Source organism: Nyctereutes procyonoides, unplaced genomic scaffold, assembly GCF_905146905.1.
Source record: "Nyctereutes procyonoides isolate TBG_1078 unplaced genomic scaffold, NYPRO_anot_genome, whole genome shotgun sequence".
Lineage (NCBI taxonomy): Eukaryota > Metazoa > Chordata > Mammalia > Carnivora > Canidae > Nyctereutes > Nyctereutes procyonoides.
The window spans coordinates 26,023,083-26,311,440 of NW_026575139.1; the positions used below are offsets into that span (position 1 = coordinate 26,023,083).

Consider the following 288,358-nt stretch of genomic DNA (forward strand, 5'->3'; position numbering starts at 1 on the left):
TCTTACCCGCAGTCCACCCCAAGGTATGCTATGGGTAGAGGGGTAACAAAATCCTTTCTTCTTTTGCATGAGGAATTGACCTTGAGTTACTACATAATTAAAACTATTGTAGTTCTGGGGAAAAAGGGGATAACAATGGCAGGAAGAGTATGTCACCCCTGGGGCTGACATAGTCCGTTAAGCATCTGCCTTAGGCTCAGGTCATGATCTCGGGGTTCTGGTCCCACATTGGGCTCCCTGCTCAGTGGGGAGTCTGCTTCTCCCTCTCCTGTACGTGCTCTCTCTTTCCTGCTGTCTCTCAAATAAATGAAATCTTAAAAAAGGGGGGGGGTATGTTACCCCTTGTCCTAAGAATTAGGACTCCACTGAGATGCCTGGCTGGCTCAGTCAGTATAGTGTGCAACTTTTGATCTCAGGGGTTGTGAGTTTGAGCCCCATGTTGGGTGTAGAGACTACTTAAAAATAAATCCTAAAAAAAAAAAAAGAATTAGGACTCCAACAAACTTGGTTTGAGGTTCCTCCATCTCTCCCCTTTAGAGGGTGTGGCATTCAAGGCACAGAAGAGCCAGCCCCTGTAGGAGAATCAATGTTGGCCAAGATTATGAGGTCCCTGTGCTAAAAGGCCCCTGTAGTAGGTCAGATCACATCCTCCATGGGTTCTACAAGTCACTTAATGAAGAAAGTATATTCTCAGTAAATATGGCAACAGATTTAGTTAGCTAATTGGATTTTCCTCTGGATAAATCATTTTAATTCAAAAACCAATTGTCCTTGGGGTCTCTCCTTCGTTTTTGGTGTATATCCTTTGTCTTCATGCCAATTCAGATTCTTCCTTTTTCTCAAACTTTTTTCCAACTTTGTTTCTAGAAATATTCTGATCTTAAAACCTGTCTTGTGGCTCTGCACTCCCAAATGATGTAATGAGTCAAGTCATCATACTTGCTGGTACTCATGTATGTTGTCATTTTACTTTTAACCAGATCCTAAGCTATTGGTAGGCAAGGATCCCCCACCACCACATACACATACAGAGCACACAAAGGAATCCCTCCCCAGAGGAGATGGTTGGGCTACAGAAGACTCTGGTACTTACCTAGTGATACCAGAATCCAACCTCATTATTCTTGCTTCTCAACCCTGCTTGAGGACAGTCTTCATTCTCATTAAGAACATCATTATCAGGATGCCTGTGTGGCTCAGCAGTTGAGCGTCTGCCTTTGGCCCAGGGTGTGATCCTGGAGTCCCGGGATTGAGAGCCACATTGGACTCCCTACGTGGAGCCTGCTTCTCCCTCTGCCTGTCTCTCATGAATAAATAAAAATAAAACAAAATCTGAAAAAAAAAAAAAAAGGCAAAAACCCACCATTGTCAATGCCCCTAAAAATCAGAAACCCCTCCCAGCTGATGAGGACAACTCCTATTTCTGTGGTAGACTCTAGTGACACTGCCTATAAGATTTGTAAAAGCAAATGATGCCCGTGAATCCCAAGGAGGGAATGAACACCTTTCCTCTTCTTGGTGTTCTTAGCCAATATACCCAGTAATGTATCTCTTACATGTTCCTTTTGAAGACAATAGCCAACTTTGGTTTTCCTGCCACAATCTTTTTTTTTTTTTTTTAAGATTTTATTTATTTGAGAAAGAGAGAGAACACAAGTGGGGGCGGGGGGGGGAGTAGAGGAAGAGGGAAAGGCAGATTCCCCACTGAACAGGGAGCTTGAGCAGGGCTTAATCCCAGGACCCTGAGACCAGCACCTGATCTGAAGGCAGATGCTTAACTGACTCAGCCACCCAGGTGCCCTGCCACCATCTTATTTCTGATCAATAATTCCCAATATTTTATGTGCTATTCAGTGTTTAGAAACAAAAGGTTTTGGAGAGTTTTAGGCAAGTGACAGGGCTATCAATAAAACAAGTGTTGCTTTTTTTCACTGATGTGACCTACATAATTTGTTTTTGTTGCTTTTTTAAGTAAGCTCTACACCCAACATGGGGCTTGAACTCACAATCCCATCAAGGGTTGCATGCTCTACAGCCAGACGTTGTTGAAGATATTTTTGTGATTTTTTTTTAAACTACCCCCCCCGCCCCGCTTTTTGTATATGTAATGATGAAACACACTCTGATGGTTGAACAAGGAAGTAGAAAGAAAGACCTTACTTTCTGAGTGGAGGATCTCCTCCTTTGTGGAAAAGTAGATCAAGACTGTTATCAAAAGTTGGTCTGTGTTATTGCACCTGACTTTAGGATCCAAAAAGAACTTTTTTTTGCCACGTTGTGCCTTTCCTTCTGGAATTGTAAGTTGAGAACACAATGCGAGTACCTGTTTACACTGTGATGTGGATACTGTTACAGAGAACACACCAGAGCCTTTCTCCCTGTTAAGCAAATCATGCTCCTGTGAATGTATGTGGAGAAACCCCTGTAGTTTTACCTGCTGATGCTGTCTTGTTGGAGAATAAGTTTTGCATTTTTTTCCTCCCCCACCAAAAATAAGGGGGTTGCATGCTCTATTAACTGAGCCAGCCAGGTACCCACATCATAACTTTGAAAGATAATCCTCCAGTACATAAGATATCTGCATTGTACAGCATACATGTAAATTCTTGTTTTGACAGCTTCAGCATCAATTTTAGATGTTTTCCAGAAAAAAATGGTTTCAGAAACTAAGTATTAAGAATAGTTGTTTCGAGACTTGCAATTTACCGCCTTCCAGTATGAGCGAATAACAGAAACAATGCATTTGCGTTTACTGGTTCCTGATAACAGTTCAAGAGTTCTCACAGTTACACATTATAATACTTCCATGTAAGAAAATTAGCACAGCTGGATTCATGCGGTCTTTATTAATTTGACAAATACAAGAAAATCTGCAATCATCTATCAAAATTATATCTTACCAAGAATTTGAAAGGTATTTAAAAAAGATGGATTCACAGTCTGTCTGAATCATGTACAAAGCAGTGTCTGTAGAAGCAAAAGCCAGACGACGGACATGTAAATTATCCCACTGAAACCTCTAGCCAGTACCTCCAATCACACCATAAATAGACAATCCTGTGCTCACTACTCTCTACAGTTGATTTTGAAGCTGTCCTTTTAGAATTATTTTCAAAGGAAAACTGCCTCCTGGGAAGGCTTTCCTGCTACACACCCTGGGCTGAAGTGCCAACACCACGTTCCGGGACCCAGAGTGGACCCAGCTACTTCCTCAGGGCAATGTTGCAGCTGTCCAAGACCCCGGAAAACAGAGAAATGGTTCATTTCAGCACTCTCCTGATTTTTAATATGTGCATCTGAGGTTTTTCCTACCAGAGAGGACTATTCATAGGATGCCATCCGGAGGATTTGGGAGATGTGATGAAGCCTTGTTAGGAACACTCTGCTCAGCCATTGCACCGAGGGCCATGAAGAGCTGAAACCATGGTTTTTAATCTCCTGTTTGGGAGATTTAGAGAAGAAGATCACAAGGATCACTTCTGGGCTCAAACTCATGATTATCATGTTGTTTCATCCCAAGGGCAAGACCAAATGTCCAGTTTTCAAGTACCCCCATCCCCACCCTGATCAGAGTCAGCTTTGTGGATACCCCAGAGGTGAGGTTCTAGAACAGCAGGTCAGATTGTTACAGACTATCCAAAAGCACAGAGAGAAAAAGTACTTTACAGAAAGGAGTGGTTTCCGGAAGAATCAAGTCACCTTTATGACATCAAAGGGTAACCATGAAAAGGGGTTACTGACAAGTACCTGATATTTTAGAGAAGTTAAAGATGCATCTATCAGTAAACAGGAAACTATAGCTGCATTCTGAGTATATGCCTTACTCCTCTTTGCATCTTTAGACTCCAGCACCATGCCAGGAACACGGAAGACACTGAATAAATCTTTTCATAGTGGTTTCTGAGCTCTTTTTCTTCCAGGGCTAGATCATGAATGGGTGAATATGCAAGGCCAGGCCCTGAGGTTCAGGACTAGAGACTTCCTTGAGATGCTGACCCTGGGAGATCTTATGTGGGAGTTTTTGTCCCATATTCTACAAATTATGATCAAGACTACTTATATAAAGTTTTTTGAGGCCAAGAAAGGGGGAAGCAACTAAATTTATGGTATCAACATCGGTTAGGCAAGGAGAGTTTTTAAAAATCAAGAGACTTTAAAAACTGGGGATCCAGGACTTTAAAAGTGAAGACTCTCTCTCTAGTTGCTTCTGTAGTAAAATCAATAAATCATTCATTTATGATTGTTTTCTTCCAAGTTGCTTAGAAAGCTTTTTTCGCAAGAAATTTAATCATTTACAGTGAGATCTGTGATCCTAGGACCACACACTAACCTAAGTGAGAATCAAAAACAGGAAAAGCAAGCTCTTCCTCTTTGGAAAAAAGGTCCACAGATCTTCCAAATATGGTTGGTATGCCCACAAGCTGGTTTGTAGCAGCCTTCTGTATATAAACACTCTGTATTCTGGAAGCCAGTCAGACCCAAACATTAGTGGCCACTTTCTTCATCCTCTTCATTAAACAGGTTGCCTGGGCTCAGCCTGCTTTGTTTGGCCTGGCCCCATAGCCACCCCTGCTGTGTGTGAGGGCACATCCTCAGGGGACTTGCTATGGTTTTTCCTGATGACTATTTTTCATGGTGGAAGACTAGCATTATTGGTATTTCAGAAAAACTGTTTTATTGAACCTAAGAAGAAAGTTCCAAGGCAAAGTTCTGCATCTGAGGTTGGTGACTTCAAGAAGTAGGAAGAGTTCTCTCTATGCTGAGATGTGGTTGCATCTTGTAGAAAGTGAGTTTTATTGCAGTCTTTCTAGGTGGACAGTGATACAAAGGATGGACATAGTCACACTCAACACCATAGATCCTCTTCCGGGATGAACCTTTTGTGAAAGATATGGTACTTTGGGGACTTTGCACAAATAAACTACTATAGATCAGGACTCCCTCAAAACTGCCTCATATCGGGATCCCTGGGTGGCGCAGCGGTTTGGCGCCTGCTTTTGGCCCAGGGCGCGATCCTGGAGACCCAGGATCGAATCCCACATCAGGCTCCCGGTGCATGGAGCCTGCTTCTCCCTCTGCCTGTGTCTCTGCCTCTCTCTCTCTGTGTGTGTGTGTGACTATCATAAATAAATAAAAAAAAAATTAAAAAAAAAACTGCCTCATATCACAAACATGTACAGATGGCTTTGTTGTAGTTGCTGATTCATGTGTCTTTCTAGAAGATAATACCCATATTGTTACATATCTGAGGAAAAAGACTCTTGGAAAGGGGCTGAACAAAGAGATGAGAGAACCTATTGTTTTATGCACCATTCTTTCTGTGCATAGCACTTGTTTTTTTTTTTCCTGCAGTTCTCAACTGCCTAATATGAGCCAGTTTTGCTTATGCTCTGGTTATTAACAGCACACTGCTGCTCAAGTTAGTTTAAGAAATATTCTGTGACAGAAAACAGATATTCTACACTCCAAGGAGAAGTGCAAACCAGATCACACGACAGGTTGGAGAGAAAGCAGGAACAAAAAGAAAAGTTGGCCTTTCTTCAGCCACAAAGGAAGACTAAGTTTCTCACAAATGCTTACAGTCTGATCACCACGGCTAAGGTGTAGTGGTAGGAGTATCAGTGGCAGAAGCTGTCAGTGGTAGAAGGGTTATGCCCAGCAAAGCTTTGCTTAGAGGAGTCATGTGCCCATGGGCTAATGGCTCTGTTTATGCCCTTAGTTGAGCTGTGCTTGGCCTCAACCCAACTGCCGGTTCAAAGGTCTACAGAAATGAAACGTAAGGCAGAAGAGAAAGCACAGAACACCCACTGTGAGGTTCCTGAGGAATAAACTGTCCCTCCTCCTTAACATCTGCCCACGGGACATGAGCTCATATTGTCCTACTGGCTGTTAGAGGCCCCTTCTTTCTCTTCTTGGTAGCTGGCTCTCCTCCTGACCCTAGGTCCTCCCATGCAAGGCTCACCGAGTAAAATCATGGCTTTCTCTAAACTCCAACTTTGTACTGATACAACTGACTTTATAAACCACCAGCATTTTGGCTATTGGTTCAAATTCTGACCCATGGTGAGAGACAATGGGTTGTAGAAAAAAAAAAAAAAAAGAAAAAAGAAAAACCAGGACAGAAAGTGCTTCACCAGCCATTTTACTCTTCTTTAATTCCACTGTCTTTGGGCACACATTGTATTTGCTACTGAAGAAATTATGACAGCGAGGCTGACAGCACTGATTTATAACACGTTCTTTGCACCACACAAAGAGTAAAATCCTAGAATAACTGTATCATCTGCTACCACAACAGAGCTGTCTCATTTACTGTGTAAGAGAATGCTTATGGGGGAGTCAGGGAGAGATGGGAACGATGGAAGCATCCAGGGGCAAGTGACCCTACAAGTATGTGTAAAAATAAAGAATTTGGTGGAAAATCCAGAATGCACCTAAGGCTGATAGGAAACCGTTTGGGTATCATTCCACTCTTTCCAGAAATTACTGAATTTAGAACCTGAGGCTAAGACTTTTAGGATAAAGCAAGCCTCAAGATCAGTTCATACTGGCCGTGGGAAAACATGGCAACCGTTGATAGTACTGAATTTCAGTTCTTGAAAATGAAACTTTTCAAAATCAACCTACACATCTGACTTGACTCAAAGTGGAAAAAAAAAGTCTTATTTAAAAATGGTAAGTCTGCAGCAAAAAAGATCTGAAAGTGAAAGTTGGAGCCCCTTTTCAAAAACCTTTTCATTTTGCCGCTGGTGCCCGCTTTCCTTACAGTACCTCCTGAAAAATTTCAGAATTCAATACATGTTAATTAGGTTGATCTTCAACATGTAGTTTAAGATGAGGAGTCTTGTTTGGTTTAAACCACGCCATTTAATTTCTTGGTAATGGTAGTCCTGAGAGTCTGCAATGTTGGTAAAATCCACCTGTGACCAAGGGTTACACGGCTGGCGGGAGCACAGCAACTTCGTGGTCCGTCCCTCTTCCTTAGCCTTGTCCCTCAAATCTGGTAGTTTTTGCACCGAGGGACTCAGTCCATCACAATGGCGTATGTTCAAACCAGTTTCTGTAGATACCTCCCTTCTAGTGCCCAATGGTACAGGTGGTCAGGAAGACTTGGAAGGAAGCTGCAAAAAGTCCAGCTGGGAATCTTGCCTTTGTTAGATGTGGACACAGGAAAATCATCTTTGTCCTCCCCAGATTTTATTATAGTCAAAGGAGAAAAATCCATGGGATTCTAATTGCAAATATGCTAAATATAAAATTGATGGAATGCTAATTGGTCCATAAAGGGCTGTACAAGATAATCTGTGGCAAAGTAGAAAACAAGCCCAAAAGTGATGGAGATCGGAAGAGCTGGCAATGCTTTCTTGAAAATGGCAAGGAGTAATAATGTAAGGCACAAACCCTGTGGAGTAGAGGGGAAAAGACATAAACTCAGACAAAATTATGGAAGTATTTCATGCAAAAACAACCCAATCACAAGTCCTGGTCTTAATTTAGTTCACTGAATACTATCCTTTAAGGTTAAATTTTGGGACTTTTTTTTTTTTTTAATTTGGAAACATTTCTTTTCCTTTGCAGCATTAGAGTTCATTATTTACAAGTTGTTGATACTTCACCCCCTAATTCTAGATAAGAAATATAATCCAAAAATAAGTAAAACTATTTTAACTTAAATAATACTGAAATTTCTATCTATCTAAAATATTGATTGGCTACTGTGAGTTTAGTTTGGCTGGCTAAAATCCCAGAGGTGAAGAGCAACTTCTATGTTATATGGGGGCAAAGAGATGCTCACTGAATAAACCAGTATAAGTTTATGAAGTATATACAGGTTTCTCTATCTGAAAGTAGAGCATTCCTACAAAGCCTTTTGTAAGCCAAAATGACATAAAGTGAAGCATATCCCCATTTTCTCAAAGTTTGAATTACGCCACTTCACTTTTACGGAAGACCTTCATTAGTATGGGAATGCTTTTTCTGTAAAAGTAAAAATCCTCCTTGGGACGATTTAGTGGTTAAGCTTAGTGGTTAAGCATCTGCCTTTGACTCGGCCTGATCCCGGGGTTGGGGATCAAGTCCCACATCAGGCTCCTGCAGAGAGCCTGCTTCTTCCTCTGCCTGTGTCTCTGCTTCTCTCTCTGTCTCTCATGAATAAATAAATAAAATCTTAAAAAAAAAAATCCTCCTTGGATTTCTTTTGGTTAGTAAAAAAAAAAAACAAAACAAAAACAAAAACAAAAAAACAGTTAAGTGGTATAATATGAACTTTCAGAAAGTAGAGGAATACCTGTAAACCCAGCAGTCATATAATATAGTCCATTTTTTTAACCCTAGCTACTGAGACAAGGTCTGAAAACTGAGCATCAGTTCAGGTTTATCCAGAATAAGTTATTTTCTTCTTGAAAGATACAACACATCCAGACAACTAACCTCAAAAGAAAGATAAATTACATGAAATTTCTAGACGGTTTTATTATCATGATAAACCACAGATGTCATCATAAATGTTTAAGTAAAGGCTCTCATCTAATTTCACTCACATACACCTTTAGCAAAAATACCAATAAGAAATATCTCCTACTTATCGTTTTGAAAGCTTCAGGGTTTATGCTGTGACACTAAAGCAAGATCTACATGGCATCATGCATTGTGTTAGCTTTTCTTGCCTCATACCTGCTGCCCAACAAGCACTGTTTGCTGCAGGTTGTGGCATTAAAGGAAAAATAACCATGAGACTTACGGACTACGTAAGGATCCAAGTACCCCTTGAAGACTGATAACACAGCCTATTTCCTACATAGCTATACTGCTAGGCTTGAAACAGCAGTTCCTAACCTGAGATGCCTATCAGAACTTTCCAGGGAACTTTAAAAACAACAAGAACACAAAATTAAAACTGTATATATCTCAGGGCAGGGGCCCCTGGCTGGCTCTGTCCGAGGAGCATGCAACTCTTCATCTCAGGGTTGTGAGTTCAAGCCCCACAATGTGTATAGAGATTTCTTAAATAAATCAAACTTAAAAAAAAAAATCTCAGGACAGGGATGCATAGTTCTTAAAGCCCCCAGGTGATTTTGATTTTAATGGGGGGGGCCAGGTGGTGACCTATTCAAGTAAGGTTCAATTATTATTAATTATTTTTAAAGTTCTCCAGGTGACTGGCACACTCAGCCCAGCTGGGGTTAAAATGGACCACCTTCAAGGAGCAGCATAATCAGAGTTCTGAGATGAGGAGTCCTGACATGTTTTTATTAGTGTATACTTACAATTAATATGGCTACAAAACAGGCTATGGTTGTGTTCCAGTCTCCACTGGCTGTTGCAGAAGCTTTACCAACCAGAACACTGTAGAAAATGAAATCTCCTAATCCAAGTTTTACTCCCCCTAAAAAAGAATAATTATGAAATTTGTCACTCTTTCCGATCAATTTAAAAACGTCACTGCTGCAAATAAAAAAAAAAAAAAGAAAAAAGCCACTGCTGTATTGCATCCTAATACTGAACGAGAAAGCAGTAAATGACATATAAAATTCACTTCAGCTAAGTTTTCTTTTTTGGTTCCCTCCAACATGAGTTTCAGATTCTACATGGCTAACTCTGGGGTCTTTGATAGTAGATGCTGTTGTTATATACAAAAAGAATAATAAATAACAACGGTCCTCTACTGACCACCTCCTTTACACATGGCACTTGCTCTCATAAATCCTCACAAGAACCTCTATGAGATAGGTGTAATTTACTTCATAAAATTCACCCACTGTACAGTTGAATTATTGTAAAAAATTTATAGAGTTGTCCAACCATCACCACAATCCACCACTACTTTCATCACCCTAGGGCTTACACAGCCACTGATTTGTTTTCTAGCTCTATATGACTTTTCTAGACATTTCACAGAAATGGACTTATATAGTATGTAGTCTCTGTGACTCACTTCTTTCATGTAACATATTTTTGAGGTTTATCCATGATATTACATGTATCTATACTGTTTCTTTTTACTGATGAAATAGTTTTCCATTGTATGGATATACTATATTTTATCAGTTGATGGACATGTGGCTTGTTTTCATTTTGGGGCTATGAACATCATGCTGAGACCAAGGGTACACATCTTTGTGTGTTTTCATTTCTATTGGGTAGATTCCTACCCAATTCCAAATGGAATTGCTGCATTATGTGATAAGCTTACCTTTAGTTTTTAAGAAACTGCCAAATTGTTTTCCATACTGGCTCTACCAGTCTACATGTATTGCTGGTGGCTCATGAGCATTCTGGTTTCTTCACACCCCTCACCAACACCTGGTACTGCTACAGTTTTTTTGATTATAGACATTCTAATGAATGATGTTGAATAGCTCTTCACACGCTTATTAGCTCTTATATTTCTCCTGTGGTTTCCCTATTTTTTATTTGGGTTATCTTTTTTTTTTTAATTTTATTTAAATGTGAACCAGAAATGCTTATTACAGAAATTTGGTCAAAGTTCCCATCGAATGGCCCCTGCTGAAGTAGGACTGGGGCCCTCTCTCCAAGGCTGGGCATATTTGAATTATCTTCTATTACTGAGTTGTGAGCATTCTTTACATATCCTCAACACAAGTTCTTCAACAGGACTTGAAATATGACTTGTAAGTATTGTCTCAGTCTGTGTCTTCTCTTCCTTAAAAGAATCTTTTCTAAAAAAAATTTTAGGGCAGCCTGGGTGGCTCAGCGGTTTAGCACCATCTTCAGCCCAGGGTGTGATCCTGGAGACGCAGGATCGAGTCCCACATTGGGCTCCCGGCATGGAGCCTGCTTCTCCCTCTGCCTGTGTCTCTGCCTCTCTCTCTCTGTTTCTCATTAACAAATAAAATCTTTAAAAAAAAGTTTTTTAAATTGTGGTAAAATACATTTTTTTTTAGAGGCACACTACAATAGTTAATTTTATTTGTTCAAGGCTCATATTGCAAGCATTGAACCAAGCATGGGCTTTGATTCTGTGAGCCCAGATTCACATATTTAGGAAGATAAAAGCAAACTGTGATCCATGTATATGGATGAAAAACTAAAGGCTCACAGTTAATCACAACATGGTTTTAAATTTCTACAGCCTAGAAGCCAGAAGTCACAGATCTTTTAGGTCTTTCTGGATGTCCCACAAGGTATCTGCACTTTTCTTGAGCTGGGCAACCTCATCATCCTTCAGCTTCTGATTGATCACACTGGTTAAGCCCCGAGCATTCAGGATACACGGAAGACTCAGGAAGACTTCGTTCTCAATACCATACATGCCCTTCACCATTGTTGACACTGGATGAATCCTGGAGAGATTTTTCAACATGGATTCAATAAGATCAACCACACTTAATCCAATAGCCCAGTTGGTATATCCTTTTAGCTTGACTCGTAAGCACTTTCAACCACCATTTTATGCACTTCCTTCCAATTTTCACTGTCGTTGTCTGTTCCCATTTCTGGATTCAGTTCCTGAAGGGAAACACCTGCCACATTCACTCCACTCTACACAGCCACACTTGAGTCGCCATGTTCTCCCAAAATCCATCCATGGCAGCTGCTGGGATGAATGCCAAGTTTTTCAGCCATAAGACAGTGAAATCTAGCAGAATCCAGATTACACCCACTTCCAATCACACGGTGCTTAGGTAGTCCACTTAGTTTCCAGGTGACATATGTAAGAATATCCACTGGGTTGGAAACCACAATTATGATACAATCAGGACTGTACTTGACTATCTGAGGAATAATGAAGACATTAACATTCCTTTGCACCAGATTGAGGCAGCTCTCTCCCTCCTGCTGGTGGACTCCTGCAGTCACCACCACAATCTTAGAATTGCCAGTCACAGAGTAATCTTTATCTGCCACAATTTTAGGTGTCTGTTGAAATAAGCTCCCATGCTGTAGATCCATCATTTCCCCTTTGAGTTTATCTTCTAAAACATCCATAAGGGCAAGTTCATCAGCCAGAGACGTTCTCAGAATGCTGATGGCACATGCCATACCAACTTGTCCAACACCCACTACAGTGATCTTATTGTTTGGGATCGCAGCCTCTTCTTCTGCAACTGGTGCAGTTTTTCCTTAAGAGTTGCCATTGTGCCCCGAGACCAGCGGCTGTAAGGGTCACACGAAGGAGACCAAAATACACAATTCAATGGCATTGAGTAAACTCACATTATTGTGCTACCATCATCATCCTCCATTCACAGAACTCTTTACATCTTGTAAAACTTGCAAAAGCTCTGTACCCATTAAACACAAACTCCTCCTTTTCTCCCTCTAGTCTCTGGCAACCATCATTCTATTTTCTGTCTCTGAATTTGACTACTCTAAGTACCTCACATAAGTGGAATCATACAGTATTTGTTTTTTTGTTTTTTGTGACTGGCTTATTTCACTTAACAGAATGTCTTCAAGTTCATCCATGTTATAGCATCTGTTACAATTTCTTTCCTTGGGGCACCCAGATGTCTCAGGTGGTTAAGCATCTGCCTTTGACTCATGGTTCCTGGGATCAAGTCCAAAGGTGAGCTCCCTGCTCAGCGGGGAATCTGCTTCTCCCTCTTTCTCTATCCCTCCCCACTGCTCTCTCAAAAAAAAAAAAAAAAAAAAAGAAAAGAAAAGAAAAACTTAAAAAGCTTTCTTCCTTCCTTTTTAAGGCTGAATAATATTCCATTGCATGTATACACGTTTTATTTATATGCTCATTCATCAGTGGACACTTCGGTTGCTTCCACCTCATGGCAACTGTGGATAATGCTATGGAACTGGGTGTACAAATATATCTTCTCTTAATGGTATCTTTTGAAGTGCAAAAGTTTTTAATTTTGGTGAAGTCCAATCTATCAGTTTTTTCTTCTCTGCATCAGTGTTCTATTGAAGAACTCTGCCCAATGCAAGGTCATAAAGTTTCTCTTATGTTTTCTTCTAGAAGTTTTAGTTTTATAATCTACATTTCAGTTTATATTCATTTTGAGTTCATTTTTTTGTTGTATTTTTTTTTATTTTATGCTTCTTAAAAAAAATTATTTATTCATTCATGAGAGACAGAGAGAGAGGCAGAGACATAGGCAGAGGGAGAAGCAGGCTCCACACAGGGAGTCCAATGTGGGACTCGATCCTAGGTCTCCAGGATCAGGCCCTGGGCTGAAGAAGGCGCTAAACCGCTGAGTCACCCGGGCTGCCCCTTGAGTTCATTTTTGATTGTGTGTGTGATGGATGGGTAGGGTGAGGCAGGGGTTTCCATTCATTCTTTTGCATCTGGATATCTAATTGTCCCAGCATCAATTGTTGAAAAGATTATATCCTTTTCCTGTTGAATGACTTTAGCACCTTTGTAAAAAATACTATAAATGTAAAGGTTTACTTTTAGATTCACAATTCTGTTTCATTGATTATTATTTTTTTAAAAGATTTTATTTATTTATTCATGAGAGCCAGAGAGAGAGAGAGAGAGAGAGAGAGAGAGAGAGAGAGAGGCAGAAACACAGGCAGGAGGAGAAGCAGGCTCCATGCAGGGAGCCTGATGTGGGACTCGATCCCAGGTCTCCAGGATCAGGCTCTGGGCTGAAGGTGGCGCTAAACCCCTGAGCAACCCAAGCTGCCCTGTTTCATTGATTTATATGCCTGTCCTTGTGCCTGAATTGATTACTATGCCTTTACAGTAAGTTTTGATGTCAAATAGTGTAAGTCCACCAACTTTTTCTTCTTTCAAAATTGTTTTGGATGTTGAAAATTCTTTACATTTCCATCAGCTTGTAGACATTGACAAGCTGATTCTAAAACTTGCAAGAAAGGCAAATGCCCTAGGTTTTCTGTTATCAAACATTTTTCCCTTTAAATTTTTTTCAAAACAATATATAATTAAGTAAAGGCTAAACAATGGATTCAGAAGATATGCCTTAAACTTTGGAGTCCATTACTAATCCATAAAACTTTACAACTGGCTTTTACCTTTCTGTTAAGTAACTATTTCCAATTGAAGTTTGATCCTGGTCTCAAAGTTTTGTTGTCTGGGTTAGAGAAACTACTTCCAGGAGACAGAGGTGGAGGACCCTGAGATGTTTGGTCTATTTCACACGTGGGTGAGAAAGAAGCAAAGTTCTGATTAATATATTACTGAGAAACCAGTGTTGTTCTTGAGTTGTGGGAGTCAAGTGAAGTCTTCCTTAGTGGAAAAGATAAACATATGACCCCTGAAGTCTAAAGCTATGAATTACAGGGTCAGCCACCCTTTAACTTGCTAACATTCCCAGACTGATAAATACACTCACCAGTTTTATGTGTACAGAATAGGCCAGTTCTACTATTTAAGTACTTGTGTGATCCAGAGCAAGTTGATTAATTTCTTTAATCCTCAAATCCTCCAGCTCTAAGATGGGGATTACAAGCCATTTCAAGAGTTGTTATCAAGAGTTTAAAAACAACACACAGGGATCCCTGGGTGGCGCAGCAGTTTGGCGCCTGCCTTTGGCCCAGGGAGCGATCCTGGAGACCCGGGATTGAATCCCACGTCGGGCTCCCGGTGCATGGAGCCTGCTTCTCCCTCTGCCTATGTCTCTGCCTCTCTCTCTCTCTCTCTCTCTCTCTGTGTGACTATCATAAATAAATAAAAATTTAAAACACACACACACACACAAATTTTGGCATGTATAAAGGCTAAACAAACAACCTTAGAAAGACTGATCTCAAATGTTAAGTACTATAAGAAACTAAAACTAAATTCTTCAGAAAAAAAATGTTATAGAAACGAAAATTTTAAGATAATGCAAGAGAAAAAATTTGCCTTTATCTGGCAAAGTAAAAACTAAGCTTGTATCTAGAATATATAAAAAACTATTTCAATTCAATAATAAAGAGACAAATTAAAAATGTTCAAAGGATCTCAATAAAGTTCTCCAAAGAAAATATAAAGATGGCCAATAAACACACACAAAAAATACACATCATCATCAACCTTTAGGGAAATGCAAATGAAAACCATAATAAGATACTACTTTCTACCCACTAGAATGATTATAATAAAAAAGACAGACAATAAGCATTGCTGAGGATGTGGAAAAATGGAAGAATTCACACACTGATGGCAGGAATGTAAAACAGTACTGCTGCTTTGGAAAACAGTCTGGCAGTACTTCAAAAGTTAAACAGAGTAATCATATGATCTAGCAATTCCATTCCTGGGTATACACCAAAGAGAAATAGAAACATGTCCACGCAAAAACTTGTACATGAATACTGAGAGCAACATTATGCATAACAGCCCAAAATGGAAACAACCTAGATGTCTGTTAACTGATGAATGGATAATAAATGTGGTATATACATGAAATATAATACTATTTGGCTATAAAAAATGGAAATAACATATATTACAACATAGATGAACTTTGAAAACATTACCCTAACTGAAAGAAATCCGTACAAAGGACCATATATTGTAGGATTCCATTTATATGAAATGTCCAGGATAGGCAATAATATAATTGTTTAAAAAAAAAAAAAGTCTAATTGTTGAATTTGGGGGCTAATGAGTTCGGGGTTTCTTTCTGAGGTGATGAAAATGTTCTAAAACTCATTGTGGTTGCACAGCTCTGTGAATATAATAAAAATCACTACATTATGTACTTTAAATGGGGGGATGGGAGAGATTGAAGAACTGGACAACTAAGGAATGTGGGCTTTTCGAGGGGTAATTAGACTATTCTAAAATAAACTGTGGTGATAATTGAACAGTTCTGTTAATATAACGCTACCAAAAAATAAAAATCAAGCTTAAAATTATGGCCTGACTTTTTTTTTTTTTTTTTCATTCAAAGGCTTATGTTAAGGGGGATGCCTGGCTGGCTCAGTAGGAAGAGTGCACAACTCTTGATCTTGGGGTCATGAGTTCAAGACCCACACTGGGTATAGAGATGACTTAAATACATAAATGTTTAAAATGGTTATGTTTAATAGCAATGTTATGGCAAATGCTATAGTTCTACTTCACAGAATTCATTTTAATGGAGAAAAAAGAGTAGGTATATTTTATTAGCAAAATTAGAGCAAGGAGACAAGTAACCATCAAAAAATTTTTTTTTTTGCATTTACTGAAGTCTCAAGCTTTATTCACCTATAATCAGAAGAACCTGAATCATAATAAAGACCTAAGAAATAATCACATTGCTCAGGAATTTTCCTTTAAATAGCTCCTTTTGATTTATTCAATCAAAATGTGCCATAACCAAATAACTAAAACAACAGCAATGGAAATTGCTTAAGTTACTCAAAATGAATGAACAGTATTCTACCTACTGGAAAGTGCTAACACTAAGATTGCCTGCTAGTACTTTACTGCTATTTGCTAATGATAGTCTAGGCCTTCTATCGTGTTGTGTTGTTTTTATTAACTCTGAAAAATAATTTCAAGTAACATGGTGTTCCTTTAATATTGTAAGGAGCATCTGCTGGTCTACCAAACATAAGACGTAGTACAGACAATAAATGATAGTGAATATTTACTTTAATTGTAAGAGTTCTCTAGCAACCTCTAGCAGTGTAATATATGCCTAGCTTAAACATAACATAAAAATATTTCCTATTATCTTTGTAATAAATATAAAGCTATTAAAACCTGTCTGAGGGGTACCTGGCTCAGTTGGTGGAGCATGGGACTTTTGGTCTTGGGACTATGATTTTGAGCCCCACGTTGGGTGGAGATAAAATCTTTTTGTTGTTGTTGTTGTTGTTTTTGGAGATAAAATCTTGTAAAAAAAAAAAAAAAAGAGAGAGAGAAAAGAAAAAGAGGGGAGTGGGCTTCTGGGTGGCTTTTAAGTATCTGACTTTTGGTTTTGGCTCAGGTCATGACTTCAGGGTCATGAGATCAAGCCCCACCATCAGGCTCTGCACTCAGTGAGGCGTCTGCTTGAGATTCTGTTTCTCCCTTTCCCTCCACCCTGCCCTTCCTCTCACAAGCTCTCTCTCAAATAAATCCTATTAAAAAACAAAAAATAAAAAACAAAAAAACACTGCTGAGGGGGTGCCCAAGTGGCTCAGTCAGTTAAGCATCCAACTCTTGGTTTTGGCTCAGGTCATGAACTCAGGGTCCTGGGATCCAGCCCCATATCTGCTCCAGTCAACAGGGAGTTTGCTTGAAGATTCTCTCTCTTTCCCTCTGTCCCTCCGCTGCTCATGTTCTCTCAGTCTCACTCACTCACTCAATCAAATAAAATCTTTAAAAAACTGCCTGAAATGTATCATCTTATCTCCTTGCTACTAAAATCTTACATTTGAAGATAATAGTAAAATTTATCTTTCATTTCTCTTGAGGTTACAGAAAAGAATCCCTAGGAGTCAAACTTCTCCCGAAAACAACAGGCTAATTTCATTATGTTGATAAATTTTAAGTCTACTGATTGCTAGTACACTTAGGATTTGACTGCTACAAGCATGATATTTGAGGGAAGTATATATTGAAAGTCACTAAAAGGAAGACCAACTGCCTTCATAGTGAATATTTTACATTTCTAATTTAAAATCCTTCAGTTTTCTGATTAGATGCTGATTTTTAAAAGGCTACTTTGGAAGATAATATGTGTCTTTTACAAATCAAATTCTAGTGTAAACTAAGACTTGTTTATAAGTAACCATAAGTCTGGTTTAAAACACTAATGTAATCAGGGGTGCCTGGCTTGCTCAGTTGGTAGAACATGGGACCCCTAATCTCAGAGTCCTACGTTACTAGAGCCCCACATTGGGTGTAGAGCTTACTTAAAAAAAAATAATAATGCAATCAAAGATGGTTATGTTCCTGGATGCTGAGATGATGAAAGTATGTCAATTATTAGTTTATATTGGTCCCAGAAAAAAAAAATCATTCTGAGGTTAGGAGGGACAATATCTGAGTTTTCCTTTAAAATAAAAGGTGTGTGTGCATGTAAGAGATGAAGAGCACACGAAGCAATGATCAGGAGAGAGCACTCAAGTCACAAGGGCCGTCATGAAAGAGTCATATTGCTATGCTCAACAGCTACTTCTTTCTTTCTTTCCTTCTCTCCTCCCTATGCTCAACAGCTATATTCATTCTGTTTCCTTTCCTTTCCTTTCCTTTCCTTTCCTTTCCCTCCCTCCCTCCCTCCCTCCCTCCCTCCCTCCCTCCCTCCCTCCCTCCCTCCCTTCCTTCCTTCCTTCCTTCCTTCCTTCCAAGATTCAATTTATTTGAGAGAGAAAGCAAGAGAGAGAACATGAGGGGGGGTGGAGGGGCAGAGAGAGAGGAAGGAGCAGACTTCCTGCTGAGTAGGGAGTCTGACGTGGGGCTTGATCCCAGGACTCTGGGATCATGACCTAAGCCGAAGGCAGATGTTTAACTGACTGAGTCACCCAGGTGCCCCTATATTACTTCTTTCTTTTGGCTATAAGCACCTTTGAGAAAAGAGAGGAACAGAAGAGGCAACCTAATTACAGTGGTAACTTTGCAGGCAGAGAATATACCAGCAAAGACAAGCTCAAGCCTGGCTGTGAGATGAGGTAACTATATCTAGTTTCCCTGGAGTGTGAAAGTCGCAGATTGTAGCTGGCTCTAATATCTGGAAAACTCAGCCAAGCACTAAAGTCAAGGATATGCCCACGTTCTGAACCAGTTAAAAGAGTAAGGCTGAGCTATAAGAAATGTTCCGCTGAAGCTGAAGGATAGTGTCAAGATCATAATAATTAGTGATCAGTAAATATAAAGAAGCTAAGAAATTTAGATGTTTCTTTAAAACTACTCAATTATTTTCACTATAATTTTTTTTTAAGATTTTATTTATTTATTCATGAGAGACACAGAGAGGCAGAGACACAGGCAGAGGGAGAAGCAGGCTCCATGCAGGAAGCCTGATGTGGGACTCAATCTCATGCCCTGAGCCACAGGCAGACAGTCAACCGCTGAGCCACCCAGACGCCCCTCACTATGTTTTAAACCAGAGCTTCACTTTTGTGAGGAGGAAAAAAAAATAATTTAGTTGGAAAATGTGTTAATCTCTTAATAAATCACATCTTTAAGACTAACTGAAGAAATGACTAAGCCCTAACCAAGGGGCTCTACTGGCTGATAATGCTCCCAAGAAGCTCTAAGTGCTAACCTAAATCTAAGTGCCAACATGTCTTAGACACTGAAAAATGCTTGCACTTCTCCCCATAACCTAAATCTCTTTTTCTTTAAAATTCATAAAATGCAGTGCTTTCCAGCAAAGAAAATAATGATGTACAAGGCTGAAACATTCAAATCCACAGGTCTCTCTGCACAGCAGAGAGGAAATTGCAGTCATGAAGTCTTACTGCAATAATAATTTCAAAAAAATATTTTACCTTATAAAACAAATGCCAAAGTTCAGGCTATGAAGGGCTATTTCCCAAAATCTGAGGGGCATAATTTGGCTCACTTATAAAATGAACTATGAGAAAAGCAACAACTCTTAGTATTTCCCACTAAAAGCTACACTCTTATTCAAAATTAGACCATAACACTCTCCATTTTATTTTTGAAGAGTTTGGTAATGCAGTACCTAAAGGAACCCATGACTTTTCAACACAGAGAAATGCACATACTTTCTTCTGGGTCCTCACTGGCAAGGATGTTGCTGGAAAGCTCCTGCACAGCAGCTCGCGTCTCAGTTGTAGAATGATGAGGCCCGAGGCGACTGTCCCTCTGGGCTTCCCACTCTTCACTGAAGCCACCATCATCACTCTCTGTCACAGGGTCTTGGGTCTCACTTTCGGTGCCTTCAAGAGAAAGTGAAAATTACAGCTCTGTAACATTTAGAAAAATTTCTTAATACCTTTAAGAAAACTACATGGAAGTGGTAACTACCCAACTGTCACATAACTAGGTTAGTTCGCTCTCAAATCACAGATCATAAGCTATTAAAGTAGCCTTAAAGTTACTTGTCCAATAAACATTTCCCTCCTTGTTTCCTGAGGGCAGAGACCTGATTTGAATAGTTTCCACCTCTCATGCACATGACTCTGGAGGTTCATTATGGTCAATCCAAGCCAAGCGTGGTAATCTCATTCCTCTTCCTAACGAAAGCTCTAAGGCTGAGGCTGGTACTAGCCAATGTGTGGTGAGGTAAAGTCTGCTCTGAATCTGGGGTAAATTTTTCTCACCCTTTGACAGAGACTCAAGGAAGAAATAAATAGCCCCTTTTTAACTCTGGATGGTGTCTTATCTGGATATGATGCCTGAAACTACAGTTGTCATCTTTTGACATTGGAAGCAGCAGGCTGAAGACCAAGCCTATATTTAAGGATGGTAGAGCAGAAAGATGGAAAGAACCTGGGCCCCTGATGACATCACAGGATCATAAAACTGACCAACTCTACAAATGCCTATACATCAGGACTTCTGGTCACATGAGAGAACATAATTCTTCTTTGTTTAAAGCAACTAAGTTGGATTTTCTGATGTTGGCAGCTCAAAGCCTAACTGATGGCACCTGTGTTTTTAGTGACTAAGATAAAAAAAGAGACCATTATTGGAAGGTGAGGTAAAAAAAGGAGAAGGAGGTGAATTTTTTTACGGCCTAGTCATTTTCTTATGACTATCAATCAGACTGAAAATTGTGAGTATGAGAGTCCCGAGAAACTTCCACACATCAAAGATAATTAAAATACAAAAGTAAAGTTGATAAATTTTTTTCTCCTTCATTATTACATTTAATAAAAGTAAAATATGTTCACAGAAATGGATTTACCATGCAAAGTAAAGCTTGCACACTTCAGGCCTCTCACTTACATGGAGTTTTTCAGGGAGGCCACAGCAATTCTGTATTTGTAATTTGTATTCTTTTCCTTAACCAAGTCCTCTACAAATCCTGAATCTTCCATGGTTTGGAGTTTACAAAAATCACGTAAGCATAAGATTTATAAATAAAAACAGCGGTCCCTACTCTGTCCCAACCCTTGTCGCTCCTACTTGTGAATCTTTCAGCCACCCCATTTGGAGCCCTGTGTCTTTCTGTTCCAATCTGACTTCTAGCTCTTCCAACACAGTGGTTTTCAGATATTGGGTAGCACCTCCCTTCTGAGGGGTATTTGGAAATATCTAGGATGGAGGGCTTTCTGACTACTGCAACACCTTGAAGCCACTATTAGCATTTAATGAGGGGCTAGAAATGCTAAATATCCTGCAATGAGGGGAAGCTCCACACAATGAAGTACATACAGCCCACCCAAATACCACAGCACTCCCACTGACGAACTTTGAAGTTTACCCAGATCCTTCAAACTTCAAGGCCCTTCCCTGTTGTTTCCTCTTCTGGAAAGTTTTTCTACTCATCAACTTGTCATCACCTATTATCATTTCCTCAGGGAAGCCTTCCTGACCTTCCAGAGTAAATGAAATTCCTCTACTATCAACTTTCACAGCAACCATACTTGTCCTTTGGAGTGCTTCTCTCAACTGTATGAATTATTTGTGGAATTAATGTTGAACATTTGTGTTTGTCCAAACAGGTTATCAGCTCCAAAGGGATAGGATATTCTGTTCAGTGCTGCATTCCCAGTGCCTCGTAAAATACCGGGCACACAGGTGCTCAATCAGTATTTGTCAAAAGAATAAAACCTTTTTCTCTCATACATATATATTCACAGGCAACTCAATCTTTTGTCTTTAACTTATTATTATTATTTTTTTTTTTTTGTCTTTAACTTAACACAGGTTACCACAATAGCCAGACTGGTAGCAAGTGCTTCTAATATATTTTTCTTTCTTCTCCACCAGGTCTCCTACTGGTCCCTTGCTCCTTTCAGAACTCCCAGTTGAAAGTGTCCTCTTTGCTGTTAATGCAAATTCTAAGTCAGTGGATTCTGTGGCTCTTTAAACTTTCCTTTTCTCAGCAGATGGTAACCCAACTAAGGCCCTTTTTCCTTCTCTTGTCAATCTTTGTTCCACCTGTTTCTCAGCTTCCTCATAAGGTTAGCTCTTTGTTTTTTTTTTTTTTTTAAAGTTTTTTTCTTGACTACTTTTAGTGTGCCATTATTCCAATTCTTTCTAACACTCCTAACTTATATCCACCTTAATGTCTTCTGTGTATCCACAAGGGCCTTTCGATCTCTCCGCCTAGATCATTAGTTTTATCCTCCCCTCCAGAAAGTCATGTGCACCTGGAATATTTTGTCTTCTTGGGACAAACATGATCACATCTCAAGTAAAATTATATTTAAGTTACTCTGGCCACATCAGACAAAAAAAGCTCTCATTTTTATACATCTCAAGAGCAAGGCTAGCTTTTCTTTTTTAAATTATAGCCTCAACTTGAACCTTCCCATACTGATATTAATGGTATTTTAAGGCAGAAATTCTTTACGTAGGGTCCCTTGGCTGAATGGTTGGGTTTAGAGCACCGGAACTCCTTAAATATTTATCTGTATTTAGTGGGTATTACCACAGCTTTCAGGAGATTCTCAAGAGTCCATGACCAAAGACAGAGGTTAAAACATCATTGCTTCATAGCCGTTAGCCAATATAACAGGACAATGACCCGGAAAAACCAGGAAATTACCAAATGAAAGACACCTACTTTGTGCATTATAATTGGAGTTTTTGGATACCTTCCTTTGGGCTTCTGGATCTCCTTCTGCCATATTCACCAACCACACCATTGTTGCTGTTGAAAAAGACAAGTCTAGTTAAGAACTTGAAACACAGAAAGGACATGAATAGAAAACAGGCCATTATCTTTCTACAAAAATCAGCAATCTTCTTAATATTGCCTTAAGAATTCTTAACAAGGGCATCTGGGTGGCTCAGTTGGTTAAGCATCTGCCTTTGGCTCAGGTCATGATTCCAAGGTCTGGATTGAGCCCACATGGGGCTCCCTGCTCAGTGGGGAGCCTGTTTCTCCCTTTTCCCCTGTTCTCCCCCACTGCTTGTGCTCTCACTCTCTAATAAATAAATATTCTTTAAAAAAAAAGGTCCTTAACAATCAGAAGTAAATGCATATTATTTTATGTTTTTAAAAGATTTTATTTATTTATTCATGAGAGACACAGAGAGAGAGAGCGAGGCAGAGACACAGGCAGAGGGAGAAGCAGGCTCCATGCAGAAGCCCGATGTGGGACTCGATCCCGGGACTCCAGGATCACACCCTGGACCGAAGGCAGGTGCTAAACCGCTGAGCCACCCAGGGATCCCCAGAAGTAAATGCCTATTAAATAATACAAAAGGTTTCCTTTGATTTTGGCAGATTAAAGTAAAAATTCTGAAACCGAGTATTTACTCTAGCTGTCAAACTACAGCTGCTGCTGTAAAATTATATGAATTTCATCATTTCCAGTGCCTGAAAAGTAACCAGAGGGAAAACTGTTCAGGCCAACAAGACCCTACTGAAAAAACAGCTGGACTACTTGAATGATATTCTAAAATAATGTGAAATCATTGATGAAAATTACTTATTGACTAAGAGAACAAACCAGGACTCAAAAAAGCATCACATGATCATTATGATTCTTTTTTTTTCTTTTTTAAAAAGATATTATTTATTTATTCATGAGAGAGAGAGAGAGCCAGAGACATAGAGGGAGAAGCAGGCTCCACGAAGGAAGCCTGATGTGGGACTCTATCTTGAGAGCCCAGGATCACACTGAGCCGAAGGCAGGCCTAAACTACTGAGCCACCCAGGCGTCCTGATCATTATGATTCTAAGGATGCTTGACCTCTGGGATTTTCAGTAATGCTAAACTATGCGATATACAGGGAATAAAAAAAGCTTAAAAGCAATAAACATAAAAGGGATAGTCAATTAGCCTATTCTATGTCCCTTCCACATTAAGTACAAATATATCTATATAGATGTAAGTATATAACACATGCAACTCTCACATTTTAGTTAAAGGATAACATGAATATATTAAAATGGTGCTTCTCATATATAATAGGTGGAATGAAAAATGGGATAGCCCCTATTGAAGGGGAATTTAGTAACATCTAACAAAACTACATGTGTCATTACTCAGCCATAAACAAAGAATGAAATCAGGGCTCCTGGGTAGCTCAGTTGGTTGGGCATCTGACTCTTGATTTCAGCTCAGGTCATGATCTCAGGGTCATGGGATCAAACCACACATTGGGCTCTGTACTCAGTGTGCTGTCTACTTGTCGTCTCCCCCACTCTCCCCACAGCTAGCTCATTCTATCTCTAAGTAAAATCTTAAAAAAAAAAAAAGACTGAAATCTTGCCGTTTGCAACATGGATGGACCTAGATGTTTATGTTATTATGCTAAAACAAATGAATAAACAAAACAAATGAAGAGAAGCAAATTCATAAAGAGAATGGGTAGTTGCCAGAGGGGAGGGGAGATGATGGGCAAAATAGATGGAGGGGATTAAGAGCTACAAACTTCCAGTTACAAAATAAGTAAGTCACCATGAGTGTAAAGTACAACATAGGGAATATAGTCAATAATATTATAATAACTTCAGAAGGTGACAGGTGGTAACTATGCTTACTATGGTGCACATTTCATAATGTATTTAAACGTCAAATCACTATGTTGTACATCTGAAAATACTGTAAGACTGTATGTGAACTATACTTCAATTAAAAAAAAAAAACCTATGCATTAACCCTTTGACTCAAGAATACCATTTTTTGGGAAATTATTCCAAAATTACACCAAGGATAATATAAAAATACATACAAACATGTGCATATAGGGTTTCAGCAGGAACCAAGTGCTAGCAAAAACCTGAGTCTAATCTATGGTCACAATAAACAATTTTAAACAAGATACTTGGCATCTATGTATTTTTGGCTTGTTTTCACTGATTTTATAATTATACCCATGTTTCTGAATACTCATACTTCTTGAGTAACTTATAAAAGAAACATGCAACTGAAAAGACTGAAAATTCTACAACAGCCACATTTACTCAATCACCATGGCTTCATAATTTTGAGGTTAAACAAGTTTCACTATAGGATAACCCAACTAACTGATCAAAGTCAACATAATCCAGGCAAGTGATACACTGTTAAAATTCAAACCTGAAGAAGAAAAACAAGGGCAACTGCCATGTGAAAGGCTTATAGATTTCTGTAGATCTGATAGCAATGAAGGTAGCAAGTACTTCTTTGATTTCCTTTATGCAAGTATGGAAAAAGAGAGCTACAAATTCTTTTGTTTCAATACTTAATACTAGCATGGAAATTAGGTTTCAGCAAACTTTTTCTGTAAAGAGGCAAATAATAAACGTTTTGGGACTGTGGGTCACATCTGGCCTGTCACATACTCTTCTTTGTGCTAAAATGGTAGAAACCACTCTTGGCTAACAGGCTGTAGGCCAGATTTGGCTACAGGCAGTAATTTGCTAACCACTCATAAATTACCAGTAATCGAATATAGACCTGTTGGATATTACTAAAATAGTACCTAAAAGCCCACTTCTCAATCTTTTAAGTCAACAAACATCTTAGATCAATAGAAAAATATGCAATTTAAAAAATTAACATAATCTAAACTCCCCAAACTGATATTAAATCAAAGAAAAGCTATAGGGGCACCTGAGTGGCTCAGTCAGTTGAATGTCCGACTCTTGATTTCAGCTCAGGTTCTGATCTCTGGGTCATGACCTCAAACTCTACATCAGACTCTGAGCTGGGTGTGGAGCCTGCTTAAGATTCTCCCTTTGCCCTTTCCCCAGGCCCCCCACCCCCCCCACCCCCTACCCCATGCATGAACTCCCTTTAAAAAGAATATATATATGTAGGGCAGCCCTGGTGGCACAGCGGTTTGGCGCCGCCTGCAGCCTGGGGTGTGATCCTGGAGACCCAGGATCGAGTCCCACATGGGGCTCTGTGCGTGGAGCCTGCTTCTCCCTCTGTCTGTGTCTCTGCCCCTTTCTGTGTCTATGAATAAAAAAATAAAATCTTTAAAAAAAATAAAAAAATAAAAAGTATATATGTAAAGTATACATATATAAAGTGCATGTGTATGCATATATATACTATATATATGTATAATATATATATATTCTTTCTCTCTCTCTCTCTCTCTATATATATATATATATATGTATATATAACTTTATAGAAAATAGACTACCTCAAGGAATTGTTAGCCTCAATTTTTGATAAGCTACCTGAATTTTTTTTTAATTTTTTATTTATTTATTTATTTATGATAGTCATACAGAGAGAGAGAGAGAGGCAGAGACATAGGCAGAGGGAGAAGCAGGCTCCATGCACCGGGAGCCTGACGTGGGATTCGATCCCGGGTCTCCAGGATCGCGCTCTGGGCCAAAGGCAGGCGCCAAACTGCTGCGCCACCCAGAGATCCCAGCTACCTGAATTTTTGGTAGACCTCCTCTATTAGTGACTATCAGGGGAGAATGATTTGAGTTCAAAATCTAGGTGTACATTTTCTCAGCGAACGATGGAAATAGAAAACAAAAATGCATACATTTCCTGAGGAAAAGTATGACCCTTTTGCAAACCAAATATCCTTAACTGGGGAAGAGCATACAAATGCAAAAAAGGATTGCATTTTTAAAGACCAAATAGTCAATATTTAAAACTTTCCATATTTGTGTTTATTTCTGCATCAGGAAAAAAGTACTGATTAATAATACTGCTCCTTTCTTACATTCTGCTTAAAAAAAAAAAAAAGCCCTCTCAAACTCAGTGATTTATGAAATCCTCACTACAGATTTAGTATTTCATGAGAACAGATACTTTCTGGAACTTGTCTTATCTACACAAGACGTAAAGGTTTATGCTTTTATTTTCCCATAAATGTTGAATTATTGCTAAAATACCTCAGAATATCAAATATTATGCAGACTTGAGTTTTAAAATAGATATATGAATATTTTTAAACAACAGAATAAATGCTTATTTACAATATAAAATCAATATACATGTTTAATGTGGCAGACGGAAAAACTATTCCTAATTTTTCAGCCCTCCTGTACCCACATGCCTGCCATGGTGTCACTGTGAATGGAATGCAGTCTTCCTTCTCTTGGGGGGGGGGGAGGGGGGAGGGCCTCAGCTATGTGGTTTGCTTCAACCAATGGCAAGTGGCAGAGGTGACAGCATGCTAATATCAGGCCTAGGCCTTAAAAGGTCATGCTGCCACTGTCTTGCTCCTCTACCCAATAAAAACATGTTTTCAGCTAGCCCACTAGTGGAAGAATGGAATACATGCAACAGAGCTACCACAGCCAAGTCAGAGCAGCTAAGTCAAATGACCTGCAGACATGGGGGGGTGGGAGGGAGAATGATAAATGATTATTATTTTTAAGGCAGAGTTTTTTGTTTTTGTTTTTTTAAGATTTTATTTATTTATTCATGAGAGAGACAGACTGAAAGAAGAGGCAGAGACACAGGCAGAGGGAGAAGCAGGCTCCATGCAGGGAACCTGATGCGGGACTCGATCCCGGGACTCCAGGATCACACCCCAGGCCAAAGGTAGGCGCTAAACCTCTGAGCCACCCAGGGATCCCCAAGGCACTGAGTTTTAAGATAGTATGTTATACTACATTACTGTAACAACAGCTAACAGTAGACATAACAGTAAAACAATATAAAATTATGAAAACACAAAAAAAAATTTAAAACAGCATGGAGTGGGGATCCCTGGGTGGCGCAGCGGTTTGGCGCCTGCCTTTGGCTCAGGGCGCGATCCTGGAGACCCGGGATCGAGTCCCACGTCGGGCTCCTGGTGCATGGAGCCTGCTTCTCCCTCTGCCTGTGTCTCTGCCTCTCTCTCTCTCTCTCTCTCTCTCTCTCTCTGTGACTATCATAAATAAATTAAAAATTATATTAAAACAGCATGGAGTATACTTCTTCCTTTCCCTCTGCCGCCCATTTGTGCACTCTCTCAAATAAATAAGATAAAAAATCTTTTAAAAACTTAAAAATTGGGCAGCCCGGGTGGCTCAGCGGTTTAGCACCACCTTCAGCCCAGTGCCTGATCCTGAAGACCCGGGATCGAGTCCCAGGTCAGGCTCCTTTCATGGAGCCTGCTTCTCCCTCTGCCTGTGTCTCCGCCTCTCTCTCTCCCTGTCTCTCATGAATAAATAAAATCTTTAAAAAATAAAATTAAAAATTAAAAAACCCCATAAAGTACTATTAAAACTCTACAAGTGAAGAAAAGTAAAAAGAAAAATATAAAAGTTACTTTAATCTCTAAATCCCACTTCCTGAGGGTAAACACTATTAGCCTTTTGTCAGTCTTTTAAATATATCAGGATTGTATATACATAGACAACCATACATAGCTCCCTTCCTCCCAAAGGATACTGCGTTATGGCTTTAAATCTTGCTTTCTTGTTTTTTTAAAGATTTTATTTATTTATTTGAGAGACATAGAGCACACAAGTGGGGAGGGTGCAGAGGAGGAGGGGCAGACTCCCTGTTGAGGAGAGCCCAACGTCGGACTTGATCCCAGGACAATGAGATTATGACCTGAGCCAAAGGCAGATGCTTAACTGACTGAGCCACCCAAGAACCTATAAGTCTTGCTTTCTGTATTTAGTATATAACTTTTAACATTAAAAAAACACTTGGACATATACAGATGTCAGTCTGTATACCTCAGTCTACCTCAGTCTTTCTAAAGGTTGTACAATTATCTATTTTAGGGATTCCTGGGTGGCGCAGCGGTTTGGCGCCTGCCTTTGGCCCAGGGCGCGATCCTGGAGACCCGGGATCGAATCCCACATCGGGCTCCCGGTGCATGGAGCCTGCTTCTCCCTTTGCCTGTGTTTCTGCCTCTCTCTCTCTCTCTCTCTGTGACTATCATAAATAAATAAAAATTTAAAAAAAAATTATCTATTTTATGAATGTACCATAAGTATTTGAAAGTGTTCTCTTTGATGGACACTTAAGTTACTTCCAACCGGCATTCACTATAAAAATTTGGTGGAACATTCTATATGCACAAATATAAAATAGTTGATTTTAAGGAATTTTTTTTTTTTTAAATTTATGATAGTCACACAGAGAGAGAGAGAGGCAGAGACACAGGCAGAGGGAGAAGCAGGCTCCATGCACCGGGAGCCCGATGTAGGATTCGATCCCGGGTCTCCAGGATCGCGCCCTGGGCCAAAGGCAGGCGCCAAACTGCTGCGCCACCCAGGGATCCCCAAAATAGTTGATTTTAATTTCCAGGAATAAAACATAAGCAGCTCACACCCAAATGTTAAGAGGAAAACACTGATGTTCAAAACTTCACCTGCTCTTTTCTGCCAAAAAACACAGGAAGCACATGATAATAAATTTGTACTGGAATAAAAAGAGTAAAAAAAGATCACTGCATTCCAGACAATGGGTTTTCTAACACTTGACCACATTTCTCCGGGTACAAGCTAGTCTTCACCTCTCCACTTCCCCTGAATGACTGGGTTTATAAGATTAAGGGCAACTAACACATGCTCCCAACTTTTCGTCTCTCTTTCACTATGTCTCATTACCTTCTGCTTTTCTGTCTTCTTTTTCCTTCCTCCCAAATCTTCCCAGTTCTCATCAAATTCTTCCTCAACTCTTAGAGCAACTTCCACCTGCTTTGTTGATAACCTTGCTCCATTAATCATTCCTTCTTGCTGGTCTCTTCAAAGGCATTCTACACTGGCTCCTTCCCCTCAACCTTAGAAACACAATTATATCTTCTATCTCCTGGAAACAACTTTCCTCAGGCCCACTCTCCTCTTAGGTCACTGCTGCTCTGCCTGTGAGACAGAGGAGTCTCTGCAGTAGTAGGTGATGTTTTTATTGTATCTCTCCTCCTTTACCTTCTTCTCCTGGCCACACTGTAACTTCCACTGCCAGCAAAAGCAAAACACAGACACACTTTTCTCCCTTTGGAGCACTGCTTCTGGCCCTACCATTCTACTGAAGCTGCTCTCTTAAATGTCACTGAAGATGTCCAAGGCATCATTAGTCCTTATCTTTGGCTTTAAGAGCATTTGGTTTTCTCCTTCTTAAAACTCTGCTTTTCTAGTAACCCAACAGAAAAAAAAACACCCCCCCAATGTCTACAAAGATATATCAAACTGATAAGAGGGCTAACTGCTTGGTAAGGTATTAAGATTGGAGATGACAGTTATAGTGAAATTTAGCTTTATCTACAATATTTAAGTTTCTCCAGCATAATACATTAATGTATTACTTGTACAATTAAAAATTTTTAAATATGGAAATGAATATCATACCTAGTCACAAAACAAGAAATTAAAGTATATAGCTGGGGATCCCTGGTGGCTCAGCAGTTTAGCACCTGCCTTCGGCCCAGGGCATGATCCTGGAGTCCCAGGATCAAGTCCCCCATCGGGCTCCCTGCCTGGAGCCTGCTTCTCCCTCTGCCTGTGTCTCTGCCTCTCTCTCTCTCTCTCTCTCTCTCTCTCTCTCTCTCTCTCTGTGTGTCTCTCATGAATAAATAAATAAAATCTTAAAAAAAAAACATATATATATGTATATATACATATATATAGCTAAGAAAAACACAAGAAAAGTCCAAATAATCACTAATAGCTATTAGTTAATAAGCCAAGATCAAAATAAAACAAGAGGGCAGCCCAGGTGGCTCAGCAGTTCAGCGCCGCCTTCAGCCCAGGGTGTGACCCTGTAGATTCAGGATCGAGTCCCATGTCAGGCTCCCTGCGAGGAGCCTGCTTCTCCCTCTGCTTGTGTCTCTGCCTCTCCTTCTCTCTGTGTCTCTCATGAATAAATAAATACAAGAGATTATTTTTTGCCTATTAGTTTCATACACACATAATAATGAAGGTGTAAGGAAACTGATACCTTCACACTACTAAAGGAAATATAAATTGGTGTAGCCTTTTTATGGGGGAATTTGGAGCCAGCCACCAAAATTTAAAGGCATACATGCTTTGACTTAGCAATTCCATTTTTAAGAATATATCTTACAAAAATGTTCACAAAGATGATCTCTGTAAGCAATGTTTGTGACAGAAATGGAAATAGTCTAAAGGACACCCTTTTCTGAGTATCCATACAGAGAATACTGTACAGCCACTTCCCAAACTGACATGGAAAACATGTCTTGATACTGTTAAGTGAAAAATCCTGGCTATCCCAATTTTCTTCTCTTCCCTTTACTGATGTCTCTTCATTTTCTCACTCTCTAAACACAGGAGTTGACAAAGTTCTCTCAACATCCTCTTCTCATTCACTTTTGTTTGAACCATTCATCCATTTCCAAAGTTTCAACTACCACTGCTACACTTTCAATCTTGCACTTTTGATCAACCTTTTCCCCAAGCAGTAGTACTTTACTTTGAAACTTATGCTGGGAATTTCTACCTGTTTCACAGGTCCCACCAACTATAAATAACACATGGGCCACAGACAAAACTAAATGTTCTTCAAATAAGAAAAACATCTCCTTCATTCACCTTTCCTTCAGGCTTAAAACTTCTCTCCATCAGTTGCTAAAAACTCTGATTCTACCTCCAAAGCCTCTTGTCATTCAGTTCTCTTTCCTGATCTGTCATCAACAATACTACAATTCAGACCCTCATTATTTCCCAGCAAGATCACAGCAGTATCTGCTTAGTTATGCTTTCCACTACTTCAGTTCTCATCACCCACAATTCATCTTGCACAATGCTGCAAGCCTACGGAGCCACAGCTCTGATCACATTATTTTTATGCTCAAGAACTTTTGTGATTCCCCAGTGATCACTGAATAGCATACATATATCTTTTTTTTTTTTTAAGATTTTCTTTATTTATTCATGAGAGAGACACACACACAGAGGCAGAGACATAGGCAGAGGGAGAAGCAGGTCCCATGCAGGGAGTTCGATGTGGGACTTAATCCAGCATCTCGAGATCACACCCTGAGCCAGAGGCAGATGCGCAACTGCTGAGCCACCCAGGGATCCCAGCATACAGATATCTAAACCAGCCACTCGAAGCTATCCTTGCCCTAGTCTGCCTTTTTAAACTCATCCTCCTAATACTCTCCCCCATTTTTACTCCATGTCCTGGTCAATCTAAATGCCTAAAGTTTGATAAAGATGCCCCATACTTATGTCTCAAAGCCATTCTTTGTGACAAGCCCACTTACAGAATCAACTATCCCATCTGTGTTTGCTGAAATCCCACCATCCTTAAAAGGTTCAATACAAATGCTATCTCATCCACAAAGCTGTTCCCTGATTCCCCAGCCAGGTTTTCCTTCTTCTTAACTCTCCTTACACTTTGATTGTGCCTCCTCTGAATCTGGTTAACAAGAATGCCTTGGATGTGGCTTATTTATACATTTGTCTTATCTCACCTCTAAACTGTAAGGAAAGGAGCTCTGAGGAAGGCAAAGTATCTTACACATCTTTATGTCCCCCATAGTGCTCGGTGGCGGATTAGGTCAATGCCCAAATGCATCTGTACTGAATGATCGAGAAGGACACCAAAATAACAACAAAAAAGCGGCAAACGCATTGTGAAGGAATAGTACAATTCTTTCAGTGAGTTAGAGCAAGATTCCTCTGTGTTAAGTGCTCAATAACTCTTTGACTACTAAGATTTTAAATAGGAGTAATGGCTCTCCACTCTCTAAATATTTCTTCCATTTCTACACCTACTGAAAACTCTCTTGAACTAGCATCAGTTGGAAGACAATAGTTTGTAAGCAAACAGGGGTGTGGAGAAGTTCTCTTAATACTATGCATTTAAGATGAGAAAAAGAATCACGATAATGATCATAATTACATGTGTTTGAGTTCCTATAAGTTCTAAGTGGGTACTAATTTAACATCATTCCAAAATACTTACAGGAGTAAATGAGAGCTGGAAAAAGAGTTTCATTCCTCTCCTGTGCTGTTTCAACCAGCATACGAAGTGGGCCTTTTGGACACAAAACAGCCACTAAATCTAGAAAGAGAAAAAAAATATCTGGAAAAGTATATTGAGTAAACTTACAAATGAGTGTGTTAGGGAAGAATTAACCAAGGGAAAAAGTGTTAATAATGTCTTGTTTACAATAGCAAGATATTGAATGAATATGAAATAAACAGCAGGTAAACTGGTGGGGGGAAAAACAACCTAAACAAAATAAACAAAACCACACAGAAGATCCATGTGAATTTCATTTGGGTTTTGCCTATTTTATGTTTACAATGGATCATGATGAAGTTCCAGTAATGTCTTTCCAGTTTGAAGAAAAGAGGCAGAGATAATGACAGGAGCAGTTGTCAATTTCCAACAGGCAGAAACAAAGACAAGTTATTTCTGAACAAATCATTCTATGAGCCACAGATGGAAACTTAGAATGAGAGGAATTTAATACAGAGGATTACTGAATTTTTCAAAATATGAACAGCAGAGTAACAGAGACTGATTCCCTCTCCTTTTTAAAAACTGTATGTAGTACTTAGGGATACTTGAGTTAAAGGACAGTAAATTTAAAACAAAATAATAAATCTTTTTGGATGAAAAAATTTAGTATTTCTTTGGTTCTCCTGTCAAATGCACTTCACATAACCAGGTCTTAGAATACATGTGGTGAAAAGTGGCTTATTTTACGGAAACAGCAACTCAGAGCAGAAACAACTTGCCTAAAATTATTCTTGATTTTACCACCATCTCTTTCCATCAACTGTAATCTTTCTCACATTTTCTGTGCCATAAAAATTCAGAATACAGAAAATTTCAAACATTTAAAAATATTGAAACAGGTGTAGCTAAATTTGTGAAGATTTCACAACTTGTATTGACATCATTCAGACGCATTTAAAAAAAAAAAACAAAACCCAAAAACCTCACACTTGCAAGTGGTCATGTCTCCTTGAATACTACAACTACTACTACTAATATAATAAAACACAAAGAATTCTCTGCTATCATTGCTTCCACTTTGATTTGTTTTGGATGAGAAAAGGGAGATTTGCTGTGCTCTGAAATAAGATTTTCAACCTATTTGAAGCTGCACGTCCCAGAACTCTTTTGGTTTAACACCATGCTGCCGATTATAGAATTGCTAAGTGATAAATTCCTTCATTTTTAGAGCAACTAAAGTGAATTGTTTTGTTTAAAAAATTTCAGAACCTGTGTGACATATTAAAAAAATCTTCAGACCTTGTAAAAATGGAGTTCAGAATTACTACTCTAAATGGTGGATATAAAAGTCTCTTTGGGACACCTGGGTGGCTCAGTGGTTGAGTGCCTGCCTTTGGCTCAGGTCGTGATCCCAGGGTCCTGGGATCGAGTCCTGCATCAGCCTCTCTGCAGGGAGCCTACACCTCCCTCTGCCTGTGTCTCTGCCTGTCTCTCATGAATAAATAAAGTCTTTAAAAAACAAAAACAAAAAGTCTCTTCCTTTAAAGGAACTCAAAGGTCTGTAGAAATAATCATTTGTATCATGTATGAAAGCAAGAGTATTGATGGAAGAAATACTGAAGTAGAAAGAATACTAGACATGGGATTCAGATTCTAATCAAACAGTGTAAGCTTAGGGAAATACTTTACCTCTCTAAACTTCAGGTTTATTAGCAGTAAAACGGGAATTACTGCCTTAATTACAGGATTATATATTTTTTAAAATAACGGTTAACATTTATACTGTTCTAAATGAATTATACGTATTTTTTCATTTATCTTCACAATAACTAAGACTTAAGGGATGAACATTGTGTCTAGAGTCACACACCAATAAATTATAGGAGAGGAGCCTGGATTTGAACCAAAGGCTGCCTCCAGAACTGGCACTCTGCTTTTGTTTTTGGGGGAAAAAAAAAAAAAAGAACCAGACTCTATTGTAATTCACCCCTAATATTCGATGACAGAAATATGCCACGTTCCATTTAATTAAATTTTAACTTGAGTACGTCACAATGGTGCTCTGTGAGGTCTGTAGCCTGAGGCTGGTAGGAATGGTGAAAGTCCCATTGAAACTCTTGTTCAAGAGCCTGGCATCATATATTTTTACAGGTGAGATGGTCACTATTAACAATGTCTGGAAGTCCATGATGGATAAAATGAGGCCTGTACTGTGGCTTCAGTATGTGAGACATGTGTAACCTTGACATACACTTTTTGAGTATCTGTGAGGCCGGAGACTCTGTTATTTTCCTCAAAGAGGAAAAATCTTGGATAAGTAATTGCTGTTGCTATCATTGGTGAAACCAGATGACTACACTATGGTGATGTCCCAATAATCTGTAAAAATGCAGAGGGAGTCAACTGTTGGCTAGAATAAGATGACTGGCTAAAGTTTATCTAATTTTGCTGACTCCTCGATCCCACTCTTTGATCAAGGATGTCTGAATTAGGGCAGCCCCGGTGGCTCAGCAGTTTAGCGCTGCCTGCAGCCCAGGGTGTGATCCTGGAGACCCTGGATCGAGTCCTACGTCAGGCTCCCTGAATGAAGCCTGCTTCTCCCTCTGCCTGTGTCTCTGCCTCTCTCTCTCCTCTCTGTGTATTCTCATGAATAAATAAATAAAATCTTAAAAAAAAAGGATGTCTGGATTGAGGCATGAAAAGATGGAGCTCTTCAGTAAGCTTCATCACACATAATTCTGATGCTGTCCACACAGTGTACTAACTCCCACTGCTGTTCATTCATTTGATCCCAAAGGGCTCCCCAGGTAGCCCCAGGTCTGAGAGAGGGGTGAGGTCCTCTAGTACGTTGTCAACTAGCAAGGGAGTGAGGACAGAAGAGGCCACCTTTCTAGAAGGCCCCGACTTAGCTCTGTCCTGTAGCAGGAACAGCATTTCTGTCTTAGCAGGGAGGTCCCGGTAACTGTCCTGAATTTGTAGAATCCTGCCTCCATGACCCACAAAAGGATGTGGAGCTTCACAGGCTCAGGGCCTGTGAGAACCTGTTTCCTGGAGAGCTATATATGCACTCTTCAACTGCCTCTCTAGCAGTGTACAGCATGGGACTGAGGAGGGCAGTTTCTCATACCAGAATCCATGGGCAACCTCTGATCCTCATGGGCGGTCCAGGGATTTCAGGTGTGAGAGGAAGTTGCTATAGCTTCTACAGTGAATGATTCTCTGGAGGCAGGGAGAGGGGACATTAAAGGAAATGACTTCTATCACAATTTGGACAGATTCTAGATCCTTTTATTACAGAGGGCCCCAATTCAAGATTGGTGAATGTTTAACAGTATAAATAGGCTTACATAAAATTGTAAATGAGGAAATGTTGCCTCCAGATCCCAAAAAGGCCTAAAAGATACTGGGGTTGTTTTAACATTGTGGGTGTAGGGAGATTCCATTGCTATTGCTATTTCTTGTCAGTGTCAGAGATACAGAAGACCAATTTTCAGGAATTCAAGTGAAGTGGCAAAGCCTTGTACTATGTACAGGCAAATGCCCACCCTCTTTTTTTTTTTTGAGCTCCTGTGTGAATATTTTTATGTCTTCAATGAATATGTCAAATTAATCTTTTCAGAGGATAATATCAACAATGTGATGTTATACTTATGCCCCTGGAGAAAGTTGGATGTGGTTAAGATCTAGCCAACAAAAATTGTACACAATGGTAGAGCTGCATAAGAATTCCATGAGTAGCCATGTAAAGATATAGTGTGTCCCTCTGACGGTGAGGGCAAACTGTAGCTGCTGAAAAAGGCACTGAATAGAACATATTAGTAAAACGTCTGACTGCAGAGTATTTACCAGCTACTGATTGGATGGAGGCCAGAACTAGCCAGATTAAAGCTATGTAGTAATAGATGAGTATTCTGCAAACCATCAAGTACTACATAACCTAAGATCTTTATGAAAAGTGCAGAGAATACTTGACTTCTATAGTTCTAGGACTGATTGCTCAAATATGAGAATAGAACTAATTTAATTCTATTATTTCCACGGACTTTTTCTTCATCAGTAAAATGGCGATGATGAGGATTCTTACTACAGGTCACCTGACATTTCAATAAGCATTTGAATAGGGATAAAATTATAATATAGAGGCTACATACTGACCTCTAAAATTGGATCTCTTTTTGGCTTTCATACAGGGTGATAGCCACAGAGTACACATCTATACAGCTGCTTTTCTCATTCAAGACAAGGGTACACTATGTTCGGAACCCATGTGACACAAGTTGTTAATGAATTTGAATTTCACACTACCCAAAAAAAGTTTTATTTTTAAAAGAATAAATCTACCCAAGTTGCCTTATAAAAAGTAGGTAACCTAATTTTTATTTTAAAAACTAATGAGCAGGGATCCCTGGGTGGCGCAGCGGTTTGGCGCTTGCCTTTGGCCCAGGGCGCGATCCTGGAGACCCGGGATCGAATCCCACGTCAGGCTCCCGGTGCGTGGAACCTGCTTCTCCCTCTGCCTATGTCTCTGCCTCTCTCTCTCTCACTGTGTGACTATCATAAATAAATAAAAATTAAAAAAACAAAAACAAAAACAAAAAAAAACTAATGAGCAGGCAGCCCGGGTGGCTCAGCGGTTTAGCGCTGCCTTCAGCCCAGGGTGTGATCCTGGAGACCCAGGATCGAGTCCTAGGTTGAGCTTCCTGCATGGAGCCTACTCCTCCCTCTGCCTGTGTCTCTGCCTCCCTGTCTCTGTGTGTGTGTGTCTCTCCTGAATGAATGAATGAATGAATGAATGAATGAATGAATTAAAAAAAAAACTAATGAGCATTTTATGTGTGTAGAGAAGCACTCTGCTAGTGCTTTTCAACATAGGTTCTGAACTATTCCAGCTCTGGAAGCACTGTGTCTGTTTTCAAAATGAGGAAACCGAAGCTCAAAGACTCTGACACATTTTCTTAGCATCACAAAGATGGCGTGGTGGACGCAGGTTTAAATCTAAGTTTTCTGACCAGAAGTCCATGGATCCTTCCACTAATTCATCACTGGCTTAAATTGGGGGCAGTAGAAAAGATCTTTAAAGAATTTAACCTCAAAAAAATGGAAATCTTTATATGAAAAAGACACTATAGCTAATTAATTATTTACTGAAGAGCTATGGGACGTAACTGTTATCACTTTCCTAAGTCAAGATAACTGGAAAAGGAAGGGAAACACACCAGTGAGGTACTTCTGTGATGAACAAAATGTCAGTCTTGAGTTTTACCATATACTGAAATCACAGCCAAGATGAGCCACGCTGTCCATTCTGGAAGGTACTTGATAAATACCAGGGCCATGAGGGCACTGATCATAATGAGATATGCCTGCTGGAGTCGCAGCGGCCCTTTCCAGTGAATTGCAATCATTCCCACCACACCAAAATTCCAGATCAGGAGCGCAACAGTAATGTAGTCCATGGCAACATTGTAGGTTTTAAACACTTCCCTGAAAAAAATTAAAAATAAATCTAAAAATATTTTTGTACAGTAATTTTCATCAAAATGTTGTTTAATGGTTCCTTCAAATTATTCATATCCTAACTTCATTTTTTTTACCATATCTTATATCAAACTGTGCTGTTATTTAACAGTTTTCTTTAAATTAATTCACTTTTTTCCCTCAAGTTGAGCTTACTTTAACAGAAAACTCAGTGTCATTCATATAAATGGGAAACCGGTATCATAGGTCATAGCTGTAAAAATAAGTACAAAAACTAAAAAAAGGCTATATACCATTGAAAATGCCACAATGAAAAGGAACCCTAGGGATGTCTGGGTGGGTCAGCAGTGGAGCGTCTGCCTTCAGCTCAGGGTGTGATCCGGGAATGCCTGGATCTATTTCCACATCGGGTTCCCTGCATGGAACCTACTTCTCCCTTTGTCTATGTCTCTGCCTCTCTCTCTGTCTCTCATGAATGAATAAATCAAATCTTAAAAAAGAAAAGAAAAGAAACCCTAGTTTAAAAATATCTGAAATTAGAAAAATAAATATGCACAATAAATTTTATAGTTGGACATATGTTATTTTCATAAAATGAAATTTAGTGCAGCCATTAAAAAATATAATGCTAACCAGTCTTTTTTTTTTTTTTTTTGTAAAGACTTTATTTATTTATTCATGAGAGACAGAGAGAGAGGTAGAGACACAGGCAGAGGGAGAAGCAGGCTCCACGCAGGGAGCCTGATGTGGGACTCGATCCCAGGATTCCAGGATCACACCCTGGGCCAAAGGCAAGCATTAAACTGCTGAGCCACCCAGGGATCCCAATACTAACCAGTTTTAAATATACCAACTACAAACTATATGTGGTAACAATTATAATTTAAGAGTATTTCATCAACAGAGTACATGGCTTTAAGTGACAGTTATATAGCTCAAAAGGAGTTAATTTCTGAAAAACAGACCAAATATTTCACCACTTACCCCAAGTAAATGAATGAGAAAAAGAACAGCAACAATAGAGATGAGATAATAAGCCAGGCATGAATGACCTAGAAAAGAAAGCATTTCAATATAATTAACAGATCTCATAACCTTAAAAAAAGGTAAATGTCTTACTTCAAAAGCAATATATTATTTCTGCACATGTTATGCTTTTCAAATGGCAAAACTCAAAGTGACTTTGGGATCAGTACATACTTATATTGGAACTCTTTGGTACTGAGCTACTCAGAATAGAAAATAGAAAATTAAAAAAAGAAAAAGAAAAAGAAAAAGAAAGGAAGGAAGGAAAGAAGAAAGAAAGGAAGGAAGGAAGGGAGAAAATAGAAAATTCATGGGGTGCCTGGATGGCTCAGTGGTTGAGCATCTTGTCTGTGGCTTAGGTTGTGATCCCAGGGTCCTGGGATCAAGTCCCACATCAAGCTCCCTGCATAGAGCCTGCTTCTCCCTTGGCCTGTGTGTCTCTGCCTCTCTCTGGGTCTCTCATGAATAAATAAATAGAATGAAAGAATGAAAGAATGAAAGAATGAAAGAATGAAAGAAAGAAAGAAAGAAAGAAAGAAAGAAAGAAAGAAAGAAAGAAAGAAAGAAAGAAAAAATTCAGCAAGACATATATAGAACCTTGTTCCTTTCAAAATATGTGAAATTTAAAAAATAATGCTTCCTAAAATTATCAACAAAGCCAATAGTCAACATTTAAACTTTTAGGGAAGCAGTATTTTCAATGGAAATTTTTGTGGTATTTCTGAAATAAAAATATACTGAATAAAATAAAATTCAATGAAACTGAAAATCAGATATTCCATTAAGTAACTTATGTATACATACATTAACTGCATTTTTAAAAATAGGCCTTTTAAGTTATATAGCCATTTGATAAAATAACATTCCAAATCTAGAGTTTCAGTAAGAATTATAATGCTTTCTATGTTTACATGGCTCATTAATAAGTAATAATATTACAAATTCTTTGGAACATTTACAAGTCAGTCTAACCTTATGCAGAATTCATAGACTATGTAAACATTAGTCACTATTAGTTGCGTACGGCTTATGAATATGAGAGAATCAGATCTGACTTTTGTAATCTTTTACACAAGATGAACTTTTTTTATTTTTATTTATTTTTAAAGATTATTTATTTATTCATGAGAGACACACAGAGAGAGAGGCAGAGACACAGGCAGAGGGAGAAGCAGGCTCCGTGCAGGGAGCCCGATGTGGGACTCGATCCCGGGTCTGCAGGATCACGCCCTGGACTGAAGGCGGCACTCAAACAGCTGAGCCACGGGGGCTGCCCAAGATGGACATTTTAAATGGTAATTTTATGTAATGAATGTATTTGGGAAAATACTATACAACTCAGGGAGCCTGGGTTTGTTTGTTTTGTTTTGTTTTTTAAGATTTTTACTTATTTATTCATGAGAGAGAGAGAGAGACAGACAGACAGACACAGACAGGCAGAGGGAGAAGCAGGCTCCATGCAGGGAGCCTGACATGGGACTCGATCACAGGTCTCCAGGATCACGCCCTGGGCTGAAGGCAGTGCTAAACCGCTGAGCCACAGGGGCTGCCCGAGCCTGGGGTTTTTAAGAACAGAACAGAGAAACACAAAGAATTGTCAAGTAATTTCTAACCAAAACTGAAATTATCTTGAGGTGGATACACCCATTATATGCTTTAATCTTTCAATGAAGTTTACTGTTTAATAACAGAAGGAGTTATTTAACCAACTTTCCCAAACACTATCTCTCTCTTTTTTTAAGATTTTATTTATCTATTCATGAGACACACAGAGAGAGGCAGACAGAGCCAGAAGCAGACGGAGAAGCAGGCCCCTGCTGAGAGCCCTGTGCAGAACTGGATCCCAGGATTACTACTCAAGCAGAAGGCAGATGCTCAACCACTGAGCCGTCAGGTGCCCCTCCAAAACATCATCTTTTTTTTAATTTATTTATTTATGATAGTCACAGAGAGAGAGAGAGAGAGGCAGAGACACAGGCAGAGGGAGAAGCAGGCTCCATGCACCGGGAGCCCGACGTGGGATTCGATCCTGGGTCTCCAGGATCGCGCCCTGGGCCAAAGGCAAGCGCCAAACTGCTGCGCCACTCAGGGATCCTCAAAACATCATCTCTTAACCAGAATATTGTCTTCATTAATAACAACAAAAAATCTACACCCACTTCCCAGATTTAGTTGTTCCAATAATCAGGCTCTAAGCTATGAAAATCTAGTCATGATTAAAATATATATTTTCTCTTGTTTTGATCACCTAAGGTGATCTGTAATTATTTCTTTGAAAGAAAACATTTCTTAAAATTCTCGCTGTGTCTTGTTCTTTATAACAACTTCATAAAATGGTACAATTTGGGAAAGGGTTAAAAGAATGGTTTTACATTGAAGTTGATAATCTTTGGACATCTGAATATTCTAAATTGACTGTCTATATACAACCAACTTAATTTCTGGTGTTCTTCCACAAAAACCTCCCCTGATAATTTATTATAAAAATTTTCAAGAGGCACCAGGGTGGTTCAGTTGGTTAAATGTCTGCCTTCAGCTCAGATCGTGATCTAAGGGTCTTGGGATCAAGCCTGCATCTCCTTTTCCATCTGTCTTCCCTCCCCACTCGTGCTTTCTCTGTCAAGTAAAATCTTAAAATATATATATATATATATATTTTTCCCAAACACATAGCAAAATTTAAAGAATTTTATAGGTAATACCTATCTAACACCTACCATTCACATATTGCTATACTTGCTTTGTAGCATTTTTAACCACCTATTAGTCCTTTTTAATACATATCAAAGTAAATTGAAGACATCTGTACATCTCCCTCTCAAAATATTCAAATTTAGCAAAATATTCTAAAGGGAGCCCTTACTCTATTTTATCTGCAGAAAATCCAATAAAGCTTAAGCAGAAAGGAACCTTTCCGCATGCATCTCATCCCATAGTGCTCAAAGTCTCAGCTTCAGAGATAATCCAACTTACAAAACTAAAAAGTATATAAAATATTACAAAACAGAAAAGCTTTAAAAAGTGGGAGATGTACGTTGGTACTCTGTATTCATTTTAAGAAAGCACTTTTCTGAATACAAGAGTAATATATGTGTATAACACTGAGAAGATTAAAAAAAAAAACACTGAGAAGATACAGAAACACTAAAGGAAAGAAACCATTCCCACTGACCAGTGACAACCAGTCATTATTGTTTTTTTTTTTTTATTTTTTATTATTATTTTTTTAATTTTTTTTTTCAGGCATGTTTTCTGTCTGCATGTATAAAGACCTTTTAACAACATTGTATCAAGTAATATACAGTTTAGCATTCTGTTTTTTAAGACTTTTTTATTATAGACACATTCTCATGCCACCAAATATTTTTTGAAAATTATTTTTAAATGACTCAATTATAATATTCTACATATATGGATGAATCCACAATTTAACCTGTTTTTATTTATTTAACCTTTTTTATTCCATATTTCTTATAGAATTTATGGTTTTCCACTTTATACCAATTATAATTAATGCTAAGATAAAAATCCTAGCATGCAAATATTTTTCTGCATTTCAGATTCTTTCAGATATATTGTGGAAGCAAAATATGAAGTCAAAAGGTATGGACTTTTTCTAATTACTATTGATATACATTGGCTTAGGGACCAACACACTCAAAAATGTATTAATCTTTACCAAGTCAATACATGAAATGCTATTTTAATGTTTCTGTTTTTACCACTGAGGAAACATATATACAAATCTCTCTCTCTCCTGGTCATATTTCTTTTATAATTCCTCTGGCTTGCGTTTTTAAAAATTTATTAGGATGTTCATTTTTTTTTAAGATTTTTTAAAAGTAGTCTACACATCCAATGTGGGGCTGAAACTTATAACTCCGAGATCAAGAGCTGCATGATCTAATGTTCATATTCATAATGTTCATGTTTATAATTTTCTGGATGATTTGTAAATGCTCTTCATATTGTAAAGATATTAGCCCTCTGTCTGTAATAATAGTTTCTGGTCACTGATGTTATTATTTTCTGAATTATTACCTGAATTCAAGCCTCTTCTCATGATGACTAAATAGCATTTCCCCTTTTTCTAGAACATCACGTGGTAAAACAGGCTTTTTTCTCATCTTGCAAAAATCCCTAGTTCAGCTTTCCTGTGCTAAAGGCTCTGAAAGAAAAGAGCCCTGCTTCAGTACAGAACAGCAAGCATCTCCTCTAAACTCTGAACTATCCAGGCCAGAAATCATGTGGGCTTAATAAGTTATATTGTTTCAACTATAACAGTGATATGTAATAATTAACTGTCTTTACAGTTCCTACCTTTTTAAAGTCTGTTTGGTCTTTGAGCTTATCGTGCTTCTCATAGACATTGCACAACCAACCACTGACATAACGAATGCTCCCTCTGGGTTTATTTCCAAACAGGTCCTGGCAAGTTTCTGAATTTCTGACTCAAAAGCTCCTTTTATTGTATACTAGGAATCAAAGTAAACGACTTGTTCCTATAGGATTGGCTGTGCCTGCTAAGACTTGAACTTAACATAAAACAAAACAACAAAAAAACTAACACGAATCAACAAATAACTGTGGAAATATAGCTGAAAAGAAGACCCTTTTTAGACTGTCTAAAATGAGATCTAACTAGGGGTGCTTACATGGCTCAGTCTGTTAAACGGCTGCTTTCAGCTCAGCTCAGGTCATGATCCATGGGTCCTGGGAAGGAGCCCTAAACCCCACTTCATCAGGTTTCCCTGCTTAGCAGGGGATCTGCTTCTCCCTCTGCCCTTTCCTCTGCTCATGCCCTCTCTCTCAAATTAAAAACATCTTTAAAAATAAAATGAGGGGATCCCTGGGTGGCTCAGCGGTTTAGCGCCTGCCTTTGGTCCAGGGCGCGATCCTGGAGTCCCAGGATCGAGTCCTGGGTCGGGCTCCCGGCATGGAGCCTGCTTCTCCCTCCTCCTGTTGTTTTTGCCTATCTCTCTCTCTTTCTCTCTCTCTCTCTCTCTCTCTCCCTCATGAATAAATAAATAAATAAATCTTAAAAAAATAAAAAATAATAAAATGAGATGTAACCAGAAGATGCACAAAAGACCAAAAACATATCAAGGCAGGTTCAAGGTGCCATGGAGTAAAAACATCTACCCTGTCTCTACTGCCGAACACAACCATAAAACCTGGATAGAATACATGCAGCTGCTAGCTGAGGACTCGGACAAGGGAACAGAGTCAGGTGGGCTGGGGAATTAGAAGTGAGTTTACCACTCTTTCCCCTCCATCAGAACTCAATGCAACCCCGAGTGGGCATGGGTGAGAGCTCTAGGAGAAGCCTAGGTCTGGATAAGGAACAGAAAAGAGGTCTCCTAACATCAAAAGAGAACACAAAAATCTCACTTTTTGGTTTTTTCCTTTCAACATTCTCTCACATTCAGCTCTGAAACCATCCTGTGGGGGTGGCAATAGGGGTTGCAGGAGCCTAAAACTTCAGAGGGAGGGGAAGTTTCCTAGCTGGAGGAGCTGTAGTTCTCAGAAAGCAGGGCAGATGGCACTTGCTTTATTTCTCTCTCTGTCCTACCACTTCTTGGCCCTGTCGGTAAAATAAAACTCAGCTTTCTGGCTAGAGGAATGGAATGGGGATGTCGAAAGGAATCAAAGTACCAGGGAGATCACAGAAAGAAGAAACTGAAGAAAGCAAACTTTTAAAACTGGGATGAACTTATGGGCCCATCTTATGGCGTGTAGGTATGGGTATGACCCTAAACAGGATACAGACTCCCCATAAAATGTGAAGAACAAAAGTAGCATACAATCTAGGTAAGACACAATGTGAGTCCAATAAAGCAGAGAAACAGAACTAGCAAGTAAACATGTATATGCAGAAAAAGTAATTGTCATGAGGATATTTAAATAGGGGAAGGAAAATGCTTTGCAGCATGGGTCTTTACATCATTTGCTCTCTGGTTTTCTAAGTATTGATGACTATTTCCCATCATCATATACATCTTTGTCTTCAATCTTTTCCACTTGCTAATGTCAGACTGTAGATGGTCATCATTTAGGTTAACACTTCCACCCACTCAAATGTTCAAGAAGCAAGGTTAAATTGTGTATAATTTTCAAGTTCAAGAACACTGGAAAGGTATTTGATCTTACTAGTAATTAACCAAATACAAATTAAGGCATTTTGTTTCCCCTATAAAAATTAGCACAGAATTTTTAAAAATCAATGCTGGTAAAGGTAGGATAAGACAGTCTCATTCACTACTAGTGTTAAGTACAAACTGATACCATCATTTTGAAAAAAGGAATTTTGCACACCATCATAATTAAAAATATGTAGATAGGGGTGCTCGAGTCGCTCAGTTAGTTAAGCATCTGCTTTTGGCTCAGGTCATAATCCCATGCCCCTTGCTTAGCAGGGGGTCCGCTTCTCCCTCTCCCTCTATCCCTGCCCCGACTAGTGCTCTCTCGTGCTCTTTCTCAAATAAAAAAATAAAATTTAGAAAATGTAGATAATTTGCCCCATAAATTATGTGTCTAGGCTTTTACCCTAAGGAAATAATTTGAAAAACTGAAAAAGCTCCATAAAGACATTGTTTTTTAGAATAGTAAAAAAACATGGAAATGACTTAAATGTCCAACATCAGGGAAATTAGGGTAAGTAAATTACAATACACCCCTTGAGTCAAATGTAGCCTTTAGACATATTTTCTGAGAATTCACAATATTGAAAAATGCTTATGCCAAAATAAAAGTTAAGAAAGGACACATACTGATTACACATTTTAACCACGTTACAGCATATATAGAAATAAATACTAGAAGGAAATAAAGTAGATTTCAATATTTGGAAAGTTATCATTTATTTCTTTTATTTGAGAAAGACCAGTCTCATGATTTATATTACTTTGTGATTTTTCTAAGGCATGAATCTGAAATATGTCCCAGGTGGCTAAAATTCAGGAGTAAAACCCTTAGCTTGAGGGTGACCTAGGGGAGTAGAGGCTGTCTTTCCTGCATAATCTCCCTGCCCTTACTTCCCAAGGAAAGATCTAGTGCTACTGCAGGAGATGATATAGTGAGGGAATGGATGGCTACCAATGTAGAAGTGGGAATATAACCAGTCACCAATGAATTTAACACCAGTGTCTGAAGAAGGCTCTACTGGTCTGCACTCAAGAAAAGTCTGGATTTTTTTAAGTTATATTACTTTATAGGGACAGTTATATCCTATAGTACTATTTGTAAATGAGGGAATTCACAGAGGTCTTAGGATATATCCTGGAATGTCCTAAGTATACTGCAAATCAAAATGTTAAAACCGGGCAGCCTGGGTGGCTCAGTGGTTTAGCGCCTGCCTTCAGCCTAGGGCGTGATCCTGGAGACCCAGGATCGAGTCCCATGTCAGGCTCCCTGCATGGAACCTGCTTTGCTTCTCCCTCTGCCTGTGTCTCTGCCTCTCTCGCTGTGTTTCTCTCATGAATAAATAAAATGTTGTGTTAAAAAAAAAAAAGTTAAAACCATTTAGAGTGTGATAGGATACAAAAACATTTTCAATTATGTCTTTTTGTATTTTTTAAATGTTCTACAATAAGGGGGGGGAACAAAAACAAAAAAAAAGGGGGGGGGACTAAAAATTAAATCAGTTCTAAAATATAAGGCCCTTTTCTCTACTAGAACAATTAAAGTATGTGACAGGAAAACCCAATCACACAAAGAACATGATAGAAAACAAATCTCCATGTCTCATGCTCACCTTATAGCACCTGTATTTATACAGAACCACCAGGAGAATAGTCATAACAACGATGACGCTGATCATGATAGCAGCATTCAGAATTGAGTGCAGGGCTCTCTGCCCCACGGTCTCAGTATCTTCCGTGAAGGGGGTATAGATTCTATAATAAAACAAAATACAAAAGCCCAAAATAAGTATTAATGGATATCTCAAACCACATTCCTCTCCAACACCAATTTTGTTTCCTTGATTCAACTGGTATCTTATAAATGACTTTTACCCATCTCAGCAATCTAGCCAAGAATTGTGGAAGCAAATCTGCCATACTCTAAGTGCTTCAAAGTAAAAGGAGAGGTCTAAAATGTAGAGGTGGATTTTTGTGAGCCAGACACTGGCTCCATCTAGTGGATGTTTCAAATTGAAATAATTACTCCTCAAATGTTCTTTGTCCACATTAGCGATTTGTTTAAAGAACTGGATTCTACTACATAAACTACTTGTGCTACAAGTCCTTGTCAAAGGAAAGTGGCTTATGTAATGGCTTACAATTATTTTTTTTATCTACAGGGTGACAGCAACTGGAGTTGTTTTGATACAACATCACATATCCATTTTCCCCTTGGTTTCTCATTCACATAAACATACTTTCATTCCAGGTTTCAATGTTCCCAGCTAAAAGAGTTGATTTCTGACTCCCTTACAGTTAGATGTGGCTGAGACAAAGTACGGCCAATGAGTTAAAAGCGGATGTGTTGTGTGGAACTTCTAAGAAAGGCGTTAAATCTGCTGAGAGATGTGTCTTATGTCTTTTTCTCCCCCACTCCACTCCTTCATGCTTCCTGTTGTCTGAATTAAAGCCTGGGGCTCCAGTACCGATAAGGAACTTTGAATAACCTAAAGGATAGAAGCCAAAGAAAAAGAAAGGAGCCTGAGTCTTTGATGAATGTGAAGTCACACTACCAATGTGTACTGATCACCCTGTACTGCTCTGTGGGAAAGAGATAAAATATGTACACCATTTAAACCATTTGTTTTGATTTCCTATAATAGGGTCAGGAAACTTCCCGTTAAGGATTAGAGAATACATATTTTAAGTTTTGTGGGTCTGTTGCAACCAATGAATCCTGCCATTGTAGTATGAAGGCAGCCATAGGCAATACATAAATTAATGAACCTTATTATGTTCCACTAAAACTTTATTTACAAAAATAGGTGGTGGCAGGCATATCTGTCCTATGGGCTATGGCTTGCTAAACCTGTTCTATACTATATAGCCAAAACTAACTAACTTATACAGATGATATTTCCAGTCTCTTTTGACTGCTGTCTCCAACTCTTGCCCCTTATTCATTGTCTTAGCCTTTCTCCCAAAAGGTTAAAAGCTTGGCTTTTAGAATCCCACACAGTTTGGTAATTCAAATTCCAAAATCCACTTAAAACTTTGAGCCCTAGAGGGGCCCTATAGAGACCTAGAGACAGAACTAAATGAATCTGAATCAAAGCATTTTTCTCGAAGGTAAAGGGCTTATACTAATAGTACCAATCTACACAACAAACTCAAGAGTCTAGAGAATGCCAGCTTGCATTAATTCTTCATCCTTTCGTTTAGACATTTTTTTTAACTGAGTAGTTATTATATAACCAGCTGTGGGAACAATCTGCCCTCATAGGCTTTATGATATATAAGGAAATCAGGCATTAAATAATGTAAATAAGTTATATATTTGCATATTGTGACAAGTGAAAAACAAGAGGTTGCTATAAGAAAGACTACCTGAAAGTACCTAATTCTGTTATGAGGTTCAGGGAAATTACGTTTGAGGACTTAACATTTAAGCAAAGATGAGAAGGATGATAGGAATTCATCCATCAAAGTCAGAAAAGGAAAGAACATTCCAGCAGAACAATAGGACCCAATGGCCCGGAGATGGAGAAGATTAACATTCAACTCTTAACTGCTCAATTTCAAATAAATTCAGCCCTATGAGATATAATTCCGTAACTCTTATTTTCTCTACTTAAAGCATCAATAAATAACTCCTTATTCTGTCAACTGCTCTGTCAGAGAGGATGAACTCTCTAGCCTTCGTGCCCCTTCAAAGCAGAGGCCTCCAAGGTGATGATGACACACACACTACAAAGAAAAGTCATACTAGCCTTGAGAATAAAAAAACACTTATACATACAGCTGTCCATCCTTCCGGGTATAGAAGCTGACTGATTTGATGGTAGCCACGACCACCACCATACAGAGAGTCACGGGGACAAAAAGCATGATCACATGTTTGGCGCCGTATTTCAATGTCAGCTCTTCGTCTTCTTCATCATCTTGTTCCACCACCTGGTGTGAGCTACCCTGGGGTCGTCCGTTAGATAATGGCTCAGGGTTGCCACGCCGCCGCCTTTCACTGCTGTGCTGTTCTCTACTGTCATTCTAAAAGCAAAAGAGAAACTTTTTTTCAAGTCAGACTCAGTAGAATCAAGGTATTCTACAAAAAACAAAAAAATGGAACAATTAGACCTGAGATTAAGAAAAGACCCATCATTACTGGAGTTCTAAAAACTCGAGGCAAGAAAGAATTCACAAGAGGTGTGCAGTTTAGAAGTCTGGATGAATGGAGGCTCTTCAGTAAAGGAATCCAGGTCCTCCCTCTCAGCTGGCTCCTGGTTTACCTCATTCTCCCCCTCTGTTCTCAATATAATACAATTGTACTCATCCTCTGACAATTGGCTTAAAACTGACATGTATTACATGAGACCATATTTGCTACATCTGCCAGCAGAGTAATCTCACCATTTTCAAAATTATTTTTTTTCTTTTTCAAATTATGAACTGTTTTCTACCTTTGGTTTCATATCAGTTATACAAGGAACTATTTCACCTTCATAATTTTTAAGTAGGTTCTAGGATCCAATGTGGGATCTCAAAGTCATGGGATCAAAAGTCACATACTCTACCAACTCAGCCAGCCAGGTGCTACTCACCTTCATTATTAATAAGACTTAAAATTGGGGTGGCTCAGCCGGTTGAACGTCTGCTTTGGCTCAAGTCATGATATTGGGGTCCTAGAATTGAGCCCAGCAGGGAGTCTCCTTCTCCCTCTTTTATATATTTTAAAAGATTTAAAATCCTTGTAGTAATACATAAAGGATCTATTATTTCTTACAACTGCATGTAAATCTACAATTATCTCAAAAAGTTATTCAAAAGATTTTTAAAAATCTTTACAGAGAGAAATTAGGTCTTAAACAATTCTGATGCCCCTCCAAGTGAGAGGCATCACCACCTTGCCCTGTATAGTGAGGGAACAATAAATATTTGATGAATGATGGCATGAAACTAGAACTTTTCTTACAGTCTATAGTTTCCTCAGTCTCTTTTTTTTTTTTTAATTTTTATTTATTCATGATAGTCACAGAGAGAGAGGCAGAGACACAGGCAGAGGGAGAAGCAGGCTCCATGCACCAGGAGCCCAACGTGGGATTCCCACCCAGGGATCCCTTTTCCTCAGTCTCTTAACCCAAACACCAATTTTATCCTTATCCTGAGTTTTCCCTTTCTTACTCTTCAAGTTCAATTTCCTTTTTGGTATTACTGTTCATATCTAAAACTCAACTTTTTGTAAAGAGGATTGTGAATCTCAAGAGCATTAATAATAACAGTAAAAATAACAGCTTACAGGAGGAAAAGAACAGCACTCCTCCTCCTACATAAGTATAGGAGATGAAAGCAGACTGTCATTGTTGCTTGTAAAATGTAATCAGCCTGGTTAAGAACAGGTTCTCTTAGATCATGTGAGAACATGTAACTCTTTTACCTCATTTTTGACTATCGAGTTTGTTACTATTATTCATTAAAAATATATTACACTCCTAATAATTGCTTAAAATTATTACAATGTACTGGAGACTGTGATATGTGCTTTACATTAAATTCTCACAGCCACCCCATTATCACTACTTTTTAGGTAGGGAAATGGCCACAGCTAGGAAGCATTACAGAGAGGGTTTAAACCCAGGCATGCTCGACTACAGAAACCAAGCTTTAACCACCTCTCAATGTGCTGTTCACAAGACAACAGAGGAACTCTGCAGACTCGGTGTGGGCTCAGTTGTCTTCTACTTTACTTTGAAGATATTCATCCCATAAATAATTATGAATTCAATATTCCAGGTACTGTGCTATGGCAATACTGAAATTAAAAAGATCTAGATGTTGTTCTTAAGGAGATCATAAGTTAGCTTTAATACAGGCTAAATATTATATCAGAGACATGAATAAAGTGCTGCAGAACTGATCATTCCGTGTGGTCCAGAAAGGCAGCATTAAGATTCCTAAGCAGAAGAGTGGAAGGTTAATGGGCTCCAAGTGGAGACATGACAGTGGCACAGAGGTATGAAATTAAAAAGCAAGGCCTACTCAGAAAATCAGTGAGTACTCCTAGGCTGGCTGGAGAACACCGTTTGTCAGGGTTGGTGGCAGGAAAAGGTTAGGAACAGGTATAAAAAATTTCATTTGCCATGCCCAAGGACTTTAGACTTTGTCCTGTAGGCAATAAAAAGTCATAAATTGTTAAGACTGAAGTAGTGACACATTAGATTGTTTCATTTTAAAGAAACCTGACTGCGTGGCAATGAAAAATAGGAGATATATGAGAAAGATATTTCAAAAGAACAGACAGGGCTTTGGGGCAAATTACATGTGAATGGTTAGAAAGGAGTCAAGGATGACTGGAGGTTTCTGGAATAAAGGATTGACTGGAAAGGTGATGATGGCATTAATAGAGCAGGGAACACAAGATGAGCAGGCAGGAGAAGAGGAGAGCTATTTTAAAAATAGGGAGATAGGTGAGTGTGAGGTACCTGCAACCAGGCAGCAAAGTTCAAGGGTAGAGTTGGGGGGAGCCATTAGTCTCTACAGTTACGGAAATGAATGAAATTTCAGGGAGAGAGTATAGATGGAAAGCAGAACAGTGCGGACTTGTTGGTCATTATGTAATGTAACACCTGTGAAAAGAAAAACAGAGTGGATGATTACCAAGGAGAGAAGTGAATAACCCCTAAGCTTCAGCAGCAGGTGATAGAAAAACCAGCCAAAGAGATTAAGAGAAAAATAAGGGAGAGGGAAGAAATCCCAGGAATCAGTACATCACAGCAGCCAAAGGAGGTTTACATTTCAGAGGTGTCACTGACAGGCAGTATGAGAGCTGAAAAGCCCCTGAATTTAGCTATGGGAAGTTGGCCAATATTTTTGCAAAAGTAAAACAGTTAAGAGGGATCATAAATTATAATAAACTGGAGGATGAATGGAAACAGAAGTTAAAAGCAATCATTCTTTGAAGCAAAAAGAAGAAAAGATGTGACAACAAAAAGGATTCACATTTGAAAACATTTTAGGGACATTAGACTTTAGCATACTCATCAGGTCAAAGAACAAGTAAAACTAGCAGAAGAGATTGAGGATGCAAGACAGGGAGATAACTCATGGAACAGAGCAGGTGATAAATGGAGGTGAACAGGAAAGAAGAGTTGGCTTTACAAAGGAAGTGGTGCCCTCTACCTCAGTCTGGAGTTCGGGAGTAGCTCTTTGACCTCACAGAGAAAATATTTATGAAGAGTTAAACCTTATGAGGAATGAAAAGGAAACTATTACAAAGCACAAAAAGAAAAAAAACAACAACAAAGCACAAAAGGTAGAAATGTATACACCACTCAATAAGATAATCTTTGCTGAACACAAGTCATTGGAGTGACCAAAGTCCAGCTGGAAGACAATGTAGGCTCTGGAGGATAGGGACACAGTGTGAAGGGGCTGGAAAGCAGAGAGTTGAGGCAATTCATATTTCTATTTTCTTTGAGGGAGGTGACTAAGTCACGTGCTAAGAATGTTTTGTGACTAATGTTTAGCAATACAATTATGAACTTAAGGCGTTGATTACTGTGCAATATAAACCAAAATACAATAATAGCTCTCTTTATATAGTATTTGATAATTTACTAAGCATGCTCACATTATTTCTTTTTAAGATTTTATTTATTTATTCATGAGAGACACACAGAGAGAAAGGCAGAGACATAGGCAGAGGGAGAAGCAGGCTCCATGCAAGGAGCCCAATGTGGGACTTGATTCCGGAACCCTGGGATCACACCCTGAGCCAAAGGCAGACGCTCAACCGCTGAGCCACCCAGGCGTCGTCCCATCATTTATTCTTTTCATATATTCAGAGGTTTTGGTAAATGAACATTAAAACAATTTGTCCAAAATCTCAAGGCCAGAAAATAGCAGAGGCAGGAATCAAATTCGTGTCTCTTGCTTCGAAATCTATGTTCCTTCTATGGTACCACAGTTGTCCTATTAGGCTACATGAACAGTTTAATTGGATAAGTCTGGCATGAAAGAAGCAATCATAATAGGTTCATTCATAGTACTCAACTGGATGTTCTGGTTTATAATGAACATTAACTAACCCCACCCTGCCCCACCCTTGAAGCTGATATGGGATGCTAGAGCACTTGTGTAGTGTATCCTTTCTCTTTACAGCACTTTGGATACTATTTTTAAAATCGACTATATGTTTTAATTTCTTTAAAATACAATTTATTTAAACAGGTAAAATTTTCACATGGTTCTAAAGTCAAAGAATATAAGGAATAAAATTTTTAAAATCTCTCACGGAACTCTCTTAATTGTCTAATGCCCCAGGTTACCACTGTCATTGTTCTCTGTGGTTTCCTGATGTATATACAAGCAAATTACAAAAACATATTCTCATTCCCCCCTTTTACACAAATGGTAGCACAACAAATACACTCTCCTGCACTTTGCTTTCTTTGCTTAACTATGTATCTTAGAGGTTTTTTTTACACATCAGTACAGAAAGTACATTCTGTACTTATTCTTTGAAAAAAAAGTTTAAACCAGCTACATAACCAGTGGATGAATGTATCATAATTATGCCAATCCCCTAAAGATGGATATTTAACTTGCTTCCAGCTTTTCTTTTGTTTTTTATTAAAGTCTTTTTTTTTAATTTTTATTTATTTATGATAGTCACACACACAGAGAGAGAGGCAGAGACATAGGCAGAGGGAGAAGCAGGCTCCATGCACCGGGAGCCCGATGTGGGATCCGATCCCGGGTCTCCAGGATCGCGCCCTGGGCCAAAGGCAGGTGCTAAACCGCTGCGCCACCCAGGGATCCCATAGGGGTAGAATTTAGTGATTCATCAGCTATATATCACATCCAGTGCTCATTACATCAAGTGCCTTATTTTTCCTTCCCTTCCTCTACGGGCATCTGTTTTGTTAAATTCCACATATGAGGGGAGAGAGATAATAAATAAGATGTGGGATAATACTAAAACAGGGTGATGTGATTTAAAAAAAAAAAAAAAAAAAACAACTTGGGATGGGACTACTTTTAGATAACATAGCCAGAGAGTATCTTTCTGAGGAAGTGACATTTGAACTGAGACCAAAAGGATGAAAAGATGAGAAAGGGCTATTGTAGAGTAAGGGATCAATTCATCAGGTCAGGGGTGTCCAAACCCTGCACATTCCAAATAAAGATTTGGCTGGTTCCTAGAGATAACCTCTAAGCCCTTGAAGAATGTTTTTATTTACATGAGGCTCTGGGCCACACTGCTAACAATGTGATCTATGAAGGTCTTGGGCCACAAAGTATCTGCTTGACTTTGAGAGGGGCCAGAGAACTATGGTCAGTCATGTCTACAGGATCAGCCCCTAATAAAACTCCTGGACACCAAAGCTCAAATAAGTGTCCTGGTCAGCAATACTCTGTGTATGATGTCACATACTGTTCCTGGGAGAATTGAGCACAGTTCTACAACTCCACTAGCACAAAAAAACTGGAAGCTCTTGCCTGGTATCTCTTGGACTCTGCCCTACAATGCGTTTAACTGCTAATTTTAATTTGTATTCTTTCTCTGTAATAAACTATAACCAGTGAACATAACAGCTTTTCTGAGTTTTGTGAGTCCTTCTAGCTATTCACTTAATATAAGCATGATCCTAGAGAGCCCCAAATATACTTGTACACTGAAAATGACAAAATATGTGCTAAGAGAAATTAAAGAACAAAAGCAGATAGACAAGACTATATCAAACTTTAAAACCTCTTTGTATCAAAGAAACAATCAACAGAGTAAAAAGGAAATCACACAGTAGGAGAAAATATCTGCAAATCATGTATCTGATAAGGGGTAAATATCCAGAATACATAAAGAACTCTTACAGCTCAATAACAAAAAACAAATAATCTGATTTTAAAATGGGCAAAGGACTTAAATAGATATTTTTCCAAAGGACATATACAAAAGACCAATAAGCATATGAAAAGATGTTCAAGATCACTAATCATTAGAGAATAAAAATCAAAATGACAGTAAGATACCATGTTATACCCATTAGGATGGCTACTATCAAAAAAATAAAAGTGGGGCACCTGGGTGGCTCAGTTGATTGTCTGCCTTTGGCTCAGTTAGTGATCCCAGGGTCCTGGGATCAAGTCCTGAACTGGGCTCCCTGTGGGGGAAGACTGCTTCTCTCTCTGCCTATGTCTCTGCCTTTCTGTGTCTCTCACAAATAAAATATTTTTAAAAATTAAAAAAAATAAAAATAAAAAGGATTAGTGAGGATGCAAAGAAACTGAAACCCTTGTGCACTACTGGTGGGAATGTAAAATGGTGTGGCTATTATAGACAAAAGATTAAAAACAATTATCAAATGATCCAATTAGATGACACCCAAAAAAGAGCCACAAAAGAAAAAACTGATAGAGACTTCCATCAATATCTAAACTGACCTATTCCCACTTCTCAAAAAAAATACTGTTAAGAAAATAAAAAGACAAGACATAAACTGGGAGAAAATATTTGTAAAGCATATATATTATAGAGGACTTATCCACAATATATAAAGAACTCTCAAAATTCACTAAGAAAACAAAGTACTCAATTTAAAAATTGGGAAAGAGTTTGGAACAGACAATTCACCAAAGATATCAGTAAGCACATGAAAAGATACTTAACATCATTATTCAAAAAAATGTAAATTAAAACCACAAAGAGATATTACTACATACCCTCTCAAATGGCTAGAAAAGTAAAAAGACTGCACCAAGTGTATCAAGAAGCATAAGAGGGATCCCTGGGTGGCGCAGCGGTTTGGCGCCTGCCTTTGGCCCAGGGCGCGATCCTGGAGACCCGGGATCGAATCCCACGTCAGGCTCCCGGTGCATGGAGCCTGCTTCTTCCTCTGCCTATGTCCCTGCCTCTCTTTCTCTCTCTGTGACTATCATAAATAAAAAAAAAAAAAAAAAAAAAATTAAAAAAAAAAAAAAGCATAAGAACTAGAACTCTTATACAATGCAGGTACAGCAATCTACAAATTTGGAAAATTTTTTGGCAGTATCTTAAAAAGTTAAATATACCTCTATTCAATTGGATCATATTCTACTCTTAGGTATTTGCTCAAAATAAACGAAAGCATATGTATTCATGAATGTCCATAACAGCCTTACTGGTAACAACTTCAAACTGGAAACAACATGAGTACCCATGAACAAGTAAATGGATAAAAAACTGTAGTATATCCATATAATGGAATACAACTCAGCAGTAAAAAAGAATAAACTATTGATACATGCTATGCCACTGGTGAAATCTCAAAATAATTTGACTAAATGAAAGAAGCCAAAGAGTATACACTATATGATTTCAATTGTACAAAAGTCTAGGAAATGAAAACTAGACGATGGCGATAAAAACTTTATCAGTAGTTGCCTAGGGATGAGCAGTAGCTGCAGAGAGGCAAAAGAGACAAACTGCAAAGAAATGTGAGGAAGCTTGGGGAGTGATTAAGCTCATTATCTTGACTGCTGTGGTGGTTTTAAGGGTATATATACAAATATCAAAATGTATCAAATTGTATACTTTAAGTATAGGTGGTTTACTGAATGCCAATTATACTTCAATTAAAAAAAAGTGTCTTTGCTCAAAAGGGCTGTATAGGTGCTCTGAAACTATTAGCTGACACTAGAACTACCAAGAGATTTCCAAAATGGAAAATCCTGGCAGCTAAATATTAGTATGATGACTTAGCATTATTTTTAAAGCTAATTTTTTAAAAAAACTTTTTTTATTATGGAAAAAGTTAAGACAAATACCGTCAGAAGCGTAAAATGAAGTCCCATGTGCACTTTACTCATAGCTTCAATTACTATCAGCTCGGGGCTAATCTTATTCCACTTACTTTCCCATACACCTTGCCCCCTCTAGTATTATTCTGAGGCAAATTCGGACATATCATTTCCTTCCTAAATATTTTAGCATATACCTCTAAAGATTAAGAATATAAGGGGCTTCTGTGTATGTAGCTTGCTGGGTCATTACTGGCTTAAAAAAAAAAAAAAAAGACGGGGATCCCTGGGTGGTTCAGCGGTTTAGCGCCTGCCTTTGGCCCAGGGCATGATCCTGGGGTCCCGGGATCGAGTCCCATGTCAGGTTCCCGGCATGGAGCCTGCTTCTCCCTCCTCCTGTGTCTCTGCCTCTCTCTCTCTATATATATATATATGTCTCTCATAAATAATAAATAAATAAGTTTAAAAAAAAGACTACTTTTTGGAGACGTTTTAGGTTCACAGCAAAACTGAGCACAAGGAGAGTTCACTTATACCCTTCCCCCACATAGCTGCCACTACCCCCACCCCCACTGCTATCACCATCCTACACCAGACTGGTACACTTCTACAATCAAGTCTATATTTACATGCCATTATCACCCAAAGTCCATAGTTTATGTTAGGGTTCATTCTTGATGTTACACATTCCATGGGTTTTGAAAAATGTATAATAACATGTATCCATCATAGTACCATATGGAATAGTTCCCACTGTCCTAAAATTCCTCTGAATTCTGCCTATTTATCTCTCCCTTCCCTATTACAACTCTGGGCAACCACTGATCTTTTTACTGCCTCCATAGTTTTTGCCTTTAAAAGCTATTTTTAAGGTTTAGAAAAAAAAGTGCTGTAGCCATTATAAATGATTTCATTTCAGTGGCAGAAGGAAGGATTACTCACTATATAAATGTTGTAAGTGTCAGGGAGGGTGGAGTCCTATGGGAAGTGGTTAAGTATGTGGGAAGTCAGTTCCTATGAAACCAGATTCCCCAGGACTCCTACACCACTAAGTCAGAGGCTTCGTTTTAATTCTTTCTCCTTCTCCTTAAAAAAAATTTTTTTTAGATTTCATTTATTTATTAGAGACACACACACAGGCAGAGGGAGAAGCAGTCTCCACGCAGGGAGCCCGACGTGGGACTCGATCCTGGGCTGAAGGCGGCGCTAAATCGCTAAGCCACCAGGGCTGCCCCCTTCTCCTTACTTTAAAACATGATGCAAACACAAGTCCAGCCACCAAAAGCAGGACCTCAAGCAAAGGAGAATATTTCTCAAGCAGCAAAAATTGTGGAGATGTTTTAAATACAGTGTAGTACTTGTTGTTTTTAAATCTTATTTTCTGCTTACCTTTTTTTAGTCTTATTTTTATAATTAAAAGATTATAAACAAAATAAACATTTTTTAGAAGTTTTAAGAAGTGTCACAAACTTTTGTTTCGAACATGGTGTCCTCCCTAATCCTCGCCCCACAAAAGGAACATGGTGAGCAATCTTAAGTATTTTTAGATTTAATTTTGTTTTTTTTTAAGTAAGCTCTACACCCAATGTAGGACTTAAACTCACAACACAGAGTTCAAGAGGCACATGCTCTACTGACTGAAGCAGCCAAGCACCCATACTTCTAGATTTTTTTAAAGCCATGTTCTATAATTTGATTATGCTTAATAATACATCAGATAATACCTTTCTATGCCAGTAATATTAAACCTCAATCTTAACTACTATAATAGCAGCACAGTAATGACACTGATGATAATAACTGCTAAGATTTATTGACCCATGTATGTGCTAGACACTATGCTAAGCACTTCAGGTGAGTAATAAACTTTGAGTTCATTAATATTATAAACTTCATTTAACAGATAAAGAAACTAAAGCTTCAAGGCCAGATAATTTGCCAAAATCAGAGAGCTAAGAAGGTCTACAGCAGCAATTCTAATTCAGAGTTTGTCAAATCCTATTAACCATTACCTTATAGTACTGACTAGATAAACCATAAGTAACCTAAGATTGAAATGATCTCAAAATTCTCATTGTTACACATAATATTTCATCAAATATGTCTGTCTACATTTTTTGGCATTCTTGTGGTAATATTTTTATAGGATAAAATTCTAAAAGTGGAAATCCTAAGTCAAAGGTACATGCATTTTTAGACTTAATTGCCAAATTATTTCCAAAAGGCCTGTGTATCTGCAGACTTGACAACTTGCCTCCAAATAAAAAGAAATTAAACTCCCATGAGCAGCACATGTCAATGCCTATTTCCCCCGACCTTTGGTAGCAATGTTTTTTTTCTTAAGATTTTATTTTTTAGAAATAATCACTATACCCAATGTGGGGCTTAAACTTACAACCCAGAGATCCAGAGTCACAGGTTGTACTGACTGAGCCACTTGCAATGGGTTTTAATCCTTGCTCACTGGTAGGTAAAAACAAAACCTTTTCATTTCTGTTTCTTATTATTAGGAAGGCTGATCAACTAGTCTTTTCATATATTTATTGACATTTATATTTCTTCTTCCTCTTCCTTATATATTGCTCATATCTTTTGGCAATGCTGTTACTGGGTTGTTTATGTTCCTTTTGACTTTGTAAGAATTCTTTGTATCTTAAGATATACCTGTCAGTATGCATTATAAAGCCTGTGCCAGTTTATTTTTTTACTTTATTCATGGTTGTTTATTGCCACACTTAAGTTTATAATTTTATATTACTGAATATGAATGTAATGATTTTGAGGAAAATAACTTATTATACCCCAAAACCTAATGATTTTTCAACATAATTACACAGTTACAATGAATGTTCACAAATATCATGTCCTGCTTTCTTAATCTAATATTACTACTTCATGTTTACACTTCCATGTAATAACTGTCACCATGCCTAAAAAGTTACAACACATTTCAGTATGCTGATATGCTGTCTGCATATTATTTATTTACTTAAAATGAATATTTATTTATAACAAAAAGCAACAATCCTATAAGACTATCCTATTAGATACTGTTTGGATTTCTACATTTAGAAATGTGAAGCTCCTGAGCCTGTACTATATGAAAAACTAGAAGAGAAGCTTAACTGAAGAACTGGCAACTTATGTGGAACACTTGAAAATATTTATTAATCATAGGCAACATGTTTCCAACAACACACAGAATTCCATCCAGCACCTGGCCAAGTTCATGATTGGCCAAGCTTCAGGATTCCCTGAAGTTAGAGCTTTAACCCGTTACTCTAACAGAAAGGAAGGCTGTCATTTCCCTGAAGAGCTGATACAACTTTTAAAGAAAACATTTAATATTTATGGGGTTGTTGTGTTATGCTTGAACTTAGGGTGTTTTTTGCTGGTTTGTTTTTAACAAACTCTTAAGATCTGTCCCCAGGATTTCTGACCACTCTCATGCAGAACCAAGCATTTTCCTCTGGAAGTCATGGAGACTGTTTTCTTTCTCCTTACTTCACTTTGACATACCTAGGAAATCAGATTCATTACTATAAATACTATAATAACACTCTCAAAGGCTTAGTGGGCCCGATTCAGTTTAAATTTAGATCACTCCTTTCATTTATTTTCTCAAGGTCCCAAGTACTTAAACACTAAACAGCTTATAGATCTGTCCACTGTTTAATTTTATAGAATTTCTCACACTTAAAAAAAGTGACCCATTATCATTTAATAAAGTTAGTTCTGCCAGTCTATGGTTTGCTAACAATTTAATAAAGTTCTTTGCATTTAATGTTTTAAATTAAAAAAAAACAATGCAGATAACCTTCATTTATAATGACTAAACATATATATATATATATATATATATTTTTTTTTTTTTTAAACTGGGGCTTTTTTCCCCCTATGTGAGGTTTGAACTCACAACTCTGAGATCAAGACCTGAAGAGTCTTGGAGGCTCTTGGAAAGAGTTGGAGGCTTAACTGAATGAGCCACCCACACACCCCAAGACCAAACATACTTTAATGCTATAAATTTAGCAGTTGAAGGTAATGGACTTAACACAAGTTTTCTTCAGCAATTGCTTTATATAGAGAATCATTATTGATCTCTCAATGGATTACTACTTTAAAGCTTCTTTTTTAGTTATAAAAATGGCTTATTTTTTTCCTATTATAAGTCAAAAAGGCTGCTGACAATTTCTTTATGGTCTAGGAAATTTGGGTCAGAATAATATGAATAAAAATATTGAATAGTCAACTTATAAATCTAATCATTTTTCACTAAGGTCACTTTCACTTTATTTCTTTACTCAAATATACTGGTTCCCAAAACCTAGACCAAAAGTATTGATAAGATCTGAGAATGGGTCAGAAATGCAAATTCTGTGGCCCCACCTCAGACTAACAGAATCAGTAACTTTGGGTTTGGGGAGCCAGAGAATTTCTATTAACAGCTCTTTAAGGGGATTCCAATGTACACGAGGTTTGAAAAATCACTGCTCTAATACACATTTTTAAAAAGTTAATTAACAATATAAACAAATCTTAAGTCTTACTTTTTAAAAAATCTATTTTTTGTGTCTTAGAAAAGGTCTCAGCTAATCTACATAAAAGGTGTAAGTCTCCACAAAATCAAAATATAAATTTTCACTATTCTGAAGTTTATATTTTCAATTTCCTCTAGTTTTAGTATATTACTATCATGTCAGCTGAAATGGAGACTGACTTCTGGCAAATAAAAACAAGTCAAGGGAAAAGAGCTGTACCCATCAAAATTTTGCACCGGAAAAATAAAACCTTACAAACTCTTTTTAATAGGTACAGTAAACCTAAAGATTATGACAGATCACAAACTACAGAAAAAGGAGCAAATAATGTTCTTGTTAGAGCCACTTTAATATCCAACCTATATAATACATTTAGGAAATCACAAACTTCAATTATTTCACAATCTGTAAGCTTTGGCTTTTGTCAGAAATAGTTAAGTCATTACCTCCTAGTCTCCAGTCCCTATAGACATAGCCAACCAACAGCAAAAACAAACATGAAGTCCAAGTTAGCTTCTAGTTAGAGGTGGTGAGGGTAAACTAATGGAAAGAAGTAAAATTTCTGACTGAATGCCATCTCTAAGGAAGCAGGCACACTTTCTTGAGGGGAAAAATAAAAATGAATTCTCCACCTAGTTCTTGTGACATACTGAACTAATGTTTGACAGCTGTTCTACATAAAAACTGGAGCTCTGCCCACAGTGTGATAGTAGTACACGGCAGCAAGAATCGTGATAAAAGATGACGGAGAAGTGTGTCCAGAGAACATGAAGCCCAGAGAACCCTCTCACACAAAAGCTGAAGTCCTTAAGCAATGAGTAAGATTCACTTCAGATTTTTATTTGCAGACACAAAACTTAAAAATATTCTTTCTTTTAACCCCCTGCACCAAGCCCCTTTGTTCTGCTTGTATGACTTGTATGGAATTGGTTTAAAGATACTGAGTGATCCATAAACTCCAAAGGCAGCTCAGAAACATGAATAAAGTTCTGCCTTTAGGGATTTTACAACCTAGGTGAGGTCAACAAGCATGAAATAGTAAACATTTCTGAAGTGAAAAGGTAAGAATGATGCAACTCCTCTTATCTGTTATCAGTAGGAATTAAGATGCTTTATATGCATTAATTTTGTAGATAATTAAAGCTTAAAGGTTAAGTCCAAAAACTTCTTGTTGAGTAAAATTTTCTAAACTGCACTTTAAATATGTCAGTTATTTAAAGTGGAGACAGACAACATACCTCAAGGATATAATATAAACTCCAATGATCAATATAGGCCCTTTCAAAGACCCCAAGCTATCATGCCTGTTTGATTTCTTTTACATAAGTTACTCTAATTCTCCTACTACTCTTAGTCACTCATCATGGAGAACCTTGAATGCTTCGCCCCTTTCCACTGACATTCCCCCAAAAAGCCTATTGTCCTTTTGCAACCTTTCTTCACATTAAAAAAATTTCTTTTAAAAATAGTTTTCTTGGGCAGCCCGGGTAGCTCAACAGGTTTAGCACCACCTTCAGCCCAGGGTGTGATCCTGGAGACCTGGGATCGAGTCCCACACCAGGCTCCCTGCACTGAGCCTGCCTCTCCCTCTGCCTGTGTGCCTCTCTCTCTCTCTCTCTCTGTCTCTCATGAATAAATAAATAAAATCTTAAAAAAAAAAAAAGTTTTCTTTTAAGGAATGCTTGGGTGGCACAGTTGGTTAACCACCTGTGTCTTGGTTTTGGCTCGGGTCGTGATCTCAGGGTCGTGGGATCAAGCCCCCACATTGGGCTCCACATTTAGTGGAGAGTCTGCTTAATATTCTCTCCCTCCACCCCTCCACTCACCGTGCTGTTTCTCTGTAAAATAAATAAATAAATCTGGGGAAAAAAGACTCCTCTGCCCCTTCACCCATTCACTCTCTCTAAAATAAATAAATAAATCCTTAAAAAAATAACAAAAATTTAAAAATAAAGTTTTTTTTTTAATTAAGAGATAACTATACTAAAGAACATCTGGAAAAAATAAAAGGGAAAAATCGCCATCACCGTTATTCTCCTTGTTTTCTTTTTCTTTTTTTTTAAGATTTTATTTATTTATATTTATTATTCATGACAGAAACAGAGAGAGAGGCAGAGACACAGGCAGAGGGAGAAGCAGGCTCCATGCACGAAGCCCGATGTGGGACTCGATCCCAGGTCTCCAGGATCAGGCCCTGGGCTGAACGCGGCGCTAAACCGCTGAGCCACCCGGGCTGCCCTTGTTTTATTTTTCTGATACAGATGTAAAACAATGAATGGAACAGCTAAATATTAGTTGGACTATACTGCAGTGTCATGCATATTAGTTTAGTTCAGTCTTCCTTTATAAGAGATGGAAAAGCTTTTTCATATTCAGGGCTGCTCGTATATATAATACTATGTATTTTTCTTAATCTATTTCTAATTGAAAAAATACAAATAAATTTCACTTTTAAAAGGAAAGAATAATTCGCCAACTTAAAACATTTCAACTATGCACCATAAACAAACTGAAGCTACAGTCCTGGAAAAAATATCTGAAAAGCACATAGCCAACATGAGATTAGCATCAAAATATACATTCCAACAAAATCACTAAGAAAAAGACAACCAAGGGCTGCCTGGTTGGCTCAGCGGTTGAGCAACTGCCTTTGGCTCAGGATGTGATCCCGCGGTCCTGGGATCAAGTCCCACATGGGGCTCCCTGCATGGAGCCTGCTTCTCCCTCTGCCTATGTCTCTGCTTCGTGCCCCCTGTGCCCCGTGTCTCTCATGAATAATAAAATCTTTTAAAAAAATTTTTTAAATAAAATCTTTAAAAAAAAAAGCATAAGGAAAAAGTTTCCACCTTATTAGAATTTAGGGAAATACAATTAAAACAACATGCGGGGTCGTTTCAAACTCACCCAACTGACACACACTAACACAATACCAAAAATTGGTCAGGATGTTAAAAAAAGGAAAACTGCTGTATGCTCTTGATATATAACCACTTTGGAAAGCATACTGGTAATCTCTAATATAGTTTAAGATCCATAGATCCAGGGGATCTCTGGGTGGCTCAGCGGTTTACCCCTGCCTTTGGCCCAGGGTGTGATCCTGGAGACCCAGGATCGAGTCCCACGTCGGGCTCCCTGCATGGAGCCTGCGTCTCCCTCTGCCTGTGTCTCTGCCTCCGTGTGTGTGTATGTCTCTCTCATGAATAAATAAATAAAATCTTTAAAAAAAAAAAAAAAAGATCCATAGATCCATATACCCAATCACAGCAATTATCATTGAGAAACGCACACACGGGCAGAAGGATTAATGAATCAGAATGTTACTGCAACACTGTTGGTTACTATGAAAAACTGGAAACTACTAAATATTTATAACCAAAGATACATTTTTATATATTTACAAAATAGAAAATGAAAAATAGAGCTATATGCATTTATATACATAAATTCTAAAATCATGTCTCTTCTGCAACACATACCCATACATTTAAAAAATGTGGGGATTTTCTTCTGCAACTTTCACATACAAACACATATACTTCACAAACACTTTCAAAACATGCAGAATGAAAAAAAAAACATGCAGAATGATATATTAAATATTATTTATGTTCATATACTATACTACTATTCTGGGAAAAAAAGAATGTGGGAGAGGTGCTTCAATTTTATCTGTAATTTCTTTTTGTTATATAACTAGGCCATCTGTCCAAATTAATTGCAAAATCTTGTTTTGTTAGGATTTTGCTTCCTGTCGGTTCAATATGTAACAGAAACAGAAAAAGCTTAGTGAAAATACTCCTCAAAAACAACAAAGCATACACAGCAAATAAGATGTTGTGTGGTAGGTACATCGGTGCTTATTACATACTTCCTATATATGCCTTAAATTATTTCACCAAAATTTTTTTTTGAGAAATAAATATTTGGGTTAAAAAAAAAAAAACATTATTTTTCAGCTCTCTGACTAATCTCATCAAACTTAAATTCCCTGTATTGTGAATGTGATAGTAGGCTACCAAAGGAAAACATCTCTGGGCTAAGGAAGCCCATCATGTATCTGCTAAGGATGGAAGAAGAATGAAGTCATGGGCAACATTTCACTTCCGGAAAGAGAAAATGTTTTAAATGTTAAATATTCTCTTTGAACATGAACAATGTATCATTGCAATAATACTTGAAGTTACACAACAAAGTCATATAATTGATTTAGACTGGTTTAATCAGATCCAAAATAATTTCAATTTCATTATACTTCTGATAGGGTAATCAACTTGATCCTATTTTCTCAGGACTGTCCTAGTTTTAAACTGAAAGTCTTGTGTTCTAGGGACCTCTTAGTCTCAGGCATACCAGGACAGCTAGCAACACTAACTCCTGGTCACAACAAAACTGCTGAATTTATCTAGTAAATCATTTTAATTGTACAGATGGGAAAAATGAGGTACTAAGAATTAAATGACTGAAACCAACTAACACATAGCTGTTTCAAATTACAACTAGATCAAAGTTAGTTCTTTCTTTTTTTTTTTTTAAAGGATATTATTTCTTTATTGTTGAGGAACCCAGAGAGAGGCGGGCTCCGTCCGTGCTGGGAGCCCGACGTGGCTTTCAATCCCGGAGTCCAGGAGTCCAGAGTCAGGCCGTGGGTCGAGGCAGACCCGGTCACCGCTTAACCACCCAGGCACCCCGAGTAAAGAAGTTCTTCGCCAGATACAGACACAACCGAAAGCGAGCACCTTGCTGGGTGATCACAAGGACAACACGGGGAGCGCGCAAAGGCCCCAAAGATAACTCGTAACAACGAGAAGGATCGAGGAACGATGCGCGAGCCCTCCGACGCGCACGCAGCTAGAAGCAAGGTCTGATCTTAGCCACCGGAATTACCAGGGGAAAGCGCGAACGCAGTCCCCCACTACCACAAATTATGCAGTCGAGTTTCCCACATTTGGGGAAATCGCAGGGGTCAGCACATCCGGAGTGCAATGGATAAGCCTCGCCCTGGGAAAACCACCTTCGTGATCATGGTATCTCCCCTGCCAGGTATAAGTTAGTTCTTTCTTTTGAAGGACCTATTTATGTGTCACTCAGCCACAACCCCTAAATGCGAATCATCCGTATTCTTGAACAGTTTTCAATTCTGGTTAGCCTCATTTGTTTTTCCCAAACTCAAATGATTGCCGCATAATGGAATACTCCTGACTTTGAGGAAGATACTGAGTAGAGGAAAAGAATAGAAAGTCCACTTCTTTATATTGATACTGGTTAAATTCTGTAGGAAAGTTACTCTTTCCAGTTTCAAAAATATTTTTAAATGAATGTTCATTTATTTTTGTAATATTTAATGTAAACAGCCTGTTGTATACTCTAGAGTATATATTCATAGATAAGCACCTTATTAGAGAACTTTAATTCAAAGGAGGGGAAGACCGAAGGAAAATCTGCTCTCTTATGATGAATGTTCCCAAAACATAACATTTGTGACAGTACCTTTCAGAGTCCAACACACTGACAACATTCAATATCTTAGTTTCCTTTCTTGAACAGTGTGGAAAGAAACTTTCCACATCTCTCAATTTCCTTGACTTCTCAACTAGCCACTGAGCAAATAAAGAAGAAATAAGCCTGATAAGGAGTTTTTATGCCTGCAGAGGCTTGTCTTCATGTGCTTGTATTTAATAAAACCCAGTATCCAAGAGGAGAAATAAAAGAGCTGCTTTCAATTAATCCATGAAAACAGTCATCTACATTCAATTTAAATTTGGACTTACCCTCATTTTTTCATAACCAAAGCATATACACAATGGCTTCTTTATAGCTAAAAACCTTAACAATGAGATTCTTTTCCTTTTTCTTTGTATTTTTTTTAAAGTACACTGGTGCAAAATGAATATACAGACTTAGTATTTTCTTTCCCCCGAATTTTTTCATACAATATCTCCTTTCAGTATTATGTAACATTTCTCCTGGGTAAGAGACATTGGAACAAAGAAAGAACATTAGAGGAAGTTTGAAATTAGAAAGCACATTTCATGTTCCAGGTCTGTCATTTAATTTTCTATGTGATCCTGGACAAGCATTTAAACTATTAAAAGGGAACAAGGGCACCTGCCTGGGTGGCTAGTTGGTTAAGTGTCTGACTCTTGATTTCAGCTCAGGTCATGATTTCAGGGTCCTGAGATTAAGCCCTGCCTCAGGGCTCCACATTCAGCAGAGAGCTGACTGGAGGATTCTCTCCTCCTCCCTCCACCCTGCCCCCTGCTCTCTCTCCACCTCCCCCAATTAAATAAGTAAATCTTAAAATAAAACAGGAATAATACCTATCCCATGGTAACTGGGAAGTAGGAGAATGTATATAGAAGATCTTTTAAGTTGTAGAAGACACTTTTGAGAAGATAAATAAAAGATAATCTTATTCGATATCACATTATCAATGGCTAGGTTAAAATTAAATAAATCAGGCCTGATTTTCTAGGCAGTGATGCCCTATAAGATCTGGAAGGTACCACAGAGAACATTAGCACTAAGACTTACTAAAACTACATGAGTACATTCAGTTATCAATAAAAATCCTGTGTCAATTGTACTTCCTCTGTACAATTATTTACAGAGGAAATATTCAATTTATTTCAATTTATCAGTCACTAAGGTATAAAGGGGGGGGCAAACAAAAAAAAATACCATGAAAGCCCCACAAAACCTGAGTGTGAGGCATATAAGCAATTCTGCATCAACAATGGAGAACTCACTATGTGCCAAGCAGTGTTCTTGGAACTGAGGAAAACAGGTTTCCACAGTAGAAGGAGGCAGGTAAACACATCAAGTCAGTAGCATGCCAGAAATACTGATAAGTGCTAATGTAAAAGTAAAGCAGAGTCAGAGTATAAGGGCTGGCAGGGAAGGAAAGGGGAATTGAGGAAGGCAAGGCCTCGCTGATGAGGTGACCTAAATAAATCAAGTGAAGGGAGCCATATGAGAAGACTGGGAGAATAATCCAGGACCCAGAGACAGAACAGAGAAATCAGTGAGGGAGGAAGACAGAGATGGCACAGGAGGATAAGGTTAAAATAAGACCTCAGACCAGATTTTATTCTGAGATGAGAGACCTTTGGGAGGTTTGGGACAGATAGGTGACATACACCTGTGTTTTTTTTGTTGCTGTTGTTTTCAAAATTTGTTAGTTGTGGAATCTTTTGTTCAAATGGATCCACAGAAGATCAATATGTAAAAAGATTAATAGGAGCTGCTCTAGTTAAGGAAGGGGTACCCAGAGACTAAGTCAAAGCTACCCCCACTTTCCCTCTAAGTAACAGTTTAAAAATGATTACAAAGTCTGTAGTATCCAAACTACCAAAGAACTTCATAATTTGGCCTCATCCTAACTTTTCAAAAAGATATTCCCAGGAAATAGCAAAAACAGAGCAAATCAAGCTGTTGTTACAAGTCTGCTGCCACAAAAATCAGTCTTTGTAACACCCATTATCCACCAAGTACCCAGGCAACAGCTCCTCATCTCTGCCTTCCCCCAAACACCCCTCAGGTTACATACTACCCTTTTCATCTTATGTTTCCTTTCAGGGCTTCCCCTGATAATCATTTTAACTTGATTTCACTTGATTAAAAATGGTCTGGCAGTACAATGTGATCTGCTTCTGATGACATATCTCTGGATACAGCCTCCCTGTTTATATTCTAGGAAATTCTTCCTTCACTAGCGTTATTTCTTCTATCAGTGATGACATCCCAGTTTGCTCTAGTCTAATCTCATCCATCCATCAAAGCCTACTTTGTGAAGCCTTCCTCCTCACATTCTGACCCTTAATTGGAATTTTAAATATTAGTGTGAAGGGACCTTCCAGGCCATCTAGTTGGTGCTCTAGTTCACTGCTCATTCCATAGACTAACCCTCTGCAGATTTGGTTGGTAGTCTTCCAGCCTTTGTGACTGACAGCTGTTTGTGACAAGATAACACTATACCATAAGGCAGTCCACACCCTTTCAGATGCACAGTAAATTGTGAGACAATTCTTTTTTTTTTTTTTTAATTGACCAAGAACCTACTTCCTTCTACCAGTGGTTTTGCCCTCTGGTTCTAATAAAGGAAAGTTTGACCCCACCCCATCCAACCGGGTCGGATCCCTTACAGTCCCTAGCAGGCTGCGTAGCTTACAGTTGGCCTTGTGTTCCCCACAATTCTGGCTCCACGTCTAAAAATCCTACCCATTTCCCAGCCAACTATCTCACAGGCCACCTGTGGAGTCTACATTCAATCTGTAAGGATTAGCTAACAGAGTCAAGGGTAGATTTGATGTCTGTGTCTCAGGCCACTGGTTGGTTACACGCCTTTCTTGATTCTCTCCCTTGAATTCTCTTAGGACTTCTATTCTTAGCCTTGCACTCATCACTGTGCGTTCATTCCGTCAATGAGCATTTACTGGGCACTGTCAGGAACCATGAAGGATAGTGAAAAAATAAAAGTAAATAAAATGTACTCAGCCCATGGACAAGTAAGAGCAAGATAGGTAAAATAATAGCTGGGGAAGCTGGAGAAGGCTTAAATGGAGGAGGTGATATCTGAGGCAGGGAGGAACTGTATCAACACCCATGTCTCACGCAGTCTTGTGTCCCCAGCATTAAGTGGCACAATGCTTTGGCATCAGTTGAAGTTCAGCAAATAGGTAAAGTTGGAAAAGTAAAGAAAGCCTGCTCAGTCCCCTCAGTCTCCACTAAAGATGAGGGAAGATGATCACTGAATCCAGAGTTTGGCAAGGGCAGTTTTAGAGGCTGACACTGTACCTGGCTACGTACAGTATTGCTCAAGTGGTTGTCTTCGGACATCTGTGCATTCTGGAAGTAGGACAGGGGTGCAGGTAACTCTGTCATTGGAGCAACCGTATAGAAATACTTTTTCACAGAAAACAAAGCCTCTTGGGGTTCTGAAAGGGGAAAAAGAAAACAATCCTTTGTGCATTACAATTATACTCTTATTTTTAAACACTTTCATAAATTATATTCAGCAAAAACAAACCTTTCTTTCATGTGTTCTCCTCCAGGCCAAGTTTTCTAAGGACCTCGCAGGCAGCTGTCACTTGCAGGCTCCCAGATTAGGTCTGAAATAGGATTTTACCAGGTCATCCAGAGTAAATCTATTCACACCATTCAAATACTTAGAATATTTTTATAATTGTAATTTGTAAACCAGAAATGTATTAAACTACCATCAACTACAAATGACAAACTTTTGTCAGCTCAAGATATCTCTTTGGTAATGAGGAGATCTACTTGAGAAACCAAATATTTTCAATCACAAAAAATATCTAATGATTTTAGATTTAGAGCCAAGAGAGCTAAGTATTAAAGAATGTTCTCATCAACATTCCTTTTTCTATGCTGACTAATCCAACCCAACCATTCCATCTCCATAAAATTGTTTAGTGCCTTTAAATTTCGCAAAATTCTATTATCTCATTTTACCCTGCCACCATGCCCCAAGCCAAGGTAAACAGGTAACATAACCTATTTCACAAAAGCAGAAGGGGACCTAAGTTCACGGACTTGCTTAAAATCACACAATTGGGCAGACTGGGACAAAAAGCCCAGATTCCTAAATCCCAGCCTTAGGTCTCTCCTTTGCATCCAGGCACAGCCTTATTTACACACATCATTTGGTCTCCTAGAGTTCACTCAGTGTAGGGGGGTGGGGGAGTGCACATTCCCATTTGCCTGTCTGCTTTAATTTCCATCAGCCAATTCTTTTCGATTTCAGCTTTGTTTTTTGAAATTAGTTTTAGAATTTAGTGATTCATCAGCTGCATATAATACCCAGTGCTCATTACATCAAGTGCCCTCCTTAATGCCCATCACTCAGTAATCCCCTCCCCCCACCTCCCCTCCAGCAACGCCCGGTTTCCTAGACTTGCCTTCCCATGGTTTGCCTCCCCATCAATTTTCATCTTTTTTTTAATCTTTCCTTCCCTTCCCCTATGTTCATCTGTTTGTTTCTTAAATTCCACATAAGTGAAATCATAGTATTTGTCTTTCTGTGACTGACTTATTTCACTTAGCACAGTATCTTCTAGTTCCATTCAATTTCCCTTTTCATAGAAAGTCCTCAGAAATACAGAAGGAAAGAAATCTGTTCGTATATCTAAGCAGTATTCTCATTCATACATAGTGACTAAAAAACAATACCACGTACACACTCACATGAAAGTATTTTGTCAAAGTTCTGTTTCATTTTCACTTTCAACTTCAGGATCCTTGACCCTCTAAATACTCTACTTTTTATATTTAGTGATTTTTCAACAAAAACACAGAAAGCAGATTTAAAAAAAAAAAGGAAAGTAATTTTTTCCTCTAGTATTGAATTCAAATTAACCCCTAATTACCTATATCTAGACCATTCAAACCATGACAAATTTTTAATCAAGACATGCTTCCCTTCTGCCCTACATACTTTTATATACTATGCCAACCTTTCTCCTCCCTTCCAGCTTCAGCCCATGGTTAGCTGACATGGGATCAAGGGATTGCAAATTATTACTAAGACATAAGTAAGTTTGTTTTAAAAATAAAGTGAATTAAAAATAAATAAATAAAAATAAAGTGAATTAAAAATACAAATAGAGACAACACTTTTATGAGGATCATTTGAAGGGGTTACGTGGGGGAACTTCTGGAGGTATTGGTAATGTTCTGTTTCTTGGTCTGGGTGCTAGTTACACTGGAATTTTCCGTCTGTGAAAACACACTGAATTATACCCCTATGATCTGTGGACACTGCTACATACTTCAATTAAAAACTTCAGAGATTTTTGTGGAAGTAAACCTATATTTATGGTTATTCACACCATTAGTCCTGACTTTTAAAATGAATAAAATTAAGACTGGACAGCATGTATGTTAACTTACCCAAAAGAAAGGTGGAATGCCAATAGAAGAGATACATCTTCTAAGTACAGTAAGTATTCAGCACAAATGTTCTGACCTATGCTTCTAAGATTTTTAAAAGCTGATTATCTAATTGAAATTTTAACATTAATGTAGCATTAATAATCAGCAAACAGAGCACATAATCCCTTCTTTTCCAGAAAAACATTTAGTACAGTACTTACTACCTCAGCTAAACCAGAAATGCCATAGGATGGCAAATAGAAAAGGCTGCAGTTGGCTACTTATACTGGCTGCCCTAAAGATTATATCATATCAGTTGAAGGACACCTCTATTACAAAAAAATCGTCAGAAATGTCATTAATAGGGACGCCTGGATGGCTCAGCAGTTAGGTGTCTGACTTTGCTCAGATTGTGATCCTGGAGTCCCAGGATCGAGTCCCACATCGGGCTCCCTGCATGAAGCCAGCTTCTCCCTCTGCCTATGTCTGTCTGTCTCTCTTTGTGTGTCTCTCATGAATAAATAAAATCTTAAAAAAAAGTCACTGATATTCTTAAATGATTCCTTCAGAAACAAAATAACAAGACAGCATTAGCCAAATGAAATAGGCAAAGAGCAGGAAAGGGCCGTGCAGGCAAAAATAAATAAAAGTAGTAAATAAAGTATACTACATTTACAGATAAAATAAGAGAAGAAAAGTGATTGTCCATTTACTCAATAGGAGTTTATTGGATGTCTATATCAAAACTCAGAGACAGTCACTGAAAGGATTTACCTAATTATTTTCACTTCACCCACCCTACATATGAAAACAATGAAGCACACAGGAGTTTACTAACGTGCCCAAGGTCACATCCAGTAAGCAATGGAGCAAAGTAAAGGCTCACATAGTATGCACTATGTTGCCTCTGTGTAAAACTCCATCCCTGCTCTTTGGACATTTACAATGAGTTATATACTGAGCTAGGGGGAAAAAGTATATAGACAGAGAGAGAGACCTGATTCTTATCACTACTAAAACTGCTGCTTAGAAGTAAATACAATCTTTGAAAAAGCAGTACATGTGATCTTAAACTTCAATGATCGATCTAACTAAAATAAAAACTGAAGTGTCAAAAGCATTCTCAATATATAATCCTAGTACTTATTCAAAAAAATAAGTTGTAATGAGAATCTAGTCATTTTATCTTTGAATCTAGTCATTTTAATGTAAGTAGTTTCCATTATTAAGCCTTATGCTTATAGAATCTGTTCAGCTATTACAAGAAACCACACAAACTGGTTATCATACTGGAGCTTTCTCAATCTTATGAGAAACATCAATAATGCAGTAGTCACTTTAGAATATCCCAACAGTATTTTTAAAGGCACAACCTGTATTTACATGTGAAAACTAAGGGTCACGAAAGGTGAAAGAATTTGGTACTGCTTGATTATGAGGCAAATAACACCAGGCCAATTCCAGAATCTGATGCCCAGGCCAGGTCTTTTCCAGTTGAATTAGAGAAAACTTATGCTTCCACTGATGCTTTGAAGACCATAATGCTCCAGGGTGACCCTCCCTGGCAGAGCTGCTCTTTACATGGAGCTCAGTAGGAAGCAGAAGCAAGCAACAGGGGCTAAGTCTTTAGTCAGGCCTGATGAACAAACAAACATTGTTGGTACAAAGAAAGGCACAGGCAAAGCCTGATTTGATTCTGGTCCAGTAACAGCTGAAAACAATTGATGACTGCATGAAGGAGGCCAGAAGTCTCCCTGTCCAGGCAGCATGGCAAAGGACACTAGTTGATTTTATAACATTCTTAGCATTCTTGCCCTGAGAACAAAAAAAGATAGCTGTTGGGAAGTGAGGATCTTGTGACCTGGATTGCACAGGGAGTAAGGTTGGAAGCAGATTTTGTGGTTTTCTCTCTTTGGCCACCTGCTAAAGATTTTCTAAGATTGACAGAGCATAACACTCTAATTCACTGCCATCCATTTCCTTTTTCTCAAGACACTTGCTCAATCAGATAAAAGGAAATAGAAATCCTTCTCTGATGGATGACTACAGTTGCTATTATACACAAAGAAACTTAAAAAACCCAGGAAAAGGGCAGCCCGGGTGGCTCAGAAGTTTAGCGCCGCCTTCAGCCCAGGGAGTGACCCTGGAGACTCAGGATGGAGTCCCATGTCAGGGTCCCTGCATGGAGCCTGCTTCTCCCTCTGCCTGTGTCTTGGTCTCTTCTCTCTCTCTCTCTCTCTCTCCTCTCTCTCTCTCGGATAAATAAAATCTTAAAAAAAACAAAAAACAGGAAAACACAAATAATTTCAAAGCTTAGATTGATGAAGGGAAATCTATCTAATAGAAAAACCTACCCATCAGCACTTCAAAAAGTATCAAGGAACAAAGCTTAGGATTCCAAAATAAGTTTATTAAAAATCCCATTTAAGGAAGCATCAACAGAAATGGACACACCATCCCTAAACCTCAAAATCTTACAACATGGTTACTGAATTACAGATACTATTTTTTTTCCACTGTCAGAGATAAATGTAAACAAAACTTGTATTCCACAAAAACAAACAAGTTTTATGAGACTTTTTATCATGATCTTCTCCAGCACAAAGAGCTGGTGCTTTAATGACTCTACCCACTTGAGTAGTTTCTTCTTCACTTAGAAAACCATCAAGGGTAGCCCTGGTTGGTTCAGTGGTTTAGCGCCCAGCCCAGGGTGTAATCCTGGAGACCCGGGATCGAGTCCCACGTCGGGCTCTCTCCATGAGGCCTGCTTCTCCCACTGCCTGTGTCCCTGCGCCTCCCTCTCTCTCTCATGAATAAATAAAATCTTAAGAAAAAAAAAACATCAAAAGTGAAAAAGAAAGGTGTGTGGGGGGGTACACCTGAGTAATTCAGTGTGTTGAGCAGCTAATTCTTGATTTTGGCTTAGGTCAAGATCTCAGGGTCTTAGGGCCCTCAGACTCAGGGCTCCATGCTCAGCAGGGAACCTGCTTGAAAATTCTCTCTCCCTCTCCCCCCCACCACATGTTCATGTGGCTCGCTTTCTAAAATAAATAAATCTTTTATTTTAATGGGATATATTAAAAAAAAAAAAAAGAAAACCACCAGAAGTATTTTTTAATATCTCTGTACTGTGACGCTAAGAAGTTTTTAAGTACCAAATGGGCTTGTGATTTATTGTTTTTCCATGAAAGTTTTTTTTTTTTTTTTTTTTGCAGAGAGAGAGAGAGAGAGGCAGAGACATAGGCAGAGGAAGAAGCAGGCTCCATGCACCGGGAGCCCGATGTGGGATTTGATCCCGGGTCTCCAGGATCGCGCCCTGGGCCAAAGGCAGGCACTAAACCACTGTGCCACCCAGGGATCCCTCCATGAAAGTATTTAATTAGCTTTGGTGTTAACCTTGACAGCTTCCTTCTGTATAGGCAACCTAAGTTCTGACTGTATGGATGGGCTGGGAGAGCCTCTATTTCAGTTTTAAAAGTTCACATCCAACAATAAATGTAACCAATCTCCAAACTGCATTAATAATTAAAAATAATTTGAAATTAACTAAAAATTTCAAGAATATATGCTAGAAAGACTCCTCTGAATTTTAAGAGACTGGGGAGCAAATAATTTCCTCAGCCTTACAAGAGGCTTTGTGAAGGTGGCAGACTCTAAAAAGAGCAAGGAGAGTGATACAGTTATTTGATTTTTTTTTTCTTCCTTCCATCCCACTCTACTTCTGTGAGCCATCTGTGGCAGATTAGATTATTATTCAGCAAATATTCCCTCCCTCCCCCAGCATCCCTGAGGGAGAAATATACTTTTCCATTCCAGTGATGCTCGGCTTGGCTCAGAGACCTGCTTTTGGCTTCAAGGTGGGTGCAGCCTACTAGCCACAATCATCTGACTTGCTTTGGTCAAAAAGATCTTAGCAGATGTGGCACAAGCAGACACCTGAACTGTGCTTCTGCAGTTGGACTTATCTTCTTTTATTTCTGCTGTTGCCTTAAGAAAAGCCTACCATGGGTAGCCACTGGCCCTTCAGCCTGGGCCCCAGAATAAAACATGCAAAGCAGAACTGCCCTGGCTGATCCATAGTCCTACACCTCCAAGCAAAGCCTTAAGAACAAATATTCTGAGGCACGGAGTTTGGGGAGGTCTGTTATATAGTTATTGTAATTGTTTTTAAATAATGGTTACCTGGGTTCAGAACAATGAAAATGAAGGAAGACTGACAAATCTAGCTTTATCTAAAACCCTTAGAAGTGTGTTTAGAATTCATATTTTTCTCAGATTTTATAAAGGTAATATGATACAAATACTCTGTGTTTTATAATGCTCTCTCAAGGTCTTAGAACCACAAAATCAAACACATTGATAAATATATAGTGAAACATATAAGCAGTCTTAAATTACATTAATAGGTTCAGTTTTAAATTCTTCTGTCAAATGAATTACAAAATGCCTTTTGTTTTTTTCAGGGGCTTTTAGATTTCATAATTATAGAAATGGTCCTGTATTATCAATATTTGTAGTAATTATAAAGAGTCTTTTCGGGATCCCTGGGTGGCGCAGCGGTTTGGCGCCTGCCTTTGGCCCAGGGCGCGATCCTGGAGACCCAGGATCGAATCCCACGTCGGGCTCCCTATGCATGGAGCCTGCTTCTCCCTCTGCCTGTGTCTCTGCCTCTCTTTCTCATTCTGTGTGACTATCATAAATAATAATAAAAAAAAAAAAAAAAAACTTTAAAAAAAAAAAAATAAAAATAAAGAGTCTTTTCCCCAATAAAACTTTACTTTGAATAACTCTACATAGAAGGTATGATTACTCCTAGTTTGCCTCAAACTTCTGTGGAAATGGCTTTAATACAACTAATCTTTAATGAAAACATGACTACTAACATCTAATTAATTTGTATATCCAGCAATGGCTGCTTTCCCTCTGCTTTAGATCAGTTTAAGCAACTGTACAAAGCACTGTGAAAACCAAACACTAACACCTTTAACCAACCAACACTTACTGGGTTTCTTCTACCAAACCAAACATGGTGATAGGTGCTGGGGATGCTACTAGCAGATAATACTTGTTTACTTAAGGAGTTTACTATCTAGAGGAGGAATCAGACAAGTATATTTTTATATTAATTGCATGTTGAAATAAAAATGTTTTAGATGTAAGGCGCCGACGTGGCTAAGTGGGTTGAGCATCAGAATCTTGATTTTGATCCAGGTCATAATCTCGGGTCATGGGATCACACCGAGTTGGGTTCCACGCTTTCCACGCTTGGTAAGGAGTCTGCATATCCCTCTCCCTCTGCTCCTCCCCTTGCTTGGCACTCTCGCATGCTCTCTCTCAAATAAATCTTTAAAAAAAATATTTTAGGGCAGCCTCAGTGGCTCAGTGGTTTAGTGCCTTCGAGTCCCAGGTCGGGTTCCCAGCATGGAGCCTGCTTCTCCCTCTGCCTGTGTCTCTGCCTCTCCTTCTGTGTGTGTGTGTGTGTCTCTCATGAATAAATAAAATCTTGAAAAAAAGAACATGTTTTAAAAAATATTTTAGATGTACTGGGTTACATAAAATATTCAATTTAATTTTATCTATTTCCTACCTTTATAAAATGTTTATTAAAAAAGTTTTAAATTAACATTTGTAGCTCACATAGTTTCCTACCAGATCATGCTGCTTGCTCTAAATCTTCAGCTCTTTCTGAAAATCCCTGAGAGCCTTTTCCTTCCCGAAGCTTCCCTCTCTTCCTTAGCCTTTGTGACACTGCACTATGGAGGTTCTCCTCCCAACACTCATCCTCCTCAGCTGGTTCCTCTCACCCTTCTTCCACTCCTTCACTATAAGTCGTATGCCTGGGCCTTCTTGTCCCCTTCCTTTCCTTAGGCATCTCCTCCACTGCTCCAACATTAGCTAGTAAGTCTATTTAAAGTCTATTACAGTTCCAGGTCTGTCCATGGGACATCTTCGACCTACGGGCACTTCAAAAGTGATACTCCCAACCCACTTCCTCATTCTCCTCTCTAGACTAGTTCTTCACTCCTAACTTCCTTATTTCTGCAATTGTCTCTCCCATTCTTCAAACTTAAAGCCTCCTAGTCAATTCTATTTATTCCTTGCTTCTCAATTGGCTGTCATGTCCTGTTAATGTTTTTCCTTATTTACTTATTTATTTATTTATGACAGAGAGAGAAAATATGAGCAGGTAGGGGAAAGGGCAGAGAGAGAGGAACAAGCAGACTCCCTGCTGAGCAGGGAGCCAGATTTTTTTTTGGAGGTGGGGGGGAGCTCATGACCTGAGCCAAAAGCAGAAGCTTAACCAACTGAGCCACTCAGGCACCCCATTTTTCCTCCTAAGCCTCTGCCATCACCAAACTCTCATCTTATCTCACCAGAATTATGCAAAAGTCATCTCATTCTCTTATCCATCCTAGCCCCAACTATCAGATTAATGTGCCTAAAGTTCTGACCACAACAGTGCCACTCTTAACATACCTTCCAAGTCTGCCTAGTATCTATCACATGAAGGAGAGGCAGAATTAGAGGTCTTTGAAAGGTTTTTCAGAATATAATGTTAAAAAAGTCTCCCCTATAATCTGCAATAATATTAGTGGGAAAGCAGGAGCAGAGAGAGCCTGGATCTGAAAGAGGAAGAGGTCCACAGAAGCTATGGTAACTGACAAATGCTGTATTTTCCTGCTAGGGTGGTTCTCAGAGATCAACTTCAATCCTCTAGTTCCCTCTAAATGGAAATTCATTTAGCAGTCTAGGTCTAGTTGCAGCCATTAACTTAAAATTCAGCAATAAATCACATCCCTTCAGAAGTACACCCAGAGCTGCGTTAACGGTCTATCCAAGGAGCAGCAGCAGCAGAATGGAAAACCAACTGATAGATGCCATTTCTATGATCTATTGGGGGTGGGGTAGGGGAAGGAATCCATGCATGCACTCAATAAACATTATCCTTTTCTCACTGTTAAGGGTTTATTAAATGGTGGTGGAGCGAGTCTTAAGTTGGTGAAGTCTGCACATGAATTAAGGAGAACTGAAATAGGCATTTTGCAGGTGACTGAAATTAGTCAAATGCAACAAGCTCCAATCCACTCTCTTGCTTTATTTTCCTTCATTAACAGTTATTTTTAATTCAGAGTGGGCCCCTGTTTGTAATATACCCTCTGATTATAACGCCCCACCCACTTCAACTCAAGGGGTGAAAACCTTTCCACCCAAAGATAACTCAAATAACAAGATTTCCTAACCAGATGTGACTTCTGCCTGCCTCAAACCTCAGGAAATGTTACGAGCTTTACAATGTGCTCAGTTATATTAAAGTCATTATATATGCCATAGTTTTTTGCACCCTATTCTTACCTCCCAGAGCAAACCCTGAATACTATATTCATCTTGCCCAAAGCAGGCAAGCAATGCTTTTAAAATTATTAAATTAGTCTCCTACAGTAGAAGCAAATTATTTATTCGAAGGAAACAAACAAACAAACAAAAAAAAACAACCTGAGCGGGAAGAAAACGCAAACACCCAAGGCACATGCAAAGCCCCGAACAACATCGTGCCTCGCGACGGTCCCAACCGAGGCAAAAAGCATCAGACCCTGTTGTCCACCTCGAACGTGAGACGTAAGGAATTTTTCTCTGAGTGCCACTCACTTCCCGGACAAGGGCACACTCGGGGCATGAGGCGCGGAGCTTCACCAGTTGCTCAACCAGACCGGGGCAAGGCGCTTCCTCTTTCTCCTGCTCCGCTCCGCTCCGCTCCACTCCGCTCCACTCCACTCAAGACCGTCAATCCCGGCCCAGCTGAGGACCCGGGCACCTGCGTCCTGAAACGTCTTCGGGAAACCAGCCCTTCCGGAGGGGAATCTCTCTTCGACCCGACCGCGCGCTGCGCCCGGAGCTGGAGAAACGGGCCGTCCCTCCGCGTTCCCCACCAGGGGTTCCTCGGTCCCCGCCCGGCCGCGCCCCGCTCCTCATCCTCGAGGACACCCGGCTGCGCCGCCCGGGAGGCGACAAAGAGCCGGCCCAGCCCGCCACCGCCCGTGTCCGCACCAGGCGAGGGGCGCCTTCCCCTCTCCCCAAACTCCCCACCACGCACCTACTCTTCACTTGCCGCCACCACCGGGCGCTCGCAGGGGAGGCTCCTTCCCGAGCAGCCGCTGTTTTGTTTCCGATGTGAAATCGCGGCCTCTGGAGCGGCCCGGCCCAGGCCCCGCCCCAAAAGCTTCGCTGCTGTCGTCATTTCCGGCTCTGGCGCCGTTGGCGGCCGGCCGGGGAAGGGGCGGGTCCCACCGGCGTAGGGGGCGGGACCCGGGGGAAGAGGGTGGGGCTTCCGGTGGCGCGGCGGAGCGGGGGGCTAACGCTGCGCTCCGGGCGACCCCGGGGACCTGGAGGAGCCCGCCCAGAGTGCTGAGTGCGGGTCCCAGATGGTCTGGGATTCGACACTGCAGAGCTGAGCACCGAGGGTTCTACGTCAGCGGGGCCCAGCGTGTGCTCCTCCGCCCTCCAAGTGATGACATCTTAAATCTTAACGTTTATCTCTTAGGACCTATTTGTAGGGCTTCTCAGTGCGAATCCGCTGCATCACTGGTGATACAGATGACTAATGAAAATCGTAAATACCTGTGCCCTGCATACACTACCCAAATGAATCAAAACTTCTGGTGGGTGGGGGAAACCCGAGAAACTGCGTTTTAAACGAACGCAGCCCGGGATTCTTAGGCTTCAAGTTTAAGATCCAGTCTTAGATGGTAAACTTCCAGAGAGCATAAAATGTGTCTTATTTTTGAAAGCCCAAAACCAGGGCACCTGGTACACAGTGAATTGCTCAACGGCCACTTAATTCCCGCATCTGCCCGTTTTCCGTCCAAATTGCGGTGAAGACAGCACCAACACCTAACTTAAGTAGCATAGCATACTCATCTGAAAGCTAAAAGTAAACTGAATACAATCATGTAAAACCAAAGATGGAGAATGGAGAAATGCTCAAATTCACAGGTAACAGAAAACTGACAATGAAATCAATGAGGAGTGGCATCTGGCCAAATGATAGCTTTTGTTTCTTTTAAATTCCTCCCCCAAGATAGCCCTTTATATTCCTGGAGCATCAGTCCCTCAGTCCCTCCCTCCTCTCCCCATCCAATACATGAACAGATTTAAATAGGTTTTACACCCAACTTCATTTTAAGAACCGCAGCAGGTTTTTCCATTAACAGGGAACAGATAAGTTGGGTGGATAAAAATGTTGGCAGCTCCCCTCCCCAAAGATATTGAAGTCATTTCCTCCTCCCTCCTTAAATTTCACAAGGATAAGGATTTTGCCTATTTGTTCATTTATATATTGCAAGTGCTGAGAACAGTGTCCAGCACATAAAACCGTTCAATACACTTGTCAAACAAGCGTAGGCTAAACCCCATCTATTTGTGAACTGGTTCAATTTCTTTGAATGCAATCTGGTAATATGAGTAGAAAGTCTTAAAATAGTGGTAAACTAGGGGATTGGGTGGCTCTGTTGGTTAAACTTCTGCCTTTGGCTCAGGACATGATCCCAGGGTCCTGGAATGGAGCCCCACATTGGACTCTCTGCTCAGTGGGAAACCTGCTTCTTCCTCCACCTGCCATTCCCCATGCTTGTACCCATGTGCTCGCTTGCTCGCTCTCTCTCAAAAAAAAAAAAAAAAAAAAAAAAGAATTGCTGGTAAACTTTTTTTTAGGCACAATCTCAATACAAAATATTTGTGCAGATATTCATGAAGTTTAATACCAAAAATTGGAAAGCTAAACATCCTACAATAAATTTTGGTTCATCCATTTCACAGAATGTCATTAAATTGTTTATGAAGGTTATGTGTAACAGAAACATTGTTAAATGAAAAAAATAGACAAAGATTTATGCATATGTATAAACACCACTATGTCAAATCACATTCTTGCAAAAAATAACCCAAAAGGTGATTTTTATTTTTTTTAATTTTTATTTATTTAGGATAGTCACAGAGAGAGAGAGAGAGAGGCAGAGACACAGGCAGAGGGAGAAGCTGGCTCCATGCACCGGGAGCCCGACGTGGGACTCGATCCCGGGTCTCCAGGATCACGCCCTGGGCCAAAGGCAGGCGCCAAACCGCTGCGCCACCCAGGGATCCCAAAAGGTGATTTTTAAAAAGTGATTAAGGGCAGTCCAGGAGGTGGCTCAGGTGGTTTAGCGCTGCCTTCAGCCTGGGTTGTGATCCTGGAGACACAGGACCGAGGGCCACGCCGGGCTCCCTGTATGGAGCCTGCTTCTCCTGCCTGTGTCTCTGCCTCTCTCTCCCTGTGTCTCTCATGAATAAATAAATAAAATCTTAAAAAAAAATAAAAATAAAAAGTGATTTAAAAGAAAGCAACCAGTGACTCGGACTACAGATAACTTTTTCCACCAGTTTTTGCTATTTTTTCATCTTCTTAGAAATACATCTTTGAAAAAAAAAAAATACATCTTTGGGAATCCCTGGGTGGCTCAGTGGTTTAGCAGCTGCCTTTGGCCCAGGGCCTGATCCTGGAGTCCTAGGATCGAGTCCCACATCGGGCTCCCTGCGTGGAGCCTACTTCTCCCTCTGCCTGTGTAATGAATAAAATCTTAAAGAAAAAGAAAAAAAGGAAAAAAAGAAAAGAAACACATCTTTGGGATATCTGGCTGCCTCAGTCTGTGGGCCTGAAACTCTTGATCTTAGGGTTGTGAGTTTGAGTCCCATGTTGGGTGTAGAGATTACTTAAGTAATTTTTTAAAAGATTTTATTAGGGCAGCCCCTGTGGTGCAGCGGTTTAGCACCGCCTGCAGCCTGGGTGTGTGATCCTGGAGACCCGGGATAGAGTCCCACGTCGGGCTCCCTGCATGGAGCCTGCTTCTCCCTCTACCTGTGTCCCTGCCTCTCTCTCTGTGTCTCTATGAATAAATAAATAAATAAATAATATATTTTTAAAAGATTTTATTTATTTTGGGGGGAGGGGTAGAGGGAATCTCAAGCAGACTCTGGGTTGAGCACAGAACCCAAAGTAAGGGATCCATCTCAGGACCCTGAGATCATGCATGACCTGAGCTGAAGTCAAGTCAAATGCTTTACCAACTGAGCGCCACTCAGGAACCCAGTAAATAAATCTTTAAAATCTTTTTTTTTTAATTAAAAGAAATACAAACAAATATACAAGATTTGTTGATGAAGAGCCAGCAAAGACATTGGGAAAGACATAAAAGTAGGGCAGGGCAAAAGTGATATCCTAGATACCAAATAGCAAATGTCCATGGTGTTAAGAGATAGGGTGGAACCTCTCACAAGGTCACAGTCTCTTCAGGTCATCACCGGTCATCAGTGGAATGGTGATAAAAAATATTTGAGACTTGAGGCCTTTGGAAGGCACATGCAATTATAAGCTACTCTTTGTGGAATCTCAATAGTGTAGTGGATAGGAGATAGGATCCAAGATTAAGTTTTCGTGTTAACACTTAGTCCAGACTGAAGAATGAAGATCACGAAATACTTGAGCAAGGCTCAAGAAACTGCAAAATATAGTTAGAAACCAGAGCCTGTGGAGTTGGGGAGGTCTTCTATATAGGATGGATAGAGTCATCTATCATTAACTACAGAAAGCAAAGGTTTAAGATGCATGTCACCATAAACTGGAAAGCTAGAACTGGAGAATGTGCCTAATGACTTTTTTAAAGTTAAGGTTTTGTTAAACTTGAGACTTAATTGCTGAGTAAGGGGAGGAAAATCAAAGGATTCTCACTCATTCTGCTAATAGTTTTTCCACAACTACTATATAGCACTGAAGGTTCAAAAACAAAAGCTGGAATGTGTGTGGAAAAGAACTGGAGTTCAGTAGAAGAACGAGAAATATAGCACCAAGGGTTCAAAGTATCTGCAGTGGTACATTTATTATTTTCCCAAAAGCGTTTGGAACTTGGGACCGAGAATGGAAATACAAAACCAATTTGGCTTTGGTGCCAAAAACCAATACTAAGTGGTAAAAGATGAAGCAAATGAGAAATCCAAAGTGTCGGACTGGTTAGAACCACTTGGGTGAGAGAGGCTGTCGGAGACTAAGAGTAGAACAGCCACTGGTCACTAGTACATAAAGTCAAGACCTGGTCAAGCAGAGAACCAAGGCCAGTTATTTACACCACTTATTCTTTTTATTTTATTTTATTATTTTATTTTATTTTTTATTCATGGAAGAGAGGGGCAGAGACATAGGCAGAGGAAGAAGCAGGCTCCCTGTGGGGAGCATGATGTGGGACTCGATCCCAGGACCCCAGAATCAGGACCTGAGCCAAAGGCAGATACTCAACCACTGAGCTACCCAGGCATCCCTAATACCACTTATTCTAAGGCTATCCAACTCAACACTTCCCACATTAAGGCAGTTTGCCTTTTTCTTTTCCATGTCCAACGTGGGGCTTGAACTCATGACCCCTGAGACCAAGAGGCACAAGCTCTAACATCTGAGCCAGCCAGGTGCCCTGCCTTTATGAAATTTTAATTTCCTCTGTAATAAAGAACTTGGGCCCCCCTCTTTATTTTACTTTAGAGAGAGAGAGAGAGAGAGAGAGAGAGAGAGAGGCAGGCAGAGACACAGGCAAAGGGAGAAGCTGACTCCATGCAGGGAGCCCGACGTGGGACTCTATCCCAGGTCTCCAGGATCACGCCCTGGGCTGAAGATGGCGCTAAACCACTGAGCCAACGAGGCTGCCCCTGGGCCCCTCTTTTTAAAAAATATGCCTCTGGACACCTGGGTAGCTCAAGGGTTGAGCATCTGCCTTCAGCCCAGGGTGTGATCCTGGAGTCCTGGGATTGAATCCTACATCGGGCTCCCTGAATGGAGCTTGCTTCTCTCTCTGCCTATGTCTCTGCCGCTCTCTGTGTGTCTCTCTCATGAATAAACCAAATCAAAATAAAAAAAAATTTAACTACTTTTTTTTTTTTATTCATGATAGTCACAGAGAGAGAGAGAGAGAGAGAGAGAGAGAGAGAGAGAGAGAGGCAGAGACACAGGCAGAGGGAGAAGCAGGCTCCACGCACCGGGAGCCCGATGTGGGATTCGATCCCGGGTCTCCAGGATCGCGCCCTGGGCCAAAGGCAGGCGCCAAACCGCTGTGCCACCCAGGGATCCCAAAATAAAAAATTTTTGAACTTAAATTTAAAAATTTAAGAAACTAAAAATAAATAAATAAAAATAAATAAATAAATATATATATATGCATGCCTCAGGCACCTCAGTGGCTCGCACGTCTGCCTTTGGCTCAGGCCGTGATCCTGGGATCCAAGTCCCACACTGGGCTCCCCACAGGAAGCCTGCTTCTCCCTCTGCCTCTGTCTCTGTGTCTCTCATGAATAAATAAAATCTTTTTTTAAAATGTGCCTCAATAAAACACTTAAAAATGAAACTTTAATTTAAAAAAAATGAAACTTTAATAGCTTTTCACCAATAATAACAATCCAGTCTCTTCCCTAGGGAGTATTTACTAGTATTTTTTTGACAGGAAACGAACCTTCAGTTTTTGGATTCTACAATGTGAAGTGTTCATTAGATGTTCCTTTTGTTACAAAAAAAAAGAATTGTTATATTTTTAAATTCACACCTAGTAATTTTTGCTTCAACAAAGATTTGCTAAAAATGCTTCGTGTAGGGTAATTTTATTAAGAAACACTTCCCTCTCCCTTGGATCGATAACATTTAGACCAGATCTATCCAATAAAGCTTTCTGAAATCATAATAATGTTTAAGTAATCTATATATCCAACATGGGACTTGAACTTACAACCCCTGTGATGAAGAGTTGCCATGTTCAACCAACTGAGCCAGCCAGGCGCCCCAATCATAATTATGTTCTATAATCTGCAGTGTCCAAACAGTATTGCTAGCCACTGACTATATATGGGCATAGAACACCTGAAATACATTGCAAAAAAAACCTATTTTTTACTAAGAGGACTTCCAAACATTTGAAATATGCTAGTGTGACTGAAGAAATGAGTTTCAAAATTATTTAACTTTAACAAACTTAAAACCTTGGATAGCACAGATTCAGACCATGAATTAGAATCTAACATATAGGCCTCTAGACATCCATCTGTCAGGAACACTGTAGCAGTGTTGCTTTGGGTAGATAATGTGACCTCTAAGTTCCTAGCTCACATATTACTGGCTCTACTGAAAATCTTCCTACTGTCCCTGTTCTCTTGACAATGAAGTGAGCTAATCAAGTATGACAGTTGGTATACTACTTTATATGTCTTAGTATTCCTCTCATTATTCCTTCTCCATCATTAGACTATCAGCTACTAGAGGCATCTTGTCTTACGTCTATCACTCTACCTACCATTTAACACGAATGCCATGTATCAAGCATGCTTCAATGGCTAAGTAAATGTCATACACAAAAAACCAGAGGGACTACCTATAACAATTCAGCTACCACTCTGGGAATGAGAATCTAGGTCATAAATCCAACTACTATGGAATGTGGCACAGTAGGCAGACGTGGGATTGTCATTTAATGCAAACAATATGGCTTGAAAAGAATTTTTATTTACTTCTGCTTATAGAAATTCTCTTTCATTCCTGGGCTAATTTTAGACTACTATTCCTAATTTGGCCTTCATATAAGACAAGTAATAAAATAGAAGGCAAAGATTCTGTCAAATAAAGATGAAAATGTAAGCACTCGTGCAAATAAATTATTTCAGTAATTCAACCTAATTATATTTCAAAAAATCTACATAAAAAATTATAAGCTTACTTTGGTCAATACTATGAATTATAGTAATTGTTCCAGTATTTGAAATATATATACATATGTGTGTGAATTTCCCAATTTTCTTCCTGACACCTACACTGTTTCTTTGCATTTTGGGGATTCTTTGTCATACATTTTGTATCCATGGCATTCAGAGATCAATTTCACCATCTTTTGCAGAGCAATACTATTTACCAATTTCAGATTAAGAGAAGACTAAAATATGACCTGAAGTCTGTAACCATTATGACATAAAACCTTTCAGCAATTTTTTGGATTATAAGTGGAAACATTTATAGAGCTGCAAAACAAACGCTATTTTCGCTGTAGTGTCTTCTTTTTTCATCAGAAAAAGCTGAGTAAAGCCTCATATACACACTATTAGCATTACAACTTTTTTTTTACTTCCTATGTAAAAAGAAAGCATAAGTGTTCAGTTCAGTTTGACTCATAAGCTGTTTCTCTATTTGTCCATTATATCTAGCATTTCTACCTGATTAGTACCTGAAACAGCACTCCACAAAATCATCATTTGCTTCCACTACATACAGAAGCGCTATGGTAAAAATCAGAATAAGCAAAAATAGAGTTCTCTAAAGAGAAAGTGCTCTGGGACTGGCTGGGAATAAAGCCTAGAATATTAGACTTGTTCTCAGGCACGTTTTTTTTGGAAGACTACTTTATGTTGATGAACATAGACAATGTGCATCTATTTGTCTCAAAAAATGTTCTTCTCTTTATAATCTACTTAAAAGGAAAATTAAGCTGCACTAGTGTAATCTGTGATGATAAAATACTACTACAGGTTCCCCCTGCTTTTCAGAAGTCAAGTTACTCCACTTTTTTTTTTTTAAGATTTTATTTATTTACTCATGAGAGATGGGGGGGGGGGGGCAGAGACACAGGAAGAGGCAGAAGCAGGCACCATGCAGGGAGCCCGATGTGGGACTTGATCCCGGGTCTCCAGGATCATGACCTAGGCCAAAGGCAGATGCTCAACCGCTAAGCCACCAATGCGTCCCAAGTTACCCCACTTTTATGAAAAACCTACAGTAGCACCTGGTTTTGCTAATCAAAAGAAATCTGAAGAGGATTTTCACTTTTACAAAATAAAGATGAACTACAGTGAAAATAGTAGTCAGCATTTGTTTTGCAGCAAGCCCTTATAGAAGCAGCACACAGCCTGAGCATCAAGAGTGGTGCCAGCAAGCCCCTTACCAAGGGACTGCATCTCAGCATCAAGCCACCACAGTTTTGAACTATGTCTGTGAGCATCTGTGCTTTATTTCCATTTATTTTGTGCATATGTTAGCAAGATGTGTTCTAAGGTATCAGGTAAGTCTGAGAGAGGTTATTTTTCAGAGAATACTCAAAAATTTCCATATAAATTAATGGTTATTGTTGCTTGGCTAAATTTATGCCATTTCAGCTTTCAAACTGTTTCACAGGGACACTTGACTTCTAGGATAGCAAAGAAATCCTGTACTGAGTATGTACTGATACTCAAAACTGTAGTCCTTGGATCATTTAGCATTGGCATCACTTGGAAGCTGGTAAGAAATGCAAAATTTCCGGCACCACCGTATCCCTACTATCTATCTACATTTTAACAAGATCCCCCAGGTGATTCAGGTACACATTAAAGTTTAAGAAAAACCACTTCAAACAATTTATCTTTCCTCCTGTAAACAAATGTACATATTTAAAATTATTTATAGATTAAACGAGGATAAAGCATCTTCATTTTCTGACTGCCAGATCAAGAATGATCCTCAGGGAGCACTTGTGGCTCAATCGGTTAAATATCTGACTTCTGATTTCGGCTCAAGTCCTGATCTCAGGGTGCTGGGATCAAGACACAAGCTCAGCAGAGAGTCTGCTCCTCCCTCTCACTCTGCCCCTCCCTCAGCCCATTCTCGCTCTCAAATATGTTTTTTAAAAAAAGGAATGATTATCAAGAATTTCATATAATTTAACAATCTGAAGGGGCAATATAGATTAAGATTTCCAAACTGAAATTAATCTATGGGCAAACGGTAAAGACAACCCAGAAAGCACAAGCAATTTATTGGTAATATTCTTATGTGTATTCTCCCAGACATTAGAATATGCCAGTTTATACATGTCCAGTTCTTTATATGCAAATCTGAAAAACTAGAAACTGAAAACCTTAAAAGTTTATAAGCTTGGTAGCAAAACCAGTCTCAAGCTGATATGAAACTATTATAAATGGTCTTTAACTCAGGGATTGTTATCATTCCTATTCTGCTGCAGAAATGTTAATGTATGAATTTATTAGGATCTGGACACATATCTCACTGGAAGTGTGAAGCAATAAATGGTATGTGCCCTCAAGACTTTCAGATAAGGGCCTTTTAAGATAAATACAGTGAAAGAGCTCAGACGAAAGCAAGGGTAATTAAATCAACCTGAATAAACCTTCATGCTAATGCTGGCTAAGTAAAAATATAATATGATGCCTTAGAAGCAGCAATTCAATAAGATAGAAATAATAAACTGAAAAATGTGTGAAGCTCGGCAGGGCGGGGGAGGGGGTTGTCAATCTGAGAAAAGGCTAGTTAAGGAATTTATAGATGGCAAGGAGCATGAACTTTCTGAAATTCTCCTTTCAGAGACCAGAACTTAAAAATGATATAAAAATCAAGTCCATCAAAAATTCAGCCCATATTTTCAAGTTATGTTTCTAGTATGCACTGCAAAATTACAACATGATGCCATTTATTTAACAAGATTCTGAAAGAATGGGTCCCCAAGATCAAATATATACAGTTTTAATATTGGAAATATTTACATAATGGAACCACCTCATGGTCCAGTGTTAAGAACAGTGTTTCAAATTCCTTTTAAGATGTAAAAAAAAAAATCTCGTAACTCAAGCTCAGTTATGCTTTTTAACAATCTGCCCCTCCCCCCCAAACTTAATAATCTTTCTTTTAAATACTCAGACATGGGAATAACTGCACCTAATTTGTGTTAAGAACTGTTTAAACCCTGTTACATTTTCAGATAATTTTGCTCCCTGGTGAAGTTCTTTCTGTTCTACAATAAAGAAAGCCCCATGTATGTCTCTAAAAAGACATCAGTATATTTTTAAACATTGATGAGCAGAGGTAAAAAAGGTTTGTGCGTGCATATATACGCAGGAGATATAATCCCTTTAAAAACAAAAGTGCAAACAAAAAATTAGTGGTAACTGCCTTAAATGATTTACTATATTCTTAAAAATAAGATGTAAAATTTGCAAATTGCCATTCTAAATTCCTATTCTATTTTTTCAACTTTCCTAGTCTGTATTGCCTAAGTTTACCTTTTGTTTTTAAAAACGATTTTTTTCATTTATGCTTCTCAGATTAAGGTTTTTTTAAAAAAAAACAAAGGAGTACACCAAAATAAAGCTAGGAACCAAGTAGTGCAAAAATGCATCATATAAAGTTCCCTGGAATCTAAGGATCTGTCTCAGTTCTAAACAATGAAATTAAGGGGAAAACCATTATGATTCACACTCCCTTAAAAAAGAGAGGCTGTAGCGGTCAGCTATCAACAGGAAAGCCCCATTCCATTCACCAGTCTATTGCTTGTCACAAGAGAATACCATGCTCTGGGAGACTAATAACCTAATTATCCCAGACATTTGGATTGGCACAACACCATGTTTCCTTTACGATTCTACTCTTCAATAAGGAAATGTTTAAGGGAACTCTCCACAGAAAATTAGGGAAAAGACATTTATACATACATTCACACAAACACATTCATACAGAGAAATAGTAGGAATGGATTGTCTGCTAATCCTAGCACTCTAATTTTAAATTCCATGCCTTCAGGAGGGCTTCCCATTTTTGATCAAGGGGTAGAAAGGGTTAATAGGTATGATGGGAATTCTTTCAATTAAAATCATTCATGTAGGTTCCTATACAGTACAGTTCAACATTAAGTGCAATTCTGCAAAAGAATTGGGGAGTCATTTTAATATTTACAAGAAATAAATCAGCAGAACAAGATTATATCAGATAGGCTGTGTACAGTAGCTGCGGCTTATAAAACATACCAGTAATTTGTACCTGGTGAGTATAAAGAGAACCAAGGTAGGATTCAGATGTCTTTACAACCAAGGAAGTACACAGGGCATCAACAAATTAGAGGACAAAAAAATTCACATTTTCTACATTTAAAAAAAAATTACAGATCTCACAAATGTCTTTGAAGACAAAGAAAAAGCCAAGTCCTCTGAAGGGTGGGAAAGAAGGAGGAATCTCAAACAGAACTCTAAATGTAAAAAGAGTTTTACTTCACAAGACCAATTTTCTTGGCTTCTGTTTCATATATCAATAATCTCCACATTTTGACTATAAAAACTTCTGCTTCTTCATCAAGTACCTAGAAAAGAAAAAGAAAATTTCAAAAAACAGTAACACATGTAAGATAAGCAATCATCAGCATCACCCAAAAGTGACTTGTATTTTAAAAGGCTTTTATTTATTTTTATTTTATTTTTTTTAAATATTTTTTTTAATTTATGATAGTCACGAGAGAGAGAGAGAGAGAGAGAGAGAGAGAGAGAGAGAGAGGGAGGCAGAGACACAGGCAGAGGGAGAAGCAGGCTCCATGCACCAGGAGCCCGATGTGGGATTCGATCCCGGGTCTCCAGGATCACGCCCTGGGCCAAAGGCAGGCGCTAAACTGCTGCGCCACCCAGGGATCCCTATTTTTATTTTTTTAAAAGATTGTATTAATTCATGAGTGACACACACAGAGAGAGGCAGAGACATAGGCAGAAACCAGGGTCCTGAGATTTCGGGATCACGCCCTGAGCTGAAAACAGAAGCTCAAACACTGGGCCACTCAGGCATCCCTTATAAAAGGCTTTTTACATTGACAAGCATTTATTTTCAATAAAATGACTTGAAAGAAATCTAGTGTGATGTATTTAGTATATATAAATTACCCAAAAAGTGGAGGGGGATGCATTCAGCAAAATTCCATGGCTTACTAAATACTGGCACAATACTTTTTTTACCCAACTTTTATTCTTTTACTTATTACTTTTAGTTTTAAAAATAAGATATTTATACATGTATCAGGAAACTATTTCCTAAAGAAAGCACAATTATAAAAAACAGTAATTTAAGCAGAACTAGTTACACAACTGCCGTAATTTAATAGTATCTTTTCTATTCCCAAAACAGCTTTAAAATTGTAATACTTATTCAAGTATTATATATGTGACATTGGATTAAATATTAAATGAGAATATATGCAAAACATTTAATACAGTATCTGGGATAGAATAAACAGAGTACGTGAACACTATCACCAAAAAGGACACAAGACTACTAAATAAATTACCGGTCTTTTCCCCTTGGCAACTTGATAAACCAAATTATCTTCCTACCCACTTCACCTTCCATGAGTTGGGTACATTATATTGTCCCCCACTATTCCTGCCCTCACCTTACATGCAGACTTGGGCCTCTACACCAGGGTTACAGTGAGGTAAAATGAAACAGCATGCTTCCTTCTACAGGAGGCAGCTATGGATAAGCTCCAGGATATCACTGCCATGATGAAATGTGGCCTAATGTTGCCAGGGCTCTGGAGCAGCGATTTAGTTTAGGAGTTAAGAAAACCTGATCTCTATCCAGACTACTTGGGTTTAAATCCCACCTTACTAGTTATGTGCTCTTGACTGAATCACTTAGCCACAATGAACCTCAGTTTTCTCATATGGAGGAAATACTAACAAATGGTACTGTTCTATTATGGGAAATAAAAGAGTTAATAGGTACAAAGTGTTTTGAAGAGTGTCTGGTACCTAAGTGATCAGTAAATACCTAAGCAAAACCTGAAAATCTGTTGTTTTTGGGGTTTTTTTGAGAAATTTCCCTACATTCCTCAACAATGACAAATAATTAAAGAACTTTTATTTCTTTTATGAGCCAGAGTTTAAAAGAACTATGTGCTACAACACCAATTTGAAAATTGTACCTTGGAAATAATATAGATCTAGGCATAAAGTATAACCAAAGTTAATTAATGTAAAATGAGGAAAGGTACAGTTTGAAAAAGTCAGATTTTTTTTAAAGAAAAGTCAGATTTTTAACAAGATCAAAATACTACTTAAGCTAAAAATTCAATCTCATTTATTCAAGAAATATTTAGAGTAAGCTGTTGACAAAACTAGCCAGTTGAGTGGCTTCCTCCCACTCTGATGAACAATGAGCTAGAAAATTAAAACATAAGTAACCAACAAAGAGCCTAACTATACTCCAAATGTCAATATTTCAACACATCAACATGGATTAACTGACACGACATCTTCAGTGACAGAAACTGCAACTCTGCCAAGGCCAAACATTCGAACACTGCTTAAAAAAAAAATTCCTAAATTCCAGCCCAAATATAAAAAACCCTCTCTCAACTCCAAGGATAATTTAAAGAGACTGGGAAGGTCAGAGAAGTTCAAATTCTATCTGGGATCTATTCACATTTCATCTTTCATATGAGGATCAGCATTATGAAGTCAACAAACTTTTTCACAAATACTTTATCAGAATTTCTAAACAGAAAAAAAAAAAAAGAATTTCTAAACAGCTTCTGCATCAGGCTGGCTGGGCAGCAGAAAACTTATGTTACCTGACTTTAGACATCATATAGTGCCTGGACATAAAATATCTATCTGGACCTAGAGCTTCCTTTGGTTGGGCACCCCACTACACCCCTTTCCCTGACAACTCTGAGGCTGGAAATTTAAGCTCTCACAGGCACTTGTCATCTTCTAACATGCTTGCTGTTTTCTTCCTCCCAGACTGATCTTCCCTCTGCCCTTTAGATTCATTACTCTTTATATATATTTTTTTAATTTTTATTTATTTATGATAGTCGAGAGAGAGAGAGAGAGGCAGAGACACAGGCAGAGGGAGAAGCAGGCTCCATGCACCGGGAGCCCGACGTGGGATTCGATCCCGGGTCTCCAGGATCGCACCCTGGGCCAAAGGCAGGCGCCAAACCTCTGCGCCACCCAGGGATCCCTCATTACTCTTTATACTAACCACTCTCAACTTCTTTGTTTTTTCATGTATTTACTTTAACTAAAAACTTGTTGTGTCCCTGAAAGCCCCTTAGCCACTCCTCAGCTTTCTCAGAAAGTTCCTTACTTTCAAAGTCTTACTCTCACAGGAGAGGGGGAGCTGCTGAATCCTCGTTTCTCTTTATAAACATACCCTCCACTGAGGTTCATGAGATCTCACTATACTACCTTCCGCTCAAACAGAGGCTATTATGCCACAATAGATAAGCACGCTGGCTGTTTCCCTATTTCTCTCCAATTCCTGTCCCAACATACAGAAGTTTCAATTTCTTGTCTATGACCCAGGTAGAAAGTTCACTTATAATCTAAATAATGACATCAGTTCTATCCCAGAAACCTTCTCCCATGGCCATATATGTACCTCACCATCATCTGGACCAAACTACCATTTGTATTCTTAAATATTCTACTCTCTCACTGTAACCACTCTTTAAAACACACCTACCACAGCTTTACCAGAACAACCAGCACCCTGATTCACATAACCCGCCAGCCTTATTCCAATGTTACTTCCTTCTCTTCCAAGCTTTGAGTTCATAGTCCATTCAACCACTCTCACCTCCACTGTCAATTCTTTTCCTCCTTTCCTCACAAGATCACAATATTAGAGAAATGCAACCACTGACTCAACTCTAATACACAAATTAAATGCAAGTGGGGATTTGATGTTTATTGATGACCAGTGGATACCTGTCCAAGTGACAAAGTTATACAAGTCTTATCAAGTCTCAGTTTAGATGGTAATTCGTGTGACACTTTTCCTAACTGCCCTTTATACTGTCAGATGCTCCATCTCTGCCCCTACATCTTTTTTACATATCTCCATGAATGCAAGTCTGGATACTATTATAGTATAGTATTGTAGTAGATCTGCCTCTCTGCTACTTCTTTAAGAGCAGATGTTCCACCTTTTTATGCTTTTGCACCTTGTTCAACCCAATATGCACTTATTATTTTCTCAATGTATGGACAGATTCAGGATTTATATTTATATATATAAACACCAAAGGTGGAGGAGAGGAAAGTGTTAGTGTTGTCTAAGGACATCTGGATGTGAGTGCTTTTAACCTCTTTAATGCAGTGCTCACTTCACAGCACATATACTAACTCCTTTTAATTAGGGCTTCTAAAAAGAATGATTCTAGAACCAAGATTCTAGAGGTAAAAAAATTAACCAAATACAGAGAAATTTACAGATATTAATTAGAATATTAATAACAGTTAATTTCTGACTTACCATGGCAACGTCATCTAAAATGCTCTGAGGTGAACTATGAGCCATAACCTAAAAGAAACAAATACTTGTCATTTGGAAAATAAATGAAAAATTAGCAATATAGTGAAAAAACTTTAAAGTACCCTCAAACTAACAGAGGAATTTTTTGTGGCTGAAGAAACTTTCTATAAATTTCTTAATTCCCAGAATCACACTCTCAATAGTTTACCATGACAACCTGGGATTTTAATCACTATACAGTGTTCTAGCTCAAATCCAGAGTTACAAATTCCAATGCTAAAATAATTTTCAGTAGAAAGGGCAGCCTAAATTTACAATTCCTACTGTTAAAAGAAATAGTGGTAGAAAAATAAGCATTTTCTTAAACCGCAATGAGTTACTCTTTTAGAGACATACAATGTTTCTACTATAATAACTATCTCATTAAAAATAAAACTTTGCCTTCAGGAAACAATGGATGTGGTATACCTTAGTGGGTAAGAGCACAGATGTGGCTCCCACAGATTGTTGGGAGGTTTAAAGAACATAAAATTTACAAAATGCGTGTTATCACAGTACCTGCCCAGAACAAAGCCTGGCACACAGCAAATTAACCAATAAAAATGATTGTGCTATGAAGGAAACTATTTTTGTTCCTGTTCCACAAGATGGATGACTGACAAATTGGTGAGACAAGCTATTAACTGTCTCCACAAAAACTCCCTTAAATGGACTTCAGCAGCATTCTAACCATTAAGACAAGGAGGTGGCAAGGCATTCTCAGGAGTAGGGAGAGAGCAAAACTGGCAGCATTCAGCAAATCTGTCCTCCTTGACCCCCCGAAATGAAAGCATATGATGTAGAGGTATTAAATAGAGTGGAGGGCTTAAGTAGCCATGAAATATCTTAACTGAAATTAACTATCATAGACTTGGCTTTGTAAGATTTTTTATTTTAGAGTATCTAATATTTTAAAGTATAATACAAATGTTGGGGATGGAGTAAAAGACTAACCTTAGAACAAACAAAATCAACTAATGTAGCTTCTTCTTCACCTATGTATTCTATAATTTTCTTATTAATCCATGGTCTAATCCGTCGTTCCATCAATATCTGCAAAATAAAGCACAGTTATTAAAGAACTTTTAATTATTTTTACTAGAAAGTCTACAGTCTCATGATTTTTAAAACTAAATACAGTATGCTCTCAGTCACAATAACTAACACAGGTATGTATTAAGATACAATTACTTGCTTCTAATTGATGAAGACTTCAAATACTACCAAGAATTACCCCAATCATTTACCTGAATCCCATAGCAGGTCAAGATGCCAGCCACATTATCATCTCTACCTGTCATTATTAATACAATTATCTGAGCTTGTATGCTATATTCAAAACCACTTCAAAAAATGATGAAATATAATTTGCTACTCACAGAATCCACAATAGACCAATCCAGAGGATAAGCAAAGAGCTCAGGTTTGGCCGTAGGGATTTTCTCAATGAGACTCTTAATGTGTTTTCGCTTTTCTTCAGTGTTTACAGTGCCTTTGGCAGCATTTTTATCATCTTCACCATAATCCAAGGGAACTAGTTTCCTTTTTCGGGGTACGTCATCACTGTCTTCATCCTCAAATTTGTTAAAGACACTATCTACGGGGAGTTTCTTTCTCTTCACAGAATTAGGTTGACCAGGACTATTGGAAGCACCTATAGTAAAAATACTGTATTAGCACGATGACTTAATTTTCAAATGTTAATACATTTTACAACCCACCATCCCTCAAGAGCAGTGCATAATATACTTCCACAAATCTCAGAGAAAGATCCCAACTGTAGAAAATAACTCACTACTCACAAGTGCTAGAAAATTTAACTTTTCACTTCTTCTCAGAACTTGAGGCAGCTGCAGATATAGGAGCACTAGTAGAACTATGAAAACAATCGTGAGCTAGAAAGGCATTTTTGAGTATTTTTCTATCTACCTACCAAGCAGCACATAAGTATTTTTTCCTTAAGGCAAAATCTAAGTATATATTGGGTGGGGGTGGAAGGATAAAGGAAAGGAGGAGAAAATGCTAACGTACCCAGTTTAAGACTTAGTCCTATTTTTGGCCTATGCTCCTCAGGTTGCTGTTGATCTGGTGAATTTTCATGAGGAATGATAATACCACATGGAGACTCATCCCCAGGAGTATTGGGGGTTGCATTGCCACTGGCAGAGGAAACAGATGGGGCAGAACTGATGGGCCTCAGAGTTGGTTTAAGACAGGGCTTTTGCTCTGGCTCTTCTTCCTCTTCCATGGGTTCCTCTCGCTTTTCTTCTTTTTCTTGCTTTTCTTCTTCTTCTTCCTCTGATTCGGGTTCTTGCTTTATTTGTGGTTGTCTACGCCTTTCAGCCTCCTGTTCCATCTAAAATCAAAAATTAATGTGACTAACAGGCCACAACAACGTCCAACTCAACCAGCTGTTTTACATCATCTTTCAGAAAAATCTGCATTTTTCACTAAGAATAATGAAACACTGCCTCCTTCTATAATCGGAAAGTCTGTAGAATATATTATGTACACTGAAAATGCTATTTTCTTGTATTCTTAATATTTACATATAAAACTATACTCTTCAGATGTAACAAATGCAAATACATAACAGGTGGCTTATTTAAAAGGAAAAGGTATGTTTTTATATTCTTATTGAAGAAATTATAACCAAGTTTTATTTTATTTTTAAGATTTGTTTGAGGGCCGCCTGGGTAGCTCAGCAGTTGGGAGTCTGCCTTCGTTCGGCTCAGGGCATGATCCCAGGTCTGGGGAGAGTCCCACATTGGTCTCCCTGCGAGGAGCCTGCTTCTCTATGTCTCTGCCTCTATGTGTCTCTCATGAATAAATAAAATCTTTTTTTTTTTTTTAATTTTTTTTAGGTAACAGAAAGACTCAGGGTGGCAGCAAGAGAACTCAAACTCCAAAAGTCATGAAATATCAGAGTACATTATAGGAAGGACAGGTTTCTAGAAAAGTTTTTATTAGATGACAGTCATTTAACTTAGGTTAATATTTCACAGACATAAATAAGACGTGGGACAAATCAACTAATACAGATGATTTACATAATAAAATAAAATACTAATATCCTCCACCCAAACAGCAAGATACATGGAGCATAAACTGCATTTCCCTTATGAGAAAATGTTGTGGATATTACAGTAACTCACCCTCTGGAGCTCTGCATCTGGATCTGGGTGCCCTTCAGCCAGAAGGCGCTGCCGGATTTCCTCTAGCTCTTCTTTCTCTCTCTTCCTATCCCGTTCATCTGCTTCCATTTCCTTTTCCCTATCACGCAACCTTTTCTGAAGAGCACTTCCTCTGCAAATGCAAATCGTAACAGGCCTTGATACTAAGATCAACTATTATACCTAATGTCTCCAAAGGTACCTTCTTTAAATACTAAAAGCTGCATGTTAAGAGAATGAAAAATGCCTTACTGCTCTGTATCTAGCAGAACACCCAAGACCATGTGCTCTCTACACATTGTTTAATAAGGAAGCATTGTCTTGTCATTTATCACAATGCTTCATTCTCAAGTCATTCTAAATAAGTGTCTAAAACAAGGAGAAAAGTAATTTTCAGATGAAAGAAGGCTCTCATTTTGTACTCATTTCACACAGAAAGCCCAACATACAATTTGTGTTTTCTTGGGTGCCAAGTTGTAAAAAATTACAATGAGTAGTAATACCATGAAGAACGGTCTTCTATCTTCAATTCTTTCCCTTATACAAAGTCCTTAAAGCAGCGCAGAATCAACAGAAAGCAGAGATTCTCTCTAGCTAGCAGTATATCACATCTCAGAATTCTGAAATTATATACTGCCACTGACTTTATGATTGAAAAATTTTGCTGACTTTTTTTAAAATTTTTTATAAAATCAAATCCTCGGCGTGCTTTTGAAGTTGCTGACTCTAATGTTTTAATTATGTGAGGTACAGTGTACTAAAATTGTATTAAATGCCTTCACTACATTCCCTGGATCATGTCAGAAACATGAAGTTAAAAAGAAAAATCAGGGCAGCCCCGGTGGCTCAGCGGTTTAGCGCTGCCTTCAGCCTAGGGCGTCATCCTGGAGACCCAGGATCGAGTCCCACGTCAGGGTACCTGCATGGAGCCTGTTTCTCCCTCTGCCTCTGTCTCTCCCTCTCTCTCTCCCTCTCTCTGTGTCTCTCATGAATAAATAAAATTTTAAAAAAATTTAAAAAAAAAGAAAAAGAAAAATATTGTCTATATGCTCAGAGAAATTATAGTTTTGAATACCGAAAGAATAGGGCCAACAACCTTACCATATTCCTACAGTGCTAGAATGAGTAGTTTAGAAATGCCATGGGAACAAAGACATGAGGGAAGGCAGGCTTTACAACCCTCACTTCAGGGCAGCCCAGGTGGCTTAGCGGTTTAGCGCCACCTTCAGCCCAGGGCGTGATCCTGGAGACCCGGGATCGAGTTCTGCATAGGGCTCCCTGCATGGAGCCTGCTTCTCTCCCTCTCCCGGTGTCTCTCCCTCTCTCTCTGTCATGAATAAATAAAATCTTTTTTTAAAAAAAATTACACCTATATAAAACACATGAAAAAAAATCAATCTGTTTTAATACTATTGTATGGACCAACACCGCACAGAAGATAGAATATTGATCACTTTCCAACAATTCTCCCCCACACTCCCAAAAATAGCATAACAAACATGGAGGTGATTACAAGGTAGAATATGAAGATTTTCTTTCTTATTACACTGAACTCACACCCTCTGGTAGGAAAAATCCAGCTAATAAAAATATGAGCTCATAAAGCAAGGCTTCTTTTACCTGTAATATTTGGGATCATCTCTATCATCATCATAATCTTCTAAGAATTCTTTTAGTCTTTTAGCTTCTTTTGCCTTTGAGAAAATGAAAGACAAAGTGTGCAAAATTAACATAAAAATCATGTAGTCTATCTCCTTTCTTGGAAAGTTTTCTTATCCATTCCACTTGAACTTTGTAATTATCATGAACTGAGTATATTAAATTTAAATAGCATTAGATATATTTTATCTTCTAATTTTAAAACAAGTCAGATTTAGGACTGCTCTACACACAAAAAAAAACCCCACATTGTATTTCTTCTCTGGATATATCAAAGAACAGTAAGGATTTTGGTAGACTGGAATTTTCTGAAGATTACATGAAATATATAAAAATTAAATTATCTAGGGAGGCCTGGGTGGCTTAGCTAGCTGGTGTCCTGACTCTTGCTTTCGGCTCAGGTGATCTCAGTCATGAGATCAAACCTCACTGGGCATGGACCTTGCTTGAGATTCTCTCTTTCTTCCTTTGCTCCTCTCTCCCTCAAATTAAATGTCTATAATACTAAGAGTTCATACATTTTAATTATAATGTTACTTCTAACTAGTCAATGGACAAGAATTTGATCAGATTTTTATCTGAAAAATCGCTTATCTGTAACCTAGAATATTACCATTTCTCTTCTTCTTTCTTCTTCTCTTTCAGCCTCTTTCTCATATTCCCGGGTTTTCTTCCGTTCTCTAATTTCCCAATTCTTAAGGCGCTAAAAAAGTAATTATCAAAGCTTTACAAATGCATGCAAAGGACTCTAAAATTTTTGACTAACCTACTGAGTAGCAAGCTCTTTAAGAATAAAAGTGCTTCTCAGGGCATCTGGTAGGCTGAGTCAGTTAAATGCTGGACTGTTAGTTCGGCTCAGGGTTGTGAGACTGAGCCCTGAATGTCAGGCACCATGTTCAGTATGGAGTCTGCTGAGATTTTCTTTCTCTCCTTCCCACTCTGCACACGTGGGTGCGTGCTCTCTCTCTCAGAGAAATAAAATTAAAAAAAGAGTAAAATCATTTCCTCAATTTACCTCTTGGTAAGCAGCTTCTTTCTCTCGGAGTTTTCTTTCAAGTTTTCTTCGTTCATAAGCATCTTCTTCATCCTCTTCTCGGTCCCGTTTCTTGTCTTTCTCTCTCTCTCGTTCCCGTTCCCTTTCTCGCTCTCGCTCTCTCTCTCGTTCTCTTTCTCGTTCTCGTTCTCTCTCTCTCTCTCTTTCTCTCTCCCGTTCCCTTTCACGATCTCTGCTCTTTTCTCTATATAAACAAAAAGATTTTAAAAGTTCATCAGACTGTTTTCCTTTAAAAACCAAGGGAGAGGGGATCTCTGGGTGGCTCAGCGGTTTAGCGCCTGCCTTTGGCCCAGGGCACAATCCTGAAGTCCCGGGATCAAGTCCCGCGTCGGGCTCTCTGCATGGAGCCTGCTTCTCCCTCCTCCTGTGTCTGCCTCTCTCTGCCTCTCTATCATAAATAAATAAATCTTTAAAAAAAATTAAAAATAAAAATAAAAACCAAGGGAGGACAGCCCAGGTGGCTCAGCGGTTTGGCACCACCTTCAGTCCAGGGTGTGATCCTGGAAACCCGGGATCGAGTCCCACGTCAGGCTCCCTACATGGAGTCTGCTTCTCCCTCTGCCTGTGTCTCTGCCTCTCTCTCTGTCTCTGTGTCTCTCATGAATAAATAAAATCTTTAAAAAGGGGGGGTGGGAGTAAAGGGGATCCCTGGGTGGCTCAGCAGTTTGGCTCCTGCCTTCAGCCCAGGGCATAATCCTGGAGTCCTGGGATCAGGTCCCACATCAGGCTCCCTGCATGGAGCCTGCTTCTCCCTCTGCCTGTGTCTCTGCCTCTCTTTCTGTCTCTCTCATGGGTAGATAGATGGAATCTTTAAAAACAAAAAGGGCAGGGGGGAAGGGCACCTGGGTGACTCAGCAATTGAGCATCTGCCTTCGGCTCAAGTCATGATCCCAGGGTCCTAGAATCAAGTTTTGCATCAGGCTCTCCAGAGGGAGCCTGCTTCTCCCTCTCCCTATGTCTCTATGTCTGTGTATCTCTCATGAATAAATAAAATCTTCCAAAAAATTAAAAAAAAAAAAAAAACAGAAGGGAAAGGAGAGTAACATATATTACAAAATACACAAACTCACAGGCCAGAATTTACCATTTGATTTCTGCAGAATTGTAAACTCCACTATATTTTTCAGGGTGACCCAAATATAATTCTAGTCCCAAATTCTGAACTGCACTCTAAATTCAATGTTTTTATTTTTTATTTATTTTTTTATTTTTATTATTTATTTATGATAGTCATACAGAGAGAGAGAGAGAGAGGCAGAGACATAGGCAGAGGGAGAAGCAGGCTCCATGCACCGGGAGCCTGACGTAGGATTCAATCCCGGGTCTCCAGGATCGCGCCCTGGGCCAAAGGCAGGCGCCAAACCGCTGCGCCACCCGGGATCCCCCTAAATTCAATGTTAATGCTTGTCGGTATCTCGGAAAACAAACAAACCTGGATAGAAGAAATATGAGGGACTAATAAACATGTTAAAAGACAGCCTACTTCACTAGTCATCAAGGAATAAAAGGTGTTGGTAAAAGTATGGAGAAAAGAGCATTTTGGTATGTTGCATGGATAAATTAGAACTATACTGACCGGCAAAGTTCTCAAATATTTAATTCAGACTACTAAAACCAAACTGCAGAATACATGTAGCATGCCATGAATCTAATCAAATACAGACATATTTATTTGTATGTATATAAAATATACTATTTATGGATTAATATCTGTAGTATAAGTATACATACATACTTTTGACATTTATACATTCAATTAATTGTATATATGGCAAATTCTGAATAATTGTTACTCAAGAGGATAATGATTATTTCAGGAGCAGAAGGAAGGGAAGGATTGATTAGTTAATACATTAATTAATCCAGTAAAGATTAACGACAATGGATTTCTAGTTCCAACAACTGGTGGACTAAAAATGGACCTTCCTTCAGCTACAATCAGGTAAAAATTTGCAACACAGAAATGTATTTATCTGAAAACCAGCTTGGGGAAAAAAGGTGAGCTTTTCTTCTTTCCCCACTTCCTTTATTCATTTTTGCTTTACTTATTACTAAAGAATTTGAGATGATTCATCAAACATTCAATATAATTAAGAAAAAACTTAAAAACAAGGTAAAATTACTAGGAGTCCTAAACTGAGAGCTAGGAGGTGAGTTGTGGCCAATCAGTAAGCTGTAAGACCAAGTAAAGACGACGGGCTAAACGCAGTGGCGCTAGAGAGGATTTCCAAGGACGCAGGCCATCTTGGTGGGTAAATAGTAAAGATGCCCACCAACTCAGGAAGACAAGAGGGAATCATGTCTCCCAAACACTAGGTGGACAGTAGTTGTGCTCTGGGTCTGTGTATAAACTAGCTTCAAACAGATATTAACCCTGAAGTTGAGAACTGATAGTTGAGCCAATGTTTACATGTATGAGACAGCAAATCAGGCATGCTCTACGGCTTAAGTTTTTCTTTTAGCACACAAATATAAATGGTGTGGAGAGTGCCAACCTGCAGTTCTACCAAAGTGATGAGCACACAGTAACTTCCACCAAGCCTTACCTTGATCGACTCCGATCCTTATTCCGATCTGAGCTCCTTTCCCGGTCCCGGTCCCGGTCTCTCTCTCGGTCCCGGTCCCGGTCTCTTTCTTTGGTCCGGTCACGATCCCTATCCCGTTCTCGTTCCCGCTCCCGTTCCTTCTCTTTTTCTCGTTCACGTTCTCTTTCCCTTTCTCGTTCCCGTTCTCGCCTTTCTCGTTCCCTTTCACGCTCCCTCTCTCTTTCTCTCCGTTCTTTCTCAATTTCCTGTCTTTCTTTCTCCTTTTTGCCTTTCTCTTCTTCCAGTTTCTAGAAACCAATAAAAGTGCTTTTAGAGTTAATTCTGTAGCTCCAGTATTCAGATATTTCCCGGCGCAATGCCCAATACGGGGAACAAAAACAACCAAACCACTGGTACTTTAATATTAAGTACTTGTGGTTTTACTTGACAAATTAAACTGAAGCAATCACAAGACTAAATAGATTGCGTGCAAACCCATATACTCTACACAGACCAGGAATCTCCAATCTTGGATGCTGGGAGATTGTGTCAAGTGTGGCTGGTCACTCAATGATTATGCAATAAATAAAGGATATGAGCAATGTGTTGATTAGTAATAATTTCTAGAAATACAATCACTTGGCTAAAATGTAATTCCCCTCATTATGAATTTCTGTAAATCAGTGTGGTTACTGATTTACTACTGATACTAAATGTAACCCCAGACTTCCCATTACCTCCTGGTTATTTACTACTTGAACATTTTAAAGGGGATGTGGGAGTGGAGAGTCGGGTCACTGCAATACAACTACAAAATCTTCTACCCTCTGGTTTGCCCACCCTCCAAAAGGTAGGCTGAATTCAGCCAACATTTGCCCTATTATCTAAATGGAAACATTTACTCCCACCATTACAAGATGGACAGTCAACCAAATACAAAAAGTTTGAAATCACTCACTTCAAGCAAAAATGTACATAACAGTAATATTCTCATTTCACTTAATTTTAAAAGCAACATATTTATGCCCATTATGCCTATAAGACAATAAAAATATATCAACAGTGATAAATTCATCCTTGGAAGGAATGATTGCATATGAACTTACAGATGCTGTGCTAGGACATGGATCGCCAACACTGGATTAACCTTGCCTACAAGCTATGTTTCTGGGAGGAAGAGCAAGTACATGGTTCACAAATAAACCAGATAACAAAGTCAGACCAAGTTTGTACCCTGACAAGATTACCAGTGTACCACACGGTTTCTACACAAACTCAGGGAAAAAAAAAAACAAAAAAAACAAAAAAACAAAAAACAAAACCAAAAAAACAAAACAAAACAAAAAGCCCAAACAGGAAAAACAAAACAAAAAGAAAATACATTTATCCCTTTGGTTCCATGTTTAGTGTCACCAAAATGAAATTTAAACTGCGACAATAAAATGTGCATTTTTTTTGTCTTTTCTCAGTCATGTAAAGCATTTAAAACAACTTTAAAAAGCATTCTTACCTGTTATACTTTTTCTCTTGCTCATGGATCAGAGAACTGATAGAGGATTATGAAAGAAAAGCTAATGCATGAGAAATCAATATATTCAGCTGCTGTGCCAGTCTATATCAAAGGAGAATGTAGGCAAAGCCAATACTGAATACACTGAGGTTACAAAGAAAAAGAGAAAAGAAACGATAGCAAGAGGACAGAAAGTGAAAGCTTTTTAAAGGGGCAAATTCTACTTTCTGAAACAGTTCTAATGGACTATAAAAATTTGTATTGTAAATGAGGCTAGACCACATAAAACTTACCTCAGTGTCATACACTTATAAAGAAATATTTATTTCTGAGATAACAGATACTTACAGATTTATTTTAGCAGTTCCAATAATTTGTAGAATTTAACATTTTACTTTTGCTTATTCATTGTACTATTTCTTAGTAGTGTATACTTCCACTTATGTAAATAATAATTTGTTTCAGAACTAATTTCAAAAGTTTTGTTCTAAGTAAATGAACAAGTGAGTGAATCTGGTCCACTAAATGCATTTCTAGAAGACTATATGCGTTAAGTAGATGCACACATATGTACATATATATATTTTAAGATAAAGACTAAAGAAAGAGAAAATGAAGTGAGTCTAAAAAGATTTATGAAAATAATGAAATAATGAAGAGGAAAGGACAGGAAAAAAAAATCATAAATCTTACCTTATTCTCTCTTCAGACTCGTCCGTGCTGTAAATGGACGCCCCCTGCCACGCTGATACCCTGACAGTCCGTGGTTATTTAATAAACTCATACCAAAACATGCAAAGGTTCACTGAGCTCATTTTTTGTTACTGGAGTTTCAAATGTTCCCTTTACCATACCACCCAACAAAAAGAACTGTTTTTCATCTTTTTAAAGTACATTTTGGAAATTCAAAACATTTCCCCCCCATAGTGAAGTCTAAGGCAGTCAAATGCCTGACAGCTTCTCACACTCTGAAGCAAATATATATCTTTTGAATTAATTTTTTAAAAACACAATTTTCTTACCAAGTACGTGACAGGGTTTAACAAATAACAAGGGGGTAAACCACACACACAACTGTATACCATTTTCAAGCTTACTCAGACCCTGAATTTGAGTACAGAACCTGACCAAAAATATTCCTCGAAAATGACTTCCCACAGACTACCTTTTAAACTCAATTAATTTGGGAAAATTACATTTGTGCTTTTAGACATACTTAATTTCTGAAAAAGCACTGTGTATGTGAGCTAGGGCTGGGCATCTGGATAATAAGTGTTCAGCAGCACTGATTCAATGGCATTGTCAACGTGGGATTTTGAAAGCAGTAAGAAAAAATAAGATTATATAAAAGAAAAAACACTTAACATTTCACTGAGTTAAAGATCACTCAGTCTTTAGAGTAAGAACCAGTAACATCTTATTATCTCTAATGTCAAAATACATTTCATGCAGTGTTTCCATTTTACCGTCCATAAGCATCACCTTCAACACCAGCGAACATTCACAGATGCACTGTCATTGAGAGAAGCTTTCAATAGGCAAAACTCGTGAGTGGGATTTACTATGCATAAATACCCATTTCCAAGCCAGTTACCCCTTTGCATATTTTTCTGAGGGGGCATCCATAAATATAATAAAAAACAGAAGCTCATACTTACATCCTATTCCTTGTTACTTTCCAAGCTGAGAGTTTCATCTTGCATTAGTCACCATATGATCTCTATCATAATGGTGGGGGTCAATGAATAGATTAGCTTTATGGGAATTTACAGTTCTTCCATGCATCTAAAATTTGGTAAGTCTGGTAACCACTGACCTACTTTTTAAAATCTCCCCCTCTCAACTTAAATCTACACAAATATAAATCTTAAATTTTAATCTCAGCTCAAAAGAAAAGGTTTTCCTAAGATCAAGTTAAATAACTGCCCACAGAAATACACTACAGTGTAGGTTTATCCTGCTGCCCCACTGAATCTAATTTAAATCTGACCTTGATGTTTATGTTAAAATCTAAAAATAAAATTATCTTTTATTCATATTAAAGTGAGATGACTGCAGAGTAGTCAGTAACTGAAAAAACTAAGAACAGTATGTCCAGGACCACTTTAATATGGTATTGGTTCTTCTGTTTCTTTGTCCCTATCTAAATATTAATTAACCTATAAAAAGCATTTAAAATTATATTCTAATGTAAGGTTGATTTTTTTTTTTTTGTCTGTTTGCTTTGGGTTCTGTAAAAAGTCTAGATTGGTATCAAGTAAAAAAACAAGAATACTACCTTGTGTGTGTCTCTGAATTTGCTGATCTCTCGGGATATCAGATCTCTTTTGTCTTCTTCCATTTCTATAGCATTTATATCCTCCTAAAAAAAAGATGGGGGGGGACAGGAAAGAATGCATTAAAGATCAATCTACATCAACACAAAGACATTAAATTAAAATTAGATATTCTGAACCATTTTACAAAAAAGATAGAAATAAATTAAACAAGTTATAGTAGCAAATCTAGTGATCTAATTAGTGAGAAATCAGATGAACAAAAATCACAAGTCTGGCCATTAGCATCAGTTATTGTCAATGCCTATAATGTAAACGAACCTTAGTGATGAGTGGGTAAGGGATCAGTGGGGCCACTGGAAATCTGCGGAAAATCTGCGGAAAAATCCACAAAGATTAAAAAAAGAGCAAGAGTTTATATTATTCTGCACAACAATTTACTGTATGCTTATAGTGTAAGCAATGAAAGATTTCTGTGACATTTTCTTGATTTTAAATTACTTAATAAAAAAGATTTCACTTACTCCCTTTAACAATCCTTCTGTCACCCACCACCTCCTTACCCTCCAACTCTCCCAGGCAATGGAATAAGGAAAGTCTCACACTAGCAGGGCTTTTTCCTTCATCCCCTAGAAACAATCATACCAATAACATTTGCCCATAATTCCTGCCACTGAGTAGGATCTCTTTGATCCTCTGCTCCCAACCCAAACCAAATATTCTAGTTATTTTCTCCTTTCTCATGAATGTTGGAGAGGAAGAATGACTCTCAAACCCCAATTATCCTATACCTGACAGACTACAAATTCCCATTCCCAACGACTGGCATTTCACTAGACAAGTTTTTATGACCACATGAAGAAGAAAAGTAGTAAGCCAAGCAATAAAAATGTATTTGGCCACAAAGCAAATTGAAGATGTCCTAATAAGACACTCAAATTCAAAATAAAATGAATCTTAACTACCCCTTGATATTAAAAACCACAGTCTATGTTTTACGGTACTTTTTCCAGGGCATATACAATCCATGAACACAATATACTTCCAATATTTTTAAAGAATATTCCCCACAATTTCTCTAAATTTATCCAAAAGAAATGACTGTAAAAAACAAAAAAAAAAAAAAAAACCCAAATATTTTGTGCCACCTGGATAGCACAGTGGGTTAAGTATCTGACTCTTAGTTTCACCTCAGGTCATGATATCAGGGCTGTGAAATCAAGACCCTGGTCATACTCCAAGCTCAGTGTATAAAAACTACATGAGATTTTCTCTCGCTCTCCCCTCCCCCTTCCACTCATACTCTCCCTCTCAAATAAATAAATCTTTCAAAAAAATGTTTTCTTCTTCTAACCTGGACTCCCTACTATTCAGTTAACTTAGTCTGGCAAAGAGTGGTAAAAAATATAATACACTGGGGAGGAGTGTTTCATCTTGTCCTACTCTTTCACAGTCCTCCAGTGAGAGGTTCAACTGCATTAATGTCCACAGAGGGAAAGGAGATGCACTATGAAAGAAAAGGTGGTTAAGAATTAAAGAATGGGTAAATATCTTCAGTGAAGGATATCTGGTGTTCTGCTTGGAGCAGGAATAGAACAAGATCAGGAAGTAAGGCAAAATAAAGCCAGACCCCTTGTGGTAAAAAAAAAAAACAAAAACAAAAAACTCTGTTCCTTAATATCAGCATCTACTTCATCAGTCAAGTGTTTGTTCCTCAGGTAATATGAATCCACAGATAAACACAAGCACCCATGCCAGTGCACTTCAAACATCTGGAACAAACATTTTGGTGAAAAAAATGAGTTACTTGGTAAAACATGGTCAAATTAGGCTTAACAGTACATTGTTATAAATTCTAGTCATTTTCCCCTACAAAGTTGCAATCCAATGAAAGCATAAGAGTGACACCATAAAAAGTAACCCATAGAAATGACTGTTGTCAGAAATCAGTAACACATACGTCCTCCTTCTTTTCCTTCTTCTTCTTCCTAGGGTGAGAGTCAGATTCTTGTGAGGGGGCATTAAGCTCACTGGAATATTCTCGTATTAAAACTTCAATGGCCCCTTTGATCATCTGATCTCTTCTCTTTGTTTCTTCATCCAAGGCTTCTTCATCATCATTAGTGACAGTTTCTGGCCTTGCATTCTTTAGACAAACAAACAAACAAACAAACAAGTTCAGGGGAGTGAAGGGGGAAAAAAAAATCAAGAAAATGAAAATCAATCTAAAATAAGTTAGTACACAAAACAAACATGTTTTCCCCAAAACAACTCCATAGTCCTATTATGCAGTTTCGGTTTTGTTAACTTCCACAAAACTAAACTTCATTTACTGATTTTTCTTATATATTGATACTTTATCATTTTCTTTTCCCATTTTCCTTTAATAGCTAATATTCTGACCCCCAACCAGTAACGGGGAGATTAAACTACGGTAACTAACATACTACATGACATATCCACAAAGCTTTCGTTTTTTTAGCCTGTTTTCCTCAAATACTTCCATAAACTAATGATGTTTACTGAATAAACCAACTCATAGTTGAATATTTAATTATGTGAAAAAAAAGCAAAATACAATTGTACGTACACTATGATAGGCACCATTTAAAATAAAGCATATGTAGCTTAAACAAATGAAAAAACACAACGCAGCTATATGCAAAAAAAAGGCATTAAAAAAAAAAAAACCCAAGGCAAGCATCAGATATGCCAGAGGCTGAAAAAAATGGTATCTTTTAGCCCTCTACTTTCTATAATGTTGGAATACACTTATAAAAACCATATACACTGAGGAACCAACTGTAAACACTGTACAAGTCTTTCTCCCACAAATCACACTTATGTTACAAAAAATAAAAATGCAAAATTCAGTTTGTAATGCTTCTCACAAATAAGTATCTGTAGGACTTTACTTTTTAAAGACTCAACTAATTCTATCATTGTGAAAAAAATTACTGACTTCTAATATACTACTATTCTTCTTCCTTTTATCTTAAATTTATTTTAAGGCCCCTGGTTAAGGAATTAATCCAGTTCCAACTACACAATTTAGAAAATGACCTCAAAACTCTGGATAATTTCGTTACTCTAAACCAGTCTTTTCTTTTTCTTTTTTTTTTTAATTTTTATTTATTTATGATAGTCACAGAGAGAGAGAGAGAGAGAGAGAGAGAGGCACAGAGACATAGGCAGAGGGAGAAGCAGGCTCCATGCACCGGGAGCCCGACGTGGGATTCGATCCCGGGTCTCCAGGATCGCGCCCCGGGCCAAAGGCAGGCGCCAAACCGCTGCGCCACCCAGGGATCCCCTAAACCAGTCTTTTCTTAAAACTGGAAAAGTATGACACGCAGCAAGATAGAGATGTATACAAAAACTTTTGCCTTTTTTTTTTTTAATTTATTTATGATAGTCATCACAGAGAGAGAGAGAGAGGCAGAGACAAAGGCAGAGGGAGAAGCAGGCTCCATGCACGGGGAGCCCGACGTGGGATTCGATCCCGGGTCTCCAGGATCGCGCCCTGGGCCAAAGGCAGGCGCCAAACCGCTGCGCCACCCAGGGATCCCTACAAAAACTTTTGTAATTTAAAACTACACACACACATCTTAAAGTGTTTATCAATTACTTGGTAAACATATGCCATGTGCATTTTCAGATACAATTAAGAACAATGCTCTTCTCCATAAATACTAGGTCTTAGTCACAATACATACCACTACTCGAGGTATATTTCATATACTGTGGCTCCTGAATAGAACTTAGCAGTGACTTCGTATTTCATAATTTCACAATTCAGAAAGCTACCTCCAATGGATACTAATTCCTCAGGCATTTGTTTCTTAATATTTTTTAATTAAAAACAATTTTCTTTTTAAAATAATCTTTACATCCAAATTGGGGCTCAAACTCACAATCTTGACATCAAGAGCTTCGTACTCGGGACGCCTGAGTGGCTCAGTGGTTGAGCATCTGCCTTCGACTTGGGGCACAATCCCAGTCCTGGGATCGAGTCCCGCTTCAGGTTCCCTGTGAGAATCCTGCTTCTCCTTCTGCCTGTGTCTCTGCCTCTCCCTGTGTATCTCTCAAGAATAAGTAAATAAAATCTTTAATTAAAAAAAAAAAAAAGCTGCATACTCCACTGACTATAACCCAGCCAGGCACCTCTGGCTTGACAAATTCTTAAGAGCCTATTGTGTGCAAAATACTATATGCTAGATGGCAAAAATATTGGAAAGAAAAAGAAAGAACTTTGTCCCTAAGCATTTAACAAAAATGGCAAGCACTTCTGCTACAGACAGCTTTAGTCAAGTCATAACGTATGGTATTATAAAACTAACTACACTCTGAGTTCCTCACTTTCTCAAACCTGCCTTGCCATCCAAATATTTTCAAGTAGGTTAAACGCTGGGTGTGGAGCCCAAAGCAGGGCCTGAACTCTCATCCCTGAGATCAAAAATCAGACACTGAGCAACCCAGGCACCCTTTTATCCAATCTTCTTCTGCCAACTTTTTAACTTGGTATCTTCAATAAAGACAAGAAGTTTACCCACGGACTATAAATAACAGTTTAAATTATTTACCAAAAACAATGTAAACTGTAAACGAGGTGATGCGTTTTTACCTTAAATCAATAATATATGGCAATAAGGCCTTGGTGCAGTTTTCACTAAAATCCCTTCAGCAATACTCTGCTTCTCCACAGGTATTTATTTTATTTTATTTATTTTATTTATCTTATTTTATTTTAAAGATTGTATTTATTTATTCATGAGAGACACAAAGAGAGAGAGAAGCAGAGACACAGGCAGAGGGAGAAGCAGGCTCCATGCAGGGAGCCCTATGTGGGACTCAATCCCAGGACTTAATCCTGGGACTCCAGGATCACGCCCTGGGCTGAAGGCAGGCATCAAACCACTGAGCCACCCAGGGATCGCCGTCTCCACAGGTTTGTTCGTTCGTTCGTTCATTCATTCATTCTGCAGGTTTTATTTTTTTTTATTTTTATTTTTTAAAGATTTTATTTATTTATTCATAGAGACAGAGAGAGGGAGAGGCAGAGACACAGGCAGAGGAAGAAGCAGGCATCATACAGAGAGCCTGACGTGGGACTCGATCCAGGGTCTCCAGGATCACGCCCTGGTCTGCAGGCGGCGCTAAACCGCTGCGCCACTGGGTCTGCCCTATTCTGCAGGTTTTAAATGAAAGAATTAATCTGCCATGGGATACCTTGGTGGCTCAGTGATTGAGCATCTCGTTTCTGTCTTTGGTTCAGGGCATGATCCCAGAGTCCCGGGATTGAGTCCCTGCAGGGAGCCTGCTTCTCCCTCTGCCTATGTCTCTGGCTCTCTTTGTGAGTCTCTCATAAATTAATTAATTTAAAAAAATAATAATCTGCCAGTAACTTGCCACTGAAACTGTAGATCCTGAGACACACATGGGCCATTTCAACTCAAACCCTCAGCTACTGATAACTATAAATTCTTTATTATGAAAATAGACTTTGAGAGTATGAAGTCTGTCTTTAGCATATCCCCTACATGCTGAATTCCTATCCATGAATCCTCTGTATCTCCATGCTTTCCTAGCATAAAGATAGAAGTGGGGTTTTATATATATATATATTATATATATATATATATATATATCTGAAGGCCTAGTCCTTTAAAAATACTCATAAGCCTCCCAATTCCCGACACCACCTCTTAAATCAAATTTAAGTATTAGTATATCTGGTCTTACCTAAATTAGAAATAAAGCATTTGGAATGAATGAATGAATTCATAATACCTTAATATCTATTGCCCCTTGAGCTATAGAGAAAATGTACATTTTTAAAAGGAGAGGTTATCAGGGATGCCTGGTGGCTCGGTGGTTGAGATGCTGCCTTCAGCTAAGGGCGAGATCCTGGAGTCCCAGGATCCAGTCCCACATCAGGCTCCCTGCATGCAGTCTGCTTCTCCCTCTGCCTATATCTCTGCCTGCCTCTCTCTCTGTCTCTCATGAATAAATAAAATCTTACAAAAAAAAAAAAAAGGAAAGGTTATTAGCACATCTCTCTTCTCTTTCTCTTTTGAGAAAACCAAAAATAGTAAGATATATCACGGAAGGAAAAGTTTGTGTTTCTTTTTTAGTCAAAGAGAACTACACAACTACTTGTGTTCTGTCTTCCGGCTGGCAGTCATGAAAATGCCTGACTCAAGAACCATAGGAGCTCCCCGATGTCTCATGCTCACATCATCCATCTGAGGTCACTATTTTCTAGACTTCATCCAACAGTCAACAATCAAGAAAGAACAATACCCTCTCATATTTTATCTGAAAAAATTATGACAAATCTGGCATTTACTCTACAATAGTTATATTTGCTTAAGTTATTTGAAACAACTTTTTTTATCTGAGTTGCTTAACTTTTTCTTCATACCAATACTGTTAAGTAAAATGGACATTCCAAGAGACTATGCCATGTCTTCAAGTATCTCTGGTTACCATGACAAGTATACCCAGAAGTCATGCCTGTTAATGTTTTAAATTTCATCTTCTCTGGGGATGCCTGGGTGGCTCAGTGGTTGAGCGTCTGCCTTCGGCTCAGGGCGTGATCCCAGGGTTCCTAGATCAAATCCTTCATCAGGTTCCCTGCATGGAGCCTACTTCTCCTGTCTCTGCCTCTCTGTCTCTCATGAAAAAATAAATAAAATCTTTTTAAAAAAATTCATCTTCTCTGAAGAAATAACTGTTCTGTTTTTACTGAAGGTAGCTCCAATTCCACTCTTCGCAATATAAACAGATTTAAGTTGTTCCTCTCACTTACAGTGATTACAAATTAAATCAAAGCCACACAACTGTGCATTTCCTTATTTACAAATATAATGAAGTCACTTACTTCATATGCAGAGTTCACTATTTGCAAATGCTACAAATTAAAGCACTTTACCAGCCAATACACAGGGAAAAAAAGACTCCCAGGGAATTATATAAAAACTGTGATGCCATTAATTCTATTCAGTTCCCTGCTTTATTTATTTTAAGATTTTAAAATTTATTTATTTATGAGAGACAGAGAGAGAGAGAGAGAGAGAGAGACGCAGGCTCCATCCAGGGAGCCCGATGTGGGACTTGATCCCGAGACTCCAGGATCACACCCTGGGCCGAAGGCATGTGCTCAATCGCTGAGCCACCCAGGCATCCCCAAGCTTTATTTTAATTAAGAATTCAGTTATCACCGTAAGGAAAATCTGAAAAATCTTATTTCAGACAGTTGGTTTTCTGATGTGACAAACAACACTGTTCATTTGAAATATAATTTATACTACAGAGTAACTGCATTTTATTATTTCTTTATATAGCCAGGTAAAAACAGTAAGATTACCAGGTGAGCAAGGTAACAGAAACTGTTGCTCAATAAAGGAACACTCCATTTTTGCTATGGGCAAGATACTGTCCTAGATTCTATGCAGGTACAAGAGGAAGAGATAATCTGTGAACTTATTGCTCTTTCTACCTTATAATGAGAGACATGGAAATAAACAGAGTAAAGGGGTGTGAGAGACAGATACCAACAATTTATGGTGCAGACGGACCTAATAGCAGTAAAAAAAACCGGGAACAGAGGTGGGAAGAGAGGAATCAATTCTGCCTAAGAGAAATAGAGGGTAGGATTGATGAAGGCTATATGAATCGAAAAGCATTGTAATTAGAGCTATATGGACAAAATTGCATCAGGGAGCTTGGATGGGCAAGAAGGACATAAGATGTTTGGAAGGGATACATGATGGACTCATGAAGAACAGATGAGAGAAATCTACAGTAGACTGAACAAGCCTTTGAATGCCATGCTGTGAATATGGGCTTTACTGTTAAGAAATTCAAAACCAGGGATGCCTGGGCGGCTCAGCAGCTGGGCATCTGCCTTCAGCTCAGGGCATGATCCCAGGATCCGGGATCGAGTCCCACATTGGGCTCCTTGCAGGAAGCCTGCTTCTCTCTCTGCCTATGTCTCTGACACACTCTCTCTCTCCATGTCTCTCATGAATAAATAAAATCTTAAAAGAAAAAAAAAAGGAAAGAAATTCAAAACCATTAAGGATGTGTGAGCAGAGGATTGACAGAATTCTATTTGTTTAGAAACATAGGCAGTGCTAGAATAGTCAGATGAGAGGAAACAAAATGCAGAGAATCAGTTAAAATATTATTAAAAGTACAAGAAAATGCACAAGTGAAAAAAGCTATTTATAAAAACTTAGGGACGCCTGGGTAGCTCAGCTGTTGAGCATCTGCCTTCCACTCATGCATGATCCCGGAAGTTCCGGGACCAAGTCCCACATCAGGCTCCCTGTGAGGAGCCTGCCTCTTGGTCTCTCTGTGTCTCTCTTGAGTATATAAAATCTAAAAAAATAATAAATTTATAGAATACTTAGAACTCAACCCTTTATTTATGAAAAGAAAATAAATTCACATATTCCAATTAAAAACTATATTCATCCATATAGAGAAAAATGGAAGAATATGCAACAAAAATGTCTATAGTGGCTCCTAATGACAATGGGATTACAGATAGTACTCAATTTCTTTATAGTTTGCTTTATGAGTTTTTTACAAAGAATATACAACATTTTTGTAAAGGAGGGAGGGGTAATACCAAGAAAGCCATTTCTATTTTGAATGATAATGAAAGCCTGAAAAGGGCAAAAAGGGATTTTTTCATTTTTGTAGAGACAAGAAGGTAACCATGAACCTACTTTAAATCCATTCAAGTTTAAGTGCCAAAAGGAAATAGGAAACATACCCAGGTTTTAGCTACCCGTTTTGCTGAAAAGGAGTAATGTATGATAAATACATTACAAGACAACATATAAAAACTTTCTTTACTTTAGCTACACTTAATATGGCCACCAACCTGAAGAAAGTAACAAGGCTTATTTTCATTTATTTCAGAACCTGTGTACTTTTGGGGCACCTGGTTGGCTCAGTGGGTGAGAGTCTGCCTTTGGCTCGGGTCATGATCACAGAGTCCTGGGATCAAGTCCCGCATCGGGCTCCCCGCAGGGAGCCTGCTTCCCCCTCTACCTGTCTCTGCTTCTCTCTCTCTCATGAATAAATAAATAAAATCTTTAAAAAAGGAATCTGTGGGTATTTGTTTTTTGTTTTTTTAAAGTACATTCCACATCAAGCATGGAGCCTCAACACGGGGCTTTAACTCACAATTCTCAGCTCAAGACCTGAGTTGAGATCAAGAGACTGGATGTTCTTTTTTTTTTTTTTGAGACTGGATGTTCAACTGACTAAGGCACCCAGGTGTCCAAGAACCTGTGTACTTCTAAAAGAGAGGACCAAAAAAAAAAAAAAAAAAAAAAAGACACACACAAAAATAAATAAATAAAAATAAAAGAGAGGACAACTCATTAAAAACGTGTAGTCTGAAATATTTTTTGCTTTATTTACAAAACTGCCTTAAATGAATTAGCTCTGTTTTGAATAGACTTATACCAGTGTTCTCCCTGGTAAGTTAACCTTGTCCAGTCTCTCTCACTACCTTCATCCCAACCTGGAACAAACAAATCAACAGTCATCCACCTACTATGGGGAGATAAAAGACTTAAAATAACTATAAACTATAAAAATACCCTCATGCACTTTAGCCACAAGCACATATCATGACGATGATCTTGTGAAGCCCCATACAGATTCACTTGTAAGTATTTACACTGAAAGTTAAGTTGGCCTAGAAAAGAACACTATAAAAACATACCCCATTAGAAGCTTTCTTCTTTGCTTTCCACTCATCCAGTTGTGCCTTTGTCTTCGCGTCAACTTTAACAAGTAGCTTCTTTTCTCCTATCTGCAGGTCATGCAACAATCTGAGTGCACGGAGAGTAGACTCAGGTTCCTTATACTCACAGAAGCCAAAGGCTAGAAATGGATATAAAGAATTAGTGAAATATCAATTCAGCTGGGGGGGGGGATGGGTAACTGAGTGACAAGCATTAAGGTGGGCATGTGATGTGATGAGCACTGAGTGTTATATGCAACTGAGGAATTACTGAAAACTATATCCGAAATTAATAATGTACTATATATATGCTAGAAATTGAATTTAAATTAAAAAAAAAGTTGTGAAAACAAAATATTTATCAAAAATTAAAATCACTAGAGACCAAATGTTATAATACTAGGGTTATTCATGCTATCACTCTTCCTTTCCTTCAATTACCCTTGATGATTTTACTTTTAGCACCTTCAAACTACCAAAAGAAAAGAGAACAAAAATGGGAAGGAAGGAAAAAATCTAATTGGGCAAATTGCTACTTATTGGAAATGCTGATAAAATATTTAGTAGAACCAGCAAGTCATTGAGTCTTTTAATTATTTCCTGAATTCATTCCATCCAGACTTCCTAACAGCTACAAAGAAGTGACAACAGGTTCCTTGAACCTATTACAAGCACTTAAAATCTTTTTAAGATTTTATTTATTTATTCATGAAGGACAGAGAGAGAGACAGACACAGAGGCCGAGGGAGAAGCAGGCCCCATGCAGGGAGCCTGACATGGGACTCGATCCCAGGTTTCCAGGATCACACCCTGTGCTGAAGACGGCGCTAAACTGCTGAGCCACCCAGGTTGACCATTTTTCCTTTTTTTTTTTTTCATTTTTCTTTTTTTTAATAGCAGCTGCTTCTCCTGTTTTCCTGTTTTTGTTTTATAAATATTAATTTATTTATTTTAGAGACAGAGACAGAAAGATAGAGAGCGAGCAGTGAATCTCAAGCAGACTCCCTGCTCAACAAGGAGCCCAACATGGAAATCAAGTCAGACGCCTTACCAACTCAACCACCCAGGGACCCCAAAGCACTTTCCAATTCTGAGAAATTAAACTACAAAAGTACTGACCTATTATCTGAGTTATATGTTTGATTTTTTTGTATCTGTTTAATTTTAATAACTAGTCACACCATTATTACTATGATTTAAATCAGAGATACTGGGATGCCTGGGTGGCTCAGCAGCTGAGCATCTGCCTTCAGCTTGGGCTCAGGGCGGGCAGCGATCAAGTCCCGCATGGGCTCTCCGCAGGGAGCCTACTTCTCCCTCTGCCTATGTCTCTGCCTATCTCTCATGAATAAATATATTTTTAAAAAATCAGAGACATTAAGATATACATTTTAAAGGAGTAATCTAAAAATTCAAAATAAATGAATCCAAATGTGTATCCAAATACATATAGTTAAGGACACAACCACACAGAGAGAAACTATTCTGAGTGATTTTAAAATAGCAAATCTGACTATAGGTTTAAGTGTGATGTATCTTAAGGACAGAAACCTGTTACTAAAAAAGAAAAATTTCTATAATCATATTGCTGATGATAGTGTTGGTGTTATTAAGTATTAAACTGTTGTATTTGATGAAGCAAGCCAGTAATTATTTGTCTATCATACCAATGTCCTTGAAACTCAGGATTCTCAGTATGGGAAAAAAAGAAAAGATATATGACAGAAAAGGTTAAATAAAAACCTTTATGTCCTGAATGTAAACTAATGTGTACTGGAAAAACACAAAAGCAAAGAATAAACAAGTGAGTTTTTTTTTTTTTTTAAGTAGGTTTTAAAAAATATTTAAGTAATCTCTATACCCAACATGGGGTATCATGAGGCTTGAACTCACAGCCCCAAGATCAAGAAAGAGTTGCATGCTCCTCTAACTGAGCCAGCCTGCCCTCCCAAGACTAAACAAACAAGTCTTATAAGGAGTATAACTAATTCCCAGACTGTGATTTCTTTTTTTAAGATTTTATTTATTTATGAGGGGGGGGGGGCAGAGGGAGGAGCGGGCTCTCTACAGGGAGCCTGATGTGGGATTCAATCCCAGGACCCCAGGATCACAACCTGAGCCAAAGGGAGACGCTCAATCACTGAGCCACCCAGGCACTCCACCAGACTACAATTTTTAAAGCAATTTCCCACTAAAAGGAACCAGAGTTCTTTAAAGAAACGGCTGATCCTAATTATGGGACAGAAAAACTTCTAGATAAGCTTAGATTCCAAATCCCAGATAATATTCCAGACAACAAGGTAACTATCAAAGGGAGTTAGGCTTTTGTCAAACCATTGGAAAGCTTGGAATTGCTTACAAATAATAAAAGGAGGAAATGGATAGAGTACAGGATAAGCACAACTGGCCATGGTTTGATAAATGTTAAGGCTAGATGATGAGAATGTGGGAGTTCGTCATACCATTATAATTTTATAATATGTGCATGAACTTTCCGATAATACTGTTTAAAGAATGTACATCAAACAGGTACTTTTACAACAAGTATGAAAAATAAGTTTGTTTCTAAGACTAACAGGTCATCTCACCACCTGGTCTGCTTTCTTCCTAAATCCTAATTGTTGAATGTTGATCATATATTACTGCTCTGAGGAAAAAAAAAAAAAATGACTTTTCAAAATAATATTGTAAAAAAAAAAAAAAGTCTGAGTAATTTTTCCTCTCCTACCTTTCCTGTTAATACTTTCCCACTTTCTAATCTCAACTATCAGCTAAATCTTCCCAACTGCCTCTAATCCTTTTCCAATAAGAAGGAAGACAGAATGTTGACAGAATATTCCCATGGTTCAGGGCAATGAGAGCAAAACATGCAACATGTAATTAATGCACACAGGTTAAAATGATCTCACAAAGAAAAAACTACCTACCTTGAAGTTTCCCAGATGCACCTTGTACTCTCTTCCAGCTCAAAACCAAGCCACATTTCTTAAAAACAAAACAAAGAAAAATGATCATTATCATTTAAAAAAAAATCAACTAATCAGTAATAAAAGTAAAAGCTCAATAATATTTCCACCAGAAGAATATAAAAAACAAAAACAAAATCATATCAGGTATTAAATTTCTTAAAATTCCATCCATTCCCACATATCCATTACATGAAAGAAATAGATAATACAGTTAAAAGAAAAATATAAATTCTAACAAATTCTTATTTACAGGAAAATTGACTACCTTTTAGATTTTATTTATTTTAGGAGGAGGAGAGCACACAAGAGTGGGGAATCCCAAGCAGACTCCATGCTGATGAGTGTGGAGCCTAACTCAGGGCTCGATTTCATGATCCTGAGATTACAACCTGAGCCAAAAGCAAGAGTCAGATGCTCATCAACTGAGCCACTCAAGCACCCTTTCACTACCTTTTAATAAATTAGAAATTTTACAGCATTTTTATCCAACCCAAAATATATACATAAAAACAAAATTGCCAATATTATATTTAAAATAAACTATAATAAATTCAAGTAAATACTATGAATCCAGAAAGATTATGTTTTAAAACACACATATATTTTAAAGAACTTTTTCAAAGATTTTTTTTTTTTAAGATTTTATTTATTTGAGAGAGAGAGAGAGGCAGAGACACAGGCAGAGGTAGAAGCAGGCTCCATGCAGGGAGCCCGACACCGGACTCGACCCCCGTCTCCAGGATCACACCCTAGGCCGAGGGTGGCGCCAAACCGCTGAGCCACCAGGGCTGCCCTCAAAGATTTTTTTTTAAAGTAATCTCTACACCCAATATGGGGCTTGAACTCACAACTCTGAGATCAAGAGTCAGTCGCATGCTCTACTAGCTAAGCCAGCCAGGTACCCCAATATTATAAAGGACTTTTTAAAGATTTTATTTATTTGAGAGAGAGACACAGAAATAACAAGAGAGAGCATGAACAAGGAGAGGGAGAAGCAGGCATCTCGCTGAGCAGGGAACCCAATGCAGGACTCAATCCCAGGACCCTGATATTATAACTTGAGCCATCCGGGCACCCCATAAAGGACTTTTAGTAACAGGAAAACGCTTGATAGGGAATGCAAAAATAACATGGGACATGAAATTACAGACATATAATAAGACTTTAACTATGTAAAGAAAAAAAAGTCCATAAAACAATGAAAAAGATTAATGGGGCAGGTTGTCTGAAGAGTAAAACATTACATTTTGTTTACATTCAAAGTTTTTAAATATATATATATATATATATATATATATATATATATATATATTTAAGATTTATTTACTTAGGGGCACCTGAGAGGCTCAGTTGGTTAAGTGTCTGCATTTGTTCAGGTCATGATCTCAGGGTTCCGGGATCAAGCCCTGCATCCGGCTTCCTGCTCATCAGGGAGTCTGCTTTGCACTCTCCCTCTGCCCTTCCCCTACATGTTCTCATGCTAACAAATAAATAAAATCTTAAAAAGATTTATTTGATAGCACATGAGGCCAAGCAAGGAGAGAGGCATGGGGAGAGGGAGACAGTCTCAAGTAGACTCAACTGAGCAGGGAGCCTGACACAGGGCTTGATCGCAAAACCCTGAGATTATGACCTGAGCCAAAATCAAGAGTCAGACACTTAGCCAACTCTGCCACTGAGACATCCCAAACATTATTTCTAATTATTAAAAACTAGGTTAAAAAAAAGTTATTTGTGGAAAATGGTAAATGAAGATTGCCTGTCAAAGCTCAGAGAACACATGAATTTTTCACATCTCCCTTCAGAGAAACCAGTAAAATGATTATCAAGGAATAGAAAAGATATAAACCCCTGAGGTCAGACACTGTATGAAAAAATAGCAGTAGAATTAAAATTTTGAAAAGAAAAAGGGCAAATAGAAAGATGGGAACTCATTCAAGTAGATGAAAAAAAAAGCTGTAACTTCAAGTGTCTACAAATGAAAATATTGTTAAGAATTAGGCTAATCGAAAAAAAATAAAAATAAATAAAAATAAAAAAATAAAAATAAAAGAATTAGACTAACTGATTCTACAAAGTCAGTGATCTAGGCTGGAGGTAAAAGGTATGCACAGTGGAGAATGCGGTGCATGGGGAGCATGAGGCTGGATAAAAACATGTGCTTGCAAGGTGCCTGGGTGGTTCAGTCAGTTAAGGACCGGGTCTTCAGCTCAGGTCATGATCTCAGGGTCCTGGGATCAAGCCCCACATCAGGCTTCATGCTCAGCATGGAATCTGCTTCTCCCCTGCTCCTATTCCTCGTGTTCTCTCATTCAAATAAATAAAATCTTTTTTTTTAAGATTTTATTTATTTATTCATGATGGGGAGGGGGGCGCAGAGACGCAGACAGAGGGAGGAGCAGGCTCCATGCAGGGAGTCTGACCTGGGACTCCAGGATCACACCCTGGGCGGAAGGCAGGTGCTTCAACCACTGAGCCACCCAGGCCGCCCTAAAATCTTTAAAAAAAAAAAAAAAAAAAAAAACAGGTGCTTGCCTCACAATATGAATACGGAATAATCAAAGCCTCAGCCTTTTTTTTTTTTAAGATTTTATTTATTTATTCATGAGAGGCACAGAGAGAGAGAGAGAGAGAGAGAGAGAGAGAGAGAGAGAGAGAGAGAGAGAGCAGAGACATAGGCTCTTCTGCAGGGAGCAGGCTCCATGCAGGGAGCCCTGAGCCTAACGAAGGCAGATGCTTAACCCCTGAGCCACCCAAGAGACCCAAAGGCTCAGAGTTCTTCAGGCAACTACTTTTCTCTCCATCCCCAGAGAATATAACCTGCAGTCTTTACAAACAACTACACTATCCCCATCCTCAAGGAAGACAGAATAAAGCTAAGGTCTGAAGAAAGAGAACAGGCTTGATACAGAGCACCAGATAGATACAAAAGATCAGCATGGGATACAGAAAGGGTAACAAGAGAAGAAAGTAAGGTAGACAATACACTTTAATTTAGTTCTTCACCCTCAATCACATATAGGCCACCATATACTCACTAGGCATGAAACGAAGTTTGCTAGAGAAACAAATCAGCTCCAAAGAAAACTCCATATACTAACATTCAAAACTTCTAGCTGCTGGGTTGATTACCCCACAATGATGCTCAACATTTTACAAACCCAGCTTAGGCATACAAAAAGACTTCTTTTTATTTTTTTAAGATTTTTTTTTCTTCAAGATTTTATTTATTTATTCATGAGAGACACAGAGAGAAAGGCAGAAACATAGGCAGAGGGAGAAGCAGGTTCCTTGCAAGCAGCCTGATGTGGGACTCGATCTCAGGACCCCAGGATCATGACCTAAGCCAAAGGCAGACAATTACTGAGCCACCAGGCATCCCTAAGATTTTACTTTTTAAATTAATCTCTATATCCAAAATGGAGTTTGAACTCACAACCTCAAATCAAGAGTCACATGCTCCACTGACCCAGTCAGCTAGGTACCCCTAAAAAACTTTTAATCCCTAACTCTTAAATATAAAGATAATCAAGGATCACTAGATATTTAAGGAATGCCTTAAAAGAAAAATGAAAGAGAGAAATTCAGGAATGAAACTTAAAAACAAAACACTCTGCTGTATATGTAAGTCAAAAATAGGTTTCAAAAGAGGTTTTTGGGGCACCTGGGTGGCTCAGTCGCTTAAGTGGCTTTTGATTTCAACTCAGGTCTTTATCACGGGATCATAGGTTCAGGCTCTATGTTGAGCTCCAAACTGGGCATGGAGCCTACTTAATAGAAAGAGTGGGCAGCCCGTTGGCTCAGCGGATTAGCACCGCCTTCAGCCCAGGGCATGATCCTGGAAACCCGGGATTAAGTCCCACGTCGGCTCCCTGCATGGAGTCTGCTTCTCCCTCTGCCTGTGTCTCTGCCTCTGTCTCTCATGAATAAATAAATAAGATCTTTAAAAGAGAGAGAGAGAGAGAGAGAGAGAGAGAGAGAGAGATTCCAAAATAGGATATATATATATAAAATCTCCACACGCCAGCACAAAAATATTCACAGCATCATTATTCATAATAACCAAAAAGTGGAAATAACTCCATTGTCTCTTAAGTTATGAATGGATAAACAAAAAATGATATATCCATTAAATAGAATATTTATTCATAAAAAGAAACAAAATACTGTCATAAGCTACAATACAGATGAAGCCCAAAAATACTAGATTAAAAAAGACAAAACATGAAAGTGATATATATTCTATGATTCTGCTTATTATGTATAATGCCCAGAATAGGCAAATCTACATGGACAGAAGGCAGGATAGTTAGTGGTTGCCATATGCTGGGGAGGGAAGAGAACGAGAAATGATTTACTGAGTAGAGGGTTTCTACTTGGGGTGATGAAAATGTTCCAAAATTAAGACAGTGGTGATGTTTGTGCAACTTTCTGAATATACTAAAAACCACTGGATTATGCTTTATAAAAGGGTGAATTTTACGGTCTATGAATAATATCACAGTAAAGAGCTTTTTAAAAATGCCCTCCATTTGAGGGAAAAAATTGGCATTATCTTGTAAAAGTGAAGATAAACCTGTCCTAAAACTCTGAAATTCCACTTCTAAGAGAATTACATGAAGAAATTCTTTCACGTTCACTGAGGAAAACAGGATATTACCAATAATAACACAGTAAAACATATTATCAAGAATACAAACAATCCATATGACTATCATTAGAAAACTGACGATTCAGGGACAGCTGAGTGGCTCAGCAGTTGAGCGCCTGCCTTCAGCTCAGGACGTGATCCCAGAGTTCTGAGATCGAGTCCCATATCGGGCTCTTGCATTATGCCTGCTTCTCTCCTCCCTCTGCCTGTGTCTCTGCCTCTCTCTGTCTCTCATGAATAAATAAATAAAATCTTAAAAAAAAAAAAAGAAAGAAAGAAAGAAAGAAAGTTGACAATTCATGGTACATTTCTACAATGCAATGATATATAGAAGTGGTAAATAAACTAGAGTTATATATATATGTTGGGTGAAAAAAGCAAGTTATGAAGAAGTACAGAATTAAAACTTGTGAATTATAAATTTTTATGAATACATAAACATGTAATTAAAGTAAAAACCACGCACAGGAATGATAAACACCAAATTTAGGATAGTGGATTACCTCTGGTTAGACTATTCATTCAAGATTTTGCAGAATGAAATTTTTAAAATAAAAAGGAGAAAATAATTAGAAATCCCTTTTCTGCCTTTTCATACATTTGAAATCCAAAACAATAAAATTAAAATGAGAACAGTTTAACTTACAGCAAGGAGCTGTCTTATAAGCATGTCGGAGGCTTTCTCAGAAATGTTGCCAACAAAAACTGTTGTAGTGGGACCACAATTTTCATCATTTTCTTTAGCCTTTAAGCCTGGGTGATCCTTTCTTGCTCCCAAATGCTTTCCAACCATGGACACAGTGGGTACTAAAACCTAGAGTGAAGAAAAGCATAAAATTTGAGCTGGCTATTACGTTTCCTATCATATTTAATGTAACTTTATTCTAAAAACAATTTTAAAGTAGAAAATATATAGCATATTACTATTAAAGGTTCTACATACTTAATCTAAAGCTTCTATCACATTTTTCATTAATGCAAATTCATTCATGACAAGTAAAAATCCACTACTGGATTACCTTTCTCTTTTTAGAAAGATTTATTTGAGAGAGAACAGGGGCAGAGGGGGAGAGAGAATCTCAAGCAGACTCCCATGGAGCCTGATGTGGAGCTAATGAGCCCTGATATCTAGTAACCCTGACATCATAACCTGAGCCAAAATCAAAAGTCAGACATTTTTAACCAACTGAGCTACCCAGGCACCCCAGATGACCCTTCTTTGGAAAATAATTTGGAATAGCAAATAAAGATAAATTGGATAGAGAATTTTTTAAATTTTAAGACAAAATTTAAAATATCCAAAACATCATAAGTCATTTAAAATTATCAAATAGGGCAGCCCTGGTGGCTCAGTGGTTTAGCGCCATCTTCAGCCCAGGGCGTGATCCTGGAGACCTGGGATCAAGTCCCAGGTCAGGCTCCCTGCATGGAGGCTGCTTCTCCCTCTGCCTGTGTCTGCCTCTCTCTCTCTCTCTCTGTCTCTCACGAATAAATAAAATCTTTTTAAAAATTAAATAAATAAATAAAATAAAATTATCAAATATATCCAGGAGTTTCTTCAAAATTTTACTCTATACTAACATAACAGCAAGTTTCAGGGCACTTGGGTGGCTTAATCAGTTGGGTGTCAGACTCTTGATTTCAGCTCAGGTTATGACCTCAAGGTTGTGGGACAGAGCCCCACAAAAGACTCTACCCTCAGGAGGGAGTCTGCTTCTCTACCTCAATCTCACTCTGCCCCCAAAACCACGTTTCTTTCCAAAAGAAATAAATCCAAAAATAAATTTTTTAAATAAAAGTAAATGTCAATCATCACCACTAATCCTCTGATAGAGTATTTGAATACTCTCATAACACTCTCCAACATTTAAATTTTACTATGCAGTTAATTGCATTTTTTAATTTTCCCTTTCTAACTTTCAACTTCCCAGAGGAAGGAACAGTCTTACTCATTTTTATATCTGGAATTGAATTTAGCAAAACATCCAGAGCAGGCATGGAATAAATAATGGTGAACTGAGGGAACTGCTCCAAACCCCAAGTCCCACCTTTTCCTAGGCTGAAATGCAAGAGGTTAAAAGTACCTATCATGTGCAGGTTTTACAAAACAGCCAAACAATGGGTATCCAATGCAAGAAAAATTAGACACCCTCTTGGTCTGAAAAAAACATATCTTCTTAGAGGTCTGCCTCATAGCAGACTCCTGTTTGCCCACAGAATTACCATCTTTTTATTATGAATAACTCCCCCCTCCCCCTCCCTTTTCAAAATCCACAGCTAAAATAACAGTTAAAAGTAATGGGATCTACCCTCTATCGTAGTTGAATTCCAAATGAAGCCTGATACTCTACCACGTAACTCAAAGAAAAATTCTGGTTAAACAGTTAAGAGGAAGAGAAGGTTATTATTTATTCATGTGTTACAGCATATTAGCATTATGAACTAAGATGCTTAGAGTGTACAAAAGCTTTGATGAATGTGAAGAATTAAGACTTAAAAAGACTGAATAATGAAACATTTTAAAAGAATAAAGGCTTCAAGAAAACTTTTTTTTAACCTCTGGTTACAGATATCATACCAGAGGACAGAGAAAAAAGTTTGGAAGGCACTAAAAATTATGCAGGTGAAACTAAAGAATGGAAATATATTGAGTACAAATTTCATTTCAAAATTTAAATTGTTACTAGGATCACTTCTATAGTTTTTTTTCCTATGAGGTGATTAAATGTATCAGATCATTCTATCTCCTATGATCAAGACAAGAAGAAGGAGTGATGAAAGAACCAATCTAAAATAACAAGTGTATGAAAAGTCTAGAGAATTTGAGGTGAATCATAAAACCATTTATTTGGGGTGCCTATTTTAAGGGCAATTGCATACTATGCATAGCTGAGTGAAAATGATACTCAAATAAGTAGTATGGTATACATGGATGCTATCACTCTCAATTCTTTTGAACACTTAATTTATCTAAGTTAATCAAGTGTTTTTTAGCTTTAAAGGCAATAGCCCTACTATATCTCCTAATTCCTCCTTAAAATTATACTTACAGTTGGAGCAGGAGCCATAATGCTCATTGGTACAGGAATCATTGGGGTCCCTAAGAAAAAAGCATAATAAATCTTATGAATATAAGCATATAAGACTATATTCTATATCAATTACATGGCACGCAAATAGGTATCTTCACTCACAGTCAATTTAAGTAGAAATGTATGAGTAATGAAAATGAGATATTGATGAATGCCTTTATTTTCAAAAGCAATATGGCACAGGTCTATTAAAACTTACACGACACCAAAAACTACTCTAAAAGACTACCACCACAACATGCTTTTGTATCAGGAGTTTAAAAATCTGGATAGTTACTGATTCATGTTCATCTGATTCGGGACATCCTGAAAGCCAGTAACATACACAAATACAGATCCACTTATGAGTAAACAATGGTATTAACAAATCTTTTTTTTTTAAGATTTTGTTTATTTATTCATAGAGACATGCACAGAGAGAGAGAGAGAGAGAGAAGCAGAGACACAAGCAGAGAGAAGCAGGCTCCATACAGGAAGCCTGATGTGGGACTTGATCCCAGGTCTCCAGGATCACATCCCAGGCTGCAGGCGGTGCTAAACCGCTGTGCCACCAGGGCTGCCCCTATTAACAAACCTTTAAAGGTTACAAAAAAAAGTTATCAAATGAAAAATTAATCTGGAAACCTAAAAAGAATCTTGTTATTGCTAGTTCTTTAAGAAAAACAAAAAACAAGCAATATCACCAGTAATCTCAGTATCAAAGAAAATCTCTAAGATCATCTGCTGCACTAAGAAAGAAGAGTCAATGGGCATCTTAGTGATATGTGCATTTTTGTTTCCAACCACATTGCTTGCCAATCAATAACTACTATAGGGTATTCTTGTGCATATAACTAATGAAAAAAATCTTTGCAAATGACGTATCAGATAAAGGGCTAGTATCCAAGATCTATAAAGAACTTATTAAACTCAACAGCAAAGAAACAAATCCAATCATGAAATGGGCAAAAGACATGAACAGAAATCTCAGAGGAAGACATAGACATGGCCAACAAGCACATGAGAAAATGCTCCGCATCACTTGCCATCAGAGAAATACAAATCAAAACCACAATGAGATACCACCTCACACCAGTGAGAATGGGGAAAATTAACAAGGCAGGAAACCACAAATGTTGGAGAGGATGCGGAGAAAAGGGAACCCTCTTGCACTGTTGGTGGGAATGTGAACTGGTGCAGCCACTCTGGAAAACTGTGTGGAGGTTCCTCAAAGAGTTAAAAATAGACCTGCCCTACGACCCAGCAATTGCACGGCTGGGGATTTACCCCAAAGATACAGATGCAACGAAATGCCGGGACACCTGCACCCCGATGTTTCTAGCAGCAATGTCCACAATAGCTAAACTGTGGAAGGAGCCTCAATGTCCATCGAAAGATGGATAAAGATGTGGTTTATGTATACAATGGAATATTACTCAGCCATTAGAAACGAATACCCACCATTTGCTTCGACGTGGATGGAACTGGAGGGTATTATGCTGAGTGAAATAAGTCAATCAGAGAAGCACAAACATTGTATGGTCTCATTCATTTGGGGAATATAAATAATAGTGAAAGGGAATAGAGGGGAAGGGAGAAGAAATGGGTAGGAAATATCAGAAAGGGAGACAGAACATGAAGACTCCTAACTCTGGGAAACGAACTAGGGGTGGTGGAAGGGGAGGAGGGTAGGGGGTGGGGGTGACTGGTTGGTGGGCACTGAGGGGAGCACTTGACGGGATGAGAACTGGGTGTTATTCTGTATGTTGGCAAATTGAACACCAATAAAAAATAAATTTATTTAAAAAAATCTTACCATCTGAGCACTAAGAAAAAGAATGCAATAAGGGCAAAAACTAATGAAAGACTTTTACTTTTCTACTATAAATTTTAAAACGCTTCTAAACATATCTCAAAGAAGTTCTGAAATCATTCTTTGGTTCAAATTTAACATTAATTTATGAGAATTCTCCAACTAAGACTGGTAATAAAGTCTTAAACATTTAACACTATCCATTTATTTTCTAACCTAAATTGTTTTTTGAATGAGAAAAATCAAGATTCCTATCATTAAGTCAACAGAACACTGCACAAAATAGAAAAAAAGACAGAGATGCCTGGCTGGGTTAGTTGGAGAAGCATGTAACGTTTTATCTCAGGATCACGAGTTCAAGCCCCACGTCAGGTGTAGAGATTACTTATGTAAGTAAATATGCACGTAAACTTTTTAAAAAGGAAAGAAAAAGACAGAGTTCAACTCTTGGTTCTATTACATCTAGTTATGCAAACTTTTTTTTTTTTTTATGATAGTCACAGAGAGAGAGAGAGAGAGAGAGAGAGGCAGAGACACAGGTGGAGGGAGAAGCAGGCTCCATGCACCGGGAGCCCGATATGGGATTCAATCCCGGGTCTCCAGGATCGCGCCCTGGGCCAAAGGCAGGCACCAAACCGCTGCACCACCCAGGGATCCCTAGTTATGCAAACTTGAACAAGCTAAGCTGTTCAAGCTGCAGTTTCCTCGATTCTCATGAGTTAATTTCTTTGGAGCACCAATGAGACAGATCATTTATGTGTAGCAGTTGAATACAGTACATGCTCAAAACTATAATTCATCAATCTGTATATCTAAGTTTTTCACTTTTAAGTTTCAAAGCAAAAAAAGTCCTCCCCCTTTATCAACTGTAAACTACATGGCACCTTTCCCATAGGTGAATTTTCTATTAAAGAAAAGTTCAGAAAAAGACGTAGTGGGGTAAGAAATGTTTTTTTGAGGTTTTTTTTTTTTTTGGGGGGGGGTAGGGGGTTAAGTAAGCTCTACAACCAACATGGGACTCAAATTCACAACCCTGAGATCAAGAGTCCCATGCTCTGAGCCAGCCAGGCATCCCATTTTTTTTTCCTTTTTAACAGTTACTAAATGTTTAATAGTTATGTTTCCTACCTCAACTTACTAATATCCTGCAATACAGAATTCACAATTCACAATGAAAAATGTATTGTTACTCATTACAAAGACCTACACATGCTAAAGTGAAAAGAAGCAAAGTACACAAAACGTGAACAGTGTAGTATTAGTTGAGTTTTTAAAAACATAGAAGTAGGAAAAGGGTAAACATAAGCAAACACACCAGGATATGCAAAGTGTTTGTCTCTGGAGAGTTACAAACTAGAAGCTGATACAAAAAGCTGTTAGCGGAAGGAAATTCTCAGGAATGTGAAAGAGGGGATGGACTTCCTTCTGTTCTATGCATATTACTTTTTAGAGAAATTTTACGGTTGTTTTTCCAAATTGATTTTCTAATTTAATATAGAATGTGACCATTACATTTAGAGTTCAATTAATCACACTAATAGGCAAGACAAGAAAATTACACATGAACATGGGTATTATGGTCTTGAATTACCACCCTAGTTTAGCGTACTATTTCATTATTTACCTTTTAAAGTATTGATGCTACACAAACAATGTAGAATGAGGTGTAACCAAACTCTGATTTATCATACAAATATATTTCCCTAAACAGAAATGACAGTATATGCTGTTATACAGAATCAGAATTAGCACATTACCATTCTGAATAAATGCCCACATTACTATGGCATTGACCAGTCAAAAAGAAAAACTGATGAGACGCCTGGGTAGCTCATCAGTTGAGCGTCTGCCTTCAGCTCAGGTCCTGATCAGGTCGGGGGACCAAGTCCCACATCTGGCTCCCTGTGAGGAGCCTGCTTCTCTGTCTTTCTATGTCTCTGCCTCTTTCTGTATCTCTCATGAATGAATGAATGAATAAATACACACACACACACACACACACACACACACACACATATATATTTAAAAAACTGACAATCTGGTTTTGAGGTCTCCTGACCCATCTTAAAAAATTATGCAGGGAGTAGTCTTATCAGACATAGGTATCATTTATCTTCTACTTCTGTTTTAATAATTTGGCATAATGTTCATCACAAAATGTCAAATTTAGTGTTTTCTCTTCAAAATTCAAAGGAATTTAAAATCTTTTCTATAAAACCAATTTATTAGGAAGGAAATTTAAGGTACTGATTTTTCTGTCACTTTTCCTGATTCTAAAAGATTAAGCTTCATTCCCAATCCCTTAAACTTCTTCACAAAGGAATAAAACGTAAACTATTCTTCCCTATAAAACTATAACACAACAGTTTTGTTTTTAGGAAGGATCATGGTTACTAGTAAAGGCCATCAAAAACATATCTTATGAGACCAAATTGATTAACAAAATCAGGATATATGAACCTCCCAAAAATTGATGCCAAAACAAAAGTGGCTCTCAGGACACCATCCTTCTTATATTATTAATCTGTTAGATGGTTGACAACTAACTTTATTCAGTTTTCTGTTAACATTATTCTCTCAATCCCCCTATTCAGCAGGAATTCCTTTATACATTATAGAACTCAATTACTGACTAAAATTCAGTAAGTGTTCTATGAAATAATAAACTGGTTTAGATTTAAATTTAAATATGTATTTCATTTTTATTTTTAGATTGACTCTCTTTCTTTTCAGGGTTCTGGTATCATGACCTAAGCTGAAGGCAGATGCTTAATGGAACTGAGCCCAGGAGCCCCTAAATACGTATTTCAAATTATATTCCTGGAAAGAGGTAGTAATAAATACACATCCATGATTACCTAGGACAGCTTAAAACAAGTTGCTACAAGCATAAATGTCCTAAAAATTTGTACAAATATTGCATTCTATTCCATAATGTGTATAAGTACTTGTTCTAACTTTCAGAACAATGATTTACCCCCAAATTCCTGAAGTGCTAAATGATATTCCAAAAACACTGCCATGTTTATCTGTGGCTTTAGCACCGCTATATACTTGATCTAGAAGTTAGGAGGCCCCCAAAGCTGAGCCTCTAGAATATACATGTTATGAATCAACAACCTTGGGGCACCTGGCTAGCTCAGTGGCTGAGCATCTGCCTTGAGCTCGGGGTGTGATCCCAGGTCCCCTGCAGGGAACCTCCTTCTCCCTCTATGTCTCTGCCTCTCTGTGTCTCTCATGAATAAATAAATAAAATCTTAAAAAAAAAAAACTATATGGAAGAATAAAGAAATGGATGAGCCTATTTCATTTCCCTCCACATTTCATTTGATATGAAAAGTACTGTCATAGAATAAGACATCACATTTAAAGAAAAATGCTAACAAACATATTTACTACTAACACACAGTCACATACATTATCACTTTCCTAAAGTTTATACTATAATAACAAAAGTATAGGCTAAAAAAAACAACAGTATCCAAAAACTTACCTGGAGGTACAGGTGGAGGAAAACCAGGAAATTGTGGGGGTGGGATCCCTGGTGGGAGTGCTGGGATTCCCATGGGAGGGCGATTCAAATGAGGGGGAAAGACATTCTTACTGCAGCGGTCTAAAGAAAAAAATCATGACAAATCATTTTATTTGAAAACTTTGCAATTTGATATGCCTGGTTTGTTGGCCTTCATTTTTAGAGTATCTGCAAAATTCTAAAGTTTTCTTACCCAAAGGAGTTGGCAAAGACCCTCTTTTCTCTGTCTGTCCATTGAGAATTTTTAAAACTTAGATCTTTTCTAAAATAAGTTCCCAAAATGTACACGATCTAAATTCAGGATAGACTCCTACAATCATATGGGAATACATATAAAGGAAGAAAAAAATTTTGAGGTTCAGTTAATATCCAAAAATTAAATACCAAACATCAATGAATCTTTTTAACCCAAACTCAGAATCCAGGCAGATTACCTAAGTTTTTTTTCTTTAAATGTTCTGATGCATTCATTTTTCTACATACATCAGCACCCTGAAAACTAAATGTACCAAGTTACACAATATTTGTTGACTCAATGTTGGCCAGTTCCTCAAGGACAAATAAATGTCTCTGAACCATAAACCTGAGAGGGAAGAAACCTCCTGACATCAGGTCACATACTAACTACTCAGATATAAAGAAAACATACAATTTGTGACAATGAGAAAATATGTAACTTTTATTAAACTTAAAAGTCAACTTCCTAACCATTCTTGAATGAAATTCAATGAATGAAATTCAAGAATCAGAACTTAGCATTTGATTTCTTTGAATATTAGAATATACTGCACTGTTTAAATGGTTTGATATTACTTAAAAGAAAGTTAATTTTGTCCTTTAGTTAAATGAATATAAGTATTTAAGACTCCCCAAGCACCAAATTTTGTATTTTCATCAACAAACTTGAATGTCCAGAACTGTTAGAAAAAGTATAAAAATTCTATTAGTATATCCTAGGAGGATTCCATGCACCAATTCAAAGAAGCAGCCAAAATAAGTGATCTCATACCACTAATGGCACTAAATAGCAGTGATTTGATCAACAGGAGATATGTCTGTCGGGCACTAGGAAAAATTCCCCCTACACTCTGTAACTGAAGGAGTCTACAGTTGTTTGAAGCTTTTAAAAAGAATCTGTCTCTATTTTTGGTCTATTTCATACATTGATTTACTCACCCTTCAGAAGAGAGAAGATAAAAAGTGCATGTCTTCCACTTCCTCGCCCCCTAATCCCAACAGTTTGGTATATATCGTTGTATTCTTCTAAATACCTTTCTATACACAAACTAACATAATTATTTGTGTTTTTCTGCAAACAATATAATCATACTATACTGTTAGGTACATTTCTCCCTCATTATCATTAACATCTCATCAGTTCATATAGTTCTATTCCAACCTTTATAATACGGTAAACTACTACAATACAAGCATATAATAATTATTCATTCAACATGGATGGTTGGATCCACATTTTACCTCTAATAATACTGAACATTCTTGGACATATAAATCTATGCACCTGTGCAAGTAACTCTCTTATGCAGATTAGTACTATATGTATCTACACTTTACCTCCGAATCCTCCTCCAAAACTAGTGTACAAATCCACATCCCCACCACCAATATATGGGTATGCCCTTTGCTCAGATCTTCACCATTGTTAGAGTAAATCAGTGTTTAAATTATAACAATCTGATAACTAAAAAATACTCCCATTTTAATGTACATTTCCTTAATCTCTCTTGAATATTTTTACCTGTTTATCAGACATTTCTTTAAAACAGTCTTAGAAAAATATGTCCTTCAGGCTCACAGCTGTTCTTCCTCAGTATTCTTTTGACTTAATAAGTTAGGATAATATTCTATAAAATCTTAACTTCAATTTCAGAAAACACAGTACACTTAAAATATTTAGAAAGTTTTTTTTTTAATTTTTATTTATTTATGATAGGCACACAGTGAGAGAGAGAGAGGCAGAGACACAGGCAGAGGGAAAAGCAGGCTCTATGCACCGGGAGCCCGACGTGGGATTCAATCCCGGGTCTCCAGGATCGCGCCCTGGGCCAAAGGCAGGCGCCAAACCACTGCGCTACCCAGGGATCCCTAGAAAGTCTTTTTATAAAAAATATTTAGAAAGTTTTACAAACAAAATAGATTCCTAAAATTCCATATACTTAGAAAATAAGATATTAGAAATGCCTTAAAATATTTAGTATCAGTATAAATTAAAAAGGGAATTTTTAAGTAATCTTTTTGTAATACTTTTTCCCCAAAAACAAAAAACAAAAATTCTATATAAAGGGGGTGAGTGTATCTCCTTTTAAAAGAGGGCAAAAAAAAAAAGAGGGCTACTATCCTACTTCCACAAACTCTTCTATTATCATTATTCTTTATCATTATTCTATCTTAGCACTTTCTTAAGAGGGCAGTTGAAATTAATACCTGTCAAATAAATTAATCAATGAATGAATCAGAAAACCAATTTATTAGGACGCTCCCATGTACCAAATACTATGCCAGTAATGAAGCAGTGCCTAGCTTCACAATGTTTACAAAGACTGGAGCATAAAATTCATCTCTAGAATATTTATTGTCAAGTACTAGCTATAACTATTACTTTTTAGAAACCTAGGTTCTTGGTGTTTATATTATATCTCATAGCTTTTAAATGTATAATTTCTTCTGTACAAATTATTTTTTTAAAATTTTTTATTTATTTATGATAGTCACACAGAGAGGGAGAGAGAGGCAGAGACACAGGCAGATGGAGAAGCAGGCTCCATGCACCAGGAGCCCGACGTGGGATTTGATCCCGGGTCTCCAGGATCGCGCCCTAGGCCAAAGGCAGGCACCAAACTGCTGCGCCACCCAGGGATCCCCTTCTTTTTAAATTTTTTATTTATCTTCTGTACAAATTAACCAGATTGTTTTAGTGTATGCCAACGTATCCATTCCATTCACTTCTAATTTTTCTATGTTCTACATCTCTTTCATTTAGAACTGTTCAAAACTTGTTCATAAGTGAACTTCAAAGGTGTCTGATAATTTTATCTTAATTAAGGTAATAGTTCCTCCTATGGTCAGAAAACTACAATTCTGGTGATCACTGGTAAATAATATAAAAAATCACTTCAAAAAATAAATAAAAATCACTTTAAACATCCTAAAATAGGAGTACCAACCACTTTTTTCAAAATGAACTTTTATGTTTTGACATGTGAAGATGAGAATAAACTTTTATAACCATAAAACAAAGCTTATCAGTTCTTACCTACAGTTGATAAATTGTAACACTCTCATCACAAATTATAGAGATTCAAAGTTGGCAGGTTCTTTGCAGAATAAAGTAGGGAAGAGAATTAGGGAGTTCTTTAGTTAAATATGGTAGGCCTCACCAAGAAGGTAGGTAAATTGACCTCCAAAGGGACCAAGGCAGAAGCCTTGTATCTGGAGGCAACAGCCTTCCAAAAAAAAGGAAACAAATGCAAAGAGCCTGAGTTGGGCATGGAGTTCTTGTGGGAGGAAAGCAAGGCCAACAGCTGGAGCAGAGTACTTGAGGAAAGTCAAAGATAAATGCCAAGTATTACTTGAGGGGGGGGGTTCAGAGAATGTAGTACTTTGTAGGCCACTGTAAAGGTTTTGATCTTTGCTCTGCATGAGATGGAAAACATTAGAAAGGCTTCTGACCTGACTTATATTTTAACAGTGTCACTGGCCACTGTAGAACTGGAGACTGGAGAACAAGGGGAGATACAGGAGACTACTGCAATAATGAGACAAGAGAGGGTTGCCTGGAATAGGTGGCAGTGGTTAAAGTGTTAGATTCAGGGAATCCCTGGGTGGCTCAGCGGTTTGGCGCCTGCCTTCGGCCCAGGGCGTGATCCTGGAGTCCCGGGATCGAGTCCCACATCGGGCTCCCTGCATGGAGCCTGCTTCTCCCTCTGCCTGTGTCTCTGCCTCTCTCTCTCTATCTCTCATGAGTAAATTAAAAAAAAAAAAAAAAAAAAACAAGTGTTAGATTCAGGATGTAGTACTTTGAAGGTAGCCAATTTCTGCTAAGGGAGTGTGGAGTTTAATAAAGATGCAATAATTATTTTATTTGCACTGAGATGATTTAAGTAACATTTAAAAAATACTTGTATTTTTTACTTTTTTCATTTTCACTTTGGAGTGCTTCACTTTTAAAAGGTTCAAAGCATTTTTACCTGCTAGGTATGAAACCTTATGGCCCAAAGTAACAAAAACAAGCAACTATGATGCAAGTATTATCTCTAGTGTTGCAATGGTCATACAGGTTTATTATACATTTGTCAAAATTCACTGAAATTAAAATCGGTGTATTTTATTGCATACAAATTTTATCTCAATAAATCTAGTCCCCATCAAAAAAAAAAAACCTTTTTAAAAAAAAGAAAACTTTTTTTAAATTAATTATTTATTTATTTATGATAGTCACACAGAGAGAGAGAGAGAGAGAGAGAGAGAGAGAGAGAGAGAGAGAGAGAGAGGCAGAGACACAGGCACAGGGAGAAGCAAGCTCCATGCACCGGGAGCCCGATGTGGGACTCGATCCCGGGTCTCCAGGATTGCACCCTGGGCCAAAGGCAGGCGCCAAACCGCTGCACCACCCAGGGATCCCAAAAAAAAGAAAACTTTTAAATAAGATTTCTCTTTAGCACTCATAATATGCATGCTTTTTTTTTTCACTTTTTCCTCTTTACACTTTTAAATCACTGCTTTTTTCCTACACCATTAACTGCTTACAACCACTGCAGATTTATCCCAAGAGAAAACGAATGATTTCACCAGGAATAGATATACTGGCTAACCCCATCAGGGCACTGTATGTCAAATTTCTGAATGCTAAGAGGCAAATGAACCAACAGATTCTTCTTAGTAAACATTTATACAACTCATTCATTCATTCAACAAGTATCTAGCTCCAATTTTGTGTCAGGTTCTTTTCTAAGTATTATTTTTAATAACTCTGAAGGAGCAAATTTTAAGTTATATAGTTACACAGCCAGCCCAGTGGCTCTCCAGTGAATATAAATGATCATAACTATAGAATGCATTGTCCCCTGCTCTGCTTATAACCTGCAAGGCACAATGAACTGACAACCTGCCCCAGCCTAAGCAAAGCCAGCCCTTCAAAATATCATTTCTCAAACTGAATTTCTACAGAAGGGAAGTGTTCAGTAACTATTCCTAAGAAAAAGTATTCCATGTCCAAAGAATGGGAAATGCTTGATTAACAGAGTTTCTTTTACAGGAAAACTTTTCAGAGGTATGAAAATACTCGTCTCCAAAAAGGGAGCTCATCATTTTCTGAGATTTCCACTTAGCTGTTTTCTCATTTTCGATGATTAAAAAGCAATGCTTGGGCAGCCCCGGTAGCACAGCAGTTTAGCACTGCCTGCACCCCAGGGTGTGATCCTGGAGACCTGGGATCAAGTCCCATGGCGGGCTCCCTGCATGGGGCCTGCTTCTCCCTCTGCCTGTGTCTCTGCCTCTCTCTCTCTCTCTCTCTATCTCTCTTACTCATGAATAAATAAATAAAATCTTAAAAAAAAAAAAGCCATGCTATCTAGAGAAAAATTAGTGGTAGTCTGGAGTGACTTGAAAACAAGAAAGAAAATCCTTTTTGGGCAAAGTCACATAACTCTGAACATTTACTAAAAATCATCAAATTGCACATTACAATGAGCCTGTTTCCTGCGTTAATTGCACCTTAATAAAGTTGCTTTTTTAAAAAAGCACTACTTGGGCAGCCTGGGTGGCTCAGCGGTTTAGGGCCACCTTCAGCCCAGGACGTGATCCTGGAGACCTGGGATCCAGTTCCGCATCGGGCTCCCTGCACGGAGCCTGCTTCTCCCTCTGCCTGTGTTTCTGCCTCTCTGTCTCTCATGAGTAAATAAAAAAATCTTAAATAAATAAAAATAAAAATAGTACTACCAATTCAGGACAATTTCAGGCTAAATCCAGTTAAGACCTGAGGATTAGACAATACTGCATCAATATTAATTTCCTGATTTTGTTCAATATACTGTTGTTAAATATGGAAATGTCTTTATTCTAGGAAATAGACAATAAAGTGTTTAAGGGTTAAGGGACATCTGCAGCTTACTAGCAAAACATTTCAGAAGAAAACTATGAAGAAATAGAGAAGATAAAGCAAATTTGTCAAATGTTACCATTTGGGGACCCTTGGTGAAAGGCATTTGAGAATTCTTTCTACTATTTCTGTAACTTGTTTAAAGTTTGACTCATGCCAAGTAAGTGTTAAAAGTAGTATTAAGAGGTGCCTGGGTGGCTCAGTCAGTTAAGCATCATCTGCCTTCTACTAGGGTCATGATCCCATTAGGTTGCCTGCCCAGCCTGCTTCTCTCTCCTGCCCCACTCATGCTCTCTAGCCATCTCTTATCTCTGTCTGCCTCTCTCTCAAATAAATAAAATCTTTTTTTAAAGGCAGTATCAATTCTGGTGGTGTAAATATTATCTTCTTTTTCTTCTCTTAACGTTTCAAAAGTAAAAAAAAGGGGGGGGCAAGAAAAAAACTATTCACCAACTTTAAGGGGGAAATCAGTTGATATCCTTTTAGAAATGGCAGTGGTAGCTGTCAGAAAAGACTACCAAGATTAAACAAAATACACAGAATGTTTTTGTAAGACAATGACTACTTTTGCTTCCAAAGGTACAAAATAGTTTAAATCATACGTAAACAAGAAAAGTACATAGCTAATTTATGACCCAAAAAGTTACTCGAAAATCCCAAACTTGTATTAGGTCTGAAGTGTTACCAATGTTAAAACAAACTCATTTTATTTTAAAAACATATTTAAAACCTTACAAAAGTGGAATAAAAAGATACCAAACCACAAAATAAAAAGTACTTAGCCCGAACTGTCATTAATATATGGTACCTATGCAAGACTAGGGCAATAAAAACATCTTCTTCCTAAAAGTGTTTCTGAACCATACCAAAATAAATAGATAAATAAGGGGAAAACCCTACTTTGGGGATCCAAGATGCAAATTTGGTAACCTCAAGAAAATCATTTTTTTTTAAAGTTGGCTACCCATCCAGCGTGGAACCCAAAGCAGCGCTTGAACTCATGACCCTGAGATCAAGACCTGAGCTGAGATCAAGAGTTGGACGCTCAGGGCACCTGAGTGGTTCAGTCGTTGTGTAGTTAAACATTTGACTCTTGATTTTGGCTCAGGTCATGATCTCAGTGCCCAGAGGTTGAGGCCCACGTCGGACTCCCTGCTCAACAGGAAGTCTGCTTGAGGTTTTTTTTTTTCTCTCTCTCAAATAAATTAATCAAAAAAAAGAAAAGCCCAACACATAACTGAGCTGCCCAGGTGCCCCAAAAAGATGAATTATTTAACAAAAATATTAACATTTTAATTTACTTCTGTTTACAAAAAGTCTTTAACATACATTATCTCACCAAATCTCTCAAATTACCTATTGCAGATATATTAATCTCCTTTTATAGATGAAGAAGCCAACTTCTCCAAGGGAACACAATATGTGGGTGGGGACTCCAAGGTCCTCATTATCCTAAAATTACCAAACCAAAGGCTGTTTTCACTGTTATCACAATAACATACCAAGAAGAAACTTAAGAGTTAACTTTTTTTATTATTATTATTTATAGAAGTCTATTCACAATACACTGAATGAAACGTTAAGACTCCGGATTAGGCTCTTGCGCTTCACATTCTTAAATAACAAACAATATCAACGTGGACTAAACCCTACGTTACTTAGACATTGCACTAAGGATTTTACATGTTTTTCAAAGCCCGCAATCACGATAACCTATAAAGTGGATACTATTACAATCCTCAATTTACAGATGAAGAAAACCAAGACTCCAAGAAAAGTTAAATTAATTACAATAGTACACTATCTGCTTAAATCACGAGAAACCGATGACCCACACTGAATTATCTTTCAAGGCCTATGAATGTTTTTGGAAATCTTTTGAAAAATTAAAGTTCCCAACACAATATATAAAAATTGCTTATACTCTACTGCCAACCACCTAATCCACCGTACTTCAGACTACGGCAGTCTGGGACAAGAGAAGTCCAATCTCTCGACTCTCCTTTTGGTCTGCTCCACTCTGCCCAGTGGAGGAAAATGGCTTTTCCATAGCAATATAAATCCACATTACATAACTTCATAATAATCTTCATACTCCTAGATCTACTTCGAAAAACGTTATTTATGAAGCACTGAAGACCGAAGAAGAGTAAGAAAGAAAGAACACATTTTAATGGGGAGGTTGGTCACCGCCTAGAATGAATGGGGGGGAGGGGGATAGTTTACTGCAACCTCCAATGGAGTAAGGGGGGGGGGGGAAGGACCACACAGTATTCATCACAATCTCAAAAGAATGGTGGGGGAGGGGGCTTTAAAAAAAAAGAAAGAAAGAAAAAGGTGGGCATTAGTTGAATTCGGGGTTGGGAGTGGGGGAGTCCCCTCGGTGGCGAGCTCTGGATGACCCAAGGGGAGGGAAAGAAATTCGGTAAACAGGCTGGGTGCTCGGTGCTCGCCGGCCTGTACGCAGAGCCCGGGGCAAGAGCGTCCTAGGCCCGAAAAATCGACGGCAGCACCTCCGCCGAGCTCGGGTTAGAAAGGGGCCTTCCTCTGCGAAGGACTCCCAAGGGGCCGGACGATCATCGCGGGGCAAACGTGGGAGCCCAGAAGGGGCCGAGGCGATGCGCTCGGCGTGGCGGACCGCGGAAGGGAAAGGGAAAGTGGGCGACAAGGCAAGGGAGAACAGCTCTGGCCTCCACGGGCCCCTGCTGGGCCCACCTGCATTTCCGAGGCCTTAGGAGAACTGCAGAAACCCAAGCCTCGTGCCCGTCCCCTCCCCCACCCCAACCTCCCTTCACCCCCAATCCCACCCGGGGCCCTCTCGCAGCCTCCCTGGCTTCCCTCCCTCCCGCACCCGAGGTACCCCGTTCTCCCCCGGGTCCCGCACGCATTCAGGGGCGTGAACTCACCCTCCGCTGAGGAAACGGTACGATCTTCGCGGTCTTCGAGGCTCCAGGTTACGAGCGGGCGCCACCGGCTCGAGGTCTCTGCGCGCCGCTCGCCGGGAGACGAGTCCCGAAGCGCCTCCACGCACAGGCCGCAAACACAGCCGCGCTGCGCGGGGAGCTTCTGGAGGTCTTCCTCTTGCCCGGCGTGCACTGCGGCCGCGGAGCGTAAAGAGGAGAATCATAGAGAAGGACGCGTATAGATAGTCTTCTCTTCTTTGGGTCTGAATCACCGCGCAGCCGCGAAGAACCATAGAGAAGGAGCGCCTGCTGGGGACTAGAGAGGCTCGAGCTGTAAATGACGACCCACCCGGCCATGTTTGATTGGAGCTGATTGAATCTTATGACTAAGAGACGCCATCTTGAGGTCAAGGTTCCGCTGCGCGCGGCGCGGGGTCTGTTAGGGCAACTCCTCGCTTTTTGTAGTTTGGTGTCCCGGGGCTTACAGCCCTGTTTTGTGGCTCAGTGAGGTTCGGTGGACTGCAAACCGGGCCTCACCCAGCACGTCGGCGGAAACGCCGCCTGCTGATCTTTCCTGGAAAACAGCTAAATAACTGGCGAAGGGCGTGGTGGTTCCAAGTGCAGGCGCGCACCCCTTGTGCGAGCTAGGCCAAAGAGGGGGCCCGGCATCCTCCAGAGACCTGAAACGGCCTGTAGAAAGTTTTAACGCGACTTGTCATGTAGAGGTGCTGGAAAGAACGTCACTTAGTGGATCGACGGAAATAACACTAGATCCATGCACATAAAGCAACAATCATGAATGATTCTCTAACTGATGAACGTCATGGTCAATATCTTTTTTTTTTTTTAATAGGGAAACCTGGGTGGCTCAGTGGTTGAGCGTCTGCCTTTGTTTTGTGTGTGTGTGTTTTTAAAGATTTTATTTGTTCATCAGAGGGAGAAGCGGGCTCCATGCAGGGAGCCCGACGTGGGACTCGATCCTGGGTCTCCAGGGTCAAGCCCTGGGCCCAGGCCCAAGGCAGGCGCTCAACCGCTGAGCCACCCAGGCATCCCAGAGTGTCCACCTTTGGCTCAGGGTGTGATCCTGGAGTCCTGGGGTCAGGTCCCCCACATTGGGCTCCCTGCAGGGGACCTGCTTCTCCCTCTGCCTTTGTCTTTGCCTCTCATGAATAAATAAAATATTGCTAAAAATATCTTTTTTATAGGCCTTTGTTAACTCTTGCCTTTTTTTAATTTTTTTTAATTTTTTTATTGGAGTTCAATTTGCCAACATAGCACCCAGTGCTCATCCTGCCAAGTGCCCCCCTCATTGCCCATCACCCAGTCACCCCAACCCCCCCCCCACCTCCCCTTCCACTACCCCTTGTTCGTTTCCCAGAGTTAGGTGTCTCTCATGTTTTGTCACCCTCACTGATATTTTCTCTCCTTTCCCTTCTATTCCCTTTCACTATCATTTATATTCCCCAAATGAATAAGACCATATAATGTTTGTCCTTTCTCCAATTGACTTATTTCACTCAGCATAATACCCTCCAGTTCCATCCACATTGAAGCAAATGGTGGGTATTTGTCGTTTCTAAAGGCTGTAACTCTTGCTTCTCAAAAGGCTTGTCATTTACTCAATGTAAAGCTGTTGTTTCCCGGGTGCCTGGTGCTGAGCTAAATGCTGGGAGTATGCAAGTAAATGCAAGTGAGAGTTTACCCTCCTTTGGAAAGAGCTGCAAGCACGGTGGAACAGATGACAAACTGAGGACTGTGTATAAAATTAAAACATACATACTGCCTTTCCTTACCTGCTTTCCTTTTGAATTTTACTCTATAGTACTTATCACCACTTAGTGTATTGTGCATTTTTCTTGTTTATGATTTGTCTTTCCCTACCCTACTAGAATGTAAGGAGTGCAGGGATTGTCTTTTTTGTTCGCTGCCAGATCCCAGTGTCTAGGCCTGGTACATAGCAAATGTTCAATAAATATTTGTTTCTGTTTGGTGTGTTTTTGTGTGTGTGTTTTTTAAAGATTTTGTTTATTTGAGAGAGAGCAAGTAAAAGAAAGAAAACATGAGCAGGGGGAGGGGTAAAGGGAGAGGGAGAAATAGTCTCCCCGCTGAGCAGGGTGCTCCATCCCTGGACCCTTGGATCATGACCTGAGCAGAAGAAGGCAGACGCCCAACCAACGGAGCCATCCAGGCGTGCCCCTCAATAAATATTTGTTGAATGAAAGAAATTGTGTATATGAGTACCAGCATAATATAAAATACAGTGGGAGACCCATGGGAAAGACAATAAAATCATTTGTAAAATGTACATCCATCTGTATTTCTATTCACTAGGTTTTCTTACCATTAAGTAGGGCAAATAATATTTATTCCCCAGAGCTATTGCAAGAATTAAAGTAACTAATGCGTGTGAAAGTACTTTGTTCAATAAAGCGTTAGTCAAACTCTAGTTACAGGGACGCCTGGGTGGCTGGCTCAGCGGTTGAGCATCTGCCCCACGCTCAGGGTGTGATCCCGGGTTCCTTGCAGGGAACCTGCTTCTCCCTCTGCCTGTGTCTCTGCCTCTCTGTCTCTGTCTCTGTGTCTCTCATGAATAAGTAAGTCTAAAAAAAAAACTAGTTACATTTTGCAAACAAAAAGATTCTGCTTTTTTTTTTTTTTTTTTTTTTACAGTTACAGGCTTGAGGGGCACCTGAGTGGCTCAGCGGGTTGAGTGTCTGCCTTCCAAGATGGTCATGGTCTCAGGGTCCTGGGATCAAGCCTCATATAGGGCTCCCTGCTCAGCAGGGAGTTGGCTCCCCCCTCCCTCTGCTCCTCCCCCCTGCTTGTTCTCTCTCTCTCTCCAGATAATAAATAAATGAAACCTTTTAAAAAAAAAAAAACAATTACAGGCTTGAACAGAAATCCTTTCAAGTTACTCTGTATCCCCTTGTTTTGTTAGAAACATTGTATATAGGGCAGCCTGGGTGGCTCAGGGGTTTAGTGCCCCTGCCTTTAGCCCAGGGCCTGATCCTGGAGTGCCTGGATCAAGTCCCTGCACGAAGCCTGCTTCTCCCTCTGCCTGTGTCTCTGCCTCTCTCTCTCTCTCTCTCTCTCTCTCTCTCTCTCTCTCTCTCTGTGTCTGTCATGAATACATAAATAAAATATTAAAAAAAACATTGTATATAAATTCATGTATTACTTGTATAATAAAACCTTAGAGAAAAAAAAAAAAACCTTAGAGAGCTCTCTCAAGTAAGTTTGCTAACTTTTTGGTAGTAGACATTTGTTGCTTGCATTGACAGGGCATCCATTTCCCTACCTTCAGTAATGGCACTCTGAATTTCATAAAAGTAACCATCCTTCCACTACTCTAGAACTTTGTAGTGCGGATATAAAGTCCCAACCAGAGCCAGGCCCTTTAGGACAGAGGTATAAAGTCATAATTCAATCACAGCCTGGGAATTGAGTATTTATGTTGTACCAAGCACTACTTAAGCATCTTGCAAATATCAGCAAATTTAAACCTCACAACAACCCACCAAAGTAGGAATTATTGTGGCACAAATGAAGAAACTAAGGCTTAGAATGGTTAAATATGTTGCCCAGGGGCAACTGGGTGGCTCGTGGTTGAGCGTCAGTCAGCCTTTGGCGCAGGATGTGATCCCCCGGGAGTCCTGGGATTGAGTCCTGAATCAGGCTCCCTGCAAGGAGCCTACTTCTCCATCTGCCTATGTTTCTATGTCTCTCATGAATAAATAAATAAATAAATAAAATCTTTTTTTAAATGCAAAAAAGAAAAAAAAAGAAGGATTATTTATTTGGAGGAGGAGGAGTAGGAGAGGACAAAGAAAAGAGTGAAGCTCCAGTGGACTCCCTGCTGAGCAAAGAGCTTGCTCGAGATGGGGCTTCATTTCACAACTTGGAAACCATGACCTGCATGGAAATCACGAGTCAGACACTCAACTGACTGATCCACTCAGGTGCCCCTAGAGTTATTCAATTTTCTTTTCTTTTCTTTTTTTCTTTTCTTTTCTTTTCTTTTCTTTTCTTTTTTCAAAGATTGTATTTATTTGAGAGAGATAGAGAAAGAATAGCACAAGGGGGGAGGGGCAGAGGGAGAGGGAGAAGCCGACTCCCTGATAAACAGGGAGTCAGATGTGGGGCTCTATTCCAGGACACTGAGATCATGACCTGAGCCAAAAGCAGACACTTAACCTACTGAGCCACCTAGGTGCTCCAGATTTATTCGATTTTCATTCATGGATGGGGCTAGGGTTTTTTGGTACATTAAATCAGTATGTAGAAATCTACCTAATTTTAAAGACTGGGCTACCTCATTTTTTTTTTTAAGTTTATTTCTTTTTTCAGTAATCTCATACCCAACATGTAACTCAAACTCACAACCCAGAGATCAGGAGTCGCACACTCCTCCCACCAAGCCAGCCAGGTAACTTTTCAGGAGCAAGTAACGGAGGACCAACTCAAACTGGCTTAGACAGTAAGGAAATGTTTTGGCTCATCTAGCAGAGAGACTAGATAGGCTCCCTTTCAGGATTGGGTGATCCAGAGGCTCACTAATTTTATCAAGAGCAGGGTTCTTTCTGGGTTGCCTGGGTGACTCAGTCATTTGAGCGTGTGACTTTGGCTCAGGGTCCTGGGAATGGCCCATGTCAGGGCCCATACTCAGCGGAAAAACTGCTTCCACGCTTCTGCTTATCCCTCTCCCTCTGCCTCTCCGTCTGCTTAAGTGTAAGCACTTTTTCTTTCTTTCTCTCCCAAATATATAAATGAAATATTTAAAAAAAAAAAAAAAAAAGAGGGGATCCCTGGGTGGCGCAGCGGTTTAGCGCCTCCCTTTGGCCCGGGGTGCGATCCTGGAGACCTGGGATCAAATCTCACGTCGGGCTCCCGGTGCATGGAGACTGCTTCTCCCTCTGCCTGTGTCTCTGCCTCTCTCTCTCTCTCTCTCTGTGACTATCATAAATAAATAAAAATTTAAAAAAATAATTTAAAAAATAAAAAAATAAAAAAAATAATGCTTTTTTCCTATCTCCTTGCTCTACTATCTACAATATGGGCCTTCTTTTTTTTGGTAAGTTTTTTTATTTCTTTTTTTTAAGATTTATTTATTTATTTATGATAGACACAGAGAAAGAGAGAGGTAGAGACACAGGAGGAGGGAGAAGCAGGCTCTAATGCCAGGAGCCTGACGTGGGACTCGATCCCGGGTCTCCAGGATTGAGTCCTGGGCCAAAGGCAGGCGCTAAACTGCTGAGCCACCCAGGGATCCCTTTATTTTTATGTCTTTAGTAATCTCTGTACTCAATGTGGAGCTTAAGCACACAATCCCAAGATCAAGAGTTACACACTCTTCCACCTGACCCAGCCAGGCACCTCAATGTGGGCCTCGTTCTCAGGCCAGCTCCCCCCAAGCTCATAGGATGGCTACATGGAGCCCACATGCTTTTGATTCAGAAGAGAAACTAAGTGGATTTCAGAAGCTCTCCCAGAAGATCAAGGAGGAACTTTCCACAAGCTCCAGGAATCTGAACTGAATGACATCCTAAACTAAGTTTCTTCTTGCTTGAAAGAATCATTGACAAGATAGATGCAATTACTCTTGGAAAATCAGTCCTGTCCCTTGAGCTAAGAGTCAAGTCAGCTTTCCCTGAAACCCAAGGTCTGTGCCAGGTAAAGGTGATATTTAAACAAAATTAAAATTCTATTAGAAAAGAGGAAGAGAGATATAGAAACTGAGAAGCCAGCCATAGTCCACTATATAGTTTAATAATTTCCTTATTTATGGACATTTGTTTCCATTTTTGACATTTTTAATTTTAATTTTAATTTTTTAAAAGATTTTATTTATTTATGAGAGACACACAGAGAGGCAGAGACATAGGCATAGGGAGAAGCAGGCTCCATGCAAGGAGCCTGATGTGGGATTTGATCCCAGATCCTGGGATTATGCCCTGAGCGAAAGGCATTCAACCACTGAGCCATCCCAGGAAGGTCCTTTTCTTACATTTATGTCTTAAAATGTTGGTTTTCCACATGCCTTCTTCTCCTTACTCTAAGTGATTCCACAGCTGACTCATTTACTCTTAGAGCTTCAAGAACTATCTATTCCCAGATCTATACCTATAGCCTAGATAACTTTAGTTCCCTTCTGTTATTGGCCAGCTACCTACGAACTACATGCATTGGGATATTCCCCGGGAACGTCAAACCCAACATGGGCAAAACTACACCTATTATTGTCACCTTTGTTTTTATTTAAGTAAAAATCACATAAAACTCACCATTTTAAATATTTTTAAAATGTACAATTCCGTGGCTCTCAGTATATTCACAGTATTATGCAACAATCACCACTATCCAGGGCATTTTCATCATCCCAGATGGAAATTTCATACACATTGGGGAGTCACTCTTTATGACCCACTGGCAACCACTGATCAGCTTTTGTCTTCATAGATTTGCCTATTCTGGGCACTTCCTATAAACGGAATCACAGAACATGTGGCCTTTGGTGTCTGGTTCTTTCATTCAGCATGTTTTCAAGGCTCATCCATTTTATACCACATGACAGTATTTTATTCCTTTTTAGGCTGAATAATATGCTGTTGTATGAATATGCTACATTTTATTTATCCATTCATCAATAGATGGACCTTTGGGTTGTATCTACCATGAATAATGGGACTATGTTCATTTGTGTACACGTTTTTAAAAGATTTTATTTATTTATTTATTTATTTATTTATTTATTTATTTATTTGAGAGAGAGAGAGAGAGCACACATGAGAGAGAGCAGGAGCTGGGAGGTGGGGCAGGGAGGAACAGAGGGTGAGGGAGAAGCAGATTCCTCCCTATTCAGGGAGCCCCACGAGGGACTTGATCTCAGGACCCTGGAACCATGACCTGAGCTGAAGGCAAATGCTTAACCACCTGAGCCACCCAGGCACCCCAATGTACAAGTTTTTTGTTAGAACATGTTCTCAATTCTCTTTGCTATACCACTAGAAATAGAAGTGTGTGATCATATGGTAGTTCTATGTTTAACTTTTAAAGGAAATGCCAAACCGTTTTCTATAGCAGCTGTACCATTTTACATTCCCACCAGCAAAGTTTGAGGATTCTATTTGTCTGCATCATTACCAACACTTGTTATTCTTTGGGGTTTTTGTTTGTTTTTTGTTTTTTTACTACCTTTCCTCGTGGGTGTGAAGTATCTCATCAGGGTTTTAATTAGCTAAGGATTTTGAGTATCTTTTCATGTGTTTTTTTGGCCATTTGCATATCTCCTTTGGAGAAATATCTATTTAAATACTTTTCAATAAATAAATAAATAAATAAATAAATAAACAAACAAATAAATAAATAAATACTTTTCCTGGGGCACCTGGGTGGCTCAGTGGTTGAGAGTCTGCCTTTTGCTCAGGTTGTGATCCTGGGGTCCTGGAATTGATTCTGCATCAGGCTCCATGTAGGGAGCCTGCTTTTCCCTCTGCCTGTCTCTGCCTCTCTCTGTGTCTCTCATGAATAAACAAATAAAATCTTTTAAAAAAATTATTTTCCCATTTTTAATTGGATTATTTTACTTTTTATTATGCCTTAAGAATTATTTATATATTCTGAATATTACCCCTGATCAGATATATGATTTGCAAATATTTTTTGCTGTTCTGTGGATTGCTTTTTCTCTATATATATAGTGTCTAGATTCACAGAAGTTCTTAATTTCAGTGAAGTTCAATCTACCTATTTTTTTCTTTGCTTGTGCTTTTGGTGTCACATTTAAGAAACTGCTAAAAAAAAAAAGAGAGAGAGAGAGAGAGAGACAGAGACAGAGAAACTGTTGCCTAATCTAAGGATTCTTAGACTCTTCAGGCCACTATAACAAATATACCCAAACACAGGGTTGCTTATACACAGCAGAAATTTAATCCTCACAGTTCTGAAGCCTGAAAGCCCGATATCAGGGGGCTAACATGATCAGGTGAGGCTCCTCTTCTAGGTCACAGACTTATTGTATTCTCATACAGCAGAAAGAGCTGAGAGGTATGTGAGATCTCTTTTATAAAAGACTAATCCCATTCACCAGAGGGCCTCCCCATAACCTAATCATCCCTCAAAGACCCCCACCTAATAATATCATCAACTTCAGGGGTTGGAATCTCAACATATGAGATTTGGAGGGACGTAAATACTCAGACCTTACCACAGGGCCATGAGGATTTATATCTATACTTTCTATAAAAGTTTTATACCGTTAGCTTTTCTAGGTCTTGGATTGATTGAATTGATTTTGTATTGTTGCAACAGAGGGGTCCAAATTCAATCTTTTACATGTAAATATCCAGGTAACCCTGTACCAATTATTGAAAAGACTATTCTTGCTTTCATTGAATAGTCTTGGAACTCTTGTCAAAAATCAATTGTCCAGGAATCCCTGGGTGTCTCAGTGGTTTAGTGCCTGCCTTCTGACTGGGGCCTGATCCTGGAGACCCAGTGTCCAGTCCCGCATCGGGTTGCCTGCATGGAGTTGGCTTCTCCCTCTGTCTGTGTCTCTACTTCTCTCTGTGTGTCTCTCATGGATAAATAAATAAAATCTTTTAAAATAAATCAATTGTCATAAACGGAAGGGTTTAATTTTTTTTTTTTTTTTAGGTTCGAGAGTGCATTAATGGGGAGCGCTCCCTGGGCGAGGTTCCATGACTCGGAGAGGTGGCCTGAGTCAGGGAAGTCGCTGGATGGGTTTAATTATGGACTCTCAATTCTATTCCATTAATCTATATTTCTTTTTTTTTTCAATTTTTATTTATTTATCATAGTCAGAGAGAGAGAGAGAGAGAGAGAGAGAGAGAGAGAGAGAGAGAGGCAGAGACATAGGCAGAGGGAGAAGCAGGCTCCATGCACCGGGAGCCCAACGTGGAATTCGATCCCGGGTCTCCAGGATCGCGCCCTGGGCCAAAGGCAGGCGCCAAACCGCTGCGCCACCCAGGGATCCCCATTAATTTATATTTCTATCCTTACACCAGTGCCACATTGTTTTCATCACTATAGCTTTGTAATAAGTTTATTTTTTTAAGATTTTATTTATTTATTCATGAGAGACACAGCGAGAGGCAGAGACACAAGCAGAGGGAGAAGCAGGCTCCTGGCAAGGAGCCCGATGTGGGACTTGATCCCACATCCCGGGATCACAACCTGAGCTGAAGGCAGTTGCTCAACCACTGAGACACCCAGGCATCCTTGTAATAAGTTCTTTTAAAAAAAAATTAGAAAATTTTATTTTATTAAAAGGTTTTATTTATTCATGAGACACACACAGAAAGAGAGAGAGAGAGGCATAGACAGAGGCAGAAGCCGGCTCCATGCAGGAGCCTGATATGAGACTTGATCCCAGGTCTCCAGGATCACACGTGGGCTTGAAGGCGGCGCTAAACTGCTCAGCCACTCGGGCTGCCCAAGATTTTATTTGTCATGAGAGACACACACACACAGAGAGACAGAGACACAGGCAGAGGAAGAAGCAGGATCCATGCAGGAAGCCTAATGTGGGACTCGATCCCAGGATCCCAGGATCATGCCCTGAGCCAAAAGCAGACGCTTAACTGCTGAGCCACCCAGGCGTTCCTGTAATAAGTTTTAAAATCAGGAATATGGGATGCCTGGGTGGCTTAGCAGTTGAGTGTCTGCCTTCGACTCAGGGCATGATCCTGGAGTTCCGGTATCGAGTCCCACATCGGGTTCCCTCCATGGAGCCTACTTCTCCCTTTGCCTCTCTTTATGTGTCTCTCATGAATAAACAAACAAACAAATAATCTTAAAATAAAATAAAATCAGAAATGTGTGTCCTTCAAATTGTTTTCCTCAAAACTGTTTCAAGATTGCTATTCAGGGTCCCTTGCAATTCCACATGAATTTTAGGATCAACTAACTGTCTATTTCTACACAGACACAAAACATAGTTAGGGGGGCACCCAGGTGGCTCAGTTGGTTGAGTGTTTGACTCTTGATTTTGGCTCAAGTCATGATCTCAGGATCATGAGCTCCAGCCCCACATTGGGCTATCCAGTCAGCAAGGAGTCTGAGATTATCTCTCCCCCTCCCTCTCTGCCTCTGCCCCTACCCCTATTTGTGTGCATGCACTCTCTCTCTTTCTCTCTCTCAAATACATAAATAGACAAATCTTTTAAAAAAGCAGCTGGAGGGCAGCCCGGGTGGCTCAGGGGTTTAGCGTCTCCTTCAACCCAGGGCCTGATCCTGGAGACCCAGGATCCAGTCCCACTTCAGGCTCCCTGCATGGAGCCTGCTTCTCCCTCTGCCTGTGTTTCTGTTTCTGTCTCTCTCTCTCATGAATAAATAAATAAAATCTTTAAAATTTTTTTTAAATAATAAATTTCTCTCAATTATGGCTGCATGCAGGGAGCCTGACATGGGGCTCCATTCCGGGACTCCAGGATCACGCTAAAGGTGGGGGCCAAACTGCTGAGCCACCAGGGCTGCCCTCATTTGTCTTTTTAAATTTATTTGAATAACGGAGCACCTGGGAGGCTCAGTGGTTGAGCATCTGCCTTTGGCTTAGGGCATGATCCTGGGATCCTGGGGTCCTGGGATCGAGTCCCACATCAGGCTCCCTGCATGGAGCCTGCCTCTCCCTCTGCCTGTGTTTCTGCCTCTCTCATGAATAAATAAACAAAATCTTTTAGAAAAGGGCAGCTCAGGTGGCTCAGCTGTTTAGCGCCACCTTCAGCCCAGGGTGTGAGCCTGGAGACTCGGGATCGAGTCCCACGTAGGGCTCCCTGCATGGAGTCTGCTTCTTTCTCTGCCTGTGTCTCTGCCTCTCTCTTTCTCTGTGTCTCATGAATAAATAAATAAAATCTTTTTAAAATTTAAAAAAAAAGAATAAATTTCTCTCAATAATGTTTTGTAGTTTTCAGCATATGAGTCTTGCATCTCCTTGGTTAACTTTATTCCTAAGTAGTTTATTCTTTTTGATGCTATTGGAAATGGAATTTTTTTTCTTCTGAAACCACAAAACTCCTAGAAGAGAGTATAGGTGGTAAGCTCCTTGACATCAGTCTTAGTGATGATTTTTTGAGGGTTTGACAACAAAAGCAAAGTCAGCAAAAGCAAAAATAAACAAGTGGGACTATATCAAAGTAAAAAGTTTTTGCACAGCTGAGGAAACCATCAACAAAATGAAAGAGCAACCTACTGAATAGGAGAAAATATTTGCAAATCATATATTTGGTAAGGGGTTAGTATCCAAAACTTATACAACTCAGGACACCAGCTGGATCAGTTGGTTAAGCGTCTGCCTTTGGCTCAGGTCATGAGATCCTGGGTTGGAGGTCCATGTAGGGCTCCCTGCTCAGCAGGAGGTTTTCTTCTCCCTCTCCCTCTCTCTCTGTGATCTCTTTCACTCTCTCTCAATAAAATCTTTTTTAAAAAAAGAACTCATACATGGGATGCCTGGGTGGTGCAGCGGTTTAGTGCCTGCCTTCCCCCAAGGGCATGATCCTGGAGTCCCAGGATCCAGTCCCACATCCGGCTCCCTGCATGGAGCCTGCTTCTCCCTCTGCCTGTGTCTCTGCCTCTCTCTCTCTCTCTGTGTCTCTCATGAATAAATAAATGAAATCTTTAAAAATAATAAAAATAAAATTAAAATTTAAAAAATTAAAAAGAACTCATACAACCCAGAAAAATAGAGTATTATTTTCATACAGTTGGCCAACAAGTACATAAAAGGTATTCAACATTACTAATAATTAGGGAAATGCAAATTAAAACTGAAATGAGATGTCATCTCATACCTGTCAGAATGGCTAGTATCAAAAAGACAAGAAATAACAAGTGGTGGTAAGGATGTGGAAAAAAGGGAGCCCTCTTGCACTGTTGCTTGGAAATGTAAATTGGTATAGCCATTATGGAAAACAGTATGGAGGCTCCCCCTAAAATTAAAAATAGAACTACCAATGGGCCTGGGTGGCTCAGTTGCTAAACATCTGACTCTTGATTTTGGGTCAGGTCATAATCTCAGGGTCATGAGATAGAGCCCTGTGTCGGGCTCCATGCTTAGCACAGAGTTTGCTTGAGGTTCTCTTTCTTTCCCTCTGCCTGTCCCCTCATTCATGCTCTTTAAATCAATCAATCAATCAATCAATCAATCAATCTACCATATGATCCAGTAATTTCACTTCTGGATATTTATCTGAAGAAAATGAAAAAAAAAAAACTAACTTGAAAAGGATATATGTACCCCCATGTTCACTGTAGCATTATTTACAATAGTCAAGATATGGAAACAACCTACATGTCCCTTAGTAGATCAACGGATAAAGAAAGGGTGGTATAGGGATCCCTGGGTGGTGCAGTGGTTTGGCGCCTGCCTTTGGCCCCGGGCAGGATCCTGGACACCCAGGATCGAATCCCATGTTGGGCTCTCTGCATGGAGCCTGCTTCTCCCTCTGCCTGTGTCTCTGCCTCTTTGTCTCTCTCTGTGTGACTATCATGAATAAATAAATAAAATCTTTTAAAAAAATTAAAAAAAAGAAAGGGTGGTATATATACACAATGGAATAATATTTACCTATAAACAATGAAATCTTGCCATTAGCAACAACGTGGTTGGACCATGAAGGCATTATGCAAAGGGAATTTAAAAAGACCGTATAGTCTCACTTTTAGGTGGAATAAAAAAAAAAAAACTCTACAAAACTGATAGACAGGGATCCCTGGGTGGCTCAGCGGTTTAGCGCCTGCCTTTGGCCCAGGATGCGATCCTGGAGTCCCGGGATCGAGTCCCACGTCGGGCTCCCGGCATGGAGCCTGCCTCTCCCTCCTCCTGTGTCTCTGCCTCTCTCTCTCTCTCTCTATGTCTATCATAAATAAATAAAATCTTAAAAAAACTGATAGATAAAGAGAAGAGATTGGTGGTTGCCTAAGGTGAAGGGGAGGAGGTGAAATGGGTGAAGTCAAAAAGTACAAATTTCCAGTTATAAATTAAATATCATGAGGATATAATGTACTACATAATGACTACAGTTAATGTTATACATTTGAAAGTTGCTAAGAGAGTAAATCTTAAAAATTTTCCTTATGAGAAAGAAAGTTTTGTAACTATGTATGGTGACAGATATTAACTAGACATATTGTAGTGATCATTTCACTAGTATACACAAATATACAAGCACCTGATGTAAATATAATGTTACATGACGATTTTATCTCCATAAAATAAAATAAGATGGAAAGTGTTCCCTACTCTTCTGTTTTCTAAAAGAAATTGTATTATTTTTTTCAATAAATGTTTAATAGAATTCACCAGCAAAGCCATCTGTGCTTGGAATTGTCTTTCTTAAAAAAATTTAAAAAATTAAAAAATAAAAAGAATTGTCTTTCCTAGAAGTTTTTTTTTAATTTTTTAAAAAAGATTTTATTTATTTATACATGAGAGATGCACAGAAAGAGAGGCAGAGACATAGGCAGAGGGAGAAGCAGGCTCCATGCAGGAAGCCCAATGTGGGGCTCCATCCCAGGACTCCAGGATCACGCCATGAGCCAAAGGCAGATGCTCAACCACTAAGCCACCCAGGTGCTCCCTCTTAGGTTTTAGTTATTTATTTTTTTAAAAGACTCCGTGAGAGTCTTTTTCTTTTTTCTTTCTTTCTTTCTTTTTTTTTTTTTTTTTTTTTAAGATTTATGTATTTATGGGGATCCCTGGGTGGCTCACCAGGGCGTGATCCTGGAGTCCCGGGATCGAGTCCCACGTCAGGCTCCTTGCATGGAGCCTGCTTCACCCTCTGCCTGTGTCCCTGCCTCTCTCTCCCTCTGTGTATCTCATGAATAAATAAATAAAATCTTTAAAAAAAGATTTATGTATTTATAGTTGACAGAGAGAGAGAGAGGCAGAGACACAGGAGGAGGGAGAAGTAGGCTCCACGCCGGAGGCCCGACTCGGGACTCAATCCCTGGACTCCGGGATCGCGCCCTGGGCCAAAGTCAGGCGCCAAACTGCTGAGCCACCCAGGGATTCCCCTCTTAGAAGGTTTTAAACTAAAATTCATCTTAAGAGAGCTATAGATCTGAGTTCTTCCTGAGAAATTTTCTCTTCCTCTGTATTTCCCCCTGTAAATTCTAGTCCCTATGATCTCTCCATACTCTGAACTGTTTCTCTCTTTTTTTAAGGCTTTTTTTTTTTTTAAATTTTTATTTATTTATGATAGTCACAGAGAGAGAGAGAAAGGCAGAGACACAGGCAGAGGGAGAAGCAGGCTCCATGCACCGGGAGCCCGACGTGGGATTCGATCCCCGGTCTCCAGGATCGCGCCCTGGGCCAAAGGCAGGCGCCAAACCGCTGCGCCACCCAGGGATCCCTTTTTAAGGCTTTAAGTAATCTCTATACTCAATGGGCAGCTTGAACTCACAAGCTCAAGATCAAGAGTCAGATGCTCTACCAACTGAGCCACCTAGGCACCCCTGAATATTCTTTGAGTGAAACTGCTAGGATCAGTTTGGGTTCTCATTCCTTCTCCCGAACGTGGAAACTCTCTCCAGGTAGTAACACTGTGGCAACCAGCTATTGTAGGGCTCATCTTGTTTCTCTTTTTTCAGACATTAATGTCTTCTGCTGCTTGTTGTCTCAAAATCCTTGTTTCATATATATACATTTTTTTACAGATTCTATTTATTTATTCATGATAGTCACAGAGAGAGAGAGAGAGAGAGAGAGGCAGAGACACAGGCAGAGGGAGAAGCAGGCTCCACGCAGGGAGTCCGGCGTGGGACTCGATTCCGGTTCTCCAGGATCGCGCCCTGGGCCAAAGGCAGGCGCTAAACTGCTGTGCCACCCAGGGATCCCTCATATATTTTGTCTAGCTTTCTAGCTGCTTGATGTGGGTGGGTAGATCTGGTTCCTATTACCCCATCCAATGTCCGTCCATTGATTTTTTTTTTTTTTAAGATTTATTTATTTGAGATGGGCAAGGGGCCAAGAGACAGGGAGAGAAAGAATCTTAAGGGGACTCCCCACTGAGCACAAAGCATGACATAGGGCTCAATCCTACAACCCTGAGATCATGACCTGATCTGAAACCAAGAGTTGGATACTCAACCATCTGAGCCACCCAAGCACCCCAGAAGCCCACTGAATTTTTAAGATTAATTTTTTATTTTCTCCCTAAAAGTTCTGCCTCATTTTTTATTTTTTACAGATTCTTGCTAGTTTTATCAAATAGTTCAATAATTTCTCTATATATGATTAATATATTTGATATGACAACAGCTCAGAATCTCAGAGGTAAACATATCTCACTGTTTGCTGATTCTTATGGATTGGGGCTTGTTTTAATCTAAGTTTATCTGTGACAATATTTAGGAGTTTGGGTTGAAGATGTTTTCTTCCAGAGAGGGTTTTCATATACATTGGCTTTGGGCCCCAGTGCACTCACTACTAGCCTGGGATCACTTCAATTCAAACTCAGACCCTCATGGGGGTAAAACTATGTTTACAAATTCTTGGTTAATGGGCAGCCCGGGTGGCTCAGCAGTTTAGCACCTGCCTTTGGCCCAGGGCATGATCCTAGAGTCCCAGGATTGAGTCCCACATCAGGCTCCCTGGATGGAGCCTGCTTCTCCCTCTGCCTGTGTTGTGTCTCTGCCTCTCTCTCTGTGTCTCTCAAAAAAAAAAAAAAAAACCCTAAATTATTGGTTAAAACTATGATTATCACTATTATTAGCAGTAGCATTATCATTATTATAGTATAGTCTACCTGGATTCACACAAAGACAGGTTTCTTTTTTGTTCCTTTTGCTGGTGGCAATTTTTTTTTTCTAGCTCACCCTTTCACTCAGCCTGTTGAGGCTCTAAAATCTTTTTTTCAGAGGCTTTCTTTTATTGCCCAAGACTTAGTCTCCTATTTTCCTACATCATTACTAGTTATCATGACTCTAAGATAGGCCCCTTGGGCTTCCCCACAAATTTACCACTCTGGAATTTTATATTTCATTTTTTTAAAACACTTAGGGATTCCTCTTCCCTTCTCCCCAGTTTAGTACTGCATTTAAATGTATATTAGTGTAGGGCAGCCTGGGTGGCTGCCTTCAGCCCAGGGTGTGATCCTGGAGGCGCGGGACTCGGATCCCCGCGTTTTAAAATCTTTTTAAAAATGTGTATTAGTATAGTTTATCCAATATCTGAGTATTTTGCTACATAAGCCTTTTTAGAATATCAAGTCAGTCATACTCTTTTTTTTTTTTTTTAAAGATTTTACTTATGTATTCATGAGAGACACAGAGAGAGAGGCAGAGACATAGGCAGAGGGAGAAGCAGGCTCCCCACAGGGATCCCAGTATGGGACTTGGTCCTGGACTCTGGGATCATGCCCAAGTCAGGCACACTCTTAAAAATGGAAGCCTCATTATAAATTCCAAATTATTCCATTTATTTATTCATTTAAAATGGATTTGTTTGTTTGTTTGTTTATTCTATTGTTCTGGATTCATGGTCCTTGGTCAGCCCACAACAAATGTTTCATTGATGCTTACACAACAGGTATATCTCCAAATTTAGGAAAGACATTATAACTAATAGGGCAAACTCAGTAGCAACTGCCACTGTATTCATTGTTTTTGGATGTCAATTCCAAATTCCCTGGGCAGTTTGTGATTGGCACAGCTAGGGATCAGACTGATAGAACACTAGTGTGATGGTCAGGGCCCACCTCTGAGGATTGATGTGAGTGTCCATCTTCAGAGAAAGAGAAAGTAATTATTGATCTAGAAGATATTTTCAAAGATATCTATTTTTGCCTTCTCTACCTGCCATAGAGTTTCAAAAAAGTTAATAATTCCAAATGCCGTATAACTGGTTTAGCCTTAGCAGTAGAAATAACAGGCAGTGTGTGAATGCTGACTGAATTCCTATGTTGAAAACAACTTTGGGCCATGTTTTCAGTTTCTTTTCTCAATTCATGGTATGGTTACCACAGAAAGGAAAGCTTTCATTCGTTGAGATTTTTTTCTTTTAGATGTTTTCTCTTTTATGAATTATTTTTGGTATCATGTCTAAGAACTGTTTACCTAGCCTAGGTCTTGGATTTTCTCATGTTTTCTTTTGAAAGCCTATTACCTAGGACACCTGGGTGGCTCAGTGGTTGGGAGTCTGCCTTTGGCCCAGGGTGTGATCCTGGAATCCTGGGATTGAGTCCCACATCGAGCTCCCTGTGTGGACCCTGCTTCTCCCTCTGCCTGTGTCTCTGCCTCTCTTTCTCTCTCTCTCTGTGTCTCTCATGAATAAATAAAAACATCTTAAGAAAAAAAAGAAATCCTATTACCTTTATTTATTTTTTTGGATTTTTTTCCTATTACCTTTATATTTTAAATTTTTTTAAATTTTTATTTATTTATGATAGTCACAGAGAGAGAAAGAGAGGGAGGCAGAGACATAGGCAGATGGAGAATCAGGCTCCATGCACCGGGAGCCCGACGTGGAATTTGATCCCCGGTCTCCAGAATCGCGCCCTGGGCCAAAGGCAGGCGCCAAACCGCTGCGCCACCCAGGGATCCCTTTTCCTATTACCTTTAAATCCATGATCAGTTCTGAAGTGGTATTTTTCCTGAAGACTTTATTTTTATTTTTATTTATTTAATTTTTAAAGATAGATTTATTTATTTATTTATTTATTTATTTATTTATTTATTTATTTATGATAGACACACACACACACAGAGAGAGAGAGAGAGAGAGAGAGAGAGGCAGAGACACAGGCAGAGGGAGAAGCAGGCTCCATGCCGGGAGCCTGATGCGGGACTCGATTCCGGGACTCCAGGATTGTGCCTGGGCCAAAGGCAGGTGCTAAACCGCTGAGCCACCCAGGGATCCCCAAGACTTTATTTTTAAATAATCTCTATATCCAATATAGGGCTTGAACTTACAACCCTGAGATCAAAAGTTGCATGCTTCCCCAACTGAGCCAGCCTGGCATCCCCAGTTTTTAATTAACTTTTGTGTAATTACATATGAGGTTCAGGTTCAGGTTAATTTTTTTTTGCCTATTTTTTGTCCAAGCGCTCCAGCACCATCCTTCCTCTAGGATATAGGAAAGACTATATTTCCTGTATTGAATTGCTTTTGTACCTTTGTCAAAAATTGGTTGGGTGCAGGTCCAAAGATGAGGAGTGGAGAGGCAAACAAGGTCCTGAGTATGTTATTTGATTCCTAGATTGGCTTTTGGCTGAAACTGTAATTGTCCAGATTTTTCAGTTATGTGAGCTAGTACATTTCTTTTATTGATTAAGGCAGTTTGACTTGTGGTTTGTGTCTTAACTAATGGAAGAATGATACAGCTCATATATTGGCTGGACTTAAATATAACCTGATGAAATACCTTATCATATTTAGAGAACAAGCAGAAATGGAGTAAGGCCAGCCATTTAAGTATAGATTAAAACAAGATGCTCTTGGCAAAATCCAGGATTGCCCCTAATTTGTTATTTTGTAGTACAACATCCAACATCCCTTTCTATTTGGAGGTAATCCCTCACCATGTCATGCTTCCCATTCTGGAGCTCAAGAGAAAAGATACTCCCTCTTGGGGCATCTGGATGGCTCATTTGGTTGGGTGTCTGCCTTTCGCTCAGGTCATGATCTCAGGGTCCTGGGATTGAGACCCAACTCCCTGTATAGGGCTCAATACAGGGATTTTCCCCTCCCCCCCCCCACGTGTTCTCTCTCTGTGTTTCTCTCCCTTGCTTACCTGTACTCTCTCTCTCTCAAATAAAAAAACAAAATCTTAAAAAAAAATATCCTCCCTCTTTCCATTTGGGATACATCCAAGTTGTGATCTGTGTAAGTCCTTAGATTCTCCTGCCCAGGATCTTGAATCTTGAGAGACAGATATAAAAGTGCAGAAAAGTTTAGAAATTATTCACAGCAGGGCTGCTGTATTACTTTTCCATTGTTCCTGTACCAAATTACCATAAATATAATAGGATAAAAGAAACTAGATTTATTATCTTATGCTTTATTTTTTTATGCTTTATTTTTTAAAACATTTTATTTACTTATTTGAGAGAGAGATTGAGACAGAGAGCATGAGCAGGGTAGAGGGGTAGATGGAGAGAGAGAGGGAGAAAGAAGCAGGTTCCCTGTGAGCAGGATATGTGGGGTTTGATCCCAGGACCCTGGATGCTTAACCAACTGAGCCACTCAGGCTCCCCACTTACTTTTTTTTTTTTTTTTAAAGCAAGGGACAGGACCCATAGGTAGGAAGAGCTACCTTTATAGTTTCATATCGGAAGCCGAATACAAGTTCACTGGAGTAAAATCAAGGTGTTGGCAAGACTGTGTTCCTTCCCCAGTTTGTAGGGGATTATCTGTTTCCTTGAGTTTTCTGAGCTTCTAGCCACTCCCTCCTCCTCCCCCAGCCCAGGATTCCTTGGCTCCTGGTTCCGTTTCTCCATTTTCAAAGCCAGGAACTCTGACTCTTTCTGTCATCATGTCTATGATTACAGCTGGTAAAAGGCTGTTTGCTCTGTGATTAGATCACATAACCACCTGCATAACCCAAGACCCTCTTCCCATCTCAAGATCCTTAACTTTAGTCACATGTGCAAAGTCCTTTTCACCATGTAATGTACCATCTACAGGATTTGAGAATTAGAATGTGGACATCTCTAGAGGCCATTATTCTGCTCGATACCTCTGCTGTAGTTGAGAGCGCAGTGGTGGCAAGATCATAAAGAGTGCAGTAGAGAAAGTATTCGGTGGAGACAACACTAATGATGGCATCCTACCCTAACCTGTATGGTGTGATTCTTGCTAACTGCTACCCTGATACCTGACTAGTTTTTGAGCCTGATGTTCCAAACTTCTCATCAAGCCTAAGATATCTAATAGCTATCCTATCGATTAACTTTCTTCTTAAATATAGAGTGACTTTCTGAGTTCTGTTTTGGTAGGTAGCTACATAATTTCAAAGAGAAAGGTAACTTTAGAATTCAGTTATCCTGGTTCCCTGGACAAAGACTATCTCTAATAAGAGGTCTATACATGTTAGCCTTTTACCATAAATATTCAATTGATCTGACTACTTTTCTCTTGTTCTGATTCTTTTTTTTTTAATTTTTTATTTATTTATTTTTTTTATTTTTATTTTTTTAATTTTTATTTATTTATGATAGTCACAGAGAGAGAGAGAGAGGCAGAGACACAGGCAGAGGGAGAAGCAGGCTCCATGCACCGGGAGCCCGACGTGGGATTCGATCCCGGGTCTCCAGGATCGCGCCCCGGGCCAAAGGCAGGCGCCAAACCGCTGCGCCACCCAGGGATCCCTCTTGTTCTGATTCTATACTCACCAAGTACCTTTTCAGCAGGCTTCTCCATAGGACTATTGTCATGAGAACTATTATCATGGGAACAAATGTGCTGTGTTAATTTTGAGCATTCCAGTCTGAGTAACAGTAATATTTCATTTTTAAACTATTGGATTAGCATCCTCTATCTGGTAAGATTGTTTAAGAGAAAAAGAGAGAGAGAGAGAGAGAGAGAGAGAGAGAGAGAGAACCCACTCTAGGTGAGTGATAAAATCAAAATTCTGTACATGTAAGGCTGAAGGTTAGATTCTGGGCTCTGGCAAATTTACCAAGGAAATGAACGTCATCTCTTAGCACCATTTGGGAATTTGGGAATTGGATTTATCTTAAGCCATACTGGATACCTGGATGTAGCCACTTAGACATGTTTATTTCAGGGGCTCCTGGGTGGCTAAGTGGTTGAGCATCTACCTTTGGCTCAGGTTGTGACCCCAGGGTTTGGGGATCGGGTCCCACATTGGGATCCCCACAGGGTTTTTCCCTCTTCCCATGTCTCTGCCCCTCTCTCTGGGTCTCTCATGAATGAATAAATAAAATCTTAAAAAAAGAGAAATGTTTATTTTAGGGGGGCCTGGGTGGCTTAGTGGGTCAGGTGTCCAACTCTTGATTTCAGCTTGGTTTGTGAGCTCAGGGGCCTGAGATAGGACTTCACATTGGACTCTGTGCTCAGCAGGGAGTCTGCTTTGAGATTTGCTCTTTCCCTTCCCCTTTGCCCCTGCCCCTTCCTCCTTCTCTCAAATAATAAATAAATCTTTAAAACATTAAAAGAAATGTGTATTTTAGTAGCTAAAGACCAATTGTGTGTGTGTGTGTGTGTCTGTCTGTTTATATTAAGGGAAGATCAAAGGGCACAAGCCTGGAAACCTGTCTTCTACTTGTTTTATATTTCCTATTGTGGCTAAATATTGTTAAGACCCTTTCCTTCCCTTTTTTTTGATGTAATTTCTACCCTCAGTGTGGGTCTCGTACTGATAAACCCTGAAGTCAAGAGCCACGTGCGCTACCAAGGGAGCCAGCCAGGTGCCCTTGTGAGGATCTTTGAAATGTAATGTTGAACAATTTAAGGAAATGATTCTATTAAGTACAAGGCCTTGGTTTGCTTACCTTGTAGAATTTACTCTCTCTCTCTCTGTTTTTTTTTAAAAATTTATTTATTTATTCCTGAGAGACAGAGAGAGAGAGAGAGAGAGAGAGAGGCAGAGACACAGGCAGAGGGAGAAGCAGGCTCCTCACAGGGAGCCCGATGTGAACTTGATCCTAAGACCCTGGAATCATGCCCTTAGCCGAAGGCAAATGCTCAACTGCTGAGCCACCCTGGTGTCCCTTAGAATTTACTCTTATGTTAACTTTCACTTTAATTTTTACCTCATTAAAATTTAAAAAATGTTATCTTCTATGGTGAAAGATAGCATACAAATGAAAGAGTGCAAAAGACATACACAATTGTTTGAAACCAAATTATCAAGTGAAGATTAGTGTAAGCAACACCTAGGTTAAGAGTTGAACACTGCCAACACCCAGAAGCTGACCGTGGGCCCTGATGGTCAGTTCCCTCTCTGAAATAAAGACTAGCTGGATTGTTCCTTTTTTATTATAGGACTCAGAAAATGGCAAACATTTCATCTGTCTGAAAACAACAAAAATGTTGGTAAAATATTGAAGAGTCAACAAAAAGAGAAGTAATTATCAGACTAAAATCTAGGTGAAGGCAGGATCTCAGAGTAAGTGGAGCAATGATGTCATTTTTACCTTGAGGCATATTCCTTAATTGGCAACTTAAGTTTGGTTTTTCTAGGCCTTGAGGGCCAATTAGGACAGAAGATAAAGCCCAGTGCCTGGTGGGAGTGGAAAGTCTAAAAGGGGATCTCAAAGGGCTTCAGTTTTGGTGTAAGCGTAAATTATAAATGAATAGACCATTTAACAGATTGGAAAGAATGTTGTCTTGGAAGGAGGAGATTGAAGGGAGCTGTAGAAGGGGCACTGGACCCATAAGACAGCCCTCCCAAGGATATGTAACCCAATATGCATCTCCTGGTGACTTAAAAAAAATTCCAAACAGTGAACATAGCTGAACATGGTCCCTCCTGGTAGAAGCAAAAGCAGATCCTCTCTGGAGGAATAAACCTTCATCCTAGGCCTCAAAGAATTCCCATGAATAATTTTCCAAGTTAAGTGCAGCTCACAGTAAAAAATAAGCAAAAGAATGGAAATGAATAAAAACAAGCAACAACAGAAACAGGTTAATTCCAGTTATCTGTTAAATAAAAATAAACTAGTTTTTTTCATTATTATTGACATAATTGCACTTATATAGTGAAAAACTTTAAAAGAGTACGAATGTGTTTTGGGGTGCCTGGTTGGTTCAGTCTATAGAGTGTGCCATTGGTTGAACGTCCAACTCTTGGTTTTGTCTCAGGTCATGATCTCAGGGTCATAGGGTTAGGGTTGTGGGATCTAGCCCAGCATCTGGCTTTACACTCAGTGTAGAGTCGGCTTGAGATTCTTTCTCTCCTCCTTTCCCTCTCCCTCTCTCCCTGCTCTTCCTCTTTCTCTAAAATAAATAAATCTTTTAAAAAAAGTGCAGATGGATTTAAATGAAATTTCTCTTCTTACTAACTTTACTTATACTCCTTGGAGGCAACCATATTCCACAGTTTTAGGGGTGTTTATTATAACTTTATTTATTTATTTTTTTATAACTTTAAAAAATAAACTTTAAAATAGATATTCTTGGCTTCAAAAGGGAATAAGTAAGATTTTATTCCCAGGATATATCCTCATTTTGTAGTTACGAGTATAAAGTAAAATACTAAGCCTAGAAAAAAATTACAGTGTCAGTCGTAGGAATAAAACTCTCTAGGGATTTTTTTTAAAAGATTTTATCTATTTATTTATTTGTTTGTTTATTTATTTATTTAGATAATGTGAGCAGGGGGAGGGGTAGAAGCAGTCCAAAAGAGACAATCTCAAGCAGGGTTGGCCCCTGAGCGTGAAGCCTGACATGGAGCTTGATTTCATGACCTCATGATCATGACCTGAGCAGAAACCAAGCATCACTCAACCCAGGCACCCCCTCTAGAGAATTTTTAAGAGCCTAGCTAAAGATCTATACCCTCTACACTGAGGGTAGAAATTACATCAAAAAAAAGGGAAGGAAAGGGTCTTAACAATATTTAGCCACAATAGGAAATATAAGACAATATTTTATATATTGGGGGATCTAATCCCTCCCCCCTCTTTTTTTTAAGATATTATTTTTATATAACCTTCACACCCAACATGGGACTGGAATTTAAGACCCTGAGATCAAGGGTTGCAAGCTCTATGGACTAAGCCAGCCAGGCACCCCTAAAATCCGTCTTGAACAAACAAACAAACAAACAAACAAAAACAAATAAAATCCCTGGTTTCTTCATCCCACTTTGAAACTTGAAGTTTTAAAATACTATAGACAGCTTGTTTTTAATATTCTGGTTTGTGATATGCATAGGGAAAAAATTGTTAGTCATGTGCAGTTAGCTCAACTGTTGGCTATATGCCCAGTCTGGAAAACATAATTTTCAGCACTATAATCCTCATAATGAGGGCTCACTCATTATTACATAGATTTGGTTTTTACCATTGGTCTAATTATGTCCTTTGAATAAAAGAGTGTGTGACTAAGTCAAGAGATGGATTCTTGTCCCAGGTTTGTCAATAGTTTTGCTGTGTGATTTGGCAAGTCACTTAACCTTAGTTTTCTCTACTGGGTTAACAATTACCAAGATAGAATCATTAGATCATTAGAATTGGCAGAGACTTCAGAATTAAGTACAACTCCTTTATTTCATGGAGAGGGTAAATGACTTACCCAGGAGCTTTCTAGAACAAGCATTCAGTGTCCTGCACCTCAGACCAGTGCTCATTACATAAGACTTTCTTTCAGTGTCCTTCCAAGAACAAACAAACAAGCAAAGAGTGAAAGCACTAAACAAATGTATGGCTTTTTAGAAAAGCCAGATTAACAATGTTAACCATTAGCCTGCACCCCATAGCCCGTTAGTTTGTCTGTAAATGAACCTCGTCTAAGATAGATATAAATGCAGAAGTTCTAACACAATGTACGAAAAGGTCGAAAAGTCAAAGGTAAGGAAAAAAAATTCGGCTTGGAGAATACCCTTATAAGGAAAACGAAATTCCAACAGAGTACTTATGTTCTTTTATTAATTCTTTCTGGTCTTTAACTTGCACAAGGTGAAATTAGGGAAGAGGAGAGTGCCTGTTTTTACATATTTTTGAAGGAATGGTGTGCAATATGGGTTATTTGAAATCGAATCATTTGCCTCAACTATACTCCACATTACATCAGTCGTCTAATTTAGCGCCATTCCCTCTCCGGCCACTACCCAAAACAACGCGCTGAAACCTTCGAACACCGCAGTCAATGCAAAAACTCCAAGTCCCGAAATGCTCCGCCGGCGGTCTTCGCCGCTTCCTCGGAAGAGCGGACTTCTTCCGTGTTGGGAGTTGTAGTCATTCAGAGCCCTGACTTCCGGGACGCGGGGGAGGACGTACGTCCGGGGAACTACATTTCCCAGGAAGCCAGGCGCGTCCTTCTCCGCCCTCGCCGGCGTAAGACTCCACCCCCTCCCTCTCTCCTCTCCCCGGACTGCACTGCTCACGCCTTCCTGGTAGACTGAGCTGGGAGAAGTTCACTCCGATCAGCTGATCCCAACTGACAACAGGAGAGGAGGAAGCCCGGGAGGCAGAGAAGGAGGGGGGGGGGGGGCAGAGATGGAGATGAGGATGGATCCGCCGGTGCCCTGAGGAACAGCCCCCGCCCCCGCCGGCTTCCGCGGCTCCCGGTCCCCCGACGCCGCCTCGCCACGGCCGAGCTGCTCCGTGGTGGGATTCCCGGGCCGCCGCAGGCGGGGAGGGAAGGGCACGGCCCAGCGCCGGGCCAGCGATAGTCCCGGCGGGGGGGGGGGGGGCGCGGGTGCGGCTGGGGTGGGGGTGGGGTGGTATAAACAATAGATTGAGCTCTGGCCTCTGCTAGCGTGGGGGTGGATTTGGGGGGACCTTCTTTGTTTAGGCTCTGCTCGTGCCCCTCGGGTTGTGCTGGTGTTCCCCGGAGAAAGGAAGGGTGAGGAATCCCCGGCTGGAGGGAGGTGTGGAGGTGGGGGCCCGAGTGGGCAGGTTGTTTGCTTGGCCGGTCGGGCGGGGAGGTAGGTGTTCCTCTGAAGGTGGATTTCAGATTTCTCTGAATTGTGGCAAATTCCAGTTTTTGTTTCCGTTGTGGGAGCCGGTTGGACATGGCTGAGGTTAGGGTGTAAATAAGGTCTCCTAGCCACTCGCCTTCCTTGTTTGTCTGAAAATAAGATTGATAGATTGATTAGGAGAGGGAGGAGTACATACCTGTAAGGGGAGCTTTACGTTTTGTCGGGGTGTTAGGATGGAGGTCAAAGCTGAGGGGGGTTAAGGATATAATTGTAGAAGTGACAAAAGCCTCTTTCCTGCCCCAGTTATCCACCACCACCCCCCCCTTTTTCTTTTTGAAGTTATTTTTAAGTTTGTTTTTGAGAGACACAAAGAGAAAAATTATTTGTTTTAACTCATTGCAGGCCTGGCTTGCAATGAGCCATAGAGGAAGAATTCTTGTCTCCTGTTGCTCTCCCCCTCCCCCCTTTTTTTCTTTTTGCATTTAGAGAAGGGATAAAGGAAGTACAGTAATTATTTTTTATTGTTTTTGAACACGACATGGTGACTTTTGTTTTCAGGGTTAAGGTCCTTAATAGACGTCTGTCCAGAGGTGAAATGACCTAACTAGATCTACGGACTTTGATGGAGCTAAAGTTTACGTTATTATCATTTCTTTAGGTTTTTACAGGCCTCTTTATTCTCCTCACAAGTGTGTGTTGCAGTATGGGGGAGTGCAGAGGGTTGTCCCTCCAAGGACTGTTTGCTTAATGATTTTGCTTCCAAGTTTAATAACTGGATGAACAGAGAATTTTGGTCTGTGAAATAAAGAGACAAAAAGTCTCTGAAATGCTTTGGGCCTAGAGATAGTGGCTGTTTTCTTTTCTTTTTTTTTAATATTTTATTTATTTATTCATGAGAAACAGAGATAGGCAGAGACAGAGGCAGTAGAAGCAGGCTCCTCCCTGCAGGGAGCCTGATGCGGACTTGATCCCAAGACCCCGGGGTCATGCCCCCAGCCAAAGGCAGACGCTTTAACCTCTGAGCCACTCAAGGGTCGTCAGTGGCTGTTTTCAAAAGGAGGAGCCTTGCCCACAATTTGAGAAGAAATTTTTAGGGATCAGAAATAGCCTGTGTAAATTTTACAAGCAGGAATGAGATTTTCTCTCAGGAGTTCTAGTCTCTTATTTAATCACAATCTTTTTTTTTTTTTTCTTTTTTAAGGTGCACTTCTGTTTTTTAGATGAGTTTTTAGATGAGTGAAATCCTTTTCCTTCCTCTATTCTAGGTATCCCCTGAAATATTGACCTGAGGTTGAATTATATTGCAAAGCTCCTGACCACTCTCTTTCACTACCCAAACCTTGTGGCTGAGGCCCAGCGGATGAGCCCACCTCAGTGAACCTATCGAATCTCTCTCAGATAGCCATAAGAGACCCTTTGAAGTTAATTTTGACCACCAGTTTGCTTGAACTTTATGGAAGATAAAACCATCAAACCAAATCAATGTTGCTGCTGATACAGGAATCTTGAAAGCAGAAAATTTAAACATTTGAACATTTGTGAGCGTATGAAGAATTCTGATAGGACACCGAAGGTTGTTTGTTTTTGTTTTTTTAAGGTGTTCAGAATCCTTTGAAAGTTCTCTGCAGTCCTCAGACTCAAAGCCTTTGCCTTCACCCCTGGGGAAAGCTCAGGGACCGTTGTATGGTGGGTGATTTCCTTGCCAATCTGAGTATGAGTGCTCAGACTTCCCCAGCAGAGAAGGGCCTGAATCCGGGGCTGATGTGCCAGGAAAGTTATGCATGCAGCGGGACTGACGAAGCGGTCTTTGAGTGTGATGAGTGCTGCAGTCTGCAGTGTCTCCGCTGCGAGGAGGAGCTCCATCGGCAGGAGCGCCTGAGAAACCATGAGCGGATAAGACTCAAACCTGGCCATGTCCCTTACTGTGACCCCTGCAAGGGCACCAATGGGCATTCGCCAGGTATCAGGCAGAGGGCAGCTGTGAGGTGCCAGACCTGTAAGATCAACTTGTGCCTGGAGTGCCAGAAGAGGACTCATTCTGGGGGTAACAAAAGGAGACACCCCATTACTGTGTACCATGTCACTAAGGTCCAGGAATTACTGGAGGAAGAAGAACTGGATGAGGAGACCAGGAGGAAGAAGATGACCGAGAAGGTTGTGAGTTTCCTCCTGGTAGATGAAAATGAAGAAATTCAGGTGAGCCTGTGGGTGAAGTAGGAGTCGTGTGGTTGTGGAGCACATCTCTATTTGGAAGGTAGCTTCCCCAAAGGAAAGTCCACGAAGAGCTCACATTTTGATCGTTAAAGGGCGAGAGCCCTGAAAGCTTAAGTTGCACAGAGTCAGATTTCATCACTTACCAGTTGTGTGACGTTGGGCTGAATTACTTTATCTCTCTGAGCCTTAGTTTTCTCATCTATAAATTGGAGACCGTGCCTACTTCATCAGGTGGCTGTGAGGATGCAGGGTTACCGTGTTTGTAAAGCCTGTGACATGATCAATACTCAGAATATGGTAGCTGTTACTATTGTTATTAGGGTTATTGTGAAGGAGACCTGACTTAGATCAGCTTTCTGAATGAGAGCACTCTGCAAGTTGGGAATAAATGTGATGGCAAGGGGCTTGTGTGTGCAGGGCAGGGAACGCAGTGGGTCCCCTGGGAGTGCCAGGCAGCAAGTCATAAACCTGCTAGCTCGATTTAGAAGAGGGGGCGATCTTCAAAAAGTGCCTTCTGATAAGGTAAGTCTTCTGCTGATGGCCTCTTCTTTTCATGTATGGGCTGGTCAGGAAAAAGGGCACCTGCCATTCCAGAAGGACTGGAGAGTATTTTATTGGATTCCCAGTTGGGGCAAAGATAGTATGTGATGCAACCAAGCTGGAGAGATGGCGGCAGGTGAATTTAGGGGTGAATGGGGAAGGGATAGCATAGCATTTATACTTTTCAGTGAAGGTAGCATAATGTCAATACTTCGGAGTTAAAGACTGCTTGAATTCGCTGCTAGCTTCACCGCTCACTGTGTAACCATAGAGAGTGATTTGAAATTCATGCCTCAGTCTCCCTTGTACTTTACAGTAGTAGTCGAGAAGATTGAAAGAGAGTAAGGAATGGAAATGGAAGGGCCTGTATCACAGGGCCTGGCATCTAGTGTCCAGTACCAACTTGATGTTTTTGTCAGTGTCATGGGGTATTTGTGGCACATCAACTCGGTACTTATCAGCAGCGATGACTCCTCAAGTCTCCACGTTGGGGGAGAACCTTTGTCAGTTGCTGTTTGACAACCCTCCAGTGCTGATGAAGAATTTTTCTGCTGCCTTTTCCTCCTTGGTAAGGTTATGGAAATGCATTACATCATGATTCCATTGTCAGCTAAATACTTCGCTAACACAGACTTCTTTATTGCTTGAGAGGAACTAATGGAGTTATGGAAGAGTGACCCAGATCCCATTCTGCCTCCCTTGTTAGCAATAATGTCTTCATTATGGTTATGCTCTAATTGGGGGACAGAGCAGTAATCCTCGTGGATGTTGTATTGGCACCAAACAGAATATTTTTTGAGGGGTGGGGGATGTGCCACGGATACATGTTACTTAGTAGAGAATTAGGAAAATTTATGGAAGTGTAATGAAGAAGACAAATCCAACTACTCAGAGATAATATTTGTCCCATCTTTTTTTCTGGCAGTGTATAATAATGTATGTAATTGGGTTGTTTATAAAGATTTCTACTGCTTTGGTTTCTTTCTTGGCCACTTCCCGAGAAGTAACAGTTTCTTAAGCTTAAGCAGCACTGGTTGGGACTAATGGATTAGACATAGAGTTTATTTTTTTTAGGTGATGATTTGTTTTCCCAGAGTCACAGTGGAAAATTCTTTGATAGAGATGTCTGGTTCTGTTTTCTAATGTCAGTGTCCAAAACAATTAGATGATTGTCTAATACAAATCGGAATTATGAATTTAGCCAGAATGTGAACTTCTGGAGATCAGGACCATGTCTTAGGCCCTATATCATGTACAGTGGTCGGCACATTGTCAGTGCATAAATACTTGTTGATAGGTCAGTGATGTCACATCTCAACTTCAGTTTTTTTTTTTTTTTTTTTTAAGATTTTATCTGTTTATTTATGAGAGACACACAGAGAGGGCAGAGACACAGGCAGAGGGAGAAGAAGGCTCCTTGCTGGGAACCTGATGTGGGACTCAATCCCTGGACCCTAGCCCCAAGCCCAAGGCAGATGCTCAACCAACTGAGCCACTCAGGTGTCCCTCATCTTCAGTTTTTTAAAAATGGATATCATGCACCTACCTGTTAAAACCTAAAATAACACAAAAGGGCATATGATGGCAAGAGTTTCCCTCCTACTCCATCCCCTTAGTCTCCTTCCTTAGAACTATCACCACAATGAACTACATGCCCTTTTAGAATTTTTGACACGTATTTATGAATATATGTATGTGTTCTTTTTTTCTTACTCTTTTAAAATGAAAATGGAATCTAATATGCTGTTTGTCCCTGAGCTTATTTTTTCACTAAAGAACATAGCTTGTTGATACATTAGTACATTTTTTTAAAAATATTTTATTCATTTGTTCAGGAGAGAGAGAGAGGCAGAGACATAGGCAGAGGGAGAAGCAGGCTCCCTGTGGGGAGCCTGATGTGGGACTGGATCCAGGATCCCAGGATTATGCCCTGAGCTGAAGGCAGACATTCAACCATGGAGCCACCCAGGCGTCCTGATATATTACATTTTATCAGTACATTGAGGTCTACCTTATTATTTAAAGGCTGCCTACTAATTGGTGAATGGATTTTCTATAATTTTAGCCTTTTGGTGGAAATTTGAGTAGTTACAAACAAGGATATGTTGAATGTCCTGTGAAATCTATTTAGAAATGGAATCTCTTTGTCACATGATATGTGCATTTTATTTTTTTAAAGATTTTATTAGAGTGTGCATGCAGGTGCACATGAGGAGGAGGAGGAGGAGAGGGAGAGGGAGAAGCAGGTTCCCTGCTGAGGGGGAGTCCAGCTTGGGGTTTGATCCCAGGAATTCAAAGTCATGACCTGAGCTGAAGTCAGACCCTTAATGGACTGAGCCACTCAGGCACCCCTGATGTGTGCATTTAAAATTAGATAGATATTACCAAATTGAGCCTCTGAAGTATTTCAGTGAGTCCTCTAGGATCTTGACTCATAATAGCTAAAGCTGAAAAACTCTTAATAATGGTTATTAGGAACTGTTCTTAGCACTTTACATGTATGAGCTCATTTAATCTCGATAATAACTCTTATTAGTTTCAGATTGCTGCTGTAGCAAATTCCCACACATTTAGTGGCTTAAAACACATTTATTTTCTTATCGTTTGAAGTTCAGAAGTCCTAAAATGGTCTGTGTATGGCTGTGTTTCTTGTGACTCTAAGGAAGTATTTTCTTGTCTTTTCTAGCTTCAGGAGGCTGCCTACATTCTTTGGCTTGTGGCCCCATCATGTAGCTTCGAAGAGAGTGATGTAACATCTTCCTGTCCTTTTCTCTGTCTTTCCACTTCTCTTGTCATATCTCTTTCTTGGCCCTTTTGCCTCCCTCTTACAGGGACACTTTGATTACGTTGGACCCACTTGGATAATCCAGCACTGTCTCTCTCAAGGTTTTTAATTCAGTGACATCTGTAAAGCTCCTTTTGTCACATAAAGTGACATATTCACAGGTCTCAGAAATTAGGATGTGGTGAGTAGGGGGTGCAATTTCACCTACTGCACCCTATGAAGTAAACTGTAGTTGGTTTGGGCTGCTGTGTATGATAGAATACCATATGCCATTATATTATAGGCCATTCTGTAATGTATAAACAACAGAAGTTTATTTCTCACAATTCTGGAGGATTCCCATCCCACCATGTCCAAGATCATGGTGCCAGCAGATTCAGTGCCTGATGATGACTGACTTCCCGATTTATAGACAGCCCTCTTACCTTCTCTCTGTCTTCAGATGGTGGAGGAGAGTTCTAGAATCTCTTATAAGAGCACTAATCTTATTCATGAAGACCTCACGTCATGACCTAATCACCTCCCAAAGGCTTCGCCTCCTAAAATTGTCACATTAGGGGTTAGATTTCAATCTGAGCTTTGGAGGGACACAAACATTTCATCTAGAGCGTTGTGTTTTGTAGGTGAGGACAGTAAAGTACAGAGTAACTTGCCAGGATCAAGTTACAGTAAGTGGCAGAGGATTTGAACACAAGTACGTGGCTCTAAAATTCTCACTCTGGGGCAGCCCAGGTGGCTCAGTGTTTTAGCGCTGCCTTCAGCCCAGGGCCTGATCCTGGAGACCCGGGATCGAGTCCCATGTTGGGCTCCCTGCGGGGAGCCTGCTTCTCCCTCTGCCTGTGTCTCTGCCTTTCTCTTTCTGTCTCTCTCTGTGTCTCTCATGAATAAATAACTAAAATCTTAAAAAAAGATAAAATAAAATTCTCACTCTATGACACTTCTGTTGTCTCTAACCAGGTAGTTAAACCTTCTGATGATGCATTATATGGCCGCTAGCATCAGGTCACCAACTCCTCAGGGCTGCTGTGAGGAGCAAATAAAACATTGCTGTATATAAATGTAAGACAGTGTTATTTTTGTTTTTTTAAAGATTTATATATTTGACAGAGTGTGTGTATGCATGCACAGCAGGGAGGGAGTAGCAGAGGGAGAGGGAGAAGCAGGCTCTGCTGAGCAGGGAGCCCGATGTGGCGTCTATTCTAGGACCGTGAGATCATGACCTGGGCTGAAGGCAGATGCCTAACCAACTGAGCCACCCAGGCACCCGAAGACAGCGTTAATGGAGAACTGTTTACTCACAATAGTAGAGATTCTATGAGTTAGGCCCCATCTTTGTTTTTCTTTTTAGACATTGGTGGGTTTATGACTGTTTTCAGTTTTGTTTCAATTATTATTCCTAAAATAATAGGAGTTATTTTAGAAGCTTGTAGGCTGTAACTTATGCGTGGTCTTCTTAAATTCTACGGCCTAGAGTCCCCTAAGGTTTGTTGTTTATGGTTTGACTATTGCTCATTTTGGAAAACCTGAAAGTTCCTTTTAGAAACAAAATTCCATTTAGGAGTGAGAATTTTTTCATTACCTTGTCATTTGAGTGTATACTATAGTGCTAAATTTGAGGAGAGACTGCTTTTGGTCTCAGAAGCAAGAATTCATTTGTTGCTCTTAAATGGACACATTTGGTCTATTAACGAAAAGCATTTATTAATTCATCACAGTTGTTGAGCATATATTGTGTGCCAGGCACTTTTTAGGTTCCAGGGATACATGGCTAATAAGACGTGGTCCATGGCGTCATAGACTTACCATTCAAGCAGGGAAAGCAGAGGTCACACAAATAAAACACATAAAAAGCTGCTTGTGGAAAGTTTTATTGTAGAGATGACTTTTAAGCAAAGACCTGATGGATAATACCACCTGGGGAAATAGACAGAGGGCAGTAGGAACAATTAGAATGTGGATGGCACGTATGAGGTATAGGAAGAATCCTGCTGTGGCTGGGGAGAGTGGGTTCCAGATTATATGGGGTCTTGTAGGCCATAGAAGAAACTGTGGCTTTTAAGTGTAATGGGAAGCACCAGACTGCTTTCTGATAGTAAATCACATGACGTGATAGAGGTTTTCAAGAAATGGCTTCAATGTGAAGACTAGATTGTAGTGACTGGTGGGAGGGGAGGGGCAAGAGGAAAAGCAGGGAGATCACTTAGGAGGCCATTGTAGAAGATAAGCTGAGAGGTGGCTTAGATTTGGTGTTACCATTGACACTGGGAAGATGGAAAGACACTGATGAGAGCTTCTGGGTTGGTGATCACATGGACATTGGGAGGCTGTTACAGAGTGGAGGGGGAGGAATGAGAGAACTCACAGTGGTGACTCCTTGGCATTTCGTTTATACAGATCACACCTGCTTAATGGCCTGTATTTTATTGATTTGATAAAACTGAAAGTCTTTAAGAACCTGATTCAGGATCCCTGGGTGGCGCAGCAGTTTGGCGCCTGCCTTTGGCCCAGGGCACGATCCTGGAGACCCGGGATCGAATCCCACGTCGGGCTCCCGGTGCATGGAGCCTGCTTATCCCTCTGCCTGTGTCTCTGCCTCTCTCTCTCTGTGTGTGTGTGTGTGTGTGACTATCATAAATAAAATAAATTAAAAAAAATAAATAATTTAAAAAAAAAAAAAAAAAAAAGAACCTGATTCATTCAGTGAAGAATTAAATTAATCTCACTTGGTATTATCTAACACAGCGGTTCTCAATCAGGAGTGATTTTGCTCTCCCAAAGGGCATTTGGCAATGTCGAGAGACATCTTTGGTTGTTATGACTGGGGGATGATGTGCTACTGGCTAATGGGTAGAGGCCAGGGTATTGGTAAATATGTTACAACACATATGGCAGCCCCCCACAAAAAAAATGATCTAGTACAAAATGTCAATTGGTGCTACGATTGAGAAACTGATTTAATGGATGAAAGTTTGGTCTAATAGGAGATCTGTATTCTGTTTACATGTAAAACATACCAGGGACAAAAAATGTAACCTATACACCAGTTTTTCCTCCCTCTCTTGGTTCTGTTTGCTCCCCAGAAGTAATGTAGTTGAAATCAGTATTGTCTTTTGGCATACTTGTAACCTCTCCAGTGAAATGACTAGACTTTCTTTGCTGTATTTATTGATTTTTCTAGGCCTCACTGGAACTGTGCTAGGAAAACCAGAGGACTTCCAGGTCCATTATTTAGAGTCCATAATAAGTAAATGATCCACACTGATAAGTCATCCATAAGCTCTTGAACTCAGAGACAACACCCTTAGCAAATAACTCAAAGGTTAGAAGAATAAATTTCTAACAATCAGAATTCTTAGTGGAGGAAGAGGATAGTATTTTCCTATCTGTTGTGTCTTATGAGGGATTCAGACATCCTGTCTTAACCTGAACGTTTACTAGAGAGGAGAGGAGGGAGGAGAGGAAAACCAGGGAGATCACATAGGTGAGAAAAAAGTGAACAATTAAATCTTTTTAAATTCGTATGCATATATTTAAACCCCGTGTAAGTTTTTCTTTTTTTTCATAACCACCTTATTCTCTTTTTTGTCCCTTTTTGACAAACTTGCCATGACTGTCTTCTTTCTGAGAACATAGGGTAGCAAGCTGATGAGCAATTTCACCTGTTTGCCCTTCATGCTCATTGACCCCTGACTGGGCCATTAGGAGAGCCTAGGAGCGTCCCATGCCCAAGACTCGTCAAGTGAAGTCCCCTCACTGAACACGCAAGGTGATAAGGAAGCCTAGTGACCCAGGAGCAGTCAGTGAGAAGCTAAGAAAGTGTCCACTGGGGCAGGCCTTCCATGACTCAGAAATCTACAGTCTCAGCCCACTCTGACATATGAGGCCAGACAGACCACCCTTCTTCATTCCTCCTCCAGCACAGTGGTGGACTTCCTCTCTCTGAGGCCGTTCCTTTAAGAAGACCCATCACGTTGCTTGGCTGCTTTACTTGTTTACAGTCCCAGAATAGTGTGGCTCAAAATACTGGGACTTGGCTTTTTTTTTTTTTTTTTTAATTGGCTAAAGGAGTCATTATTCTTGAGAGATTCTGGAATGGAAACCAGCAGAGGATGTTTTCATACTGTATGAGAATCCTTGACCACAAACTAGCTCTGCTAGTCAGCCCCATTTTTGTGCCCCTTTCTTAGACTTAATCTGCTAGTGACCCCTGTGGCTGTGTCTTCTGCTTCCTGGTTTAGGGTACCTTGCTGGGGCTTGATTTTACAGACAGGCTGGCAGAAACCTTTGGGGGCTTAATTCTGGCCGATAGGTCATGAGCCAAGGGAGTCAATCTAAAGTGTGAAACTTCCCCATTTTTGCTCTGCCCACAGCCAAACGATGACAGTGTAAGGACTAATTTTGGCACTCTAGCTGGTTAGCGCAAGTTCTGGTCAGTATGTGGATATATGTGCTGCTGTATTAACTCTTGGGTGCTGTATAATATAACAAAAAACCCGTAGATCTGCTTAGGAGCTGTCTGTCAAAATCATAAGCAATAATTGGCTGAGTAGCAGAGGCTCCCTCCCCTGTCATTGCTTTTTACTCCTAGAAACCCAATTAAAAGCCCCTTTTGCCTGGTAATAGTCGTAGGGGGAAGGCATGGTATGGAATTACTGGGAAATGCAGGGTTGAGGATGACTCAGGCAAGCAGGAGGAGGAAAGGGCCTCTATTACGTACCTTCACTTTCTGCCCAGCATCTTCTGAGCCTTCTCACCCATGGGCTTGTTCAGTTCTAACAGGGTCCCAGCGTTTAACTCGGGAGGCTGTTTTGTTTGGTACACTGTAAAATCTGACCCATATAAGCCATCAGAACCACTGTGAGTCAGCTTTTCAGGGAACCTGTTTTTAACTATTTCAAGTTACCCTCCTGTTTGTGTGATTCTATTTTTTCTGGTCTGTTACTTTCTTAAAGTGATTGATTTTTCTGGAATTGGGCAAACATTTGGCTTTTGGAACCAGGGTTAATTTAACTGGCAGATTTCTTACTAAGTTGACCTTATGTTTTTCCTGTGGATGCATCTCCTGGCTGTAGCATCCTTGAGTTTATCCTTGAGATTGTGTATGACGGAAGTGCTTCTGGTAGCTGGTTTAACTTTCCTGGTTGGGGGAGGGGCGGTTTGTGCCTGCTTTGGGAGGAGCTCCCATGAGACCATTTCTGAAGTTAGAACTGTAAAATGTATGGATGAAGAAGAGAAAGAAAACAAGGATATAGGGTGTGCCTGTGTGGCTCAGTCCATTGAGTGTCTGACTTTATCAGGGTCCTGGGATTGAACCCTGTGTCAGGCTCCCCACTCAGTGGAGAGAGAGTCTTCTTGTCCCTCTTCCTCTTCTTTTGCCCGCCTCCCCCCCATGCTCACACACACTCTCTTTCTCAGATAAATAAATAAAATCTTTATAAAAAACAAAACCAAAAAACCCCACGAGGATATAGAAAGTTCCAGGCAAGAATTGGAAGGGCCTATGGGAAGGGATACAGAGGAACTTTTGGAGGTAGGAGAGCATGGATGTTTCCTGGGAGACTGTTTTGTTCATTTCCTTAATTTCTTGATGGCTTTTGGCCAGCATTTAAAAGACTCTTTTCGATTGGTTTGTGTGGTCAGCTTGGTGGTTGCTGGAGTTCTTGGGCAGAGAAGAAGGTATATGTGCCATGCAAAAGTACCTGACTTCTGGCTTGACTTCACTGAAGGATGATTCTACTTTCTGGTATCTTCTGGAATTTTTTTCACTTCCCAATTTCCTTCTATTTGAGACTGAATTATTGCTGTCTTTCCCAGGGAATTTGACTCTAGATGCTAGAATGTTTGAAAAGAACTGTCAGCTTGGTTCCTGCACGTAGTCACAGATGTCCTGAGTTCAGGTTAAGAGACAACATAATACAGAGCAACTCAGCAGTCATAGAGTATTCGAGAAATTCCTCTACTTTCTAGCCTAGTCTTTTCTGCCTGGTGAATGTCATCCAAATGGCTTAACTTATTTTCCATAATCGCTCATAACCTTGTCTTTCAAAGTGCTCAAATTCAGTTTATCTGTATCACTTAGTGACAGTCATAAACACAGTGTGTCAATTATGTGCCTTATTAGTTTGAGTGATCTCTATGAAAAATGTTTTATTTTATTTTAATTTTTATTTATTTATTTATTTATGATAGTCACACAGAATGAGAGAGAGAGGCAGAGACACAGGCAGAGGGAGAAGCAGGCTCCATGCACCGGGAGCCTGATGTGGGACTCGATCCCGGGTCTCCAGGATCGCGCCCTGGGCCAAAGGCAGGCGCCAAACCGCTGCGCCACCCAGGGATCCCTGAAAAATGTTTTAAAATGAAAATTCAGAGATTAAGTGAGACTGGGGGAGGGTGGGAGAGGGGATGTCAGAGGCCTTCATTCCTGAGAAAGCTTAGCTCTTTCATACTTGTCTGTGAATAGAGGCTGTTTGAGGAGGATCCCATAGTTATTTTTGTATACCCTCTCTGGTCCTGCCTGGGTGACCTGCATTTAGTTTGTGGTCATAGGTGACTACATAGGCACTCTCGCCTTTTTCCATCTCAGCCTTTGTCAACTCTGTTAAATCTGGCCTATAACTGATGGACAGATGGACAGGCAGAGAACCTGCTTGCTTTTCTTTTTCTGTCTTCTCTGTCTTCTCTCCTACCCTGTCTCTTCCCTCTTCCCCTTTCTTCTCTCTCCCCTTCTCCTTCTTCCTTTCCTTTTTCCCTCCTTCATCCTTCTCTCCCTCTCTCCTTTCCTTCTTTCTCCCTCTACTTCCCTCTACCCCTTCATGAATTACGAAGTTAAATCTGCCAGTACCAGGGAAAAAAGTTTCTTTCTAGAACGAAATAGAAATGATTTTAGGTTTATGTATTATTTTGGATTGTTCACGGCATTTCTCTTCCTTGCATTATCACAGAAAATTGCAATCACTACACAATTGTTTTTAAAAGGATTGACCTAAAAAGGTTTTGTGCAGCCTCCCTTGAGCACCATATTTTAAAGAGCATCCCCTGCCCTGGCCTTGTATTTCTAGTCTTCTCTCCTGATTTTTTTTCATACCACTTACCACCATTTGATACCATATGTACTTTTATTTATTTATTTTTTTTAGGGTTTATTTATTTGAGAGAAAGAGAGACACGGTGCCAGTACCAGCACACACATGAGTGAGGGAGGGGCAGAGGGAGAGGGAGAGAGAGAATCTCAAGCAGACTCCTTGCTGAGCACAGAGCTTGACGTGGGACTACATCTCATGACCTGATCTGAAAACAAGAACTGGATGTGTAGCTGACTGAGCCACCCATGCACCCCTATCATGTGCTTTTAAAAATCAGCTCTGTTGTGATATAGTTTACACATAGAATAATATATGAATTTAAAGTCTATGGTTCTATGAGTTTTTTTTTTCTTTTTTTTTTTTGGTTTTATGAGTTTTGACAAATGTATATGCACATGTATAACCATCACCACCGCAATCAAGATATAGAACATTTCCATCCCCCAGAAATGTTCCTCAGCAGTCACAGATCTGTTCTTTGTCACTATAGATTCGGTTTTCCTAGAGTTTTGTATAAATAGAATCATGTAGTACTGTTTTGTACCTGACTACTTTCTTGCACTGTAAGGTTTTGGAGCAGGGGTCATTCATGTTGCTTGTTACAGTTCACTTTTTATTGCTAAGTAGTATTCCATTGCATGGATCTACCACAATTTATTCATCTGTTGACTTGTTTTTTGGTGTGTGTGCTATATATTTTAATTGTTTGAATATGGTCTTCTCCCTGTTAGAATGTAGGCTCCTAGGGCCATTATTTATTTATTTTTTTATTGAGGTGTAATACATATCACATAAAATTAACCCTGGTAAAGTGAACGAGTTGATGGTATTTAGTAAAATTCACAGTTTTGTGCAACCACTACTCTGTCTAGTTCTAAAACATTTTATCATCCTGAGGGAAAACCCTGTATCTGTTAAGCTGTCCATTCCAGAAGAATGACTTTGTTGGTCTTTTTAAAATAACTTTTATTATTTTCCAGTTATAAAAACGACACTTTGCATGTTAAAATACTGAAAATATGGAACTACAGAAAGTGTGGAGTTTTATCTTAATTTTACAATAAAAGAAGGCCACTAATATCTCAGTTCTTTTTTTTTTTTTTAAGATTTTATTTATTCGTAGAGATAGAGAGAGAGAGAGAGAGAGAGAGAGAGAGAGAGAGGCAGAGACACAAGCAGAGGGAGAAGCAGGCTCCATGCAGAGAGCCTGACATAGGACTCGATCCAGGGTCTCCAGGATCACACCCTGGGCTGCAGGCGGTGCTAAACCGCTGCACCACCGGGGCTGCCCATCTCTGTTCTTTTTAATGTTGCATTTACTTTTTTAAAGTTTTATTTAGTTATTTGCTTTTGTTTTGTTTTGATTTTTTTGCATTGTGTCTCTGTCTCTCTCTCATGAACAAATAAATAAAATCTTAAAAAAAAAAGATTTTATTTATTCATGAGAGAGAGAGAGAGAGATAGGCAGAGGGAGAAGCAGGATCCATACAAGGAGTCTGATGTGGACTCGATCTAGGCATTCCAGGATCATGCCCTGAGCTGAAGGCAGACGCCCAACTGCTGAGCCACCCAAGCCATCCCAAGTATCCAACTCTTGATCTTAGGGTTTTGAGTTCAAACTCCATGTTGAATTCTGCATTGGGCATGGAGCCTACTTAAAACAGTTTTATAGAGATATGATTCACATACTATACAATTCACTCATTTAAAGTATACAGTTAATTGGCTTTTAATATATTCATGGGTATGTACAACCATCACCATAGTCACTTTTAGAAAATTAAAAAAAATTTTTTTTCATCAGTGATTTTTGCCTTTTCTATATATCAGCATCTAGAACAATATTTGGCATATAGTAGGTGCTCAGTATTTGTTGAATGAATGAAGTGCATTAATGAGACTCAGTTTAATCATTAATTCAGTAAACATTTAATAAGTGCCTATGTGCTGACAACTGAGGACACTAGAAAGTGACACTCAGTTGCTGAGCTTGCATTTGAGGAGAGGACAGTCCAGTGGTAATAGAAGACAGATGCATGGAAATATGGTGGATCATGTCAGAGTGGTATAGAGAGGATATTAATGGAAATTCAGAGGAGGGGGATACTGCTGGAGGGGTTAGTATACTGACTTTATTTTATTTTATTTTTTTCATTTATTTGGCAGAGAGAGAGCGCATGTGTGTACACAAGCAGGAGGAGTGGCAGGCAGAGGGAGAGAGAGAGGGAGAAGCAGGCTCCCCCCCTGAGCAGGGAGCCTGACGTGGGGTTCAATCCCAGTACCCTGGAATCATGACCTGAGCCGAAGGCAGATGCTTAACCAACTGAGCCACCCAGGCACCCCTATTACTGACTTGAGATGGTTCCTGTTGTGTTGTTTCTTCACCAGGGCTCCGCTATTGCATTTTGTGTAGCATAGAAAGCAGGCCCTGTTCAATCTGCCTCAGACACCAAAGATTTCCTTGTAAGGCTGTGTTATCTATTAAGATTTTTGACATAAAATATGAGGGAAGCATTTTTAGTGAGTCTGTGATATAGTAATAATCATTGGAATCATGTCATTCTTTGGAAGACTTTTTTTTTTTTTTGGAAGACTGCTTTCTAATTCATAATGTATGTAATATGTGATCTCATAACAACTTTAATTGAAAAGATATATCCTTTTGAGGGTGGGAAAAATAAGTATTGAGTAAGAATCTTGTTCCTCTATCTATAATTCTTTAATGAGAGTGCACTTGAAGCCTTCCCTTGGAAGGGTTTTTATTTGGGATAATGGAATGAAATTCTGTGATGGCCGTGATAACTCTGGCCTAGAGGCAGACCAGTGTAACTACAGCGATAATGTCAGCTAGCATTTCTAGCATTTACTGCCTGATTGCATTGTGGAGAGTGCTCCATGTGCAGTGATCTCGTTTAATCCTCACCTCAGTCCTCTGAAGTAGATTGTGTCATTATCCCCTTTTTATAGGTGAGAAAATTGAGGCCCAGGGAAGTCAACTAACTTTAAGGTTATTCTGAAATCAGCGAGTTGTAAGAGGCAGGTTGGGCGAACCCTTCATGGCAAAACTATAGTGTTCCCTTCCCCAGAGGGAATATAGCATTTAGTCATTCATTTATTTAACATATATATATTGATTTCCTATTATGTGTTCACACCCTGAGCTAGGGCTACAGTGGTGAACTACACAGAACAAACCCTGGCCAGCATGGAGTATGTTATAGTTGGGAAGCTCAGAACCAGGAAGAAGGGAGAAAATGTTAAAAGGGATGATGGGTGGGGAACAGAGACTTTGAGCAAGGCTTGAGGGAATTGCCCATGGTCTGATCCAGGTGGAGGCAGACCTAGACCTAGCTCTCTTGTCTTCTCTCTGGCCTGGTGCTATGTCTGTTTTTTAGCTGGTCAAATATGGGTATACCATGCCACTTAAGAGGGGGGCTGTGTCTCCCCTCTGCAGGCTCCTTGGAAGAGCCTTCTAGGGTGATGTGGGTCTTGAGGATGACTTGGTATTTCCATTCTGTCCTCAGATCTCAGCTTTGCTTTGGAGAAAGCTTTTTGTTCAGATGTAAAAGGGTAGCTGAACAGGGTGAGTTGGGTGAGGTCAAAGAAACTGATCAGGGAGCTAAAAATGACTCTCTTTAAAGAATTCAGTTTTTTTTTTAAAGATTTTATTTATTCATGAGAAACACAGAGATTGAGAGGCAGAGAGACAGGCAGAGAGAGAAGCAGGCTCCATGCTGGGAGCCTCGTGTGGCACTCGATCCCGGGACTCCAAGATCACGCCCTGGGCTGAAGGCAGGCGCTCAACTGCTGAGCCACCCAGGTGTCCCTAAAGAATTTATTTAATGGATCCTTTCTACACTGACATTCTCTTTCTTGCTGGAGTAGGAGGGGAGTGGCAGGCAGAGTCTGGGAGGCTATATGTCCAAAGTATTGCTGGTAGTTCTAAGACAAGGGAGAATTCCTGACCTCTCAAGTAATGGAACACTTTGGGGATACTGGAATGGAAAAAAGTGATCTTTGTCCTTACCGAATGTGCTCAAATGTGTTTATGAAGCCAACCTCATGACTTCAGTGGTCTTAGGAAAACATTTGATTGGGAAACAATTGTGGTTTTGTATGAAATTCTGTGGACACATACATAGATAAACACAAAGTTGCACACTTTCTTTTAGGATAGAATGAAAGGAAATCATCTAGACTTGTTGGGTTAGAGAAACAGGTTTACTAGAACTTTCTGACATAGGGTTTGCTACTGGAATGAATCTCCTTATCATTTGGATTATAAAAATAGGCTACTGATCTTTTTCACATTGTTTTAGTAAAATCTTGTCTGAAAATTAGACCATGGACTTAAATCATTGCCTGGAGTTTTTTTCAACATGACAAAAGTAGCTCTGGATGTTTTAAAAAAATATTTATTTGAGAGAGAGAGAGAGAGCATGTGAGCTCATGAGTAGGGGCAGGGGCAGAGGGAGAGGGAGAAGCCAGACTCCTTGCTGAGCAGGGAGCCCAATCCAGGCTCCATCCTAGGACCCTGGGATTATGACCTGAGCCGAAAGCAGATGCTTAACCAACTGAGCCATCTACGTGCCCCCATTTTTTTTTTTTGTTTGTTTGTTTTGAGAAAGAGTTGTGGGGAGGGGTAGTGGGAGGGAGGGAGAGAGAATCTTAAGCAGGCTCCATATGCATTAGGAAGCCCCTCTAGGAGGTTCGATCTCAGGATCCTGAGATCATAACCTGAGCTGAAATCGAGTTGGATGCTTAACCAACTGAGCTACCCAGGCGCTCCAGCTCTGGATTTTTCTAGGAAGAGTTCCCTTACCTTCCACTTCTCCTTTACCTCCCCAGGAAAGGAAAATGTTACCGAAGTTCTAATATCAGGTCAGTGCCAGACACTACATAAAGCTCAGTACCTGTCTGCTGATTAAATGAAATAATCAAGTTCTAGCTTCCTTTTGGGATAGTCAGCCCAGTTCTGGTGAGAATGAGAATCTAGTTTGATTTCTTTGGGTTCTGTCTCTTCCTCTGAACCCAGCTAAAAATGGAGTGAAAGTAAGATAAATCAGAGACCAGCATGTAAAAGTAATTTTAGTAGGAAGTTCCCTTTGGCAATAACTATTGAACTAGGGTAGTTTTAGAATCTTGATGGGGAGGTATACAATTATCTTTGTTGGTACAGGGGTGGGATCTGTTACAGGCCTTGGGTTGTGATGGGTTGGTAGGAGCCACCAAGCTTCTTAGCTCTTTGTGTGACTTTGGGGAAGAAGCTGGGTTTTGCCCTCAGCCGCAGGGAACTCCTTTATAAAAATTTAAAGGACTGTATGATTTTGTTTTATTTTTTTTTTAAAGATTTTATTTATTTATTCATGATAGTCACACAGAGAGAGACAGAGAGGCAGAGACACGGGCAGAGGGAGAAGCAGGCTCCATGCAGGGAGCCTGACGTGGGATTCGACCCCGGGTCTCCAGGATCGCGCCCCGGGCCAAAGGCAGGCGCCAAACCGCTGCGCCACCCAGGGATCCCAGCACTGTATGATTTTAGTTGGCACAGATTACATCCTTTTTGTCTCTAGAGGCCAGAGTTGAAAGGACCTCAGTGCTGAGCTACTTTCCCCCGTAGTGTTTTCTGGTGCCTTTGGGATTTTGCTTCTGTGGTGTGCATGCTCTGTTGAATTTTCCTCCTTCCAGTGCTCTCTACTTTAGTCCCGTCCTCATCTCTTGCTTTTTCCCTTTGCAGGAAACAAAGCTGTTTTCCCTCAGAACAAAGCTTACGTGGTTATTCTTTCTGGAATGATTCTCTAAGGGCTAAGAAGGAATTTCTTGATGAAGGTGGTCATCATTCCCATTGCCTGCTTGGGTCAGAGGTTCCCTGCTGGACACTTCACTACCATGAACTGCTCTGAATTCTAAGTTGGAACAATGGAGATAACTGAGCACCGTTAATATTTTATATCAGAAACCCTGCTTGGAACCCTATACAAAGTGAAAAGCTTCGTGGGTGAGATAGAGAGGTGTACCATTTGGGATCTTAAAATCTGTGGGTGTCATATGGTCACTTTACTAAGAGTCAGCTGTAAAGCCAGTCTTAGTTTGTTTTGCTGAGAGGCAGAGGTCAGGAATTATCAGAGCTACTCAGGGAGTTCTTTCATTTTCAGGTGGGATCAGTTGAGTTTACCGCATGGCTGATTCATCCCCTGGATGAGCAACTTCTAGGCAGCAAGCAGGTGCAAGCCCAGCCGCTCCTGCTGTGTCCCTGGATGGATTTGCAGTGGGCTGGTCTTCAGATGATAATGGGTAGTATTTTGTGAGCACTTACTGTGTGCCCGGCAATGTGAGCCCTGTACCCTTTATCTCCTTTAGCCCTCTCAGTATCCCAATGGGCTGTGGCCTTTTACTGTCTCAGTTCCCTGAGACCTCAGTACTGAAGTAACTTTCTTAAGGCCATGCAGTGGCAAAGCCAGCAATGGAATCTGGGTGTTTCTGACTCGCCTGACATCCAAGAAATGGTCTGGTGAGCTTTGGGAGAGCAGAAGGCAGAAGCTGGGAGGGGAGGCTTCCCTGAGGTGTTAGGGCCCAGGAGCACTTCAGGCATGTAGAGCTGGGTGTGGTGGCCCTATGGCAGGGCTCAGAGTCAGGTAGACTCTTTCACTCCAGGAATGGAGCAGAGGGGGTCATTGATTGCAAACTGGCAGAACGAGTAGAGCAGGAGCCTTGTTCCTTTCTGGCTCCTTCTTCCCTCATCAAAGGGAATCTTCTTATCTTTTCTTAGCCTTTTCCTCCCCTGACTGGAAATCAGTCTTGATACTACTGCCTTGGCCACTCTTTCCTTTCTGGCTCAGGGGAAAGAGGATGAGTTGAGGAGTGGAACAGGGAGCCAAATAATGTGGAAGGCAGAAGGAAAAAGAACTGCAGTTCCAGTTAAGCAGGCATTTTCTCAGTTTATCGTTTCCTTTGACTAGTGACCACCAGCCAGTCAAAGTAGGCAAAGATGGCTCTATCTTTATTTTACATGTGGGGAAAAAAATACCTTCAGTACATGGTAAATGATTATCCAAGACTTGTCAGTAGAAAAACAAGCCTGAGGGCTTTGAGCTCCTTGCACTGGACTAAGATGCATGTGCCTACCACATGAACATGTATGTTTAACATACCCTGGGACATCGGGTGCCAAAATAAAACTCCCACATGCTGACAGGGAGTTTTATTTTCATCCTGAATGAGTTGTTTCTTTATTATGTACATCACTTGGAGGGTACTCACTGTGAATCCTGAGACATTTAACTGTGTACTGAGAGGCTCCCACATGCCCCTTTTTCAGGTGCCCCCATTAAATGCCCTGGAGAGCGGTCATTGCTCTGTGCGATAACAGAGTCACGGCAGGGTAGATTTCCAAGGGGAGAAAGTCCCTAGGCCCAGTCCTCTTTCCCACCACTGTGTGAGAAGGTGCTGGCTCTCACAGCTGGCCACTCTGACCTTATCTGACTCCTTGCCAGTAGAGCTTTATGGAGCTTTTGTTCTTTTTCTCTTGCGAGTAACCTAGCTGTTTGGGACCAGTGAGTGACATCAGTCCAAAATGGGCTGTTTTGTGTAACTTCTTGTTCCGTGAGCACATCACCGGGTTTATTGAATGCTGCTGTGTGTTAAACCCTATGGAGGATACGGGGTGGACAAAAGTGATTAGGCAACATGCATGACATTCATTCATTCAGTAATTAAATATTGAGCTTTTCCTATGTTCCAGGTTGTGTTCTAAATGCTGGGGGTGGAAAGATAAAATAGACACAGTTCTGCCCTCATGGATCTAGCAAAGGCGCTGTCATTGCCTTGGGTAAATTATTAGCATTGTCATTAACATGAAGGCCGTTAGCATTGTCATTAACATGAAGGCCAATAATAATAATCATGAAGTGATATTAATAGGATCATGAGTAGTTTATTATCTTGATGAGGTTATGGAAAATGATGGCTTATATTATACTCATGGTCTGTCTACTTTTCTCTAACTACTCTTTAATAAACCAGCAGACTCTTGGGAATCAGGAAGTTATGTTTTCTCTTGTGGCTGGAGGTTATTAGGTGTAGAGATTCATCACTCCTTGGTGGAGTAGAACATTTGCCTGTTTGGATTAGGAGCTTTGGCTGTGGGGTTCTATATTCTAAGATTAGCGGCCCTGAGCATCTTTCAAGGGGGTCCAGCCTGGGACACAGAGGAATGATGGATGAAGTTTGACCAATGCATTTTTTAGTATAATCTCCATTTTATATATTTTTTCTGGAGAACAGCTTTTCTTCAGTCCTTAAGGATTTAGCTCCTTACATGGGCTTTTGTGGACAATGTGGGACAAGCACCCACAGGTCTAAATCGGGGTGGTGTGGGGTGTTTGGTTCTCTAATGCTTCATGAGAATGATTCCTGACTACCTTACTGTATGTTTTACATACAGCTTGGGAAACACATGGGTGTCGAAGACACTTGCCTTGGAAATGTCCCTGACGGCAATGGCCTGTGCAATGTTCCAAATAACAAACCTAATGTTCTCGCCCTTGGGCACACAGCAGGTACAGTTGGTGAAGCAAATAGGTTGCATGTGGCCGTGGCCCTTTTTGGCATGACCATTATTCCTTCTTGGTTGTCTTGGAAACAAAGACCTGATGGAGCCATTTCTTTTTTTTTTAAGATTTTTATTTATTCATGAGAGACGTAGTGAGAGAGGCAGAGGAGACATAGGCAGAGGGAGAAGCAGGCTCCAGGAAGCTTGATGCGGAACTCAATGCCGGGACTTTGAGATCACACCCCAAGCCAAAGGCAGATGCTCAACTGCTGAGCCACCCGGGCTTTCCGAGCCATGTTTTTTTTTATTTTTATTTTTTTAAAGATTTTATTTATTTATTTATTTATGAGAGACACCGAGAGAGAGAAAGAGAAGCAGAGACAGGCAGACAAAGAAGCAGGCCCCATGCAGGGAGCCCGATGTGGGACTCGATCCCGGGTCTCCAAGATCATGCCCTGGGCCAAAGGCAGGTGCTAAACTGCTGAGCCACCCAGGCTGCCCCCGAGCCATGTTTTTTTAAAAAAATATTTTATTTACTTATTTTGAGAGACAGAATGTGAACTCACATAGGTGGGGGACGGGGGGAAGCAGAGGGAGAGAGACTCTCAAGTAGACTCCACGCCTAGCGCAGAGCCTGATGGGCTCAATCTCACAACCCTGAGATCATGACTTGAGCTGAAATCAAATCAGACGCTCAACTGAGCCTCCCAGGTGTCCCCCCCCCCTTTTTTTAATAACAACTTCATTGAGATGTAATTTATATACCATATATTTCACCCCATTAGAGTGGGCAATTCAGTGTTTTTAGTATATCCATAAAGTTGTGGAACCCTTAGACTATTCCAGAACATTTTTATCAACCCAAATAAAAGCCTCATACCTATTAGTAGTCACTCCCTAGTCTCTCTTTCCCCAGATGTTGGAAACTCCTAACAGGCTTTTTTTTTTTTTTTAAAGATTTTATTTATTCATTCATGAGAGACACACACAGACAGAGAGAGAGAAAGAGAGAGGCAGAGACACAGGCAGAGGGAGAAGCAGGCCCTACACAGGGAGCCTGACGTGGGACTCGATCCTGGGTCCCCAGGATCAGGCCCTGGGCTGAAGGCAGCACTAAACCGCTGAGCCACCTGGGCTGCCCCCTAACAGGCTTTCTATTACTGTAAATCTATCTATCTGCCTGTTGTGGATATTTCATACAAATGGGATCATAGAATATGCAGTATTTTGTGTCTGGTTTCTTTCACTTAGCATGATACTTTCAAGGTGTGTCCACATTGTGGCATGTATCAGTACTGCATTTCTTTTTATGGTTGAACAATACTCCAGTGTATGGAAACACCACATTTTGTTTATCCTTTCATCAGTTGATGGACATGTGAGTTGTTTCCACCTTTTGGCTATTACGGATCTTGCTGCCATGAACATTTGCGTTCAAGTTTTGGGTGGATATATGATATGTTTTTCGTTCTCTAGGATACATACCAAGGAGTGAAATTACTGAGATATGTGGTAACTCCATGTTTAACTTATTGAGAAGCTGCCGTACAGTTTTCCAGAGTGGCTGTGTCCTTTTACACACTCAGCAATGCATGAGCATTGCAGTTTCTTCATATTCTCACTAACACTTATCATTTTTTTTAATTTTTAAATTATTATTTTTAAATATTTTATTTTATTTGTTTCAGAGAAAGAGAGCATGAGCAGAGGGTAAGGGCAAAGGGAGAGTGAGAAGCAGACTGCCCACTGAGTAGAGACCCTGATGTGGGGTTTAGTTTTAGACCTGGGATCATGACATGAGCTGAAGGCAGATGCTTAACTGACTGAGTCACCCAGACATCCCTATTTATTTTTTTAAAGTTTATTTATTTAAATAATCTCTCCTTCCAGCGTGAGGCTCGAACACACAACCCTGAGTTCGAGTCGCACACTTAACTGACTGAGCCAGCCAAGCACCCCAAATAGCTATGTGAAAATTATTCATTCATTCATTCATTCATTCATTCATTTATTTATTTATTTAATGAGAGATACAGAGAGAGAGGCAGAGATACAGGCAGAAGGAGAAGTAGGCTCCCTGCAGGGAGGCCCATGTGGGACTCGATCCCAGGACCCTGGGATCATGACCTGAACCAAAGGCAGACGCTCAACCACTGAGCCACCCAGGCGCCCCTATTTTTAAGATTTTATTTATTTGAGGGAGAGATAGAGAATGCACAAGTGGGAGGGGCAGAGGGAGAGGGAGAGAGAGAATCTTATGTAGACTCTATACTGAGCATGGAGCCTAACTTGGGTCTTGATCCCAGGATCCTGAGATCATAACCTGAGCTGAAACCTGGCTTAACTGACTGAGCCATCCAGGCACCCCCTCATTGTGGTTTTAATTCACATTTCCTTAATAACTGTGGTGGTATTTTTTCATGTGCTTATTGGCCATTTGTAAATTTTTGGAAAAATGTCTATTCAAATTTTTGGCTTAATATTTAACAAGTTTTGTTTTTCCTTGTTGAGTTAGGAGTTCTTTTTTTTTTTTTTTTTTTTAAAGATTTTATTTATTTATTCATGAGAGACACAGGGAGAAAGAGGCAGGCTCCATGCAGGGAGCCCGATGTGGGACTTGGTCCCAGGACTTCAGGATCATGCTTCTGGGCCGAAGGCAGGCACTAAACCGCTGAGCCACCCAGGGACCCCCAAAAAAGTTCTTTATATATTCTGGACTACTTAGACCCTTATCAGATAAATGATTCACAAATACTTTCTTCCATTCTTTGAGCTTTGTTTTCGCTGTCTTGTTGGTATCCTTTGCAGAATATAAGTTTTTAATTTTGATGAAGTCCATTTTGTTTAATTCTTATGTTGTATTGCTTTTGGTATCATATCTAAGAAGCCATTGCCTACCTAATCCAAGGTCACATAGATTTGCTCCTATGTTGTCTTTTCCCTTTTTTTTTTTTAAGTTTAATTTGAGAGAGAAAAAGAGAGGGAGCACGAGAGGAGGGAGGGGCAGAGAGAGAAGGAGAAGCAGACTCCCTGGTGAGTGGGGAGCTAGATTCGGGACTCAATTCCAGGACCCTGAGGTCATGACCTGAGCTGAAGGCAGATGCTTAACTGACAAAGCCACCGAGGCACACCACTCCTATGTCATCTTCCAAGAGTTTTATAGTTGTAGCTCTTTTGTGAGCACTAAATTGTGCCTCCTGAAGCTTTGGAAGTTCCTCTTAGCTGTTTGCTGGGGGAAAGGCTGGGTGGGAGCCTGTCATCCTGGGGCTTCTTTTCTTTGCCACATTGACAGTTTAGTCTAGGATCTTGACCTTGGGAAGCATTTATTGTTCTTGCAAGTTCTCTATTACGCAGTTTATATTTCTTTTCTTTTTTCTTTTTTTTTTTTTTTGAAGGTAACAAATGAAGAGGACTTTATTAGGAAATTGGACTGTAAACCTGATCAGCATTTGAAGGTGGTTTCCATTTTTGGAAATACTGGTGATGGAAAGTCTCATACTCTAAACCACACTTTCTTTTATGGCCGTGAAGTCTTTAAAACTTCCCCTGCCCAGGAGTCCTGCACCGTGGGGGTGTGGGCAGCATATGACCCAGTCCACAAAGTAGCAGTGATAGACACAGAGGGGCTCTTGGGGGCTACAGTGAATCTCAGCCAGAGAACTCGACTGCTGCTGAAGGTCCTGGCCATCTCAGATCTTGTCATCTATCGAACTCATGCAGACCGGCTGCATAATGATCTCTTCAAGTTCCTTGGGGACGCCTCAGAAGCTTATCTGAAGCACTTCACCAAGGAGCTCAAGGCTACCACTGCCCGCTGTGGCCTGGATGTCCCCTTGTCCACCCTGGGCCCTGCTGTTATCATTTTCCATGAGACTGTTCACACTCAGCTGCTGGGCTCTGGTGAGTAGACAGAGGGCTGTGTCCCAGGTTGACCTTTGTGGGTGTGAGGAGGCAGCCATTGGGCTGCAGCACTAACTTGGTGGAGGTGGATTGCCCAGCAGAATTTCTGCCTGGGCAGGATGGGAGGGAGTGTTTGAAGAAAGGTGGAGTGAGCAACTATGTCAAAATCTCCTGGTAAGGATGAGGATTGGGGATTACTGATTACCTTAGGCAATAGAGAGATCCTTGGTGATCTGGTAAGACCTGTTTTCCAGGGGTGGTGGGCATGAAAGCCTGCTCAGGGTAGGTTCAAGAAAGAATAGGAGAAGAATTAAGGTTGTGTAATATTCCACTCTTTCCAAAAGTTCTATTATAAAGGGAAACAGACAAATGAGATGATAGCTGGAGGTTAATGTGGGATTTCAAGGGATTTTCCCATCTTTAAATTGAAGTTGTGAGGTATTGCAGATATTTTTTCCTCGTGGAATGCTTCACGAGGTAGGGAACGATGCAGATGGAAAGAGCAGAGCAGTTGGAGTGAGCCTCACAGGGGTGGCCTTAGAAACATAGCTAGTCCCTCCATAAACACAGGCGAGAAAGACTATATGGACGTGGTTGCAGGTGATTGGTGGATACAGTATGTGTGTGAGAGCTGTCCTATTGTTTCTCTTAGAGAAGTAGGAAGCAAAATCATGACCTGAGGGAGGATGAGGCAGCAGGTGCAACAAGTAATTGGACACAGGTGGGGACAGTAGGGTCAGCTCCTAACACAGTTGGACCATTTACCTGTTCATTCAGGCAACAGAGATTGTTTTCTTCTTTTCTTTTGTTTATTTTTTTAGAGAGTAGGGGAGGGGCAGAGGGAGAGAGAGAATCTGAAGCAGACTGCATGCCCAGCGCAAACACAGGACTCAATCTCACAACCCTGAGATCCTGACTTGAGCCAAAATGCAGAGTTGGATACTTAACCGACTGAGCCCCCAGGCACCCCGTCAGTTAGAAGAGTTCAAGTGCACAATGCCACATGCTGAGCACTGGGGCACTGAGGCAATTCTCATCCACGAGTAGCCCACAGCCCAGTTGGGGAGACCATGTGTGTTCTTTTCTGTAGCGATGTAGGTCCTGGAGGTGTGGGAGTACAGCACAGGGGCTCTTCACACCTCCTAGGGGATCTGGGAAAGAGGTGGTGTCTGAGCCTTGACATGTGGGTTGATAGGGCAGGAGAGGAAAGCTGTTCCAGAAAGCACAAACCCCTGGTGGCTTGAAGGAGTGTGGGTTGTGTCCAGGAAACTGCAGGTTGTTCTACAAAGAGCCTCCCAAGTTCCCTTTCAGCCCCTCAGTGTGTGTGTTCCCCTCACACAGCATCCTGGTGATCTTTCCACAAGCTTTATTTATAATTTAGATCATGTTATACTTCTGCTTACAAGGTGTCAGTGGCTTTCACTACAAACTCATCATGATGTCCTTACTCTGAGTCCTGTCTGTGTCTCTGAACTCCTTCTCTGGTTTTCCCTCCTGCTGCCTACCATGTGCCCCCGCCATGCACGTGTGTGTGCACACATGATGTGCGTGTACACTCCCTCTGGTAGCCACGGCGGCCTTTTCTGTGTTGGCACCTTTGCATATGCTACTCTGTCTGCCTGGAACACCATTTACTCAATAAGCCATGCTTCAGATTCGACTCAGCTCCCACCCCCTGGGAGCCTTGGCCGACTGTCCCCTGTAGAGTGGTCCTTCCTGCACCTAACTTTACACTCTTACTGCATCGCTCTGTTCATTTGCATCAGGGCCCTGATCACTATCTGAAATCATCCCATATGTTTGCTTGCTTGTTTTTGTTTGTCTCCCATTACAACAAGAAACTCCAGGAAGGCAGGAACCTTGTCTGTCTTAATCCACCACTGTATCTGAAGAGCCTAGATGAGTGCTTGACACTCAGAGGTTTGTTGGATGAATAAATAAAGAGGCTCTCACTGTGTCTGAAGCACAGACTGTGTGAGAGGGAATGGCGGAGATACTTGGGGGTCAGATCGTGGATTGCCTTGACTCAGTTGTCAGATATGACAGGAGCCCCTGAAGGATTTTAAGCAAGGAGTTATACAGATCTATATTTTCCAAAGATCACACGACAGCCTTTTGCAGGATGAACTGTAGAAGCATGCCTGGAGGCAGGGAGACCAGCCAGGACATTACCATGGTGCTAGAGGAGAAATGATAGGTGTTGAGCCAGGGCAGTGGCACAGGAGGGAAAGTGGAGAGACGGGGGCCATATTAAAGCATTAGGATCAGAAGGACCTGGGTCTAGCAGGAAGATGAGAAATCTAAATGTTCTAGCTAAGGGTCCTTAGCAAGTGATTCTGAGGTTAGGAGAGAAGGCTGGAAATGCCGACTTCAGGGTGCCTCCCATGATCTGAATTTTTATGCTGCTTTTGATTTTTACAACTTTGGTAAGAGGTGGGTTTAATTTCTTGTTTAGGATTTTTTTAAAAAAGATTTTATTTATTTGACAGGGAGCAAGGAACACAAGTAGGGAGAGCAGCAGAGAAAGAGGGAGAAGCAGGTTCCCCGCTGAGCATGGAACCCAGTGTAGGGTTTGATCCCAAGACCCTGGACCATGACTTGGGCTGAAGACAGATGCTTAACTGACTGAGCTATGCAGGTGTCCCTCTTGTTCAGGATTTTGAAATAACTAGCCCTTCACAAATAACTTTTTTTTTTTCTTTGTACCATGTTTTGCTTTGTACCATGTATTGTATTGTTTTAAAAAAAAGCAGTGCGGGGGGATTCCTGGGTGGCTCAGCGGTTTGGCGCCTGTCTTCGGCCCAGGACCTGATCCTGGAGTCCTGGGATCGAGTCCCACATTGGGCTCCCTGCATGGAGCCTGCTTCTCCCTCTGCCTGTGCCTCTGGCTCTCTCTCTCTCTCTGTCTGTCATGAATAAATAAATCTTTAAAAAAAAAAAAAAAAGGCAGTGAAAAAAAAAATTAAAATAAAAAAATTTAAAAAAGCATTGCTAACTTTACTGCATCCTTGTTATTTAGCTCAGTTGGTAGCAGCCCGTTTTACAGATGAAGAAGCTAAACTCAGAGAACTTGAGTTATATAAACAAGAGGTTTCCAGCTAGTAAGTTGCAAAATTGGGGTTCAAAATAGGGTTTCCTAACTCCTAAATCGAGAGCTCTTTCTGGAATACTGTTGCTCCTTCTTGAGATGGAAGAGATGGAACCAAGGCAGCCGGACTTTATGCAGGATAGAGAGGTACCAGGATTGTGGGCAAATTGATAATTTGAGTTTTCTGTCTCAGAGAGTTTGTGATTTTATTTAATTTTAAATTTTTTTTTTTTTTTTTTTTAAGCTGAGAGTGAGCAGTGGGGAGAGGCAGAGGGAGAGGAAGAGAGACCATCTTAAGCAGGTTCCACACCCATCAAGGGGCTCCATGTGGGGCTTGATCTCACAACCCCGAGATCATGAGCTGAGCTGAAATCAAGAATTGAACGCTCAAAACAACTGAGCCATCTGGGTGTCCCACTTTCTGATTTTCTTTTTTATTTTATTTTATTTTATTTGTATTATTTCTAAAGAATTTATTCATGAGAGACAGAGAGAGGCAGAGACATAGGTAGAGGGAGAAGCAGCCTCCCTGTGGGGAGCCCGATGTGGGGCTTCATTCTAGGACCCCAGGATCATAACCTGAAACAAAGGCAGATGCTCACCATGGAGGCACCCACATGCCCCCCCACTTTCTGATTTTATTTGATCCTCTTCTTTTTTTGGACAGAGGATTCTAGGTGGGAGTTAGTAGGCAAAGAATTCTGTGTTTTTCAGATGAGTGGAACCAAGCTCCTATAATCATTTGGGAGCAGTGATTGTATGTCCAGGGACAAGGTGTGAGGTGATGTTGGGAGGGAGGGAGGGTGACCAAGCCAGCACCTTGAAAAGTCACTGCCACAGGAAAAGTTCAGGAGGAGATAGATTTAGGGATGAATTACAGAGTTTGGCTACTTTTTGATGACTGTATCTTTAAATTTGAGTAAGGCCATACCTCCAGTATTAATTGGAGTGATTTTGTTGTTGTTAAAATATTAAAGGAAATTAAAAAGTCTTTGTAACATATATCTCCAAAATATTTATTGAATTCATTTGTACTACCAGTCTACAAATTTCTGGATAAATATTGGTGAAACTACTCTCAGATACACTGGCAGTTTGTCTATAGCTTGACCAGCATAAGATCAGCATGTTTAAAATTTTTGTGTATTTTAAATGTTCATTAGCAGGTGACTGGTTAAATACATCCATAGGATGGAGGACTATGTAGCTATGAAAAAGAATAAGGAAAATTTCCAGAGTTTATCATGAAAAGAACAGGTACTTACAGTACGTAATTAAGTGATATAAGCAAGTTGTGTATATGTGTTGATAACATATGTAGGAAAAAGAAGTAGGAGGGGCAGAGGAAATCTATTTCTTTTATGCTTTGACATGTTTGAATTTCTTTTTTACAATGAGCAGATTTAAAAATGGCTTTCCCTTGAAGTATAATGTACATATAGAAAAGTGTACGTCATATCAAAAGTGTATTATTGTGATAAATTTCACAGTCTGGATGTACCCTTGTGAAATCAGTACCAGAAAATGACCTGTCAATACCCACTTCATGGGGAAGCTCTGCTCTCGCTCTGTTCTAGGCAAGGATGACCTGAGTTTTAACAGCATAGATTAGTTCTGCCTGTTTATGCCTATTTATATAGAGACTCAGGCTACATATTTTTATAATGCAAGGCAGATTTTTTTTTTTTAAAGAAAGACCATTGTTCACATACCTGTTTCCTTGTCCAGATCACCCCTCAGAGGTGCCAGAAAAGCTCATCCAGGACCGGTTCCGGAAGCTGGGCCGCTTCCCTGAAGCCTTCAGTTCCATCCACTATAAGGGAACGAGGACTTACAACCCTCCCACTGACTTCTCTGGGCTTCGACGTGCTTTGGAGCAGCAGCTAGAGAACAATACTACCCGTTCTCCCCGGCACCCAGGGGTCATCTTCAAAGCCCTGAAGGTCAGTTGGCTCCTGTCCCAAGTGCTTCTCACTGGGGTACTTGGGGGTAGTGAGAACACTCAGCTCCCCTTTTGTTGGTGCCAGGGATTGGAAGCTGGGGCTGGAAATAGAGGTTGTAGGGAAAGGAAGCACAAGAGTGGAGTTAGCACACCTGTTGAGTGAGCTCATCTTGCTAAGATCACGGGCACAGAGAAATCTTTGGTTATATAGTTAAAAAGTGACAGGTCTCCATGTCAGAGAAAAACCAGGCTTTTGGATAATAGGAAAAAACATTTGTCTCTATATGGTATGGCCCAGCCCTGGTGAATTGACCTTGTATTGAGCCTCAGTTATCTGAACAGGACTCACTGTTTTTTTTTTTTTTTTTTTTTTTTTTTTTTTGGTAACCTGTATTAATTTATTCTAGAGGGCAATTTTTTGTGATCACTGTAAATCACAGAAATATCACAGGTAGAAATTTCCCAAGACAAAAAAACAACAAAGAGATACAATAACAATAATTGCTGTTTATTATATACCAACATTCAGAGGACTGTATATGGATTAGTTCACTTAATCCTTACCTTACCAGTGTGCCAGGCCAGCTCAGTTGGTAGAGCATGTGACTCCTGACCTTGGGGTTGTAGGTTCAAGCCTCATGTTGAGTGTAGAGATTACTTAAAAATAAAATCTTTAAAAAAATCCTTACACCACCTCAGTGTGTTAATTACTATTACCATCCTCATTTTGCAGATGAGGAAACTGAGGCACAGGGAGGTGAAGTATTCGGTGACATACAGTTACTAAGTGGCAGCAGGTATAAATCCTGGCTGGTTTACTCTAGAGCTCCTTATAACCAAGAAGAATCTGCCTTTCTACAAATATAATAACATATTATTTCCTCTCTAGAGACTGTTCTTCGTGAAAGGTTCTGAGGCTGGGGCTTGTTTTTTCTTTACTTAAGAGGGAGATTAACAAGTGTTCTGGAGAAGATAAAGGTAATACTGTTACTTGAGACTAACAGAATCTGAAATTTTGCAAATGAATTTAATCAGGAGTAATTTTTTTTTTAAGATTTAAAAAAATTTATTCATGAGAAACACACAGAAAGAGGTAGAGACACAGGCAGAGGGAGAAGCAAGCCCCTGGTAAGGAGCCCAATGTGGGACTTGATCCCTGGACTGGGATCACACCCTGAGCCAAAGGCAGATGCTCAACCTCTGAGCCACTCAGGTGTCCCTAAACAGGAGTAATTTCTTCTGTGGAACTAGATGCTATTCATTGTATCACCTACAGCCATATCTTGCGCCCTAAAATTCACCTTGTAGACATCAGTGATGTGAGGCCTGTCTTTTGGGAAACATACCTAAGCATTACATCGTTGTCCTTTAAAATCAGGCAAATTGTTTTTCTTGTGTATCTCAGCAGTAGTATCAACAAATTGTTTTGATGATACGGTAAAATCCTGTTATAAAGCACCCTGCTGATCCACAGAATTTGTTTCCCCCATCCTGATGGTTGATGCTTGCTTCTTTGTAACAGAGACCCTGCCTCCTAGGGGGACTGCAAGCCCTCCAGCTACAACAGTTACTGTATAACCTGTCTGAGGCCCTCAGGGGTTAGATTGTTGCCCTTCTTTATCAAGTGGCATCTTAGGCCTCTCAAGTATCTGGGTAGGTGGGATCACTGTGCTAGGTAATATCACTTCACTCCCATAGCAATATGGTTACTCTACTATTCCTACTACTAGCTGTGAACAGGCAAGAAATCACTAGAACAACGGCAGTGGTGGTGGGGTGCATAGAATGGGGTAATAGAAAAGTATTAGTTAAAAAATGATCACTGGTTGTTGGAAATTTTTTTTTTTTTTTTTTTTTTTTTTTTTTTTTGGAAATTGCCATTTTGGAATTGACTAGATTGTCTCAGTGAAATCTTGCTGTCTTAGCACAATGCACTGGTCAAAGCATTCCCTTGGCCCGGTAAAAGCTGGGAAAAGGGATCCCAAAAGGAATGTGAAAGTTGTTGATACCATTATGGGAATAAAAATTGTAAGTTTAGAACAGTTTGTTCAGTGATCCGTTTATATTGTGCTTGTCTAAATTCATATTCTCTGATTTAATTAGGAATACATGTTAAGTATAGAAAATGTTGGATACTACAGTAGAATTACAGCACTGAAAACAAGGACCAACCACAGCCCTCCACCTAGGGATAGCCACTGTTAACATTTTATTATGTGCCCTTAGAGTATGTTTTCTGTGCATTAAAAAAAAAAAAAACATGTGGCTTGTCATCACATTATAGATGTAAACTTGTAATCCTTTCTCTGTGAAACATCATAAACATTTTACTGTACGATTTTTTTTTCAGAGAGAGCGTGTGGGGGAGGGGCAGGAGAGGGAGAGAGAATCTTAAGCAGGCTCCATGCACAGCATAGAGCCTGATACAAGGCCCCATTTTATGACCCTGAGATCATGACCTGAGCCGAAATCAAGAGTCGGACACTTAACTGACTGAGTCACTCGGTGCCGCAACACTTTACTATTTTGTATGTTTTTTTTTTTTTTTTTTTTTAATTTTTTTTTTTTTTTTTTTTTATTTATTTATGATAGTCACAGAGAGAGAAAGAGAGGCAGAGACACAGGCAGAGGGAGAAGCAGGCTCCATGCACCGGGAGCCCGATGTGGGACTCGATCCCGGGTCTCCAGGATCGCGCCCTGGGCCAAAGGCAGGCGCCAAACCGCTGCGCCACCCAGGGATCCCTATTTTGTATGGTTTTTATGAGTAGTTTTGGTAGCTACACAATATTTCATTGTCTAAACATGCAAAAATTACAATTGTCAGATAAGCGATTATAAGTAAAATTTCACTATTATTAATAATACCACAACTAAATACCACAAATGCTCTTTCTGTATTTGGCATTATTTTTCTTGGTTATATTCTCTTGAAGTAGATTGTGTCAAGTGTGTGTGTGTATGTATATACGTATATATGTATATGTATATATGTACATACACACAGTGAACATGTATTTCTGTCATTTCACATAACTGGACATGGAATCCTATTTAGGTACTTTTGCTTATTTGATATCTTTGTTTCCATTTTGCCTATTTTTAGTATTTCAGGGATTTTACTTCAATATAATCTCTGATCTTTACTGTGTATGTATTTATTTTAGTATTCTTTATAATGAATTCATCAAAGGGATCCCTGGGAATACTGCTGCTTTTTTGCAGTTTGTGCACAACACTGTTAACGATGGCTGCAGGCTTAGGACGGAGGAGCAGGAAGGGAGCCTTTGGGGCAGTGCTGGGCATGTGGGACCTGGGGAGAGGCTGGGAAATGTTGGCAAGATTGGAACTAGGGATATGAGGATGCCCTGAGGACTAGGGGATAGGGCCTAGCGCTGGGAGGGATGGGAGAGAGGGGTTTGGCATAAAATGAAGAGGGCTGTGGTGTACATAGGAACAGACTTTGGACATGCTGATTTGCTCAGTCCGTTGAGTTTTTAAAAGGTTTGTAATGGGGTACAATGTAGACCATTAGTGAATCTGGGTAAATTGTATATGAGAGCTCCTTGTACCATTCTTGCAACTTTTCTACAAGTCTGAAATTATATCAAAATGAAAAGTTACCCTTAAACAAAGTTTGTGATCTTTGCATCTTGGTTGCTTTAGGTCAGATGTTTGTGTCCTCCCAAAATTAATTTGTTGAAACCCTAATGCCCAGTGTGATGGTACTGGTGGGCCTTTGGGAGGTGATTGGGTCATGAGGATGGAGCCCTCATGAATAAGATTAATGGCCTTGGAAAGAAGCCCCAGAGAGCTCCCTAGTCCCTTCCAGCAAGCAAGGACACAATGCGGAGGCACCATCTGTAAAGCAGAACCTGACCTTGCTGGCGTCCAGATCTTAGGCTTACAGCCTCCAGATTTGTGAGAAATATATTTCTGTTGTTGAGAAGCTATCCAGTCTGTACTGTTATGTTTTAGCAACCTAGGTGGACTAAAGACAATGGTTAAAAGCTTGGATTCTGGAGTCAGACAGACTTCTGTTGGAATCCCAGTTCTGCCATTTACAGTGAGTTGGTCTTGGCAACTTTGTTTGTTGGTTCATTCATACAACAAATAAAAGAGCACATCTATGTGCCCAGTATAGTTTGAGGTGCTGGAAATATGGTGGAGGACAAGGTAGACAATAACTTTGTCCTTATGATATTACTTCTTCGAACCTTTATCCTTCATCTGTAAAATAGGGATAATAAAAGAATTTTCCTGGGATCTCTGGGTGGCGCAGCGGTTTGGCGCCTGCCTTTGACCCAGGGCGCGATCCTGGAGACCCAGGATCGAATCCCACATCGGGCTCCCGGTGCATGGAGCCTGCTTCTCCCTCTGCCTATGTCTCTGCCTCTCTCTCTGTGACTATCATAAATAAATAAATAAAAAATACCTTAAAAAAAAAAAAAGAATTTTCCTAATGAAATTGAGCGAGGATCAAATAGAACAGCACACTTGAAGAAACCAAGTACCTGGTATCTAGTAAATGTTCAATAAGTGTTAAATAGTGTGGATAAAATTAAAGAAAAAAAAACTGAAAAATGATTGTATTTGAATAATTCATGAAACACATACTTCTAATTAGATTTGAGCTTAAAGTATACTTAGATGTACTGGCCACTGTCCTTGAAGTGGCTCAGAGGTAGTCACAGTGGAAGATTACACTCAGGCATTGCAAACGTCTTCAAAAGAGCCTGGATCCATACTGTGGTGTACAAAGGGCTGTGAATCTGATCTGTATAAATTTTAATGACAAGGCCAGTGGCTGGGTTCTACAGTTCCTCAGGTTTTTCTGTAAACTAACCCAGCTTAATGTTTAAATTAGGCTGTCAGGGACACTGAGTGCTGTAAGCAGTAATTAGTGCTCAGAGATTTTACCCTGAGGGGACTTGGAGGTCTTACCCCAGGCCAGTTTGTTAGATGATTTTGAGAAAAAAAGCTACACTATGCTTATGAGGTGATAAGTTTTCTGTAAATACGCTGAGCCTGGTCAGCTGGAGTTGTAATGACTCTTGGTCACTGGTGTCCACAGAGTTTTCACCTGGATCCTATGTTTTCTGTCTTCCGGAGTGGAGATGGGGTGTGGGACCTGCTGCTTCTGTGCATGGGAAGGAGTTAACTGTTCAAGCATGTGTTTTCGGCTCTCCCCAGGGAATTGTGGGGTTCTTGCAACTTACTGAAATCCTTGAAAAATTGTTTTACCTTTTTTTGGTTGTTTTGCTTTTAATCTCCTTTTAAATTGTAAGTTGTTAATTTTCCAATTATCATTCTAATAGAAAGGTACTTGTGATGTCTGCATATTGATCCACTAGAGTTTTATTGCTGTTAAAGTACACTCATTGAAGTTTTCAGAGTTCATAGCAGTGTATAATAGAATGGTTGTCTTTTCTTCATTTATTTATTTAATTTGGCTTTATTTTGACAAGGAAACTTGAATTCTTTTTGGAACAGAAGAGTGGGGATGGGCATAAACAGATAAATTATCAACGCCAAAATAATTTGTTTGGCTTCCTGCTTCTCCCAGTTTTTTCTTTATCTCTCTGGTATTCCTAGCCTTGTCCAATTTCTCACTAACTTAGTAAAAACACTTTGAAGGCTAGGGATATGTTCTAATATGATAGAAGTAATTTTTTTCTATATGAATTTCATTTTATTTTCTTTTTAAAAAGATTTTATTTATTTGAGGGACAGTGAGAGACATTAGAGAGGCACAGGGAGAGGGCAGAAACAGACTCCCTGCTGAGGAGAGCCCAGTGCGATGCTGGGCTTGATCCCAGGACCCTGACACCATGACCTAAGCCGAAGGCAGATGTGTAACTGAGCCCCCCAGGCATCCTTTTCAATTTATTTTAGATAAAATATACAGGAATATTGTCAGGAAAAAGTTTATAGGCTTTGGGGAAATGGAGAGAGAAATCACCTAAGGGGCAATCAAAACTGTGATAAACAAATGAAGAAATCTCAACTCTCTAGTAATCAAAGGCAAATGAAAACAACAACATTATGAGGGCAGACACTGACAAGTCTGGTAATAAAATGTCAAAAAGGATGTGAAACAATGTAAACTCTTACAGATTGCCAGTTGAAATTAAAATCAGTAAAACTACTTCCAAGTGCCATTCAGAAATATCTAGTGTAGGTGAAGATATGCATAATATATATTCCAGCCGTGTCATTTCTAGGAATTTGCCTTAGAGAAACTTTTCCACCTGAATACAGGGAGACCTTTATGAGGGTATGATAGCAGCTTTCTTTGTAATGGCTAAATAATGCGAATTAAGTATGTAAAAAATGGCTAAATACGTGGTGGTGTTAAGTGATTCTTTGCTACTTATTTTAAAGAGAACATTGGGGTCATAGTAGATGTACATGCAGCTATATACTTTGGTTTTCTCATGGAACATTGAAGCCTGGCATTTTTTCTCACACCATTAAGTATTTTATGGAAATATGTCTTTAAAGTAGCTATATGGTTTTCATTTATATGGATGGATTTTTTTTTTACATTTAGTTGATTTTGCACTTGTTTTAGTAGTGGTTTTCCTTTTTGCCTGGATATATTTTCCATGTGTTTAAAGGAATGGTTCACATTCTGCCTATTTCTTTAGGGTAAATTACAACTCCTATTACTGTTTTGGACTGATGTTTATGGAGTGCTTCCTGTATGTTGTGTACTATGCTCTGCATGTGTAATGAATTCACTTAATCCTTGTGCCGTCTCAATGGGGTAAAGATGCGGAGGCACAGAGAAGTCAATTAATTTGCCTAATATGATTTACCTAGTAAGTGGTGGAGAATTTGAACCAGCTAGTCTGGCTACCAAGTCTGTGCTTTTAACCCAGTGCTGTATATTCTCAATAGTTACTCTACTCCTAAGAAGGTCAGAGGAGGCAGCCGTCTTTCAAGGTTCCTGATAACGTATTGCCAGTTGGCTCTTGAAAGGATATTCCCATAAATTGTGTTTGAGTGTTTGGTTATTTTAATGTTTAAAAAGTTATTTTTTAAATTATAAAAGCGACATGTATTCACGATAAACAATTCAAATAGTATAGAAATGTGTAAGGTACAAGTTAAGGTCTCTCCCACCCCCATCACAACCATCACAACCATTGTTTTTTTTTTTTTTTTAAGATTTATTTATTTATTCAGAGAGAGAGAGGCAGACACACAGGCAGAGGGAGAAGCAGGCTCCATGCAGGAAGCCCGACATGGGACTCGATCCTGGGTCTCCAGGATCACACCTTGGGCTGCAGGCGGCGCTAAACCGCTGCCCACCGGGGCTGCCCACAACCATTGTTAATACTTGTATATACTTCTAGAAATTTGTAGTCATACATAAGTGCCTATATAAATATGTGTATATGATGTATGTATTTTTCACCTTGAATGGGATCATGTGATTCCTGCTATTCTATGGCTTGCTTTTTTTCACTTAATTATGCATCGTAGTTATCTTTCTATAGTAGTACATAAAACATAACGCACTCTTAATGCCCTTAGTATACTTTTAAAAAGTTCTTAGCTGTGTCTTATTTATGAGGTTCCACCTGATTGATGTAGCACTCTGTTGGATTTGAAGGGAGCCCAAGTGCTACTTTTCATGTTCATTATTGAATAGGAAATGTGATGAATGAGAAGGATGGAAGAGTTTGCAGAATGTGTGTGAGAGGGAGGTCTGCTGTCCTCTTCTCTAGTGGCCGTTCAGTTGTTTCCTGATGCATCATGCTGATCTGATCGTTCTTCCTGCCAATCAGCCACGGTGTGGTCTAGACCCCAATCCCTCTTTTCTTTTTTTTTTTTAATTTTTTTTTAAATTTATTTATGATAGTCACACACAGAGAGAGAGGGGGGGGGGCAGAGACACAGAGGGAGAAGCAGGCTCTATGCACCGGGAGCCCAATGTGGGATTCGATCCCGGGTCTCCAGGATCGCACCCTGGGCCAAAGGCAGGCACGAAACTGCTGCATCACCCAGTGATCCCCCCAATCCCTCTTTTCCCACTTCTTGACCACTCACTGCTCTGCCCAGATTCCATGGGAAGCAACAGCGCAGACACCTACTAGCAGAGTGTACCTTCATTGAGCAGGTAAATCTGTTCAAAGAGCTGCTCAGGTTTCTATGGAAGAAGGGAACTGAATGTTGAATTAACTGTTGTCTGTACTTACAGTTCTGAATTTAGGAGAGAACCATTTTATAGTTGAATTTGTACAGGCTTTATATAATACCTTTTTTAGCCTCTGATCTCTAAATGTAGAAACTCTCGCTTTCCAATTGTACCACATGAGGAAGTGTCTATTTATAAAGTTATTATATTTTGTGGGGAGAGGTGGCATCAGTGATTGCATAAGAGTCTCCATTTTGAATCAGAAAATTCACTGCGAGCCCTTGGTGACCGAGACCAAACCTTACAGGTTCAATAGAAGGGGGGGCCATACTGTTGCCAAGGCAACTAAAGTTCAAGATCATCTGGTCTCCAGGCAACCTTTTCTTAGAGTTGCCTCAGATGCTTCCCCTAGCTTTCTCCGGAGAGGTCTCCCTGCCTTTCCCTAACAGCTTGGCAACCTCAGGTGGAGGAAAGCCCAAGAAAACCTGGAATGATGTGAGGTTTGGAATTTTTTTTCCTTAAAGATTTTATTTTTAAGTAATCTCTGCACCTAACGTGGGGCTTGAAGCCATAACCCCGAGATCAAGAGTCGCATGCTCTACCGACTGAGCCAGCCAGGTGCCTCTGAGATTTGGAATTTTTGAAAGACAAAGTATGTGGATTAGGTGGCAGTGTCTACACTGGAAAGGAACAATCAGGTAGTCGAAGGAGGAGGATAGGTTCTTTGACCCATGTATCTAAAACGCACTAACAACAGATTTTTTTTTTTTTTAATAGTTTTGCTGTTGTGTTCCTGTACTCTTGATTGCTGTCAGTTCCTGTGAAGCTTTTAGGGTCTGATTCACTAGCCCTCTCTTCAGTGGCTTGTGAGGGAAGTGAGATGCTTATCATGTTACCCAGTGTTGGAGAGGATGGGTGACCAGCATCTGAAGCTATGAGGCTGGTTCGCCTAGGAGTTCTTCTCTTTCTGATGTCATAAGGGGTTATGGCTGCCCTGGCCAGTGTAAGCCAGCAGTTAATTTGTCTCGGGCAGGCAACAGTGGAGCTTCTGTGGGCACCTGTGCCATGGGAATCAGCCTGCACGTTGTTCCATGCCGAGCTTTGAGATCCTTGCTGCCATTTTTCTGGAGAAATTTCAGAGAAGTGAGCCAGGCTCCTTGGCTTTGGAACAGAAAGAACCTCATGCTGTCACGGTTACTGGGCTGCAGTTGTATATTTGTTGGGGACTGGCCTCGGCCCTGAATTCAACCCAGCTGGTGAATTCATGCCAAATTTGGTATTTTTCCTAAGGGTGACTAACAGGTTACTTTCAGTTACCTGTTTAAAAGAAAAAAATGTGGCACTAAAAATATTCGTTTTGGTTTTCCCTATACTTCATTTTTCCCCCCATACTTCTTTAGTGTAGCTTCTATGTCCCTTAGTTAGCTCTTTTCTTCCCCTTCCCCTATCCCCGCATTAGCTTCATAAGCATCTTTTTTTTTTTAAGATTTATTTATTTTTAGAGTGTGCTTGCACACAGGTGGGAGGGGCAGAAGGAGAGGGAGAGAGAATCTCAAGGAGACTCTGCTGAGTATGGAGCCCCACAGGGGGCTTGATCTCATGACCCTGGATCATGACCTGAGCCGAAACCAAGAGTGGGACACTTAACCGACTGTGCCACCTAGGCACCCCGATAACAAGCGTGTTTTTGCAGCTAAATATTCATCCATTGAGTTCAAGCCCCATGTTGGGCATAGAACTTACTAAAAATAATAAAAAATAAAAAAAGGGGTTCCTATCTGGCTGTCAGTAGAGCATGTGACTCTTCATTTTGGGGTTGTGAGTTCAAGCCGCACTCTGGGCATAGTGCTTACTAAAAAAAAGTAAAAAAAAAAAATTCACCAACAAATAAATGCAAGCAGCTATGAAGACCAATGAGCTATCATGGAAAGGAGAGAGGTTCTTATATCCCCTGCATTACCTAGATTAGGTAGGAGGGTATCTAAGGAAGAAAATAATCAGCATAAAAAACAATAAAAATGATGTTAATTATGGTCGTGAATGTTTTCTGAGCTCTTAATTTATGCCACTCTTTGTGTGTAAATCCTTTTGATCTTTATGTGTAATCCATGAAGACTCCTGCTGAGAAAGGTGCTACTAGCACCTCCTTTTATAGATAAGAAGATACAAAGCACAGAGGGTGCAAACCTGTCAGTGACAAGCTGAAATGACTTGGTGGTGGGGGTTCTTAGGTTTTATTTATGCAAGCTGCCCATTTAATTTCATAGTATACCCATGTCTGCTTTACCTGTATCTATCAAACTTGCTCCCCAAATCTTGCAGTAATTGATGCATTAGGATGATAATGCTCTATTTTCCCACCAGCCAGTCCCAGACAGCTATGTACATACCTGCTTGAGAAATACATTTTAAGGTGTCTGTCATTTGACCAGTCGGGGAGCAGTTAGCCTTAACTTTCTGAGGGTCTGTGGGCATGGAATGAAGCCTGGCATAGAGACAGGGCCAAGGTGAGGGAGGAGGGTGGGGGTTGGTGTGCATATCGGAGTTGGTGCTGGATTACTTCATTCCAGAGGTCTTAGTTGAGAACCTGTTAGGACCTTTGTTAGGAGTAGTGGAGGACACAAAGGTAGGAAACTATTTTCGCAGCATGTATGATCTTATCTGGGAGGTAATATCCATACAACTGGGCCATAATTTTGCATCATCATCATCTAATGACTGAATATGTACTTCAGGTATTGAATACAACAGGTGTTCAGAGCAGGCAGTGTGTGTTATGTCTAGAGTAGTAGGGAAGGCTTCATGGAACAGGTGAGACCAAAAAAATCCTGGAAGGATGGGTCACTTAGAATTAGGACAGGGTTGTCTGGGTGGCATAGTCGGTTAAAGCTTCCAACTCTTGGTTTCAGTTCAGGTCTGATCTCAGGGTCATGAAATCAAGGGACTCCAAGCTCAGCTCTGAATCTGCTTGAGTTTCTCTCTCCCTCTCCCCGCACCCTCAAGCGTGCATGCACACACATGCCCTCTCTCTTCCTCTCTCTCAAATCTTAAAAAAAAAAAGAAAAAAGGACAGAGGGGAGCAGTGAAGGCCAGTGAGTGACTCTCTTTGGATTCTTGTTTATTAATATTTGTATGTATATTCATTCCTATCCTCTCTTTCAAAGTTCAGGGTTTTCCCAAAGTTACTCCTCACAAAATACCCCCAAGAGGACAGGACTTAGGTGTATTATCTGTCAGACCTTTCTTGTTGGTCTGAGCCAAGGATTGCCACCTGCTTGGCCCCAGCTGGCAGATGGTGTTTAACGGACCCGAGTATCATCCATGCAGTAGCTGAGTGTGAATGTGCCTGGGTGAGTCACGCACCCTCACTTTGACACACTCCTTGCTGCCACTCCTGTCTTACACCTGACCTTACTCAGCACTGACATCACATGCCTTTGTAAACACTTGAGTTTGCAGCTCGGGGTGTTAAGATTTCATTGAGAAAAGGTAACAGATCTTTAACGAGTGAGTTCTCATTAAGTGAAATTGCCTTCCGAGCTGGAGAACCTAGGTTTAACAACACCGAATCTGCCCTTTTCCCAAGTCTCATCTTAAATTTTCTTCTGCCTTTTTACTACAGGAAGTAACATCTTGTCTTTTTGTTTTTAGACCAGTTTTCCTTTTCTTCCCCCTGAATAGTGTGTGGCTGCCTCGGAGTGGGAGATTGAAGCTTGGGACTGCATGTATACAATCATTTTTAAAGCCCAAAAAGCTCGTTTCTGTTTAATTAATATAACTTTTCCCCACTGAATACTGCATATGAGTGAGGGCCTGGTGGGAAGAAAGATACTTTTGGTGTATATAGTAGTGCATGAAAACAGGACTAGAAATAGAAGCTGCCTTTCAACATAAAATTTTCAGTTTGCTTTGTGAATACTTTATCTTCTTGGCATCGATTTTGGCTGTTTGCTGTCTTTTCGGTTACTGTAGTTGATAAGAGGCTGCCAAACACTACAATAATTCTTCCTTGTTTTTTGGCTAATGGCTTTTTTTTCCTCCATCAAGCTAGTTCTGTGGCCTAGTAAACTCCAGAAGAGCGCCTGTGGTTAGACCTGGGATAGAAGTCCAGGGAATTCCCAGCTCACCACTCGGCTCTGCCTCTCTCTGACTTATTGACAAGGCCTCTTCTAGGGTCTCCGCTTCTCGGTTCCAGCTTCAAAGGATGAAATGGGCATTAGTCCATGTCTGTGGGTGGTTTTGCATGAAAGACTGAGTGTGTGAGGTGTTTATAATCTCCCAGGTAATAAGGAGAGCACACTGCCAGCTTCCCTCTGACTTCTTGGGCAGTGAGCTGGTTCTTCCAGAGGTTTCCTGTGGTGAGGATGGGTGCGGATTGGGCCAAGAAGGTCGGGGGTAAGGAGCAGAGGTCATGGGGTGGCCCCTCCCAGCTGTGGAGCCTGTAAGAAAGAAGCCAACAACCAGGGGAATGGCAGATAGCCGGAGGGCCAAAGCAGAGGGCTCTCTGCCAAGTGCCTTCATGTTGTCACCCTCCCTCCTCTGGCAGGCCCTGAGTGACCGCTTCAGCGGCGAGATCCCCGATGACCAGATGGCACATAGCTCCTTTTTTCCAGATGAATACTTCACCTGCTCCTCCTTGTGTCTCAGCTGTGGGTAAGTGAGGCCAGCCGGCTCAGGAAGAGCGAGCGGGTCAGTGTGGAGACCTTGGCATGCGTGCATATCCCCTAGGGTCTGGTTAAATTGCAGAGTCTAAATTAAGGATGGGCTGGGGTGCGAGGAGGTGTATTTTGAGTAAGTTCCCAGGTGGTCCTGGTAGTCGGGGGGACCACACTTTGAGGGTGCAAGGGATTCTAGGATATGTGGCTATGAAGAATCCTCTGAAGATTCTGACCTGGTTTAAGTGTGAAATTGTCTGGCTTCGGGCTCAGGCAGTTTTTACTACAAAACAATTTTAGGTTGGTTTGCTTTTCTACATTTCTCCTCCCAGGGGTTTTCATTGTATTCATTCCACTTAACTAACCTTTGCTAGCTGTGCGGTGGGGTACCAAGTCCTGGTTGAGTCCTTTCCCTGTGAGGACTGACTCTTAGAGCACATTCACGTTATCCAGGGAGCTTTCCCAATGATCAGGGCCTGGGCCTCACCTGCAGGGATGCTCACTTAACAGAACTGGGGTGGGGCCTTTGCGTTGGTACATTTACAAGGGTCCTCAGGTGATTCTAATGTGTTGAGAACATTGAGTTAGGGCGGTGCTTCTCAAACTCCAGTCTGTATACGCACCACCTCGGGATTTTGTTAAAATGCAAATTCTGAATCAGCTGGTCTGGGTGAGATTGTGCGTTTCTGCCAAGCTTCCGAGTGATGCCTGTGCTGCCGGTCTGTTGACCACACTTTTAAAAAAAAAAAACATTTATTTATTTTTTATTTATGATAGTCACAGAGAGAGAGAGAGAGAGAGAGAGAGAGAGAGAGAGAGAGGCAGAGACACAGGCAGAGGGAGAAGCAGGCTCCATGTACCGGGAGCCCGATGTGGGATTCAATCCCGGGTCTCCAGGATCGCGCCCTGGGCCAAAGGCAGGCGCCAAACCGCTGCGCCACCCAGGGATCCCCCTGTTGACCACACTTTGTTACAGGGGCCTTAGAGCAGGGATTCTCACTTTTTAGCACACGTCAGAAAAACCTGAAGGGCGCGTATTAAAACATATTGTTGAGCCTTAACATCCCCCCTCCCCCCCGCCACGGTTTCTGATTCAGTTGATCTGATGTGGGGCTTGAGAGTTTGCATTTCTGGTAAAGTTCCCAAGTAATGCTGATGTTGCTCATTGGGGCCACACTTTGAGGACCACTGGATTAATCTGAGCTATTGATGGCTTTTACATCACAGTCTGGTGACTTGTCTGTTGGAGCTCGGGGGATTTAAATGCAGTGTGTTGGTCGGTGAGATTGCAGTCTCTGGGTCCTGTAGACACGTCCCTACTCCTCTGGCCGCTTCACCATTGAATTGTCTTTTCTTCCATCAGGAGTACTGCTTCACATTCCCCACACTTATCCACCCAGAGGAGACCTGAGCCTTTTGTTATGAATGTTTTTTTTTTTTTTTTTTTTTTTTAAGATTTTATTTATTTGGGACGCCTGGGTGGCTTAGCGGTTGAGCATCTGCCTTTGGCTCGGGGCATGATCCCAGAGTTCCAGGATCGAGTCCCGCGTTGGGCTCCCTGCATGGAGTCTGCTTCTCCCTCTGCCTGTGTCTCTAGGCAGAGGGAGAAGCAGGCTCCCCACGAGGAGCCCGATGCGGGACTCGATCCCAGGACCCCGGGATCGGATCACACCCTGAGCCAAAGGCAGATGCTCCACTGCTGAGCCACCCAGGCGCCTGTAAATGTTCTTTTTTGCATTGAACCCTGTATGTAAGCTACCTGCTGGGCACTAAACTAGCACCACCTTGGCTCTGAATTTGTAAAAAGGATTGGGGTTTTAGATTATATACAGTTTGGGCTGGGGAAGAAAGAGGGCTGTTAGTTGCCAGTGTGACTTACCTTTCTTTTTATTTACCCCATAGCCCAGCATGAGGCACTTAGGCTCTGGTGGATCATCACTTTTGCATTCTAACAGCCTCCCCAGGGTTTCCAGAACTTTCCCTTCTATCATAGCGAAATTCTAAAGTCTTGCTCTCTGTTTTTGCGTTGTCAGGATGGCAGAGCTCACTGTTCGTTTGGAAGGTTTTCTTGTTCAGCTTAAGCCTCCTCTTAATGTGGTGCCAAATTTTGGAGGTTGATTTTTGTTTGACATCTTGGCAGTCTGTTCTGGTGAAACTTCCATTTCATGTCTTTTGGATTTTGGGTTTCCCGAGAGCCATTCAGGTTTTATCTTCTGTTGAGGTGGTGTCTTCGGGTCCCTTCATTCCTGCTGTGGGACTGCGTGGTTTTTCCAGGAAGAGGTTCCTCCTTTTCTCCTTTCTCCTCACCCAGGGGTGATAGTGGCCGCAAGTTTGTAGTGCCGGTGGGTCACGGATGAGAGAGGCATGCGGATCTCTGAGACACATATGGCTCTCTCTGCGCTAACTATTCGGGGCCTAGTTCGTAACCAAGGTTTGGTTTTGGCCCTGTGTCTGGCTCAGGGTCACACTCTTCTGCGTACGTGCAGGGGCTCCTTTAGCCACTTCACTGTCAGCTTTTGGGCTTCACTCAGGGCTGGATGTAAGAACAGTATGAATCATGGAAAAGAAGGAGTCCCTCATGAAGCCAAGAGCCGCTGCAGATACTCCCACCAGTATGACAACAGAGTGTATACCTGCAAGGTGAGTGCTCTGAGCTCCCTGCTCCAGCAGCTGGCTTGCTGATCCTGCTCTGCTTTGGGGAAAGACTGGCTTGGGGCCACCCTTTGCTGTGTCCTTGAAGTATTTGCTATTGAAATCGAATATCCCTGGAACTTCTCGCCAGCTCGAACCAAAGGAACTCATGCCTCTGTTGCTGGGGCCCCTTGGTTGATTGATTGATTTTCCAGCATATCTTCCCTTCATTCTGTTGAGCTTGTATGCCACGATCATATACATTGACTGTTCATTCTTCTCCAGAGCCAGGACTGCTCTGCAGGAACCCAGTCTAATGGATTTTCAGTGGCGGGTATAAATTACAGCTCGGTTTTTGGGGCCTGGGATGGGTACTCATTCAGTTCATGTTTGTTTAGGGCACTGGCTTTTTAAGAGAATTGACCCTTCTTCTGACGTGCTGCACTCAGGGTCTGCAAACCCTCAGCTGGTGTGGTTTGTGGGGAGGGGGCTGGAGAGGGATATGAGGAGGCCAGGGGGTCTGGTGTACAGAGAAGAAGCTGGCAGAGTGCTCCATGTTTCAGGCCTGCTATGAGAGAGGCAAGGAGGTCAGCGTAGTGCCCAAGACATCTGCTTCCACTGACTCCCCCTGGATGGGTCTCGCAAAATATGCCTGGTCTGGGTGAGTTTAAATGACAACGACGTAGCCGAGGGTTGTTGGTGTGTTCGTATGTGGGCACCTGGCCGGGTAACGGTATTTGTTTGCTTTCCTTGTAGGTATGTGATCGAGTGTCCTAACTGTGGCGTGGTCTACCGTAGCCGGCAGTACTGGTTTGGGAACCAGGATCCCGTGGATACGGTGGTTCGGACGGAGATCGTGCATGTGTGGCCTGGAGTAAGAGCTGTTCCGTTTTTCTTCTTGTATCATTCAGTTACTCGTGTGTGTGGAGAAGTGGAACCTGTTTAGAATTAAGGTTAAATTCGAACACGAATTTTAATATATTGGTGGTTTAGGAAGGCAAGACCTGGAGGCCCTTTCTTGTTCTAGACTCTTATTTTCATTTCTTCTTGCCTAATTATTGGAAGCACAACTTTAAATGAACTAGATGGTGTTGACCTATCGCTATACTGCCTTAGGAAATAAAATATTTTTTTCCATGTTCTTCTTTTCATATGCATATTTGTAGAGACGCGGTTATAATTTATGTGCTCTTTTTCTCATACCTTCATTTTACTTCCACTTTTCATGATTCTCATTTGTAGTCCCTGTAACATTGTGTCTCATGTTCTAGTTTGATTCCCCATCCCCTTCTCTTTGAACATTCATGCTGTTTATGATTTTTTTATATCAAAATGCTATAGTGACATTTTTTTTGTGAGAAAGCCTTTGTTCTGGGAAATTTTCTTGCAGTATATTCTAAAAGTGGGATTACTATAGACCCTTATTATTTTTTTTAATTTACTCATGAGAGACACAGCCGAGAGGCAGAGACACAGGCAGAGGGAGAAGGAGGCTCCCCACAGGGAGCCTGATGTGAGACTTGATCCCGGACCTTGGAATCATGCCCTGAGCCAAAGGCAGACGCTCAACCACTGAGCCACCCATGTGTCCCCCTTATTATTTTTTAATTTGACTTTTGAATTCAAAATATTGGAAAAATAGATGTGTTTTGAGGCAGTGATGTGGTGCTCTCATCCTGCATCAAACCACAGTTCATACTTGGAATTACCAATAAATCACAACACACCCCAATCCTTTTTGTAGAAAAAAAAAAGAGTGATTGTTCTCTAAGTGGCTTGTCTTACTTGGCAGTATTCCATCAAGAGCCATCTTGAGCTTTCCCGGGACCTACAGCTCTCATAAGACTAAGGATTTCCTTACTCTTCTGCTCTTGTTTCCTGTTTCCAGCCCCACCAACATTTGTTCCTGTGGTATGGTCTCATTTCTGGAGCCCACCCTCTTGGCACTGTGGGCCAGGCCATCCTGTCCTAGGGACTTACTGTGGCCTTGACTAGTATAATTTTCTTACCATCGTTTTCTGACTAATGTCTTTTGTTTTTGAATCTGGGTTCTTTCTTGTGAATGCTGTTGTCACTATGGTAAGATAAGTTCTCTTCCAAGAAGGCAGTAATAATACCACAGTTCCCTTTTGGGCCACATTCTTCACGGTATTTGGGATTAGGGGATACAGGCCCCCCCTTCTGTTCGTTCTCTCAGTCTTTATGTTGCCCCACACTTGTTGAATACTATGTGCCCAGAATTGAACCTGATACTTAAAAATACAAAAATGAAAAAGGCAGGTTATTATTTTGGGAGCTGGGGAGCTTCCCAAAGGAGGTGCCATCTTTACTTGAGTCTCCTGGATTGTCCATCTCACTTATGGACAGATGAGGCCTGAATTCAACAGCTGTGCACCAGGTCTTATGGTCACTTTGAAGGGAATAAGTCAGTTATGACTGGGTGGGTGTGATATGGCCTAGAAGCTGGAAGGATTCTTGGTCCATTCCCACTCTTCTCTTCCAGGGAGTTTGTGGTTCTGAGTTGGCCACTGATGAGCGTATGAGTGTACAGCTCACCTGAGACCGCCTCTCCCTTTTTGCCTTTACTGCCTCCACTCAGAGCATGATGGGAGCCTGCATGTTTTCATTTCAGACTGATGGATTTCTGAAGGATAACAACAATGCTGCCCAGCGCCTCTTGGATGGGATGAACTTCATGGCTCAGTCGGTGTCTGAGCTTAGCCTGGGGCCCACCAAGGCTGTGACTTCCTGGCTGACAGACCAGATTGCCCCTGCATACTGGAGGCCCAACTCCCAGATCCTGGTACAGTGTGCTGGCATGGCCCGTTCTGCTGGTGCCATCTTGCCCTATCCTACTTACTCTGCAAGGGAGGCGTGGGGTTTCTCTTTCAGTCACATTAGCTCCCAGAGCATAAGGGTGGGGCATGGGGGGCAGCCAGTGTCTTCTTGCGTATTGATTTCTCTTGGTGTCACCTCTGCAGTTATTCTCCTTTTGGTAGATTTTTAGTTTCTTTGCCTCCAAGGGCTGGTTATTATTGGTCAGATGTCTGAGATCCCAGAATCTGGAGGAAAAGGGACACATAGAGGTCATGCAGCTTGATGCATAAATCTCTACAGCACCCACAGCAAGGGAGCCACCCAGCTTTGGCCCACACACTTTGTGACAGGAAGCTCCCACCTCACCAACTTCCCAAGGGCTCTTTTGGGAAGCCGTGGGAAAAAAAAAAATTCTCTAAGTCTATGCTAGACTTAGCAGAGTCCTTTCTGAGGACGCTGTGACTCAGCCAGATAGATTGAAGGTGGCTTTCCAGGCAGATCTCGGAAGAAAATGGTAGTCGTAGCTGTGCTGGAGCAGATGCATCCTACGCGACTGAGGCCTCAGCTTCTCTCCGTTCTTGCTGTCGGGGTCCTGCTGTTTGCCGTGGTCCTGTGGTCCTCCCCTTGGGTCTCGCTGGCTTTCCCAGCTGGTAGAAACGAATAATATCTGCCTTCTCTGTTTTGTGCTTGGAACAGAGCTGTAACAAATGCGCTACATCCTTTAAAGATAACGACACCAAGCATCACTGCCGGGCCTGCGGGGAGGGCTTCTGTGACAGCTGTTCATCCAAGACCCGGCCAGTGCCCGAGCGCGGCTGGGGCCCTGCGCCTGTGAGGGTGTGTGACAACTGCTATGAAGCCAGGAATGTCCAGATAGGTAACGTGGGGTCCAGGAGCTACAGGGGTGGAGGGGGCCCTCTCTCTTTGGCACTGGGTACTGAGAAGTAGACTCCCACATGCCTAACCCTGTTTCTAACCCAGTCACTGTTGTGAGGGCAGCTGCTCCCCTAGTCCCGGCTGGTGTCCTCTAAGCTCTTTGTTAATAGAGTCCTAGGAGTGCGAGTCCTGGGCAGTGGCAGGGGTGGTGGTGGGGGGTCACCCTGTCCTGTATTTACCAGACATGGCTTAGACTGGGCCTTCTTCCTAGAGAAGGTTCTTGGTCACACTCCTAGAACCTTCCTGGCTTATGCTTGATGGTTTTAAAACAGCTCTAGAGGGTTGAGGTAAAGGACTAACAGGGCTTACTCAGTTTCACAGCCCAGACCCTGGCAGTCATTGCAGGGCAGCACAGTGGTATTCTGGGAGAAGAATCCAGAAGCACTCTGCTGTTGCCCCGAGTTTTCCTTTCGGGAAATGACTGAGATGACGGCTTCTCTTCTCTCGCTGTCTACAGACGTGACCGAGGCCCAGGCTGACGATGAAGGCGGGACGCTGATCGCTCGGAAGGTGGGAGAGGCTGTGCAGAGCACTTTGGGAGCCGTGGTGACAGCCATTGACATACCACTAGGTGGGTGTGACGTACATAGGATGAGGGGTCTCAGGGTGCCCTGGGCTGTCATTGTGTCAGAGGCATGCTGACCTGGATTGAGTTGGGCAGCAAGGAGTAGACTGAAAATTTGCATTTGCTTGCTTTTGCTGCATACCTGAGTGGTGTCGTGTGTATTCCTGGAGGCCACCTCTCATACCCTCCATTGCTGCATCACAGCCTGAAAATGTAAAGGCTTTGCAATAACCACCATTTTATCATGTCTCACAACTTCGAGTCAGGAGGGGTAATTAGCTGGTCGAGGGGGCTTTGCCTGGAGTCACCCCCTGAAGCTCCAGTATGGCAACCTCACCTACCTCGAGGGGCCGAACCAACCTCACTCCCACACTGGGTACTTTGGCCGGGATGCCTGGAAGGCTGGGCTTGGTCGAACCCATCTCCATGTGTTCTCCAGGCCTATGTGGGTTTTCAAGTGGTAGTTGGACTTCTTGCGTGGGGGCTCAGGACACTTAAGAGCTAGGAAGTAGAAGCTGCCCCTGGTAGTTCTGCTGTAGTCTCCTGTAGTCCCAAAGCCGCCTACATTTGAGGGAAGAGGCAGGGGTGTCAAAGAATTTGTGGCTGTCTTTAATTTACCACACAGGCCAAGCTATTATTCATTTAGGATTTAAGATAACTTACCTCCAGATGTGAGGGGTACTTGTAACTAGGAGGGCAAGAGGAAGGGGAAGGGAGACCCACCAGTGCATGGAAGGCTTAGGCCCGGGTGTTTCTGCCCATTGCAAGGGAGCAACCAGAGGCTTCTGGGTGGGGGTAGGTGGCGGTGAGGATCGCTTGGATCCGATTCACCAGCATTGTGGTTCAAAGGTGAGCAGACGAACTTTTGACCCAAGAGTGTAGGAATAGATTTGCCCAGGCTTGAAGCTCAGGTTGCATGTGCTCTCGGGGGTACCTGGAGAAGCAGGGCTGCCCTGGGCACAGAGAGCCCACCACTGTGCTCACCAAGGGCTCACCTGCCCAGCGCTCACCGGCTCCTGGGTCCCCGGCCAGTGTGGGAGACGTGTCCCGTTCTTTCTTGTGATAACCGCTCTTGACCGTGGGTTGTTGAAGAGGAGGAAGCCAAGGCCCTGAGAAGTTAGGTAGCCTCAATCCTACAGCTGCTGCTGAGCACGTGCTGGGTGGAGCTGGGATTTGAGCGAAGTCCGCTCCTGACTCCGGGCTTGGGCCGCTCTAGCAGTACTCCAGTGGCTTTTAATCCAGCAGCTGCACTTCAGGGTCACCTGAGAGCGCAACAGACAGGCACATCTCAAGGCCTCGGCCCTGCTCCAGATATCCTGACCGGCGTGGTATGAGGTGAAGGGCAGGCGGATGCAGGTTTTCGAAGCTCTGTAGATGCGGGGCACCTGGGGGGGGTGCAGTCAGTTAAGCGATGCTTGGGACCCTGAGATCCAACGCTGGGTCGGCCTCGGGCTCCCTCTCCCCCGCCCCCCTCTCCAGGCCCCGCACCCGCTCTCTCAAATAAATCTTAAAAAACAGAGCAGCTCTGGAGGCAGTTGTGAGTGCGGAAGGGCCATGAGCCAGGGAAGCGTCTGAGGTGGCCCTCCTGCCCCGTGGGACCCAGGGCGTCCGGTCCCCGTGTCCCGCCCATCGGTGTTTTCCCCTGCCCCAGGGCTGGTGAAGGATGCGGCCAGGCCGGCGTACTGGGTGCCCGACCACGAGATCCTGCACTGCCACAACTGCCGGAAGGAGTTCAGCATCAAGCTTTCCAAGCACCACTGCCGGGCCTGCGGACAGGGCTTCTGTGATGAGTGCTCCCATGACCGACGGGCCGTCCCCTCCCGAGGCTGGGACCATCCTGTCCGAGTCTGCTTTAACTGCAATAAAAAGCCCGGTGACCTTTAACCCCCACTCCCTCTCTGCGTCCTTCACAATTCCTTAGGTTCTCAGGGTTAGAAACGGAAGTGTCGCTGAGGTAGGGCCTCCCCCGGGTGCCTGTTCCGGCCTGTGTCCTCTCTTCATCCTGGGGCCCCTTTCCCGTGGTGGGGGGTGGGGCAGACGGCTGGCCCGGGTGAGCCTGGCCACAGGCCCGAAGGTGTGGACCCCCCCCCGCCCCCCCGCCCCAGGGCAGGGGACCGAGCAGATTCCAGCAAAGGGGAATGAACCTGAATCCGTTGCATTCATTTTAGTTAAAAATAATAAAGACACAAGTATTTGCGTAGATCCTATGGAAGGACCGTGGAGTGTATTCAGGCTGCTGCTGGCTCTGAAGCCTTAGCGCGGTGTGTCCCCAGCGTGGGGAGAGGGTGGCCGTGGCGGCAGGTCTTCCCCACAGAGCAGAGCCAGGCACAGAGCCACTGTGTTGCCATTCACCTTTTGCTTCTTCTCTGTGAGCCTTTGAAGACTCTCCTTTACTTTTCCCAGGTACCTCTGGCTTGGAATGGCCTGAAAGGAATCTCCCTGGGCCCCTTGGAGTTGGATCCCTGTCCTGGGCCTAGGCCGATTTCAGTCAGAGACCACCCAGCTTAGCGTGCAGGTCACCACAGTGGGTGGAGGGTGACGGGGGTCCCTCAGCCCCGAGTACTAGGGAGCGCGCAGGAGGAACCAGGCCTTCCCCAGCGGTGTTCCCTACTTCTTGATGCTTCTGTGTCTGCTTGGCTTTCCCAGAGGCCGCACCCTGCGCCTAAATAGAGGACCTGCTTCCTTCCCCTTCGCCCCTGCGAGCCCACCATCTGCTTCTGAGTGTTGCACTAGGATTTTAATTGCTTATTTTGAAGTGTCTTAAATCTTTGTTTCCTGATACATGCCCCCTCTAGCTGTTGGAGGGGTCCTGTGAGAACTCTTCCAGGGAAACAGCGCACCGAATGGACTGTTAGTTTAAATATATATAAATATTTCAACGGATCGCTAAGAAAAAAATTCTCTTCGCTGGTTCTTGCAAGAGAAGTCAAGTGAACTTTTGTTTCTCATCAAGAACCGAGACAGCCATCTCTCGTGACTGGAAAGAGACTGTTGTGCTGAACTCCTGTCACCGTGGCAGATTTTATCTTTGGTGACCAAACATGAAGAAGGAAATGGTGACCTGGTTCTTGATGGGACTGGTGGGTGGGCCGAGCTTCAGGGAGGTACGTGGCAGTCATTCCCGGCGTGAGAGTCTGTCGATGGGAGCCCTGGAACGCGGTGATCCTTCTCAGACCTGCTCCCTTACCGCCTCCTGTGGCCCAGTGACTCAGGCCCCACTCTAGTACTGTGTATTCTCAAATTCGCCATTATAAAGGAATCTTCCTGCTGAATATGGACTGTGCTCTTTCCTTTAACTTCCTCAGTAAACCCTGCCTCTTTCTAGTCGATAGGAAAGTAGCTGGTGGTGGCTTTCAGAGCCGGGGGTACCAACTGATGCTCACAGAACTCTATGGTGGCGAGGGCTCCACGCAAGCCCACTGGCCAAGCTGTTGTCCTGTACTTGGGCTGTCCAGCAGCGCTCTCCCTGGCGGGGTGGCCAGCTGGCCGTGAGTGACAGAGCTGCGACGGCCCGGCCCCGAGGAGGGCAGCTTGAGTCAGATGCAGTGTGGCCACTACCTTGAGATGTATGTGCTTGATTTCACTCAGGTAGCTGTGGGGTCCCAGTCCACTGGGGGGGGGGGGGTCCTCTCACGGAAGAGACTAGGTGTTGCTTCTGACCTAGCAGAGCTCTGAGAAAAACGGTTTTCTACCTTTTTGTCACCTCCCCCTTCATTCCCTTGCCCTGCCTTGTCAGCAGCTCGTGTGTCCATCCTCCACCGTTTTCTCCTCCCTGTAGGCACAGACACTCTGGTCTTTGTCCTTCCCCTTCTTCCTTGCCCATCTTTTCCCTCGACTTTCCCTGTCCTGCTCCCATCCCTTTCATCCTTATCTTCTCCCTGCTGTTGGGGTGAGTGGTGTGTATGGCAGGGGCCCAGGTCAGACCTGGCCCTTTGTCTTGTCGTCGTGTTGGGGGGCAGCCCTGAGCATGTGGGTCTGCCGGGCCACACAGGAATGATGCAGCAATATCTGCACTCCCTTCCTGCACTAGTCAGACCAGGAGAGGAAAGGAGGGAACCAACCCTGTGTCAAAGTAATAGAAGGATTCACTTTTCTTGCCCTACACATCCAGTCCCAGCCTCAACGAAAGGGGGGTGAAAACCAGCTAAACTCGGGATGCAAACAAAGGCTTAAATTATTGAACTGTCTTAATACACATTTCCACTTGATTAATCTTCTGAAACTGAACGTACAATCAGCCAGCACCTGGATGAAGAAACAGGACGTAAATGCAACCTCAGAGACTGCCCACCCCCTGCCCCTCACCCAGAAAGCAACTAGCCTGACACCTAATAGCATAGATTATTAGTCCCCTCTGCCCCCCTTTAGGGACTGGCTGTAGAAAGGCTTTAATACATTTCTAGTTTGAGATGCCTGCCTGGTCCAGATGGAAGAGCATGCAGCTCTTGATCTCGGGGTTGTGAGTCTGAGTCCCATGTTGGGCAGAGAGATTACTTAAAAAATTTCTGGTTTGAAAGACTTGCTCCGAGGTGGGGATCACCGGTGAAGCGGTCTCAGAGCATTGACGGAAAGGCTTCAGCTGTGGCCAAGAACTAGCGGTCTCCCGAACAACCCTCTGCCTCCTTTGGGTCTTGCTCTGCCAGTTTGGCTTCCCATACGCAGGTGTCAGTTCTCTGCCAGGGACTACGCTGGGGGCTGACCATGGCTGATGTTCTCAAAACCAAACTGGAAGGTAGGGAGTAGTAGTGTTTGTGTTTTACAGCTGGGGACCGTGGTTCAGACAGGTTCAGAAGCCCGGGGTCGCCTGGCCAAGGAGACTCGAAGCTGGGGTTTGGTTCCAGGTGGGCCTTCTGCGCTCCACCCTGTGTCACCTGGCCTGGCACTGCAAGGTAGAACTCTTCTTGCCTTCCTCCTCCTTGGGTTGTGAATTCTTTTGCATTTCCAGAAAAATGCTGGACCTTACAGAAAAAAAAGTATCAGGAGGGCTTAGCTCTACACCTGCTCGTTTCCATTGGCCTCAGAAGTTCTCAAGATAAAGGAGATACTACTTCCCTTTAACTAAAACCTCCCAGATATCGGCTTAGAGATCATGCTGATGTAGCCTGTGCGTTGGAGAGACCTGAAGATCGCCCCGAGGCAGCGGCCCCGCAGCGGGCAGCCTGGAGAGGCAGCGACGGGCCGACACGGCACCCGTACACGGCAGGAAGGGGGAACGGAGTTCGGCCTGCAGTTGTTTTCAGATGGTTGTGGAAAATCCCGAGGACAGATGTAGGGCTGACAGGTAAGTCGGGCTAACCTGGTCTCAGAGGACGTCTCTGGGGACCCCTCCAGGAGGGCCACCGAGGAGGCTGTCCGGGCCCTCCGGAGCACGTCAGGCTGGCTGAACGCTAAGGCGGCTACACAGCCAGGTGGCGGAAGCAGAGGTTTACTTGTGGGCGGGCACTTCTGAGAAGCAGGGAGAACCAGGGCCACTGTCCGCTCAGCCCGTTTGCGGGGCTCCAGGCAAGCCAACGCCAGGCCCCTCATCTGAGCTCCATGCTGCTGTCCCATGGCCTGCTCATTCGCCACCTCTGGTTGTCACCTGGGACGGGACAAAATTCCCTAATAGCCGTGCCAGTGGAAAATGCTTCATCCGGACTATGTAACACACCGCTCTGGGGCACTGTGTCAGCGAGCACACAGACCAGAAGGCTGAACTTCTCCGCTATGTTTGACCACTTGTCATATAACCAGATGTCAGAAGTGATTGCTAACCGGAGATCAGAACAGATTTGCTCAGTTTAGAGGTTTGAAAGAACCACTCCCTCCTTTTTAAAAAAGCCTAGGGGAAATCGAAAAGGATCCTTTGATGGCTGTAACTGGCTAACGAGGAACTTGGGCTGGGACACAGGTGTCTAGAGTTCAGAAGGCATCATGTCGAACTCCCCTGCCATTCTCCTGATGTCCTCACTGTGTGGGGAGAGCTCAGAATTAGACCCGGTAGTGCCCACGGGCGCTCAGCTCCACAGGAAGTACAGAACCATGGGGAAAACTGTAGGAGATGGCCGATACCAGCAATTTAAAATTGCAGATCCTGTAATGAACTTTTGTATATAGTGATAACCCCAAACTTGTGGGGACAGAAGTGAGTGGATGTTAGGTTCATGGCTCAGCATTTTCAAGATTTATTTATTCATGAGAGACAGTAACATAGAGTGACATAGGCAGAGGGAGAAGCAGGCTCCATGAAGGAGCCCAAGGTGGGACTTGATCCCAGGATCACACTCTGAGCCAAAGGCAGATGCTCAACCACTGAGCCACCCAGGTGCCCTGTGCCTCAGCATTTATGCTTGTGTTCCTGGGCAGGGAGACGTCACCAAAGTGAATCTGAAAAACCCCGGAGTGACAGTGGCCACCTGGACCCTTCAGTCATGCAGATATTTTCTGAGACCTATGTGCACATCACTGTGCCAGGGTTGCAGAAACAGGGACCAAATCTAAATGACTGAACACTTAAGAATCTTGGCAATTAGCAAACTTACCACCGCTGAGGACCAGAAAAATTCATTTACCTGGTGATTAGATATCATGAATCCTTAGCATTGCGTGCTTACACTTGGAACAAGCCATGTCCTGACTTCTCCACAGCACTTACTGTGATAGCACAAGGATCATCAGTGACTGGAGGCATGTGAGCAGCAGAGGACGTGGCCCCAAGTCCCAGCTCTGCTGACCAGTCTGTGATCGGAGCCAAGTCAGTACCTCTGTGCGCAGCCTTCTCCAGCTGTAGTGATTCTAGTAATTTGTAAGTTACTACTGCTGTGACACCATTATGGGTTGTTACAAGGATCAAGTAAGATGGGAGAAAGTTCTTTATAAAATAGGAGGCACTAAAAATATGTAACATAACATAGCTCATCTATCAGATAGCCAGTCTGCTTTTTTTTTTTTTTTGGATTTGGTCCTCTGTACTAGAGTTCTGGCAGAAAACAATTACTACCACTCAAGGGTGTAATTGGAGTTTAATTGGCGAAATTCCTGGGCTAGCAAGTGAGGTGCAGTTACTAGTAGATCTGAAGGGACAAATGGAAAGAAGGTCCTGGAACCTAGAGGATGCAGTTCCAACAGGAGCTGCAGCCTTGGGTGGAGGAACATAGCCACAGCCCACCACATCCCAGCGGGGGGCGGGGAGTCCACTGCTGTTGTCCTTCTAGGTCAGCTTCTTGGGGTGTGCACAGGGCAGGCAGAGGGGCCTGGGTCTGGGGGCCAAGGTTAACGCTCTCTAGCAAAGCCACTACAGCTGGTCTGTATTACCCCTCACCCAAGATTTGAGTAGCTGTTTCGCAGCTGGTTTCACTGCTGTAGTGAACAATCATCAATCATGATCTTCTGAATCGTTAACAGAAGCAATGCAACACACAGTTCTTTCTAGTTTATATTGTTTGGTAGAAAGGCTCTTGAACGCTGTATAAACATCTCAAAGTGCTTCTAGATTACAGAAAGTCAAGGCCAATTTTCTTTGAGACAGGGCCCTGTAATCTGACATTCTAAATCACCATTATAGAAATAGGAGCTGTTGTACTTAGGAGCTGTTGTACTTAACATTCTGGAAGGTGCCTCCACAAAGTATGCTAGGACCTGTTTAAAACCTCGAGCATCTAGAAAGATCCATCTTTCCTTCCAATGCCTATGGATGGTGATAAAAGGAGAAAGTGAGGTCTGTGGATGTTGAAGGAGTCTGAGAAGGCTTTTTAATGACTGCAAAATCCAGCCTTCAATCTTTACCTCTAGAGACTGAGAAATGATTTCCCCACCTCCCTCCCTGTCTCCCCAGCTGGCTTTCTCCAGTCCACATGCAGATCTTTTTGGGACCTAGGCACTCACTGCACTACAGTCTCACCCAACCTCATCATTAGGCTTCTTGAAAGGGCTTTTGGTAAAAGAAACAGTTTTAGTTTAGTTACTGCCAATCTTTAGCCCTTAGAAAAAGTATTTTTTAAGGAAACAAAAAAGGGGGGGGGGGACACAGACTATTCTAAGGAATTCAACAAGGAAATAAGTACCTTTTATGAAAAGGACTTTTGAGCTCTCTGAGCTCACAACTTAACTGAAATAACTTTACTGAAGTGTCTCCACATAAAACAGTACCTACTTCCTGACAGCTGGATGGATGGATCTGTGTACACAGAGCGTCTACTTAAAATGCCCTCATTGGAAACAGCAACTGTGGCAGAAGTATAGCTTCTCCTTACTTCTTAAGTCAAATCCACATCCCTCCAGGCTGTACCCTGTGGAATTAGGTGTAGGAGAAACAGTAAAGGTCCTGCTGGACAGCCATGAGCAGCCCTGGGGCTCCCCGGAAGCCCCCGAGCCGAGAAGAGAAGGCCACACTGGGGATGTCAGCCTTAGAGGTAGGATGTGGGGAGGGTATGGTTCTGAGCAGGCAGGCGTCATGGAAGCTCCAGATTCTCGTGTAGCAGTCCTGGCCCACTGGGAGAGAGAGAAGAGACACGGCAGGTTAGTGAGAGAACACACAGGAGCACTTGTATAGACGTGGACCTAGCTTCTCATGATTCCTAAGACTAGACGGGACTCCATAGGAGCCAAAACACAAACCCAAATGGAAATGATTTCTGATATGTACTTCTTGAAAATCAAAGTTGCAGGTCTGGTGCTCTAGAATCACAACTAGTCACAGGTATTCCAAGTCGCAGGATGCACTGGCTGGCTGTGTGACACCTTGGCTGGTGCACCAGGCATCCTAAGAGGTGGGTGCTCTACTTCTCTTGCATCAAGGTCTATTCAAGGGGGAGCAACAGATTTCCTCTTTGTAAAAGAGTAACCAGGAAGATCTCTTCACTTCAAAATATCCTGGGGACAAACCAGGCGACAACTGTCACCAGAGCTGTTTCTGGTTTAATGGCTCAGTTCCTAAGACCAGCTAAGTCTTCAGGGCTCACAGCTGTGAGGAACGTGGCACCAAACAACCATTGTCTGCAGGAGCCCCGACATGCTACTGGAGACCTTCTGAGGAAGGTCTTAGGGTCTCACAGACTTGGCCACTGGAGAGGCCATGCGGCCACCGGCACTCCCTTGGCATGGCTCAGGCTGTGGGGCTCGCAGAGGACTGCACTAGTCCACCACCCATGCCTGCCTCTCCACGGGGCTCCTCTCTTTCCTGTTATTCAGAGCACAGCAGCTCTTCTGGGATGGAAACTAGGCTTAAACAGGAAGCTAACTGCTGCTGGGGGTGGAGAGTAGTAAACAAGCCTGAGAAAGTTCTAACAAAGTGATGCTTCTTTGGCACAAAAAAAGATTCATGGAGAATAAGTACATTCTGTAGGCATATCTGCACATCTGAGGACATGTCAAGACTAAGAATATATTCCTTAATGTCAAGGGCTTATTTCTTTCATGTGTCAAACCAAACCACCGAACTTTCATGATATCGGAGCATTCTGTCCTCCCAGAAACAGCAAAATCTGTGATCAACCTGTAGCTCTTCAAAGAAATTTTCGATTTATTCATTTATGAGACACACACAGAAAGAGGCAGAGACACAGGCAGAGGGAGAAGCAGGCCCCATCCCAGGACCCCTGGAGCACGACCTGAGCCAAAGGCGGACGCCCAACCCCTGAGCCACCCAGGTGTCCCATCTTCCCAGGGAATTTAGTGGCTCAACACTTCTGCTCTATTCTGCAATACGGATCCTCAGGGATGGTGTCAAGGGGATTAGGACCAGTTCTGTTACAATGACCTTAACTTCTTTTCTCAGCATGCTCTGCTGGAAAGTGAGCACAAAGAACAGGGAAACCCATGCTGTTGAACAGGATGGGATAAGGGCCACACTGAATGCAGACCAGGTGAACACCCAGGCCTCCCAAGCTGCTGCGTTTTGTTGCACGTAGCTTGCCTGTTACTGAGGTGATGTTCTCCTACTCATGTGAGGACAAAGGGCTGTTCCAACTGGTGGGTGTTTAACTGCTGCTCAATAACATCCTCTTCTATGTCCCACCTAGTCTCTCCAACAGTCCACAGTCCCATGTACTCAGTTCTCATGTGGAGTAGTTTCTCCCTCTGCTATTTTATCTGATGGGACAGAAAGAGCTCCCCTTCCCCAGGTACCTGCTACCACAATTCCTTCTTCCTCGTGCACATGCAGGGGCAGGTAGGCATACTCGTTCACATGACCTTCATACTGTCTTATACACTTAGTGGTCCTCAGGTCCCACAGCTTGATCTGTGGAAAGCACAAGAGGCCATTAGATAGTGAACCCAGGCAGGGCAAGGTGGTCTCCAAACACCTCTCAGAGTTAGGGGAATCTAAGTTTCAAAAGCACCAAAACCAGTTTTGTGTTTGTCTAGACGAGGCTGGGCTCCCAGTGGGCAGCAAAGCAGCTGCCCTTCAACTTGGTCTCTCCCCAGCTACCACCTGGCAGAAGAGTCTTTATCTTTTAAAAGATTTTATTTTAATATAATCTCTGCACCCAACCTAGGGCTTGATCAAGAGTTGCATGCTCCTCTGAATAAGCCAGCCAAGTGCCCCAACAAGAGGGTCTTTTCTGAAGAGCCAGGAACTCCTACCGTTCCTGCCATGTCAGATGCCATCAGGTTTTGCTCTTCTTGGAGGATTTGCACAGAGGTCACTGCTGAGTCATGGAACAGGCGGGTGGCCTTCCAGCCCTTGCCCTGATTTCGGCAACGTAGATCTATGGCAAAGATCTCCCCAGAACGACAGCCATTAAACAGCAAAGGAGCCTATGGAAAGAGGGACTGTTTGGTACCACCTCCTCTTAAGGCTGGGAGGGTTGTGCCCTCCAGACACAACCCCTGCCTTGTTTCCCCTCTCCTAGCCGCTAGGTTACAGGTTGTGGGCGATGGTGTGGCCAGGGTTTGAGCCTCGGTGTAGCTGGAAGGGTTCCTTATGAAAAGGTAAAAGAACCGGACCCTTTGTGTCTTCCAGCATCCTCCCTGCTGGCTGCATTAGCCCCTTAGGCCTCAAACTCTGTGATGCTCAAGTGATGGTGGCTTATGTCCACCAAGGTCCCTTGTCAGAAGCCAGGGGGAGGAGAATGGAGTAGGAGGGATCAGAGATGCAGGGAAGGCTTGTAGTCCCAAATGGGGCAGACGGCTGAAGAAACCTGAATGACACACTCTGTGCTTACTGCAGAAAGGAGCTTGGTACACTCCCTCCTCCACACTTTTAAAGAAGGTGGCATTTTCAATGGATAAGTCTCTGAAATGTAGTATTGACTAGAATTTTGATTTAAAAAATTTAAAATATATAATTTGAAAACTATGTATGAAGCTAGTTAAGTGTTCAGAATTGAGATTTAATTTATACATTAAAAAATTTCAAAAAAAAAAAAAAAATTTCGGGCAGCCCGGGTGGCTCAGCCCAGGGCCTGATCCTGGGGACCAGGCTCCCTGCATGGAGCCTGCTTCTCCCTCTGCCTGTGTCTCTGCCTCTCTCTCTCTCTCTCTGTGTCATGAATAAATAAATCTTTTAAAAAAAATTTTTTTTTTTGTCCTTCTGGCTAATCCAAGTGCTCAAGAACTGCTAACAATTCATTTAAATAGAAGTTGTTTATTTTATTAAAGTTTAACAGTTCTTTTTTTTTAATTTTTATTTATTTATGATAGTCACACAGATAGAGAGAGAGAGAGAGGCAGAGACACAGGCAGAGGGAGAAGCAGGCTCCATGCACCGGGAGCCCGACGTGGGATTCGATCCCGGGTCTCCAGGATCACGCCCTGGGCCAAAGACAGGCGCTAAATCGCTGCGCCACCCAGGGATCCCTAAATAGAAGTTGTTTAAAGCGAGTTTAGCCAGGCCTTTCTAAATCAGCCATTTTCATCCAGTACATAATCACCAAGTAACCTGCTAATCCTTTCTAATGTCCTTTCCCCCCAAAAAATGAGAAGTGACCAGATGCCACAGAGGAATCCAGTTTCGATCCAGCAAAATTTCCACCCTTGGGAAACTACATTGTCCACCCCCACCCCCATCTAAACAACCAACCATGAGGGCAAACTGCTGGGCCAAGACATCACTGCTGGTCCCAAAGGACTGCCGGTGTCCCGTCACCACGTTGGTCACTAGGACCCGCCGAGACAAGCCTGACAGAGACAGATGGGGCAGAGAGGCAAATATCACTCATGGTCTTGAAACAGGAGTTTCAAGTTTGTGAAGGTCTGTCCTCTGGGGACCTGTGGGAGCAGCTGTGGCTCACCTGTACTGAAGCAGTTGTTTGCCTGAATGTTCAGGGACCATGCACAGGACCAGGCGCCAGGGATCCGGAAGCTGCAGAGCATGCCAGGCCGGTCTCCTGCTGAGCGCAATGGTGAATATAAAAGATGGCTGCTTTGAGGGGACCTTCCCTCCGTGCTGCCAGCCCGGTGACCACTGATGTGGGAAACCTCCAGGAATGGATGCTCAGAGATCTACACCTTGGCCCACTCTGGGTTTTATATGGTAACAAGGAAGAGACACAGCTGGGGGACCTGGCTCAAAATGGGTCATTCTGAGAATGAGCACATGAATCTTTCCTGACTTCCCAGCATTAGTGTTGGAACTACTAACTGCCAGCAGGGAGGCCGGGTTGTGTTTCTTTATAAGAGGGTTTTAATCCCACATCACACTATTAGATGTGTGACCTCAAGCAAAACATTTTTAAAATAAGCCTTTTAATTAATAATAAAGGGCATACCCCCCAAATATATAGTGCAATGAGTTATAAGTAAATGTAGCCGTGTAACCACCACTCGGGTTAAGCAGAACATGCCAGTACTCTGATAACACTCATAACACTCTTCCCTAGAGGGAACCACTATCCTGACTTATGACACCACAGGTCAGTTCTGTAAGGCAGGTTCTGAACCTCTATGCCTCAGTTTCCCCATCTATAAAAATGGTGGCAACCCATACTCCTGCCATATGCTTACTGCACGATGAAACGTCAGGCACGAGGCTGAGTATGCATCATCTCACTTAATTCTCTACATGACCCGATGGGGTAGGTGTTCTCTTCACATAAGGTAAGCAATCTGTTCAAGTTGGTAAGGGGTAGAGAGCCAGGATTCGTGCCAGGTCTGCATGAAGGCCTGTACTCTTAAGAGGCCTGGCCCTTGTCTAATGGATCCTAATTCTCCGAGAGACTGAAAACTTAACACCTGGAATGCTGCCAGGAAGAAGTCCGACTGCCTTCCTGCACATAGAATCCAAGCGTCCCCAGCAGCATCCACCAGGCTTTTCTGTGTGATCTGTATGGGCAGCCCAAATAAATATTTTGATCTCCTGCACTGGTTACAAACACTAACTTTCCTGGCTGCTGAATTGACCTCAAAGAAGGGGTAGGTAAAGATGTACATACAAATCCTGGGTCAGATTTAAAGAATTCTCCTACAAGTGCTTCTGCAGACTGACTTGGACTTGCACAGCCTGTGGTTCTCAGCCCTCCTGCCCCTGCCTTCTCCATGGGGTATACACCATCATGGGCTGCAGCTCCTGGGAGGCGGGGACTGAGACCTCCCTCAGAGCACCTCCTCATCCAAAGGGAAAGGACCTGGTACCTGGATGACTACTGACGAACAGCGATGCTGGGAGCAGGGTGGCACAGCCTGGAGTCTCTGCGATGCCCATGAGGCAGAGCCTGGAAAAGCTGTTAAGGATAGTCAAGTACAAGGCTGTCCTTTGGGAAGAGAATGGGCATTAGTACCCTTCAAGAAACTAACACCATGAGCCAGAGTCAATACATTTACATGTTCCATATTCAGTTTCAGATTAAAAAAAAGATATTTGACAGAGATCGAGCACGCATAAGCGGGGGGGGGGGGACAGCAAGGGGGGGGAGGCAGACTCCCCAATGAGCAGGGAGCTTGATGTGGGGCTTGATTCCAAGATCCTGAGATCATGACTTGGGCCGAATGCAGAAGTTTAAGCAACTGAGCCACCCAGGCGCCCCTACTTTCGGGTTTTTTTAAAGGAAAAAAAGGCCATAGACAGTTCAATGTCTCCCTGACCCCTCCCCAGTCCAATTCCTCCCTACCCAGTATCACATTCTAAAACTGGTCTGAGTTCTGGGCCATGCTCTATTCTTTCCACAGAGCATCTTCTACAACTGTTCCATCTCCACTGTCTCCTAGATTCATCTGTGTTGATGTTTGTAGCTCCAGTCTCTTCACCTTCCCAGTGGAGCACATCTCTGAACAAACATACAATTCATCTGACTCATCTCCTGCTGATGGGCACTTACACTGTTTTGAGTTTTTTTGTTCTGCTGCTGGAATGAGCATCCCCCTCCTGTTTCTCTGTCTCGTACTCCATGTGGGGGAGGCTGCTTTAAGGCATTGTTTTCTTGTACCCATGGTATGAGTTTTGTTTTATGCTGCTACATGCCACTTACATACAAAAGTTTCATAAAATATTTACCCTTACTGAATATGAGACTCATAACTTTCTAGTCTACTGCATTAAAAGAATGCTTTCAAAATGATGTTGTGACCCATGGATGGAGGTCATGACGTGCAGTCTGGAAAGAGGCTCCAGTGTCCACATCTGGTGTGGGACCGTGGGGTGGGAAGGTATGTGCACCTTCATCCTAAAGGGGTTTTATGATTTTCTTACCCCAGCAGTCTTCCCCATTTGCCAAAACTGGGCGTTATCAGACTTAAGATTTATGCTCATCTGAATGGCTATAAACGAACATATCATTTTAATTTTAGTTTCCTGGACTAGAACTGGGTGTGCTGATGCATCGGATCAGTCACTTGGGTTTCCTTTTCTTTGAACCACCTCCATCTGTGCCTTGCCCATGTGTCTATCAGATTGGATTGTCTTTGCCCTGCTCCCTCTCCCTTCACCTCAGAGGAGTTTGTGTTTCTTCCACTTCCTTGCCTTCCCTTCCCTCTTCAGCACTGAAACCTAGGTCTGACACTAACGTCCCAGTGAAATATCCTCCCTGAGGTTTCCAACAGACTCTGTTTCTCATGTGGATCTTTCCAGTCCTGCCTGTGGTCATGTGGCACCGTTTGTAACGACACACTCAGTGGTGGCCTCCATGACCACCTTCTAGCAGGCCCCGCTTGGACTTTCTCTAATCACCTATATTTCATGGCCTAGATCCTAAGTCTCTCCAACCTGTGCCTCTCCTCCACCCTTGCTCATCCACCACACCCTCTTCCCTGCCCGCAGTCCTGCAGCAGCCCTCTGCCTGAGGTCCCACCCCTGCCCACCTCTCCTAAGGTACACCTCCAGCACCACAATCCTCCAGAATATCCCAGCAGCAGGGGCCCCACCTTGCCAGAGACATCAGATACCAGACCACTTACCGCTGTCCCATGTGTCAAGCTCCCCTCTGCCTCTTCCTTCTGCTGGAAGCTGTCTCCTCCAGGAAGGCCACCCCAATTTCTCCATCCTGCTAGCATCCACCTGCCCCACAGAGACTGAACACCTGCTGCACTGCCCTCTCTAGCACTTGCACAGGGATTGCACCTGTTTAATAGATTTTGGTAGAACAAACACACACACCCTCACTGAAAACACATGCAAAGCAGTCAGGCAAAATCCGATTGTCTGAATACAGACATGTGTGCATGTCATGCTGCCTTGGGCAGTAGGCCCTTGTTAAGTATTTCCAGTAGGGAGACTGCTGAAGCTATCAATGATAATCCCGCAGCTGGGCAGCCAAAGTCTTTCCTAAAGAAACCTCTTTTGCCTCTGGGTTTGGAAGGCAAGGATGTGTGGAGGGGATCCCTACCCAGGTACACTTTTAGTTACCAGGACTCAGATCTAGATTACCCCAAACTTGGTGTGATACTAATGAGGCCATTACCAGATTTGGTCACTTCAGAGGCCACAGGTGTTGGAAAGTCCAGGAAGGGCAGCTTCAAGCCTAACTTTTCCCCATTCTGTAGGGGAAATGCAGAGGACTGGGCTCAACAAACTGACATTTTGGTAAAGGGAGAAGTTCCATGACCTTCAGCAGAAGCAGCAGGAGCACAGAAGCCTGGAGATTACCTGAAATGACCACCAGAGGGCAAGCGGATGACAAAGTTATACACCTCGCTCTTTAAACCCACTTACATGGGGATCCCTGGGTGGTGCAGCCGTTTAGCACCTGCCTTTGGCCCAGGGCGCGATCCTGGAGACCCGGGATCGAATCCCACGTCGGGCTCCCGGTGCATGGAGCCTGCTTCTCCCTCTGCCTATGTCTCTGCCTCTCTCTCTCTGTGTGTGACTATCATAAATAAATAAAAATTAAAAAAAAAAAATAAACCCACTTACATGGATTTTTATCTTCTCCTTAGCATAAGGAGAAAACCTGGCGAAATGTCATCCTGTTTTAAGATCAGAAATCAGAGCAAGGTTCTTGTTTTCTGTCCTTTAAGACCTGGTCCCTTCTGTCCTCTGGGAACATCATCACAGTAACAAATGGTCTTATCCTCCTACAGAATCCCACCACATGAAAGCCACATAAATTTTCAATTTACAAACCGCACAGTTTATAACCAGAGCTCTGATGTACCATAGGCTTTTAAATAGAGTGCTATAGGACAAATTCAAAAACCCCCAACAGGTTCTGATTCAGCCATCATGTGTTGAGGACCTATGTGATGTGTCAAGCACAGTACTAAGTGCATTCATAGACATTAACTATAATGTTAGCCCTGTGACAACCCGTGAAGTAAGCACTAGGTATGAGTGGTTACAGGGTTTTAAGAATTCATTTATTATGAAAATGAATCAAAAATAAGACTCATGAACATGTGGCTTTGGGTCAAACAATACTAGTCCCAGAAGCATAGGACAGACAGTTTTCTTGTCCATCATCAACAGCCCCCAGGGATTCCAGAGGGAGGGGTCCAACCAGCCTAACACTGTACTCCTGTACTCTTAGTAAAAGAGTACTGATTGTTCTCTGAGATGGCAGAGACTAGAATGGAGAGTGTTCTAAAGAAAGCTGTCTCTGGGGGTGCCTGGGTAGCTAGTTTAAGCATCTGCCTTCAGCTCAAGTCATGATCCCAAGGATCAATGACTTAGCCCCTTGTTGGGCTCCCTGCTCAGCAGGGAGTCTGCTTCTTCCTCTTCCTCTGCCCTTTACCCTGCCCTGCTCATGCTCATTCTTGCTCTTATTCTCACTCTCAAATAAAAACAACAACAAAAAGGCGCTGTCTCTGGCAGGGATCCTAGGCAGAGAGTCCACACACCCATGGTCCAATGTCGAAGGATGCTTTACTGATGCCCGCCCTTGGTCTCTCCACTGCCAGAGGCCCAGCCCACCCTCAAACCACTGCAGCTCTGAGCTCCTCCTCCTTCACCTCAGGAGGCTATGGGGTTCCTGTTGCTAAGGCTTTCCTGTCCCTGTGTCTGGCATAAAGTGACATAAATGTCACCCTGGGAACCCCGCTACTTCTCTGTGCTCCACAGCAATCCTGTTTGCCACTCAGCTGCACTATTCTTTCCTCAAAGGTGAGACATGTGTACAAAATGGTGCAGACTTCTGACCACTAAGATGCTGCCTCACAAACCCCACAGACGCCCAGCTCCACACTAGGCCATGGCCTGCCCACCAAACCTCTTCCTCTAACAAAAGATACAGAATGTGGGAATCCAGGTGATTCAGTGAGGCCCAGCACACAGAGTTCACCTGGTGAGGAAGAACACAGTGAGAAGGAAAGATTGGTTTGACTGCCAGCTCACGGAGAAAGAGAAATGCTTTCCTATGGAATAACTAGTGGGGATACAGACATGGTATTTCTTTCTTCACTCTCACTCCTAGAGGGGCTGGAACAAGCAGGAAGTTCCCTGCTCCACCATGCAGGGCCTGAAGAGGAACAGGAAGTAACCCTTAACACTTTGGTCCTCTGCCATCAGCATGGACCTCACAGTGAGAATTCTGCTACTCTCTCTGGTGTAGGGATGGCTTCTTTGCAATAGCTGGAAACAAACCTAACTCTGAAAGGCATACTGTATCTCACTTCACTCAGAAACCATTTTCACCTTGTGTCCATCTTGTGGTCCATGTTCCCAATGAACAGAATGGTGCCACTTCTTACACAGTCATCACCCAGGGGAATTTAATATTAACACACCCTGGACAGGAGGCTGTGTTAAATTTATGTAACTTCTGTATAGGCCATGGACTGGCTGAGTGACTGATGCACAAGAAAACTGTCCACCCAAACTAGCACAGCCCACTGCCCAGGAACTTTGTGCTTGGCAAGGGCTCCTTTGGATCACCTCTATCCTCCTGGAGGGGAGGTCTGCACAACCAGTTAGAGAAACCTTTCAAGCCTAAAGAAGTTTCACGCCTTCTCTCAATTGTTGACAGGATTTCCCTTCCAAGATAAAACACTCAAGGCCCTTTTCTTCCCCTATGGGTTCTCAAGATCTCTGACTCTATTCTCCCTTGGGAGGATAGGTACTCAAGCCCCACCTTCTCCATAAAGTTCTCTCCTCTCCTCTCCTCTGAACTGGGCCAACTACAGCAGGGCCCCTGGATCAAAGGCAATGGCAAGGCTAATTAATGGGAAAGACAACATACCTTCCGGTTGGTGAAGTACAGGTTTTCATGCATATGCACCTTGAGTGAGGGGGTCTTTAGGCCTCGCAGGCTGATGATGCCATACTTGGAGCCTCCAACTTTTACGTCATTCACCGTGAAGAGTCGATCACTGTTGGTATCTGCCTGGAGGGGAAAAGAGACTGCAGGTCACCTCCCTGGCTGAGCCGGACGAACTGCCCAAGATCATCTGCCTCTCTTTCAGATTCCACGCTCTGTGCACTTCTACCTGGTGAGCGCTCCCACCCAAGAGGAAGCATAGAAGTAACGTAACTTGCCCCTACTCAGCCCAGCTGTCACTGGGCAAGACTGATAGGTACTGGTCTCACAATCCAGAAGCAGGGATAACAGCAATGAGGGGGCACCGTCAAGAAGTCTGAGGTCCACACAGTTGACTCCACTCAGAACTGGGTGTGGAAGAGTTCTAGGGTCCACCCATGCAAAATGTTTAGATGAGCCACATGGTGACATATAGCCATCATGAACAGTACATATAATGTGGAAAATGCTAATTATACCCCTATGAAGGAGAAAAAGGAGGATACAAAATTGGATTCCTGGGACGCCTGAGTGGCTCAGCAGTTGAGCATCTGCCTTTGGCTCGGGGCGTGATCCTGGAGTCCCAGGATTGAGTCTGCATCGGGCTCTCTGCATGGAACCTGCTTCTCTGCCTATGTCTCTGCCTCTCTTTCTCTAGATCTCTCATAAATAAACAAAATCTTTAAAAACAAAACAAACACCAAAACTGGATTCCTATTTTACAGGTGCTTTTCTCCCCATTTAAAAAAAAAAAAAAAAAAAAAAGCTACTGCACTGAAAAAATATTTACAATAGAAAAAATTGCACTGGGATATGAATTATTTTTTTTCTCACTTAAAAAACATGGTTAAAAATTCAAAATAAAAACCCTATATATTTATGTGTTTTATATATATTTATAACTATACATACTTGAGTTTGGATGCTGGTGAAAATGTATTCACTTTTCAAGTTTACTTGGAAAGCACATTTCCTGAAGAATCATTACAGTGACTAGAATCAGATCTGAAAAACTGATCTTTGGTGGCAAAGCACCCTTCCCAACACTCTGGTCCACAGAGCCAGCTAATCATCTAGAACTGTATGTGGGAGTGCAGGGCCTGTGTGAGATGAAGCATGAGGACTGATAGCTTAGGTCACACTAAGCAGCCAGCACGTGCATCCCCACCCAGTTTTACTCAAGAACCCCAGGGAAGGAGCTTCTGAGGGGAATGAACTGCAAGAAAATTTTCTACTGATTCAAGTAAATTGTACTCCCAAACCCATGGGGGAGTAAGAGCCACAGGAGAGAATGTGGGTCCTGGAATACCCTTTATATAAGGACTCTCCTGGGGCAAGACCTCCAGGGTCAGCTCTGTGGCTTCAGATTCCAGTCCTGTCAGCAGTTCACCAGACTGAGCCTTTCCATCTTGTATCTTCTCATTCTCCTCAGCTTTCCCCCAGCCTCCAGGAAGGACAGGGTTTGCAGGGCAGGTCATGGTCTCCTGTGGCCTCAAGCTTCTAGTCTCACTCAGTAGACTTGGGTCCTCTGTCAACATTTCTCTGAACTCTGGGTCCTCTGTCAACATTTCTCTGTCAACATTTGGGTCCTCTGTCAACATTTCTCTGAACTCTGGATTCAAGCAGTTGGCTCTGGCTTTTAGCCTTGGCTTCCAGCTCTAGGTCTAACCTAAAGCAGTAAGACTCTGCTCCCTATAAATGACATGATAACAGAGTGCTGGATGTGCAGGCCTAGGAGTACAGGCCTGCAGGCCCCAGCCACTTAGGTCAGAGCCAGCAAGCAAGGGAATTAACACATAGTTGCTACTGAAGGACACTGGAACTTCAGATTTGGCCACTAGATAATGCCCCAATATAGGAAAGATTAGAAGCCCTTGGTCCACTGTGTACCTTTCAGTTTGTACCCAACATACCCAAGGGAAAATTACTTTGTGATAGTTCTCAGTGTGTGGTGGGCCCAGACTCTCAGATTAATAGACAGAGCTATAGTGGGGGTAAGAATGGTCAGCATGCCTTGCCCTGTCAGCTTAGCACCTGCCAGCAGGTAGTCCAGGCACATGCTAGGACTGTAAAGCCAAGAGGACACTACAAGCTTTCATGGCACTGGCTTCCACATAGCTAGGCTTGATAAAAGCCAATATTAAGCCACATAGTGTCAGGGGATAAAAGCTATACCTCTGGCACCCATAGGGAGCTCCCTCCCACTCACCAGTATGAGGTTAAATCGGTCGCTTGCCAAAGCGGAGGGATCCGAGCTCTGAATCTGGACCTTTTTCCTCTGCATGCAGCTCACTCGCAGCTCATGAGCTAAACTGCAGAGGGAAAGAGGGGCAAGGAGGGTATGGATGCTGTACCTAGATATCCAGAGGCTCTCTGGTCTGGCTCACACCCTAGAGCCAACCTCCCTTAGTCAGCTGTCTCACATCCCAAGTAATTATCAGCAATGGAGTTGAGCAGGATCCCATGTAATCTCAATTATAGAACTCTTAGGAAAACTAAGGCCAAGAAATGGGTGGCCCATTCACAGGGTCAAAGAAAGTTAGAACTAGACCAATTTGGTTTTGGATAAATCTATTACAACTCTCCCGAGATGAAAACAACACTCCTGAGAAATGAAACAGCATGCTAAAGAGCACCCAGTTATTAAGAACCAGGTATGGAGCCCCTTCCCTCTCCACACCATAGGCCACCACCCTACTAAGGGACCTACAGTCCCCTCCTGAGAGGGGTAGAGGTAGACCTTAAGTCCTTTCCTTTTTAGGAGGGGAACAGAAGTGAGGTATGCCCTACCTACCCTGGTGGGTAACCCTTGCATGGCTGCCCTTCTCTAAAGGGGACTCTGCTCCAAAGTAAGTGCTGTGCCCCCCATGATGTTTCTTCACCTGCCCGTGCACAGCAGGAGGCAGTAGAACGCAGGGCTTAGGCACTCAGGCAGTGGAGGCAGGCAGATCCCACCCTCTCTAGCTTTACCTTGAGCCAATCGCTCCCACTCTGAACCTCAGTGTCTTCTAGACACTGGGGAAAGTATCAAACTAACTTACAAGGTTTTAGTTAAAATTGTACTAGACATCACAAGTATATAGAATTCAGTATATATACATCTGCTGAACGCACTATTTTGGGTGACAATTCATTGGAATGGGAGGAGGCAGAAATCTCACGGGAATGAAGTTATGGACCTTTCATTACACTGAAAATGATTTCAAGTAACACAGAGGGAACATCTTGAGAAATTTCTGCTCAGGATCTCTGTCTGGATCCCTTCTCTCTCCTTGGCCTCCTGCAGGAGTTTCTCCCCGTGCTCTAAAGGGAAAATGATTTTCTCAGGGCTGATTTTAGCAGAAGGCAGGCTGTGGCCCCTTCCATCATTGTGAAGACTCCTCAGAGTGGTTATGTACTCTAATCCTGATTGGCTTCTTGGACTATGGAAATAAGAAACAGGAAAAGAACATCCATGAAGAAATCTTAACAATGAGGCTTTGTCTTACCGGCAGTAACTGGTGACATTGAGAAAACCCAGCTTGCTTTTCTGTAGCAATGAAGATGCATTAAAGCCTACTCTGGCTATTTTCTAAAAAAAAAAAAAAAAAAAAAAAAAGATTCAATAAAGTTTTATGTTATGGGATAATGGAGATTGCTTTTGGTTTCATAGGACGTAACAAAGAAGCAACTGTATGTACCAAGTTGGCAGAAACTATGTGTACAGAGATCTGATGGTCTCCTCTCCTTAGCAAGAGGAAAGTCCATCACAAGAAAGCACATGTGAGCTGGAAAGTTGGCTCAGTGCCCACCAAGCTCCCCATCAATTTACCTGGGAAAGCCAGGTGAGGAGATGAAGCCACCCTGCTAATGAGTGCAAGAATAGCACTGGTCACTCAGGTCTGCATTCCATTTGACCTGTGGTGACCTGGGAGCTCCCAAAAATCAACTAAATGTCCTAGCATCTAATCCCCAGAAGGAATGCAGGAAATCCTCATACCCAAACCACACACCTTGGTTTTCTACTTAGGATATACAGTTACTGAAACTGTATCACACCACTTCTCAAGATACCTCTGGGGAAGGACAAGATGTGAGAATCACTGATGAGATTTTGCATGTTAAGAAAGAGGGGTGGGTGGTAGATTTCTTGCCTGTTCTCATTCCCTTCATCAGATTCCTATGGGGGGAGCTTGACACCACATGCCCTCAAGTGTACCATGCGAAGTGGTATGGGGGCGTCTAATTGGCACCTCTCATCAGCAGTGGGAGATAGGATGGCCACTAGGATTGTGGAGCCCACCTTTTTCTGCTTGTCTTCTTCCTCCAGCAGCTGCAGCCTTTTGCTCTCCATCTCCTTCTGGCGGATGCTCTCCTTTGTCAGGGGGTTGCAGTTGTTATGTCCGGGGAGTAAGCGGAAGTAGCGTTTCTTTTCGGGGTCAAAGTAAAACCCTGGCAGATCTTTAGTCAAAAGAAATGAGATCCACTTCAACTTAGAACACTGCCCTGACCCACCTAAGAAGGAACCCAGGGGGGAAAAAAAAAATGAAGGAACCCAGGGGCCTGTCCACACCACCCCTCACAGAGTCCATCTGTTCTGAGGGGCAGAAGGTGGGCTAACATTGTCAGTCACCTTCCCATGCCCACGGGAGGAGCCGTCAGCCTCAGGATCCCCATTCCTGGCACACCCAGGGTATTTAGTATTTTGATTTGCTCCAGAATTTCCTCCAAGCCAGGAATGGGCTGGTGACATACATGGAACATAACCACATGCAAGCAAAGACACAGAGGGCTAAAAGAGGCCAAAGAGATGTAACCAGATGACGAGGACGAGGTTTCATCTTTCCCACAGGCAGAGCCACAGGATGTCTACTGTTCAGCAGACTGCCTCACCTGGCACAGAAGAACTCCCAGCTGAGCCGGATGAGGTCGATGGGGACTCATCATCGCTGATGGGACCAGAATCCTGTGGGCTTTGCTCTGCCACTGAGTTACACCTGTTGACACACAATCACAGTAACTTGCAGTGAAGGGCTTGAGTCCCAGTTGTTCTGACTGTGGGATCCTGCAGGGGTCAATTCAGGCAGTTCCATGGCCCTCTGACCCTTCTGATTACTTGGGGAGATGTGAACTCTCCCTTCTCCTTGAAAGCAGTTTATCTACTACACACACACTAAAGTTAAGGCAAAGTTTTGGCTCCTTATCCTTAACAGGACGTGTGTCACAGTAATTCCCTTTCCTTATCTCCTCACTTGAGCATTTTGTGAGGTCTTTTTGAAATTTCCAGATGAAAAGAGGAATAATCTTTGCCAATAAGAATTATTACCAGCTGGGCTCATTTGTCAGCTCAACAGCAGTTACAAGGCCAGGTGCATTTTATTCTTTATTGGATTTCGCAGTACAAATGGTTTAAATTTTACTTGGCCACATCACCTAACAGATGGAAAAATTGGGGGGTCGGAGCATAGAGGTGATTTGCTCGGTTAATACTGGGATAGTGCCATGGTTTGAACACTTGATTTGTGAAGCTACAAGCAGATTCTGTGGCAATTACAGGCTGAAGGATATAATGATAGAGCAAAACACCTAATTTTAGAATCCTGAAAAAATCTGCTTCAAAATCAAGAACTTCCTCCCCAACCCCCAAAGGAATACAAATGGAATAACTAGGCTGAAGAGATGAAAGAACTTTTTCTTTTGTCTGTAAATACTAACTACATAGTTTCAGAGAAAATTATTCATTCTCCCTTTTTATGGCCCAGAGCTTTCTGAAGCAGCTCATCTGTAATCAGCAGCAAGAGGAGGAAGGATTAAGGGTCATGACAATGTCTACATTTCTAGTCCAAGGACTGCTGCTCCATTCTTTCCAGAGCCCAGAAGGTGGCTGTCCAGCATGTTTCCACATGACTCTGCCAAAGCAGAGTTGCAACTTCTTTTTGCACAGATCATATTTTGCTACACGTTGCACTCTTGTGGAAAGGTGTGGGGCCCAAAAAATATCCATGGTTCTCCTTACAAAACATACAAACACTGGGCATCATCCTGATCATTCTACAACATGGGTCAAGTCTGCGACTCTGGCCTAAGAGTAATAGATTTATTCTTCTCCTAAAGAGGCCCACTGTGTATGAAGGGCCTGTTTTGAGCCAGGCAGCCCATCAGGGGCTTTCCATACAGTATTGCAAACCTCATAAGTAATACTTCTCTTTTGTACAAGAGTGACCAAAAGGATTAAGTAATTTGCCCAAATTCACATAGGCAAAAGAAATGTCAAACATTTTAATGGTTTTTGTTACTGTTTGGGTTCATGTGTTGTAGGAAGCATCTTGGTATTTGGCATCTTCTGACTGTCCATGTTAGGAGGAGGTCTGAAGTGTGAAGTTTTGAGACTGCTGGCACGCAGTCCTCCTCTGGTGCAAAGACTTCTGCATGAAGGAAATAAAATCTAGTCTCGGCCCAAGATACCCACCCACACCAGGAGAGGACATCTCTTCATAGTTCAGGGCCAATAGGACTTCTGACCATAAGAACAGTAAGAGTGGAAAAGGTTTGCACCGGGACTTCAACTCAGTATAGGTTAAGTTTAACTTTCTAAGCTGAGTAGTGGGTATATGATGTTCATTGTATTATTTTGTACACTTTTGTGTTTATTAAATGCAGTATATTATATATTTAGCCTTTCTAAGGACTTGGGCTGAATTAGCTATTTTCATTGGCTAGGAAAAGAAAGAGAGAGAGGGAAAAAGTCTGCAAACTAGAAAAACAGCTCTCCAGTTCTACCTGATAATGTCTTACTTCTAAGCCTCTGGCTAGTGCTCTGGCCAGAGGTCATGGTCACTCTGGAAAGAAAGAAGAGTGTGGCTGTATCTCCTCATTACTCCAAGTGTGGCAGGCAGGCTGACTTCCAGCAGCGGCACCCTCTAGGATCTTGTTAGAGATGCAGACTCTTCTTGGGCCCCAGCTCAGACCCCGCATTGTGGTGAGAACCATGGTGACTCCCACACAACCAAGGGGTGCCACAGTGCTAGAGGGGCCCCGGGCAGCAGCACTTGCCTCTCATCAGGACCATGCTGTCTGAGCCGAGAGTTCTGCTGGTGGCTCCTTCTCCCACGTCTTCTATTCTGCCAGTTGTTTTTATACATTTCTGCTCCTAAGAGAGAAAAAAAGAAAGTTCACATACAAATGTGTGTGTGTGCACATGCACGTGCTTTTCTGTTTGCTTCTTGATATTTCCTTCATGCTCAGAGCTAGGCAAGAGGATGGCCCAACTTGGGTTCTCACTAGAGCCAGCACACCACACCTACAAAGGGCCGCTTCCAGGTGGAGACATTGAGGAAAGCCCATGCTTCTGTAGCCACTTCTCTTACCTCACCGTTGATACCTGGCCTGCCAATCTGCCGACCTCTGGTTCCTTGGGTCACTGTGTGAGGTGATGACAGATTCTCACAATTACATTAGATGGCAGTTGAGGCCGGCATGAGAACTCTTAGGTTATTCTTCTTTCTTTTCTTTACCAGATAACACCAGAGCATATAATTTTTCTTTCAGTCCACACACATCCCTATTTATAGAGAATAGATGACAGTGAACACTTTCTCCTACACAATTCCAGTACTGGGCAGGGAAAACTGTGAACATAGTTAAATGAGGGCCAGTGTGTAGGATTTCTCAATGTGCTTTATAAAGGGTTTAGCTTCCTGAAGTATGCAAGCTGTTAAAGGGACAGATGTGCAAATGCATTTTTTAAAGTAACGAATGAGATAAAAACACTTCTTACTGATAGTGCCACAATATTTCAAGTGGCTTTTTCAAATCTTATCTTGTATAGCCTGAATCTATCTCTTAACCACCAGCTTCAACATTGGGAATCACATTAAGAGTTCTTAAAAAGACCAAACTGTGGTACACGGACTAGTTGTTGTGAGTTCCATGCTTTCTTAACACCTGATTCACATCCCCCCCTCCCCAGCCCCAACTCACAGGAGACAGTGATGACATCTTACTGAATATACTTTTATTTATTTATTTAAACTCAGTATACTTTAAAACCACATTCAAATGCCATCACAAAATTAGAAGAACATTTCTAGGACTCAATGCAACCAAAGAATAGATTAGAAAACTATTTGCTTTTATTTTCCAACTTCTTCTGAATGGGGAATGCTTGTTGACATCAGCACACCTGAAGTCTGGACTCCTGGTCCAGTACTTACCCAAACATTTTGTGAATTCTGTAACAAAGTCCTCAGTTTGCTTGCTTCAGACAGTCTGCCTCCCCTACTGGGCCATTCCACAACTTGGATTACTTTCAGCAGACGCTCTCCAGTCCTGTGCCAGAATTAATAAGCACTACTAAGCAAAGCATATAGCCATGCCGAGGTGGGGCCATCATAAATGTGTATTTTCATTCTCTGCTGGGAAATTATGAATTAAACTACTTTAATTATTCCTAGTCTGAGTCACTCCCCACAACTCAGGGTGTTATCCCTGTCCCAAATTCCCTTTCCACTTTCTTCCAATCCTCCTTGTTAGCATAGCTCTCCACCTCATGTAGAAAAGAGATGTTGCAAGGTATGAATATTACAACTTTACCCTTCCTCTTCCACAAGTATCTGCCTTTAATATTTCCAATGGTCTTTCCACTTGTCTTGGGGAAACAGGTGTCCTTGTGCCTTTTCCTGGCAAACCCATCCCACCTGGCTGTTGCTCTTATTCCTCCTCAGACTCAACAGACACCTGTTCCCGTATGCTTAACCAATTTCCCCTGTCCTTATATCTCGGCTTATGAACAGGCTCAGGTTTTCAATTTTTATGTGCTCCATCTCTAACCCAAAAGGAAGAAGATATCCTGAGCACATGGTCTATATGCAGACATCCCATCTATTTCCCTGTCACTCCTCAACCCACTGCAGTCAGGCTACCTCCCTCACCCTTCTGGTAAAATGCTCTTGTGAGGCATTTAATGATCCCCCTACCTGCCAAAGTTAGTGGTCTCTCTTTAACTAAAACATGTGATGCCACAAAGCATCACTCTTCCTTTGGCTTCTGGGAACATTTCTCTTGGTTTTCCTTTTACTTGTCAAACTCATCCTTTTCAAAGGTTTCTCTTGGGTCACCTGTCCTGTGTCTGTTTTCTACTGTCCTAGATCTTTTCACACTTATACCACCATCTCACCTGCCAATGCAGGTTCATCTCTAACCCCTAATACCCCTCCTGGGCATCAACTTCTACTGCCACTATCTACTTCTACGGTGACAGCAGACTCAGCAGGTTCAGAGCCCATGATTTCTCCCTAGTTCTCTGTCTGCTCTTTTACCTATCCATATTTCCCTTCTCTGTAAATATTACTGCTGCCCTCACCCCTGTCCTATAGTACAATAGCTTTATTCATTTTCCTAAGCAATCCACTTTCATGGTTCCTAGACACCACATGCATGGGTCTCCCTGAGGATCAATAATCTTAATCTTTATTTAAGAATAAAGTTGTATTTACTAACTAGTTAAGTTACAAACTAAGAAGAACTATGCAGCAGAAGGGAAATAGGGCCAGTGTTAGAAAAAGAACCCTTATTGACAGATTATTATTAGCAACTCTATAAAAAGATAATTTCTCTAGATTCCACATTCTGTACATAGGATGCCAATTTCCTTTAATTGTGAAGTAATGCAGGACTACAGTGAAGAACACATGTAATGGTAAGTCAAAGCAGATCAGGAGACAGGAGCATGGCATGCCCACACCATTATCCTCCAAAGAGGAGTGGCAAAATCAAGGACATAATAATATGAAATAACTGGTGAGCGCTGATTTTGGAATATGTCTGAACCAGTAACTCACACAAGTGCAGGTTCAGGTACTGCAACACAAGGAAAGACTGACGGCATTAACTGACTTAATAAGCAAGATCAAGCCAAAGTCATCTTAAAAGGTCATAATAAATAGAAGTTGACTGAACACAGAAAGGATTAGAGTGGGATGAACTGGTATCTTTTTGTACTTTTAAGAAGCCTATTTCAGGGGTGGGGAGTGTCTTCCCCGAATGCAGACATAGTTCACTCTAAGTACCCACTTTATGCATTATGCTTGCCCTTATCACTCTGTACTAAACTTTGTAGTCCCATCTCAGATTAACATAACATGAATTCTCTAAGCAAAGACCCTGCCTTGTTCCTTCTGTTCCTAGCACTCATGACCTACTTGTTCTCAGTAAATGTTCACTGAACTAAACAGAAAAACAAAACAACCTCACAGCTACTTTAAAATTCCAGGTAGCCCCTTTTTGCTCTAGGCATTTTCATTTACAAAGTCAAACATGATTTAACTTTTTGGAAAATGACTAGGCAATACTTATCAAGTAACTTATAAATGTACAAGCCTTGTGTTGGGAATGGATCTTAAAAAATAATCCAAAAGACTATAAAAATTACAACTTCACAATCACTTTATGAGGCTAGTATTACCCTATTACCAAAACCGAAGACATTGCAAGAAAACTACTTATCAATATACCCATGACACAGACACACAAAATGCTAACAAACCAAATCCAGGAGCATATAAAAAGGATTATACATGATGAGCAAGCAGAATTTATCTCAGGAATATAAGGTTGATTCAACGTAGGAAAATCAATGAATGTAATACAGCATATTAACAGAATACATGGAAGGGAAAACCCCACATGATTATTTCAATAGATACAGAAAGGGCATTGGGTAAAATCCAATGGCCTCTCATGATTAAAAGTTAGAAATAGAAGGTAACTTCCTCAACTTGATAAAGGGCATCTACAAAAAAACCCAAAGCTAACATCACACTTAATGGTCAAAGAGTGCAAGTTTCCTCCCCAAGATCAGGAACAAGTCAAGGATGTCTGTTCTCACCACTTCCATTCAACACTATACTAGAAGTTCTAGTCAACGGCAATTAGTCAAGAAAAAGAAATAAAAGGCACTCAAACAGGAAAATAAAAAGTACTTCTATTTGTAGCTGGCATGATCTTATATAGAGAAAATCCTAAAAAATCAACAGCAAAACTATTAGAAGGGATACATGAGTTATACAAGGTTGCAGGATACAATCTGAAAATGAAATGAAAGAAAACAATTCCATTTACAGTAACATCAAAAAACTATAAATTACTTAGGAATACATATAATATGGTAAGTGGGTAACTTGCACATTGAAACTATAAAACACTATGAAAGAAATTAAAGAGGACCTAAGTAAATGGAAACATATCTATATCATAAATTATAAAACTTAAAATGGCCTCCAAATTGATTTACAGACTTTTTTTTTTTAATTATTTTTTTTTTTTAATTTTTATTTACTTAGGATAGTCAGAGAGAGAGAGAGAGAGGCAGAGACACAGGCAGAGGGAGAAGCAGGCTCCATGCACTGGGAGCCCGATGTGGGATTCGATCCCGGGTCTCCAGGATCGCGCCCTGGGCCAAAGGCAGGTGCCAAACCGCTGCGCCACTCAGGGATCCCTTGATTTACAGACTTAATGGAATCCCTATCAAAATTCCAATTGCTATTTTTGTAGAAATGGAGCAGCTGATCCTAAAATTCATATGGAAATGCAAGGGGTCCAAAACAGTTAAAAAAAAAAAAAAAGTCTTGAGAAAGCAAAATTGGAGGACTCACACTTTCCAATTTCAAAACTTAATACAAAGATACAGTAATCAAGATAATGTGGTAGCGGCATAAGGATAGAAACACAGATCACTGGAGTAGAACTGAGAGTCCAAAAATAAACCCACCACAGCTATGTTTTTTTTTTTTAATTTTAAGTGGGCTCCACACCCAATTTAGGACTTGAACTCATGTTCCAGAGATTAAGAGCTGCATGCTCTACTGATGGAAACAGCCAGGCACCCCCCTCAATTGATTTTTGAAAACGATGCCAAGACTATTCAGGAGGGGAAAGTAAAATATTTCAACTGCTAGGACAACTGGATATCCACCTGCAAAAGAATGAATTTGAATTCCTACTTCACATCATACATAAGAACTAATTCTAATGGATCTAATATCTAAAACTATAAAACTTAAAAAAAAAGATTTATTTATTTTAGGGAGAAAGAGAGAGAATGCATGCAAGATCAGAAGGGGGAGAGGGAGAAAATCCCAAGTAAACTCCATGCTGAGCTCAGAGCCCCACATGGGGCTCAATCCTACGACCCTGAGATCATGACCCAAGCTGAAACCAAGAACTGGATGCTTAACTGCGCCATCCAGATGCCCCTAAAAGTATTAAACTCTTAGAAGAAAACACAGATATAAATCATCATAATCATAGATTAAGTAATGATTCCTTAGAATGCCTGAAGCACAAGAAAAAAATAAAATAAAACAGACCTCATCAAATTAAAAACTTGTGTACATCAAATGATCACTACTAAAAAAAGGGGGAAAAAAGAGTGAAAAGCCAACTCACAAAATGGAGGAAAATTATTTTTATATTTTTTAAAGATTTACTTACTTATCTGAGAGCAAGAGCAGGTGTTCAAATGGGGGAAGGGGGTAGGGAAGGAGAGAATCTCAAGCCGACTCACCACTGAGCATAGAGCCCAACACAGGGCTAAGTCTCACTACCCCATGATCATGACCTGAGCTTAAATCAAGAGTCAGGTGCTTAACTGACTGAGCTACCCAAGCACCCCAAGAAAATTATTTTTAAATTCTATATTTGATAAGGATCTAGTATCCAGAATATATAAATAACAGGAAAAATAACCCAACTGAATAATAATAATAAAACAATTAAAGACATTTTTTCAGACATACAAATGGCCACTTAGAAAATGAAAAGTTGCTCAACATCATTAGTCACTAAGTAGATGCAAATCAAAACCACAGTAAGATACCACTTCATACCTACCAGGGTGGCTACAATCAAAAAAGTCAGATAACAAGTATTGGTTGAGGATGTAGAGAAACCTCATACATTACTGGTGGAAGGCAAAATTCTGCAGCCAGTTTGGAAAAAAGTTTGGCAGTTGTTCCAAAGGTTCAACAGTTACATGACTTAGCAAAACCCAGCAGAAATGAAAACACAGAGCTATACAAAAATTTGGTACCATTCATAGCAGCACTATTCATAATTAATTGCCTCAAAGTAGAAACCTAAATTTCCATCGACTGGTGAATGGATAAACCAAATGTGCCACATCTGTACAACAGAGTTCAACCATGAAAAGAGTGAAGTACTGATGCTTGCTACAATGTGGACAAACCTTGAAAACATTATGCTAAATGAAAGTAGCCAGACACAAAGGGATGACACAAAAGGTCACATATTCTATGAATCAATGTACATGAAATCTCCAGAATAGGCAAGTTCAGATACAGAGAGACAGGGAGGAGAGAGGGGGAAGAAGAGGTGGTTTCCAGGGGGCTGAGAGTAGGGGAAGAGAGTAGGGGAAGAGAAGGCAGAAAATGGGGAGTGACTAACTGGCACAAAGATCTCTGTACCCTCAAAGATTTTTTTTTTTTTTTTTTGAAAGAAGCTTCTTGGGAGACTATTTTTCCGTTATGAGTAAGTATGTTCCCCACTCATCCCAAGTTAATTGATTAAGACTGATTACATTGTTTTCACAGGCAACATGCCACCAGATTACAACAAGCTTTGGTAGCAAAAGCAATAGTCACATATACAATACTTCAGTATGCCAGTTTTGTTTTAAAACCAGAATTAGGTTGAATGTGACTTCTATTTAAACTAAAATTTATGCCTGTGCATTCATAAAATACTGATATATTAGTTTCGTATTTCCTTTATTCTGTTTGATTACATATACACTGAAAGGTAAACATACAGATCAAATGATGAGACTTCATGTTTCAGTGAAAGTTTAAAAAAAAAAGAAAACTTGTCTTTTTACTTAACACTGCAAGATAAAGAATTTTTTTTAAATTTTTTAAAAAAATTATTTATGATAGTCACAGAGAGAGAGAGCGAGAGAGAGAGAGAGAGAGAGAGGCAGAGACATAGGCAGAGGGAGAAGCAGGCTCCATGCACCGAGAGCCCGACATGGGATTCGATCCCGGGTCTCCAGGATCGCGCCCTGGGCCAAAGGCAGGCGCTAAACCGCTGCGCCACCCAGGGATCCCAAGAATTTTTTTTTTAAGAGAGGGGGAGGTTGAGGGACAGAGGGATGAGAGAGAATTATTAAGCAGGCTCCATGCCCAGGACTGAGCCCAATGCAGGGCCCAAACTCACAACTGTGAGATCATGACCTGAGCCAAAATGGAGAGTTGGATGTTTCATTGACTGATACACCCAGGCACCCCATGAAATAGAATTTTTAAATCAGAACAACTAGGTAGGATCCTTTTCTGGAGTTGACCTAAAAGAAACTAACTGAATTGGTAGATTTTTTTTCTTTTTTTTTTGGCTTCTGTTATCTACTTACTGTAGCACTCCCAACCAGGAGCAGTGCAATAATATGAAACACTTTGAAATCCATAATCTGGGATACCTGGGTGGCGCAGCGGTTTGGCGCCTGCCTTTGGCCCGGGGCGCGATTCTGGAGACCCCGGATCGAATCCCACGTCGGGCTCCCGGTGCATGGAGCCTGCTTCTCCCTCTGCCTCTGTCTCTGCCTCTCTCTCTCTCTCTTTGTGTGACTATCATAAAATAATAAAAATAAAAAATTAAAAAAAAAAAGAAATCCATAATCTTTAAAAAAAAAGGGGGGGGGGCGGATTATACAAAAAGACCACATATCACAAAGAGGTTAAAATGACTAGGTATATATATTTTTTAAAACTTTCATTTACATCAGCAGAAACTTCCTTAAATTTTCTTCCCCTATTTTCAGTGGTATTTCATTTTGAGGTTTAACATGGCAAGCCAGTATAAAGTTTTACAATTCAGTACAGCACATCTCTTGACCCACAGTTTCACTTTCCCTGGGTTCAGTTATCCTCCATCAGATCCAGAAGCAGATGATTCTCCTCCGGATGTACCCTCAGATCATCAGGAGATCAGTAACAGCCTAATGCTGTGTCACAACATCTACATGTCGTCTCATCGCGTAGGCATTTTATCATCTCACATCATCACAGAAGGGTGACTACAGTACAAGAAGGTATTTTGAGACAGACCACGTTCACATACCTTGTATCACAGTATATTGTTGTAACTGTTCTATTTTATTACCAGTTATTGTTGTTCAACTCTTACTGTGCCTAATTTATAAATTAAACTTTATCACAGGTATGTCTGTATAGGAGAAAACATAAGTTTTTTACTATCCATGGTTTTAGGCATCCATTGGGGGCTTTGGAATGTGTCCCCTGGATAAGGGGTACTACTGTAATCCTGGATTCTGAGTCATTTTAAGATGAAAATGGAAAGGAGTATAAGAAAATTTAGTTTTCTTCTGTAACATTTCAATCAACTGCTTGTTGTTTCTTTCTTAGTCAACAGATGGATACCTGTCCTGTTCCAGATACACATTTAGCTGACAGCGATCTCTGAAAACTCTGAATCTAAATTTGTTCTTGTCAGAAACCAGAAAAACAGGACTGCCTAACTCAAGCTCTAACTGAAACCTATTGTTCTTATTTCTTATCATAGTTTTTTGAGGCATTGATAAAGAGGTTTTGCAAGACCAGAACATTTTAAATGCTTGGCCAGAAAAGCCCCAAAAGCAACAGAATGCCTAGAAAACCACATCCCACACATCACCTCCCTGCCCACGATCATATGACGCACACATTATAACCCCCCCACCTGTGATCACATGTTCTGTCTGTTCACACATACCTCTCTGCACATCTCCCTATAAAACTCTAGGTGTCCATCTTTCGGGCTGAGAGGTCAGTCAAGACTTGAGCCTGCCACCTCCTCTGGCTGCTGGCACTTAAATTTTTCTTTTCCAAAGAAAGATCTCTTGAGAGAAGTTTATCCAAGTTTGTTCGGCAAGAGTATTGGCAAATCTAGGTAGGAGCTATGCTTTTGATTTGTCCAGCCCTCTCGGTATTCCTGGGGACGGAGCAGTTGGCCTCACGGGGCACCAAAGCTTTCCTGTTGGTTTCTGGAGTTACTGGCGGAGATGGATTGTTGGGTAACACTCTTAACGTTATCTACATGTGGTGGATAATCTAGTGGATACCCAGAGCTTCTGAAAGACCTATAAATCTTCCTCACCAACCTTTGGCACATCTTGGTAGGCAGCTGTGTATACCTCTAATGCTTTGCCGTGAAACAGAATTTCAGTAGTGATAAAATGGAAATACAGTGCTGGTATCCTTTATTTTTTGCTCTTCAGAACTGCCAATAGCTTTCTCCAGATGAAAGCTGTTTGGATAGCACCCACTGTAGCTGCCTGTTCTTTATTTATTTTTTTAAGATTTTATTTATTTATTCATGAGAGACAGAGAGAGAGGCAGGCAGAGACATAGGCAGAGGGAGAAGCAGGCTCCATGCAGGGAGCATGATGTGGGACTCGATCTCAGGACCGTTGGATCATGCCCTGAGCCGAAGGCAGATGCTCAACCGCTGAGCCATCCAGGCATCCCTGTGGCTGCCTGTTTAACTGGGTTCCATCCACATGCCCATAAGATGGGTTTGCAGAGTTGTCCTTTCTAAATCAGTTTAGCCTGTCCATTCCTTGCCATTATGGTTGTTGTGAAGTCATCCCATTTCATTTTTACCTTGGTTTTAAGAGTTTTCAAAGGTTCACCTCCTCCGGCTCCAAGTATGAACCTTTACCTTGTTGATAATCCTGAAGTTTGGCAAATTTCGGAGTTTTTCAGCTCCTGCTTCAAATCAAGGATCTCCCTGGGGGGCTCAGCAGTTTAGCACCTGCCTTCAGCCCAGGGCAGGATCCTGGAGTCCCAGGTTCGAGTCCCACATCAGGCTCCCTGCACGGGGCCTGCTTTTCCCTCTGCCTGTGTCTCTGCCTTGCGCTCCCTCTGTGTCTCTCGTGAATTAAAAAAAAGGGGGGGGGGCAGCCCCAGTAGCTCAGCGGTTTAGCGCCGCCCTCGGCCCAGGGTATGATCCTGGAGAGCTTGGATCGAGTCCCATGTCAGGAACACTGCGTGGAGCCTGCTTCTCCCTCTGCTTGTGTCTCTGCCTCTCTCTCTCTCTGTCTCTCATGAATAAATAAAATCTTAAAAAAAAAGAAAAAAGCCAATTTCAAAAAAAAAAATTAACAAAACAAAACAAAACACAAATCTATGCTCTCTCTAGTGGCCCAGTTATGGGATCTCCCTGGGAAGGTGGTTTTGCCTTGCAGTGGGACAGTTCTCCCCACTGCAACCTCCAAGATTTGGTAGAGCTCTCCCAAAAGCTTGTGGTTGGAACATCCCAGTTTCTTGGATAACTGGCCCTGCACCTTTCCCAAGATGCCTACCTTGCTACCTCATGCCTCAGGGTTGTGGGGCAGCCTGGGGGTGGGGGTGGGGTGTTAGCTTAGCAAGGGTGCTGGGAGCCCGCAGGCCTCTGGCTTTCCTTACTTCAGCCCAGGGCTGAAATTCAGGGTGGGAAGAGGCTCCATCTTTTCTACTTAAGACCTCAGGTTGGGAGCCCTAGCAGCTGGGCCTCCATATCTGGCCTGGAGCCCAACAACGTTCCTCTGAATTGCATGGGCCACAGGGTTTTTTTTCTGGGGTGATAAAAATGTTCTGGAAGAAGATCGTGGTGAGAGTCACACAACGTTGTGAATATCCTACAAAACCCACCGAACTGTATCCTTTAAAACGGTGGATTTTACAGTGTGAATTATATCTCAAAAACAAAAAAGATTTACTAACTATAATATTTAAAAGTGAGAAACAGGGCAGCCTGGGTGGCTCAGCGGTTTAGCACCGCCTTCAGCTCAGGGCGTGACCCTGGAGACCTGGTATCGAGTCCTTTGTCAGGCTCCCTGCATGGAGCCTGCTTCTCCCTCTGCCTGTGTCTCTGCCTCTCTATGTCTCATGAATAAATAAAATCTTAAAAACAATAAAAATAAAAGTGAGAAACATCCTAAAAAAAAAAAAAAAAAAAAACACCCAACAGGGTAATTACGATGACGCAGACTCCTGGACTGTAATATGGAAAAGGCGAATGCTGAATAGCTTGTAAAGCCCAACACAAAATGGCCCCTACAAGGAGCTCGCCTTGCCCACCTTGAGTTTTTTTTTTTTTTTTATGACTATTTTTTACAAACGAGGAAACTGAGGCTTCCAGGTCTAAGTTATCTTACCCAGCAGGACACGAAGAGTGGTGGAAAAGAAATTCCGCCCCTGCCGCAGAACGCCACCTCAACCGTAATTTCCATTGTTATTTAAAACAGAACTTCGCGGGTGTGTGTGTGTGTTTGGAATTTTGTTTCCTCCAGGAAGTTTTCACAGATTTCTTTCCTCCCCGTTGTCCGAGTCTAGAGAGGGGGACCGCAGGCCACCCCCACGGCCTTGGGGGAAAGCGGCTGAGGCCGGCGGCGGCGGGGGGTGACGAGGCCTCGGGGACCCTGAGAGCCCGAGTCCGTAGAGGGGCTCTCCCGCCGGCTCGCAGCTCCGCGTGCGGGTTCGCACCCGGGCTCCGGCACCGACTAGGGCGGCAGGGGGCGCGCAAGCGAAACCTCACGAGGCCTCCGCCGGCGCCCGACGGAGGGACCCACCTCCCAGGGCTGCAGGGGGGAAACCTGGAGGCTCGCGAGGCAGTCAGCCCGGCGCCGAGCTCTCGGTCCACGCTCAGGGAGCGGCAGCCGTTCTCACCGCCTCAACTTTCAGGGAAACGGCCGCCGAGGCTGCCCGGTCCCGACACGGCAGGTGCTGGGTGCCACGCTCAGCAACGAGGCTCAACAGGACGCCCCCTCGGGGTGCCCCCCACCCCCGCGTTTACGGCTGCAGAACCCAACCGACGGGACGGGCGGGGGCTCCCCTCGCCGCGGGGCCGGCCCAGCCCCCCCCCCCCCACCGACCCACGCCACGGTCAGGCCGGCGTCGCACGTGCTCCGCGGCTCCCCGCCCCTTTCTCGGGCCTTCCCCCACGGCCCAGCCCACCCCGCGCTCGGTGCGGGGAGCAGCGGCAGCCCCGGGCCGACGCCAACGGCCGCCGCTGCCGGCACACACTGACTCACCAGACGGTCCTTTCCGGCTCTCCTCAGGCCCGGGGCCGGCAGGCGTACGGGATACGCGTGGACGGAGGACCCGGAAAGACCACGCTGTAGCGTCGGCCAGTTAGTTGCGTCCGTTTTTTGTGTTGTCGCAGCGGATAGGACTAGGAGGCCGCCCCCTCCTCCTCATTGGACACGGCTTCTGGCTGTCTACGCCAATAGGGTGGGTCTTAGGGGGAGGGCGGAGACTGGAGCCTCGGCTCCTCCCATGCCAGGCGAGGAGGCGGGCGAGTCTGGGGCGGGGCCTGGCGCGCTGGGGGCGGGGCCTGGCGGGCCGGGGGCGGAGTCCCGACCCCGGAAGCTCCGAGGAGGCGGTGTCTCTGAAGGAGTGGTACCCGACCCAGCAGCGGATACCTTCGCTCTCCGCAGCCAGTTGGTCCCGCCGGGAGTCGTCCTCCTGCTGCCTTGGGCTACTATATTTAAAGCTGAGATTTCGAGGGGAGGAAAGATGTTACTGTGGGAAAGACAAAGGCGTCTCTGAGGTGAGGGAGAAAAAAAACAGGTGGTGACGTCTTGGGCAGTGACCTCAGGTGACCTCAGCAGCCGAGGCTGCTGACCCTAGGTGTGTATGGCTCCAAGGTGCAGAGGAGCGTGGTCTGGACGGCCGTCAAGGAAGGTCACTTCTAAGTCTAGCTCTGTTTTCCTGCTTTGCTCTATGACCTAGGACGAGTCTCTTCTTCTTTTTTGTGCCTTCATTTCTTCTTTTGAACCATGAAGTTGATCTGATGTCCTGATGTTCTCTCCAAGGCAAAGTTTGTTTGTACGACTAATATTTCCAGAATGTTCTCTTTGTGCTGTCCCTGTTCCAGTTACGAGCTGACAGCTCTCAGAACTTTTAGAAGCTTGCAATGGGCACTTGGCCAGAAGTGATGGTTTTGTGAGAAGATCTGGCTGGGTTCAAACAGGCAGGCTTGGTGGTGGTGGTGGGGGCAGGGGTTGGTTAAAAAGGAAAGAAAGAAAAAAAATTTATACAAATAGGCTGGGCTTGGTTGTTGCCACTACCAGGCCTGGCACACCACGTGCCTTGTTAACCCAGGTCCCTCTGAGTGGCTGGACGGGTTAGAAAATAGGTTGTGTGGTTTATCAGTTGTATCTCAGTGTGAAAGCATTTCAGTCAATAATAAAGAAGGTAGAATTTAAGCTCTCAAGGAGTTTACAAACAAATGCAGGGTGTGGAATGGGGAGAGGTGGTAAGCGGAATGAGAAGTGAGTATAGTCTGAATAAAGGACAGCGTTGTGAAGCTTGAGTGGCCCAGAAGAGAAGGCAGAGAGAAATTCTGAGCTGAATAAACCACCTGCCTGTTCAAGGAATAGTGAGGCATTTATTTTGGCTGGATGGGAGGGGAGTCCTGGAAGCAAAACCCTGCTGGGTAGGTTGGGTCAAAGGTCAGGGGTAGGAGCTGGCCGAGAGACCCGGAAGGTCTGAGAGTTGGGGAGTGCGGGACTAGGGCTGCACTTTGGAGCGGTCACCCAGGCAGCACAGTGGGAGAGACTTGTGCAAGTCGGCGGGGAGCCTCCTTAGGAGCTTATTGCAGCAACTCGGTGAAAAGTAGTGAGGACTGAAGCCGAGTGGTGGCCGCTGGGATGGACCGGAATGTAGATGGGAGACACTTCAGAGGAGGGAGGAGCTGCAAGGCTTGTTGAACTTTGTGGGAGGAGTCAAAGGGGATTGTAAACTGAAGAGCTAGGGTCACTGGAGAAGGTCAGGAAGGAGTTGGCTTGGGGCTTGCGGAGTGAATGGCCGCAGCCGGACAGCTGGGGGCTCAGGCACAGCTTCTGCCTTCGCCATCTGCAACAGGCACACCTGAGAAAAAAAAGGTTAGAGAACATTTACAAATCAAGGCACAAAAGGAACTTGGTCTTGAGTGAGTCATTTGGCCTCTGTGAGCCTCAGTTTCCTCATAGATAAAATGAGGATGACGATCTATACTGAAGAGTTGTAGTGAGGAGCAGATGTGGTGACTATAAAGCACCTCACGGCTTGGTCTACATGTCCATGGATTAAGCAGCCTCTGTTATGAGGAAGGCTGGATATCTGGATGGTGCATATTACCATCAAAAGCAAAAATAGGGGCTCCTGGGTGGTTCAGTAGGTTGAGGGATGGATTCTTGATTTCAGTTCGGGCCATGATCTCATGTGTCATGAGTTCGAACCGAGGGTCGGGCCCATGCTTAGTGTGGAGTCGGCTTGAGAGTCTCCCTTTCCCATTCCCTCTGCCCTTTCCCCTGCTCACACTCTCTCTCTAAAATAAATAAATGTTTAAAGAAAAAAATAATTCCTGGGACGCCTGGGTGGCTCAGTGGTTGGGCGTCTGCCTTTTTCTCAGGGTGTGATCCTGGATTTCTGGGATCGAGCCCTGCACCTGACTTCTTGCATGGAGCCTGCTTTTCCTCCCTCTGCCTGTGTCTCTGCCTGTGTCTCATTAATAAATAAATAAAATATTTTTTAATTCTTTTTTTTTTTTAAATTTCACCTCCAGAATTTGAAGCCAAGGCAAATAAGAGTTTTGCATCTAAAATGAACATTAGGGGGGATCCCTGGGTGGCGCAGCGGTTTAGCGCCTGCCTTTGGCCCAGGGCGCGATCCTGGAGACCCAGGATCGAATCCCACGTCGGGCTCCCGGTGCATGGAGCCTGCTTCTCCCTCTGCCTGTGTCTCTGCCTCTCTCTCTCATTCTGTGTGACTATCATAAATAAATAAATAATAAAAAAAAATAAAATAAAAAATAAAAAAAAATAAAAAAAATAAAATGAACATTAAAAAAAATAAAAATAAAATGAACAACATTAAATTTGACTACATTAAAAAGAAAAAAACCATGTATTCCTTGTCATATGCCTTCTATTTTCTAAGACTTTTCTATATATTCATTCTTTTCATTAGGACAACAGTGTGAGATAGGTACTACTAATAATAGTACCACTTCACTGATTAGTTGAGTCCTAGGTTAAGTCACACAGTCAGTGAGTGGCAGAGCCAGGATTTAAACTTTGGCAGTCTGGTTCCAGAATTTGTGCTCTCAGGGCAAAAACTACTGAAAGTCAAAAGACACTTAGTTTGGTATAAAATATCTTTAACTCCTATCGCAGAAAAGTGATTTTCTTAATATATAAAGTACTTCAAAAATAATCTCAATAGAAAAATGAACAGAATTGGGCAGCCCAGGTAGCTCAGCGGTTTAGCGCTGCCTTCAGCCCAGGGCGAGATCCCAGGGTCCTGGGATCGAGTCCCACATTGGGCTCCCTGCATGGAGCCTGCTTCTCCCTCTGCCTGTGTCTCTGCCCCCCACCCCCATCTCTCTCTGTCTCTCATGAATAAATAAATAAAATCTTAAAAAAAAATGAAAGCATCTATACCAACTATACAGAAAAGGAAGTAAAAATGAAGGGATCCCACTGTCACTCAATATAAGTAAAATGTGGTTTAAAACTCCTGATGGGTACCTGAGTGGCTCAGTCTTGATTTTGGCTCAGGTCATGATCTCAGGGTCATGAGATTGCACCCTATGTGGGGCTTCATGCTCAGTGCAGAGTCTGCTTGTCCCTCTCCCTATCCCTCTGCTCATCTCATTCTGCTCCTCCCCTGTTCTCTCTCTCTCTCAGATAAATAAATAAAATCTTAAAAGACAAACCCTTCTCTGGTATGTCCTTTTTCATAACCAGATTAGCAAAATCCAGAATTTTATTAGTGCTCAGTAAGGCTCTCCTACAACCTCTAAGGGAGATACTTTGGCAACCTATCAATACTATCAAAATAAAAAATGCATATACCTTTGACCCAGCAATTACACTGCTAGGATTTGATCCAAAAAATGTTTGCTTATGTGCAAAATGACTTATGTAAATGGAACATTGTGTAATAGTGAAAGTTTGAAAGCTTTCTTAATGTCCATCAGTAGGAGACTAGTTTATTTTTTTATAAATTAATTTTTTATTGGTGTTCAATTTACCAACATACAGAATAACACCCAGTGCTCATCCCATCAAGTGTCCCCCTCAGTGCCCGTCACTCACTCACCCCCACCCCCCGCCCTCCTCCCCTTCCACCACCCCTAGTTCGTTTCCCAGAGTTAGGAGTCTTTATGTTCTGTCTCCCTTTCTGATATTTCCCACACATTTCCTCTCCCTTCCCTTATATTCCCTTTCACTATTATTTATATTCCCCAAATGAATGAGAACATACACTGTTTGTCCTTCTCCAATTGACTTACTTCACTCAGCATAATACCCTCCAGTTCCATCCACGTTGAAGCAAATGGTGGGTATTTGTCGTTTCTAATGGCTGAGGAATATTCCATTGTATACACAAACCACATCTTTTTTATCCATTCATCTTTTGATGGACACCGAGGCTCCTTCCACAGTTTGGCTATTGTGGACATTGCTGCTATAAACATCGGGGTGCAGGTGTCCCGGCGTTTCATTGCATCTGAATCTCTGGGATAAATCCCCAACAGTGCAATTGCTGGGTCGTAGGGCAGGTCTAGGAGACTAGTTTAAAAAATGATAGTACATTCATTCAGTGGAATACTGTGCACTGAAAAAAGACAAGAATAAGAATAAGGTGGCTCTTTATATACTGATATAAAACTACCCCCAAGATAGATTTTTGGTGAAAAAAAAAAGCAAGGTGAAGAACAGCATGGAAAGTTCTACAGAGGGTGAAAAATGTCTGTGTGTGTGTATTGTGTGTGCATGTTTATCTCCTTGGAATGATATACAGGAAACTGATAATATCAATTACTTCTAAGGTGGTGACCAAGATGGTTAGGAGACAGGGATGACCATATGTCCCATTGTGCCTTTTGAATTTTGACCATGTGAATATATTGCCTATTAAAATATAAAATTTAGGTGTTAATTAAAACAAATGAACATTATGTACAGCAACCAACTGCAGAAGCTACTCATTTTAAGAGGTGAACTGTAAATATGTTGCTAAAGAAGCTAGAATGCTGATCACATCCCATCATGGAGACACTGAGGCAAAATATAATCATCAATAAAGGAAAAATGGAAATTAACACATCCATTAAGTGATAACAGTCTACCCCAAGTGCAGAAAATGTATCCTTTTAATCAGAATTTATCAACGTTTAGCCAGTAGTATCTAATGTCCTGGTCACTGGAACTCTGCATCCAGAATAATTGACCAGTTCTTTCCTTAATGAGAATTACTTATCATACAAGACTCTCCGACTCTTTGTTTGACTACATGTTCACCAAAATGCTGATGACTGCTTCTACTATCCAGGAAACGTGATTCTAGAAAGGAGAGAGCTTTGGGTAATGGGCAAGAATATTATAGAAACTAGGAAGATACATATCCCACCAATAATTAATAAATAATTAATATTCTATGTACTTGGATGCACTAAAGTGGTTTCTTTTTTTCTTTTTTTTTCTTGCTGGACATAGAGCCTAACACAGGGCTTGAACTGATGACCCTGAGATCAAGGCCTCAGCTGAGATGAAAAGTTGGACACTTAACCAACCGAGCCAGCCAGGTGCTCCTGTACTGAATGAAGCACTCTCTAAGGATCTGGTCTAAGTAACTGATAATATCAAGTGTTGGAACCCCCAAACTCAAGGACAAGACTTGTAGTGCTTCTGAAGTGTTATTCTTAGCTAGTGAGCAGCATGACCAATTTAACAATAATATATGCTTGATGCAAAATTTATGAAAAGAAAAGCACAAAGTAAAAAAAAAAAACAAATAAACAAACCCAAATTACCTATGATAAATCCATTCCTTGAAAAAAGCTCTGTTAGTATTTGGATGTCTTTATTTCTAAGCATGTGTTTGTTGTACTTGTTTACATAGTTCATTAATTCGTTCAAATATCTATTGAGCATTTGGAATGCCATGCCTGTTCCAGATGCTGGGAATGTAGTTATATATATATTTTTTAATAATTAAAAACTTCATTTTGAAGCAGTGACAAACTAATAGAAAATTCCAACTGTAATACAGAGGAATTTCACACTGGAATACTTTTAGTTTGCGTTTTCAACAGTATAACCACAGTGTATATAGATATATATACATATATATCTCTACAATATAACCATCAAAATCAGGATTTCAGCATTTTTCTACAATCTAATCCTTGGCCCCACTCAAGAATCACCCACTGTCCTAATAATTTTCTTTATGGCAAAAGGATCCAGTTCAGAATCACATGCTGTATTCAAGTTATGTCTCCAATCTCCTTTAGTCTAGAATAGTTCCTCAATCTTTCTTTAATTTTAATGACCTTGAAACTTTTGAAGATTGCAAGCCAGTTAATTTGTAAAATGTCTCTCAATTTGGCCCTTCATTTTTGGTTTGTCTAATGTTTTCCAGTATTAGATTCAGACTGTATCTTTAAGAGGAAAATCAGAGGTGACACTGTGTTCTTCCCGTTGCATCCTATGAGGTGGCACATAGTTTTCATTTGACTCATTATGGATGATGTTAACTTTCACTTCTTGATTAAGGTAATGGTCAAACAGGCTTCTCTAATGTAAAGTTACTTTTTTTAAATTAAAACTTATTTTAAATTTTGAAATAATTATAGACTCACAGGAAGTTGCAAAAATAATATAAAGAAGTCCCTGTACCCTTCCTATAATTCCCCCTATAACATCTTACATAACCATAGTAAAACATTAATTTATTTTTTTTAGTAATTTGGTTAGCATTTGTGAGTCTGTAAATATTCTATTCTTTATCAAGCAATTCAATTAATCACTTGATTAATGGGCCCAGAGTTTCCTATGTTATTTGATGGGTTAAATCTATTCTCATCATTGTTTATTTTTATGCTAAAATAGTCTCAGTATGGCTAGTAGAAACTCTTCAAACTGATTTCTGTGTCCTTTTGACATGTCCTCATTACTCTTTGATCATTCTTTTCTGGCAAAAGATGTGAGCTCCTCTTAAACTTCCCCTGTCCCAGGCCTGAAATGAGTTATTTCTCTAAGGGTTCCTAGTGCCATTTAGTGGACAGTGGTATTTAGAAGCCAAGATTTGAATGTTAAGCATTGCTACCATATAGTTATATAATAGCTCATTGCTATTAGGGTGTCCCTCTTGCAAGGCCCACTCAAGGTCACAGTTGGGTATATACACCCACACACTTCCACACACAATGTACACATAAACTCATATACACATTTACATCCATATTTACTTGTACATCTATCTGTCTATTTTGGAAACCATGAATTCACACCAATACCTTCAATTCATTACCATGGAGCTCATCAAATTTTCTCCTTTTTCCATATTTGTATCTTCTCTAAATGACTTATCTTTTTTTAAAAAATATTTTATTTATTTATTTGAGAGAAAGCAAGATGAGGGGCAGAGGGAGAGGAAGAAGCAGACTCTCTACTGAGTGGGGAGCCTGACTAGGGTCTTGATCCTAAGACCTCTGAGTTCATGACCTTCGCCGAAGTCAGCCACCTAACTGACTGAGTCATCCAGGTGCCCCAGCAGTGAATTATCTTAAGTTTTTTCACTTATTTGATCAGTCCTGGATGTAGCCAGGCATATAGGAGTCTCTGCTTTCCAATTTCTTTCCCAGTGCAGATGCCCTCCTAACCCCAGACATGCTCTGAGAACCTGTGCTGGGCCATACTCTCCACCCCTCTCCAAAGAGGATGCTTTCCTCATTTTTGGGTCCCAATATTCCATGTGGGGATATAGTTTTGGACAGATAAAATCCCTGCTTTCAAGGAGCTTACATTCTAATGGTGGAACAGAGGGAACAAAGAGATAAAAATAAAACCAGATGCAATGGAAAAATAGGACAATGGGATGAGAAGGGACTGGGGTGGGGTGCTACTGTGGGTTGGTGATGTGTGGATCATTGTCTTCATGCCCTACTCTCCATCCTTCTTTGCCCTGCTCCAGGCATACCCACACAATGCATTACTTAGCTCCTCTGCTGCTGGCTTTCCGATTGAGTTTGACCACTAGGAGATAGGTGGGTGAGGGGAGAGAGAAATCTCTTCCTGCTTTGGGATGTATTTTTTGGCAGTGGGCCCTCCTTGGGGTTCAGCTCTCATTGAACTCCAGAAATTCCATTTTCTCCCCCTTGTTCCTTGAAGCTCCTTGATAGTTATAACTTCCCAATGTTGCTAGCATAATGGTACCCTAACGATCTTGTTATTCTTTACCCTGCTTCTACCTTTGTTAATAGTTCCATCATGAAAGTCTGTTGAACCATCTGAGCTGGATCTTATTCTTTGAGGAAATGATTCTTTTTGTTTAAACAATTTTTGTGAACCATTTTTATTTTCAAGTCAATGTATATTCTTACACAATATGATTTTCAAAAACTCAGTCTGATCAGTTAAAAAAGGAAAACAGTAGCCAGGTTTGTCTTTCAAGAATTGAGTGCAGAATCGATTGCCTTCTTGTCCTGCCCCTGACTTGAGGGCTAAGTAGCTTGTGCTGTGCTATATGGGGGGTGGTATGCCTGCCGTTGTGACTCTACCAGTGGCTCCTCCCCCCCAGCATCCAGTTTATGTAAGTAATTCCATTTTGGGCTTTAAAGAATAATACAGACTGTAATTCCTTCATCAGGCTTCATCCTTGGCTGTGCATTTCCCCATTCTTCACCTCCTAGGGAGAGATCTCAGTCACTGGGAGTCAATGGAGGCTCTTCTTGGAAACACAGGTTACTGCTGGAACCTACCTTTTCCACCTTCTTTTATTACCCTGTCTACTTGGTGCTGAGAACTGTGCTTCCATTTGGAGGGCTCTTCAAATAATTCCTAAAACTTTTCTCCCCCTCTACTAAGCATTTGCAAGCCTGGGGTCTTCCCAGGGTGTCCTGGATTGGAGAATGAGAAGGGGCCTGCAGGAAGAGTACTTTGCCGTACCTTCAATGAGCATCACTCATTTCCTGGGCAAGCTAGAAGAATGTTAAAAGGATGTTTCCCGTGACTGGCTTTATCAGTGACAAGAGCTTATTAGAGGCATAAGAAGGTATAGTTTGAGAGAAGGAGGAATAAAATCCTGCAGAGTAAGGGGGGGGGAGGGGGGAATGAGGCATGTAATTGTTCCAAATCTTACTGCATCCCTGGTTTCTTTGGCTTTTGAATTTGTATTTAACACTGATGGGGGCGGGGATTGCCTTTAGGGGACATAAAGGAGGGAGCAGGCAAGAACTGGCTTCAGCCTAGTCCTAGGAGATAAAGACTTGAAGCACAACCTGTTTTATCAAGAACCTCTGCGTGCAAGCACCTGGGGAGGCATTTAAAAAATCTGATGGGCGTGTTGTTCCTGACCTCAGGAGAGGACAGAAGGGACTGGATTAAGCTTTTCTGGGATCACATATGTAGAAAATCAGAAAACTCTAGAGGGCTAACATAAAACTCTTTAGCCCGCATTTCTCAGATAAATCCACATTGAATGCCACATGCTTTCACACCATGTTCTGTCCCAAATTTGACTACCTAGACCACACCTTTCCAGATTAGAAAAGTATTACCCTATGGATAAATGTGGCGACATCTTTGAAGGTGTCTTGTGTATTGGAAGGAAGACACTTTAATAAATGTTGCCTATTATTGTTGGATGTTGGCCATCACTAGAAATACAGCCTAGAGTTAAGACTGTGTGCTATGGGACCAGTCAGCCTGTGTCCAAATTCTTGTTCCTTTATAGGTTAGCTGTGGGCCCCTGGGCATGTTAATTAGTCTCTCTGAGCCTCAGTTTCCCCAACTGAACGATGAGGCTACCAAGGATATCTACTTCAGAGTGAGGGTTAAATGCACTTGGATCCTTAGAGCCTTGCCTGACCCACAGGAATGCTTGAGACTTCAGTGAAACCAAATGCAAATGCTCCCCCCACCCCCACACCAAAAAACAAACCCTTCTTGTCCATAGTGGGAGACCCAGCAGCTTAGCTGGGGACCTCCTTGAGAAAGCTGGGAAGGCAAGGGAGAATTGTAGAGGAAGGTTTTCCAGTCATCTGCCTTCCCATTCTGAGGCCTGGGGGTGATTTTCTACCTCCCCTGAAGAGGCAGCTCCTTCCTACAAGGCTCAGTGTCAGCCATGGTGGGTGACTTTTGCTGCAATGGCTTTAACCGCTTCATCTTGTAGTGGAGATTTCAGCAAAATAAGCTGCTCTTTCTATAAATGGCTTCTTCTCACCTCACCTCTGTGGGCATTGTCTAATGGTGGGGTTGGCTCATTTTCTGGAACCAAATAAACATTTCTTCCCTCTAGCCCCACGGTGATAGTGCCACTATTAATGAGCTGCAGTGTTGCCCATTGCTTCAGGAGCCATTAGGGAAGCCCTAATAGAGTTCTGTTTATTGCCAGGGGAGGTGTCAGAGGCAGAGAAAGCACAGCTGGGGCTTCCAGCCCCCAGCAGGTCGTGCAGTGCAGGCAGCCAGAGCAATCATTCTTAGACTTGTGAAGTCGGGACATAAATTCCAAGAGGAATAAAAATGAGTGAGATAAGGGAACTGGGGTCTGTGATTTAGAGTCATTTTTCAGGTTTCCGAAATTTTGAGTAAGTTAAGGTAATATGGTAGTGCAAATGAAAGCACACTGCCTAAAGGGGTAGCAGTCTGAGCAATGCCCTATTAAGGAACTAGACCTGAGTTGGTTTCCTTGTCAGAGATTGCACTCTCTGGTGCTCAATAAATATGCATTGTAGGTGCTGCAGATTGGCTGAGCCATCTAGGAGATCTTCAGAATGAATAGGGTCCATCGCAGCGCAATATGCAAAGAATATATGTTGTGATAAAATCCATTGGTTCCTTCACTAAACCAGCCTCTACAAACCCTGAGATTGTGCACAGCTAGATGGTTGGCAGAGAATACTGAATTTATGTGAATGAGAGATTGCTACGGAAATAGGTGCTTCTCATTGAAGATCGGCTGGACCATCCAGCATGAAGCGGTGTAGGCACTGGTTTTAGATGACAAAGTTTTTGGCTGGATGGACTAAGATTTGCAGATAAATGAATGTCCAAGACACACCTCTCTGTGCAAAGCCCCAGAATCCCAATCAGGCTAGCACAAGCTGAAGGAGCATTTAGTGGATTCTGGGCGTAGTCGGACCTATAAGAAGGTACTGGAAGTGTAAACTGGAATGTCAGGAACCCAGGTGATTTTTTCCCTCTGCCTCCTGAGAACTACATCATCTCTTAGCTCTGCTACTCTCTACGATCTGATTTTTCTTTATTTTTTTCCTTTAAGATATATTTATTTATTTTATTGAGAGAGAGAGAGAGTGTGTGTGTGTGGGAAGTTGGGGAGGGCCAGAGGGAGAGGGAGAGAGAGAATCTCAAGCAGACTCCCCACTGAGTGTGGAGCCCAATGCAGGGCTTGATCCCATGACCCTGAGATGATCCCAGACAAAATCAAGAGTTGATTGTCCAGGGGAATCCCTGGGTGGCTCAGTGGTTTAGTGCCTGCCCTTGGCCCAGGGTGTGATCCTGGAGTCCTGGGATCGAGTCCCGCGTCGGGCTCCCTGCATGGAGCCTGCTTCTCCCTCTGTGTCTCTGCCTCTCTCTCTCTCTCTCTCTCTGTGTCTCTCATGAATAAATAAATAAAATCTTTAAAAAAATTTTTAAAAAAAGAAAGAGTTGATTGTCCAACTGACTGAGCCACCCAGGCACCCCTGCAATTGGATTGTTCTTGACACAAATCTCTGCAGCCTCATGCCCACTCTGATGAGCTGTAAAATAAAATGTAAAAGGTCTAATAATGTTTTAGAAATCAGTAGATATAACTAAAAAAAATCTAAGGAAAAGAAGCCTGTGCCCCAACAAAAGTAGACCCCAGAGTTTAAGGAAAATGAAGAAAGATTCAGATCTCCTCAACATTGGTTGGCATCCCTAGCACCTAAGAGAGAAAACATCCAGGTCCCCAGATTATAATGACACCACAGTGGAGGGAACTAAGACTGTCAGACCACCTGAGTGAGGTACCAGGTATGGGTTGAGTCAGGAGATGGAAAATAAGGAAGAGAGGCTTTTATATTATATAAATATAAGACCAGGTCTGTGTGCTTGAGAACGTTTTGATTTCTGCAGGTCAGTCCTGCTGACTCAGGTCTAAGCAATATGTGTAATAAATTGGACACATCCTTGAAGCTTAATCTGTTCTTTTATTTGGCACTGATGCCCAGAGAAGGCTGGCCTGGAAAAGGTGAAAGTATCTTGGAAGAATGAAGGTGAGATTTAGTCCAAAAGTCAGCGAGTAAGGCTAAGCAAGCTAAACATCTGTGTGATGAGAATGTCAGTGGCCTGGCACCAGGTGTCAAAGCCTGAGTGGGGCAAGGAGGGCACAGGCACAAGGGGAGGGGGTGCATCGGGGGCAGTGGTGGTCCATGATGGGGAATCAGAGCCTAGGTAGGGTGAGGTGGGCATATACATCGGGGGAGTGATGTTAGTGATGTTAGTAGTGGCAGGGTCAGCCAGTATGGGGTGTCGGAACCTGAATGGGGTAAGGTGGATACCCACTCATCTGAGGGGTGGCCTGGGAGGGTGTGAGAAGCAGTGATCGGAGACTAGTTACATATTAGATGTGTGAGGGAGTGAGGGAGAGAGATTGATTTGTATTAGTTTACTACAGCTGCCATAACAAAATGCTACCGACAGGGTGGCTTTCAACAACAGAAATTTATTTTTCATAGTTCTAGGGTCTAGAAATCCAAGATCAAATAATTGGCTGCATTGGTTTCTCCTGAGACCTCTCTCCTTAAGTTGCAGATGGCCACCTGCTCACTCGTTGCTCATGTGGTCTTTCCTCTGTGTGCACATTCTTGGTATTTCTCTGTGTGTCCAAATTCCCTCTTCTTATGGGGACCCCAGTCACATTGGATTGAGGCCCACTCTAATAGCCTCATTTATTTATTTTTATTTTTTAAAGATTTATTTATTAATTCGTGAGATACACACACACACACACACACACACAGAGGCAGAGACATAGGCAGAGGGAGAAGCAGGCTCCCTGCAGGGAGCCCAATGTAGGACTTGATCCCGGATGCCCAGGATCATGCCCTGAGCACTCAACCCTTGAGCCACCCAAGTGTCCCTAATAGCCTCATTTTAATGTAATCACCTCTTTAAAGGGTCTCTATCTCCAAATATAGTCACTTTCTGAGCTGTGGTTGTGATGGGGGCTTAGGGCTTTAACATACAGATTCTGGGGAGACAATTCAGTCCATAACATGATCCAATAAATAAATATATTGAGAAAAATAGGAGACAGGGTTCTCACTGTCAAAGAGGGAGCCATCTAGAAAGATAGAAAACTATATTGGAATTGAGATACTAAAGTGAATCATGATTTTTTGATAGAAAACAAATACAGATGTAGATGTGTGTGTGTCCACATGCATGTATTCCCTCCCTTTGGCCCCTGTGAAGGCCCAGGTGCAGCAACACCATAATGAGAATAAGCATGCCTAATGTTCAGATCTTGGCTCCTAAATATTATTTTTAGTAAAAGGAACCAATTTTAATTTTTTAAAAATTAATTGATTAATTATTTATTTCTAGAAATGACTGACTCCAGGTTAGGGCATAGAAAGTCCAAGATGAGTCTGGAATACCCAAGTTGAAGGGACTCCTGTTGCCCAAATCTGGAACTATCTGAGCAGCTGAATGACTGATGGTATTAATGGATTTTAACCCACAGAATAAGTAGGAATTGTTGGGTCCATACTGATATAACTAACTAAATGAATAAGCAAATGAAGAGAGAAGAAAAGTTTTTCTTCCAGCAGAATGCCAATGAAGAGAGATGGTGGAGTTAGAAAATCTTGATCTGGCAACCATCATCATCATAATTAATTCAGCAAAGAAATGCCACTGGGGGATGTCTGGGTGGCTCAGCGGTCGAGCGTCTGCCTTTGGGTTAGGGCATGATCCTGGGGTCTTGGGACTGGGGTCTTGGGATGAGTCCCACATCGGGCTCCCTGCAAGGAGCCAGCTTTTCCCTCTGCCTATGTCTCTGCCTCTCTTTGTGTATCTCTCATGAATAAATAAATAAAATCTTTAAAAAAATGTCAGTGCATGATGAAACTAGGGGGCAAATGTTTGATGAGGTAAGGACATAGACACAATTTCAAAATAACTCCTAAAAGTACTTATTAATGACAAGGGAGAAAAGGTAATTATACAGTGGAGGAATCAGGCAGATACTACCTTGATCAAGTGACTGAAGTTCATATCACCAATAATGGCACAAATCTTGACTGGATACTATCTGATAGAAATTTTAAAATTTAAAAAATTTTAAATTTAAAAACCAGAAAAACGCAGCACTTTTGTAGTATTCTTGCCAAAAACACAGAACCTGAATCTTACCATGAGGGGACATCAGGTGAACCCAGATGGAGGGACATTCTCCAAAATAATTGTCCTGTAATCTTTTTTTAAAAAGAGATTTTATTTATTTATTCATGACAGACACAGAGAGAGAGGCAGAGACACAGGCAGAGGGAGAAGCAGACTCCATGCAGGGAGACCAACGCGGGACGCCAGGATCATGCCCTGAGCCAAAGGCAGGTGCTAAACCCCTGAGCCACCCAGGGATCCCCAGTCCTGTAATCCTCATAAATTTCAGGGGCATAAAAGACAAGGAACATCTGAGGAGCTATTCCAGATTAAAGAAGAATGAAGAGACATGACAATTTAATGCAACATGTCATCTGATTTGGATCTTCTAGTTTTCCAGAGGATATTATCGGAACAATTGGCAAAACTTGAGAGTCTTTACATTTGATGCTAATTTTCTGATTTTGATGTTTGTGTTTTGATTATGTAAGAGAATGTTCTTGTGGATAAGAATTCTACATTGAAGTATTTAAATGTGATGGGGCATCATACTGGCTACTTATTTCTAAACAATTCAGGAAAACAAGAGGTTATGTTTATAAATTTTTAAAAGATTTTATTTATTTATTTGAGAGAGACAGAGAGAGAGCATGAGCATGAGAAGGGAGAGAGGCAGTGGGACAAGTAGACTCCTTGCTGAGCATAGAGCCAGCCTTGGGCCTCGACCTCAGGACTCCAAGACCATGACCCAAGCCAAAGTCACATGCTTAATTGATTGAGCCGTGCAGGCACCCTTACAAATTATTTCTAAGTTACAAAATTTTCTAGACAAAAAATGGGGAGAAAATTAAAACAAAAAAGGAGTTTAGTATCAGTGGATTCACTAAAGAAAATTCTAAAGCACTTTTTTTTTCAGGCAAAATGAAAATGATTGCATATTAAAGGTTAGAAATAAAGGAAGGAAGAGAGGGGCAAATATTGTTTTATTTTTAATTTTTTTATAATAAATTTATTTTTATTGGTGTTCAATTTACCAACATACAGAATAACACCCAGTGCTCATCCCGTCAAGTGTCCCCCTCAGTGCCCGTCACCCACTCACCCCCACCCCCCGCCCTCCTCCCCTTCCACCACCCCTAGTTCGTTTCCCAGAGTTAGGAGTCTTTATGTTCTGTCTCCCTTTTTGATATTTCCCACACATTTCCTCTCCCTTCCCTTATATTCCCTTTCACTATCATTTATATTCCCCAAACGAATGAGAACATACACTGTTTGTCCTTCTCCAATTGACTTACTTCACTCAGCATAATACCCTCCAGTTCCATCCACGTTGAAGCAAATGGTGGGTATTTGTCGTTTCTAATGGCTGAGTAATATTCCATTGTATACATAGACCACAGCTTCTTTATCCATTCATCTTTCGATGGACACCGAGGCTCCTTCCACAGTTTGGCTATTGTGGACATTGCTGCTAGAAACATCGGGGTGCAGGTGTCCCGGCTTTCACTGTATCTTTGTATCTGTATCTTTGGGGTAAATCCCCAACAGTGCAATTGCTGGGTCGTAGGGCAGGTCTATTTTTAACTCTTTGAGGAACCTCCACACAGTTTTCCAGAGTGGCTGCACCATTTCACATTCCCACCAACAGTGTAAGAGGGTTCCCCTTTCTCCACATCCTCTCCAACATTTGTGGTTTCCTGCCTTGTTAATTTTCCCCATTCTCACTGGTGGAGGTGGTATCTCATTGTGGTTTTGATTTGTATTTCCCTGATGACAAGTGATGCAGAGCATTTTCTCATGTGCATGTTGGCCATGTCTATATCTTCCTCTGTGAGATTTTTGTTCATGTCTTTTGCCCATTTCATGATTGGATTGTTTGTTTCTTTGGTGTTGAGTTTAATAAGTTCTTTATAGATCTTGGATACTAGCCCTTTATCTGATATGTCATTTGCAAATATCTTCTCCCATTCTGTAGGTTGTCTTTTAGTTTTGTGGACTCTATCCTTTGCTGTGCAAAAGCTTCTTATCTTGATGAAGTCCCAATAGTTCATTTTTGCTTTTGTTTCTTTTGCCTTCGTGGATGTATCTTGCAAGAAGTTACTGTGGCCGAGTTCCAGAAGGGTGTTGCCTGTGTTCTCCTCCTCTAGGATTTTGATGGAATCTTGTCTCACATTTAGATCTTTCATCCATTTTGAGTTTATCTTTGTGTATGGTGCAAGAGAGTGGTCTAGTTTCATTCTTCTGCATGTGGATGTCCAATATTCCCAGCACCATTTATTGAAGAGACTGTCTTTCTTCCAGTGGATCGTCTTTCCTCCTTTATTGAATATTAGTTGACCATAAAGTTCAGGGTCTACTTCTGTGTTCTCTATTCTGTTCCATTGATCTATGTGTCTGTTTTTGTGCCAGTACCACACTGTCTTGATGACCACAGCTTTGTAGTACAACCTGAAATCTGGCATTGTGATGCCCCCAGATATGGTTTTCTTTTTTAAAATTCAAGAGGGGCAAATAAATCAGTAATCTAGAAGAACAGAAACTGCAGAGTTTTAAAATAAAATACATGTCAATAATAACACATATGTTGGGGGGGTGTATTGAATTTTCTGGGAAGAATGTAGACGTACTGATTGAATTAGATTTTTATAAGTCAAAGATCCATGTTGTAATATTTAATGTGCAGCACACTAAGAATAAAATAATAGAAAAATAATATATAACTTCAAAGAATGTAAGAAAATAAAATGATAAATAATGCTCAGTCTATCCAGAAGAAGGCAAAAAGGAGAGAAAAATGAACATAAAAACATTTGGAACAAGAGTAAAGCCCATAACTCTTGGTGAAAATGCAAACTGGAATAGCCACTGTGGAAACAATATAGAGGTTCCTCTGAAAATTAAAAATAGAAGTACCCTACAATCTAGGAGTTGCACTACTGGGTATTTAACTAAGAATATACAAGAACACTAATTGCAAGTGATACATGCACCCCTCTGTTTATTTCAGCATTACTTGCAATAGCCAAATTATAAAAGCAGCCCAAGTGTCTATTGATAGATGAGTAGATATAGAAGAGGGTATATATAAACAACAGAATGTTATTCAGCCGTGAAAAAGAATGAAGTCTTGCTATTTGCAACAACATGGATGGATCTAGAGAGTATAATGCTAAGCAAAATAAGTTAGAGAAAGATAAATACCATATGATTTCACTCATATGTGGAGTTTAAGAAACAAAACAAAAACGCGAAGAAAAAAAAAAAGACAAACCAAAAAACAGACTCTTAATTGTAGAGTACTGGTGGCTACCAGAGGGGAGATGGGTGGGGAAATGAGTGAAATAGGTGATGGGAATTAAGAGTACACTTATTGTGATGATCACTGAGTGATGTATAGAACTGTCAAATCCTAATATTATACACCTAAAATTAATATAACCCTGTATGTTAAAATTATACTGGAATTAAAATAAAAAAGAACAAAGCACATAAATTTAATATAATTGAATATAATCTGAATATATCAGAATTTACATTAACTTTATCTGGACTAAGTGCTTTAAAGATGATTATTAGACTGGATAAAAAATAAAACAAAATCTAATTACCTATTACTTATAAGAGACATATCTAAAACAGAAGGATACAAAAATTTTGAGAGTCAAAGAAGAGTAAAAACCTCATGTGACAAGTAGAGATAGTTGTGTGGCTGTGTTTATATTAAACAGCATGGATTTTAAGGCAAAAACCATAATTAGAAATAAAATAGTCATTTCGTAATGATTACATGTTCAGTTTACCAGAGTAATGTGAAGAATCTACCTTTGTTCTTTTTTTTAATGGTTTTATTTATTTATTTAAGGAGGTGGGGGCACCTGGATGGCTCAGCAGTTGAGCATCTACCTCCGGCTCAGGGTGTGATCCTGGAATCCACGTTGGGCTCCCTGCATGGAGCCTGTTTCTCCCTCTGCCTGTGTCTCTGCCTCCCTTTCTGTGTCTCTCATGAGTAAATAAATAAAATCTTAAAAAGAGAGAGAGAGAGTGAGAAAGAGAGAGAGAGAGGATGAGAGCATGGCTGTGAGTAGGAGGAGGGGCAGAGGGAGAGAGAATCTCAAGCAGATTCCCCACTGAGTGAGGAGCCTGATGTGGGGCTCAGTCCCATGACCCTGAGATCATGACCTGTGCTGAAACCAAGCGCTGGCTGCCTAACCAACTGAGCCACCCAGGTGCCCCACCCAGGTACTGATCAAATTTACCTTTGAATCACCTAATAATTAAGGCTTAAAATGAATGAAACAAAAATTGACATAACTACAAAGAGAAATGAGCAAAATTTTAGTAACTGGCGATTTTAGTAGGTGGATCTCAATAATTGATAGCAGAAGTGAGCACACGGAACATTTGTTTTTAAAAAATATTTTTAAATTTAAATTCAATTAGCCACATATAGTACATCATTAGTTTCAGATGGAGTGTTCAATAATTTTCAGTTGCATATCACACCAGTGCTCACCACATCCCGTATCCTCATTAGTGCCCATCACCCAATTATCCCCTTCCCTCACCTACCTCCCCACACATGGAAGATTTAAACAATATGATGAGCAAACTTAATTTAATGGACATATTAGTAGACAAAACACTATATCCAGTAACGGTAGAATACATATTCTTTTCAAGGCCAAATAATATTTGTAAAATTTGGATATATATTTGGCTGTAAGGGAATTCTTTTTTTTTTTTTTTTTTGTAAAGGAATTCTTGACAAGCTTCAAATGATTGGAATAACAGAGTGTGTGTTTTGTGACCACAATGCAATTATACCAGAAATCAATAACCAAGAGATAATAGAAAATAAATCCCCTTGCGAATGCAAATTGTATTAGTTAGCTTTAGTTAGGTTATCCTGCAAACAAAGAACCTCCGTCTCTCCTTGACTTTACAATACGTTTATTTCTCATTCATGGTAATGTTGTTCCTGTCATAGCTCTGCTGCAAGCCATAGGCTAGCTTCAGGTCTCTTTTCTGTATCTTTTTTTATCCTGGGATCCAGGAAGGAAGGAACAAACTCCATGTGGGACATGACTTTCTCATGGCAGGAGTCACCGGAGTACAGAAGGCCTCATTAGCCAAGCCACATGAGCAAATGAGCAAACGTAAAGCTCTGCTGTAATATAGCATCCAGAACTCCCTGGACTTACGGCGGGGTTAGGTCCCAACAAACCCACCGTAAGTTAAAAACATTGTTACGTTGAAAACACATATAATCCACCTACCTTAAATGTGCTCAGAACACTTACATTAGTTAGCTTACAGTTGGGCAGAATCATCCAACACAGAGCCAATTTTACAATTAAATGTTGAATATCTTCTGTAATTTATTGAATGCTGTACTGAAAGTGACAAACAGAATGGTCGTACGGGTGCAGAATGGTTGTTAGCGTATCGGTTGTTTACCTTCCGGATTATGGTTACCTGGAAGCTGTGGCTGGCTGCCACTGCCCCACACCGTGAGAGAGGATCCTACACATTACTAACCTGGGAGAAGATAGAAATTCAAAATTCAAAGTATAGTTTCTACTGAATGCATATGACTTTTGCACCACTGTGAAGTAAAAAAAAAAAAATTATAAGTCTAACCATCATAAGTCAGGGGCCATCTGTGCGTTTGCCCAGTGGTCCATTGGCCCAGGAATGCCACATGATCAAATCTAAACTTGAGGGGCATGTATTATCCTACTACAGGTTAGGAGAGAGTAAATAATTGAGAAAAATAATGTATCTATAACTTAGGTAAAGAACTATGTTTCTAAATAATCTATGGGTTGAGGAAGAAATTACAGTGGACATGAGATTAAAAAATTGAATTAATAATTTAAACTCAACACGTTAAAATCCTAGGGTGCAGTTAAAGCAGTGTTTAGGAGAAAATTTACACTTAAATGTAGATGTTAAAAATGAAGAAAAATGCCAAATTATTGGATAAGCATTCATCTTAACAAGAAAAAGAGCCACCCTCCAGTGGTTGTGTTTCAGGAGGTTGCTGAGTGGCTGGGGGACAAGAGCAGAAAGAATTACTTTCCACTGTATGTATGTATGTATGTATGTATGTATGTATTTATTTATTTATTTTACCTTCCAAGTTTCATGTCATATGCACTTATTTATCTTTAGGAAAATACAGTATTGAATATGGCTTATAGTACATCTGTTTTTTGTATACATTTGGTTTGAGGGGCTTGAAAGGAAAAACAAGAAGAAAAATAGACTAGTATAGGAATGAGAGGGAAGACATGATCATATACAAAACAGAAAAAAATTAAGGGAATTTTGATAGGCTGCAACATACAACTTGATGGCAGCAAATTTGAAGACGCAGAGAAAATGGGTTCTATTTTATCAAAATATAAACTGTCAGATTTGACCCAAGGAAAAATGAAAAAGCAGAATAGATTACTCATCATAGAAGAAATCAGAAAGGTGATTCAAAATCTACCATTAAAAACGGGGACCAGAGGCACCTGGGTGGCTCAGTGGTTGAGCATCTGCCTTTGGCTCAGGGCATGATCCCAGGTCCTGGGATCGAGTCCCGCATTGGGCTCACCATAGGGAGGCTGCTTCTTCCTCTGCCCCTCTCTCTGTGTCTCTCATGAATAAATAAATAAATAAAATCTTAAAAAACAAAAAAAACGGGGACCAGGTAGATTCAAAGCTGAGTTCTGTCTAGCCTTTAAAGAATGGATGGTTCTGAAGTTATTTATTTAATATATTCCAAGCTACAGGAAAAAAATTAGAAGCCCCCAACTTGTTTTACAAAGCCAGCATAATTTTACAACCTAAAACCAGATAAAGGTAGTACAGAAGAGAATTATGGAACAATCTCACTAATGAATATATATTTGCAGAAACTCAAAATATCAGTACATTGAATCTAACAAAAAGAGCCTAGAAGTTTATCAAACAAATACAAATATACACGAAACAAAGCAAAACAAAACAAACCCACAAAACAGCAAAAATACCCCCCTTCTGATACACCAGGATCTGGAAGAGTTTCTTGAGATGATTCAATATCAGGAAACTTTTCGATAAAATTCATAATAGGAAAATTCATAATAGGATCATTCTATATGATCATAAAACAGATGCAGAAAAAGCATATGATAAAATTCATCTCATTCCTAATAAAAACTCTAAGGAAACAGTAGCAGAATGAAACAGATATGTCAAAAGCTATTGACCAAAAACTAAAAGCAAATAATGTCCTATGTGGTGAAATACGAAAATAATTTCCATTAAAATCATCATTATAATTTGACTGGCAAAATGGAAAAAAACAGAAAAACTTTTTTTTTCCCTGATGATATGATTATATACCTAGAAAAACTGACAGACTCTAGTTAAAAAAAAAAAAAAGAGAAGACACAAGAACTAATAATAAGATAATTTGGTAATGAAGATGAAATTTAAATACGTGTAAAGATCCGGGCACCTGGCTGGCTAATAGGTAGAGCATGTGATTCTTGATCTCAGGGTCATGAGTTTGAGCCCCACAATAGGTGTAGAGATTACTTAAAAATAAAATCTTTCTTTCTTTCTAAGGATTTTATTTATTTATTCATGAGAGACACACAGAGGCAGAGACATAGGCAGAGGAAGAAGCAGGCTCCCTGTGGGGAGCCTGATGTGGGACTCGATCCCAGGACCCTGGGATCATGACCTGAGCCAAAGGCAGACGCTCAACCACTGAGCCACCCAGGGACCCCCAAAATAAAATCTTTAAAAAAAGGCGGAAATGGAAAAAAAGTATTACAACAACAAAAATAACGAAATACTTAGATATAAATCTAACAAGATTTCAGGTTGTACTACAAAGCTGTGGTCATCAAGACAGTGTGGTACTGGCACAAAAACAGACACATAGATCAATGGAACAGAATAGAGAACACAGAAGTGGACCCTGAACTTTATGGTCAACTAATATTCAATAAAGGAGGAAAGACGATCCACTGGAAGAAAGACAGTCTCTTCAATAAATGGTGCTGGGAAAATTGGACATCCACATGCAGAAGAATGAAACTAGACCACTCTCTTGCACCATACACAAAGATAAACTCAAAATGGATGAAAGATCTAAATGTGAGACGAGATTCCATCAAAATCCTAGAGGAGGAGAACACAGGCAACACCCTTCTGGAACTCGGCCACAGTAACTTCTTGCAAGATACATCCACGAAGGCAAAAGAAACAAAAGCAAAAATGAACTATTGGGACTTCATCAAGATAAGAAGCTTTTGCACAGCAAAGGATACAGTCAACAAAACTAAAAGACAACCTACAGGGGCAACCCCGGTGGCGCAGCGGTTTAGCGCCGCCTGCAGCCCGGGGTTTGATCTTGGGGACCCTGGATGGAGTCCCACATCAGACTCCCTGCATGGAGCTTGCTTCTCCCTCTGCCTGTGCCTCTGCCTCTCTCTCTCTCTCTCTCTCTCTCTCTCTCTCTCTCTGTGTCTCTATGAATAAATAAATAAAATCATTAAAAAAAAATAAGACAACCTACAGAATGGGAGAAGATATTTGCAAATGACATATCAGATAAAGGGCTAGTATCCAAGATCTATAAAGAACTTATTAAACTCAACACCAAAGAAACAAACAATCCAATCATGAAATGGGCAAAATACATGAACAGAAATCTCAGAGGAAGACATAGACATGGCCAACACGCACATGAGAAAATGCTCTGCATCACTTGTCATCAGGGAAATACAAATCAAAACCACAATGAGGTACCACCTCACTCCAGTGAGAATGGGGAGAATTAACAAGGCAGGAAACCACAAATGTTGGAGAGGATGTGGAGAAAGGGGAACCCTCTTACACTGTTGGTGGGAATGTGAACTGGTGCAGCCACTCTGGAAAACTGTGGAGGTTCCTCAAAGAGTTAGAAATAGACCTGCCCTACGACCCAGCAATTGCACTGTTGGGGATTTACCCCAAAGATACAGATACAAAGATACAGTGAAAGCCGGGACACCTGCACCCCGATGTTTCTAGCAGCAATGTCCACAATAGCCAAACTGTGGAAGGAGCCTCGGTGTCCATCGAAAGATGAATGGATAAAGAAGATGTGGTTTATGTATACAATGGAATATTACTCAGCCATTAGAAATGACAAATACCCACCATTTGCTTCAACGTGGATGAAACTGGAGGGTATTATGCTGAGTGAAGTAAGTCAGTCGGAGGACAAACATTATATGTTCTCATTCATTTGGGGAATATAAATAATAGTGAAAGGGAATATAAGGGAAGGGAGAAGAAATGTGTGGGAAATATCAAAAAGGGAGACAGAACATAAAGACTCCTAACTCTGGGAAACGAACTAGGGGTGGTGGAAGGGGAGGAGGGCAGGGGGTGGAGGGTGAATGGGTGACGGGCACTGAGGGGGGCACTTGACTGGATGAGCACTGGGTGTTATTCTGTAAGTTGGCAAATTGAACACCAATAAAAAATAAATTTATTTATTTTTATTTTTATTTTTTATTTTTTTTTTAAATTTATGATAGTCATACAGAGAGAGAGAGGCAGAGACACAGGCAGAGGGAGAAGCAGGCTCCATGCACCGGGAGCCCGACGTGGGACTCGATCCCGGGTCTCCAGGATCGCGCCCTGGGCCAAAGGCAGGCACCAAACCGCTGCGCCACCCAGGGATCCCAAAAAATAAATTTATTATAAAAAAATAAATCTAACAAGATACAGGATTATAAAGAAAGCTACGAAGTATTATGAGAAAAACACAAATGAAGATCTGAATAAATGCAAAGGCCTATCATATCCTCCGATACGAAGATAATATTTAAAATGTCATTTCTCCAGAAAATAATATATACATTTAATGCAATTCCACTTAGGATGCTCATAGGTTTTTTTCTGAATCAGATAAAGTAATCTCCAACTTTATACAAAGAATAACTGATATACCATGGGGAAAAAAGAAGGTCAGCTATCAGAACTTGGTCTAGGCATTGGTGTTGGTCTAGGAATCATTAGATAGAACAATGGAAAGATATGAATCCAGAACTTGTACACATTAGAGATTAGTATCCAGAAAAGAGGCATTTGAATTCAGTAGCTAGAGGATAAAATGCTTTTTAAGAGATAGATAGTTTTATTTATTTATTTATTTATTTATTTATTTATTTATTTATTTAATTTTAGAGATAGAGATAGAAAGCAATCAGGGAGCGTAGGGGGTGGGGGCACAGAAGGGGAGGGAGAGAAAGAATCCACAAGCCAACTCAGTGCTGAGTGCCGTGCCCAGGCCCGGGCTTGATCTCAGGATTTTCAGGTCAGGACCTGAGCCAAAATCATAGAGCTGGCCACTTAACCAATTGAGCCACCCAGGCAGCCCAAAGATGAAATACTTTTTAAAATGATGTTGGTTTGGGGTGCCTGGCTGAGTCAATTGGTGGAACATGTGACTCTTGGCCCTGAATTCAAGCCCACATTAGGCATAGAGCCTACTCTAAAAAAGATTTAAAAATAAATAAATAGAAAAATGATGTGGGTTCAACTGGTATCTTGCTGGAAGAAAGTAAATTTGGACCTCCATCTTACTTTGTACACACAAATAAATTCCAGATGGAAAAAAAAGGTAAATGTAAAAAATAGGATAAATATTTCACAAGATAATCTAGAAGACTACATGTGTTTTCTAAGGATTGAAAAGGTCTTTTTAACTAATACTGGAAGCTCATAAGTTATAAAAGAAAGAAAAGCATTTGATTAGAAGGGTAGGTTTTTTTTTTTAAAGGGAAGGGGTTTAAGAAAATGAAAAAAATTTCATATCATAAATGGTACCATAAGCAAAGTTAAGGGGCAAATGACAGCTAACATCTATATATTAGAGATGACAGTCAAAGAATTAATTTCTATAAAATTAATTTTACAAATTTCAGTTCTTGTAAATCGACAAGAAAAATATTAAATAATGCCATAGGAAAATGAGAAACTGATTATAAAGAGAAAAAAATTTTTTTTAAAGAGAAAATTTACAGAAGAGCAAGGTCAAATATCCTGCTATATAACTGCCATGTAAGAAGATGCTCTAATTTCTTGAGGTCAGGACAGGGCCATTGGTAGCACCTTCCTATAAACTAGAAAACATCCTTCCTCTGCAGTGATGCAGGGATGCTTGGTTTTGCAAAACATTTGTGGGCTGGATTTTAGCCCCAACAAACTATGCACACATTGCACAATGCATGCAGTAGTCCAGATTCAGAGAAATTCAAGTTCATAACAAAATATTGCTTTATATCCATCAAACTGGCAAAAACTCAAAAAGAGCTATAATACCTGTTGCCAACAGGGAGGTGGGGGAAAGTGTGTGTTCTCGTACATTGAAGTTGTAAAGTGTTCCAGCCTTTTTTGGAAGGCAATCTGGCACTATCTATTAAAATTAAAAATACATATTCCCCTTGACCCTAGAATCCTACTCCTAGGAATCTATTCCATAAAAATAAAAGTGCTAATTTGTAAGGACATGTGTGCAAGAATGTTTATTGCAGGATTGTTTGTAGCTGCCAAGAAGTAGAAACATGGTGAATGGCCATTAATCAGGGAATGGCTGAAAAATTAAAATATATTACTCTGTAGAATATTACATGGCCATTAAATGAAATGAATTATAGCCTTACCAGATGTCTGAGAGAGATTTCCATGAGATACCGGTGAGTCAGAAAAGCAAGATGCAAAATGAGTGTAATATGATTCCATTATGGTAAAAAGCAGAACAGAAACCCCTCCCTCTCTATGGGGGCATATATGAATGTGCATGTGCGTGCGTGCGTGCGTGTATGCGTGTGTGTGTGTGTGTGTGTGTATGATAACAAAGGGAAATCTAAATGGACACACTCTAGTTAATGTTGGGGGTGCAGAGGAAAAGAAGAGTTGCCCACAATAACACCAGCAGGTGTGGTATAATCCCATTCATGTGAGATTGCAGCAGTATCTGCACAGGTGTTTGTGACTGTATGTGTACATAAATGCATGGAAGGATGTGCGCCTCCGTGTTACTGGTTAGGATGGTGAGATTTCAGGGGACTTCTATTTTCACAATTGTTTCTTGTGTAGTGTTCTGATTCTTTATGAGGGATATGTATTATTTTTATACCCAGGAAGAAGATGAACTTATTTTCATTTTGAAAATGAAGTAACAACAAAAACCAAATAAACCCCAAACTCCAAACACTAATATGACTCAGTAACATGCACATTCTTATTTATAGTTGGCTCAGGGGGGCCCAACTTGAAAAAGCGATGCAAAAGAATGAACAGAGCAAATGTCTGTTGCTCTGAAGTATTACCTTCATCACAAATTATGGGGCAGTTGGGAAAATGTTTAAAGGCGCACACATATTTTGTTACGGCACATCTTCCTGATGGTTTCACTGTGTCAGCAGAATTATTCTGCTGCCTTTTGTAAACTTTAAAAAACTTTTAGTAGAAGTTGGATATTTTGCTGTTTGGTTTTTCTTTAGGGGGAAGCGGGTGGGAGGGCCATGGGGGGAGGAAGAGCAGTGTTAGTAAAAGGTGGGGGAGGCCTCTCCAGCAGCTGGGGGCACCAGCTCAGTGTTGCCTGCTGCCTTGAAGGTGTATGGTTCTAGCCATAAGAGAAGGAAGTTTCTTCTTTACTTTTCAGATGGCTAATGAAAATAGCATTCTGTGATATTATAAACCCAGCATTGTAAATTCTAGATTTGAGGGAGAAATTCATTTTTGCGTTTTGGACTTGAGAGGAGAGTCATTTGCACTGGGGTTTAGAGAGTGGGAAACGTGTTGACCTAGTTTTAAGTCAAGGCTGCTAGTTAGTATGTGTTCGCTCTTACCAATTATACCTTTACAAACGGAGAAAACAAGGGAAATCTTTCCTGCCTGTAGAACGAGGATCCTGAGAGTCCGTACATTTAAATGGGCTAAAATGAAGAAAGTGCTTTGAAATGGTGCTTGCGCTTGGGAAGCCCTATGTAAGGGTTGTTCTGATTATTATTACTATTACTGTTATTAATCTTGTCTTGTTAGTTGGGCTCAACTGCTTGCATAGGAAGCACTTGTTTTGTTCTGGAAATGACTCACAATATAAGGCATTGATGTAGTTTATGTTCTGATCTGCTGTCTGAATTAGTGTGTGCATAATTCTTCACCCAATTCTGTGAACTTGAGGGCACTCTATTCTGTTTGATGGCAGAATTAAATCAATAGTTACTATGGTCACCTCATAATGACACTTAGCGATTTATTTATTTTTAAAAGATTTTATTTATTTATTCATGAGACACACACACACACACACACACAGAGGCAGAGACATAGGCAGAGGGAGAAGCAGGTTCCCTACAGGGAACCCGATGGGGATTTGATCCCAAGACCCCGGGACCAGGCCCCAAGCCAAAGGCAGCTGCTCAACCGCTGAGCCACCCAGGCGTCCGGACACTTAGTGATTTAATAGGATATTAAAAGCAATTTTGGTTTTTCAAAAATATTTTATTTATTTAAGAGAGAGAGAGAGAGGGAGGGAGGGCATGAGTAGGGGGAGGTGCAGGGAGAGAGGGAGAAGCAGACTCCCCACTGAGCAGGAAGCCAGATTCTGGGCTCAATCCAGGACCCCTGGATTGTAGCCTGAGCTGAAGGCAGACACTTAACTGACTGAGTCACCCAGGTGCCTCAATACTTTCGATTTTTAAAGATAAATTTGTTTTTCAATAAAATCAGGTGTTGCTTATGCTCAGTTTGGGATGGGACACAGAGAAAGTATAGCCTTATTGGGATATCCAGCAGTTTTCACCAAGGATGTCTTTTTCTAATAATTAAAAGAAGAACCTTTCAAAAAATCATGCGATGAGGATGAGTTAAAGAGTTTTGCTTTTGGGTTTGGTGTTTTGTTTCATCCTGTTACAATGTCCCACCACCTATATGACCTCTAGAGTTCTGAGAGCAAGGTCTTCGAATGCCAATCTCTTTCTACCTCCTTCACCCTCCCTGAGTTTTGGATAAGCTATTCTGACCCACCCACTGGGAGAGCACTCCTGGTGTGGGAAGGTCAGGAGCCTTGACGAGAAGGCTGGAAGAGAAGGCCTCATTCCTCTGCATTAGCTGTGAGCTAGAAAAAGAAACCCCCTGCAGGGCTCCCACATTTGAAAAGTACTCTGGTGCCTAATGACAATCGGTGAGTGCAGAGTAAATGCAGGAGGACTCTGCCCCTCTCTGACCTCATTCCTTGTAGTCCTTACTTAAAATAGTAACAAGTTAAATGTGGTGGCTAGTGGTAGCCTGAATTTTTACTCCCAATGCTTACCTGCCTGCCTTATTTTTGGAAATGACGAGTAAGTGCCAGCCTGTTTGGCACCCTCTCCTAAGGGATTTTGTCTGGGGAACAGATTTATACCCCCTTCCCAGTGACACCCTGTGCCCTTGATGCATTTAAGGCATCTGATCTCCTTTTGTCCTCTTGGTCCTGAAAAGAAGATTGGGAATGATCATTTGAGTTTTCATAGTTTGAGCTCTGGGTACCTCTCACCAGAGTGTCTGAGGCACAAATCTGTCTGTGACTTCTAGGCCAAATGAATAGTTATTGGAAGCATCATAGAGTCAGTAGGTAACGGCTTTTGGGGATTTTCCAAAAGGCAGCGCAGACCTGGTCTGTACAATAGCATCTCAGGCAGTTCTGCTTGGATGTTCAATTTTCCATAATTGACTGTTCAGGGGACATAAATACAGGCTAGAGATACAATATGTAGGTATGATAGGCTGCCATTCACATAGGAAGGAATAGAAGGTGTTGCAGATTTCGTAAGCAAAGAAAGTAGCATGGTGCATGTCATACATGTGCAACGAAGTTGTATAGGGCACATCTTTCCCAGTTCTCTCCAAGTGGGTATAATGCAGGTCCCATACATTGCTGGCTTTCCCAGAAATCCAAGCACTCTGATCAAAGTGGATTATTGTATGCTAGGGTTCCTCCATCCCCTCCTTGAGACTTGCAATCCTTCTTGGCAAAACTGGAATAGCCAGGAAACAGTTGTTCCATATTATGTCGAATCTACTGAATATAAGTTTCTGACAACAAAAGAAACTGGAATGGCAAGCAATTTGAGGTAAGTCTATGTGGTTAATTTTTTCTTCCCCTTTCAATGTAGTATCAGATCTGCTGCCAAAACAGCTCTGACTATAGAACTGAGCATGCTTTTTCCACCTGACTCAGCATGGGTGATAAATAAATCAAGTATGTTTTACTGCTCTAACAGTATGTAGGATCATGGATACTCTTTTCTCAGAGGCAAACCCCACCCCCCACCCCAACTTCGCAGATGGACTCAGCAGAGCTTAGAGAGGAAAAGATGACTTGCTTTTATGACATGCACATTTCGGTTGACCCAGTGGAGCAGTTTCCTTAATTTCAACCAGGTGACCCAACCGTAGTTCTTACTCAACTGTATCACTGAAAAAGTATCCTAAAACTCAAAAAGTCAAGTTTTCCATTGCTCCATCAGTTTGACAGGTGGTGTATTCATTGCATGTCAATACCCTAATGTGGCATTAATCCAGGACTGTTAGCCATGGACCTAATGCCATTCGCCCATTCAGCAAATATCTTGTGAATACTACTATGTTCCAGAACATCATGAAAAAAGAACTCAATTGTGCTATAGTGCGCGTTTTCAATCTTTTAGTTTGTATGTGTGCGTGTGTCTTCGAGGTAGCCACGTGAACATTGCTGTGTTTGGCAATTTCTTCCAGGGCTGGAACCCTGCAGGGTTTCCTAATTTTAGGACTTTCCAAGGGTGCCTTCCCTACTGAATGACACTAGAGGGCGCTCAATCGCCAGTAACAAATTTGGACACTTCGATTTTGGGCACTGTTTCAAGACTGGTTTTACCCTTTTCAGTAAAGAACAGTTGTTGCGCAACTCCTTCTCTTCCTAATGGGATGTCAAAAGAGGGGACCCTCTAACGTGGACCACACGTCCGTTTCCATTGAGGCTTTATTCCCTAAAATCCAGACTTTTAAAATATTCCTGTTAACAGTGAGTAACTTACTCGTAACTGCATGCTCTGCATGTGACATTTAATCGTATCCTACTGCCATCCACCACATCCACATCTAGTTCCATGATACTCCGAAAGGAAATTCTTGAAAGCAGGAACTCCTTTGTGAACTCAAAGAAGTCACTGACAGGCCAATTGGGCTCTTACTTTGCTGTTTCGTCCAACGCCCTTTCCCCTTGAGCACAGATGAATCTGGTCTTCCAGTTTGGCCCAGAATTTTCTGGCTTCAGCCGATTTAGCAGATCACATTCCATTAACCCTGGACTCCACCGAATCCTCCCATTCCATATCTTTTGCCCTTTCCTTTTTTGTACCTCTTAAGCACCAACCAGTACTCAGTCCTCTAAGGAGAATGGGGGAGTGTTTCTCAAATGCTCACTAAGTATTAGTTGCTTTTCCTTCATGTCACTTATACTATCACATGTATGCCTCACAATAACGCTTATAAGCTGGTTTCAAGCTCCCCATTTTATGGATGAATAAACTGAGGGTCAGGATTAAGTCACGTTCCAGAGTTTGTATACCTTGTAAGTAGTCAAGCCAGAATCCAGTTCTAAGATTTTTCTGATTCACTTTGTTCTGTACCACCTTCCTTACTCAGACTTTCATATTGTTTAGTATTCTCATCAGTGTTTCCACTTGTATCATTCCTTGTCATGCTCCTTGGTTTTCACCATGTAAAAGTTTAGCCAAAATTCACAGTCCATGATCAAAATTAGCTAAAGACAATATAAAAGTGAAAATGGACCTCAATTTGGATGAAATTGCCCCTCCTACCTACATTATATTTCAGAATTAAAAAGAAGCCAAACTTGAGATAGGAGTCACTTTGGTCCTTAGGTAAAAAAGGTTCTTGGTTCAACTCTTCTGTGATGAGATTTCACCTTAGGAGTCACCCCAGAGTGACTAATATACAAGATTAAAACACTTGTGTTTGACTTTATGGAAAGACCTACTGGAAACCCAAAGGCTTTCAGGATCTATAGCTTCAATATTTTGAGTTTTTCAGGGCAAAGTTTACTTAGTAAGAAACAAGAGGCTAACATGAATATAGAATCACCAAATTGGGAATTGAATTCGCTCTAATAGTGTACGTTTTCTTCATGTCTACTGAAGTTCTAAATTTTTTAAAAATTTATTTATGATAGTCACAGAGAGAGAGAGAGAGAGAGAGAGAAAGAGAGAGAGAGGCAGAGACACAGGCAGAGGGAGAAGCAGGCTCCATGCACTGGGAGCCCGACGTGGGATTCGATCCCAGGTCTCCAGGATCGTGCCCTGGGCCAAAGGCAGGCGCCAAACCGCTGCGCCACCCAGGGATCCCGTCTACTGAAGTTCTAAAGGAGAAAATGACCATAGAAATGTCTGGGTTAGTGAGTGATTGGCATTTATTATGAGTATAGATATTTTAAAAAACAGCTTTATTGAGATATAATTTACATACTGTGCAATTCACCCATTGAAAGTATATGATTGAATGGATTTTAGGATACTCACAGCTATGTGCAGCTATCACCACAGTCAGTTTTGGAGTATTTTCATCTCCTGCAAAATAATTCTGTATCCTTTATCTGGTACTCTCCTTTCTCCTATACCTACTCCCACGTCTAGCCCTAACTAACCAGTAATCTACTTTCTGTTTCTATGGATTTCTGTATTCTGGACTTTCAAGGCATAGAATCATATAGTATGTGGCCTTTTATGCTTGGCTTCTTTTGGTTAGCATACCTTTTCAAGGTGTGTTCACATTGTGGTGTGGATCAATGCTTCATTCCTTTTTTATGGCCGACTAATATTCTATTGTATGATACACCACCTTTCATTTATCCATTCATCTGTGCTGAACATTTAAGAGTTTCCACCTTTTGGCAATGAGGAATAAGGCTGATATGAACATTTGTGTACAAATTTCTGTATAGACATATGTTTTCTTTTCTCTTGGATATATATCTGGGAGTAGAATTACTGGATCATATGATAACTTATGCTTAATTGTTTGCTTGCAGAACTGCCAGATTATTTTCCAAAGCAGCTGGATGATTTTACAGTCCCACCAGCAGTGGGTGAGGGTACTGACTTCTCTACATCTTTGTCAATAC

The 288,358-nt window shown here is 41.0% G+C and overlaps 4 protein-coding genes, 1 non-coding gene and 1 pseudogene across 13 annotated transcripts; 1 reads left to right on the plus strand and 5 right to left on the minus strand.

The window, feature by feature from the left end:
• Positions 1-6,125: 6,125 nt before the first annotated feature.
• PSEN1 (presenilin 1) lies at positions 6,126-80,803 on the minus strand. Of its 3 annotated transcripts, none has more exons than XM_055303937.1 (12): positions 80,688-80,803; positions 70,731-70,812; positions 70,511-70,638; positions 49,192-49,439; positions 47,024-47,165; positions 39,229-39,296; positions 38,030-38,250; positions 32,764-32,862; positions 22,545-22,631; positions 19,573-19,746; positions 9,267-9,385; positions 6,126-7,402 (listed from the first exon to the last, which is right to left on the minus strand). In XM_055303937.1, exons 3-12 carry the CDS (start codon positions 70,583-70,585, stop codon positions 7,247-7,249), a joined length of 1,389 nt encoding a protein of 462 aa, XP_055159912.1. In that variant the 5' UTR covers positions 70,586-70,638; positions 70,731-70,812; positions 80,688-80,803; the 3' UTR covers positions 6,126-7,246. The 3 variants fall into 3 exon arrangements, with proteins under 3 accessions (XP_055159912.1, XP_055159910.1, XP_055159911.1); XM_055303935.1 differs by having other exon boundaries at positions 70,499-70,638; XM_055303936.1 differs by having other exon boundaries at positions 70,499-70,638; positions 80,692-80,795.
• LOC129496032 (L-lactate dehydrogenase B chain-like) lies at positions 10,816-12,317 on the minus strand (annotated as a pseudogene).
• Positions 66,590-66,755, minus strand: LOC129496445 (U1 spliceosomal RNA). The gene has a single exon (XR_008661741.1). It is a non-coding gene; the product is annotated as a U1 spliceosomal RNA (small nuclear RNA).
• A 9,336-nt stretch (positions 80,804-90,139) lies between the features above and the next one.
• RBM25 (RNA binding motif protein 25) lies at positions 90,140-143,124 on the minus strand. Its single transcript, XM_055303711.1, has 20 exons — positions 143,040-143,124; positions 142,771-142,959; positions 133,708-133,827; positions 128,381-128,430; positions 125,977-126,144; positions 120,638-120,695; positions 117,690-117,850; positions 109,905-110,090; positions 108,266-108,319; positions 107,947-108,030; positions 104,180-104,466; positions 101,595-101,817; positions 101,193-101,282; positions 100,541-100,614; positions 98,903-99,053; positions 97,779-98,103; positions 97,127-97,401; positions 96,702-96,800; positions 95,709-95,756; positions 90,140-91,761 (listed from the first exon to the last, which is right to left on the minus strand). The coding sequence occupies exons 1-20, from the start codon at positions 143,122-143,124 to the stop codon at positions 91,669-91,671; spliced, it is 2,820 nt and encodes a 939-aa protein (XP_055159686.1). The 3' UTR covers positions 90,140-91,668.
• Positions 143,125-167,771: 24,647 nt separating this feature from the next.
• Positions 167,772-221,453, plus strand: ZFYVE1 (zinc finger FYVE-type containing 1). Its single transcript, XM_055304340.1, has 12 exons — positions 167,772-168,015; positions 169,595-170,525; positions 192,900-193,404; positions 198,221-198,435; positions 211,124-211,230; positions 213,764-213,872; positions 214,427-214,524; positions 214,620-214,737; positions 216,496-216,666; positions 217,377-217,557; positions 218,074-218,187; positions 219,833-221,453. Exons 2-12 carry the CDS (start codon positions 170,013-170,015, stop codon positions 220,063-220,065), a joined length of 2,364 nt encoding a protein of 787 aa, XP_055160315.1. The 5' UTR covers positions 167,772-168,015; positions 169,595-170,012; the 3' UTR covers positions 220,066-221,453.
• A 4,129-nt stretch (positions 221,454-225,582) lies between these two features.
• DCAF4 (DDB1 and CUL4 associated factor 4) lies at positions 225,583-255,942 on the minus strand. Of its 7 annotated transcripts, XM_055304272.1 has the most exons (17): positions 255,823-255,936; positions 251,230-251,377; positions 244,955-245,069; positions 244,109-244,302; positions 243,795-243,891; positions 241,635-241,738; positions 241,045-241,202; positions 240,251-240,333; positions 238,972-239,074; positions 236,706-236,849; positions 235,759-235,808; positions 231,733-231,812; positions 230,394-230,492; positions 230,183-230,280; positions 228,745-228,918; positions 228,286-228,400; positions 225,583-226,650 (listed from the first exon to the last, which is right to left on the minus strand). In XM_055304272.1, exons 5-17 carry the CDS (start codon positions 243,881-243,883, stop codon positions 226,457-226,459), a joined length of 1,491 nt encoding a protein of 496 aa, XP_055160247.1. In that variant the 5' UTR covers positions 243,884-243,891; positions 244,109-244,302; positions 244,955-245,069; positions 251,230-251,377; positions 255,823-255,936; the 3' UTR covers positions 225,583-226,456. The 7 variants fall into 7 exon arrangements, with proteins under 7 accessions (XP_055160247.1, XP_055160248.1, XP_055160249.1 ...); XM_055304273.1 differs by lacking the exon at positions 251,230-251,377; XM_055304274.1 differs by lacking the exon at positions 244,109-244,302.
• Between the last annotated feature and the right edge of the window lie 32,416 nt (positions 255,943-288,358).

What these genes read in the sequence shown, in the direction of transcription:
- PSEN1 (XM_055303935.1), bottom strand. Translation starts at nt 70,585, where the DNA reads ATGACAGAGTTACCTGCACCCCTGTCCTACTTCCAGAATGCACAGATG. An exon ending in TTCTCATTCATTTACTTGGG is followed by an intron (nt 38,251 to 39,228) that starts GTAAGTGGTGAA and finishes AATTTTTTTCAG; the next exon opens with GGAAGTGTTTAAAACCTACA. An exon ending in CAGTGAGGACCCAGAAGAAA is followed by an intron (nt 9,386 to 19,572) that starts GTATGTGCATTT and finishes ATTCTTTTTTAG; the next exon opens with GGGGAGTAAAACTTGGATTA.
- RBM25 (XM_055303711.1), bottom strand. Translation starts at nt 143,124, where the DNA reads ATGGCCGGGTGGGTCGTCATTTACAGCTCGAGCCTCTCTAGTCCCCAG. An exon ending in CTTACCCACTCATCACTAAG is followed by an intron (nt 108,031 to 108,265) that starts GTTCGTTTACAT and finishes TCTTTTTTTTAG; the next exon opens with GAGGATATAAATGCTATAGA. An exon ending in AAGAAGCTGCTTACCAAGAG is followed by an intron (nt 101,283 to 101,594) that starts GTAAATTGAGGA and finishes TTACTTTTTTAG; the next exon opens with CGCCTTAAGAATTGGGAAAT.
- ZFYVE1 (XM_055304340.1), top strand. Translation starts at nt 170,013, where the DNA reads ATGGTGGGTGATTTCCTTGCCAATCTGAGTATGAGTGCTCAGACTTCC. An exon ending in GGCCCAACTCCCAGATCCTG is followed by an intron (nt 216,667 to 217,376) that starts GTACAGTGTGCT and finishes TGCTTGGAACAG; the next exon opens with AGCTGTAACAAATGCGCTAC. An exon ending in AGCCAGGAATGTCCAGATAG is followed by an intron (nt 217,558 to 218,073) that starts GTAACGTGGGGT and finishes CGCTGTCTACAG; the next exon opens with ACGTGACCGAGGCCCAGGCT.
- DCAF4 (XM_055304270.1), bottom strand. Translation starts at nt 251,320, where the DNA reads ATGCACCGGGAGCCCGACGTGGGATTCGATCCGGGGTCTCCAGAATCG. An exon ending in ACCGATTTAACCTCATACTG is followed by an intron (nt 236,850 to 238,971) that starts GTGAGTGGGAGG and finishes TTTCCCCTCCAG; the next exon opens with GCAGATACCAACAGTGATCG. An exon ending in AGAAGGAATTGTGGTAGCAG is followed by an intron (nt 226,651 to 228,285) that starts GTACCTGGGGAA and finishes TCTCTCTCCCAG; the next exon opens with TGGGCCAGGACTGCTACACG.